Here is a 282,352-nt window from a genome sequence, read left to right on the forward strand (position 1 = left end):
CAGATTTGAGAAATTGGGTTGTTAGAACCAAAATTTTCCTTGTAACCTTTATAAAAAGCCTATCCATGGCATTTTAGAGAGGATTATGTTGTTCTAAATTTCATAATAATGGTTTGGGTATTGAGCATATGTATGGTGATGTAAAAGACTAATTAATTTTTAATGTAAAGGTCCAAATGTTGGGATTTTTCTCCTCACTTCTTGTGCATTTTATGAATTGCTTGGCTATGTAATTTAAGATTTTAAAAGAGGGTGAAACCTGATTTGGTAGGTCCCACCAGACCTACTTGACACCCCTCTAGTTGTGTAATTTTTTGTGTGGCTTCATATATGTTATTTGGTGTGCATTTTGTCATGATAATGGTGTGTTAGCAGAAGGGTTTACTTGTTATTTCAACAGATCTGCAATTTTCCTCCTTTATAATTTGTCTTCTCTATGCATGGAAACTTGAGTTGTGATCATATAGTGTTCATATATGGAATTTTTAAGTACATAAGTGTGAGATTTTATATTGGGTTTGTAAATCTTGTGATCAAGAGAATTTTCTCTATTGTAGTGGTGGTTGTGTGGATTGGAGTTGTCAGCTTTGATTTCCTGAGGTGAAAGTTCTATTTAACCACACAAATCCTCTGTTATCATTGCAATATATCAACTTAAGAACCTATGATGCTTTTTTATTTGAAATATAAGTAGAGTTTGTAAAGAATATAACAAGACTTTTATAATTTTGGGCTAAGTTGACAAATTGGTCCATATTCATTCCATTTGTAGCTTGTTATAGAGTTAATAACCCTACTCATTTAATAAACTGGAAAGTAACCTGGAATATTTGTTTAAGACAGTTGTAAGGCACGATTTTGGGCCATGGTTGATTATTATAATACAAGGTGTGTCTGGTTATCTGATTCACATTATTGTTATCTTTGATCACTGTAAATAATTTAATTTTTGACACTTGTATCTTTGGTTATTTAAGTAGAGATATATGACGTTGGTTTGTACTAAGTGCAGGGACAGTCATTGAAGGAATCAAAGTACCATCACTCAAAATAAAAACTTGTAGCTCTATTTGATAGTTGCTCACTAGTATGTATTAGGAAGAACATTAAATACTCTGTTTTCCAATGTTCCTTTAAATGAGTACGGCTATTGTAGATTCTAGTCTTTGAATAGATTATTTATTGAAGTGTGCTTTGAAGCTTGAGAAAAAAATAGCTTATAGTGATCCTTGATTTCTTTTGTGCATGTAGTGGTCTCATTTGTATTTGATACATCTAATTGCATTGATAGCATTGAGAATAGATCTCAGTCACACTTTTAGTTTCTTGTTTACACATACAGTGGAGTGGTTATGATATTTTGCTTGCACATAGAATTGAGTGGAAATGGAATTTAGAGAAAGAAATTGAATAAGGTTTTATTTTTGAGATTCATATTTAGAATTAGTAGAGCTTGGATTGCTTAAGTTTTAGATAGTCTTTGCACTTTCTTGGTCAATTCTCATGTTTTCCAGACTGATTAATAGTTAGGGTTTTCTCTTTGACTTTTTCTAGTTAGGATTCAATTTCCAATAATTAGATTTTATTATAAATGTTTTTGATTTGTAAGATTAGTGTTTATCATTTCATTTCTAAAGATTTCTTTTTAGTGTGGGATTAGGAAAGGGATTAACTAGTGCAGGAATCGGAAGGTGTGAGCAGTTTCTAGACAAGTTAGGGTTTTGTTTTGCAAGTTATTGGATCTTTTCTCTGGCATTTCCAGTACTGTGTCTTGAAGTCCATGGACCCCGGATTGACATTAAATGTTGCTCCATTAATATACCCTATACTACACCCAACATTTTGGTGTCATTTCCAAGGAGGCGCTTAGGGGATTGACCTTGGTGATCTGTTGCATTTGGTTTGTTTTTTCACCTAGTTTTTCCTGCAAGTTTTTTATTCTTTCCTGCACATTTTTCAAAGTTTTTCTTTAATTTCTCGGGTGTTGTAAGACCCCCCCCCCCCCCACCCCTTATCTATTCATCCATGTGATGACAGAATATACCAGTTGACTTATTGAGAATAGGAAAATGGTATTTTGAGGAATATTCCAATGAGGGGTTTTGACGCTACTGTAGAGATATACAAATCATCCAATGAAGAAATCCTAAGTGAAAAGCTTAATATTTTTCTTGAACATAAAAATAATATTATCAATGCTTTGATTTCAAAGTTGGATGATTTGTAGGAAAAACATAAGAAGGATGAAGAACCATTGCTATTTTTTTGCGCCAATTGTAGAAAGAAACACTTCCTTGGAAAGTGTCCACTTAGTAGCCTGTTATACAGGAAAATGACCTCCTCATCAGCTCACAGGAGAAAGACAGTTTGACTAAAGACATGACCTAGTTCATGGGCCTATTTTCCAAGGTAACAGGAACTAGCGGGAAGAGTTAGAATGCCCCCTATGCATGACCCAGGGATGTTATTCCGTAGGGTAACTCACTGTGTTTCCTAAGGGACGACATTAAGTTTTGTGAGATTCTAGAGGTCAAATGAGCGGGTTGACTTACTAGTATTCCACTTTTTACTCAAATTTCAACCCGAAAAGCAGCAAACATCTACCTTCAACCTGTCTAAGGATATTTCCATTCCTAATAAAGTCTAATGGAAGGGGAAAGAGCAATAAAGCAAGGAAACATCCAAGATTTTTCCAAAGAGAACTCTTGAGAGAATTGGCAATGATAAGCCTCTCATCATCTATATATTCGAGGCTTGGGCATTATGAAAAAGGTTGAAGGATTGTCAACTGATTGTTGAAACTTTGTATGAGATATAGTTTCTTTGCTACCAAGGTTTTAAGAAGAGAGAGAGAGAGAAATGAGTTGGAGGATTAAGGGAAGCTTGATTCACCATATGGTTGTAATCATTCTTTCCTATCTAATAAGATATACATGTTGTTGTGTTGTCTACTCGATGGTGCCAATGTCATGATTGTTTACATGTTGATTTAGTACCACTATTTATGAGTAGCTTAGATGCATGTCGTTTTCATATATTTATGTATTAATGTTGTGATTATCAGATTTTATATGTTGTAGTATTACGCTCTGTCATGTTTATATGCAAGTATTGATCTAGGAGCTAGCAAAGGGGTCTTCTGCCATGCTACATTGGGTTCTCCAACAAAACTGCATCAAGATCTAAGGTAATCTCTCCTTTCCTGCTTTGAACATCATGCATTGATATAGATATGTATATGCTTCTTTGTGATAGCTAGAGTTAATCTGAACAGTCTGCCTTCGATCCCGAGAAGATCCTTGAGGGTATTCCAGCCACAACCACTCATGCATTAATCCCTATAGCAGAATTGGCGACTCCGCTAGGGACTACACTTAGTTCTTTGTTTTTTCCTTCCAAGTTTCCAGATCTCTCTTATTTTCTAGGCCCTCCTGTTCTTCTTGGTTCCCTTTTTGACCACTCAGGACTCTTCAAAACCTTCTGTGTTTTTCTCAGCCTTTTATCTGATCCTGAAAAATTCTTTTTACAACTTTTTCCCCCCTAATGCACCCCAGTAGTGCAAACCAATGAGTTATAACGCTTTGCTGGCTTGCAAACAAAGTGTTAATCCTACCATTAACACTTTGTAGCCTCTCCTAAAGTGCATTAGCCAACCAATATCTTGATCAGCAACCTATTTTATGAATTCCTGGGTTGGGGAAGTTGCCTATAGTCTGTTTAAGGATCTGCAGTTGTGCACTGTGTTTGGTTGCATGTTTCCTAAGAATTTTTTCTTTTTAGGAAAATAGCTTAAGTGCTTATTTTTTTCAAGAAAAGAAAATAAAAAATTGTTTAAAGTTTTTTCTGTTTTAGTTAGTTAGATTTTTCATTTGTATATTGGGTTAGTTGTTAGAGAGCATTGCATGTCTGCAAGTTGTGCTTGTGTTTACTGCATTGGATGCATGGTGTTGATTGATGTATAAATGATTCTCTCCTTATAGAAATAATTCATTCATCAAATTGAAATTGAAAAGCATTTTCTACATGGTTTGTTTCAAAGTCTCACAAAAATCCATACATCGACACCCCCTCCGAAGAGATTAATAAAGTACCTCTAAAATATATCTCGTAATAAAAGCAATCAGCAACTCTTTTTTTAGTATACACACATATTAGTTTAGGCTAGGATCTTGGGCTAGGCAGTTGTGAGTTAACTTCCCAAGATCATAAAAGTGAGACTAGTGTCATTAAAGAGGGTAAAATATTGTTGCACTCATACTATCCGGGACCGCTCTAGTAAAAGCAGAGTTAAATGCGAGACAATTGGAATGTGAGAGAAGGTAGCTTACCTTCGATTACATCTCCATTGGGTATATTTTGTATCGAGGACTCATTTATCCTACCCACATAGTGCATTGTCTACGACCATGTTCCCCCCCCCTGATAGTGTCTATGATTTGAGGTAACCATAGTGGTCAGACAGCTTTAGGGATGAACATAAGGTGACTGGGGTGGGCTTCCCTGGAACCTAAACAGACAAACCTACTATGTCTTTAGTTTTTTCGAGGGTGCTCCTCTTCACGAGAGTAATTGGCCCCTTAATCTGAGGTTCGGGAAAAGTTCAAGAGTAACCATAACTGTACATTTGGCCAACTCTCTCTTTTAGCCATTGTGATACTCGGTTTCATCTCTAGCAAATGGTAGTTATCAGACAGATTCATATCCCCTAACTACTTGCTGATTGACTTTTAGAGTATTTTTTATTTTTTAGGTGTTGGTTTTTTATCACTGAGACTATAATCAATATCACTATAAAAAAATTATAAAATATATCGGTCATTGTGGCTACATATGGCCCTCGTTGTCAATCTTGGAGACAGTAAGCTCTTCCTCTGCTGACTACGGAGGATCCGTCGAGCCTCGATGATTCGGATTGTGTTAGGGTCCAACCCTAACCCCTTTATTTATGTAATAGGGTCGATTCATAGTTATAGTTAGTTAAAGAGTCAATAAAGCCCGTATTAATAATTGTAAGTGGTTGACCCGCATTTAAGAAAGGGACCAGAGTTAGTTGAAAACGGGCCATGGTATTAGATAGATGATATTGAGAGAACCATGGTACTGACCCATGGTATTATATGTATGAATCCTATATAAAGGATAACAACTCCCCATTAAGGAATGCCCTGTCTTATTTTGTAATCGAGCTCTGCTCTGCTGGAGGTTGCACCCTCGAAGAGGCAAGTGAACATTGCTTTCATCTCTAAATAATAAAAATTCTTGTTGTCTTTCTCATTTTGTTCTGTGTTCTAGTTGTATTTCTTTGCATATTTGGTATTCTGGAATCTTCTCGTATGTCAAGAGCATAACAAGTGGTATCAGACCGCTTTAGGGCTAGTGGTATCTCCATTTTTGGCATAATTTTTTTTTAGGCTAGAGACGTATTCCAGCGTCTTTAAACCACAGGATCTGTCATTGAGCGCATAAACCTGCAGATTTGGGGAGGCATGTATGCAAGAAATACAAGAGGGGGTCACACTTGTTGGACTCCCTTGTAACTCCTGTGGGTACCCCTTCGAGTAGTAGCGCATTAGACAGAATCGCGCATGGACTACCTTCCATGCACCCTCTGGGTATATTGAAATCCCCCTAGGCTCACCTGAAACCTCGCCTTAGATAAACTGTCGGTTGTCTTGCTACTACAATACACCGAGAACAACACTCGGGGAGATTACTCGCACATACGATAGGGTAGCCGAGTGGTACGGCTAAGGGTATAATTGATCCTCCTTAGTTAGTGCCCTGAAAGATTGGGTCGAGTACTATTGTTGGACCCTTATTTATATTGCGATCTGTAGCACCTGACACTCCATTGAGACCATAGTCCCTTTGACTCTCTGAAGATCACCCATTATCTTATTTGCTAGATCAGATCTAGTAGTTGGGGTTATGTTGCCGCAGCAACAATCAGATTCACCAGTTGAGGTTCTAGTGCCACAGTACCATTCAGATCTAGCAGTTGGGGTTATGTCGCCATCGTAGTCCAACTCACATTCAATAGTTGGGGGTTTCGTAGGTATATCTGACCATTTGTGCAGTGAGGATTGTGGCTCCTATAGCTTAGGGTAATTCTCGTAGGAAATTGGGTAGGATCAAGTTTTCTAGAAATCGGAAACTGCAGTATTGATAAGCGAGGAGTAAAACTCCATTCAGAGTATTAAAAAAAAACAGGACGCTTATAAGAGACTTAGCCCATAAGAATCAGGACAACGAGCTGATCACAGTGGTACCATTCACTTGTTAGCTTCAATTTTCAGGTGGTCCCAAGTTTTTTCAAAGTGTTGACAAGTGACCAAGATCTGTGTATGGTACAAAACCAGAGCTCAAGCCATGGCCAACGAGAAGATTGAGAGCCTTGAAAAACAGTTAGCTTCTTTCAAGAACATATCAGACTAGATACAAAAATTCATGGAAACTTTCAAAGAGAGCACATCGGGGTTGCATCTAGAGGCATATGGTCTTAATGAAGACCTTGAAGGAGAATCTAGCCATCATATTCACTTCCATGGAAATCACCAACATTCCCAACCTCGCCACCCAAGTTGGACATGTATAAATTTGATGGATCTAATCTGACAGTATGGGTAGCACAAATGGAACAATATTTCCTTATGAATGATATCCCAGATGATCCAACTAAACTACGTGTGGGAGCCCTATACTTGGACCAAGAGAGATGGAAATGGTGGCAGTGTTATTAGAAATTCTATCCCGGGAAACTAACCTAGAAGGTGTTCTCAAAATCTCTTTGTGACCGCTTTGATAGATTCTCTAATTTTTTGGGTCATCTTACTAAGCTCCGATAGACAGGCCCAGTAAAAGAATACATTGCAGCCTTTGAGACTATAGAACATTCAACCCAGAAAGATCTAATTCAAAGACCATTGGAGGAGCAACCTTTGATTGGAACTTGTTCTAAAACTGTTGTTGAAGCTGAAAACCCTAGAATTTCCCTTAACCATTCTTTTCAATTTGAAAAGAAAATATTTGAGCCCGAACTTGAGGGGTTTTTCTTTTGTCTTTCACCTAATCCCTTATGCCTCCAAGAGAGTGTTTATCAAGTTGTGGAAGATTTGTATGAGTTGGAGAATCATAAATATGTGGATCCCATTGAATCTTAGTTTCAAATAATCATTAGCACACCTTATTCCCTCATTATTTGACAACTCTTGATACCACATCAGATAAATCAACTGGTTTCTCATACTCTGGTATGTGTTGAAGTTTATTCTTTAAAACTGAGTGTGAGTATATTTAACATTTTGTTACGCACATGGATACATTGGAAGTACTCCTACACTTGAAGGAGATATTCCTCTCTAAATTCGGGTAGGGTAGTATAATAGCAATGCATAAAAATGTCATTTGAAATAAAATTGTTACAACAACACTCTTGAAATTGCAATTCCTACGGCACGGCTATTGAAATTTCTATCACTATGCACTCTTGTGGTAAGACTTGTCAGAATAAATTCACTCTTAATGCCTCATATTTTATAAATTGACTTTGATTATTGGCTGAGATTATTCATTGGGTCAATTAGGGGGATTTTTATTGTTATGTTTAATACTTTCCATTCATAATCTTAAAAACCCACTTTTGGCCTATTCATTCTAACAAACTGTCATCCAAGAAACCTTTTCAAGTTTCTCTTCGAAGGCATTGATGAAAATCCTCCTATGGTGGACCACTCTTATGAAACCCTAATGAGCTCCCATGAGAACCCTAGCATGATCAACTCTAGGAATATTTCAGCCATTTTGTGAGATGCATTCTTTAAAATGAGTCTTTAGGGTAGAAGGACCAACCAGTAAAGATTAGTAATTAAAAACTTTTCACATTGTCCCGTGCTCTTAAGGAGCATATTTTCCCACCCACCTATTAAGTAACCTATCTAAGGTTAATCATAATCAGAGTTTATTTTAAAAATGATTAATTGATAGATAAGAGGTCTCATTACGAGCTGACCTACCACGATCATGGGACCTAACGAGAATGAAATTACCGCAATTGGTCACCAAGCCAGGGTAATGGCTTTCAGTTGAAAAGCTCGAAGACAAGAGGTCTCATCACAAGTCGGCTTGTTCATTCGTGTTACCTCTCGTGAATGGCATTGTTGTTAGCTGGTTACCAAGCCAAGAAAATTACCTTCGATTAATTTCTAAATCAATGTAAATTCTTTTAAATGACTCGGAATCTATATCTAATATATGGGATGCAGGAAATTCATTGGATTAAAAGGCATCCTTGTTGAGGCTATAGATGCCTGCTCACAGCAGGGCCATGCCTGTGGTATTAAACTTAATTTTACACTTTACTTGGTCATTTTTTCTTTCCATAAACTCATTATCATATCTCTTTGAGAATGGATTTAAGATCCTTTTGGTATTATGCTTTGGAGTTCTATCTTTTGGAATAATTTGGTTTCTATGGATGTGGAACCATTAGTGCAGGTGATTCACTTTAGAGAACAATAGGAGCTTCAACTCTATGCTGGATAATGATAAGATGGTCACCCTAGGAAGGTATTACTTTGTTATATCTATTCTTCCATATTTCCATCTATGTTTAATGCCATGGATTTGAAATTATGTCACTTTTATTTGTCATGAGGATATTGAGGTGAAGAAATATTGATTAAGGTTTCCCTTGAGATGCTTGTGGAAATTTCAATGGTTGGATATTTTATAATGACACTGTCCCTGCAGTTACAACATTGTTAACATTCCTTTGGTAGCCCTTGCATTAGTTACTCTTTCGGAAATAATAAAGGTTAGTCTTGACATCACTAAATCTATGGTCGCGAGTCTTTCTTATCTTAATAATGAAAAGAGATTCGACATAATATGGAACTTATCTACATGCTCTTACTCAATTATCCCTATAGTTTAACTCAATGCAGCATTACTCTAATAGAGAAACCCTAGCCCTACAATCTTAATTAACTTTAGTCCCTATTGGAGGTCTTGCTTGCATGAGGACATGCAAGATTATCGACGTGGGGGGATGTCAGACTTCGGAATTGTCATGTTTAATTATGTTGACACCTAATCATCAGGATTAGGTGAATAACTGAAATTGATGTAAATAAATAACTGAAATTGATGTAAATAAATAATAGAAAATATGAATAGTCACCGGGAGATGAAATGAACAGTCTCTCCCTCATGTATATAATAAATACCAACCTGAATGAATATCAATGAATTGTTTTGAGGAGTTACCTCTTATTCTGCCTATGCAAACTGACATCTCTCTCACTATTATTCTATTGATTCTGCCTGGCAGCTCTGACGCTACCTCCCATCCAAGAATACAGTCGACTCATAATTTTGAAACGGTTTCATTCGCTGCTTGTCAATGAAATCGAGACTCCCGCCACAGCAGCTACCACCTCTGCCTTAGACGATCTCTGTAAACATTGTGAATTTGTCATTGAAAAAAAAAAACACCCATCTCCACAGCACGTATCCTCCACATCCCCACAGCACTGAGAAGGAAAAGCTCTGTCTTGTCCCATAGATTCCGTAAAGGGAGAGAGCCAAAAGCTGCTGGCCAGAACACCCCTCCTACGCATTTTAGAAATCAGAGTGCCGCAGCAGGAAGAAGGATTGTTCCTTAGTGAAGCACGTCCTTCCGAAGGTCTGAGCTAGCGATCATCACGCTTTCCACCTGAAGCTTTTTTGCTAAGGGGTCTTCATTTCATCACGTATCAACTGAGCAGTGATTGTATTAGCTCCCACCGTGGCTTTTCTATGTATGAGTTAAACCCATTAACTTGAATACCTCAGATCCAACTCCTAAATTTAGCTCTTTTCCCCTGTGTAACTCCGGGTATTTTCCTACTGTTGTCCTCATTTTGAGTTCTGTGTGTGTTGGCTCATACTCATCTTTGTGTGATGAAACTTCTCCTGTAAAATCTGGAAATTGTGTGTTATTTCTTTGAAAGTCGATTGTTGTTCTAAGTAATGCATTGAAGCAGTGTTGAATAGTCTTGAAGAATGCGTTGAACTCCTGGTGCATTAGTCATTTTTGTTGGGTTGGTTGAACGATGGACCGTGTATGCCTATTGTGAAGTTGTTGCAGCAATTTTGTTGCATCCACTAAAAATCCTTCAAATTTTCACTGCAATTGGTCGATTAAAGCTCGAGTTTGAGCCAGGCTAGAGCGATGGGAAAGTGATATTCGTTAAACTATGGATATGGTGTTGCATTATGCATTGACTATATTCAAATATTGTTGTTGTTTGGTATGTCCTTTTTTAATGGTTGAAATCCATTAACAACACATACGTTGAAGCATTCGATGGTCGATGGCATGTGTTCTAGGGGATACAATACCACATAATACCTTTGTCTCCATATATCATATATCAGAATCAATTTTTTAGCAGCAAAAGTTTTTTTTCTCCAAAAAAGCACATTTTTTTTTGCCAAGAGAAGTATTTTTACAGCACTCAGATTTTACAATGCATTCAATCATATCTATTGTGGGAGTAGTTCTAACTAGCAAGGAGAACTATCCTGAGTGGTCCCAGAAGATAAAACACACCCTCATTTTCAATGAGTTGTGGAAAGGAGTGTGTGTTGGAGATGGAGACAAAGAGCCAAAAAAGCCTACCCCAGACAAGGAGTTCGTCATTTGGGAAAATAAGAACAGCAGAGCCTATGCATTAATTGCAGCATCTGTAAGTGAAGAGGTGAGTCGCCATATTTTTCCATTCTCAACTGCTTTCGAAGCCTTACAAAAGCTGAAAGAACTCTATGACTCACACTCTGCACTTGAAGTTGTTCAACTCATGATTAAACTCTTCACTCTTGAATTACAAAACAATGATCCTCTTACTCTTGCATCAGAAGTAAAATCTATAATGAATGATATCAAAGTCACTAATGTTGAACTGGATATTCCTCTGATAGCTTTTCTCAAGGCACTCTATCCTACTTACTCCAATTATCTTGAGTCATTGCAAGCAAATGGAAATCTCAAAGATATTACCTTTGACTCTCTTGTGAAAAATTTTGCGGAAAGAGAGAAAGCTTTTGGAAAGAAGACAGCCCCTGAATCTTCTGAAGAGGCCATGTGCCTTGCTCATAAAGAAAAGAATCTTGCCCAAGATTCTTCCAGAGGAAGAGGTGGCCAAAGAGGAAGTGGAAGATATTTCAGAGGCAGGGGGGGCAGGCACTCTCAAGGGGAAAAGTCAGATTTTCACTGCATACGCTGCAAAAGAAATGGATCACATGATGCCTCTACATGCAAGTTACCTTGGGACAAAATTGAGCAGCAAAGAAACCAACCCAAAGGTAAAACTAATGACATAGACAAAGGTAAAGCACCTGAATCTGCTCATTATGTTGTGGCACAATGTAATATCGGAGTAAATGAAGACTTATTTAATGCTTCACTTGCTTCTTGGAAAAATGATTGGTTGCTTGATTCAGGAGAAACTTGCCACATGACTCATAGAAAATATTTTTTTGAAGAATTTACTAACAATGTTGATGGAGCAGTATCCTTTGTAGACCAATCAAAACTCAAGCCATCAAGGCTTGGCAGAATCAGGCTTAAATTGCCTGGTCTTCCAGACTTTCTACTACATCATGTTCTATATCTCCCACAGCTGAAGAGAAACTTCTTGTCCTTGGTCCACATCCACCAGCAAGGTCACTCCATTCATATGTTTGATGGCAAGCTTGAGGTGGGAAAAGCATCTGACCACTCACTTGTCATGAGGGGGATAGAAGAATAAAGGCTTCTCAAGCTGCAGGGTACCTCTGCTCGTGCACAACATTTCTCATACAACTCTCATTATGAAGAAGGGACACTTCCATCAAGTTTATTATGGCATGCTAGATTTGGACATTTGAACTATGACAGCCTCCGCTTGTTGAAGAAAATTGGTGTTACTGGTTTGCCTACAATTCCTAGGAAACTTAAGAAATGTGATGCTTGTATTACAGGAAAGCATAGCAAACAGTCTCTTCATGATTCACATTCAAGAGAACATAGAAAACTTGAACTCATTCATTCAGATTTATGTGGTCCAATTCCTGTTCCTTCTGCAAATGGAAATAAATATATGATGATATTTATTGATGACTACACCAGAACGTGTTGGGTTTATTTATTGAAGAACAAATCTGATGCTTTTCAAACATTCAAGAACTTTCATGCATGGATTGAAAATGATGCACAATCTCATATTGGCTCTTTTCACACTAATAATGGAAAAGAATACACTTCAAATGAATTTGAAAACTATCTTCGCCAACATGGGATCAAACATCAAACAATTGTGCCTTATAATCCCCAACATAACAGTGTAGCTGAAAGAATGAATAGGACAATCTTAAATATGGTGCGCTCCATGATGTTTTTCAAAAATGTAAAATTGATGTTTTGGGCTGATGCAGTTCTATGTGTTGTATATATAAAGAATAGATTTCCATCTAATGCTATCAGAAACAAGACTCCCTATGAAATGTGGTATGGGCACATTCCTTCGGTAAAGCATCTCAGGGTCTTTGGTTCCACCTGTTATGCCTTGATACCAAAGGTACATAGAAACAAACTTGGTGCAAGAAGTCGTAAGTGTGTCTTCCTGGGGTATTCAAACACCTCCAAAGCATACCATCTCTATGATGAAGTCAATAAAAAGTTTGTTGTATCTAGAGATGTAATCTTTCTTGAAACATCCAAAACTGACAACATTGTTGAGTGGCAACTTGATCCCTTTGATAGATTCACAAATGCAAATTCATTTCAAGAATTTGATAATCAGATTCCACATCTTGAAGGGGGGATTCCTATACTAGATCAACCTGTGGAATCTTCTTCTGAAGCACTCTCTCCCTCGCATGAAACTCCAACAACGGATGATACCTTAAGTGATGTGATTGATAGAATTGGGAGACTCAATCTTGATTCAGACCCAACTCAATCAACGGAGCAGCCTGGACCATCTGAGAAGGGTCACCCAAAGTGGCTGACAAAGACACTTGAAAGTGTTCATCCTGATGAGGTTGGAAAGACAGGAACTAGAAATTCAAACCGGCAAAATGGAGGTGATGTAGATGACTCTGATTCACCTGTTGATATGGATGTTTCTTATGATTGTGAATTGAATTTGTCTACATATTTCGAACCAACTTCCTTCAAAGAAGTTGCTTCTCATGATGAATGGAAAGAAGTGATGCAAAAGGAGTATGATGCCCTGATAAAGAATGGCACTTGGAAGCTGGTTGATCCTCCATTAGGAACCAAACCAATTGGATGCAAGTGGGTCTACAAGAACAAGTATAAAGTTGATGGCTCACTTGACAAGCACAAAGCCAGGCTTGTGGCAAAAGGCTTTGCATAGAAGGAAGGGGTCGATTATGAGGAGACTTTTGCCCCCACAGCAAAATGGGCTACCATCCGGACACTTTTCGCCCTAGCAGCTCAGAACGGTTGGAAAGTCCATCAAATGGATGTAAAAACTACTTTCTTGAATGGAGATCTAAAAGAAAAAAAATATATGTCCCAGCCTAAAGGATTTGCTGTGAAAGGACATGAACATAAAGTATGAAAACTTGTGAAATCCTTGTATGGCCTCAAACAAGCACCACAAGCCTGGTATGAAAAACTAACTGAACATCTTCTGAAACTCAATTTCAAACATTATGATCTTGATGATGCAACTTTATTTGTCAAGAAAGTTGGCAAAACAGTTGTATATCTTGTGGTATATGTAGATGATATTTTGATGACAGGGAACAATGAAAGCTACATTGCATCCATAAAGAAGGAATTGAAGAATGGTTTTGAAATGACTAATTTGGGCTATGCTCATTACTATCTTGGTATTGAAGTAACTCAACATCTGAAGTCCATATTCCTGTCTCAAAAGAAGTACATTGGATATTTGTTGAATATGTTTGCATGAAAAAATCCAATCCTCTTACTACTCCAGTGGAACAAAACGTAAAGCTCACATCCTTTGAAGGAAAAGAATTTGAGGATGCAACAAAATATAGACATCTTGTAGGAAGTCTCAACTACCTAACTACTACCAGACCAGACATTTCATTTGTTGTTGGAATCCTCTCCAGGTTTATGCAAAAGCCTTGTGAGGGACATTGGTCTGCTGCAAAAAGAGTTCTAAGGTACTTGAAGGGAACTCAAGACTTTGGAATCAAGTATACACAAGTGGATGACTTCAGCTTGATTGGATACTCTAATTCAGACTTCGATGGAGACAAAGAAACTGGGGTGTCTACTTCAGGTTATGTTATGAGTCTTGGATCAAGAGTTGTCTCCTAGAGATCACGCAAACAATCAGTTCCAGCAGATTCCACAACAGAGGCAAAATATGTGGCAGCAACTGAGGCAATAAAAGAAATTGTGTGGCTTAGGAAAATTCTTGAAGATTTGCAGGTAAAACAAGTACAATCGACTCCACTCATGATTGAAAATACCTCGGCAATAAAGTTGGCCAAGAACCCAAAGTTCCATAATCGAACAAAGCACATCAATACTAAATATCATCTGATTCGACATCATGTTGAGGCTAAAACAATCCATCTCCACCATTGTTCCACTAATGAGCAAATTACAGACATCTTCACCAAAGCGCTTGGAAGAGAAAAGCTTGAAAGATTCAAAACGATGCTTGGACTTACCAACATCCCTTCAGATTAAGGGGGGCAATGTTGACACCTAATCATCAGGATTGGGTGAATAACTGAAATTGATGTAAATAAATAATAGAAAATATGAATAGTCACTGGGAGATGAAATGAACAGTCTCTCCCTCATGTATATAATAAAAACCAACCTGAATGAATATCAATGAATTGTTTTGAGGAGTTACCTCCTAGTCTGACAGATTCACATTTTCACCCTATGCTTACTCAAGGTTTTCCTTGTTATTACTATTATTTTACACAATTGTTGGGCTAGTATCTTAAACTTGGAGCATGATCAAGTAATTTTTCATTATTTAACCTATTTCGTTTATTTCAATAAAGTCTGCATCAAAATGGTTATTAATGACAGTGCTTGTGTTGTTTTAGGTTTTTAAGAAGGTGTATGAAATCATGGTAAAATATACACATGCATCAACAATTAATTGCACCAAATTATGTTCCTACACTAGCATGATTGCATCAATTTCGGGCTTTAATAGATTGACACACTTTCGGGGAAAACCAAGGAAGGTTTTTGTTCAAAATGATGTTTTAACACCTTCAAATGAGGTATAATGCACCCAGGTCGCATGTGTGAGCTTCTAGAAACAAATTGACAAAACAACCCCAAAATTCACATAATTTTCAAACTACCAACGTTTTCCTTGATTTCCATGCATAGGAAAGTGAATATTGAAATTATAGAATATGGGTTTTGTTCCCAGTATAGTAAATTGACTAAGCCTTAAATTGTTTTCCAAAGTTTGTCATAGTTTGGGAGATTTAAAGGGGTATTGAGACAGATTTGTAAACAAATCATGTTAAACCCACAATTGCAAAAGTATCTAAATAGTCAAACTGGGGCACGGTTTCTGAGGAAATGGAGTTGAATTAGAAAATTACAATATATTTGTTTGTTGAAAACATGGAAAATTAGGCTCCCCTTGAATATTTTTCTAAAATTCACCACGGTTAGGAAGATATGAAAGGTTCTTTGAGGCCAATTTGTTAAAAATGCAGAATTTTCCAGAATTGAGAAATTGGGTTGTTAGAGCCAAAATTCGCCTTGTAACCTTCATAAAAATCCTATCCATGGTATTTTAGAGAGGAGGATGTTATTATAAATTTCATAATATTGGTTTTAACATTAAGCATATGGACGTTGATGTAAAAGACTATTAATTTTTAATGCAAATCTCCAAATGTCAGGTTTTTTTCTCCTCGCTTATTGTGCATTTTATGAATAGCTTAGCTCTATAATTTAATATTTTAAAAGAGGGTAAAAGTTGGTCTAGTAGGGCCCACCAGGCCTTCTTGACACCCCTCTAGTTTTGTATTTTTTTGTGTGGTTTCATATCTGCTATTTGGTGTGCATTTTGTCATGATAATGGTGTGTTAACAGAAGGGTTTACTTGTTATTTCAACAGATCTACAATTGTCCTCCTTTATAATTTTTCTTCTCTTTGCATGGAACTTTGACTTGTGATTGTCTGGTGTTCAGATATGGAATGTTTAAAGAAATAAGTGTGATATTTTATATCAGGTTTGTTTAATCGTGTGATCAAGATAATTTCTCTATTGTAGTGGTGGTTGTGTGGATTGGAGTAGTAACTTTTGATTTCTTGAGGTGAAAGTTCTATTTAACCATACAGATCCTCTGCAATATATCAACTTAAGAACCTTTTATGCTTTGTTATTTAAAATATAACTAGGGTTTGTAAAGAGTATAACAAGACTTTTATAATTTTGGAGTGAGTTGACAAATTGGTCCATAGTCATTCCATTTGTAGCTTGTTACAGTGTTAATAACCCTAGTAATTTAATAAAGTAGAAATCAACCTGGAATATTTGATTAAAGCAGTGGTAAGGCACGAGTTTAGTTCATGGATGATATTATAATACAAGGTGTGTCTAGTTATCTAATTCACATTATTTTTATCTTTGATCACTGTAAATAATTTAATTTTCACACTTGTATCTTTGGTTATTTAAGCAGTGATTTATGATCCTGGTTTGTACTAAGTGTAGGGAAAATCATTGGAGGAAGAAAATTACCATCACTCAAAAAATACACCTATATCTCTATTTGATAGCTTCTCACTAGTTTGTATTTGGAATAACATTAAATACTTTGTTTTCTAGTGTTCCATTGCATGTATGGCTATTGTAGATTCCAATCTTTGAATAGATTATTTATTGAAGTGTCTTTTGAAGCTTAAGAAAACAATAACTTAGAGTGATCCTTGATTTGGTTTGTGCATGTAGTGGTCTCCTTTGTAGTTGAGATTTGAGTCACACTTTTAGTTTCTTGTTTATACATAGAGTTTAGTGATTATGATATTTTTCTTGCACATAGAATTGAGTGGAAATAGGATTTAGAGCAAGAACTTGAATAGCGGTTTTATTTTTGGGAGTCTTATTTTCCATTAGTAGAGCTTGGGTTGCTTAAGTTTTAGACAGACAATACACTTTCTCTTATTTCACCCTTTATTTATTTTGTTTATAGAATTGTGCTTAGGAACTTATTTATTTCACTGGTGGAAGTGGGATCCTAAATTATTGAGAGCAGGAGAGATTGTTCCTTCAAAGAAAGTAATATCGACCTCTAATATTGGTTTTCTCACTAATTGATTTTCCCCTTACCTTTCTCTACTTGATTGGATCAACAAGAAAGAATTATTCACTTACGATACCAAGTTGAGGAATGAGCATCTGAGAATAGACACGGGTTTTATAGTTTGAACAAAGGCTTTATGTTCGAGTGGATCATATTTTCCATTCAAGCATCATTAACTTTAAAGATATGTAGACCCAGATAGAGAAGATGTAACAGGGTAGCAAGGCATTGTTCGCCATCACAATTTCCCTTTTCAAGTTTTTTCCACATTGCCTTTTGAGCCAAAAGGAACATCTTTCATGTAAAGTATTAAGAAAACATGAAATAAAATACATAACAAAACAAAAAAATGGAAACAAGAGACAAAGAAAATGGAGACTGAACCCAAAAGCATCATATGGAAACAAAACAGATGCAAAGACTAGATGGAGAGCAGGAAATAATGTGGATGCAATGCAAAGGAAAATAAATGCAACTAAGCCTACTCCTAACCTAACCATATAGAAGGTCAGGACTAAGTGTAATGATATTTTCAATGAAGCCACCATAATAAGTCTCGACCTGCAATCACAAAGATAAGAGCAATTAAAACCAATATATAATAATGTGCAATAGAAAAGATCGAAGCTTGAAAATATTGCACAAAAAATTGAAGGTCGTGCCTAGATGTAGGAAGATGTATAGTCTTTAACCAACCTGCCACATTACCTTCTTGATGAAAATCATAAGGAAACAAACCTTTATGGCTCCTTATGAATGTACCCGCACTTATATTGTCTTCCTTAGAAAACATGAAGAGAGATCGGAACTTGCTTTTGGCAAATAGACTTGCTAAGTAGGATGCTTATAATTGATGATAGATTTGATCATAAAATTTAAAACAATCCTCTTTCAGATCCTGAAACCATTGAGATAAAGAATTTTCAATTAATGTCATGGAACCAGGATGATAATCTTGTAAGGGAAAATAAATTTGATCAAATTCAGAAGGCTTGTCAAGATAGTGAGGACATGACATAACCATCAGGGAAGGTTGAAGTGCATCAACTGCTTGACAAGTTTCTAAATATTGGGATGATAAACCATAAATATCGGCTAATGTAAAACAACCATCATTAGGTATACTAGTAGGAAAATGATCAATTGAAAGATAATTGTCATGATCAGATAGAATAATTACGTTATAAGACTCCAGATTAGTAAACAACATAGATAAATCAGTTTGAACATATTTTCAAATGCATTTAATAATAGAATCATTTTCCTCACGAGTAGAATGTAACCAACCATTTTCTTGTGACTGGCTAACATCAAAATTATCAAAAACAAAAAACTAAAACCTAAAAAGTAATGCCAGCATGGAAAACACATGAAACTAGCCAATTTGTAGTTGATGAAAAAGAGGAACTTAATTCAACAAATAATTCAAGCATTCGCTTATACTCAAGAGTATATATGGTGCCAAAACAAAAATGATTAGCATCATAATATTCACAAGAAATATTAGGAGTTGATTACTTTCGAAAGTATCTGAGAGGCATGAATCCTTCGACCAACAATAAACTTCAAAATGATGAACTTCATAGCTCTGTATATTCATTAAAGCTACACATTCTAAACCTGAGTTTGATATAAGAGATTTGCATGAGGAGTGATCCATTGAAATAGAATGCTCAATTTGATCGGAAACAAAATCTTGAAAGCTTGAAAAGTTATATCTGAAGTACCATACAACTTTCAAGAAGGAATTTACATTCAGTGAAACCATGCAAAGGAAAGAATTTTTCTAGAAAATCCAAAATCTGACTTTGTTCAGGGATCTTACCAAAGTCGCGAGAACTTGACATAACCATCAATGGAAGTTGAAGTGCCTCGACTTCCTAGTGAGTTCTAGAACTTCCAATAATTATATAATTGCATTTTGAAAATTGAATCAGATCATATATGGTGTGTGGACAACCACCATCAATAATTTAAACTAGATCACTACTATCCAAATGGCCAATGATTTGATTAGAATTTACATCTTCAAAAAACAAATTACCTAGGTCATAAGGCTCTTATATTTTCACATCTAAGGATGAATAGATTGAATGACTTTCATGAGTAACTTGAACAAGAGATTTTTCTTCATGTAAAATTGGAAATGATAAGGAATGGAATGGATACATGATGATTTGATTAACTTCTTCTTCATCATTGATAACCTCACTACCGTGTGTCAATTCAAAATCAAACTCATTAGATGATGAACTTAAAGAGCATGAAGTATCTTCATCACAAATTAATGTATTACAAAAGGTGGAACACAAGGGATAGTGAGGTGAAGAGGAAGTTTCAATAAGAACATATTCTTTAATAGGATTAGATTCAAGACCTAAATATTTCGAAATATTTTTTTCTCAAGGGACCGAAAGATCAAAGGGTTAAATTGGGCAACCATCATTAAATACAAAAATGGAGTCAAAATCCATGGAATGAAGGTTGTCCAAGCCTTTAGATTGATTAGGAAAACCAATATTATTTGATTCATCACCAAGATTTCTAGATTAAAATAAACCAAGGATGGGAGAACATTATCTTGACATGGAGGATTTTTAAAAAGAGAAGAAAGATCAAAATAATCCTCACTTTCCTGCTTCTCTACGTGTGAAATGTTACTACCTTGCACCTGATCACTATTTGGATTTGGAAGATATTGATCAAGCAAGTCTAGGGGCAAGGGATCATGAGAAAAAAATGATAGAAGATGACAGGAATCCAAATTAGATTCAAGACTATAGTTATGAGTGTTAATATCATCTTGATAGATCATAGGATTAGACTTCATATTAGGTTGCATGCACCATTCCAAAGTTTCCTCCATTAGACTTGGATCATGAGAAATGGATGAAGGTTGAAGAGGCGGATCAATGATCTGATTTGTATATTTCCAAACATCAACATTATCATAGGGAGGCAACCAAATTAGTACTAGAAAATAAAGAGGAAAATAAAGAAAGGTAATAGTAGGTTCCTCCTATGAAATTGGAGGTGTATCACAATTTACAAAAGTTGGGGAAACAGGAAAATTTGTGAGTTTATATTCACACCGATTCAAATAAATACGAACCAAATGTTCATAATTTTGCTTAAATAATGCCAATCCATATATTCTTCAAGATAATCATAACATAATTGAAGGACTATGTCTTGATTCTTTTATAAACAACTCGGTAATCATACCTATCAAAAGCTTGATGAACCTCCTTAAGAAATTGATGAAAATAATGGATGGAAGCAAATGGTAAGTAATGAAACCATCAATTAACATGACCTTCAAGAGTGAGGGTGAATATCATTCACATAACATATTAGTTATTGATTTTATAATATTACAAAACACAAGAAAATTGTTTATGTGTTTGGATAAAAATGTACCACCCTCGACATCAAACCTGAATTGAGACAAGACATGAACAATTTATGTAGAGATGGAAAGTTTACCATGAGATAGGTTAGAAAAAAAATTGGGATTGTGATTTGGGAAAGAGCCATTTAAGATAATAGATTCAACACATACTCAATGGGCATAACTTGTCATCTTGCCCTCCTTCCAGCACCATAATGTTGATAGTAATGGATACCGCCAATGTAACACCATCCTCCCACATTTACCCAAGTTAACCGGTCCACTGGGGTAAACATGTGACGAGAGGCTACTATGATATGATTCAACTCCCCATGTAAAGTTAAGGAAGTTGAACCTATAAAACAAAATCATTATGACCTTCCACACATGCTACAAAACCTTCAGGATCCAACCAACCCTTCCAAGTGACCAATCCCTAAGACAACTTGACATTTTACTTATCTAGACCCTCAACTACTCCCATGACAAACCATGTATGTGAATGAGGCCTTCCATTCGCTCCCACATCAAGGCATGCCATCGACTCTGGACTTTTTCAGACAGTTTTGTGCCAGTGACACCAGATTATAAGCCACATTTTCAGAGCTAGGTCTCAGGCCACTGCCCAAAACTTCATGGAACTTTCAAAAATGAATAATAACAATGGAACAAAGCTACTAATGCAATCGTTGGTACAAGTATTTGATCTGACCCCCACTATCCATGACAGCCATTTTGTCAAAAATGTCACAAAAATGTAATCTATAGGTCATAACATCATCTCTAAGCATAGGGGTCTCATACTTATCTGAGATTCGTAAAGAAGCATTGTTTCCTTATCACAATAGTTGCATTATCATCTATTAGGTCATAAATTCATTGTACATTCATTTTCTAATTAAAAAATGATAAGAACCATACATCAAATATGTCATAAAACATAACCATAACCAGCAAAACCAACAAAAATAACAAGGATGCAACAGCCATAAAAATCACATATCAACCAGTACATTTACACATGAAATACCAATGAGAAAGAGATCTTATTAGTGAATGAAAAATCCAACCAAGTTAGGGACTTCCACAAACCCATAGATTGGGTTGAACCAAATCTTTCTTTTAGCCAATCACCCCCGTGCCATATTTTAAACATGAATGTGGGACTCACAACAAAACCAATCCAGGTTTCCTCAAGACTTATCGTAATCCCCACTGGATCACTAGGCCCTAAACAAGCCTGGATGCCTTCAGATGTCTCCACTTACACCGTAAAGAATTTTCCTACCTCCTAATCTATAGGCTTTATCATATATCATGCCATTCACCGTGTTATCGGGAAAACTAGTGTCTATGCAGAGCTGCTAGTCCCACTAAGGCTGGTAGCTACCTTAGAAACAAACTAAAACCACTTTCATTTTCCTTTATGAGAAATAGATGAGAGAAGAATAAAGGAGACCAACCTCAGTCTTGCGCTTGGTTCCTTGTTTGATTCCTCTCCCTTCTGATAGTCCTTTGCTACTTGCTTTCTTGTATACCCAGCTTCAAAGAGCACCTGTAGAATCAAAGCAGCATAACACTATACGAGAACATAGATCTATTATCATAAGCAATATAGGATCATATATATATTAACCACACAAATGCATATACCATCAATCACACAAGAATGTGGAGGAAAACTTGAATAGCTTTATTGATAATCAAGAAAGAGCAAAGAGGATTACAACCAATTGTTCTGACCCAACATCATCCTCTCAGCAAGTAAGCCCTTCTTCACCTCATGAAAAGCTTAGATCACCCAACACTATGATATTGCACCAAGAAACCAGCAGCACTTCCTTACAAGATACAAAATTCCAGCCTCTGGATCTCTGGGATGAGGGATCCATATATAGATGTTTTCAAGGGGGGTGAGTCAGCTTTTGAGATTTGATTAGTGTCTTCTCTCTGATAGTTCTTGATTCCACTTGGAGATTGATGATCTCTTACTCATCCCTGGTCGAATTCAGAGAGGCAAGTGTCACAGGAGAGGTTTCTGGAAGATTCCATGCTCCTCCACCTTGCGGATTGACCCTGCCATTTGTCCCTTCTCGCCCATCGCACCCCATAGAAGGGTTTTTTGACATGCATCGCACCTACTGTGTATATTCAGGTGGGATGCAACGCACTTTACCTATGGAGCAGGTGAAATGGTCCATTTTTGACCAGTTCTGAGTAGTTTTTCATGGAGAACTTCTGGGAGAAGATGTAATCAGTCGACCTTGTTCTTTTAGGGGTCAGAACAACACTTTTAGGGACTTAAGAGCCCTTGGTTTATTGACATTTATGATTGAGGTTGCAGTGCCCAAAAATATCTATAACAGTTGCCCCCTAAAGCATGAGGTCGTTAATTTGTCGATGTCAGGTGAAATGCTTTATCATGAGGATCTGAAGTTCTTTCAAGCTGGAAGGAGACCTGTAATAAGATACAATACAATACATTATCTTCATAATATTTTCATGATATAGCTGAGGTAGGCATTCCCATGCTCAGCTTTATAAATTCATTTTTCATGTACATGAGACAGACAATCGTCTGAGTGTAGACTGATGATTCTGGTAGAGCCATCATCCCTTTAGATTGGATGATTATCTGTGCAGCAATGATGTACATTTGATGTCTTTATTTTCCTGAATATATATCGCAGCCCGAATGGATGAAACTAGATCTGGGGTCTTCAATCTCGTTCGATCTTCACTCAAAGTACAAATCGATCCATGTGAGAGATGTTCTGGAGTCGAACATGGAAAGACATCGCCTGATTACCAGCCAATGATGTAAGCTGTTAACAGGCGCGAGAGGAATCACCAATAATGATGATGACCCTCAAGGTACTACAATAGTATTCACGTGGTGTGAATAAAGGACTTGGCTTCGAACACCACGCAAAATCTTTCGGTCGAAGGCCATTGATGTAAACTTGTCGCCGGAAGTGAGAAACTTTCCATTGAGGTATGCAAACTTCAAAGTACTGAAAGGGTTGTTCCTAGATCGACTTCTTGGATAATGAGCTGATGTCAACAAGAAGCGATCCATCATAGGAGGGCCTTAGTGAATCCCACATCAATGACACGGAATGGAGCAAATGATTTTAATGGAGGTGAAAACGATCTGGTGATATAAGGTTCAGGGTGGCGGTCATGAAAGAATGGAGCGTAAATATATTGCAGTGGGTGAGACACAGGTGAATTCTCTGAGCGACTTCTCTTGAACATATCGGCGACACTGACATGATGGATTGGTAGCATTACCCTAAATGTGGATGGTGTGATGGAACCATGGTGATGTGACCAGTGAATGGAACAACCCAACCCGACTCGGATGCGGAGTGAAAGTGTCATGTTCAAGAGCGACTTACTACCAACAAAGTTTCTTCAAGTTTTCTTCCCAATTTTCCCCAGTCATTGCTGACCAGTACCTCTTTATTTTTGTCAAGCTTGAGGAGGATAACATATTCTTGTTCTATAATTTTCCCTTCGGGCAAACCCATCACTATGTTTTAACGAGCCTAGCGATAGTGAAACTCGTTCTTGTCTGTTATGGACAAGTTTGTCCCTATTGGGTTTTAACGAGTTTAACGACAAAGATAACTCGGTCCTTTTCAATTTTAGAGAGTCTGAAAAGGGACATAAAGGAAACTCCAAAAATCCTTTTTCGTCATCTAATCCCTTAAGTCCGAAAAAGTATAAAACAATACAAAAGGGATGAGTTTTCGGTATTTTTAACGAGCCGAACTAAACAAGCACTCGATCTTTTTGTGTAATAATCCCTCAGGTCCAAAAAGATTAAAATCTAAAGGAGGGATAGCACTTCCGGTCACTTTTAACGAGCTGGAAAGGCCAATTGCTCGGCAATCTTTTCATATTTTACGAGTCATTTGAAAAGAGATTAAAGGAGACTCGTTTTCGAGGAACGAGTGATAAATTCGGGTAGCAGCTGATTCTAGGTAAGGTTTGGAATTTTCCAATCACGACAGTGTTACAAGGATGGCTAACAGGATCACTCTTTGCAGTTGTTCCTCAAAAGGGGTAAACAATCAAGTGGAGGTGATGATGAGAACACGACCAAGGCTTCAAAGGCTGAAGTACTACATTCACGACGGTTATTTACTGGAAATTGGTTCATTTTTTATTTTAAAATGAGCTTAAACTCTGGAGGAACATTTTCTCATTGCTTATGTTTATTTTTTAACGAGCTTGAAGTCCGCGTTAAAACTGCTCGATATAACGGTCATTTCTTGACTTTACCATTAATGAATTTGTTCCTTCAAAGATTGCGCTGCATGCTCAATTGCTTCATCAAACTAGTTAGAAATGAACAATATATGTTTGAAAAATGAGTTAAGACACTAATATTTTACTTGAATTACGTAAAAAGTAATTTAAAAGTGCTTTTACCCCTCATTTTACCATTTCATTTAAACTTTGGCTTATTGGAGCTTTGGAGGTGCTTTCCCCCTTGATTTTCACCAGCTGATTCCGGGAGATTCTGTGGACGATTTTTGGCACCGTCTAGACCAGGTAGGAGCTAAACCTGAGCTCTTTCATTTCATCCTTTCCATTTTGCATTCTGAGCCTGATTTCTGGTTTTTCTGAGCCTCTGGGGTTTGAAAAACTCGCTCTGGCTCCATCGCACCCTTTCTATATCGAAAGGTGCGTTGAATGTTGGCCTACCTACTGGACAGTTGGCATGCAACACACCCAGAACACTGTTGGGGGTGCGATGGGCGCAAGGAGGGAAATTTGTGCACAGTTTTCAATGGAAATTTTTTGCCTGATTCTCACCAAATCAGGATCTAACTCTTCTCTTGTTTGTTATCAGGAAAACTAGTGTTGAAAGCAATAAATTTAAAAAATAAATGGTCACCATTTTGTTATCGGGAAAACTAGTGTCTATGCAGAGCTGCTAGTCCCACTAAGGCTGGTAGCTACCTTAGAAACAAACAAACTAAAACACTTTCATTTTCCTTTATGAGAAATAGATAAGAGAAGAATAAAGGAGACCAACCTCAGTCTTGCGCTTGGTTCCTTGTTTGATTCCTCTCCCTTCTGATAGTCCTTTGCTACTTGCTTTCTTGTATACCCAGCTTCAAAGAGCACCTGTAGAATCAAAGCAGCATAACACTATACGAGAACATAGATCTATTATCATAAGAAATATAGGATCAGATATATATTAACCACACAAATGCATATACCATCAATCACACAAGAATGTGGAGGAAAACTTGAATAGCTTTATTGATAATCAAGAAAGAGCAAAGAGGATTACAACCAATTGTTCTAACCTAGCATCATCCTCTCAGCAAGTAAGCCCTTCTTCACCTCATGAAAAGCTTAGATCACCCAACACTATGATATTGCACCAAGAAACCAGCAGCACTTCCTTACAAGATACAAAATTCCAGCCTCTGGATCTCTGGGATGAGGGATCCATATATAGATGTTTGCAAGGGGGGTGAGTTAGCTTTTGAGATTTGATTAGTGTCTTCTCTCTGATAGTTCTTGATTCCACTTGGAGATTGATGATCTCTTTCTGGAAGATTCCATGCTCCTCCACCTTGCAGATTGACCCTGCCATTTGTCCCTTCTCGCCCATCACACCCCATAGAAGGGTTTTTTGACATGCATCGCACCTACTGTGTGTATTCAGGTGGGATGCAACACACTTTGCCTATGGAGCAAGTGAAATGGTCTAGTTTTGACCAGTTCTGAGTAGTTTTTCATGGAGAACTTCTGGGAGAAGATGTAATCAATTGACCTTGTTCTTTTAGGGGTCGGAACAACACTTTTAGGGACTTAAGAGCCCTTGGCTTATTGACATTTATGATTGGGGTTGCAATGCCCAAAAATGTCTATAACACACCAGTCAAGGATTCCTAGGCCTAATAGAGACTCCATCCTCCGGGATTTACCATACGTCCTGCCATTCACTAATCAAGGATTCCTATGCCTGATCAAGGGCATGAAAATCTAGGCTTTACCATATCTCCAGCCATTCGTCGATTGAGTATTCCTAGGCCTACCAAGGTACACAAAATCCAGCTTTACCACAATCTCACCTTCTCCAATCGATGGATTCCTAGGCCTTGTGTTATTCTTCATAGACCACTTCAATTAGTTTTGAAACCATCCGACAATCCAACTTAACCAAGTAAAAGAGAACCCATCACACCATGGCTATCTAGAAATGGCCATGCAAGGTTGAAAATCATTTTCACTCTTGGCAAAACCCATGTGAATGACAACAAGAGAACCAAATACACACATGCATGTACCATATATGCCAAATCTAGCAAGGAAATAACACATGGAAATTGATACCTGCAAGTAATCATGTTGTAGCCACTTGATCCTACTCTTCCTTTCTTGATCTTTGCTAACCTTTTCCATCTTGGTCCTTCCTTTTCTTTCCTTGATCCAATGCTAGAGTTATTGATGCAGGAGCATTCAGCTCAACAATATCATCGTATTTTAGTAGACATAGGGAGTCTTGTGTTTCCAAGGAAGTTGGTTTCCTATGTTTTGAATTAATGTAATTATTAAGGTTTTGAGTGATTTTAATGAGAGAAGCTAGAATAGGGATTAAATTAAGTATAGTGAGGCATATTTGTAAATATTCTCAAATGTAGGAGAACATGAGAGAATCGGGATAGTTGAGAGATTTGAGAATTAATTCTAAAACTTAGATTAGGAGTTAGTTCATGATTTTGTGGATTACAGAGAATCCTTAGAGATAAGGAAGAGATTTCAGCATTTTTTTTAGAAGGTTATGGATCTAAACTAGGAATTGGTTGTAGAAACATTTTTAACAAAGGCCACTGATTAGAAAATCAGGCCAGAGAGACAGAGAGTCTCATTATGTAATGATTTCTTTATATATATATATATATATATATATATATATATATATATATATATATATATATATATATATATATATATATATAATTAAGTATAGTGAGGCATATTTGTAAATATTCTCAAATGTAGGAGAACATGAGAGAATCAGGATAGTTGAGAGATTTGAGAATTAATTCTAAAACTTAGATTAGGAGTTAGTTCATGATTTTGTGGATTACAGAGAATTCTTAGAGATAAGGAAGAGATTTCAGCATTTTGTTGGGAAGGTTATGGATCTAAACCAGGAATTGGTTGTAGAATCATTTTTAACAAAGGCCACTGATTAGAAAATCAGGCCAGAGAGACAGAGAGTCTCATTATGTAATGATTTCTTTATATATATATATATATATATATATATATATATATATATATATATATATATATATATACAGAGATTCAATTCCTAAATTGTGTAAGTGTGTGGTTTGAGTAATTGAATGATAAATTGTGTGTGAATTAGAGGTTTTGCATAGTATATGTATGCAGGTGGAGTTCGGGCAGAACACAGAGAAGAAGTGAGGATGAAGGATCGTGTCGGATTGTTGAATCTAATTGAAGGATCAATGTGAAGTTCAGGAGTGACAGTGTCTAAGAGTACGCAGAGTTAAATCAAGAGGGAGTTGTGTTGCAGAATAATCAAATACCAGAAACCCTGGAGGAACTGAAACCACATAGAACTTTGAGAAACCATGTAAAGGCGAAGAAAGTAAAGGCACGAAGGAAAGAAGTAAACATGCACAGGAGCGTTGGATCGTTTAGATCAATGGATATTAATGGCAGAAGAAGAATGGAAAAGGAATAGATCTGGATTGTCAGATCAACAGATTTGTTAGATCGATGGTGATCAGCAACTACAGGGGTAGGAGAGTACAGATTTCCTTGATCATGGTTGAAGTTCCGCACTCCCCCCTAGCCGTCGATCTCATATTCAACCTCTTAGATCATAGTCAACTGCGGGGGTTAAGGGCGTTTTAATCCGTGTGCTAGTTGAAGTCCCACAAACCATAGATTTGATGGCCTCTTATATCCAACGGATATCAGATCATAAAGTGATCGAACTTTAATTTCAAAATCAGACCTGAACATTTATATATCAAGGATTTATATTCCTTATCAGCTCCGTAAGGGTGGTTAAATGTCGCGCAAGATTCCCGTCCGATATCGTTGTTAACCGTTGGATCAAAAGTACCTTGATCAACGATGGAGGATCACCGATTAGGTTGGTTGATCGGGTGAATCATCAACCGTTGGGTTGAAGGGTGAGATCAATGGCGGAGATTGAAGCCGATAAGGCTTGGGCCTAAGCGGACCCAAGAATTTTATCAACGCGAGTTAAGTGATTTGAGTTCTGACGGATGAATGTGTTTAAGTGGCGATACGATGTGACAGTCATTGATCTGATGGAGTGAAATCAACGGTGGAGGCTGAATGCGATAAAGGTGAGCGTCGAAAAAAGTACAAGGTCGTGGAATGGCGGAAAGGTAAGATTTAAAGCAGTTTATGTAATATTTCTATTATACTAGAGTTACAATAGAAATAGTGGAGTCAAAGGTATTATGGTTTAAGTCAGGTTTTACCAAAGTCTAACCATGGTATGGTTAAGACGAGCGAATATTAAGAATTAACCAAAGGTTAAGAAGGGTTGAATAAAGTTCTGCTCAAAAGGATTAATTAAGGTTAAGACTATGGACAGTCAATTAAAACATTTCCGCATGAGATTTAATTAAGGGGCCTTAAACCTTAATTTATGAAGGTTTGACTAGGCAGGGTAATTGAAATTCCTGGGACAAATGAGATTATGCATTTTATATGCATATTGTAGGTAAATTCAGTTTAGGCTCGCATCAGTTTCCAAGAATGTTGTAAGTGTCCATGAGTGAGAGTGAGAGAGAGTAAAGAGAGAGATCCAAAACTGAACTGAAAAAAGGTACCAACTGATCCTCTGAATCATTTTTATAAATGAGTCCTCTATTTTATTCATTTTCCATTATTTTTCCTTCATTTTCCTCCTCACATGCAACCTGTGACCTTTCACCTTACTTTTCTCCTAATTTCCATAATTTCCATAAATAAATGTCAATAAATGCCACTTTTCCTTTCCAAAGCCTTTGCCAATTTCCTTTAGCCATAGTAAACCAAATGAACACCCACACTAGGATGTTTTTTGCCAATGTTCAACTTGGAATAAGTGTCCCATGACCTTGGTTATTATTTTCCCTTTATTAACTTTCTTACATGGATTTTTGACTAGGGTTGTTATAGAACCCTCCCCCTTGGGGGAACATCATCCTTGATGTTCAATGACAACTACAACCAACAAGACTATTAAGAAGCAAAACATACTACCCATGGAGCTTTATAAGTTACGTCAATGCAGCATTTACAATGATCAACCTGCTGAGATGCAAACCAACATGACAACATAACAACATGACAACCATAACGACATGACACCCATACTGCTTATTGGAGACTTATAACACATCTCCTGGTGGTATTACATCCATATACATATATACATATACCAAAAAACCACACCAAAACATATGCCAAAAACATTCGCTCAACTAGGGAATAGAGAAGGATACATAGCCCGCATCTAATTCACCATCTCCCACGTAGCTTCATTAGGCCCAAAGTGCTTCCACTGAACTTTAACCTACTCAATTGCTCAATTTTGGAGCATGGGCATCTTTTTCTACAATATACACTGAAGTTTTGGCTAGAATTCTCCATATGGATCCACCTGCAATAAAGACTAGTCAATCACATGAACAACATATTTAACATACTTCTTAAGCAATGACACATGGAAAACATCATGGAATTTCATTGTCGTAGGTAGTGTAAGTTGATAACCTATTGGTCCAATCCTTTCAAGAATTGTGAAAGGTCCACAAAACTAAGGTGTCATCTTGGCACATGATCCAATCCTTAATGAAATATTCTTGGGCTTGATGCGCAAATACACATGTTCCCCAACCTAAAACTCCTTAAACATCCTGCTTTGATCTGTATAATTTTTCTATATGTCATGTGTTGCCTTCAAATTCTTCTTGATAACCTACATTTCCTATTCCATCTCTTCCAACATGTCTGGTCCTATCAATACCCTATTCACTGGATCACTCAAACTGATGGGATTATTACAACTCTACCCATATAGTGTGTTAAACAGACTCATCCTCAATGACTCCTAATACCCATTATTGTAAGAAAACTTAACGAACGGAAGGTACTCCTCCCATCTCCTCTATTGATGCATCAAATACATCCTCAATATGTCCTCCAATATCATGTGGACCATATATGTATGTCCATTTGTCTAGGGATGATGAGTTGCATTGAAGGCAACTATGTTTCCAAAACTGCAAACAACTCCTTCCAAAACTTGGAACTGAGCTTACATCCATGTTTGACACAATCTTCCTTGGAACACCATGCAGCCTCACTACATCTCTGATGAATACATGTGCTACTTCATTAGCTAAATAAGTACACTTCACTTGAATGAAGTGCACTACCTTTGTCAATCTATCCACCACAACCATGATGGAATCTTGTTGTCTAGATGTGATCGGCAAACCTATGATGAAGTCCATGGAAATGACCTCCCACTTCCACTTTGGAATCAAAATCAGCTGCAGTAGTCCACCTGAATTTACATTCTTCTTTCACATGCTAACGATCCAAACATCTAGCCACAAACTCTGCCATTTCCTTCTTTATATTCGTCCAGTGATAAAACTTCTTCATTGTTGTCAATGTCTTCTAGTATTGTGGGTGATCTGAATATTGTTTTGCATGAAACTCTAGCAAAATAGTCTTCTTGAGCTCACTGTCATTTGACACATATATCCTATCCCTAAATCTCACCAAACCATATGTTGTAAGACAATAGTCCACATCCTGATCACTTGTACCCTGTTGTAACTTGTGCATAAGCTCCATGTACTTTTCATCCTATTGTCTTGCTAGTAAGATCTGATCTTGTATGTCTATCCCATTAGAACTCATAGTTGCTATGTGATTCACCTGTACTCTCCTGCTAAGAGCATCTGTAACCATGTTCTCCTTTCCCTTAATGTACCGAATCTTGAAATCAATCTCGCTAATCATGGCCAACCATCTAACTTCCCTGGCATTTAGATTTGGTTGGTCAAATAGATACCTCAATCCAATGTGATCACTCATCAATACAAACCTCCTGCTAAGAAGATAGTGTCTCCACATATTTAATGCATGGATGATCATTGCCAACTCAAGATCATGTGTTGGATAATTTTTCTCATGTTCATTCAGTTTTTGTGACTCATAACACACTACATGTCCTTCCTGCATTAAGACTCCACCAAGTCCTCTATTGTAGGAATTTGTACACACCACAAAATCTTTGTCTAGAGCCGCAATATTTAAAATTGGACCATTTGTCAACAACTGCTTCAATTACTCAAAAATGGTTGCACATTCCTCTATCCATTCAAATTTATTACCTTGGCTCTGCAGTGAGGTAATAGGATATGCAATGTGAGAGAAGTTCTTGATGAACCTCCTATAATAACCTGTTAGCCCCATAAATGATAGTATCTCATCCACATTTCTAGGATCTTCCCACTCCATGATAGCCCTTATCTTCTCTGGATACATTGTTATCCCTTCCTTAGAAACAACATGTCCCAAGTAATGTACCTCTGTCTGAAAGAAATTGCATTTACTGAGCTTAGCATACAACTGATGCTCTCGTAGCAATCTAAATATTGTTGCTAAGTGTTCGGCATGCTCTTCCTCATTCTTAGAATATCTCAAGATGTCATCAATGAATACAATAAAAAACTTATCCAAATAAGGACACAACACACTATTCATGAATCACATGAAAGTAGTTGGAGCATTAATCAAACCAAATGGAACTACAACAAACTCATAATACCCATACCTGGTCCGAAAATTTGTCTTGTAAATGTCCTCTTCCGTGATGCATAACTGATGATATCCAAATCTTATATCAATCTTTGAGAATAATGTTGCTCCATTCAACTGATCAAACAAATCATCTATCCTCGGCAACGGATACATCTTCTTGATGGGTACCTTGTTCAACTGCTTGTAATCAATGCATAGCCTAAGAGTACCATACTTCTTCTTTACAAACAACATTGGTGCAACCCACTGCGATACACTTGGAATAATGTATCCCTTTCCAAGAATTTCCTTCAATTGTAACTTACACTCTACTGACTCTACAGTGCTCATCATGTACAGTGCCTTCGATGCTAGTGCTTCCCCTGGTACCAACTCAATGGAAAAGTCCACTTCTCTGTGAGAAGAAAACTCTGAAATATCTGTTGGAAACACATCCTGAAACAGTTATAAGATCGGGTATATTCTTAATACCTATGCATCCTCATCCTCCCTACCTTTACCACTAGAAATGTGCACTGCAAATAACACACACCCTTTCCTGCGACTACGTTTTTCCTACGTAGTTGTCAACATTCTAACTGATGTTGCCTTCTTCTTACCCTGCAAGATCATGTTTTCTCCATTATGATCCAAACACTCAATAGATTTTTCATAACAATCCACCTCAGTCTTGTGAAGATATAACTAATCCATGCCCAAAAGCATATTGTATTATCCCAACAGGAATACATTCAAATGTGTTCATGTAGGCATACCATTCAACTCAAATGCACAAGCTCTTATCCAATGATCAACTCCCTTCTTTGTAACTGTATCCAACTGCACTAACCAAGATTTTGCATGCACTTATTTATTCAAACCACACTTATCCACAAGGTCAGGACTTACATAACTATAATTAGATCCAACGTCAATCAAAATAGAAACAACTTGATCACAAAACTTACCATCAATCTCGATAATAGATGCCTTGTGATCCGCCTGCCTACTATCCAATGTTTCATAGACCCATGGAATGCTTTCCCAACATCCCCAACTATTTGCACTTCCTGTGTGTTGTACTCCTATAGTAATAGGTGTCATATTTCATGATTGACTGGTTGAGCTCTATAATATGTTCATCCTTTCCTTGCTGTAAAGGTTTCCATATTATCAAAAATCAAAAAAATTAAAAAATGTAAAGAGGGTATACCCTAAAAGAAAAATCAAAGGGTGAAAAAAATAAATGGTCAAAAGAAAAAATTAAAAGAAACGAACCCCAAATAAAAAGACCAGGAAAGTGTGTAAGTCAAAATGCCACTACTATTTCATTTTCTGTAAGTAAAGCATCATGTACAGCTTGTTGAACTTTTGCCACAATTGATGAATGGCCAAATGGCTTAATCTTGGCTAATTCATGTTTGAATTTCCTGTTTTAGAGATAGAGAATAAAATATGTCCAAAATGTTTAATATTGGAAGATAAGTAGATAGGTAGAGAAGAAAAGGAGCTCAACTGTTTAATCTGAGCCCTTGGAAGAAATAAGTGCAGACTTAGCTAGGCTTACCATGTAAAAAAGAGAAAAGTCGAAAAGGGTTTGCTAGTCTAAGTGCACCTGAGCAGAGAAGAAAAAATGTTAGGCAAAGTAGGCTGGGTAAGTAGATTGTTGTTGCAGAATGAGACTTGTGATCAATTTTGTCTCTCAAAATGTTAATCTTACCTCTATCACAGGTACCATGGCAAGTTTATAATTTGGAGCAGCTCAAGCGAGGCAGGTCTCTTAACTAACTCCCCTTCACACTTCTCCCCAATCACTTACTAATCTCTCCCCAAAGATATTAAGATCTGCTTAATATTCATGAATCACTCATCTTATTCCATAATGTTTGCCTGAGTAAGAATCTGTTTTACTTAGGGATTAGCCATATTTCTTGTATAAACTCTTTTTTCCCCTTAAGCCTAAGTTTTTAAACTTTATAACTTAGCGCTTGTTTTCATATCATTTTTCATATTAACAATTAACGTGTTTATTATATAAATCCCTTGTAAATGTTTCCCTACCCATATTATGTATATATAACATAAAAAACCCCGATTGTTAATATATTTCCCACCCCCAGTCGATTACGACCATAGCACTGATTAATCTGGGATTAATAGATTCGTTTGGAATTTATTAAGAACCTGTCCCCGCACGATTAATGGATTAATAAACCATTTGGGTTGACTAATAACATTCCCTCGACCAATGAAAATCACCCCAAAACCATTAAAAATTTTAAATAATTGATCAATCCCGCAGCATTAAACCTTCGCCATCTTCGTAGAGCGCCCACCATCCGATCGGCACCCTCTCATCCGAAGCTCTGCATCTATTTCACTAGCCCCCCATCTGTCGAACGTTAAGCTGTGGAGAAATGGTGGTATTGCGCCTGTACCGTGGACACATGTCACGCGCTCAGGTTGTTCGCTGCCCCTTTGCCCGAAACCGCCCAAGCCGAAAAGCGGTGTGAGAAAAACAGCTTAGCACCCTCCTGCTAACCCTCGCTGACGTCATCCTGCCACATCACTACCACGTCATTTGTCCCGTACCCCCCGTTGACATCATGCTTACGTCATCCGTCCTTTAAACCAAAATTTCCCACCAAAAATCATTTTTGTTCAATAAAGGGTGAAAAAGTCATTTTTTCTATGTTTTTGGGCATATAGTGCCCTGCGCTCTCCTGCAAAGTAAAATCAAATGAGGTCGCGTTTCCGGCCCCCAACTAGAAAAGTTACAATAGCGAGCCCCACGGCCAGCCACTCAATCCACACAGTGCAATCTTTCTCTTCAGACATAGTTGAAATCAAACCGGGGAATTCCTAAGCTCACAGAAGAGAAAATTAGGGATAAACGGGGATATTTGCTACTCTAGCTAGCGGAAACCTACAGAAACATGGATTGCCAGAGAAAGGCGGTGAAAGGACATGCAAGCAGGTTTGTTTTACCGGACAGATATGAACAAACAAAACAGGGTACGCAACAAGTCAAAGAGTATCAGATCAACATTAAAGAGTATCAATGCAGAAGTAAAGGAAAATCAAATCAGAATTAATGAATATTGGAGCCGACTAAAAGAAGCAAATCAGAAGTTAAAGAACAGTTCATACAAACAGTCGGCACAGAGCTATAAAGAACACCTGCATGCCGAACCCTAAAGAGCCAGCCTCCAACACAGCATAAGTTAGTTGTTTCTACTTTGCTTGTAAATTACTTTAGGTTAAAATACAGATATTATCCCACAGCTTTGATGAGATGCCTGTTGTACATATTTTGTTGTATAAATACCCCCTTCCTCAGATTTTTTCAGGGGTTGGGTATGTGTAGATTTCCTAGAATTTGATGTAACTCAGATACTTTGGAATAAAAAACTGTTGGAAACAAACTGTGCTCTGGCCTACTGGATGAAGAATTGATGCAGAAGACTTGTCATAGAATTCTTGAATCAACCTATGGATCAATAAGTACCCTTATATATTGTGTTTTACGGTTTTCATGTTTACTATATCATCTGTGTTTCATGATATGAATGGTAAATAAAATGATTAATTCAGAATTTGCTTAACTGCACTTTGTTTTCAGTCTTTATTATTCTCTGTGTTTTCTTCAGAATTAGTATAAACAGTGAATTCTTAATTGCTCCTGTTTCCTGATTCTCTCATATTGATTATTTGATAAAGAATTCTTAACTACTCCTTATCAGTAATCACCCACTTTCCCTCTTTTCAATATGTTGAAGGATTCTTAACTGCCCTTCACCCATTTGAGCCCATTCCATCTGATTTCAGCTCTTTAATTGTTCCATGTTTGAGTACCTTGCTCTGTGATGCCATCTTCTGTTAGAAACCAAATCCAGAAAGCCTGTTTCTTTTGACTCCATCATGCCCAATGGACTGAAACTATTCTGTCTTACCTCACTATTCTATTTAATCTCACCACCCAAACTCAAAACAAAATCCTTGAACTTCATAACTAGCCTAAAACCTTTAAAAACAAAGCTAAATCATAAAGAGAGAGCCCTCTCTGGATGCAGATTGGCTAGAATTTGTATCTAAAAGATTGGTCTGTGGTTACCTTGGTCGTATTCCCTTTCTTACAACTTTTGGGAACAACCTGAGTGATAACATCATTGGCGACTCCACTGGGGACCTGAATAATTGTTTGTTTCTACTGTTTTCTATATAAACTATAGATGGAGCCTGAAGTTAGCCAGGTAGCCTTTGAAACTGCTTTTACTTTTCAATTGCAGAAGTAAATAAATGCTGCTTTAGTCTATCTCCAATCTAGTTTATGCTTTGAACAGCTGGTTCCAAATACTTGATCGATTCCTCTTTTCAAATAAATCTTTAGGAAAGTTCAAAGCTCCGACATCTAAAACTTCCTAGAAGAGACTATCAAAGTTGTATTGTCAAAAATACTCCAAGAAAAAAAACAAAAACATACCTAGAAACCTGGCCTCAAAAAAGATTCATTACACCAAATCAAATCCTGATCCTAATCCTCCACCTGTGTTTGAAAATCCTAATCTGATTCCTAGGACCCTTAGAAGCCAAGAGAGCCAAGAAAATTCTACTAATTCACACCTTGACAAACATTTTCAGAACCCCATTCAATCTGAGCTTACCTCTGAAAAAACACCAAACCTTTCTGTGATTACTACAGCGTCTCCAAGTTCACCATTAGCAACTCAAGCTACCTTTTCCACTCCTCCATCTTCAACATACATTCCCATTGTTATCCCTATTCATCCAGTTGTCACATTTATCTCTACAACCATGGCAAATCGATATACTCGCCTAAACTTACCTGCAAATCCAGGGGCTATGCCTCAAGATTATCAAAGTAAAATCACCTATTTTGACGGTACTGGTACTTACACAGCTCAACAACATACCAAAAAATGACTGACTATTTTTAAAACTATGAAATTGATGATGATGATGTCAGAATGAAAGTATTTGTTCAAAGTTTAACTAGAGATGTTAAAACCTGGTTTAGAGCCCTCCCTACAAACAGTATCAATGACCCACAAGCTATTTATCAGACCTTCTTGAACAGATGGGAAAAGAAGAAAGATCCTCTGCACATTCTATCAGAGTATGAGAACCTAAGAAGAGGCACACAAGAAACTGTCCAATATTACTGTACCATATTCAATAATATCTACAATGCCATCCCTCAGAATCTCAGACCTCCTCCAGATTTGGCCTTGATCAAATTCCCTGATGCATTTGACTCTGATATTGCATACCAACTTAGGGAAAGATCTCCTAGAAAATTAGAAGAAATGCATAGGATAGCTGTAAGCGTTGAGGCCAACCTGATATCCAAATGATCCAGAGTCAGAGCGGAAAGGAGGACACCTTTCAAAGAAGAACCTTCTGCCTTTGAACAGAAACTAGATGCAATTATCAAAGGAATGGACAAACTTGGATATAGAGTGGAAACAATTGAGAGAAAATCCCCATGGGATGGTCAACCAAGCAATACTAGGAGAAATCCAAATTTCAGGAAGAACCAAAATCCTATCACTGGAAAGGCAGGGCCTGACCAAAATTTCAGGCCCCCATTTCAAGAAAATTATGCTGAAGCCTCAACTTCTGATGAACCAACTGAAGACACTCAAATTAATCCGATGGGACTCAACAATGAACAACAAGTTTTCTTGACTCAAGAGGATCAAGAAGCTAACATTCTTGAACAATTCCAAACTCAGTCAGGTGAATCATTTGACTTTAGGGAGGGATGTGATATAGCCATTTATGAAGTCCACAAACAATACAATCTGAGGAGCAGAAGGATAGATGTCCCTGAAATCAGCAAACAGAAAGATACCAAGCAGCCTAACAAAGGAAAGGTCAGTAACTCCCCTGTACATGTGTTACATGGACTACAGAGGAGTTACAAGCTGCGGACCTGTAGCATACCAAACATAGACAAGGGTCGCGTGAAATTGTGGTCGTGGCAGTATGGTTTGAGCCTAGTCAAAGTTTATGGAACTGTAGAGTGCAGACCTGCTATGTGTTACACTTGGAGCGGACTTTCATGAAGAATTTGATGTGTAATGAATTGAGGCAGATGAAAATGGCAAGGATCTGATGAAAGACAGAAATGGAGATATAGCATTGGAGAGTGAATGTTTTTCAAATGTTTTGATATAAATGCTTGCATATGTTTTATGTGTAAGGCTGATTTGTACATTGTGGTGTAAGGTTGATTGTGCATTGTAGGTGTTGTTGATAAAGGAGTTAATTGATGTATGATGTTGATGCTCGGTATGGTTTGATGCATTATGGCTCTGTGAGATGCATTATGTAGCAGAGATCAGTGTTGAAGAGATGCAAGGCAAGGCAAGGAGAATGCAAGACAAAGTTGTGATGCAAGGCAGTGTTAACATCAAAACAGGCCTAGATGTGCCGCAAGCTCTTATGACTGTAACGCACCTTCTGCTCTCAGAAAAGGTGTTATAACGCTGGTCATTCACTATTTAGATTGTGTTACCCTATCTTCAGATAGCCTGCGTTATAGTGTGTCTACTTATTTATCCGAGACCTAACTAGTGCAATCATTAATGTTGGCTTAGGTTATCTTGGTTTTGACTAGTATGAGGTTTATTTGTCTTGACTTATCCTTCAAATTTGAGAAATGAAGAGGCGGCTCTGGAATGTAAAGAGCCAAGTTGTTCACTTCAGATTCCTCCAAGGAAGACTAACAGTGAGAAAACTTTGTTTATAAAAGATGTGATTTTGGAAGGCTAAAGAGGTTAGAAAGGGTAGCAGAAGGAGAGTAGACTTGAAGAAGTGAAGCAGAGAGGATAAGCAGCATAAAAAAAGGATAGAAACTAGTTTCCGAACAGAGACAAAGATCAGGTAACCAACAAATTTGATTTGTAAATTGATCAGGGGATTGTAGTCTCCTTTCAGGTTGTAGCTTGATAAAGAACAGGTTGGAGCCTCCTGTGTATTGTAGCCTACAGAAAATTTGAGGGAGTTGAAGCTTCCTTGCACATTGAAGCTTGCAAAAGAATTGAGGTAGCAACCTCCTGTAGGTTGGAGCCTACAGAAAATATGATGTAATAAGGGAGTAGGAGTTTGCCTTCACATCACTTCAGCCAATAATTTGTGGTTTTCTCTCTTTATGGGTTTCCACTTATCTCTGGTGTCTTCATGTGTTGCATGTTGAATTTCTCATTTGTGTGAATGCTTCTGAATTCAGTTTATCTATGCAAATATCTCTCTGGTAACTGCAAAAGAAACAATTAAAGCCAAACACATACATAAGCCATTGGCGCCAAAAGAAAATACTTGAAAAAAGAAATTAATTTGAATTGATTAATTGAAAATATACAATTACTGATTCACACCCCCCAACCTCTCGTAATTGCCAAGTATTTATCATAACTAGGACTCAACCTTCCAGAGTTGTTACTATATGGATATATTTTATTAGGTGAGTATACCCTATTAAAAGTTGGAGTAGTTGCAATGCCAGATAGCAGTCTTGGTTGCTGGACCCCTATTACATGAGATGCACAAAGAATATTTTGCCTGAAGGGACCTAAAGCAGGAGCTTGCTAAGAAATATCAGCAAGAACAGAAGTACTTGTTGGCCTTTGCTGACCCTCTGAATCACACCAAGAACCACCAGGCCTAGTTCCATCATACCCTTGGATCCTGATATCCAGGACTAGTACTTATTACATGCGAGACACCCCTACCAACTGAACCATAGGCCAAGGAATAACCAGACCTTGGAGGCATATAGACATACCATTCCCATTAACAAAATTTGTGGTGGAACCATCACCATGGAAAGTAGATTGGTTGGCACCCATTGAAGTTGACAACTCCACCTGAAACATGGGAGTTGGTGAAAAGATGTATTGGACACCTAGACGAACAACCTGCTGGTAGAAAGTCCTAAATACTGGAACTATTGAGTGCCATGAAGCTGGGAATCTACCCTAATAGAAGGAAAAGGAGTCTGAGCTAGTGAATAAGGACCAGGTGGAATTTGAGGGGCATATGCATATCTAAAATGATATAAAACAGATCTTTTTTCACTATTTACACTAGGAGATTGGATTTCTATCCCATCAATATTTACATATCACAGATACTCCTCCCATTCAGGGGTAGGGCCATCATAACCTTCATAGTAATATGTTGGGGGAGGATAACTGTTTTTCCCATAAAACATGTTAGTCTCCATTGTTGTATCTTCTGCCCCAATGCCTCCTAAGTAAATCCATAATGTGGATATTTTGCAACCATAAAATTTCAAGACATCATATTTCAAATAGGGATTTTAGCAAACACGTTGTGTGCATCCATGAGAATAAATTTTGTTCTATGATTTTGTCAAACACCTGGCGAGCATCCTCCAAACTCCAAACAATTGTGTTCTCACTAGTAGCAAGTTCAAAACTGATATTGACAAGTACTTGAAGTCAATGTACCTTCACATTTATGATTAGGTTCTACAAGTCGTAGACAATTTAATATATAGTTCCAAAGATACACCATGGCCATGGTATTTCCTTCCTTGCATTTGCCGACTAGAGAGATCAATTACTCTTTTGATTCATAGCTCATAGTGCAATTTCGGCTTCATCATGCTTCAAACATGGGACGCTATTGTTCATGGAATAGGTGCGTCAGAGAATATGGAACAATGCACCATCCTCATCCTTCACCATCATAGTATGAATGCCTTATGGTGTATAACAAGGGTATGAAAGCCCCTATATTATCAATCCCACCCAGATTCCCCTTGAAACAACTCCTCCATTTTATAACTGTCTCGAACAAGTAGCGATCTTGTCATCTTCCCATTGCTTCAGACTTGTCGAAGGGATCTCTGCAGAAATGGCAACTATAATGTACATCTTCTTCAGATGCTTATTACTCGAATTAGATGAATTCACATACTCATTTCTCGGCTTGGATTCCTTTATAACATTTACTTGGACTTTAGCCACTTAAGAATCTCTTCAACTTCCAATTGCATTTAAATTTCCATTTCCAATTTCATTTATAATTAAAGTTTCTTTGAAGCCCTTCTTCTTTTTCTCATTTTCCGCTTCTATGCTTCGCTTCTTGCTAATTCTTTACTTGGAATCAAATTCATCCAAACCTATGATATCTTTGGCTTCTAGTATCCTTCCCTCGTCCCTAGTCTTGCGGTCATGGGTGTCTCTAGTCCTGCTACTAACTGCGGTCGGGTAAAAAGTGCCTCGAGTCCTCATTTTTCCAGAATCTCATAACTCTTTCCTTCCAAATGAAAATGTATTGCAAAGAACACACAAATATGCTTAAAGGACACACAAATTTCCCCCACTCATACTGTGCATGCATTCCCTTGAAGTTCATAGAGTCAAAATCCCAAGGCTAGAGCTAAATTTCTCCATAATTGTGTAATCAAGCTTACTAGAATATACTGATAAAAGAAAATCCAAGCATGTCCAAGTACAAAAAGCAAACCCAAACCTCAAGATAGCCAGCCAGTCACTCCCTCACTATAACTAGAGACAGACAGGAGCTTTCCCAGTATTTAACCATGTGACACTAGCATGGACATCGACATAGTAAACAAAAATGGCACATCTCTTTGGTTTCCCAACAAAAGAAACTTATAGAATGATGAGATCGGGACAACCAATGTCTTGGCTTTCAAATTCCAAAAGCAAGACGCATTTGAATTTCATTAGAAAATTTGAAGAATTTGCCAAAGTTAGGTTGGAAACTAATTCACAGCAAACTAACAAGGACTAGCTAGTCAATTGTTCTCAGAATTCTACTCATTTTCCTACTCCTCGACGCTCAACTCAAGCTCAGCTAGTAATCAACTACACGGTAGTATGCATGCATGGATCCTCTATTTGTCCATATTGAACATATATGTTAGGACTTCTTGACCCCACTATATGAAATTATGTTCAATGTGCCTACTCCATGTATCTCTGAAAGGGCCAAGCAACCAATGTCCATAGTTGGCGATTGGTTTGTGGATCAGAATGACACATGCCTGAGAATCTTTGGAGCAACTAACCCTCCTCATCTGTTGCCAAAGTTTGTAAGTGACTGAAAGATATTACAAGAAATAGCATATCAAGTCTACACAGGAGTAGGTGGAGCACCCTCACGAGATAAAAAGGTTCCCTCACCACACATGCCATTACATTGGCTCGTATCAGTTAAAAGACATGAAAGAATACAGCACAGAATCTGGCACTCTGACACTTCCATTTTGGTGATATGACATTCCATAGATACAATCCCAACCCTATGGTAAAAAATCATTGTAATGCATGCAAATACAAGTGGGATTTCCAATCAAAGACATGGGCTAAGGAGGAGAAATAGAAAATTGCCTTGAACTTCTCAAAAGTTGTCTTTGAGATAGACTATAATTCACCTCAAGCACAAAAGGAGACATCCCAAGCTAAAAGAGAAGCCCTTTCCAAGAACAAGCCACTCAGCAGGGAGCAACTAGAGTTGCACAAGGGAAAAAGATAAAACAAGAGCAAAAAGTAACCCATATAGCCTAGGAACTTCGGCTCAACAATAAGGAAGAGTAAGTAATGAGGAGGTAGAAAGAAAGAAAGAGAAATGCACAGGAAGAAGAATAGAGGAGATATTAGCAAGAAGTTGGGGCCAAAGCACAGTAAGAAGCTCTCACGGCCCAGCACGAAGCATAGCAACAGGATGTCCAATACAGCACAACTTCCAATGACATTGACTGAGTTGAACCAGCGGCTTCTACCATCATAGGTGGTCACTTGTTGGTTATAGAAATGGACATTACACTTGTTGAAAAATGTGTAACTAGGTTCAGTCTTCATAAATATGAAATGTACTTTTTGATTCTTGTAATTTGTAAAATGAAAGAAAATTATTATTATTATTTTTGGAGCATGGGTTTCATGCTCAAGGCCTTTTATTTTATAGGTCAAGCACCCATTGAGTGCTTCCAGGGTTTGTCCTAAGTCAAGAAGTCAAAAGAGTCATTGTCATAAGTTGAAGTCCCCTTCGGTCACATTGTAACTTGTAAAGAAAATTATTTTTGTCTTTAAAAGTGTCAAAATACCCTTCAAGACCAAGTCGGCCTGGCAGTTGGCAAGTTGGCCTAAAATGAGGAGCCACATCCACCTTGAGGAGCCTATATAAAGGAGGAAACTCGACCTCCTTGAAACACATACATCTCTCACTCATTCTAGTGAAAGAAGAGGAAGAAGAAGGCAGCAAAAAAGGAAGAGGATGAATAAGACTTGGTTTCGGGCTATTTCTCTCTCACATGTGTGAAGGAAGGCTAGGATTTTTGCAACAGAACTAAGGTTTTTCTCTACAAGTTCGATCTTGAAGAAGGGAAGACAAGAAGGTCAAGTGAAGGTCATAAGAAGCCATCCTCAAGCTCCAGAAGTCAGAGAAAACCAAGTGAAGGTCTAAGAAAGCCTTGGAAGGCTAAAACGAAGCTCACATGTGTGACCGCTGCAAATGCAGGAGGGCCGAAAATTTCAGGTCTGCAGTGGAGGACGAAATTCTATAGCTAGGGGTCGAAGTTGTGCTACAAGAAGAGATTTGACTAGGTTTGATTTGTTCAAGAAAAGCACATCATTCAAAAAGGTTGGATTTGGTCTTGGACGGTATTGGTCTTGATCTAAAGGTCTTGGAATTCGTCAATTGAAGAATCTATAAGGAAGAGAAGAGATTTGCGGGTTTTCCTCTATTGGGAAATCCAAGGAGTTCGCAGTTAATTGATTTCCCTTATTATGACATTAACTTGTGATGTTCTTGTCATTATTTCGATTTATCTTTTCTTATCATCAATACTAATGCCAAACAACAAATAGAAGAGGACACGATGTAGGCACGCTGCCAAGGAAAAACCCCACCCTTTGGGGAAAACCCAATCAAAATTCTTCCTTCAGTAGTGTTAGGGTCCTCTAAATTATAGGATCTCAAGGTGATGAGTATTTTGTATTTGTAATTTCATATTGTATATAATTTCAATATTCAAATGAAATCCAAAAATATATGAAAAAAAGAAAATGAAAAGAGGGTATGTTAAAAAATAAATAAAAGGAAATAAGAACCCCACAAAAGAAAAAATAGAAAATAATATGGAAAGTGTTGCAAGTCTAAATGCCACTACTGATAAGTTAGTTCTTTTAGTTTATTTTCAAATAAGGTTGTGTGCAAATTGTTTTTGAATGCCACAATGACTATAGTTATGTTCAAATCATACAACTTGATCATGATGGAACACATTTAAATTTCTATTGAATAGGTTAGTGAATAAAGATTTACCAAACAACTTAATCTTGGTAAATCAATAGCTAGGTAGAAATAAAATTGATTCAACAATTTAATTTGAATCAATGGTGAGATAAGTGATAGGATAAGGTATATTTTCATAAAAAAGTGATTTGGGTTTGCTAGTCTAAATGCACCCTGCAAAGCATGAAGAAAAAATGTTAGCTTAGAAAAAAATTGAAATGAAAGGGTAGGTAGAAGCACTATGGTGATTTCAGGAAAAGCTTGTAAATTTTATCCTAAGTCAAATGTTAAAGGTATTTTCATGCCCAGGGGAGAAGAAAAGAGATAAAGGTTTATTCTAAGGTTATGTATATTAAAGCACCTTTGGTGCATTATCCCATTATTCCTAGGTTTCATCACCGGACCATCACTCCCCCACTTATACATTTCATTCATTTGCCTAACACACCACGCGTCTTGTCATATTTCATTAAATTCTACCCTTACCCCACAACACTTCCATCACATTACGTTAATGCACCGTCACCTTACCCATCATCTGAAACCCCCATTTGACATCCAACGGCCAATATCATGTTTCGACCCCCTTCACCATCTAAACTTTGCCATTGGGGGGGGGCTCTGATGAGGTATTGAAACCCGCCCTCACCACGACGTGGCGCCATTCTGTGTTTTCGCACCCCCCCTGGCTGAAACCATTAACCACCTTCCCCCCTCCGAAAAATGATTTCTCCACCATGGGATACTAGTACCCTATCTGTTACACTCCCGCCAATCACATCCCTTCCCTCCAAATCAACCCATTAAGTAATTTAATTACTTAACCGTTAATGTAACGGACCCGTGCCACCATCAACGGGAAAGCTTGAAAACTATAAGGTCCCTAATTTTGCGCATTCACAGTTTACTGATACCACACTTTTGCTAATACTATCTTCAGTGACAAGTTTGCCATTTCAAATTGTAACAGTTTCACCTGCCCAAGCATCACACCAGTTAACCGTCGTGCCAACCATTACCTTTGTTCTCATGTCTTCTCAAAACCCAAGCCCCTCTCTACACCCTGTAAACCTACAAAATCAAGATTTCACCAGAATTTTCACCCTTATCCAATCATGCCTCCAAAAGATAAGGCACAGGAAGAACCCGTGAGTCTTTTGATCCACCCTCCGATGGATTTTCATCATATTCCTTTGGCAGACAGAGCATTAAAAATTCATGAAACCTTGTGCGAGTTCGATCTATTTGAAATGTACTACTAGCTTGAAGACAAGTTCATTAATAAGTATAATGATATTGGACTGTGGGAATCCAATTTTCCCCATTATATCTTTCCTTGTACCCACAGTACCCCTGAATTCATCAGGAAATGTCATGCTTGTTATCTACCTAGCCAAAGAGCAGTTATTACCCCTACAGGAGAAATTCTATTCACCATAACTCCCCAAGCTATAGACCAAATGATGCAAGCTCCTATAACAGAGAATGCCACTCCTTTCTCTCATGAAGCACTCATTGAATTATATCAAAAACTGGACTTTGCAAAAAGAGCCAAAACCCTTGAGCTTTTCTTGACTGAAGATGCCCCATTACCCAAGAAAAATCCTCCATTTTCCCTGAGAGAGCCAAGCAAATCATTACAGTCATCTCCCACCTCCTTGGTTATTACTCAGATCAGTGGGTAGATGAGGCCATTATAGGTTTCCTTTCAATTTTCTCCGCAGATTCCAAGCCTTCCATCTTATTCAACTTCAGCCAATTCCTTGCAGATTCCTTCCATGAACAGTTTGTCAAATTCCAAACTGAGGAAGTATTTAAATATGCTTCTGTGTTAGTATATATGTTTTTGCATTTTTAGGGAGACAACCTCAAGCTTGCCTTACAAAAATTGGATGAAGAGGGAAATTAGCAGCAGGTTATGCAAACCAATACATCTACCATAGGGGAGATAGAAAAGAGGATATTTGATATTTTCAAGGAGATTAAAGTGAGAAATGAAGCTTTGAAGATCAATACATATAATCAGTTCTGGAAGCAGACTTCCAGTTCTCAAAGTAGACTGCTATCAGCCTTTGACTCTAAGAAAGGCAAAATGCAGACGGCCTTCCTCCAAGCACAGATCCCACAACTCAAGACAGCATTAGATTACAAAAAGACTTCATTTGAATTTGATATAAAAGACATACATCCCATTGATCAAATGGAGATGCACAAACAAACAGGTCAAATGATTTCATCCACACTCACTAACATCGTTATGAGTTTGTCTAGATTGCAGGTTACTTTAGCTAATGTTCAGTCACAATTGAAGATGAAGAAAGTCTCTTCACTTGCCAAAGATACAAGGATCAAAACTTTGGAGGACTTGGTAATCAAGATAGGATATGATCTTTCAAATATCAATGTTGCAGAAGAGCTCGTAAGAAAGAAGAATACTCACATAGCAGCAATGAGAAAACAGCTGAAATTACCAGCCACAGAAGATCCTCTGGCCAAAGACATTGAAGAGACCGATTCACAGAAAGAAAACATGATGAAGCTCATCATGGAAAAGAATGTGCAATTGAAGCAAATGGAAACAAAGATGGAGAAAATAATCAAAGAAAAGGAGCAAGCTGCCAGAATGTCTATTGTCCCTTTGGAAGTTGTACCTCTTACATCAGTTCCTACATGTACATCTTCTACAAAAAACACAAGGAATGATGCAGATCAGTTGGCAAGTGCAGTGGAGAATATGTCTCTCCAAACAGAAGAAATTAAAAGATTGCAGGCTCAAGTTAATATTCTACAAGACCAGAAGGCAAAGACTGAAACTTTCCATGCAGCAAAGCTACAGAGAGCTCAAAACCAAATAGAAGCATGGCGGAAATCCGCAACTGAATCCTCCATTGGCCACACACTGGCTCAAGTTAAGGAAATTATATGGAATAAAATTATTGAAGCCATGGATGAAATCTGGTCATGTATTCAAATTATATTTGAACAAAAAGAGTTGATTGAGAAAGCCAATCAGGGCATTTCCACTATTAACCATGATTTGGGAAATATGCCTACCACAGCCAACAACATCATCAAGTTCCTCAATTCCAAAAATAGATATGAGTTGGATGATTTGGGAGTAGATGACAAGACAAAGACAATTTTAGAAGTGAAGAAAGTTCTTACAAAGAAAAAATTGGTTGTGCAACTTACAGAGAAATGTCACAACTTGGAAATAGCAGTCAACAGGTTTATCAACAAAATAGAGGCATTAACAAAGAGGGGCATGCCTTCTTTATTTGTAATTAATGACAAACTAATGACCAGGGAAGATTATACGAAGAAGCTTCAAGACATTGCAAAGAACACTGCTAAATCTTCCCACATTAAAGTGTTATGACAGGGAGAGCTTTTTTTGAAGCTATCAGCAACATTATGTTCATTCAGCACGAGATAAAGCATATTTTTGTGGTAAAGCCCACATTTTCTAAATATACCGAGGTAGATGAGATCTACTGCAAAGTAACAAAAATCACCATACGATATGAAGAGCAGTGGGATAAACTGTGTGAATTCCAAGATTAAAGAAAATATCAGCTAAATCCAATGCAACTTTTAAAATTGGCAATTAGGGCCAAACTCCATGTGGGTCATCTTATTAATGACAGTTGATATTTTTCTTAGATCCCTCTCATCGAGAGGTGTAGGATTGATCTAAAGATCATCTGATTCCGATGAGTATTCATGGAGATATGAATTTATTAGTGTTATGGGGCAATTTGTCAAGGTGGGCCAGCAACCAAATAAACCCCACTTGTGCTCAAAGTTTTAGTATAAATAGAGGTGGCCTTCAAGTCATTTAACACTCATCTCTTGTTATCTCACTCTCCACTTGTTTGGGTTTTCAGTGGAAGGGAAGGTCTAGAGGAGATGCCTTCTATGTAGCCCTAAAGGAGAAGTCTTGGACGTGCCCTAGCCACAATCAAGAAGGGTAGTGAAGTGTAAGCCCTCAACGCAGCCAAGGAAAGGCTCTCTAGCCTAAGGGAGCTTCAATGAAAATCTAAGGAATCCTAGAGGGAGCCCTAGCCGCAGTAAAAGAGGCCTTCACACAGCTAAAGGTAAAGCCCTCATATGTTGTCCCAAATGCCCTAGCCACACGTCATGAAGGGACCCTAATTTGTTGTCTCAAGAGACCCTCAAATGCAGCAAGAAGAGAACCTTGATCCGGTGCTTATGGAGCTCCTAATCTGCAATCCTTAAAGGTTCTAATATGCTATCATAATGGAGACTCTAGGAGAAGAGTCCTATATGCTGGAAGTGTAGCAAGGAGATCTGGCCGCAGGCAAAAGGGAGATGCATTATGTTGTCATAAGGAAGCCCTCAAACAGTTAGGAAGAAATCTAAATGCAGGGCTAAAGGGAGATGCCCTAACTGATGTTTCAAAGCACAGTCATAAGCCCTAAAAGCTATCAAGAAGAGGTGACCTTAATACACAGTGAAGGGTGATAAAGAAGCCCTTGTTCATTGTAATAAGGTGTCCTAAAATATGCTATCATTAAAGGCCTCAGTCCACAATTGAGGATGATTGTTCTAGGAAGCCCTAACTTGATGTTTCACAGCTAGAGGATGACCCACAGCTTTAGGAGGATGGTCATAGGCAATACTAATAGTTGGTTGCTATCCAGAAAGAAGCCTTACACAGTCACCTAGTTTTTGTTGCTATAGGTGACAGCAGGGCCATGTTTGGGTATGATATCCTGGGCAAAAGTATCCAATGAGGAGGAACTATGAGTCTGTTTCTTGAAGGCTAATTGGATCACCGTATAAAGGGAAAAGGTTACAGTCAACTGCTGGGCTAGGATGCAGGCCATAGCCAGCAGTTGGAGGCCTCCTTAAGTGTTGTGTTTAGACACTAAAAGGCAGGGTATCATTGGAGAAAATATGTGTAGGAAATATGTAGTCAATAGATGCACTGTGGGGTTGATTTAGAACGTTGTAGCTCACAGTGTTTGTGCTCTATTCATTGTCCAGGTCTGCTATGAAATGCTTCAGTCCTTTCAGCTTACACAAGTTGCCATATGAGCAGACTTGGCATGATCAGTGAAGCAACAAAGGAGGAAGAGAATTATAGAAGGAAAGCTTCAGTATTCTGGGCAATTGGTTGAGTTGCTCTAGGCCTATCATCTACTGCATTGTGTTATCTTCATGGTGAAGATCTCTGATGTCTGATCTCTCATTTTGGCAAGTCAAAGTGTTGACTTCAAATGTATTTTTACTATCTCTCTCTGTTGAACTATTGAAGAACATATAAGAAGAACTGATCAAGGGTTCCCCACATTAGGGTTTGTCCCTGGCTAGCACCACATCTTGTGTCCTCTTGTCTTGGCTTGTCTTCTGTGATTTATGTTTATGTTCTATCTGCAATTTACTTTAACACTGATGTGATTGCTAATCTAGAAAATATATTGAGCTAACTATGAAAATTGAAATAAATTTCTCTGAGCATAGAACATACCTAAACTTAACAGCAACACCCAAATAGTGGCAACTTAGTAACTGTTCTCCGTGAAAATAGTGCCAGACCTCTAGATCACTTCACCAAATTTGCCTCTTCTGGTCACATTACTCAATTCTGTTAGTTTTAAATTAATAATAGATTGCCATGTCGATGCGGCATTCATTGTAATCTTTTTAGAGAAAAAAAATTAAATACTTCATTCATTCGGTATTGAGGGTCGGTTCCTGATCATAGTAATACTTTTTATTAAGCATTGTACTTTTCCACGTTGCCTAAGCGTCATTAATACAAAGACTTTCACAATATTCTTGTGTTGCAATTTACTGGTGATGTTTTTCTTATTGTAATTGTTGTTCTCACTATTATTCTCTGCATTATAATCATCTGGAAATCTAATTGTAAAACAGGGAATGTGAAAAATAAGATTTTTTAATTGAACACCTTATTTGGACTGTTTTTACAATCTGTATGTCTTCTGAAGACTGATTGAAAAATTCTTAAATGCTTCTCAATCATTACTGAAATCACCTCTTCTCCATTTCATTAATCACTTTAAGGATCCAGTAAACACAACTAGTTTTCCCTGTGATTATTCTTTTAAATATTTGATGCAATATCTAGTATTATTTGACTCCATAGCCCAATAGAAAGTAAATAACTTGATCAGATCAACCAAAAAAACCAATCAACCAAATTCAAACAAACAACCAAGCATAATTATAACTAGCCTAAAATCAACTAAAAAACAAAGTTAAATCATAAAGAGAGATCCCTCTCTGAACCTGGCAAGGCTAGATCCCAGCTTCAAAAGTGGTTTGATGTTGTCCAATGTATTTACTCCCTCAACCTCAAAAATATAAAACGATAACATAGTGGCGACCATACTGGGGAAGAATACATTTTAATCCAAAACATTATTATTCCCTGGTTTAAAATCAGTGTTTTAGTAAGAAATTGTTGTATCATTATGAAATACATGATCTAAGGTTGTTTTTTGTAGATATTTGTTGTATCATTGATTCTGATTTTGATTTTTGTGTGGTGACTTTTCATAGCCCTGGCTCCCAAAAGAATCCACACTAGATCTCACCCTGATCCCAACCCTGCTGAAATTGTAGATGACCCTGAGAAACTGGTGAGAAAGAGAAGCTTTATCGAGAGTCAAGGTAGTAATAGTCCTCTGTCTAGATTCAATTCTCTCCCTGAGAATATTCCTTTGTCAAGGTCTAATTCTCTCCTAGAGAAATTTGAAACTTTACAAGATATAGAATTTGATTTACCTTTCCAGCAAAGTTTGTTTAGATCAAAATCTGAGGCTTTTGTAGATCAAACTGTCATAGACAAAGCCATACTGCAACCATATATACCCCAAACCCAAGTCCTTGAAACAGATCCTGATCTTGAATATTTACAGCGATTTGACAAATTACAAGGTCTAGTTTCAGTCTTGGACCAAGCTATTGAAGAAACTTTTTTTCAGCAGTCTGTTGAATTCTCTTCTTTAACTATTGCAGCAGCCTCTTTGTCTAATCATTCTTCTCAGTCTATACATCTACAGCCTCCCAGTCCTACTCATTCCATAGTTTCAACTTCCCTACCTGTGGCCTCTCAAACTATTATCCCTACTATCCCTCTAGTTATCAAAACTGCACCTCCATTAGGTTCATCTTCAAGTCAATCTATCAGGACAGTTATGGCAGGAAGGTATGCACCCTTGGTGTTACCAAGCCAGCTAAATGATATGCCTGCAGATTATCCATCCAAAATTGTTACCTTTGATAATATTGGTGCTTATACTACCCAACAGCATGTGGATAGGATGAATGATGTGTTTGACCTCCAAGAAGTGGATGAAGTTGATGTTAAAATGAGATTGTTGCCCAAAGCTTAGGAGATGATGTCAAGAAATGGTTTAGGGGTTTACCTGCAAGAAGCATAGCCAACCTTGATGCTTTCCATCAAACTTTTTTAGCTAGATGGGAGATCAAGAAGAATCCACTCCAACTCCTAAATGAATATAAAAGGTTAAAAAGAAAACCCAATGAAATTGTGGAAGAATATTGTGAGAGATTCAATATTGTTTACAATGCCATTCCACAAGACATTAAGCCCTCCCCTGGCCTAGCTCTGATTGATTTTCTAGATGGTTTCAAAGTAGATATGGAATATCAACTTAGAGAGAGAGAGCCGGCAATTTGGAAGAAATGCAAGCAAATGCAATTAAAGTTGAATCCAACATCCTGGCCAAAAAAGCCAAACTGAAGTCTGAACGCAGAGTAACCATAAAAGAAGAACCTTCTACTTATGTTGTTTACCATAAGATTGATAACTTAGTCAGGGTAGTAAATCAAATGATGCAAAGAGTGAACACTAATGACCAGACTCAAGCAATAGAAAACCAAAATGTCCCACAAACCAGAAACCAAAACTTTAGAATAAATGTTCCCCAAATTAAGCAAAGAGAACAAAAGGGACCAGACCAGCAGATCCGGCCTCCTTTTCAGGAAAATTACACAGATTATGAGGGGAATATTGTGGGAGATTTGGATGATAATCAAATAAATTTGTTAGGGATAAGTGATGATGAAACAGTTTTCCTCACTCAAGAGGAGCAAGAATTTTTTCTTATATCCTAGACTGAAATGGCTTCTAAAGAGTCAGATGAATACAAACAAGGATTTGAAAATGCCATAATGGAAGTCCATAGGCAGTATAATCTTAGGAGTAAGAAAAATCAAGATATTGCAAATAAAAAGAATCCTGAAAATCCTATTAAAAAGCTCTCTGACTCTGATTCCAAGAAAACAGAAGAAAATCTTCCTAAGAAAACCACTGAAAATCTTGGAAAGAAGCCAGCAGAAGCTATTATGAAAAATACCATTGATACTCTTTCCAGAACTACTCAAACTGATCTCCCTTCTACCAGTCAACAAACAGAATTGGCTACAAAAATAATCGCTGATAACTCTGATTTTTTGAATCTGCTTAAAAATCAAACACCATTCAGTATAGAAAATGAACTTGCCAAGCTGAAAATTTCTATCCCCTTAACTGAATTAATGAACAAAAATACATACAAAACTCAGGTCATTAAAGAATTAAACATTGGGGAAAATACTTATGATGCAAACCTGAATGATGATCAGCCTGAACTCTTATTTGGGCTAGGAGTTGAAGGCAAACCACAAGGAGGAGTCCCTCCATTTTATGTCGGTTTGAATATTCTTGATAAAATTCTCCATGACATTATGCTAGATTCAGGTGCATCCCATAATTTAATGCCCAAAGCTGTCATGGAAAAACTAGGACTTGACATCACTAGACAATACAAAGATTTGTATTCCTTTGACTCTAGCAAAGTCAGATGCCTAGGTCTTATCAAAGACCTATGTGTTACTTTAGCCCAAACCCCTATTAAAAGTCTAGTGATGGATATAGTGGTTGCAGACATTCCCCCCAAGTATGGCATGCTATTGTCACGCTCATGGGGAGAAAAATTACAAGGAACCCTACAAATGGACATGACTTACGCCATCATACCAATGTTTGGTCAACAGAGAAGACTGTATAGGGAAACTTTAATGAAGTATATGGTCAGTAGTCAAGAGAAACCACATAACTATCCTATTTACTCTGTTCATTCTGAACTAGACTCTTTCATTCTTTATAATGATGGAGACATTGATGCACGGGTTACCAAAGCAGAAAATGACAATGATGAAAAACATGAAAATCAGACACAAATTGCGCAACAAAACATTGAAACTGAACCTTTTTGGAACATGAGCTTTGATGGCTCTTGTAGCAAAGAAAGTTCAGGGGCAGGTGTTTGGGTGTCTAATTCAGAGAACAATCATGCAGAAGGTCATTCCTATAAACTCAACTTTCATTGCACCAATAATATAGCAGAATATGAGGCCCTTTTTTCAGGATTGCAGTTATTAAAAAGACTAGGTGCTAAAAGAATTGCAGTTCAAGGGGATTCTGAATTAATTCTAAAACAGATCAAAGGAGAATATGCTGCAAAACATCCTAGGTTGAGAGCCTACAGAAATGTTGTGCTTGACTTCCTAGGAACTTTTGTAGAATATGATCTTGTTGTCATTCCTAGAAATCAGAATGTCCTGGCTAATAGTTTAGCTTTTTCAACTGGCACATGTAAAATGCCTCATCCCAATAAACAATATACAGTGGTGGTTAAACACCATCCAGTTGTACCTGACAATATGAGATATTGGCAGGTATTTGGGAGTGATAAGCAGATTGAAAATTTTTTGCAATCCAAGGATGATTATGAAGACAGTAGCATAGATTTAGAGTGTGAAGTAGAAAATCAAACTGTTGAATATGTTAGTGTAGATAAACAGTTTGATGATTCTAATGTAAATATTTCAGTCAATAAAGATGTACATAAATTAGAATTGCATTAAATAGATCCAGAAAAAAAAAAGAAAAATTTGAAGTACTTCAACTTAAGGATAATGTTCTCCCTAGCAGTCTAGTTTCGTTAGAAGAACTTTTTGATTTTAATGATGTAGCAAAAAATCCAAAAATGGAACCCACAAGGGCAAACATAGAAGAATGAAATATAGGTAGTGAGCAGAATCCCAAAATGATAAAACTCTCAAAATCACTTCCTATTGTCACAAAACAACGATACATAGCTCTTTTCAAAGAGTTCATAGATGTCTTTGCCTAGAGTTATGAGGATCTAAAAGCATATGACACTAGTATCATACAACACAAAATCCCAATCAAGGAAGATCAAAAACCATTCAAACAAAAACTTTGTAGGATAAATCCTGTCCTAATGCCTTTGGTTGAGAAAGAAGTAAAAAGGATGTATGATGCTAAAATTATACTTCCCCTTAGATACTCTAAAGGGGTGTCTAACATTGTACCTACTAGAAATAAAATTGGAGAGATAAAATGGTGTATTGATTTCGAAAATATTAATAAGGTATCCCTTAAAGACAACTACCCCTTACCTAAAATGGATCATATATTGCAAAAGGTAGTAGGATCTAGTAGAATTTACTTATTAGATGGTTTCTCAAGTTATAACCAAGTCTTAGTGCATCCTAATGATCGGGATAAAACTGTCTTCACTACACCATGGAGAACTTTCATGTATGTGAAAATGCCCTTTGGGTTAATGAATGTTGGAGCCACTTTCCAAAGAGCAATGGATATTGCCTTTGCTGATGAAATTGGCCATTTTATTGTGATTTATCTAGATGACATTATTGTCTATTCTAAAACTGATGAGGAACATTTAGCACATCTGAGAAGAGTGTTTGAAAAATGTAGAAGGTTTGGCATCTCACTAAATCCTAAGAAGACATTGTTTGGCCTTGAGGAAGGAAAACTTTTGGGTCAAATTATTTCCAAGGATGGAATTAGGATTGATCCTAGTAGAATTGAAGCAATATTAAAAATCAGTCATCCAAGAAATATCAAAGAGCTTCAATCTTTTATTGGCAAAATAAATTTCCTAAGGAGATTCATTCCTAACCTGGCAGAACTTCTTAGAAACATAACAAACATGCTTAAAAAGGATTCAGAAATCAAGTGGAATATTGAGGCTAGACAATCCTTTGACTTAGTTAAACAAGCATTGACCAAAGCCCTAGTATTGATTAGCCCATATTTTACAAAAGATTTCATAATCTTCTCTTTTGCTTCTGAACACACTATTGCAGCGGTCTTACTACAGAAAAATGATGAAGGTTTTGAACAGCCTATTGCATTCTTTAGTAAAGCTTTAAGAGATGCATCTTTAAAATACAACATTATGGAAAAACAGGCATTTGCATTGGTTAAAGCAATAAAAGATTTTAGAGTATATATTTTGCATTCCCACATTATTGCTTATGTACCTAATTCAGTGGTTAAAGACATTTTGACACAGAATAGACCTGATGGGAAACAAGGAAAATGGATTGTTGTCATTCTCAAGTATGACTTAGAAATCAAGCCTACCAAGTTAATCAAAGGTCAGGGACTAGCCAAATTGATGGCTGAGTCAAATTTCCATGCATTAGACATTAACTTGATTGATTCATTAGATAATCAGGAGGAATAGGCGACTCCACAAATTGATGAGGCATTTCTGAACTCACCCTGGTACGCAGACTTGCTTTATGTTTTATTTAATTTAAATGTTCCCCCTGGTTTCACAAAAACAAATGCAATATTTCTGAAGTTAAAAACAATTAAATTTTGCATTATAGATAATGTTTTGTATTGGAAAGATGTTGGGGGTATTTTACTTAAATGCTTGTTAAAGGATGATGCAGAAAAAGTTATGCAGGAATTCCATGAAGGAGATTGCGGTGGACATCTTTATTGGAAAACCACTGCCAATAAAATCCTTAGAGTTGGTTTCTACTAGCCTACTCTTTTCCCTGACATTCACAAACAAGTCACCTCATGCCATAAATGCTAGATTTTTGAGGGAAAGAGAAAATTGTTGCCCCTGCCATTAAAGCCTATCTCTGTTGAAAGCCCCTTCCAGCAATGGGGATTGGACTTCATTGGTGAAATTCATCCCTCTTCCTCTGCCCAACATAAGTGGATTCTTACAGCCACTGACTACTTTACCAAATGGATAGAGGCCACCCCTTCCAGAGTTGCTACTGATGTTGTCATTATTAAATTCCTTGAGACTAATATCCTCTCCAAATTTGGTTGTCCTAGAAAACTCATCACTGATAATGTTGTAGCCTTTAAATCTAAAAAGATGGTTGAATTCTGCCATAAATACCACATTACTTTGGGACATTCAACAGCTTATTACCCTCAAGGTAATGGGTTGGTTGAATCCTCAAATAAAAGTTTGGTGAACATCATCAAAAAGTTGTTAGAAGACAACAAAAAATCTTGGCATAACAAGTTGGTCAATGCACTTTGGGCTGACAGACTTACTACTAAAAAATCAATTGGCATGTCACCATACCAATTGGTCTATGGAATGGATGTAGTTTTTCCATCCTCCTTAGGAGTTCCAGTCATGAAGATCATTCAAGAAGTGCAAGCTGAACCCAATGATGTACAAAGAAGGGTCAATCAAACTATCCAGTTATAACAATCAAGGGAGGAAGTATACAACAAGACCCAGGTTATTCAGGAAAACATTAAAAAGATCTTTGACAAAAGAACAAAAGTTGATGACTTTAACATTGGGGACCAAGTTTTGAGATGGGATTCTAGGAGAGAAGACAAAGGCAAACATAGCAAGTTTGATAATCTTTGGAAAGGGCCATATATTGTTCATGCTTTTAAGGGAAATAATGCATTCTTCCTTAAAGAGCTAGATGGAGCCGAGATACTTGGAGGTCCTGTCAATGGCAGGATGTTGAAGCACTACTTTTCTTAGCCTATAGATTTTCTTACATCATTGTAAATATCATAGTCTTCATGGATTTGATTGGGTAACTTATTAACAAAGTTTGAAGCCCGCAGTGAAGGCCCTAAGCCTGAATTGATGAGAAACCAAAAGTATCTTAAAACATCAAAGAAATCAGATGAAGACATTGCAGACATGGAGTACTCAAGGCTACTGATCATATGTTATTGATATTTCACTTGGAGAAGTGCCATCCCCAGCTGGAGCCACTGTTAGGGTCCTATAAATTATAGGATCTCAAGGTGATTGAGTATTTTGTATTTGTAATTTCATATTGTACATAATTTCAATATTCAAATGATTTCCAAAAATATATGAAAAAAAAAAACGAAAAGAAGGTATGTTAAAAAATAAATAAAATAAAAAAAGAAAATAAGAACCCCACAAAAGAAAAAATAGAAAATAATACGGAAAGTGCTGCAAGTCTAAATGCCACTACTGATAAGTTAGTTCTTTTAGTTTATTTTCAAATAAGGTTGTGCAAAAAGTTTTCGAATGCCACATTGACTAAAGTTCTATTCAAATCATACAGTTTAATCATGATTGAACACATTTAAATTTTTGTTGAATAGGTTAGTGAATAAAGGTTTACCAAACAGCGTAATCTTGGTAAATCAATAGCTAGGTAGAAATAAAATTGATTCCAAAGTTTAATCTGAATCAATGGTGAGATAAGTGATAGGATAAGGTAGATTTTCATAAAAAAGTGATTCGTGTCTTCTAATCTAAATGCACCCTGCAAAGCAGGAAGAAAAAATGTTAGCTTAGAAAAAGAATTGAAATGGAAGGGTAGGTAGAAGCACTATGGTCATTTCAGGAAAATCATGTAAATTTTATCCTAAGTCAAATGTTAAAGGTACTTTCATGTGTAGGGGAGACGCAAAGAGATAAAGGTTTATTCTAAGGTTATGTATATTAAATCACCTTTGGTGCATTATCCATTATTCCTAAGTTTCATCACCGGACCATCACTCCCCCGCTTATACATTTCATTCGTTTTCCTACCGCGCCACGCGTCCCATCATATTTCATTAAATTCTACCCCTACCCCACCGCACTTCCATCACATCACAATAATGCACCGTCACCTTACCCATCATCTGAAATCCCCATTTGACATCCAACGGCCAATATCATGTTTCGGCCCCCCCTCACCATCCGAACTTTACCATCAGGGGGGGGTCCAAAATGAGTGGTGTTGAAACCTGCCCTCACAGCGACGTGGTGCCATTCTGTGTTTTCGCACCCCCCCAGGCCGAAAGCATTAACCACCTTCCCCCCCTCCAAAAAATGGTTTCTCTGCCATGCGATACCACTGCACTATTCGTTACACTCCCGCCAATCCCCCTTCGCCACCTCATATATCTGTTGCTCCCACCAATCACATCCCTTCCCTCCAAATCAACCCGTTAAGTAATTTAATTACTTAATCGTTAATGTAATGGACCCGCGCCACTATCAATGGGAAAGCCTAAAAACTATAAGGTCCCTTCTTTCACCCATTCACAATTTACTAATACCACACTTTGCTAATACTATCTTCTGTGACAGGTTTGCCATTTCGAATTGTAACAGTTTCACCTACCCAAGCATCACACCAATTAACCGTCGTGCCAACCACTACCTTTGTTCTCATGTCTTCTCAAAACCCAAGCCCCTCTCTACACCCTGTAAACCTGCAAAATCATGATTTCACCAGAATTTTCACCCTTATCCAATCATGCCTCCAAAAGATAAGGCACAGGAAGAACTTGTGAGTCTTCTAATCCACCCTCTAATTGATTTTCATCATATTCCTTTGGCGGACAGAGACTACAAAATTCATGAAACCCTGTGTGAGTTCGATCTATTTGAAATGTACTACTGGATTGAAGACAAGTTCATTGATAAGGCTGATGATATTGGACTGTGGAAATCCAACTTGCCCCATTATATCTTTCCTTGTACGCACACTACCCCTAAATTCGTCAGGACATGTCATGCTTGTTATCTACCTATCCAAAGAGCAGTTATTGCCCCTTTAGGAGAAATTCTATTCACCATAACTCCCCAAGCCATACACCAAATGAAGCAAGCTCCTATAACAGAGAATGCCACTCCTTTCTCTCATGAAGCACTCATTGAATTATATCAAAAATGGGACTTTGAAAAAAGAGCCAAAACCCTTGAGCTTTTCTTGACTGAAGATGCCCCATTACCCAAGAAAAATCTTCCCTATCCATCCTCCATTTTCCCTAAGAGAGCCAAGCAAATCATTACAGTCATCTCCCACCTCCTTGGTTATTACTTAGATCAGTGGGTAGATGAGGCTATTATAGGTTTCCTTTCAATTTTCTCTGCAGATTCCAAGCCTTCCATCTAATTCAACTTCAGCGAATTCCTTGTAGATTCCAGCCATGAATAGTTTGTCAAATTCCAAACTGAGGAAGTATTCAAATATGTTTCTTTGTGAGTATATATGTTTTTGTATTTTCAGGGAAACAACCTCAAGCTTGCCTTACAAAAGTTGGATGAAGAGGGAAATCAGCAGCAAGTTATGCAAACCAGTACATCTACCACAGGGGAGATAGAAAAGAGTATATTTGATATTTTCAAGGAGATTAAAGTGAGAAATGAAGCTCTGAAGATCAATACATATAATCAGTTCTGGAAGCAGACTTCCAATTCTCAAAGTAGACTGCTATCAGCCTTTGACTCTGAGAAAGACAAAATGTAGATGGCCATCCTCCAAGCACAAATCCCACAACCCAAGACAACATCAGATTACAAAAAGACTTCATTTGAATTTGATATAAAAGACATACATCCCATTGATCAAATGGAGATGCACAAACAAACTGGTCAAATGATTTCATCCACACTCACTAACATTGTTATGAGTTTGTCTAAATTACAGGTTACTTTAGCTAATTTTCAGTCACAATTAAAGATGGAGAAAGTCTCTTCACTTGACAAAGATACAAGGATCAAAACTTTGGAGGACTTGGTAATCAAGATAGGATATGATCCTTCAAATATTAATGTTGTAGAAGAGCTCATAAGAAAGAAGAATACTCACATAGCAGCATTGAGAAAACAGCTGAAATTACTAGCCACAGAAGATCCTTTGGCCAAAGACATTGGAGAGACAGAGTCACAGAAAGTAGACATGATGAAGCTCATCATGGAACAGAATGTGCAGTTGAACCAATGGAAACAGAGATGGAGAAAATAATCAAGAAAAGGAGCAAGCTGCCAGAATGTCTATTGTCCCTTTATAAGTTGTACCTCTTGTAGCAATTCCTACATCTATCTACAACAAACACAGGGAATGATGCAAATCAGTTGTCAAGTGCAGTGGAGAATATGTCTCTCCAAATAGAAGAAATTAAAAGATTGCAGGCTCAAGTTAATGTTCGGCAAGGCCAGAAGGCAAAAAATGAAACTTTCCATGCAGTAGAGCTACAGTGTTATGAAACCAGCTCACAAAAAGATAGAAAAGAGAGATCTACGCCTTAGAATTCAGCCTCTTCGAGGGGGCAACCTCCTTTACATTACATAAATGAACAATTCTTGGATGATACAAATGAAAATACCTCCTTTCTATATATAGGAGTCTAAGTGGTCCCAATACAATCAAAGCCTACATAACAATAATATTGTAGGGCACAACAATAACAATAGTGGGCTTCTATGTGGCACAATAGTAACAATATGGGCACTACATGGGTACATCAATATAAATAAGGGGTATAACTACAATAGTAATGGGGTAATCACTAGTATTATAGGGACCCAACATGCCCCTCTGCTTCAAAAAAAGTGTTGTCCTCAACGCTTGAGTAGTTCAGGATACTTCTGCATAAAATTCTCGTCCTCCCATGTGGAATCTTCAGCGGATAAGTTCTTCCACTTGATAAGGTACTCTGAAATTGATCGATTTCGTAGCTGTCGAGTTCTTGTTTCTATAACTGCTTCCGGTTCCAATATAATTTTTCCTTCTTCGTCAAGTTCTGGAAATATTGTTTGAACTGGGAGCTTGTCGCCTATAACCTTCTTTAAGCATGAAACATGGAAAACTGGGTGCAATCGAGAAGCTGCAGGAAGCTCCAATTTGTATGCCATAGTACCAATCTTTTGCAACACTTTGTACGGACCATAATACTTTGGTGATAATTTATTATCCTTCTTAGCTTGCTTGAGGGACATTTGCTTATATGGTTGTAGCCGTAGGAATACCCAATCACCTACATCAAAACTTCTTTCACTGCGATGCTGATCTGCCTGTTGTTTCATTCTATTCTGTGCCAACACAAGGTTATCCTTTAAGAGTTGGAGGACTTGTTGTTGATGTTCGATGTGATGTTCCACTGCCTGAACCTTAGAATTTTCTCTTAAATATGATGTGATGGATGGTGGTTGATACCCATAAAGTGCCATAAATGGGGTCATTTTTGTTGCTGTATGAAAGGAAGTGTTATACCACCATTCAGCCAGAGGCAACCATTTGACCCATTGTGTCTGTTTATCAGATACAAAGCAACGAAGGTATCCTTCCAAACATTTGTTTACTATCTCAGTTTGCCCATCAGATTGAGGATGATAAGATGAGCTATGAGCTAACTGAGTACCAAGACAAGAAAATAATTCTGTCCAAAAATTTCCAATGAAAATGGGATCTCTGTCACTTACAATAATCTTTGGGTTTCCATGTAGCTTTTGAATTGTTTCCATAAATGCAGTAGAAACTGTACTGGCTTTAAATGGATGTGATAATGCACAAAAGTGTGCATACTTCGTAAGTCTGTCAACTACCACCATGATGACACTCTTTCCCTCAAACTTGGGTAAACCTGTGATAAAATCCATTGAAACCTCCTCCCAACGTTGGCTTGGAATGGATAAAGGTTGTAATAGACCCGGTGTCTTAATTGTTTCAACTTTATTTTGCTGGCAAACCAAACATTCCGCCACAAACTTTTGAATATCTGATTTAAGGCCATCCCAAAAAAATTCCTTCTTAACCCTGTGGTAAGTTTTTAAAAATCCTGAGTGCCCTCCTAAGGGAGAAGTGTGCAATTCCATAAGAATCTTTTGTTTTAGCTGGGAATTCTTACATAGGTATAAGCGATCTTTGTACCATAGCGAATCATTTTTCCAGCTAAATGTATCAGAAGTACTGGAATCTTGTTGTAGCTTTTGAATAAGTGCCCACACTTCTTCGTCGTTCTTCCATTCCTCCCTTGCTTCGTTTATCCAATCTGGTTGGATAATAGAAATGGCACACAACAATGCTTCCACATCCTCATCCTTTCTTGAGAGTGCATCTGCCACCACATTTTGCTTCCCTTTTTTGTAGATGATTTCAAAGTCATAACCCAACATCTTTGTGACCCACTTTTGTTGCTCTTCAGAGGATAATCTTTGTTCTAAAAAGTATTTAAGGCTATCATGATCCGTTTTTACCTTGAAGTGTCTTCCCATTAGGTAGGGTCGCCATTTCTTAAGTGCATGGAGTATTGCCAACATTTCCTTTCATAAATAGCTTTTCTTAAAAACTTTCCCTTGATTGGACGACTTTCAAAAGCAATGGGTCTTTCATCTTGCATTAGAACAGCACCAATTCCATTTCCTGAAGCATCACATTCCACAATAAAGGTTTTTGTGAAGTCCGGCGTAGCTAAGACCGGTGCTTGGCACATTGCCTCTTTAAGATGTTCAAAGGCCTTTGTTGCTTCCGAATTCCATGAAAATGAATCTTTCTTCAATAATGTTGTTAGAGGTGCAGCTATTCTCCCATAATTCTTAACAAACTTGCGATAATACCCTGTCAACCCAAGAAATCCTCGCAGATGCTTTATGGATGTGGGGATTTTCCATTCCTTAATGGCTTTAATTTTGCTAGGGTCTACCTTAACTCCTTCATGAGATACAATATGACCCAAATATTCCACCTCCTGGACTCCAAAGAAACATTTGGATCTTTTTGCATATAATTGTTTCTCCTCCATCAGTTGTAACACCCTGTCAACATGTTCAACATGATCCTTCCAAGACTTGTTGTAGATTAGTATATCATCAAAAAATACTAACACAAATTTTCTAAGGAATGGTTTGAAAATTGATATCATCAAACCTTGAAATGTTGAAGGTGCATTGGTAAGGCCAAAAGGCATGACCAGAAATTCATAATGACCCTCATGAGTTCTAAATGCTGTTTTCAGAATGTCTTCGACCTTCATTCTAATTTGATGATATCCCGAACGAAGATCCAACTTGGTGAAGTAAATTGATCCATGCAATTCATCCAGTAATTCATCAATAACAGGAATGGGGAACTTATCTTTAATAGTGAGCTTGTTGAGCTCCCTATAATCTGGACACATGCGCCATGATCCATCCTTCTTGTGCACCAATACTACTGGAGCTGAGAAAGAACTTTGACTCGGTTGAATTATACCAGCCTCTAACATTTCTGCAACCATACGTTCAATTTCACTTTTTTGGACATATGGATATCTGTACGGCCTGATGTTTGGAGGAACACTTCCTGGAATCAGATGAATAGCATGATCATGATCACGCATAGGTGGGAGACCTTTGGGAGTATCAAATACCTTGGAATGATTGTCCAGGACTTTTTGGAGATCTGGAGAAATAGATGATTCCAATGTGGAAACATCTAGTGAACATAATTGTGCAATTACACCTCTTTGCTCCTTTTTTAGAAGCTTTGTCATTCCATTAGAGCTGATTATCTTTCCTGGTTTCCCTGCAATACCCCTTAATTCAACTTCCTTTCCTTCCACAGAAAATTTCATGAAAAGTTCTTGAAAATTAAAAGCTATTGTACCCAAGGATTGTAGCCATTGGACTCCTAGTACAACATCAGCACCTCCCATTGGAATGGAAAGCATTGGGCTAGTCAATACATATTCTCCCATGGATAGCTTGATATTATGGCACTTTCCAGAACAATTTATTGTTCCTCCATTTGCAATCATCACTTGACACTCTGGAGCTGGATATAGGAAGCAATTCAATTCTTTTGCTACCCTACAATGAATAAAATTGTGGGTGCTTCCTGAATCAATCAACACTATTACCTTTTTCTTCTTGATTTGTCCTTCTATCTTGATGGTTTGAGGAGTGGTAATTCCCGCCAATGCATTACAAGATATGGTCGGATTTATTTGTTCTTCATCTAGGCTTTGTTCCTGGAATATATCCTCTTCTTTTGACCTTTCTTGCTCCTTTTCTTCTTCCTCTTCACAATCTATGTAGAATAATTTCTTCTCAGCACATTTATGACCTTTTGTGTATTTGCTATCACAATTGTAACAAAGCCCTTTTGCTCTTTTTTCTTCCAATTGTTGTGGTGTCAACCTTGTAGGTTGTGGAAGACTATGGGCAACAACACTTCCTTCTTTATAGTTGTGAATGGTATGCTTCCTAGTTGCCATAATTTTGCTTTCCATTTTTCTTGCTAACCTGAATGCCTTCTCTAATGAATCAGGTTCCCAAAGGTGCACATCATGTTGGATATTATCCTTTAAAGACCCTATGAACACATCAATCCTATGATCTTCTGGAATATCTTTTACCCCTATGTTCAATTTTTGGAACTCCTCAATGTGCTCCATTATTGAACCCTTTTGTTTGAGACTTATCAATTGGCTAAAAAAAGTGTTGCTTTTTGTATCCTCATAATGTGCTATTAATTCTTCCGCAAAAATGGCCCAAGTGATAAATGGTTTACGAGAACAAAGCCATTGATACCATACAAACTGATTTGGTTCCAAATATAAAGTTGCCATACGTACCTTTTGTGTGTTTTGCACATTATTGAGATCGAAGAATTGCTCCATCTGTAATATCCATGTGGCGGGATCCTTGCCATCAAACTTCCTCATATCGATTTTTGGAACATGGTGAGTCTTTGATCCAACATTAGAGTCTATGGAATCATGATTAACATTTCTTTTGTTCTCATCATGAGTTTCCTTTACTACCTTTTCACCATTAGTGACCCTTTCTTGTAGCAACTTCTTCAATTCTTCCATGTTTGTATTCAAATCTATCTTCAAATTTGCCATCGAATCCTCCATCTTAGCTTCCATGCCCTTTATCTTAGATTCCACGCCATTTACCTTAGATTCCACGCCACTTATCTTAGCTTCTGTTAGCTTTTGTGAGCGTGACATTTGTTGCACTTGTTCTTGTAATTTTGATATATCATGTAGCATTTCTTCCTCTTCTTCATGAGTCATGCTAGAGCTTTCAGGTTCCTTACTAGGTGTTTGCATTTTCTTTCCTCGGGCTATCAGTTACCGATAATAATGCTTTACTATGCCCTTTGAATTCCGTTAAACCAAGCTTACACAAAAATTAAAAATAAACTACACACCTTTTTTCACATTATAGAAGCCTGATATTGAATCTGATGTATCTCTGTAATTTCGGATCATCCAATTCTGAAATTGCTACCTGTAGTAGCCTTCTGCGTCCTCTTTCCAATGCCACAAGTCTGAACCAAATTGGATTCTCCAAGGAAGAGTTATGTGAAATCTCCCACGGTGACTTGCTTTTAGACTGGTTCAGTAGAGCGAAGTTGTACGACGTGCCACGAGTCACTGTTTCGACCTTTGGATCTGAAAAACACCCACAAGAAACTACAGTCCGTCCTCTTTCTGTACCTTCTTACGAAACTTCAATCCGATGCTCAGAAAGAAAGTTATGACGATTTTCCCCAGGTCACCTGTTTAGAGTGTAATTCAGGAGTCATCAAAAAGACCAACTTCCTGAGATCATATCTCCGAAAATATCGCGCGAAAAGCTCTGAAATTCAGACCCAAGGTTCAGCGCGATGTCTTCTCAAATGGGTTTTTTTTTGCGACTTCTGAAACGTCACAGAAAAAAAGTTATAGCGAAAATGCCACGATGACCTGTTTGGAGCAGCGAAACCCTAGAATCCAAAGCTCTGATACCAAATGTTATGAAACCAGCTCACAAAAAGATAGAAAAGAGAGAACTACGCCTTAGAATTCAGCCTCTTCGAGGGGGCAACCTCCTTTACATTACATAAATGAACAATTCTTGGATGATACAAATGAAAATACCTCCTTTCTATATATAGGAGTCTAAGTGGTCCCAATACAATCAAAGCCTACATAACAATAATATTGTAGGGCACAACAATAACAATAGTGGGCTTCTATGTGGCACAATAGTAACAATATGGGCACTACATGGGTACATCAATATAAATAAGGGGTATAACTACAATAGTAATGGGGTAATCACTAGTATTATAGGGACCCAACATACAGAGAGCTCAAAACCAGATAGAAGTATGGCGGAAATTTGCAACTGAATCCTCCATTGGCCAAACATTGGCTCAAGTTAAGGAAATTATATGGAATAATATTATTGAATCCATGGATGAAATCTAGCCATGTATTCACATTATATTTGAACATAAAGAGTTGATTGAGAAAGCCAATCAGGCCATTTCCACTATTAACCATGAGTTGGGAAATATGCCTACCACAACCAACAACATCATCAAGTTCCTCAATTCCAAAAATAGATGAGTTGGATGATTTGGGAGTAGATGACAAGACAGAGACAATTTTAGAAGTGAAGAAAGTTATTACAAAGAAAAACTTGATTGTGCAGCTTACAAAGAAATGTCACAGCTTGGAAATAGAAGTCAACAGGTTTTTCAGCAAAATAGAGGCATTAACAAAGAGGGGTCTACCTTCTTTATTTGTAATTAATGACAAACTAATGACCAGGGAAGATTATATGAAGAAGCTTCAAGACATTGTAAAGGATACTGCTAAATCTTCCCACATTAAAGGTGTTATGATAGGGAGGGTTTTTTACGAAGCTATCAGCAACATTATGTTCATTCAGCATGAGATAAAGTATATTTTTGTGGTAAAGCCCACATTTGCTAAATATACCTAGGTAGATGACATCTACTGCAAAGCAACAAAAATCACCATCCAAGATTAAGAGCAGTGGGATAAACTATGTGAATTCCAAGATTAAAGAAAAGATCAGCTACATCCAACACAAAACCCAAATAGTGGCAACTCAGCAACTGTTCTCCGTGAAAATAGTGCCAGACCTCTAGATCACTTCACCAAATTCGCCTCTTTTGGTCACATTACTCAATTCTGTTTGTTTTAAATTAATAATAGATTGCCATGTCGATGCGGCATTCATTGTAATCTTTTTAGAAATTTTGTTTAAATACTTCATTCATTTGAAGTATTGAGGGTCGGTTCTTGATCATAGTAATACTTCTTATTAAGTATTGTACTTTTCCACGCTGCTGCAGGGTCATTAATACAAAGACTTTCATAGGATTCTTTTGCTGTAATTTACTGGTGATGTTTTTCTTATTGTAATTGTTGTTCTCACCGTTATTCTCTGCATTATAATCATCTGAAAATCTAATTGTAAAACAGGAAATGTGAAAAATAAGATTTGATAATTGAACGCCTTATTTGGACTGTTTTTACAATCTATATGTTTTTCTTCTGAAGTCTGATTGAAAAATTCTTAAATGCTTTTCAATCATTACTGAAATCACCTCTTCTCCATTTCATAATTCACTTTAAGGATCCAGTAAATGCAACTAGCTCACCCTGTGATTATTCTTTTAAATATTTGATGCAATATCCAATATTATTTGACTCCATAGCCCAATGAAAAGTAAATAATTTGATCAAATCAACCAACCAAACCAATCAACCAAATTCAAACAAACAACCAAACATAATCATAACTAGCCTAAAATCAACTAAAAAACAAAGTTAAATCATAAAGAGAGATCCCTCTCTGAAGCTGGCAGGGCTAGATCCCAACTTCAAAAGTGGTTTGGTGTTGTCCAATGTATTTACTCCCTGAAACTCAAAAATATAGAATGATAACAAATAGATTCAAAATGAGACGACCATGACCCTTACAACTTAGACTCGAGACCACCTCCATCCATCAAGTCAACCTCATCATTGTGCTTGCATCGAATCCTTATCACTGTGTTTGCACTGAAACTACATCATTGTGTTCGTACTAACACAAAAATCATTCACTGAGATTTCACCGAGACTGTGGCACTGTGGTGAGACTTCATCACTGTTTTGCACCGAAATAAGATAGCACTGAAACTGTGATCTCTGTAATAGCCCGAAAACATGGTCTCCATAATAGTTTGAAACTAAGATAGCATTGAAACTATCCACTGTAAACATTGAACTTCATTTTTGGGATCACCGAAAACTTTTGTGAAGTCTGAGCTTCCATTCTGTAATGGTACCGAAACTTATCTTTGAAATTATGTGAAAACCTTTGTGTTCACCAAAAAAGTCTCTCTGAAATCCGAGCTCTGAATTGTCCTCTTGAGCATAGACCCTACACACATATATATAGTTGTTTGTCCATCTTTGATGAGCCTACATGAATATATGAAGAGTCGTGTCATTGAATTAAACCGACATGTGATCTTTTGAGGGAGGGCAACTTTATGAGGGTTCTTTCAATATCAAGGAGACTTTGATGGATGGAGGAGTCTTCATAATTTGACTTTGACAATAACCTAAAGCCTACAATGGAGGCTTGACCTATACATTTGACCAAGCATGAAACCCATGCTTTAACAAGTCAAATAAAATAATACTAAAATTCTTTTTGGTTTTCTTTAGACAAATATATTACATTTGACTCAAGTACAATAATGAAGACCAAACCTAGTTACATGTTCCAACACTCCCTCTTAACTAGGGAGGTATTCATATATTCAAAGAGGTACATGGAAGATCTCAAAACACATCATCTACGAAGAAGTTTAGGCACCGCAATGCCATGGACTAGATTCTTGACCAGGGCAATCTATCCATTGGTCTCTCAACAATTAGGCACTGCAATGCCACGGACTAGATTTCTAACCAGGGCAATATATCCGAGTGGGAATAAGATGGACTCAAGCTTTCAGCCTCTTTAGGTACCATCAGGCTTACTTACTAACCATCAACCCAGAGATCCAGTTGTGTTTCAGGGCTCAATGACTAACTCCACCTTTCTAACTTTGGGACCTAGACATCAACACAAAATGTCAACCAGATGTCCTCCCAGACAATGCTTCACTCACAAAGCCTCAACACTCCTTGATCCAGTAGATCAAGGATAACCAATCTCTCCCAATCAAACTGATTGGTAACCATCATGCTATCAAAACCTTCGAGAGATTTATCTGTACAAACACAAACCCAATCAATAATATACTTTCACATGTACATAATCAAACACAAACCTCCAGGGTCTTCCAGACAACTTGATGTTGCTTCTCAACTTTTCATAGTAGGATTATCAATCGAATCTTTGACAAAAGATTCTCAATCATACACTTTCCTTTCTTACTTCATATGCAGCAACATATTCTCCAATCGGATCCTGCTTTCCTTCTTTCAGCGGCACCTCAAAATGCATTCTCCAATTTCCTTCTCTCACTCATGGCCTTCACTAAAACTTACGGCTGCTAGTCCTAGTCTAGTGCATGATACATGAACTAGAGAATCATATTTGTCACTCCCTCTTAAACAGAGAGGATCTAATTATTCCTATACAAGGAATATTCTCAACCATCATCTTATCATAGGGAGATTCCTTTCATTCAAGCTCCCTCTTAACCTAGGAAGATTTCATCCAGACTCCCTCTTAACTTAGGGAGTTCTACTTCTTCTTTACAACATCAGAGAATCTTTCATGGCTTCCATCCTTCTTATCAGAGTCATTCATATATCATGCTTATCATATCAATTTTACTTACAATCATCTTCACCCACTTGAAGATGATGTACCTGCACAACTTAGATAGCAAGTACAATCAAAATTATAGAAGCATGAAGTTAGCCATATCAAAATCTTATAACAACAGAAGCATTTAGACTTTACAAACATAATCAGCAAGAAATTATATTTCAATACTTCAACCCCTTCCCCAGGTTTAGTTACAAATCTTAACTCACATTTATAGCTCATCAATCAAACTCATTATATCTAGGGCTTCAATATTCTTTCAATGACAAATTCCTTCATATAGTAGACCATACAAAACAAATCAAATCAATGAATCTAACAACTTTCAGAATTCATATGTTACACTCCTCACTAAGATTTCATACATATCCTAGATTTCATACATGAACTTCAACAATCAAAACCAATCACCACTTAATCAACATCATGACTAGCATCTACTAGGGTTTGATATTCACCCAAGATTTTCTCATTTACACAATCTCAACAATCACTATGTAGATTCATAGATTGTCTTATCACACATACTTAGAGAGTTTAACTACTACTAGGGTTTAGTTGCAAGACCCTAGATTTTCCAAACATCATCCTAGACCATCAAACTTTGACTAGGGCTTGTTTCCAAACCCTAGGACTCATGACCATTAACACTTAGGTCAACACATATATCTAGGAATTCATCATCACATCATATGTTAGACATATACCAACCTAGAACAGGCTAGGGTTTCAACCAAATGAACACATACCTAGGGTTTCATTCCTAGGACTCTAAATACTTAACAAGGGTTTTGCTTATAGACCCAACCAAACCCTAAAGATCTAGGGTTTCATAACATAGCAAAGCAAACCCTACTATTCCAAAAATTTCAAAGGTTCGAGATCTTAGACAAACATCATTCAACCCGAATAAGTTAGGTTTCCATGATCATATCGAAATCCCAAACATGATATCATCAACAAAAACTTCAAATAGTATTTCCCAATAACCCTAAGCAGTTTTAGGGTTTCAAACATTGACATTAGCATACCCTTAGGTTAAGGTTTTCCAGAGAACATGTCCAAGGTTCTATAAAATCAATTAATAATATGAGGGGGGCGGTAGATTTATCAAGTGATGAATAACCCAAAACAAGAATCTTCGTGATTCAGTATAGCTGGGCATAAATATTATCAAATGAATAAACATTTATTATAAGGAAATCAATGTTTTGTAGTTTAAGACATACCTTTGTTCCTTGACAAACCTTGTAGGGACTCCATGAAGTGCAATGATATTTTGTACCTGTAACAAATACTTCTAGACAAAATATGTGATACCTAGAATATGATGTTAGCTCTCAATCTATATTTTCTAACAATGGAGTATGGAATCCTTTATATAAAAATCAAATTTTCTTTCCTTCTAATTAATACTAAAGATCTTACTTGACATCTTAGATTACTTTATAAATCCTAGAAGATAAGGGTTAAGGTTCTTGTATGTTCTAGACTAGGATTATGTAGACTATCTAAGATAATAAAAGCTTATAAATATTTGTACCTCGAGTTTACATACCTTGAACTTCTTCAATTAAGAGATAAATGTTTCATAGGACTTGATGCTCTCCTTAGAAACTCAAATCATTGGTGGATTTCCATACGTAGCTATTCCGAGATCCTTTTCCTCAATGAGTTGTAGACCAAATATGCTACTTCACATATCACTGCTTCAATCGTATCACTGCTTCAGCACTTAGTGCTTCAACACATCAATGAGCCTGAATTCTTCTTCATGAATGTGACTGTGACTTCTTTCATTTTTGAAGTTGTTTTGAATTACAAACTCAATTCCTTAAGATAATCCAAATTATCCTATTGTCTGAATTTCTTCACTGTGATGAACCGAACTTCACACTTGTACTTACTTCTGAGATATTACTGAAGTAAAACCTTGTCACTTGATTTGTCTTCTTGAAACCTTTTTCTGTCATTTAAGTGAATTATCAATCCTTGACTGTGATTTTACCGATCCTCATACTATTGCAAAATGATTCGAACTTGTCACCTTGAGGAATACTGGAATCCTCCTTTTTCTTCAAGGTGTGAATGTACTAGCTCACTGTGATTTGCTATCCATCCTTTCAATATACCTTAGAATATTAGCTCAGTAGTGTCCTTGGGATCTTGATCTTGATCTTCAATGCAAACAGAACTTCTCACTGAGAATGCTTCAAAGATGTATAAGTGTTCTTCAAACTGCCTTTAACCTTGACCATAGCTCTGAAACCATGTTGGGAAATCCAAGGAGTTGGCAGTTAATTGATTTCCCTTATTATGACATTAACTTGTGATGTTCTTGTTATTATTATTAGATCTTTCAAATTATATTTTCTTATAATCAAGACTAATGCCAAATAACAAATAAAAGAGGACACAATATATAAACACGCTACCAGGGCAAAACCCCACTCTTTGGGGAAAACCCAATCAAAATTCTTCCTTCAGTAGATTCAAAATGAGACGACCATGACCCTTACAACTTAGACTCAAGACCACCTCCATCCATCAAGTCAACCTCATCATTGTGCTTGCATCGAATCCTTATCATTGTGTTTGCACTAAGACTACATCACTGTGTTGTTACTAGCACCGAAATCATTCACTGAGATTTCACCGAGACTGTGGCACTGTGGTGAGACTTCATCACTGTTTTGCACCAAAATAAGATAGCACTGAAACTGTGATAATACTGAGACTGTGATCTTTGTAATAGCCCGAAAACATGGTCACCATAATAGTCTGAAACTGAGATAGCATTGAAACTTTCCACTGTAAACACTGAAACTTCATTTCTGGGATCACCGAAAACTTTTGTGAAGTCTGAGCTTCCATTCTGTAATGGTACCAAAACTTATCTCTGAAATTATGCAAAAATCTTTGTGTTCACCGAAAAAGGCTCTCTGGAATCCAAGCTCTGAATTGTTCTCTTGAGCAAGGACCCTACACACATATATATAGTTGTTTGTCCATCTTTAATGAGCCGACATGAATATATGAAGAGTTGTGTCATTGAATTAAGCCGACATGTAATCTTTTGAGGGAGGTCGACTTCATGAAGGTTCTTTCAATAGCAAGGAGACTTTGACGGATGGAGGAGTCTTCATAATTTGACTTTGACAATAACCTAAAGCCTACAATGGAGGCTTGACCTATACATTTGACCCAAGCATGAAACCCATGCTTTAACAAGTCAAATAAAATAATAATAAAATTCTTTTTGCTTTTCTTTAGACAAATATATTACATTTGATTCAAGTACAATAATGAAGACCGAACCTAATTACATTTTCCAACATCCTGTCAATTGGAGAGGTTTTGGCTCTGGCTTATAGCCTATATTCTGTGTTCTTGTTCTTCTTGTTTTGGTAGTTGTTTGATGATATACAAACATAATAATAAGTAAAGAAGTTAATAAGTAAGAAAAAAATAAAATACACACAAGCAGTGATCAAGAAAAGAGAAATCACTCTAGAGTCTAATCATTGCCATACAAATTTCTCAACATGGTATCGGAGCTAAGGTTGACTAAGGGCATTATGAAGATCTCTACTACATTAAAGAAGTTCATCAAGAAGAGTTCAAAGGTAGCAAGCCATCTCAAGAAGGGTACAAGGAAGCACGGAATCATCTATTTACTCCAAAAAAGGAAGTAACCAAGACAAAGGATGAAGGACTCTTCTTGGCACTCACTGGCACATTTCAAGATGAGAACATTTGGGTGATCGATAGTGGTGCATCAAGACACATGACTGGTCATCACAAGCAACTAAAGACATTATCAAAAGGAAAATCTTCTTACTTCGTAGAACTTGGAGATAATAAGAGTTATCCTGTAAGAGGAATTGGATCAACCTCAATAGAGCTGGAGAATGGAGGCAATATTCATCTCAACAACATCCTATTTGTTCCAGGTTTGCATAAGAACTTACTCTCCATTTCAAGTCTAGAAGATAAAGGTGATAGAGTGGCTTTCACTGATGGAAAAGTTGTAGTATGGAGTAAGAACTTAAGCATAGAAAATGCTAGAGTAATTGGCATTCGTGAAGGAAGACTTTACAGGTTGATATCTCCTCTTGCTCAAGCTTTGGTTCACATTGAAATCAGCCCATGTGAACTTTGGCATAGAATATTTGGACATCTCCATTTCAAAATCCTTCTAACTCTAAGTTCAATAGTAGATGGAATCCTCGAACTAAATGAAGATCACGAAGGAGTATGCAAAGGATGTGCATTGGGTAAGAAAACCAAGGGACCATTTAGAAGCAGTGCTTCATGGTCAAAAGAAATCTTGGATCTTATTCATTCCAATGTTTGTGGTCCTATGAATCCTAAATCACTTGGAGGTCATCTATATTATGTCACAGTTATATATGATCATTCAAGAATTCAAAGCTGAAGTAGAGAACCTTACAGAAAGAAGAATCAAGATATTAAGATCCAATAATGGAGGAGAATATACATCCAAGGAAATCATAGATTTTTGTAAGGAATCTGGGATTAAGAGGGAGTTGATAGTCCCATATAATCCTGAAAACAATGGAGTCAAAGAATGTAAGAATCGATCCATTAAAGAAAGTGTAAAAGTAATGTTACATGATCAAGACTTACCAATTTTTTTGTGGGGTGAAGCTACTAAGGCGGTTGTATACATACAAAAGTGAAGTCCCCACAGGTTTCTAGATAACAAGACTCCCGAAGAGGTGTTCACTGGGAATAAACCAACCGTAGATCATCTCTGAATTTTTGGTTGTCCTATTTATATACATATAACTAAGGACAAAAGAAAGAAGTTGGATCCATTTGGCATGAAGGGAACCTTTTTGGGCTACAGTAACTCTTCTAAGGCTTACGGGATATACAGAAAGGAAGGACATCGAATAGAAGTTAGTCGAGATGTGATATTTGATGAAAGTATTGCATTCAAGAAATCAAAGGATCTCCCTATGGACTCTGATGATGAAGAACTTTTGGTATTTGAAGAAGTTACTAGGGAAGAAGAAGAATCAAACCATGAAGATGAAGGTCTCTATGAACCAATACAACCTATGGTATTACCCGAAACCAGAAAAAGACCTAACTGGTTGAAGTCTAAACTTCTAGATGCAGAAGGTCATGGAGCAGCTCAAGGTACATTCATGGAAAGCAAGAAGCCCAAACGATATTCTAGGTATGCAGCCTACATGAAAAAACTAATTGAAGCAGAGCCATCCACTTTTGAAGAAGTTGTCAATCACCAAGAATGGAAGGATGCCATGAATGAAGAATATCAATCTATAATGAAGAATGGAGTCTGGGAGATCGTACCTAGGCCTGCAAACAAATTTGTGGTAACTTCCAAATGGTTCTACAAGATCAAACATGCAGCAGATGGAAGTATTGACAAGTATAAGGCAAGATTTGTGGCTAGGGGCTTCTCTCAACAGGAAGGCATCGACTATGAAGAGACATTTACTCCAATGTCAAAGTACACAACTATACGTTCATTGGTCTCTTTGGTAGCATCAATGAGATGGAACATCCACCAAATGGATGTCAAGATTGTATTCCTGAATGGCACAATTGATGAGGAAGTCTATATAGAACAACCCTTGGGATTTAAAGTTAAAGATAGAAAGGCATATGTTTGCAAATTGAAGAAGGTATTATATGGCCTCAAACAAGCACCAAGGGCATTGTATGCTAGGATGGATGCATACTTACAGAGATTAGGCTTTACCAAGAGTTCTATTGATCCAAGCCTTTATATTAAGGTTGTGAAGGGAGAGCCAATAATCGTTCTTCTATATGTGGATGATGTTCTCTTGACAAGTGTGGAAGGTCGAATTGAAGAATGTAAGAAGCATCTAGCAGTATAATTTGACATGAAGGATCTAGGGTTGATGCACTACTATTTGGGATTCGAAGTATGGAAGGACCTGATGAAATCTATCTAGGTCAACGAAAGTATGTGATCAAGATGTTGACGAGGTTTGACATGATGGATTGCAAACCAATGACCACAAACTTAAAAAGACTAAGGAGTTTTGAATCAAGCCCTATGGATCCTTCCAAGTATAGGCAATTGATTGGCTCACTCATGTACTTGGTGAATACTCAACCAGACATATGTTTTGCAATAAATATTCTCAGCCAATTCCAAGTGGAGCCAAAGCATGATCATTGGATAACAGCGAAACACATACTGAGATATATGCAAGGAACAATCCACTACTGCCTAAAATATGATAAGAGGAATGATGTCCACTTGATTGGATATACAGATTCTGACTAGGGAGGCAATGAGCAGGATGGAAGAAGCACTACAGGAGGATGTTTGAGTTTGGGGTCCTCCATGATCTCACAGATGAGCAAAAAGCAAGATATGATTGCTTTGAGTAGTGTTGAGGCTGGGTACATTGCAGCCTATGAAGTCAGCAGAGAAGTTGTTTGGTTAAGGAAGTTGTTATCAGACCTATTTGAAGGACCAATGGACCCTACAATGATTGTGATAACCCCAATTGTATACGATTGTCTAAATACCCAGTATTTCATGGAAAGACAAAGCATATAAACAAGTATCACTACATTTGAAAGCTAGTACAAGATGGTGTGTTGCAGCTATAGTATATCTCCACCGATGAGCAGGTAGCTGACATATTGACAAAATCTCTTCCTAACAAGAAGCTTGTGTATTTGAGAGACAAGCTTGGTTTGGTTGATATATCCTCCCTGGTTGAGAGGGAGAGATAGGTACATCATTCTTGTTTTCACTTGGGAAGACAAAATGGAGGATTGGGTAAGCATCTGGCATCCGATACTATTTAAGGATGAGGTAGGGCATCCAAGATAATAGTAGTCAAGGATCGATATTCTCTGAGGGCTAGCTATCCAAGATAAGAATAGTCCGAGGAAGGACATACTCTATGAACACCCAGGTGGGGTATGTACCTTGAGAGACAATGATGATGGTGTCTATAAATCATTGGTCTCACCAGCATGGTCCTCTGATATTGTGGAGAGATAGAGTTGTTAGTCAAGGCCTTGCTATATGACAATGTTGATTGTTATGATGCTAAACAAATGGGTTACCAATTCAACTCTTCTTATGAGATCTCTTCGAATTGAGAATGTCCATGTACCATTTATGAATACCTCCCTAGTTAATATGGAGTGTTTAAAAATGTGTAACTAGGTTAGGTCTTCATAAATATGAAATGTACTTTTGATTCTTGTATATTGTAAAATGAAAGAAAATTTATTATTATTATTTTTAGAGCATGGGTTTCATGCCCAAGGTCTTTTACTTTAGAGGTCAAGCACCCATTGAGTGTTTCTACAGTTTGTCCTAGGTCAAGAAGTCAAAAAGGTCATTTTCATAAGTTGAAAACCCCATTGGGCACATTGTAACTTGTAAAGAAAATTACTTTTGTCATTAAAAGTGTCAAAATACCCTTCAATACCAAGTCAGCCTGGCAGCTAGGAGGTCAGTCTATTTTGAGGAGCCACGTCCACCTTAACAAGCCTATATAAAGAAGGAAACTCGACCTCCTTGGAACACATTCATCACTCATTCATTCAAGCGAAGAAGGAAGACGAAGAAGGCAGTGAAGAAGGAAGAGGACGAAGAATATTTGTTTATGGGCTAATTCTCTCTCACACATGCAAAAAAGGAAGCTAGGTTTTGTTGCTTTAAGGTCGAAATTCTCTATCTGCTGGAAGAGGATCAAATTTGTTGGAAGAAGGACTCAATAGGTCATCTTCTAGCCTTAGACAAGGAAGCAAGGCAAGTGAAGTTGTTGAGAGGCCTTGGAAAGCTAATTTAGCTCACACGTGTGGAAGCAGAAGCAGTTGTTGGGCGCCGAAAATTTCAGACCTACAGTAGAGGCTGAAATTCTAAAGCTAGGGGGTTGAACTTGTGCTACTGGAAGAGATTTGACTAGGTTTGACTTGGAAAAAAGGAAACACATCATCCAGAAGGGTTGGACTTGGCCTTTGGGGGTATTGGTCTTGGTCTAAAGGTCTTGGAATTCGTCAATTGATTTATAATCTATAAGAAGAGAGAGATTTGGGAGTTTTCCTTTCAAGTGAAGAGGTTTTGGCCCTAGCTTGCAGCCTACATTTTGTGTTCTTGTGTACTTTTGTTCTTCTTGTTTTGGTAGTTGTTTAATGATATACAAACATGATAATAAGTGAAGAAGCTAATAAGTGAAAAAAAGTAAGAAGACATCACAAGCAATTATCCAGAAAAAAGAAATCATCCAAACTATTGCCCTATAGATTTGTCAACATGGTTTCAGAGCTAAGGTTGGCTAAAGGCATAATGAATATCTCCTCTACATTAAAGAAGTTCCTAAAGAAGTGTACAAAGGTGGCAATTCATCTCAAGAAGCGCATCAAAGAAGTATGGGATCTCCTATTTTCATCTAAAGAGGAAGTGACCAAGACATCTACAAAGAATGAAGGATTATTTGAGCACTCACCGGCACTTTTCAAGATAAGAATATTTGGGTGATCAGCAGTGGAGCATTAAGAAATATAGCAGGTCAACACAAACAATTGAAGACATTATCAAAAGGGAAGTCCTCTTACTCCATAGAACTTGGTGACAATAAAAGCTACCCTGTAAGAGGAATTGGATCAACTTCACTTGAGCTGGAGAATGGAGGAAACATCCATCTCAACAATATCTTATTTGTTCTAGGTTTGCACAAAAATTTACTTTCCATTTCATGCTTAGAAGACAAGGGTGATCAAGTTGCTTTCATTGATGGAAAGGTTGTAGTATGGGGTAAAAACTCAAGCATAGAAGATGCAAGAATGATTGGAATTCATGAAGGAAGACTCTATAGATTGATAACTCCCCTCGCTCAAGCCTTGGTTCACATTGAAGTTAGCCCATGTGAACTTTGGCATAGAAGATTTGGTCATCTCCACTACAAAATCTTACCAACCCTAAATACCATAGTAAATGGCATCCCCGAACTAAAATAAGAACATGAAGGAGTTTGAAATGGATTTACATTGGGTAAGAACACCAAGAGACCATTCGGAAGCAGTGCTTCAAGGTCAAAAGAAATCCTATATCTTATTCATTCTGATGTTTGTGGTCCTATGACTCTGTTATCACAAAATCAAGCACTGAAGGGCTGCTGATCAGGAAAACTCTGTGTAATTGTTTCAGACCAATCTTTTGACTAAGGATTAGCCTCCCTAGCCTGAGAGGGCTCTCTCAAAAGGTTATTGATTTTGACTATTGATAAGATGGCTAACTCTTGCAAAGTGAATTTAACAAATATGTTGGCTGGACAGACATTACAAAGACTTCCATTGGGCTTATGGAGTTAATCATCCTTCAGTAAACTATAACACTACTCATACATAGAAGTCAGGGCATGTGATGTTTAAATACTCAAAACACATCTCATAGAAACCTCAGCTTACAAATACACACAGGAAATCAGAGCAGCAAAGTGAATTCTGAGTGATTGTGTATTTATACAACTGTAAAAAAAACATTAAGGATAAAGCAAAACCACATATCTTGAGCATTGAAACACTGTATGAATCCTGAGAAGAAAAGCAGCAAATTGTATTACTGAAACTGAGTTTTTACACAAGCCAAAATAATACTCTGTTTTCTCAAATATCCAACCCTCATTACATAGATGATTCAGCTATATATAGAAACATAACTCTAACTACTTGGAGCTTCCTCCTCCAGCATGAGGGGAGCTCGATGACTGCCACTAATGACACCTATCTGCTTTGCAACAAACTATTTAATACAATAACCACTAACTGAAGTTCTAAAGAGTTCTAATTTAATTATAACTCTAACTCTATCTCCTTCGTAGAATGATTCCTCCTTGCAGCTTTGACACCTGGTTTCCTTTTCGTTTGGCTGAGATGGCATGAGATGAGCAGTTAATGCCCCATGTTGGCTTTGGATACTGAAGGCTTTAATCTGCTCCGTGTTGGCTGAGAATATCCCTTACTTTTCGGTTCTGGTCCCCCATCACTTCGAATATGCAGCAGCATGTACTTTAAGTCTCTTTAATAACCCAAAAACAATAGAACACCACCATGTTTCCTGATGAGTTGGAGGCTTCGTTAATGGACAGGTGTGCAAGCCAAAATTCCATGTAGGCAATTCATTCAACACCCTATGACCGGCAATAAAGTGGCTTTATAACCGAAAAATTTACACTAAGGTTAACACATTTCACCTTTTTGAAGGCACACCTGTCTTGATCAGAATGGCTGGGATGTCTTCATCTGATCTTCTACATAACCTTTAGGTGCTCCCTTTTGAAAATTCCCACACATATTACCAAACTGTTTATTTGCTTTAAAAACGCCACCTACAGCAGTTTCGTAGCACGCTACGAAACTGCTGAATTTGTTAAAACAGCTTGTATTTGCCCTGAGATATTTACTGCTCAGACCTTTAATTGCTAAAACACCTTTACATATGGCAGGGATCTACATGTCTTCAAAACAAGAAAACTAAGCAAAATTTAACAAAACTTGGAACAACACCTTTCTTTGAACAGCAACTTCATTTATCAGCTAAGTGGTCTAGCTGTGCCTTTAAGTCTGCAACCTTCTTCCACTGACCTAGCTGTGCTTCCAAGTCTTCAATCCTCTTCTTCATAGCTTTGTTTTCGGCTCTTAAACGTATATTTATCTTTCTGATGAATTTGGCCTGTTTGAGAGCTGGAACTGTCCATGTGTAAACATCAGCTACTGAATCCACCTGGCTTACTAGGTTTTTACTTCCTTTCAATACAGCTTTTCGATAATTTGCATACCTGACTGCAAACTCCCTAGTGGAATTCTTCACCTTAGAAATTTCATTTTTTGCTGCTTCTAACTGGTTCCTTATGGCTATAATATTACCTCCTTGGGAAATGATGACTGTTCTATTTGTGCCTTTTTGCTTGATTTTCTCTGCCTCCTCTGTTCTGGGCAATTCCTCAGCTACCTCTGTTCTAGGCAGTTTCTCGGCTTCTCTTACTTGCTTTCTTGTAATAGGTCTTCTTGGTTTGAAGATAAATTCATCCCCTGGTTCATCAAACCTCAGTCTTTTTGAAACCCTAGATTTCTTGGTGCTTTCCGGTGATGACTGTGTCAAATCAATGTGCATTGGTTCAATGTGCACCGGTTCAATTTGCTCAAACTCAATGGCCTCCAACAAATCACTCAGGCTGGCCTTAGATATCGAACTTTCCTCAACAGCCAATGCTTTGCCTTTTTCTTTGCTTATTTGGCTCCTTGTCCTTACCCTTGACACTGTTTCAGATCCACTTGGTCCAGGCACAGTCTTCTTATGCTGAGCTTCTTTTTTTGCTGATGGCTGAGGTTGTTCTTTAATGATCAGTGGCTTGACTGATTTTCTTAACTGTGACTTGGCTTTCTTTTTATCTTTTGCCTCCTTTTGAAGCTCAGCTATCGTGGGTTCTTCAACTGATTGTTCTTTTTCTTTAACTGGCTGTGGAGTAAGACCTGTTTTACTTTGGAAACCCGCCATGAAAATGAACGAGTTCCAGTCTCTACCAATTTTCTGAAGACCATCCAAAACTAACAATTTAACCAGACCATGGTGAAATAAAGATGTTTCACAATCTTCCTTTCTTAATTGCACTTTTTCACACATTTTGCTCAGACTGCGAAACAAGTAAAAGGGAATGTCTATGGATGCTTTACCAGTAAAATGTAACAGCAACTTAAAGTGATAAGAGTAGACCTTATTGTATCTTCCCTCACAGGTCAAGTACTTCTGAATACAAGTGAGAAGAAGGGAATAGTGCTCCTTAACATAGTTTCTAGGCACTGCTTTTGTTAGGTCTTCATTCACATATGCCTCTTTTAAAAACTCTTTGCAGGGGTTCATATCAAACTTAAAATTCTTAAACCATTCTTGCCCCCCTCTTGGGATCTCAGTTACAGCAGCTATTGCCTCCGGAGACACTTGAACTTCTAACATAGCTATTTTAGAATTCAAACTGGTGAAGTTTAAAGCAAAATCCTTTGTTACCTGAGCATAGCCACCTTGCAGCTTCTTACAGAAATTCCAACAGCCGGCATCCTTGAAGGCTTTCTTCACGCCTTCATCTTTTAATACTAGGTCTAAACCTTCAGGCTCTGTTCTCTGACATTTTCCAGACCTATGTTCTTTCCTCTCCATTTTGCTTTTGAAATTTTCGCACAGACAATGACCAATAGCTTCAACTAAAATGGTGATTCAATTCCTTTTAACTCGGCCTCGCTTGTAATCAGGCTCACTTGAAAGCAGCCTCACTTGCAAACTCAAATATATCATCACACAGGCTGGTCTCTTATACATCATTTATGATCATCATAAAGATCCATGCACGGTAAAACCCCTTTGAAAAATATTTATGTGCATGTCTACAAATCTATTGGTGGAGTGATGGTTAATGAGCGTTTGGGAGGTACGCAAACTGACATGAGAGGACGGAAGTGGTGACTCATCAACAGACTTGACCCTTTGAGAAATATTCGCTGCAAAATGCACGAATCTGCGATTTCGCAGCGCGGTTAGTTTTGAATTGTCATAATGCGCTGCGAAACGGCTTGATGATGACGCGCTGCGGAATGGCTAAACAATGATTACACTGCAAAACTGACCAATAAGAGACTGCGCAGCGAAATTACGGAAAGGCTGCGAAACTACGAAAAGGATCGGTGACATGGATAAGACAAGACATGGCTTATGAAACCATGATGGTGGAGGATGACCAATAGGATTAGAGTACAATTTACATCAAACACCTTTAAAGCTCCAACCCTAAGTAAGAAACATAGAACAAAAACAATTTGACACCAACTTTTGACATTGAACTTGGACAAAGGATTATATACAAATGTTTATAGTTCTAAGTGATAACAGACTCCAAAGTCACTTGGAGGGAAATCCTATATCTTATTCATTATGATGTTTGTGGTCTTATGACTCCAAAGTCACTTGGAGGTCATCTATATTATGTCACATTTATAGATGACCACTTCAGGAAAACATGGGTTTACTCAATGAAATCCAAGGATGAAATATTTATCAAATTTCAAGAATTCAAAGTTGAAGTAGAAAACCTTACAGAAAGGAAAATCAAGATATTAAGATTTGATAATGGAGGAGAATATACTTCAAAAGAACTTATAGCCTTCTGTAAGGAGTTTGGGATTAAGAGGGAGTTGATAGTCCCATATAATTCCAAGCAAAATGGAGTTGCAGACCGAAAGAATCGGTCCATTGAAGAAAGTGTAAAAGCAATGCTACATGATCAAGTTTTGTCGAAATTATTGTGGGGTGAAGCAACAAAGGCAGTTGTATACATACAAAATCTAAGTCCCCATATGTCACTAGATAACTTGACTCCTAAAGAAGTATTCACTACAAAGAAACCAAGTGTAGATCATCTGAATTTTTGGTTGTCCTGTTTATCTTCGTATACTGAAGGACAAGAGAAAGAAGTTGGATCCATCAAGCATGAAGGGAACATTTGTTGGCTACAATAATTCCTCTAAGGCCTATAGGATCTACATAAAAGAAGGACATCGAATAGAAGTCAATCGAGATGTGATATTTGACGAAAGTATTGCATTCAAGAAATCAAAAGATCTCCCTATGGACTCTGATGATGAAGAACTTCCGATATTTGAAGAAGAAGTTACTAGGGAAGAAGCAGAATCAAATCATGAAGATGAAGGTCCCAGTGAACCTATACAACCTGTGGTAATCCCCGAGACTAGAAAGAGACCTAATTGGTTGAAATCCACCCTATTAGATGCAGAGGGTCATGAAGCAACTAAAGGAAAATTTAGAGAAAGCAAGAAGCACAAGAGAAATTCAGGGTATGATGCATATATGACAAATTTAATAGAAGCAGAGCCATCCGCTTTTGAGGAAGTTGTCAATCGTCAAGAATGGAAAGATGCTATGAACGAAGAATACCAATCAATAATGAAGAATGGGGTATGGGAGATCATACCTAGGCCTGAAGACAAGTCTGTGGTAACTTCCAAGTGGTTGTACAAGATTAAACATGCGGAAAATGGAAGTATTTACAAATATAAGGCAAGATTTGTAGCTAGGGGCTTCTATCAACAAGAAGGCGTCGATTATGAAGAGATATTTGCTCCAGCAACAAAGTATACAACTATTCGATCACTAGTCTCTTTGGCAGCATCAATTGGATGGAATATACATCAAATGGATGTTATGGCTACATTCCTGACTGGCACAATTGATGAGGAAGTCTATATAGAGCAACCCTTGGGATAGTCAAAGATAGAGAGGCATATGTTTGCAGGCTGAAGAAGGCATTATATGGCCTTAATCAGGCACCAAGGGCATGGTATGCAAGGATGGATGCATACCTTCAAAGATTGGGCTTCACAAAAAGATTTTGTTGATCTGAACCTTTATTTCAAGGTTGTAAAGGGTGAGCATGTAAGCATCCTTCTGTATGTGGATGATCTTCTCTTGACAAGTGTGGAAGGTCGAATCGAAGCATAAAAGAAGCAGCTAGCAACAGAATTCGATATGAAGGATCTTGGGCTAATGCACTATTATTTGGGACTAGAAGTCTAGCAGGGACCTGATGAGATCTATCTAGGTCAAGGGAAGTATGTGATCAAGATGTTGAAGAGGTTTGACATGATGGATTGCAAACCAATGACAACCCCAATGATCACAAACTTGAGAAGACTAAGGAGTTTTGAATCTAACCTAGTGGATCCAACTAGGTATAGACAATTGATTGGCTCACTGATGTACTTGGTGAATACTCGACTAGACATATGTTTTGCAGTGAATGTTCTCAGTCAGTTCCAAGTGGAGCCGAAGCATGATCATTAGATAGCAACCAAGCACATACTGAGATATTTGCAAGGAACAATCCACTACTTCCTAAAATATGATAGGAGGAATGATGTCCACTTGATTGGATATACAAATTCTGACTGGGGAGGCAGTGAGCAGGATGGAAGGAGCACTATAGGAGGATGTTTTAGTTTGGGATCCTCCATGATCTCATGGATGAGCAGAAAGCAAGATACGGTTGCTTTGAGTAGTGTTGAGGCTGAATATATTGCAGCCTGTGAAGTGAGCAGAGAAGTTGTCTAGTTGAGGAAGCTGTTGTCTGACTTATTTGAAGGACCAATGGACCCTACAGTGATACATTGTGATAACACCAGTTGTATAAGATTGTTTGAAGACCCAGTGTTTCATGGAAAGACAAAGCATATAAACAACAAGTATCACTACATTCAGAAGCTAGTACAAGATGGTGTGTTGCAGCTACAGTATATCTCCACTAATGAGCGGGTAGCTGACATATTGAAAAAATCTCTTCCTAATAAGAAGCTTGTGTATTTGAGCAAAAAAGTTGGTTTGGTTGATATATCCTCCCTAGTTGAGAGGGAGAGATAGGCATGTCATTCTTGTTTTCACTTGGGAAGACAGAATGGAGGATTGGGTAAGCATCTGGCATCCGATACTCTTTGAGGATGAGGTAGGGCATCCAAGGTAAAAGTAGTCAAGGGCCAATATTCATTGAGGACTAGCTATCAAAAATAAGATTAGTCCAAGGAAGGACATACTTTATGACACTCGGATGGGGTATGTACCTTGAGAGGCAATGATGATGGCGTTTATAAATCATTGGTCTCGCCAACATTGTGCTTTGGTCTTGTGGAGAGATAGAGTTTTTAGTCAAGGCCTTGTTATATGACAATGTTGGTTGTTATAATGCTAAAAAAATGGGTTACCATTTTGACTCTTCTTATGAGATCTCTTCAGATTGAGAATGTCCATGTACCATTTATGAATACCTCCCTAGTTAAGAGGGAGTGTTGAAAAATGTGTAACTCGATTCGATCTTCATAAATATGAAATTTACTTTCGATTCTTGTATATTGTAAAATGAAAGAAAAATTATTATTATTATTTTTGGAGCATGGGTTTCATGCTCAAGGTCTTTTATTTTAGAGGTTAAGCACCCATTGGGTGCTTCTAGGGTTTGTCCTGGGTCAAGAAGTCAAAAAAGTCATTGTCATAAGTTGAAGACCCCATCGGGCACATTGTAACTTGTAAAGAAAATTATTTTTGTCATTAAAAGTGTAAAAATACCCTTCAAGACCAAGTTGGCTTAGCAGCTGGCAAGCCGGCCTATTTTGAGGAGCCACGTCCACCTTAAGAAGCCTATATAAAGGAGGAAACTCGACCTCCTTGGAACACATTCATCACTCATTCATTCAAGTGAAGAAGGAAGACGAAGAAGGCAACGAAGATGAAGAAGATTTGTTTCTGGGCTAATTCTCTCTCACACATGTGAAAAAGGAAGCTAGGGTTTGTTGCTTCAACGTCGAAATCCTCTATCTACTAGAAGAGGATCAAAGTTATTGGAAGGACTCAATAGGTAATTTTCTAGCCCTAGACAAGGAAGCAAGGCAAGTGAAGTTGTTGGGAGGCCTAGGAAGGCTAATTTCGCTCACATGTGTGGAAGCAGCAGCAATTGCTAGGGACCAAAAATTTCAAACCTACAGTAGAGGCCAAAATTATGAAGTTAGGGGTCGAAGTTGTGATATTGGAAGAGATTTGACTAGGTTTGACTTGGAAAAAGGAAGCACGTCATCCGGAAGGGTTGGACTTGGTCTTGGAGGGTATTGGTCTTGGTCTAGAGGTCTTGGAATTCGTCAATTGAAGAATCTATAAGAAGAGAAGAGATTTTGTGGGCTTTCCTCTCAAGTGGAGAGGTTTTGGCCCTGGCTTGGAACCTACATTTTGTGTTCTTGTGTACTATTGTTCTTCTTGTTTTAATCGTTGTTTGATGATATACAAACATAATAATAAGTGAAGAAGTTAACAAGTAAGAAGAATTAAAAAGACATCACAAGCAATTATCAAGAAAAGAGAAATCATCCTAACTATCACCCTATAGATTTCTCAACAACCCATGCCTCAAGAATAACACTAACAAATTTATTTTTCTCATTACATCAAATACATAAAATCATGATTACATATGTCATTCTGAAGACCGAAACTAGTTACATATTTCAACATCAACATGGATTCATAATGAACTTAGTGGTCTAATCAGAATAGAGACTTGACAAATTTAGAAGTTGAATGTGTTATGTTATAGAAATCGGCACTCAATCTTCAAAAAGATTCTTGTTCTTCAACATCAACAACAAGATCTTGATTAGTTCTATTCGGGCTGATTTCAAGGAAAAAGAGATGTTTCACTAGCTAAAAGAACCAATGGATATCAATTAGTAACAATCTCCTCCATAGGATGTTGATCAAAAAGAAATGAATAGTCTTTGTCATTCATAAATTGTAATGTTCTTTAAAGTCATAAGTATCTTAGGTGTTTTTTTCAAAAAGGCCACTTGCAAGAAAACCTAGAATGCCTATTCTATAATATATTAATATGTTGCAAACTTTGTTATGTAATATCAAAGAGTTGTTTAATTTTGGGCTATGATAATCCAAATTTTGTCCTTTTGTACAATGTTGTTAGCACTAGCCATAACCTTTTAATATGATAAAATATAAGCATGGCTAGAACTAAATTAAGAGGAGCTTAATCATAGTTCAATATAATATAATTATATAAACATGGTTGAAAATTTAACTTTTGATTCTATCAAAACATGTCAATTTTGTCTTAATTTTTGAATTTATACAATTTGTAATACTATAAGTGTGCGCAAGGGGTAGATTCAAGAGTGGGGGATCATTCTTGATCCCAAAGGAAACACAAAAAATACCTTTAAGCGGGATTGGCATTAGCTTTGTTTCAAGGGCTCAAGATTATTGAGAAAAAAAAGTATATCAAAAAATTAATCATTTATAGGGACTCAACTCTAATCATCAAACTAATGTTAAACAAGAGAATCAAGAATGAATCAAGAGAATAATTGTTATGCTTAATCCAAATGATGACATCTTATTAAGATTAATCAAGAGAATCAAGAATGTATTAGTATGGTTTGAGAATGTTGAGTTCTACCACATCCCTAGTCACTAAACCATCAAGAAAATAGTCTAGGCAATGAGGCTTCCCTTTTGGAATATAACAATTTAAAGTTAAAAAGGGAAGAGGTTTTATTACCCCATCCCTTGAGTATTAATCTATTATAATGAAGTGTGTTTGCATGTTAGACATTAGGCATGCCATCACATATGGTATGGTTGATTACCATACATGATGGCCAAGGAGCATTTAATTTGTAATACCCACACACACTCAAAGGTTAATGCGAGATCAAGCTCATCAAAAGCTCCATAATTTTGTTCTTCCCACAAGTGAGATAACATCTCTTGACACTAGTTTGTTGCCTAAAGATATGTGGTTCTTCATTGGTCTATGGTTCATTGTTATGCTTTGACGTGGTTTGAATTAGGGATATGCATTATACTTTTAGCCATGAATTGTGGGGTTCTAAACCTTAGTGGCATGGCAACTCAAGTTCGCGTACTTTGGATTGAATTGGCTCATGTGGCTCTCCAATTTTTGGTTTGCATTGCTTGTCTAGGATGTTTGTTTCTCTCCTTTGGCGGCACTTGCCATTCCAAAGGCCCTTCATTCTATCAAATCAAATAAAGGTTAGCATTCCATCCACCATATTTTTACGAGGGAATGTTGGACTGCAAAAATAGGTTTACTAGTCTAAGTGCTATGAATGGAGATAAAAGGTTTATTCAAGTGTTTTTTGGAATATCAAAATGGATTACAGACATTCTTGGAGATGTCCATTGTGTGAAACTACTAAAACTCGTAGAGTTTTAAAAATGTAAGAGCAATACATCACTAATAATGGAAACTCAATATTTTCAATAAGTGGTAGAATGCACTATGAGGAGGAGGCTAGGAATTCTAAAGCTACCTTCAGCAAGGAAACCTTGCATAGTCAAAAGAGACAAATAGAGGATCTTTAAACTAGATGCACCTCCTTTTGACTCATGGTTGTGGGTTTGGTAAGAAACAATTCCCTAACGCATTCAACTACTAGGTTTTCTATTTAGTCTACAGTGGAGGAGGCCAAAAAAGAGGAAATAATACAATAATAGCAGGGGGTGTGGAAATTCTTAATGTGAATCAAAATTTTATGACCAATACAAAGAATCAAGAGGAAGCTCACTTCCAAAAAATTTAATTCAATGATATATCTAATGTTGTTTAAAGTTTTCTTAATAACAGAAGTATTTGTCCAAATATTTACTTGTACGAGTTTTTGGAAATCCTCTTCAAGGGATTGTTTTTGTTGGCACAAAAGAGTCATCAGGGGAGAAGACCCTGGGTTCATACACGGAGGGCCAACAATGGACTGTTGTAGTCTAGGACAACGTCGGCAAGCATGCCACGACCAGAACTAAGAATGGTTCGTTATGGGATCAAGGATGAGTCAACCATTAATATATATAACCAACATCACATACATATTTGAGACAACAGCATACCATTCAACGCTAAGAAACTACTACATGCATGAATCTTATAGGATATTTAAAATTTTAAGTGGTTCTATACATCAAAAGCAACCATTCGCATCATGCTAGTAGACCAATCCAGACCTTAATTCATATTAAATCAAAAAAGGAACATTACATAACATATCGGCATCAACCACAGTTGATTACAAGGAATACCCAATTACATATTCAAGGGTTCAATCTTTAACTCCAAAGCCCTGCTTGGCCGTATTCTTGCACTCTGGTTCTATCCAACCGCAACCACCCAACCCACCAGCAACAACCACCATTTCTCCTTATGGGTCTCTGCTTGTGTATTTCCCTTGCCCCCTGGACTGCCAGTTCCCACTCAATTGTTCCTTCCCTTGGCTGTTACCCCTCCGTCTTGTCCACTCGGCTGCCTCTACCTTCTACTGACACTTTGCCTCAACCACCCCGCAACTGCCTGTTCTTTCTTTCCTCTCCAGCTGTCCTCCATGCAACCTGACCATTGTTGCGCCACCCTTTTCCTCCTTGTTCTATTGCAAGCCAAAATAAATAAAATATTTTCAAAATCAAAACGAAGGCCCCAACAGGCCCTAGCCACAATTCTTTGACTCGTCCCCGAGTCAATTCATTTCGATCTCAGTCGGTCCTGTTGGTGTTCCCATGGGTGCTCCGGTTGGTGGCTGCGCTGTTGGTTGTGCTGACTGATGGGCTGATGCTTCTTTTGTTTCGGCCAACACTTGCGGGGTGGCATCTACTCCCCTTGCACTTTCCTCCTTCTACTGCCCCCTCGTTTCAAACGAAGGCTCCAACTCCAGAACAGCTGTCGTGGTTTGCTGCCTGAATTCTTTGTACTTCTGTAGGGTGGCTTCCCATCCGGCGAGGATTGTGTCAGCCTGTTGAGTGAAGTCTTCAGCCGTATTAGACGTTAACTCAGTTGGTCGTTGACTTTGCAGATTGTCCCATTGTTCTCCACTGGTGTTGCAAACCTCCTTTAGAGCCAGAACCTGTAGACGGACCGGTGGGCACAGGTCTCTTATCACCCTTTTAGTTCTTGCTGACTCTTCCTCGATCTGATCAACCTGCGCTTGGATTGTGGTGATATGTTCATTAATCTACTAAAGGTGGACAGAATCCATGCATTCTCTTGTACCGGTGAACAATACCTGTATTTTCTCTCTCATGGGATATACTAGACAATGTTTTAAAACCCAGAAATGGTGACCAGACCAGTCCACCTAATGAATCGGGTTACCGACTGGAACCGGTCGAACTAGGACTGGTTAGGTCTAAACGAACCGGTTTTAGAAAAATACATTAAATAATTAATTTTTAATTAAACAAAACTATTTTTAAGATTTAAAACCATGATTCCAAGCCAATAGAGACAAAATATGCAAAGTTTGCTCATTTATATACCATGTAAAGGTGAATATATCAAAATGGCACCGAGTGCATTACATATCATCGACAAAAAGTAAAATACATAAGCAATGAGGTCCTAAATGGCCTATAAAGTCCAAAAACAATGTTGCAAGCTATGAGGCCATTGGCCTACTACAAGTCTACAGTGTTGAGTGTACACATTATCAATCATCAAGTTCATCTCCACTACTAGACACAGGATCATCATCAGGAGCTACATAGACATCATCTGGTTCAGAATCTGAGGATGCCTCAGCCTGATCTGCAACCTCAGTAGCAATGCCACCAATAACAATAGAAGTGGATCTAATGGAAGCACGAGTTTGTCGACGTGCACGACTAGTGCCTTCCATTGGTTCTTTTCCTTTCCTTGATGCCGCTACTGATCATGGTTCTGATGCCGCCACAAAATCTGCTTCATCCCCGCCTAGTGCCATGTCGATATCAAAATCAGCCTTAAACACAGGATCTTCAATCTCCTCCACCCATTCTGATGTTGGATCAATATCATCCAACATAATGGGATCTAGATCAGGTGTTTTGTTCATCATTTGGTTCCTCCTTAGTCAAAGGTTGTATTGCACGAAAACAAGGTCATTTAACCGTTTTTGTTCCAAACGGTTTCTCTTCTTTGTGTGTATGTGCTCAAAAACAAACCAATTGCGCTCACAACCTGAAGCACTACAAGTTTGGCTAAGGACTCTAATTGCAAACCTTTGCAATTGAGGACATTGGCCACCAAATGACTCCCACCAATGTGCTGCAAAGAAAAAGACATTAATTAGTAACTTAGTTTATAATTTGAATTGTAAAGAACGTAAACAATTTTAACTTGAAAAGAAAAACAAATTGGAAATTGGAATTGCTTACCTGGTTGATCCACATCTCTTGCCATCTTTTCCAAGTTTTTGCCAAAGGTACCACCTGCCATATTGAATATAGTAAGTTGTCTATGTATTTCCAACTGGTCTGCGTGGGTAGAGACCATGAACTCCAAGCAATCAATCAATCCAGCTCTGACCTCCCCATCCTACAGAACTCCTAGCCGATATTTATAATGATACTTTGGGTTCAAAAAATACCCAGCTGCATGTATAGGACGATGGAGTTGATTGTTCCATCTGTTATCAATGATCTCCCATATACGGCCATATTTAGCTAACCTGCCTTGTAAGTTGCCTGTATCTGCTCCTTTGCCTGATCCATAGCCTCATAAATTTAGCCCATGGCCAATTATTCCCCATCCACTATCCTTAGCACCTTAACAAGGGGCTCGGTAATTTTCACAAGCTCTACAGACCTTTTCCAAAAATAATTGTCAAACACTTTCTTTTTGGTGTCTTTTCCATCTTGTCTACGAGCCCACCGAGATTCAGACCATTCATCAGAAGAAAACATTTTCTGCAAGTTTTTATGTTGACCATTGAGACATTGCAACGTGAGGAAGTGAGTTGCAAATCTTGTAATTGCAGGCCTAACAAGCTCTTTGCCCCCAGTGTTTTTCCTCATTAGGTTCAATACCCATGAGTGGTTGTAAATGTATTTTGTAATGCACTTGGCATGCTCTACAGTGCTTTTTACCCACTCCACTTTGCCTATGTCCTCAAGCATGAGGTCTATGCAAAGTGCAACACATGGAGTCCAAACTATGGTCCTATATTTGGACTCAAGCATCTTTCCAGCAAGAACATAGTTTGAGGCATTATCGGTGATGACCTGCACAACATTCTACTCCCCAACTTCCTGAATAATTTCATCCAAAAGCTCAAATAGAAGGGTTGCATCCTTCACCTTATCAGATGCATCAACTGATCTCAAAAACATGGTTCCTTGAGGGCAAAAAACAAGGAAATTAATGATAGTGCGGTTATTTCCATCGGTCCATCCATCTGACATGATGAACAACCTGTTTTAAGCCATGAATCTTTAAACTCAACCAAATACTCATCAATGGAAAATATCTCTTTTTGCAAAAGAGCTCCCCTAAAGTCATGCATACTGGGGCCTTTGAAGCCCTTTCTTGCAGCTATAACAAAGTCCCACATAGCTTGGTAATAAGGTGAGCGAGCAGCATTAAATGGGATATATGAATCATACCACCATCTAGCAATGTATTGATGAGAAGTTTCTTTGCATTGTTTTTTCGAATGTTGATCCAAAGTGGGTTGACGACTTGGTTGGGAGGAAGTGGGATTAGAAAAGGCAATGTTGGCAGAAGATGAGAAATAAATTTGGATGTTTGTTCTCTTTGTTCCTTTTGATGGTTGGCCAAAAGAAGGATGAACATAGTGAAAGGGGTCATTGGTGGAAGGGATAGAAGAGGAGTCTTGAATCTCATAATCATCATACCCACTCTCTTTCATGGCTTCTAATAATTCCCTCTTCCTTGCAATGTCATCTTGGATGGCCTTCTCCCTATCCTTATCTTCATAAAACTTTTCAAGCTTGGAAATGTATTCTACCCTAATAGGACCTAACACCGCATTTGGTGCATCACATGGCTTTACTTGGCCTCTTACCCCAGCCAAGTGTTGTTTTAATCTAAGAATACCCCCACCTCCAATAGATTTATGGCATAATTTTCATATCATTTTTCCATCAACTACATCACAATGAGCCCATGCAATGTCCTTTCCTTTTGGAGCCATGTTTGCTTGAAATAATTACAATTTGCAAAGAAATCTACCATTTAAAAAAAAAATTGCAACTAAGAAACATGGAAAACCAAAGCTAAATTTACGAAAACAAATGCACATGTAGGCTACAAAATTTGATAGCATAGAACTAGAGATTTGATAGCATAGATGATAGAAGTGAGCAGTTTATAAATTTATAACACATAAAAAAATTTAATACATGGACAGCAGTCAAATGAGGAATTTTCAAGTGAAAATCCTTACCTGGAAATGAAAACTAGCTTCCCTAGGCTCCTCTTGAAGATGCCAACTTCACTGATAGCTACAAACTATCTCCAAAATAACTCCAACTCCAACTCCAAGCCTCCAAGATGACTACTCCAGCAAAAACTCAACACTCTCCAAGCTCCCAAGCAAACTCACAAACACTCCAAATGAGATGTGTGAGACAAATGAGAGGGAGAAGGGCCTCTTAAAGGCTTGGAGAGGGTGTTTTTGGAGGGAAAGGACCCTTACTTTCCCTCCAAAAACCCTAAACCACCTTGGATAAGCCGTTGTGTGGGTCCTCCGCGACCGTGGCAGTTAACCGGCCGGTTCTGTCCTAAACCAGCCGGTTAGGGCTAAAAATCGGCGAAATGACCTTGCTGACCACGTTTTTCAGCCGGTTCAAACCGGTGGCCTTGTTGACCGGTCGGTTTGACTGTTTACCGGTTAGGACCGAGCGTTTTTAAAAACACTGATACTAGATGATTTTTCAACACTAGGCTTCCTGGCCAGTCGTGAACTTTGTCCATCAGGGCGTAGCCGTCCGCGAGTGCATCAGCGAGTGCTTGTTTCTTTGCTTCTACTTCACTGATCTTGCCCTCAATTGTCCTCGCATATATCTTGACTGGGTCTGGCAACGCTGATCTTCCCGTCTCCAGTTTCTTTCTCATATCAACATTGGTGGCTACTAGATTTGAGCATGCTGCTTGGATATGGTCACAACAGCTCACCAGTGTGCAGGCTGTAATATCTTTTGGGGCTTTCATGTTTGCATCAATGATCATTGGCCATAACGATCGGAATCTCTGCGTTACCTGGTCAACCTGTGCTTGCAAATCTATATTTGCACGTTGCAGGTGATCTCGCTCTTCCATCACCTCTTGTAGTTGTTGTCTTTGTTTCTCATGCTCTTTGGCCAGATCATCATGTATCTTTTCGGACCTTTGCGCTGCTTGTTGTATGAATGCAAATAGTTGCGCTGAAGACCAGTGCTGTAGTGTATCGACTTGCATTGTGCTGGGTTCTGGAAAATTTTGTTGTATTGGCAGGCTGCTGGCTATGGATTTCTCTAAGTGGGAGGCGGGCGAATGAATGGGTTGTGACTGTGGGGTGAACTAGGGAGTAGGGGGAACAATATTAGGGTTCGGGACCACCGAGAAATTTATAGGAAAAAGTGGCTGGTACGATTCACCCCTTTCCTCTTGCAGAATAATTGTGTTTGGGCGTTTCCCCTGTAATGGGTCCGACCCAAAGAGTAGAGATACTAGTGATGTTTGTTGGGTGTCACTGGCAGAGGTGGCGCCCTTAACCTGCTCTGTTGACTCAACTTCCATTTCTACAGTTGTTCGTCGTCTGCCAGAAGGGAGGGTTTCTGACAGGGTCATGGAAGTGGAGGCTGTGTGTGAGGAAGATTCTCGTGACTGATGTAGGACGGTGGAGGTGGTGGGGGGGAATTTCTTTGACTATCGGGGATGTAGAGACTGAGTGTCCAACCTCATCAGTAAGGTCAACAATTTGAATTGCCGGAGCAGTTCTCGGCTTTTTAATGACCAGGTTGTGAATAACTCTTTTCTTCTTGGGCTTGGGCACTATTGGCTGGGATGGAGTGCGAGCAACCCTAGTGGGAAGTTTCATAGCCAACAGAGTTGTAACGATGGGCGAAAACATAGTGGAACCTTGAAATTGCAAGGGCTAGTTATTCTCACCTGATTGCCCATCAAAACTTGCGATTGTCTGCCTCAGCGCGAACATTTTCTCCTCCATTTGCAGCACCATCGGGTGGAGGTCATCTTCGGCTAGTCTCTTTCTGCTGCTTTCCCCTGCTTCTCCCTCTTGCCCCTGTGGCTTTAAGGCCCTGAACAGATATTTGTACTTCCCCTCAGTAATCTCGCAGGCCACCCCCAGCCATGATCCCAGCTCACTATGTAGTGCCACTTCAATGAGAATGAATTTTTGTGGCCTCATCTTGAATGTTTCAGGATGGACGCACCGTGGTCGAAGGTAGGTGTGCCCATGCGAGGCTCCGAACCAGAGTTCTCTAGAAAACTCATCTAGCAGAGTTTTAGGTATCCTTTATGTTGACCTTACTGCAATTAGTATCATCTCATACCATTCTTTGAAAGTCGTTTCATTTACTTCCTTCGTGCTCGGATCCCCCGATGCTCTCCAAGGTTCATACCGAAGTGCTAACAGTTGTCCTTCAACGATAGGCATCATTTCTCTCCCTCTTAGCGGCCTCCATTTCCACATTGCCAAAGACATCAAAATGTACCCAAACAGAAAATTGGTACTCCACCTATAAACATCTTCGCATGCTTCAAAGAGCTCGTTTAGAACAAAAGCAGACCAGTTGAGTACCTCCCCGTTGCAGCAGTGCTCCGCAACCAAAATTGCGTCCAGAGTGCATTCGTTTCTGGAGAAGTGTCTCATGGTTTTTCCTGCTATGATGTAGCAAGCGAATTTGATGTTGACTTTGTTTATCATGTCAATCTTTGCTCCTCTTCTGACTCGTTAAGTTCCATATTTCACATAGTAGTTCTCTTCGCCTTGCTTCTTAGCTCTTTTGGCGCCTGCCTAGAATGTTGTGGTTACTGCGCTCCCGTCGGCTAACAGCCCTGTCAGACGATGAATATTTTCCACATGAATTGGGTACTCTTTGTCAAGCCACAAGGACCCCCCATGCATTATGTTGGCCAGGGGTTTGGTACATTGCATGGCAGCGAAATGAGTGCCAAAAACCGGCAAACTTCTCAAGTTGATTAATGTCGACCTCTGCAATCCCCTGAATTCTTCCCTGACTCTAGAGGTTTTGGTGTCGTCTTCCTTCTGGACTTCTTCTGTGTAGACCTCCCGCTTCAAAGTTGGGAACTGGAAGCAATCTGTAAGGTCATTGTCGATTAAGATCGACTTATCATATTTCCCATACAGATTCTCCACCAGCTCAATTCGTTCATCTAGCTTATCTTGTGGAACTGAGATAATTCCCTTCGCCATTTCTCTGTGTCTCTGGTAAACAATTTTCACCTGAGGCTTTACACTCTTGCGTCTCTGCAGTTGTTCTTCAGAGTGGGCCTGGATTTCTTCTGCTATCTGCAATTGAAATTCTATAGCTTCCTTCATTATCCTTGCAAATTAAGTAGTTGGGCTTGACACGACGTTTCCTAACTAGACTTTGGCAACTAATTACTCCGGAAACTTTCCCCATGTATCCTAGCCCTGTTTTGCCGCCGTCAGTTGAACTGGACTTGACATTTGTGACGTGGACTGGGGAAGGACAGCGTGGGCCACACGGCTTATTAATTTTGTCGTGATGGGAGTTATTTATTAACTAAAATTGTTCCTAACAGGAAAATATTTTACGATTCCCACTTGACAATTGCATTATTGGTTACTTATTATGGAAATGACTACTGGTACGACAGAAAGGACGGATACAGCATGTGACCATAAAGACTGAAAAAGCGTCTACCTACATGTAACTTAAGGGTTGTGAAAGCATATGCCTACAAGTGACTGCTACCTCTACTTCCCCACCCCCCCCTCGGACCTCAAATGGGTTGCGGTGTGATGACAATGTTGCCGCAACCTTATTGATACTTTTGCTTATTTTTGCGAAAAAGATGTTAAAAAAAACCATGACTTCAACTAACTAGTTAATATGACTGGTCAACTTTTATTACTTCCTACCTACTTGCAAGCTCGTTTCCAAGACCCTCCTCTATCTTGAGTTTGTGTTTGATGACCAGTGGAAGGGCTTTAGGTGTGCGTCGTTTACCCGTCCTAGCAGCATGTCTCCGTCTAGTTGCACCAATCTTACAGCTCCAGAATCTTTGATTTCCGCAACTATGAACGGGCCTAGCCAGTGCATCTGGTGTTTACCTGGGAATTTTTGAAACTTGTTGTCATATAGTAATACGTGATCTCCAACTTTGAATGTCCTCTTCTTGATATGCCTGTCATGCCAAGCTTTTTTCCTTCTTTGCTCCACTGACTAATGAAACTCGGCCAAGAATTTGGATTCGTCAAGTTCCATTAGTTGACTTAGTCTTTCTCTTAATGCTACATTTTCTGTCATTCTCGTTGGTTCAAAGATGAATTTTGTTGGCACCACTGCTTTCTTCCCGTATACTAGCTGAAACGGTGTTTGTTTGTGAAATCTCTTCACCGTTGTTCTATACGCCCATAGAGTTGTTGGTACTCTCTCATCCCAGTCATCCCTGTTCACTGATATAATCTTTGTGAGACCCTTTCCAATATCTTGTTGAATGCTTCAACAGTCCCGTTGGCTTATGGATGATATGGACTACTTTTATTATGCTGAATCATGAAATTCTTTAGAAGAGCCTCTATGGTTTCATTTATAAAATGTGTTCCTTGGTCACTTGTCAGGCTCTTCGGGCATCCAAATCTTGAGATTATGTTCTCGAAAATAAACCTTGCGACAATGTCAGTTGTACAGTCTCTGACGGGTGCTGCTCCTACCCATTACAGTCTCTGACGAGTGCTGCTCCTACCCATTTGGTGAGATATTCCGTAGCAGTTATTATGTATCTTACGCGTGAATGCTTTGTTGGTGGTGTTATGGGTCCAATGAAATCTATTGCCCACTTCTCGAAGATTTGCACTATATGAACGGGATTTAAAGGCAATTCATCCCGTTGGGGAGTTTTCCCAACCCTCTGACAGACGTCACAATTCTTAGCATATTCCTTAGAATTTGTGTGAAGGGTCGGACACCATAGTCCTGTGTGCAATATCTTCCTTGCGGTGGCTTTTCCTCCCACATGGCCTCCTGCGACCCCTGCGTGACATTCCCATAACACATCTTCTCTTTCATGTTGAAGTATGCAGTGTCTTAGGACTTGGTCCATGCCCATCTTATAGAGGTGTCATGCGATTAGTTGGTAGTCTGTTGCCCTTACTATTAAGTGTCGCCTCTGTGTTGCTGTATACCCTTCTAGGCATTGCCCAGTTGTCAATAGCGCAGCAATCTCTTCTAAGTGATCCAGGACCGCCTCTATTCTGAACAAGTTGGCATTGGGTAACTGATCATCCAATGCTCCTTCATTCTCTCCAGTCTCCAATTGTGACAAATGATCTGGCCCAACATTCAATTTGTCAGGTTTTATAACCACCTCAAAAGTGAATTCTTGGAATAGTAATAACCATCGGCATATCCTACCTTCTAATACTGGTTTGTTTACTAAGTACTTCAGTGCAGAATGGTTTGTGAAAAACTTGAACGGCACTCCCAACAAGTAATGCATGAACTTTTGCAGAGAATAGACCATGGCCAAGGCCTCCCTCTCTGTTGTTGTATAGTTCCTTTCTGCAGTTGACAACTTTCTGTTGGCATAATACACTGGGTGATCCATATTTCTTTCCCCTGGTTGCGCTAAGACTACTCCTAGCACGATCCCTAACGCATCAATATGTACATGAAACATTTTGTTCCAATCTGGATAGACAAGGATCAAGGCGCTTACCAGTTTCTCTTTCAATTTATTCAATGCTGCTTGACAGTCCTCAGTCCAAATGAACACTTCCGTCCTTTTCAGTAATTTCTCCATTGGGGTTGTGATTGATGCATAATTCCTGATGAAGCGTCGGTAATACCCTATATGGCCCAGAGTGGACCTCAGTTGCTTTACATTGTGTGGCAGCTCCATGTTGACAATTGTTGCAACCTTCGCTGGGTCTATGCATACTCCATCTTTGTAGATGATGTGGCCTAGCAGTGTTCCAAACGGGACTGCGAAAATGCACTTCTTAAGGTTTAAGGAAATTTGCAATTGTCGACACCTTTCAAACATGACCCTTAGTAAGCTTGTGTGTTTCTTCAGTAGGCTATATATTGTCCAATCATCCATGTACACTTCTAGAAACCTGTGAATGTAGTCTCGAAATGTAGCTATGACAATCCTCGAGAAGACCGCTGATGCATTCTTCAATCCAAACGGCATCATTTTGTATGGATATGACCCCCATTCGGTAGTGAATGTTGTCTTCCTTTTGTCTTCCTTAGCTATTCGAACCTGATGGTAGCTCGAGAATCCATCTATAAATGAATATGATTCATTGCCCGCTACATTTTCCAGGACTTCATCACTGAAAGGTGTCGGGAATGGATCATGCACACATGCATTGTTGAGACTTCTGTAATCAACGCAGACCCTGATTTTTGTCACATCCTTCTTGTTTTGTATGACTATCAGACTTATCCACTCTGCTTCATCTACCAAAAATATAATCCCTACCTCCAACATTTTGTCGATCTCCTTCTTAACCTTTTCCTTCACCCTGGGGTTTAGTCTATACAGTCTGTGCTTCACTGGACGAGCATTTGGCCTCAGAACAATCTTCATCTCCCCTATGTCCCCTTTTATTCCTTTTAGCTCTGCTACTGATGCTGGAAACAAGTCCTGATACTCCTGCAATAGGTCAAAAATTTCTTTTGTCGTTTGTTCATCCCAATAATCTCCCACAGATGCCATTTTGGGTTTATCCTCCGTCCCAACATTTTGTTTTCTTAGCTTCATCGGTAGAAGGTGAGCGCCTTCTCCTGAGGGACTTTCCCGTATGTCTCTTTCTCCTTCTGTTTCCTCAAAGGTCAGGTGTCTCAATCCTTCTAACCCATCCTCATCTTGTTCTGCGTCCATCTTGTTGCAGGTCGCATATTCTGGAAGAGTCAGTGTCATAAAGACACACTGTAGGAAATTTTCATCAATATAATCTTGGGGTTAACAGAACTCTTTTCATTGCGTGCAGTGTCTCAGTCATGCATGTATTATCACTCCTGAATGAGAAGCTGCTAATGAACTGTGCTTCCAAGGCATCCCAATCCGTTGTTTGCCTACGGAGTTCCTCTTGTAGGTACCAAGCTCAGGGAATGGTACCTAGAGTATGTATGAATACATGTACCCAAAGTTCTTTCGGAATTCCTTGTCTTTTCCAACTTTTTATGCAGGCCTCTACGTGCTTCTCGGGACTTGAATTACCTCTGTATTTCATATTATCTTGTGGTCGGTCTTCCTCCTGGCCGAACCTCTCCCTCATGGCTTGCTTTATGGCTTCCCATTCCCGCAGTGTGTTGCGGTGTGTTCTCCACCATCTTGCCGGTGTGGCAAGGAGCGCGATATCAAGAAATGGAATCTTTTGATCTTCCCTCATTTCTTTGTCTACTTTGTTCAAGAAGATGTCCACTGGTTCAATGTCGTGGAACTTGGGATAGTCGCTTACCTCTGCTCCTATCCAATTGATCCGGCCTATCGTTGCACAGTGTTTGGTATTGAGTTCATATCCGCCTTGCTGCCATGCATCCCACGCAGCTTCCGAACCAGTCTCTGAGCTCTGAATACTCCTCCAGCTAATGGATCCTCCTACAATAGGATTTATGTAATCTTCCCTTTTTCCTGTTGTTAGTGCATATATCTGGTCTAGCATTCCTGGCTCGTCCCTGTCATCTATAGGTTCTATGAATCTGGGTCCTTGATAAGGGTCCAAGGGTTGTATCACTCTCGTTCCTTCTGCTTCGAAAATCATCAATTCTTTCTTTAGGTCGATGACAAGGAGAGTTGGGTATGGGTCCTTATCTCCCATTATGTCGATCACTTCGAATTCAGTGTGCATCTTCACCCCTGCCACATCTACTTCTACATTTTCTAGCCTTCCAATGGGTAGGATACAGTACTGATTTGCCATTCTTAATTGAATCGGCGAGTATTTCAGTTGCGGCTTCCCCATTGCCTCCCATGTTTTCCTAGGCAGGATGTTTACATCTGATCCCAAGTCCAACATCGTGTCCCTGATTTGGAATCCCGCAACCTGAGCATTGATTCGGAATTCCTTTCCGCTTCTCTTCTTGTTTCACCGCACTCTTCTGGTATGCTTTTCTGGTAGATTGGCAGATGATCGTTCCACTTCCCCTTCCTCCACTGATAATGTTGCCTTTAAACTTTTTCACAACTCCTTTAGCATGTATTCATCTTCGACGATCTGCAGGAATAATTTAAACCATTCTTCAATCGGATGATTACTATTGAGCATGGCCATTCTGTCTCTGATCTTCCTTCACCTCAGTCATCCCCTCGAATAACTTAGCTGCCTCATGATAATATTGTTTTTGTCGCTCAAGTTGATATGATTTCTTTGGGGATGTTACCTTAACGATCAAGGGTGGGTCCACCGTACTATGATCCTCCCCCATCTTCTTTCCCCCTCTTGTAACTATATTGATATTGGTTGCGGGAAGACTATCGTCGGTACGAGGTTCGGCATTAACCAGGTTAGCCCCCCTTTGTCTGGTCCTTTCTTCCCACTTTGCAATGAGTTTCAAGCAATCCTCTGTGGCATGAGTATTAATTCTGCATTGTGAACACCATGGTCTCCTAGGGAGCGGGCATTCCCTGGCGACGTGTCCCTCTTGGTCACAGTTGTAACACCTTACGGGGCCTCTTCCTCCCATTCTTCCTCCTCTCCCATTTCCTCCTCGTCCTCCCCAATTGGACTCATTAATCCTGAATGTTGACCTATCCAGCCGTTCTGCTAGAGCATCCAGTGCTCGGCATTGGTCAGTGTGATGTGTTGTGGATGCACAAAACTCACAATAGTTGTTATTAGGGACATTAGAGTACTTTTGCAGTATCGGGCACATCCGTGGTAGATGTCCATACATCCTATAGATCTCACAATATTCTTGGTTATTTCGTCCAAGAAAAACTCCTTGTGCTCCTACTGCCGCAACTCCTGCAGTTGGTGGGGTCCCTGACATTCCTGCAATCCCCACAAATGATTAATTCCCCGCAACCTCGAGCATTCTGCCGCGACATGCCCTTCTACCATGTAGTGTGTGCACCATACATTGGGTCTGGCTGGCCGCACTAGTTGAAGATCCTTCAATTTCTCTGTTAAAGTTGTGATCTGATTCTAAAGGCCCACAATTGACAGATCCTGCAAACTTGTCCCTCCTCTATATTCATGAGGGTATCCAGCCATGGCCTCTATACGTGACGCTTGCTCCAAAGCATCTTGGAGAGTTCCGATCTTCTGTTGCGTCAGTGGCGTTCTTGTAAGGGGCAAGAGCGCCTTGATGAACCAGTCCCTCTGGTGATTAGGATCCAGAGTGTAACTCATCTTAGCAATGGTGTCCTTAAACCTTTGCATGAGTTCCCAAGCAGTTTCACCTTCCTTTTGCTTGATTTCCCACAGCTCCGATAGCCCTTGTTGATCAGTCTAAGGTACTTTGAATTCTTGTACGAACCCCCTCTTGATGTCATCTATCGTGGGATTCTGATTTTGTTCCGCCCATTTTATAAACCAACGCAGAGCTCTCTCTCTTAGCGTGGTCTAGAACTCAACTGTTTTGACGTTGTCTGGAGTCTGTTGTGCTCTCCAGATAGCTTTGCAAAGATACTAGTGTTGTTCCACATCTTCGTTTCCCCTCCCTGCAAACTCTGGATATCTGGTAAAAGATCCTGCCTTGCTTACTTGGGTATGCGCTAATAGCACAAACCCTTTGTTCCCAGGCTACTGGGATCCTTGCAGTCCCAAGTTACTGATACCACTAGTTCCCCTGTTGTTTCTTGTATCGAAACTGGCCTTATATTTCTCGTGCACGTTGTGTACCCGTATTGCTTTGGCTAATTTAATAACAAATTTCTCCAGATTATAGTAAGGCACCAGGGGAAGGTCGGGAGGAATACTACCTATACCTTGGGGATATTGTTTTTGAATTCTAGTGGATGCTTCTCCTTCGGAAAATAATATTCTCATGATGTTGCCCATGTCCTCTTCTCTTTCTTCTTCATAACTGCGCGGCACTTGGACCTCTGTTATCCTTCCCGTAACCTGTAAGGAAGGATCCTCTTTATCATCTCGTCTCCCATCTTTCCAGTTGCTACTCTCCCCTTGTCCTGCATCCTCTTTCCCTCCCCCTTCCTCTTGGGGTTTCCCTGACACCGCTCCTACTTGGTGGGGTCCCATCTTTCTCTTCTTCAGAGTCTGAACCACTCTCGCTTGCCACTTGTCAGCTAGCAGCGCTCTCCTCTGTGCCCTAACATCTCTAGCTTTCTACAACCCTTCTACATCCATTCCTTCAGTAGCATCTCTATTCCCCAACCGGTAGCATTCTCCCCTTAGGTCCTTCCCCTAGTACTGGGGTTTTACGCTACCATCTCCATGGTAGGCGAGGGTAGTAGTCCTTCTTCTACCATGAACATTTTAATCCACAATGGCACTTCCCTCATCAACCTTCCTCTTAATCCGAACCCGAACACCGCTTTCACCTTTGAGAAAGATTGATAACTTTCGGCAGCAAACTCAACTATATACCCTTCCACTGTAGTCTTTACCCAAAAATCGACTGCTCTGGTCAGATCATTGTCTAACTGTTGGAGCGATATGAGGTCTGAGGAAGTCCAGTTGTGGCGAGTTGACGTCGGTCCCCCTGACCAATTCTGCGCTTTCAGCCTTTTTAACCAATTATATAAGTCTTCTGGGAACTTGCACCAGAAGATCTCATACTGGTCATTAGCACCCTCGGCATACAAAATCTCTTCCCTAACTTTGCTAATCGGTTGATTCCTTTGGATAGCTTGCTCTGCTATAAATTGATCTATTATGTGATCCCACCAATCTCTAATCTCTTTCTTGAATATCCTCGACACCATGTTCCGAACCAGTTCTTGTAGCTTCAGGTCTCGGCAACGAAACCATTTGTTGGCACAAAAGAGTCATCAGGGGAGAAGACCCTGGGTTCAAGCGAGGAGGGCCAAAAATGGACCGTTGTAGTCTAGGACAACGCCGGCACTTTCACCTTACCCAGGGGGTAAGGAGTCTCACTTGAGGCGTGCCGCGACCAAAACTAAGAAGGGTTCGTCATGGGATCAAGGATGCATCAACCATTGATATATATAACCAGCATGACATACATATTTGAGACAATAGCATACCATTCAACGCTAAGAAACTACTACATGCATGAATCTTATAGGATATTTAAAATTTTAAGTGGGTTTATACATCAAAAGCAACCATGCACATCATGCTAGTAGACCAGTCCAGACCTTAATTCATATTAAATCAACAAAGGAACATTACATAACATATCAGCATCAGCCACAGTTGATTACAAGGAATACCCGATTACAGATTCAAGGGTTCAATCTTTAACTCCAAGGTCCTGCTTGGCTGTATTCCTGCACTCTGGTTCTATCCAACCGCAACCACCCAACCCACCAGCAACAACCACCATTTCTCCTTACGGGTCTCTGCTTTTGTATTTCCCCTGCCGCCTGGACTGTCAGTTCCCGCTCAATTGTTCCTTCCCTTGGTTGCTACCCCTCCATCTTGTTCGCTCAGCTGCCTCTGCCTTCTACTGACACTTTGCCAGAACCACCCCGCAACTGCCTGTTCTTGCTTTCCTCTCCAGTTGTCCTCCCCACAACCTGACCATTGTTGCCACCACCCTTTTCCTCCTCGTTCTACGGCAAGCCAAAATAATCAAAATCTTTTCAAAATCAAAACGAAGGCCCCAACAGTTTTGTTCTCATATATAGTAAGTATCAAATTTTGGACATTCCTTTGAATCTTTTGTTGGATAGTCTTTTCCTATATGTATTATTGTTGATTTTTCTACAATAATACACAGTAAAAATTGATCATCTAATCTAATAATTACTTTCTAATGATTTTCAATTAATTTATCTTGTGCCACATCTATCATAAAGCAATGATACATAGAAAATCTCAACGGTAATGTAATTAAACAGTAAGATCAAAAAGAGACAACCATGTAGAATAGAGGCAACAACTTTTCCCTAGGAAACCCAAACTTGGGAGAAAACCCAACAACTCTTCATCTAGGAGAAATTGTGCTTCAGCAAGGTTTATAATAAATTGTTTAGAAATTTGTGCTAAAAACCAAGTCCAAACATCAATCACGTCATCTTTTTCTACTCCCATGTGTGGCTAATATAAAGCAGATATGATGATAAGTGAGTGATCAAATGAAGTGTCACGTCATGTGTATATATACAAGTCGAATGGGTGCATTTACCCCAAGGGACACACCGTTGCAAGGTGGGGTTGACTTGCTCCTTTTGAGAATACATGAACCCAAAAATAAAATTTATTTTATTTAAATTCCATAATTTTTCTAGGATGACTTAGGAGGCCTCTTGGCATGTGGGAATACCTCTCGATGCTACACAAAATTCAACACTGCCTCTTAGCAAGGGAGGTATTCTCCTTGGCTGCAATAGATTTTCCTTTTGCTGAAATTTCTCCTTCGTTAAAAAAAGTTTATGAGCTTGTCATGTTGATGCATGTCTATAGATAAATCCATCCTAGAGTGGGCAATGTAACTCCTCATGTGCATGTGAGTATCGAGGGCTTTTGGCCAAAGTCCTTTATGGCTCTTTAGGCAAATGTACCAACCTCCTTTGGTGAAAGTTCTTTATGACCTAGCCAAGTCCTTATGGCTTCTCAAGAGAGACTTCGCCTTTGGACCATTCACCTTTCTGGTCAAAGTCCTTTATGACCTAGCCAAGTCCTTCTGGCTTCAAAGGTGAATTACATCTATCTCCTTTGGTCGACCTAGCCAAGTCTTTCTAGGTTCTAAGGAGAATATCTATACAATCCTATAATTTACCTGGGTCATTCACCTCGTGGTCAACCTAGCCAAGTCCTTCTGGCTTCAAAGGTGAATGTATCCATACAATTCCCCTTATAATTACCTTGGGCCATTCACCTTTCTAGTCAAGTCCTTTATGACATAGCCAATTCCTTCTGGCTTCAAAGGTGAATGTATCCATCTCCCTTGGTCAAAGTCTTTTATGACCTAGCAAAAGTCCTTTATGGATTCATGAGATGGCCTGCCCAATCCTACAAAGACCTCATCATTCCATTTCAATGAGGGAGACATTTAGCATCATATTAAGCTCATCTTTGAAGTATGTCCACAATCTACTCATCTGTGGATATGTATTGGAGCTCTAGTGCACCTCTTTGCACCATGTCTCAGATGGAGTGACTCGGCCATGTCCTTCTGGCTTTTGAAGCCACACCGCTTCATGACTTGTGATACACGCTGCAATATACTCTGCTTGAACCTATATTCCTGCAAAGACCTACTCCATCTCCGGAGACAATTGTACAACACAAGTACTACATGCTTTGTTTCCATCAACTGTACATGCCTCGATTCAACCATAAGTTGGTTCAAGGTGCTCAATGCAAAGTGAATATCTGGCTTGGTGTTAACCAGGTACATTACGAATCAACCAATTTCCTGTACATCATGTGATTCACCAAATCCGACTCTCCAATCCCAAGAAATAGTGTATCTGCAAAAATCCTTCATTTCAATTTCCAAAGCCAACTCCCTCTAACACTTAAGCAGGGATTTTTGTAATAGTCTCGGTTGCTCCATTTGTCACATAAGCAAGTCCTTTTGCTATTATTGCTACCTTTTGCAATGGTCTCTTCAGGGAAGGCACATTGCTCCTAGAGACCTTTTGTCTCTAAGTATCTTGACAATCTCAACCCATGTCATTTTCAAGGAAAGTTGCTCCTTCCACTCTACCCGATGATTTGCTTCCTCAAAATTGGAAGTTCTTCCTATCATTTGACACAATCCTGGATGTCCTAACAATCTACACAATCTTCCCTCTCAAACATCAAACATTTTGCTTATGTCTAAGCTCAAGTCCAAGAATTTGACCATCTGTGGTAGGAGCAAAAAAAAAAATCATTCTCGTACTCCACTCCCGCTTACTGGGAGAACCCTCTTGTCACAACCTTGCCTTGTACTTCCTGATGTTATCGCCTATGTAATGGCAGTCATCGCAATGGACATGTTTTTCTGTAAAACCTCATTCAGGAGGTCATGGAAAAACTCTTATTGCAAACCTATGCATAGAGAAGACCAAGACCGAATTATTTAAGCTCCTTTTTGAAAGATCTGTCATCAAATCATAGTCACTACATAAAAGTCAAGATACCCGAAGTAAAAAGAACACTCTCCTGGAATACTTGTATACATATAATACAAGCTTAATCAAAGGAATTAAAATTCGACTTTAAAGGTCTCTTCAGTGTTTGATAAACAAAAATATACAACAATTGTTGTTGAAGCCTATAGCAGCCTCTTCCTGTCACTCAGAAGCTAGAGTATGCACAACCCTCTTGCATCACTCTGATTCATTTTGAGCACATCAATAAAATAGAAAGGGTTATTCAAGAAATATATGTTCAGTAGCTCAATTTGGGGAATCAACCTCATATTCATATACCAATCATCAAATCTTGTTGAAATGAGTCGAGTTACAAACGAAAAGCTACAGTGAAAGAAGAACAGCTTGAAGTCATCAAGTATTGTTTTGTTATTTATGTCTCAAATCTAACAGTATGTCTTCAAATTGCAAGAAGAACAATAAAATAGAAGACAAAGGTATGTAATCTTGAGGTATGCATATCATGAAATGTTTAGTTGCTTAGAATGCCAAGTTCTCATGGTGTCAAAGGTTATTATTATCTAGGATTTTAAACCTTTGATAAGAAAATCTTTTTGTTTATTCTCTATCTCATAATACCTAGGAAGTTGTACAAGGTATATGACAATCCCTTGCAAGACAAGAATTGAATGATGTTTAGTTTTCTTGACATATTACTCTTTAGACCTAGTAAGGGTTCGTATCTTAGATCCCTTGGAATCCATTCTCCAAAAGGATAACGAAAAACCCCAAATATTCATCATATTGTTGTACTTGTATATTTTGGTTGTGCTTGTCAATATCACAGATAGACTTGTTGATCTTAAGAATGAAAAATTGGTAAATCGAGTTGAATCCTTGGTGGACTCATGTGGAAATGAACCATGAAGAAGCTAAGAGGGAGCGCTTTAATTAAAATCCTACAAGGTTTGTAAAGGAATAATTTTCAAGGTATGTATAAAGATTTGTAGTAGATCTTCTTCATATTAAAAGGTATGGTCATTTTTGAAATTTGGTTTATATTACTAACTCTTTCATGTCTCAGGTTTTGAATCATTAAGATTCTTGTTTAAGGTGATTAATCTTTAGATTGAATCAACCTTGTTGTATTCTCATCTTTTGTTTACTTTAGTAAAACCCTAACCTTTAGGGTTCGATACAAAACCCTACCCTTTTGGTGCTTAGGGTATGTTAATTATGAAACCCTAGTCTTCTTACGGTTTAGAACTCATAATGAAATCTTGTTATCTTAATGTTTAGGATTTCGATAATGCTATGAAGAAACCCTAGCCTTTTAGGGTTTGTCATTGATATTTTAGTTATATGATAAAACCCCAGATTTTTAGGGTTTGATGAACTAGGGTTTAAGAAAAAATCTTGATATAGTCAATGTAAAATCCTAGAAATGAATCCCTAGGTTTATGAGCTTCCGCATAATTGAATCCCTACACTGGTCAAGATTATTGGAGTTTGATGTTTTTACGAGAAAAACCCTAGTAAGAGATTGATATAAGAATATAATAATGAAACCCTAGATACGAATTGTTGGGATGCTAAATTTATTGTTGATATTTGTGACCTAATTTTTATTGATGAAGTCTAGGGTTTGTGACAAAACCCTAGTAGAGTTTAACATGAAATTCTAAGAGCATAATACTATGATTGGCTTGGTTTAGTTGTTGTTATCTAAGGGTTTGCAACAAACACCCTAGCAAGTTGTTGAAGCCTAGAATATAAAAGATGTAACCCTTGTTGGCTATGAACCTAACTAGGTTTAGGTATTTGATGTCTAAAGCTTGATTGTTTTGATGCTTCATTTGTAATGACATGATTTTGATATAGTTAACTTCATGTTTTTTGTATATTTGTACTTCTTGTTGAAAATTTGTAGGTACATAATCTTCAAGATGTTGAAGATGTTCATAATTGAAGATAACTTGATAATAATGATGAGCATGATGGGTAAAACAAGCCGTAAAAATGATAATGACATAAAAGATGAATAGATGACCTTGTTGCCATAAGAAAGAATGATGTTCCTAAAGAAATGAAACTTTGAAAGGTTGAAGCTTCTCTATTGATATGATAAAGAACCTATAAGAATGAATTTGTTGATCTCCCTAAGTTGAGAGGGAGCTTGGATGAAAGACAGTGTAAATTTCCCTAGTTGAGAGGGAGGGCATAATGTGACAACTATAACCAGCCTAGATCCATCTTAACCTTGGATCTATCAAGTGCCGAGAAAGATCAAATCTCTCAAGGTACAAAACTCTTTTCTGAGTGCAAAACTTGAAGAAAGGTTTGCACTTCAAGAAATTTGATCCCTCTCGGGCTTGATAGATAGAGAGTTAAGATGGATCTAGGCTCGTTTTATTATTAATTTTATTTTTTAGTTTATTTTTTATTTTTATATAATTTCACTAAGTCAAAATGTTTTAATTAATATTTTTATTTTTGTTTTTATGTAATTTGACTGGATTTAAATGTTTAGATAACATAATATAATTGGACATTACAACAACACTTCCATACTAGGATGGAGAGTGTCTCTTGGCCCAAAAACGTAATAAAATTAATTTAAACTTTTCATTTATAAAATATTTTGATTGTGATATGAGAGATGGATTTTGGGCATGTGGTATTGATGAGCATGAGCCATGGTATTGGCCCATGGTATGGTATGGTTAATAATATCCATGGTAAAGTGGGGTGAGTATCCATGGTTAAAAGTCTTGTTAATTGTAAGTATTATTTTGATTGTGAAATGAGGGATGGTTTTTGGGCATGTGGTATTGATGAGCCATCCTATTGGCCCATGGTATGGTATGGTTAATAATATCCATGGTAAAGTGGTGGTGAATATCCATGGTTAAAAATCTGGTTATATTGTAAGTATTAAGTATTTTTGTGCATATTAATGAAATTTAAATATGGTTACAAAATTATTATTTTAATTTAAATGATGAAATGGATCTTAATTTACAGCGACTGTTTATATCTTATATGTTTTCATGTGATAGAGGTGTAAATATATCTCAAAAGTAATTATAATATTTTTTCTTTTAAATTAATTTAAAAAGTTATAAAATTAAATTCGAATAAAATATTTATAGGATATTTTGTGTGAAATGAGAGATAATTTTTGGGCATGTTGTATTGATGAGCCATGGTATTGGCCCATGGTATTGTAACAAAGTCTATTTACAAGTTAATAATATCTATGGCAAAGTTAAACATATTGTTATATTGTAAGTTTATGTGCTTATAATTAATTAAATTTAAACATGGTTACATAATCATGATTCTATTTTATAAGGCAAACTGGATCTTAACTTATTGATGTTACTTATATATTTTAATATAATATGTATCTTATGATTTTTTTAATCCAAAAAAATATTCGTAATTTTATTAATAAAAACAAAATTACAATGTAACAAATTTGAATTTTATTATTTTGATTATTTTGACATGTAAAAATGTTTACAAACTTTCTTACATTACATCTACACATTACCCTTATATTGGGTTGTAGAGAGAAGCGCAAAAATCCCTTGAAGAAAGAAGAAAGATCATGGTTGAAGCATTACAGATAGATATTCATGAGTGGCTAAGTTGTAAACAAGTCTTGGATGTTTTGGAAGAAGCGCTAAGGCTGAGATTGGTGTTGCTATAGAAGTTAAAGAAGAAAGCTTATGATGAAGATGTGTTTGGATAATATGATGATGACCTAAGCAGCATTAGTATATTTAAGAACCCCAAAGGTTTAAGTTAACTTATATATACTGAAAGTTTATTACTAATTGGGGTTGTGATTTTGCAGGATCTCTTCAGAAGAAGGTTGAACGTTTTGAAGCATGCTTGGACTAGTGGATAATTTAGTTGATAAGGAGAGATGAACTTCTTGGGGCGACAAGATGCTTGGGAGGACATTTCGCCGACCTGCGATGATGTCTAGATCCCGAAGTAGGGAGGGTATTGTTGGTCATGTGGAGCTCCGACCTTGGATACGATACCTAGATCCCTAGGTTGGTGTTAGAGTTGAACCCTGATGGTACCTATAGTGGCAGAAGCTTGGAACACACCTTAGTCCCACCCGGTTAGATACCTTGGTCAAGTATCTAGTTTGTAGCACTACGTGTGCTATGACTCTTCATAGAGCATATCATTTTGAGATCTTCCATGTACCTATATATGTAATTATGAATACCCCCCTAGTTAAGAGAGAGTGTTGAAGAATGTATCTAGTGTCGGTCTTCATAATTGTATTTGTCAAAAGAAAGAAAAATGAATTTTTATTGTAAAAGAAATTGACTTATTAAAGCATGGGTTTCATGCTTGGGTCAATGGTGAGTAGGTCAAAAGCACCCTTTGAGTGCTCTAGGGATTATGTCTTGTGTCAAAGTCAAAGTCAATATATTCTAGACCCTTATTGGGCTATTTAAGTCAAAGAAAGAATTATTAGTTTGGTCATGTAAACCCTTTCTCCATCAAGTCGGTCTCCAACACATCAAAGACATCAAGTCGGCTTCAAGCATATCATGTCGGCCTAAAAAGAACAGACTCCAACCGCCATATAGCAAATAAAGTCGTCCTATTTGGTACTACTCGATCTGTAACTTGATTTGCAATTTCAGAGTAAGGAAGAAGGTACGAAATACTAAAGGAAGCATCTTTCCCATCACCAATAGGATTAGCAAAGCAGACAAGAGGCGAAAGAAGAGATAGTTTGAAATTATGTCACGTTCAGCCACTCATGCGTGGAGACCAAGATAGTTGCAAGACTGAGCTTCAGGATTGTAGAGAAGAACGAAATTTTGTTGAAGAAGCTATTGATGACTGAAGAAAGGTTTGACCAAAGGAAGATTTGACTAAAAGTTTGACCTGGGAGGCTAACTTGATGGATGAAGGAGAGTTTGTAAGGTCTTGGTTGTCTCAATCTGATTTGAATCTACTAGTGGAAGAGTTTGACTGGGTTTTCCCCTTCATAGGGGTTTTTCCCTAGCTGAGTGCCTACATTTTGTGTTCTCTTGTTGTCTTTGAAGTTTTGAAAATCGTCCTGATGATGAAAATGTAATAAAGAAGAACTAATATCTAATCACAAGGAATTGTCAAGTAAAAGAGAAATTGAATTAATAAGAAACCCTAATGTTGCCCTAATGGATTTCTCAACACCTAATTACAATTACACTTGTCTGCATACTCTTATCTCTCTCACTAGCACTGACACAGGGGAGGCACAACATTACGCTTAGACTATCACACATCTTCCAGACGCAAGCCAACATCACATTGCATTATCTTCACACTCAGGCAGCCAGACAAAATCGCTCTTTATTTTGCTATAGAAGCATACATTCTGGCTCCAATGCGTACTAGGGTATGTTTGGCCTCTAATCACTCTCTGTTTGATCTGATCACAATCGCAATGTGTCTAAAACCCATACTATTGCCTAGCATTTTGATCCATATATTCCTCCATCCCAAAAGTAGATGCACCTTACACCACAACCATAGTCAATAATACATCACTCCGTTGCACCTTTACAGAGTATTAACATACAAGAATGCACAGAAGCGCACAATATTTTTCTACAAATCTGATCATCGTTCCTCTTCATGCACAGGGGTCACACGCACAGCGATTCTAACTCTCCATCATTCCAATGCTCAGTGATACAATCTAATTTTGCTTGCAACTGCTTCATGAGTATACATCTTCTTTAACTAACATTACTTCCAATCAACCAATTACGCACTTTGATACAGTATACATGGCACAATCGTGCAAAGCTTCAAAATGCACTCTATCTAACTATATGCAATCATACACTCCAAAGCTTTCTCTAATTCACAGTTCAACCAACCTTTGGTGCTGAAATCATCTATCACTGATCCGGATTTAGACAGGAACGCAATAGATTACAGAGATAACCATAAACACAGAGATACAGCGGAAATAATGCTTCATTTCATTAATGGAAAGTACTGAAATATGCTTACAACCAGAAATGGAAATAAACCAGCTAGGGCGATGGTAGCTTATCTCTGAGAAGAGATGTGCGGCTACATGCCTCTGAACTGTTCCGAACTGTGTTACAATGAGGCTCGAAGGCCTATTTATTGTTGAGAAACAATGGAAAACCCTTAACATTCCAAAACCTAACCCTAGAAGATGAAACGCCAAATTGTGGGCCCCGTTTGGGTAAATTGGTACATCAATTTCTCGGGGTCGTAACTTTGGCATACGAACTCCGTTTGACGTGTACGATAGCTCGTTAGAAAGATCTATCCGAGTACTATCACTTTGGGAGACAACATGGGTCGTTGCCCCAGATTCCCAAAAAAACGTCGTTTAGGGCCTCAAAACGGCTCCGGAAGTTCAGTACCCGAAAAACTGCTAAAAATAGTAAACTGTGCTACAATTTAGGAAATTGAAAACACTGAAAGGGACAATTGTGGAGGTCCAAATGGGATAGGTGGGTGGCCACCAACATCCACCTGGATCAATCACTTTGATCAATGGCCTCTCGATGATCCCACACAGCATATTGTGTCACAAAGCATATCATATGCAGTCAATACACCTGGACATTCTCTGTCCTAAGTCAACATTTGGTCACAAACATGGCCTATCCAGCGGCCAAGCACAGCTTATCACACAGCAACAAATGCAAACAACAAACCCTGGAACTCGATTTAATGTGAATGAGCAACCAACATGTAAAACGAACTAGGTATATCACCAACAATCAACCTCAACAATGTATATCCTTTTGAGCCTAGATGAAACCCAGAAATAAAATTTATTTTATTTTAATTTCCATAATTTTTCTAGGCTGACTTAGGAGGCTTCTTGGCATGCGGGAATACCTCTCGATGCTACACAAAATTCAACAATTATCATGTTGAAGGGTGCATTTGTAGCGATTCTCAAGTACAAATGTACTTGATCTTATTTAATTTGGATTGGATAATTAAATTCTTTGCCATCCATCTCGATGCTTTTAGAGTTGAAAAATTGGAGGAATCAACTCACAAGGCCATTTTTATTGGTGAGTCCTAGTTTGGAGATTTGCAGTCTGAAACCTTTTGGAGGTAGTTAGAGGCATCAAACGAAGCTTTTTGGGGTCCAAAAACTCTCACTTTTGTCAGACCCTTTGGCATTGTGCTACACAGAGACCTTTCCAACGATGCAAGAAAGATGTCAATTGGATTTCGTATGCAAAACTTATGTCACTCGGAAGTTGACCTACCTATTTGACCACCATGGTTTGAGAGGATGTCATGTCATCACCCATTACTCATGCAAAAGGGGCTAGTCACATCAAGACTATGAAGAAAACTCTAAAAGGATTAAAGTTGAAACTCTAGTTGAGAGTTCAAGTCAAACTTGACCCATAGTTGGCTCTTAGGTTATGTTATGACCTAAGTTGCACGAAACACCGAAACGTCATATATGTATATATATACAAACAAACAAACAACATATATATATATATATATATATATATATATAAGTGAATAACACATTATCTTGCAAAAAAAGGGAATAAGACCCATAGATGACAATTTAGAAGGAAAAACAAGTCTAAACAAGTCTATATTAACTCTAACAGATGATTACATGATGGTCGAGTTTCCGAGTTTCGAGTACGGGTACGGCCTGAAATGTCAGGTTCCTTGAAGTTTCGTGTAACATAGGCTATGACTAAGCCAGTAGGATGTAAAGGGGCTTTATTCATTCTGATTGTATCGTGTTCCACAGTGGAGCAGAACAACTTGGAAGTGGGAGTGAGAGAGCATACAAATGGGGTTCAGTGCCTGTAGTAGTCTACAAGCCATAGGTCTTAGATTACTCAGTAGAGAGTATCTTCTCCTTTTGTACTTGCATTATTTCCATTATAAAGAAAGAGAAAGCAGAATAGCCTCACCTTCCAACTAGGTTTTCTCTCGTAAGGGTTTCTGAGAGGATATCTTGTGTTCATTGTGGTTAGTGTGTCATTGTATTTTATTGTTCTCTAATTTCCACATTTTATCAATTACATGCATAAGCAAAAAACAATAATTTAATAAATCCAAGATCTAAGGAAAATAACCCTCACAATAAAGATTTCAATCTATTTTTTATCAAATCTATTGTGACGAATTATTCAATGGAACATCAATAGCTAATTACAGAGAACTACTAAAAAAATAACTATACTATGAGAATTAAATAATACACAAATGGTCCTTTTACCGTCCTCCAACTATTATGCAAAGATTCTTAACAAGAAGAATAAGACAAGGAGGAGCTTTCCAAAGATGAGGATTAGGACGTATAATGATGATCATTGTTTTATTTTTTGATGATGAAGACAATTGATTAGTTTCTTTGTCGGCTATGTTTTGCTCCAATTCTCACTTAGATATTTTTTGATGATGAAGACAATTGATTAGTTTCTTTGTCGGCTATGTTTTGCTCCAATTCTCACTTAGATATTTCTTTATCATCCTTCTATATCTTCAAGTACCATTGTATGTAAGATTGACATTTTGGGGTAGTTGTAGACCACTTGTAATTGATGGACACAAACTATTACTTCTATGTGTGTATGCATTTGCAATAATATAAGAGTGAGAATAAAACAATTATTTAGATGTCATTTTTACCATGTTCAAACAATGATATACAAAATTTGAAGAAGAAGAAGATCACGCCGAGGAACCTTACAATGATGATGAGGATGAATTATAATCTTCATTTTTGTCTAACTTAACTTCTAAAGATGATGTTATTGGATTAGTTTCTTCATCTAGATTTTACTCCAATCCCCACTTCGATAATCGTTTATTATCCTTCTATATCTTCAAGTACCATTGTATGTAAGATTAATATTTTGGGGCCACTATAGACCATTTGTAATAGATGGAGAAAAATTATTATTATTTCTGTGTGTATTACACATTATATATGTATACACACAGATATAATAAAAGTGAGAACAATTATTTAGATGGCCCTTTTACTATGTTTTTACAACGATGCACAAAATTTAAGCCAGAAGAAGAAGATGAGGATGAGCCTTCCAATGATGATGATGAGGATGGATCATAATATTCATGGTTGTCTGACTTCTAATGATGATGATAATGGATTAGTTTCTTCATCATCTAGACTTTATTCAAAATGTTACTTAGAATTTCATTATTGTCCTTCTATATCTTCAATTAGTATTATATGTAAGAATGATATTTCCTCGGGGTAGTTGTAGAACACTTGTCACAAACAGTGAAAAATTATTACATGTATTTGTGTGTGTATTATTTTTTTCCAAGTAAAACCTTATGGAGAAATTGAAGGGATGCTTCCCACATTTGGACGGCATCCTTAGTGATCTTGTTGGCATACAGTAGTGTGCCTCACCTAGGAGGATTGAAACCAAGCTCTTGCCATCACAGAACTAGCCAAATGCCCAATAGCATTGGCAATGGACAAATGGGATACATGTGTGTGTGTAGAGAGAGAGCTTTTTGGAGGAACATTGTCCCACCAACCATACTTGAGCAAGTTGGTGTTGTTGGTACCTAGCCAGTGAAATTTGTGAGGTTCTCTCCTCTTCCCTAGATTTCTCAAATGGAGGACACTATTAATTGCTAACCGTATATGCAGTTGGAACCCTTAAGGACTTGGTGAGAATTAATCATACAACCACCTCCTAACACAAATGCCTTGGTATAGTGTGGATGACGAACCAAGATACTAAATGTATGTCCATATAAATAAATAAATATATAATGTATATTTCATATAAAAAAATCATATATATTTATAGAAGAAAATATATACAGATGCAGTCTGAATTGACTTTGCTCAAGCTTGCTCTCCTGAAAAAGACATCCTTTTGACCGAGTTATAAAGACTCCAACATGACCTTATAAACTTTCATATTCAACAAGAACAAGCCGCCAGCATAAGTAGACATCTCTAATTGATCATAAGAAAAACAAAAGGCTTTCGATTTAGGAGAGCTTGGTCCCCATAGAGTCCACTTTCTCCCCATCCTGACATGATAATTGACAGAGCCAGTGGGCAGTTCCAGAGCTTCTTTGGGCAGATTATCGGCTTCTGTATTCAGCTCACAGATGATGTGATAGAATACAATCTGTTCAAAAGGATAGCATCCTCACGTATGTCAGCTAATAACAATTCCATTCCCAAAATTCTTACCTCTGCCTTCTGGTTTGCCTAGTCTATGGCCAGTTTTGAGTCGCCCAACACTTGTAGTCTCGATACACCTTTCTCCTTTGCCAAGTTCAGCAGCCCCCACATGGCTACAAACTCTGCCCATATCTGCATTTGATCTAATGATTATGACTGAGGTACAGAACCACTCCCACCCCACACTTGGGCGGGTGGCCTTGGCTAGCCCCATCGAAAAACCCCCAAGGATACCCGAAATCTAAAAGAGGCATTACTGGATTCCTGGCACAAAGTTGTTTAGGTTCTAACTTGAACTCCTGTCCAATGCCAAAATTTTGGCTCTGCACAAATCCAAAGGGGACATATTTCCCTTGAAATATACTTTGGTTTCTCGCCCACCAAACGTGTGATATAAGCAGACATGGCATACTAGCGAAAACCGCTACAAATTTGTCCTGCCACCACTATTTACAGGCTTCAATTAGTGAAGGGCATGCCCAGCTACACTTTGGCTTTAAATCAGGCCATAAGCTTCTGCATACCTATTTGATATACTCACAATGAATAAGTACGTGACTTTGATCCTCCTCATGTTGTTTGCACAGTGCACATCGATTGGGACCATGCCAACCTCTTCGTAACAATGTATCCCGGGTCAGGGGTTTCCTATAAAAAGCCAGCCATAAGCATAATTTGGACTTCAATGGGGCTTTAATGCTCCATAACACCTTCCACCACCATAATCTGGTGCCAGTAAACTGTTCTTCCTGCCAAGAGTTATATCCCAATTTTGCTATGAATTCACCATCCCTCAAACGAATCTGTGCCTCCACTAAACTGCCCACAAATCTGTTCCATTGTTCCGCCAAAGCAGTGTTGAGCCCCAAGTCCCTGGTTGATTTCCATCCTTCCCTACCTCAGGCTTGGGAAAGCTAAGCTGCTACATCAGCCAAAACCATGATATTCTGTTGACTCAATTATTGGATGAGGGGGTATGATAACCTGTAATTATCCCCAGCACCAGCCCAGGGATCACAGCCGATTCTAATGGCCCTGCTATTGTATTTCCAGATGAAAAAAATAAAGAACTTTATATTCATGAGGTTGAATATACATTTTTCTGATTTTGAAAATAGTTGTGGATTAGTCTCTTGAAGAGAGAGGAAGAACTATGTTTTCAATCTTGATAGTGCTGATACCTATGTAAATAGAAAATAAAACAGTGAAAATTGAGAGATAGTAGAAGTTCTTTTAGGCAGAATTGTCCAGATAATACTGGTGATGATGCTGCAAAAGTAGAACAAAAAAATAGTTGACCAAAATATGTATTTTAACTTTGTTGTCATGGCAGCATGTGTGTGATAAACGCCCAAGCTGGAGAGTAGCAATGTCTACACATGGATGACCACTTGGCCATGCTTCACCCCAACCATGAAATCTGTGATGACAAAGGTCCTTATAGGCAGTTTGATTGCTTCTTTGGAGAGATTGTTCGTCGTAGTATTTAATTCCCTGAGAATGTGAGTGAAGGATAACCTGTCGAAGGTGGAGAGAGCAGCGCCAATGTCTTGTATGATAGGTTGTAGATAGATGTTTTCAATAGAGATGTCCTTGTTTGCCTAGTCAATCACAAGTTTTGGGTCCCCCATTATTTCTAGAGATTTGACATTTTTGTGAGGAGCTATTTCCAAGAGAGTGCGGAGGGCAAGAAATTCAGCTTGGTTGTTTATGCCATACCCAGGGGCATAGTGAACCTGAACACTAGCAAACTGTGTGAGGAATAGAACCACGCCAACTTTAAACTGGAGCAGGTATCCTTGTGATGTGCCATCAAAGAAACGCTTCTGGGCTTTTAGGTCGACTTTATATTCCAGGCATAACTTTTAAACCACTCCTAAAGTGACCTCAATGGGGATGTCTTGAGAACTAAATATGTTGTTGTTCCGAGCCCACCGAGGTTGCTTATGAGGATACATGGAAGTCCTTTGAATGAATATGTAGCTTTATTATGAAACCATGTTTTGAAGCATTCTTCCAAACCTGTGTGGGACAAGGACCTCTAAATGTCCAACTCGACTAGGACTGTTGAGATGACTTGCATTATGTAGGAACAAGAAATGAAGAGGTGTGAGGCACTTTCGCATGAAGATTTGCACAAGGGACATGAACTAGCGACCTACCAACCCCTCTTGTTGAGATTTTCCCAAGTGAGAAGCTTGTTGGATATTGCCAGCCAGGATGTGAGTTTGCATTTTGGGGGGGGAGGGGGAGGCATGGAGTTCCAGAGCGAGTCCCACCACCACCTTTTTGCTTCAGAGAAATGTAGTTCTGTGTAGGCTTCATATCCCAGTTTTGCAATAAAAGCCTCGTTGCTTGGGATTTTTTAACCGAAGTCATCCTTTATATCCTCTCTCATCCCATTCGATTGCTTCTTGTCTCGGGAGGCCTAGATCAGCAGTTGTTTTCCATCCTACCAGACCCCATTCCTGGGAGGACTGGGCCTTTGCATCTGCCAACATGTAGATACCAGATTGGTGAAGGTGATCTATGAGGTTATATGACAGAGTGTAATCTTCACCTAGGACGAGCCATGGGTCTAGACTCTAGGCCCAACTTTACTTGTTGGCCATTACTAATGGGCCAAACTGTCTAGTTGCCAATGAGTGGGAAGGTAAGAACTGAGGCTTTCCATGTGTTGGAGCCTTTTGTGGATTTTCTTGGCTGGCAGAACCAGTTTAAGAAAGAAATGGAGGGAATGTATTTGGCTTTAAATGTCCTTTCCCCATAGGGAGTTGTTGTGCACAAAATGCCATAGACTTCGAGCCATAAGGGCTTTGCTGAAGGTGTATATGTTTTTGAATCCTCAGCTTCCCAGGGATTTTGGAAGAGATATTTTTTCCATTTAACCAAAGGAATTCTGTCAATGCATTTTTTCCCTGACCAAAGGAATTGGAAACATGATTTTCTGATCTTTGTTAAGATGCATTTTGGAACATATGCTATGGAACACCAATACACTGAAATGCTTTCGAGGAACTCCTTGATAAGAATGACTCTATCCCCTCAGGATAGTAGTTTATTTGCCCAAAAAATTATTCAAGATTCGATTTTCTAGTGTAGCCATAGCTAGTCTGCAAAACAATACCCTAGGGGCTTGAGGAAGAAGCCAAGGTACTTGAAGCCCAACTTAAAGGAAGAATGAGGGAAAGGGAAGTATTGTTCAGCAAGGGATTTTTCCAGGCTTGGCAGTAGGTTGGGAATGTAGTTAAGATTTATTTGGGTTAATCAACATTCCTGTGGCTTGACAGAAAAGAGAGGGAGTTTTTGAGCACAAGGAGGGCCTCCGACGTAACCTTTTAAGAAAATAAGGATATCATGATTCATCTACAAAGAGGTGTGTGAGATGCTGATTGGGAGCCACCTCTATGCCTCTGAGGCTATTGTTGGATCTAGCCTCCTTGATAATGTTGCTAAGTTCCACAGCCACCAGAAGTAAAAGGAGGGGGGGAGTGGACAACCTTGTCGAAGACCTCGAGTGCCCTTAAAGAAGGGGGAGGAGCCATGTTGATCAGCACAGCAAAAGCAGCAAACTGTAGCCATCCCATTATCCAATTATGGTTTTTTGATCCATGCCCAAGAACCATCCAAATAAATGTCTGGTTGACCCTGTCAAAAGCTTTTGAGAAGTCCAATTTGAGGGCTAGAGCAGGAAGGTTCTTTGTTTTGATGGAATGTAATGCCTCATGTGTGAGAGAAAGTTGAAACTGCATCATGTATTTGTCTGCCATTTAGGAACCCAAATTGTTCATCTTAGATGATGTCACCTAAAATGGGCTTGATGGACAATGACCTTAGAGATGATCTTGTAGATAACGTTGCAGCAGGAAATAGGTCCAAAATCCTCCAAAGTAGCTCTGTTTTGTATCTTTGGGATGAGTACTAAGAAGGTTGAAATTAGGGCTCCCAGGACCTTGCCATAGCTGAGATTCCTAGACTATTTTTAATCGATCTTCCTTAAGAAAAAGTACAGGAAGAATTCTATGAGGAGACCATCTAAACCTGGGATAAGACCACCGATTTAATCTCATTTTCTGTTACTTTCTCTTCCAATGCTTGATTCATTTCATCGAAGATGGCAGAGTGGAATTTTAAGACAACGGCCAAAATTTCCTAGATGGGGCAACCAGTTTGATCCTTGAAATATTTTCAAAATGCTTCTAAGGTTTTTTCTGTAAAGAGCGAGCCATGGCGTTGTCTTGTTTTTTAATTTCCCAGATTGAATTTATGTTACCATGAAATAATTCAAACTAGTGAAAAACTTGTGTTATTATTCTCCTCTTTGATCCAGGTGGCTCTCCCTTTGAGTCTCCATTCAATCTCTTCTTCTTTCAGCAGTTACATCCTTTCTAATTCCAGCGATCTTTCGGAGGAGAGAGTTTCTTCTGAAAATGTCCCAATGGATAAATCGTATATGGATTTTATCTCATGTTCTAATGACTTGAGTCTCGCCTTTTGTTTTTCCCTGTAGCGAGTTGACTGGCTTTTTGGTGGCAAACTTTAGCTTTGCTATATTCTCCGAAAATTGGGCCATGTACGATTTCGACCGAGAGGAATGTAAATGTACAAGGGGGGGCGAGCCCGAGGTTGCAAGGAGAAGAACGGCAGGGGGCAGAGAGTGGGAGAGGAACGCATACACAAAGGAATTTTCGAAGCCATGGCTTGTAGAAGACAAATCAACTACAAATTGACATTCAGCAAAATTAGTTTGAGACATACCAGAGGAAAGGTCGGCGAGGGAAAGGCCCTTTTATGGAATAATCGGCGAGTGTGAATCCGGTGCAGGCCTGCATTCTTTGAGATCGTCTTTCACAACCATCCACAGCCAGCGCCTATCTGGCTTTGTAATTCAACTTGCCTCAAGTTGCAGAAGTCTGCCAATTATTTCCCCAATGACCTCAAGGATCTTTTTGGACCAAAACATGAGAGGAGACCCGAGAGTATTACCCAGACTTTCTGACATGAAAATGATTCCCTGTTGGGATCAAAATCGATGGTCCATTGCTTCAGGGAGAGTCACGATGGTCCCCAATTCCAGTCCCGGGACAGTATCTTTGAGTAGTCGGATTTGGCAGAGAAGAGTAACATGATCCATTGTCTGACCAGGAGAAGGCGAGTGCGGGTGTAACCCAGAATGGGTTTCCAGTAGTGGCTCCATCTATCCTACCAGAGTAGTTGCTGTGGGACATTTCCCACAAAACCGACCCACTGGTGTCTTGCCCTAGTACTGTCGGATGTCATCCAGATTTATGTCGCTGCCTAACGCCATGGAGACCCCACAGAAAGCTTTGATTGGTTTCTTGTGAGGTGGAGCGACAGACTGGCAAGGATTGTAAGGTGAAGGTACAACGGCAGGAGGAGAAAGAGCCCAGCGAAGGAGCGTGGCGCAAACTGAAGTGTGAGGGGAGTGAAGAATCGGATCCACCGACTGTCATGGAGAAGACGCTGGAGAGATCACATTTAATTGTGGCTGCGAAGACGAGGATCCAGAGGAGAGTAATCGTTGCTGGATCGTCGGGCTGCCTAGGAGTGATCCGAGGTAAGTTGTCGGAGATGGCAGGGGAACGGCTATCAATTTATGTTTGTGGACCTATAGTTCTATTATGCATGGGACGTATATGTTAATTTTTGGATTTAGTCCAATATAAAATTTAATGGGTGGTATATAATGTTTTTATGTATTAGTGGAGTTATAGTTTCATAAATATTGTTTGTTGGGTGGGACCACCACTTATATATATATGGAGTTAATGTGAGGCACAACCAATATATATGGAGGTAATGTGAGGCATAGACGTTTGAGAGATCACATTTAATTGTGGTCGTGAAGATAAGGATTCTGAGGAGAGTAATTGTTGTTGGATTCCGAGTTCATTAAGAGTGATCAGAGGTAAGTTGTCGGAGATGGAGGGTGGGACAGTGACCAATATTTATGGAGCTATATGTTCATTAATGTGTGGGGGCAGTATATGTTATTTGTCGAATTTAACCAAGTACATTATTAGGCAAGTGGCATATACTACTCACGTCCGTTAATGGACAAATAGCTTCATATATATTGTTCATCGGGTGGGGTAGGCTAATGCTTTGAGGTTGAGCCTTGTTGTATTCAGTTTGGATATGGAAGAACGACGAGCGAGTTGGGTTGTTAAAAAATCCCACCAGCTCATGATCCATGTCAGCGTCCATTTGTGTGAAGGCAAGGTGTCAAAGTTTTTTGGAAGGAACTACAATAAAAGAAAAAGCGAATAGAAAACCAAATCTGAGATGCCCAGTGATTAGATTATGCAAAGTTTTTATATGAATGGACAAATGAAAAAATTTAAGCCTCTCATAATTGTCAGCTCAACAGAACTAGATATTGAACAAGGTATAAAGACACTAGCAAGTGGTAAAGCTCAAGACATTGACAGTTTATAGGTGGAATTTTTAAAATGGGGAGTGAAGCTTTTAGCTCCACGCATCAAGGAGATCTTTAACAGAGTCAATCAAAGTAGCTTTCCGGTTGAGTCGACAACTAGTGTTGTTATACCTCTTCACAAAACGGAGACATCAATAATCCTTCTAACTACCGTACTATTATGATCAACCTTCTTCTTATAAAACTTTTTGGGAGCATGCTAGAGTGTAAAATCAGCGAGTGGGTGGAAATAAAGGGAAAAAGAGCAAAGGGGTTGGTTGGCTTCAAGCCTAAACATTCTACCATTGATCGTTGCATCACTCTAAGACATTTCATTGAAAAAGTTTGGGACAACCAAGGTGGTGAAGCTTTTTGTTGACTTCAAAATAACCTTTGATATTGTCCCTAGAGAAAAGCTTTGGCACAAAATGGAAGAGTCGCAAATTAATATAGGGTAGTTGTTCATAAGCGGTATGAGGGGGTTAGAACCAAATCAGAACTAAGGAAGGCATGTCTAAATGCTTTGGCAGTGACATTGGAGTCAAATAGGATGTCTTCTTTCCCCCACATTGTTTGGTTTATATATCGATAAGCTTGAAGAGTGGATAAAAAGTAACAAAGGAGAAGGCATCCAGTTGGCAAGTTATGTAGTGAAATTACTTTTATATGCAAATCACCTTATTCGTATTGCTTAATCTGCACTAGGTTTAAGAGAGCACTTGAGAGCTCTGGAACTTTTTGAGCAAGAGGTGGGAATGCAAGTAAATACCATCAAGACCAAAGTCATGATTTTTTCTTTGAAAATAAACAAACAGTAGGTTACCTTTCTCTTTGAGGGCAGGCCCTTGGATATTGTAGATGAGTGCAAGTATCTAGGAATTAATTTCCACTATAGGCTCAGTTGGGAGACATGGAGATCAAAGAGAAACCAAGGAGGATGGAAAGTTTCATACCTTCTCTAGAACAAGTGTAGACAAGCAGAACTATGGGATTAGGAGAGTAAAGAAACTCTCTTTGGTTTATTAGTGATGTTAGTTATCCTCTATGGTTGTGAGATATGGGGGAGCACCAAGTCAAGCCACAAATGGCGACAAATAGAAATAATTCAAAAGCATCTAATCAAAAGTAGCCTCAAAGTCAAATCAATGGTCCCATATGATATCATTTTAGTTAAGGTTGGTATATTTTTAATTGAGGCTTCAACGATCAGTCATTTGTAAGTTACATGAAAAAGGGTGGAAAATATGGAGAAGCACCGATGGCCCAAAATGGTTATTGAAGAAGAGCCAAATTGAAAAAAGACATGGATGAAGCAAAATAGGAAGTGGTTGGGCAAATGGGACATAAATTTGCATGTCTCACGCTAAGGAGGAAATAAAAAAATACATGTTAGAAAAATCAGGAATGCCATGTGGACAAAATAGGTAGGCAAAAAAAACATGTTATGTCAAATAAGTTAACCCCGCGTGGAAGCATGATGATAAAGAGTGTTTGAGTTCCTTAATCAAGGGAAAAACTAAAATTTTAATTGCAAAACTGAAGACTAGCTCCCATTGTCTAAGATGTGAAAGAAGAAGATGAATTGTCCCTAAAGAAGATTGGGAAGAACGAACTTGCATTTTTTACAACAGAAGCGTGGTAGAAACAGAGTGGCATTTTATCAAAAATGTATAGCATATGAAGACATTCGTCGTCAACTTGATAACAACCTAAAGGTGAACATTCTCAATGAACTTTTTGAGGAGGCAAGACTTCACAAAACATCGAATTCCTTACTCAAAATCCATAGTAGCATAATCAAATGGAAAAGAATCTGAATACGAATTAAGTTGCTATTGGATGACCCTTAGACCACAAGGTCTCATGGACGTCATTAAAAATCAATCGATCAATATCTACAATAGTTGACCATGTCGGCGATAGGTGACACTTGGGATTTAATTAGTTGAATATGAGTAAATAGATAATATAATGAATTGGAATGCGAAGGATGCCATTTGGACCAAATGGGTTGTTAAAAAGGAAAAAAAATGGGAAAGGACACTCAAGGTAAAGAGAACATTAGGAGTTAAAAAATTACCCACTTATAAAATAGGAGATAAAAAAAACAATTTAAATTATATATAATATTGGGATTTAATTAATTGAGTTTATTTTCAGTAGTTGGCCGGAATAGTTGCTATCCTTCCCTCCTAGGTTCAAATCTCATAAGTTGACATGCTTACGTTGTAGAATAGAGTAACTATGTTGTGCTCTTAAGTGAGTCTATATTGAGGGTTGGCCTAGTACCAAGAATCTCTCTCTCACCCTTCAGGCTAAGAGGGAGGATAACTTTCTTCCCCAAGTCATACGCAATACCGAAAATTGTGTAATATTGGATTTAAAAGTTACACAAAAATAAAGGAAACTCGAGGGAGATGTAAGGGGGGCACATAGAAGATACAGAGTAGACACAAGATATATCCAAGGAAGATTTAGTTAAGATGTAAATCAAATTCATAAAAGGATGTCGGTTAATTATGTGTGAGGGGATCGAGCAGGAGAACGAGGGCGAAGGGCACAATGGAGCAAGTGATTGAGGAGGGCTTGAAATCACTAGCTACAACAACACTCTCCTATAATCTCCCTAACTCGCCTCTGACACCATTCTCACAGGCTTGTCACATCGCAGGCCCTCAATGCTCCACGAAGCCCTTTATTCTTTCACTCATGCATTTGTCCTTTTCCTAAACTGTTAGGGTTACCTCATTGCAAACGACTTTGGGTGATATTTTACCTCTCTCATGCATTTGTCCTTTTCCTAAACTGTTAGGGTTACCTCATTGCAAACGAATTTGGGTGATATTTTACCTCTCTCATGCAATGAAGTTACCAATAATGTTTTCACTGCATGCAAGTGGTATTGATCCCTCTCTTGATGAATTTTGGAAAACAACATCCTTGATCTATCGTTATGGCCAAGTGACCATAGTTAGCATTTGTATGATGGCATTACGGGTATGATTTTCACCCCATTGAGGAAATTTTGGTGGAATTTTCTAAGGACCCCCTAGAGGGTTTACCCATTTTCACCTCGCTGCCTACCAACCCTCAGAATGGGAAGCTAAACCACCACAACTTGGAAGGTACAGACCCGAAGAAGGTGCACATTCCCAATAATAGTTGTGATATAGACTATCAGTAATGGAGGAAACCAGACTTGACAGGTGTGGTGGCTACATATGTTGGCTCGAGCTCTTTCGTTGGTAGCCCCATCCCTTCCCCCAAACCTGTTGCAAATCTACCTTCAAGACCCTCTCCTAGTAAGACTCTAGTACCCCCATCACCCTCCTTGGATGGTCTTGCCTCACTTTTTCAAATTTTCTCTCAATATGTTTCCATCTCTCTATCAGCCCTTACTCCAATGACGCCAGTTTCCTGAAATTTGGTTGTTCTTCCTCAGTTTGGTCTCACTCGGAAGAATGACACCCTTTGGTTTTCACTGAACCTCCTCTATAGGTCATCTCTCCCTTTTCATTGGCATCTCCATCCCCTCATTCTCACTGGTCGACTTTCACTCCTGTGCCCCCCACCCCCCCAATCTCAGCTTCCTAATCTTCTGCCTTCTTCTCACCAATACTAATCCAAGGTTTCATTGATCTCAAAGCCTTTCTTCTTGCCACCCTCCTCTGTTTTTATGACGAGCAGATCTAGTTACCCTCCTAGTTACACTAACCCTTTCAGTCTCCTGGAATCCCCTCAGTTGCCTCACTCATCACCTTTCTTTTTCCCCTTACCTTCCTAAGACCATGTCTTGTCCTCCGTCACTCCCCTCTTAGGAATCAATTGTGGAACTAACCCTGCACCCTCCCCCCCCCCCATGCCCCCTCTTCCAACCCTCCACTTGGTCATCTAGAAGGAGGTGCTAGGAGGAAACCCCATTCTGTTGTCAAAGAAATAAAGGGAAAAAAAGTTATGGTTTTAGGAGAAGATGTTGAAATCCACTAAATCATGCATATGTTAGAACACTCCCTGTTATGTCACGTTAGGGGTCGACATTTTAGCTAATTAACCATAGGAGAATGGGTCAAAATGATATGGGGAAACCACCTCCAAAATCTTCCTGAAGTTCATTTTTTGGTCAAAGGCTAGTTCTCTTTGATTTTCTCAGACAAGGAGGAGGCCTCTTGGGCACTCTAGAAAATCTGGCATATTGATTCAACCCCCCTCCTCCTTAAGAGATGGAATCCACTCTTTGACCCCAACAAGGTAAGAATGGATAAAATCCCTATCTGGATTTGCATGCCTGGGCTTTCTGTGAAATTTTGGACACAGGGTTCTCTCTCCAAAACTGGCTCAAATCTGGGTGAGACTCTATATGTTGATACGTCCTTCTTGCAAACTAAAGAATTAAAGGTGGCGAGGGTCCTGGTTCTTCTAGATATGTGAAGAGGATTATGGAGCAAAATAGAGATCATACACAAGGGGGTATTGCATACTCAAACATTAGACTACGAAGGTATCATATTCAAATGCAGATGTTTGCACAAGCATGGTCATAATGTTCTCTAGTGCAAGTTGCCTTTCAAATGCAAGCAAAGATCTAAAAATATTCACTCCTCCTCTCTAGGAGAACCAACCCCCATGACTGAAAATCCAGTAATGCACTCCTCTCCATACGCAAAATACATGGGGGATGTAATGGTGGTCTCCCCCTCGACCTCTTCTCCAAGACCAACTACACAAACTGTAGAAATTCTCACTATAGATTAACCTGATGATGCAATATAACTAAAGCAAAATACTTCAATCTACTTCTACAATCAAACTTGCAGAAGCTTAATCGATTTGAGCAAGATCAAGCTGAACACATATAACCAGAAGAAGAATCAATGCACATGAAACACATAAAATACTCAGGGGAAAGCCTCAGCTAAAAACCCCACTATCTTTATTATCATAAAAGGTGGAAATACATCAAGATTACACAAATCTTTAGCTCTCACAGCTAACCAGCTCTCAGTACAATCCTCTTGGATGCTCACAGGCAAACAAGGCCTCTCACAAGCCTTCTCCTCTGCCCTCCAAGCCTCCTATTTCCTTGCGTTGTTTCTCTTGGGTGATCCTACTGTTACCAAGTGTAACATTGATCACTCATACTGATCTCACACCCTGTAAAACTGCGCAATCCTCAAGGAACCTTGTGCCTTCTACATGGATGAGTTTCCTTTATGGGAAAATTCCTCCAACTGATAGTACAATGTCCCTGTCTTTAATCTCAATTGGGTCTTTGTTTGAACTGACATGCATGAGTTATTTATGAGAGAATATTCAGTTATCTGGAGTACACTAGTTGCATGCATGCATGCATTAAATGACTGAACTCACAATTAGTTCCTCAAACTGTTTGGAATTAATTTAACTGGACATAACTCAGTTAACTGAGCTAACTAATTACAACTCATCCTTATCTCCTTAATTAAGGGATAATCTCCTTAATTTAAGGGATAACTATTGCATGACTTCACAAAGACTTCTAGCTTGAATTTCTCCAACTAATTAACTCAAGATGAATTAATTAATTATTTTTCAAGCAGCTGGTGAGACTAAATTCGAATTTTAATTCACAATTCTAATTCAAGGAAAAATCAAAATTGGAATATTTTGAATACTATTTTTAGCATTTCTTGTTGCTATTTTCAACACAAACAATGCCTTAGCCACAACAATCTATGTTCGAGAACACATCTCCAGGGCAGGTCATAGTCTCCCCGATTTGGGACTGTCTCCTCTCTCTAGTACTCTACCTTCTCCCTCGCTCTCTTCTATATTAGCCAATTATTTTGTATACTTTGTTTTTATTTCATCAGATGGGGGATCATATGTGGTTATGACATCTATTAGAACTTTTTCTTATCGCCTCCCCCCTTAGCTATGTTGATTACTCCTTTCCTCTTTCTACCCCCCTCATCCCTCCCTCAGTCACTCCCTCACATGATGAATCATCCCCCCTCTCAGGGTCTTTTGGACCTCGTTATTTATTCTAGTTTCATCACTCCAATTGCTCCCTCATCCCTGGAGGCTAGGTCATAATCCCCCAAATATCGCTTCAGGAAAAGGCAGAGGTCATCGTTCTAAACTCGTTCTAGCACAGAATAAAACCCTAGGCAATATGGCGTCGAGGCATCAACTCTCCATTGATATGGCACCTAGATAAATGATAGCCCTAAGAGGGGTTAACCAATGATCATTCTCTCTTTCAATTCTAGGGGCCTAGCCAACCCTCCAAAACAACAGGTTCTTCGTCGTTTAGCTAATCTTGATGTATTCGTCATCCTCCTTCTGCAAGAAACTCTATGAGTGGGTGATTTAATTTCAAACTCATTGGAAATCATTCTACCAGGATGACACTTCACCTACACTAACCCAAGAGGTCAAGCATGTGGACAAGTGAAAAGATGGAACCCCCGATTAATTAAAGCCCTCAATGTTTTAGGGTTGGATTCTATTATTGGTCTAAACTTCAGATCAATAGAGCTCAAATTTGATCTCCTTATTCTCAATATATTTTTTTCACGAGAAAAAAAAACGACTGACTTTTATTCCCTTATTCTCAATATATACAGTCCATCCCAAGACGAAATCCCCTTATGGACACCCTTTCACTGAAATCTTTCCTCTCATAGGACAATATTATTATTGGGGGGGGCTTAATTTTTCTATGGGAAAAGCAAAGAATTGGGGCCCTCGTGCCCAATTTTACCCTAACTCAGCCTATTTCTCCATATTTTTGGGTGACCAAAACCTTATAGATATTGAATCGGTCAAGCTCGGACCCACTTGGTGTAACAAAAGAATGGGAGAAGATTGAATTGTAAAGTGCCTTGACCATTTTTTACTTGTTGAATAACTGGTGGACATATTGCCTCTAATAAGGCAATGGATCAAATAAGGTGGAGGTTTAGAGCATTCCCTAGTCATGCTAGAAATTAAAGCAATTGGACAAAATCCCCCAAGCCCCTTCAAATTCAACTCATCCTAGCTTAGTGATGAGAATTCTGTAGAGCTAGTGAAATCTAAGTAGAGGCAAGTTGCTCCCCTATTAGATGTTTTAGTAGGTGGACAATTTGCATATAACCTCAAATCAGTGGAGGAGGCCACCATCAAATGGTCGGTGGGTAAAACGATAAGGGATACACAAGAACTCTGAGAAGTGGAAACTAACCTAAAGGCAACATCAACGGAATCTATAGAGGGCTATGATTTAGAGGAATCAAGGGAAATGCTTTTATGACTAGAGGGGAGGAAGAAAATCCTAGTGAAAAACATTGAAGCTACCTAAAGACTAAACATCCAAGCTATATGGTTCGAGGTAGGCAACAAGAATACCAAGTTCTTTCTGAACTACACCAAAGGGTGAAAAATGAGCAACATGATATGGAAGTTGAGGGACCCAAAGAAGAACAGTGTCTCATCCTTCAAAGACCTTGTGGAATTGGTGATAAACCACTTCAACTTTCTATTTAAAGAAACCCATCGGGCTTCCTTAGCATAGGTGGTGTGTTTGGCTCTTTTCTACCCTATCTTCATTGATCTTGATGATAATAAAAACTTGATGGAAGTTGTTTCTATAGAAGAGCTCGAGAAGGTCTTGAGCAACTTCCAAAAGGACAAAATCCTAGGGCCAAATGGTTAGTTGATTAAGTTCTTTCTGGGGATTTTTGTAACGACCCTGGTGAAAATTCCATGTAATAAAAGTTAATAAAGGCAAAAATAATAACCACAGTTGATGGGACATTTATTCCAAGCTGAATGTTGGGCAAGACATCCCATGGGGTGTTTATTTGGTTTATTATGGCTAAGGAAATTGTCAAAGACAATGATTAAGGCTTTGGAAAGGAAAAATGACATTTTTGGCACATTTATTTATGAAAATAATGTAAATTAGGAGAAAAGGTGATCCAAGTGGATATTGGTGGCCACCCACCTATTCCACTTGGACCCTCACCATTGTTTCTTTCAGTTCTTTCAGTTTCCTTAATTGTATCACAGTTTACTATTTTTGGCAGTTTTTTCAAGCCCTGAACATCTGAAGCCGTTTTGAGGCCCTAAACGACGTTTTTTTTGGAAAAATAGAAATCCAACAATTTCTATGGAAATCGTGTCAACAATTGTAGTCCTCTGAGAGATATTTCCAACAAGGTATCATACACATCAAACAGAGATAATATGACCAAGTTACAACCCCCTAAAGTTGGCTGCCCAACTAACCCCAACGGGGCCCATAAATTCTTGGTGTCACATCTCCTCAAGTTAAGGTTTTGGTTGTTTAAGGTTTTCTATTATTGTTCAATAATAAAAAGGCCCTTGAGCCTCATTGTAACTCAGTTCAGAGGCATGTAGCTGCCACATCTCTTCTCAGAGATGAGCTACCATCGCCCAAGCTAGTCTTATTTCCCTTCTGTTTGTAAGCATATTTCAGTATTTGATATTAATGAAATGAAGTGTTAGTTTTGTTGCATCTCTATATTTACAGTTATATCTGTAATTTTTTGTGTTCATGTTCAAATCCAGATCAATGGTATTAGAGCAGTCTGCTCTTTCTCTGTTTTTCTTTGCATGTCCCCAACAAGGTCGTGATATAAGGAGTTAGGACTCAATTTGGTTGAACCTTTGCAAGATCAGTCTCGCAAACCCCGAAATTCGACCATGGGGGAAGAAAAGAAAGACAAGGGAGTAGGGGATCATATCAAAATATTGCTTGAGGAGACCCTTGAGAAACAAAGGAACACAATGATGGATAACTTTGCCCAGATCCTTCAACGGTTGCCCACTGGCGGCACATCCACATCCAGTAGCCACTCTGGAAGCTCCACCCCTTTTAAGGTACAAGTAAACTTTGACATTCCCATATTTGAGGGCCAAATAGATGCAGACGTCGTAGATAAATGGTTAAATATTCTAGAAGGATATTTTTATGTTCATGATTTTTCCAGTCGGGAAAAGATTACTTTTTCTCTTCCATGATTTTTCCAGTCGGGAAAAGATTACTTTTTCTCTTCTCAAAGTTGTCCCCCACGTCATGGACTGGTGGGAAACCTACTATGAGTAGAAGGATGAAAGTACGACCTCACTGTTTTTAGTCGCTCCCACTTTGAATTCGTTTCAGGACACCATCAAGGAGTAGTACTACCCTATTAGGAGCTGTGAGGATAGATACATAATGTGGACCACGCTGCGGCAGGGAAGGGACCAAGATGTGCCAAAGTTTACCAATGTTTTTCATACCCTTCGCACGAAGTTGGGTATCAAGGATTCTGAGAAACATTTGGTACTCACATATCACGGCTGCCTACATAGATACATCCAGGACGAGATGGAGTTCCTGGACATCTCCTTGCTCGGCACGACGTATCGATACACCGTCAAGATAAAGCAGAAGTTTAAACAAAAGAAGCGAGACTTTGGATCTGCGAATCTAAAGCAAGGGAAAGGTGACCCCAAATCACCGAACAAAAGACAAAGCCAAGGCAGGATGGCCTAGGACAACCTGCCAAAGCCATAAGCAAAGGACAACACCGCGAAGCCAAAGAAGGACACGGGGAAGTGGTGTGAGTTCCATAAGAGCTCCACTCACAACACAAGTGAGTGTCAGGCCAAGTAGTCACTGGTGGCTGAGTTGAAGGCTTAAGAATTAGATGCATGTTCTGACTTTGAGTCAGAACCTGACAAGGGGAATGACAAAGGGAAGTAGATTATCAATGCGGAGCTCAACGCCACTGTTGCCACCATGAATATCCAAAAGGAGGAACTCGAAGATCCAGAGAAGGAGGAGTGTCTTTTCCACTCCTAGATGTGGATAAAGGCTTCCCAACTACAATTCATTATCAACATCGGGAGCGAAAAGAACCTCATTTCAGCAGAGGTCATGAAGCAGTTGGGCTTACCGACCATAGCACACCCACAACTGTACACCATAGGGTGGCTTCACCATGGACGGGATATTCGCGTGAGCCAACAGTGTCACCTTCCATACAACATCAAGCCCTTCATGGATGAGGTATTATGTGACATTCCTCCCCTTGATGTTTGTGATGTATTATTAGGCCAACCATACTTGTGGAAGCGACATGTTGTGTATGAGCCAAGGCCTTGCGTTGCTATTGTTACCTTGGGATATAAGTTGTATAGGATACCAGAGGTAGCACCGCCTATCGCCATCTCGTTGGTTATTGCAAAACAATGCAGTAAGCTCATTTCCAAAATTGGGAAATTTGTTTTCTTGATGATACGCCCTCAGGGAATGTAGAAGACTGTGGCCACAACCTCCAAACTGGGCCCCTCCACACGACAACAACATATGGACAAGGTTGTGGAGGAGTACGAGGACATCTTCACCTCCCCTGCAGGGGTGCATATGCACTGTCAAGTCAAGCACTCCATCGATCTAACCCCAAGTGCATCGTCGCCCAATGGACCAATCTATGGGCTCTTCGTTCTGGAGAATGATGAAATCAAGAGACAGATTCAAGAGCTACTGCAGAAAGGTCACATTTGACCGAGTTCATCGCCTGGTGGGAGCCTGATCGTGTTGGTACAAAAAAAGGATGGGACTTGGAGACTCTGTATTGACTATCAAGCTGAACAATATCACTGTCTGAAATAGGTACCTGATCACATGGATTGATGACCTTTTGGACCAACTCAAGGGGGAAAAATATTTCAGCAAGATCGACTTGAAGTCTGGATATCACCAGGTACTAATTGAACCCTCCAATGTGTGGAAGACTGCCTTCAAAGCTAAGGAGGGCCTTTTTCAAATGGTTGGTTATGCCTTTCAGGTTGACGAATGCTCCTGCAACCTTCATGAGGTTGATGGATGACATCTTGTGGCCATTCACCAACTCGTTTGAAGTGGTATACTTGGATGACATCCTGATCTTCAGCTAGAGTTAGGAAGAGCACCTCCACCACATCCGATAGGTTCTCCAAACATTGTGACAACACAAGCTGTGTGCCAATTTGGAGAAATGCACTTTTGGAATGACCCGGGTTCAATATCTGGGATACATTATTGATGAACGAAGGGTGCATGTGGATCCAACCAAGATCCAAGTCATTTGGGATTGGCCAGCCTCAACCACTCTGATTTGAAAATGGGGCACTTAGGCTTCTTGTCTAACTTACAAGAACCTCTCCCACTTCCAAAGCTTATTTATTCCCAAGTCTTTATGATTAACCAATGCAGAATTAAATATGTGCTTGAAAATAAGGTGTATGCTTATGTCTGTTTTAGAACTGTTTATGTGCTTTAAATATTATGTTGTTATGCTGATACAACATATATATATATATAACAGTAAATAATGCAGCAAAAAAAACACACAGAACAACAATTTAATTAGGAATTCACCCAAAACTCTTGGACTATGTCTCCGTGAGCTCTAGTCGACTCAAATAGGCTCTTTGGGATTATGGCAAAGTTATTTTTACAAGATATTGGCTCAACTCCACTGTTTTACACAGAAATAATGGGTTTAGACACCATTTTATCCTTGGCTCTTGAAGCTCTCAGCTCTGGCTTTTGGCTTTGGCTCTTGGCTCTAACTATTGGCACTTCATTCTCTATGCTCTCTTTGCCTCTTCTTCCTACTTTGGCTTAGCTTTCTGCGCTCCTGTCTCAGCACTGCCTTTTCTGTCTCTGTCATTCTATGGCTTTTAAGCCAATAGGCGTTGTCTATTCTTTTTCCTCTTCTGGGCTCTCTGGCTCCCAGCCTCTATCCGCCCAAATCCCCCTCTAAGCGTTAGCAATCATTGCTAAACGCCTTCAGGGATGGTGGCCACCTGTTATGTAACGGAAGGACGCTCGGTGCTTTTGAAATCCTTAGAATAGTCATTCTCTGTTTACACAGAGAAATACACTAAAACACGAGAAGATCCACCCAAACGCAGTCTATCAGACTTCAAAAATCATTAATTCCGCCATAGATTCCTATCGGGTTCGCCTTTGGGTGCTATCGCAAGTCATCCTTGATCCAACGGTTATTATCGATTTCGAGTGGCTTATGCGCCCGAAGATTACCCACCTAAAAAGGGTGGTTTTCTCTCTCCGGCGTCTAGCCACGTGGCGACCAATGTATGGGCTCGGGTGGAGCCTGGCCAATACCACTTACCACCTACAGCGCGCCCGAAATCATGCTTGTTACGGAACTCAAAACACATCTCGCTGCATATAAAACCCTTTCAGGTCCGTTATATCGCCCCATTCGCATTTCCTTTGTATTTATAAAAATGCATTAAAACACTGAAAATACCATCGAATGGCTTTATGGCGAACTTCAAATAATATACATTTGCATTTATAAATCCTTTCGGGTCCAGATTCATTGCATCGAGCACATTCCCTTTGTATTTTTTTTATTTAACAAAAATGCGTAATACATAGAAAAATCTGTTTTCCTGAACTCAAATATATTAAGCTTCATGTATAATCCCGTCAGGTCCGGCTATCGTAGTCACATGTATCGGCCCCGCTCCTCTGTGTTGCTCTAATGCGATATTGCGATGCGACATGTCGCAATCGCATATCGCAAAGTCCTGGGGTCTTTCCATATGGCATGGCCTATGTCGATGCCGATATCGACGATCGCAATATCACTCAGCCCGGGGTCCCGCTTAAGTCCCATGCCCTCGCCGATGTCGATCCGTCGATGCCAATCGGCCGATTTCGGCGATTGCAGTATCGCATCGGCCCAGTCCTTATGTTATATCGTATGTTTGCCTCCGACCCGATATGTCGGGGATCGACGATCGGGAGTGTCTCGCCTTTCCGCTTAGGTTCGCTCATTTGCCCTGGTCTGATGCGATTTCCTTTTATAAGGGTTTTTTTCCCATTTTAGAGGATTTTTCCTCTTTTTCTACAGAACATAGGGCATCTTCTTTTGGTGATAACTTCTGCATCCTAAGTCCATTTTTGCCCATTTAAGTTGCAGTAGATTCAGAATGAAAATATCTTTGCAATGGGGCTATGTCTAGGAACTTCATTGGACTTTCATTTTCCTCTGTGAGGAACACTTAGACTTAGGAGTCTACCAAAATCCATTTTGGATCACACATTCCCACTAAAAGAACTTTTGGTCTCCAGAAGATGGATATATTGATCTGAACAGTAAATGAGAGTAACAACACCCTCTTCTTTCGCCTCCACACACTTACCTTGCATAGTGCCTCTGAACCAAAGTCTCTAACCACTTCCCTTCCTGGATGGGTTGGTCTTCCTGCTTGCCTTCCTACAGAACTTCTGCTGAAATGGTCATAGAAGGTGGTTTGAACTTCTTTGCCTTGATCATTGATCCAAGGTGGCTCAAACAAATGTGAAGTTCATCTGCTCCACAAAACTTTCATTTGTATCTGTTTGACAAGCTATCAACAACAACTGTTAACAAACAACAACTGGATGGCCTAAACTCCTGCTTCAATAAAAGAAACAAATTTCACAACTTGTGAACACCTCCATGTCTTACATCCACATACAAATGATGGACTAGATAACCAACCCACAAAACATGCCTTTAAACAAATGACTCTTCAAGTCAAGCATGTAGAAAAAGACCATTAGGACTCTTTTCAAAAAATGAAACACTTCATTATTATCTCCATCTTGGAGACCAATTTAACTTCTCCCAAGTCAACATTGCATCACATGCATGTCAAAGAAATCAACCCTACAAGTTAATTACACATACATGTTCAAAACAAGGAAAACATCAACATCCTTGTGTCCATGCACATCATGCTCATGCATGCATTTCATCCTTCAACTTTCACTTAAGTACATTGTAATTTCGAAGCTGAAATGAAATATAATGTTGCAGCAATAAAGTGAGTCTCCTACTCAACTTTTCCATTCACCTTCTTGGTAAGAACCTGCAACTTGCATCTCATTAACAAAGAAATGCAAATAGATGCATCAATAGACATGCAACCTTAATTGGATAAGAACTCTAGCCATTTCTCACCAATCCCTTTCAAAGGTACTACCTTTGTCTGCACATCAGCATCAACATGTGAATCATCTTGAGACACATCAGTCATGGAATATTCCTTTCCATTTCTGCCATCTTCTCTTTCCATTTTCTTCAACTTTTGTGGAAGCATTGTTGGATTCAAAGTCCAACATCTTTCAGCAAGATGCCCTTGCTTATGGCAGTAGGTGCAACACATGTGCATCCCCTTGACAATATGATTTGTCTTATCCAATGGTGTTACAGGGAAAAGTTTCTATGCAGAACTGCTAATCCCAATAAGGCTGGTTGCTACCTTAGAAACAAACAAAGTAAAACTACTTTCGTTTTCCTTTATGAAAGATAGATGAGAGAAGAATAAAGGAGACCAACCTCTGTCTTGTGATTGGTTCCTTGCTCGATTCCTCTCTCTTCTGATAGTCCTTCGCTACTTGCTTTCTTATATACCCAGCTTCACAGAGTACCTGCAGAATCAAAGCAGCATAACACTATACGAGAACATAGATCTATTATCATAAACAATCTAGGATCAGATGTAGATTGACCATACAAATGCATAAAACATAAATCACACAAGCGTATGGAGGAAAACTTGAATAGCTTTATTAATAATCAAGAAAGATCCAAGACAGTTACAACCAATTGTTCTGACCCAGCATCATCCTCTCAGCAAGTAAGCCCTTCTTCACCTCATGAAAAGCTTAGATCACCCAACACTATGATGTTGCCTCAAGAAACCAACAACAATTCCTTGCAAGATGCAAAATTCCAGCACCTGGATTCTCTGGGATGAGGGATCCATATATAGATGTCTGCAAAGGAGATGAGTCAGCTTGTGATTTGATTAGTGTCTTCCCTCTGATAGTTCTTGCTTCCACTTGGAGATTGATGATCTCTTGCTCATCCCTGGTCAAATTCAGAGAGGCAAGTGTCACAGGAGAAGTTTTTGGAAGATTCCATGCTTCTCCACCTCGCGGATTGACAATGCCATTTGTCCCTTCTTGCCCATCGCACCCCATAGAAGGGCTTTTTGAAATGCAACACACCTACTGTGTGTATTTAGGTGAGATGCAACGCACTTTGCCTATGGAGCAGGTGAAATGGTCCAGTTTTGACCAGTTCTGAGTAGTTTTTCATGGAGAACTTCTGGGAGAAACTGTAATCAGTTGACCTTGTTCTTTTAGGGGTTAGAACAACACTTTTAGGGACTTAGGAGCCCTTAGTTTATGGACATTTATGCTTGGGGTTGCAGTGCCCAACAATTTCTATAACAGTGGCCCCCTAAAGCATGAGGCCGTTAATCTTTTTTTATGTCGGGTGAAATGCTTTATCATGAGGATCCGAAGTTCTTTCAAGATGGAAGGAGACCTGTAATAAGATACAATACAAGACTTATCTTCATAATATTTTCATGATCTAGCTGAGGCGGCCATTCCCATGCTCAGCTTTATAAATTTAGTTTCATGTACATAGGACAAACAATCGTCTGAGTGTAGACTGATGATTCTGGTAGAGCCATAATCCCTTAGATTGGATGATTATCTGTGCAGCAATGATGTACATTTGATGTCTTTATTTTTCCTGAATATATATCGCAGCCCGGATGGATGAAACTAGATCCGGGGTCTCAATCTCGTTCGATCTTCACTCAAAGTACAAGTCGATCCATGTGAGAGATGTTCTGGAGTCGAACATGGAAAGACATCGCCTGATTACCAGCCAATGATGTAAGTTGTTAACAGGCGCGAGAGGAATCACCGATAATGATAATGATCCTCAAGGTACTACAGTGCAATTCACGCGGTGTGAATAAAGGACTTGGCGTCAAACACCACGCAAAATCTTTCGGTCGAAGGTCATTGATGTAAACCTGTCGCCGGAAGTGAGAAACTTGCCATTGAGGCATGCAAGCTTCAAAGTACTGAAAGGGGTGTTCCTAGATCGACTTCTTGGATAATGAGCTGATGTTGACAAGAAGTGATCCATCATAGGAGGGCCTTAATGAATCCCACATCAATGACACGGAACGGAGCAAATGATTTTAATGGAGGTGAAAACGATCTGGTGATATAAGGTTCAGGGTGGCGGTCATGAAAGAATGGAGCATAAATGTATTGCAGCGGGTGAGACACAGGTGAATTCTCTGAGTGACTTCTCTTGAACATATCGGCGACACTGACATGATGGATTGGTAGCATTAACCCCAAATGTGGATGGTGTGATGTGACCATGGTGATGTGACCGGTGAATGAAACAACCCAACCCGACTTGGATGCGGAGTGAAAGTGTCATGTTCAAGAGTGACTTGCTACCAACAAAGTTTCTTCAAGTTTTCTTCCCAATTTTTTCCCCAGTCATTGCTGACCAGTACCTCTTTATTTTTGTCAAGCTTGAGGAGGATAACATATGCTTGTTCTATAATTTTCCCTTCGGGCAAACCCATCGCTATGTTTTAACGAGCCTAGCGATAGTGAAACTCGTTCTTGTCTGCTATGGACAAGTTTGTCGCTATTAGGTTTTAACGAGTTTAACGACAAAGATAACTCGGTCCTTTTCAATTTTAGAGAGACTAAAAAGGGACGTAAAGGAAACTCCAAAAATCCTTTTTCGTCATCTAATCCCTTAGGTCCGAAAAAGTATAAAACAGTACAGAAGGGATGAATTTTCGATAATTTTAACGAGCTGAACAAAACAAGCGCTCGATCTTTTTGTGTAATAATCCCTTAGGTCCAAAAAGATTAAAATCTAGAGGAGGGATAGCACTTCCGGTCACTTTAACGAGCTGGAGAGGCCAATGGCTCGACAACCTTTTCATATATACGAGTCAGTTGAAAAGAGCTTAAAGGAGACTCGTCTTTGAGGAACGAGTGATAAATTTGGGTAGCAGTTGATTCCAGGTAAGGTTTGGAATTTCCCAATCACGGCAGTGTTACAAGGATGGCTAACAGGATCACTCTTCGCAGTTGTTCCTCAAAAGGGGTAAACAATCAAATGGAGGTGAATGATCGGCCAATACAGAGTGGAGGTGATGATGAGAACACGACCAAGGCTTTAAAGGCTGAAGTACTACATTCACGACAGTTATTTACCGGAAATTGGTTCATTTTTTATTGAGCTTAAACGCTGGGGGAAACATTTGCTCATTTCTTATGTATATTTTTTAACGAGCATGAAGTCCGCGTTAAAACTGCTCGATATAATGGTCATTTCTTGACTTTACCATAAATAGCCTTGTTCCTTCAAAGATTGTACTGCATGCTCAATAGCTTCATCAAACTAGTTAGAAATGAACAATATATGTTTAAAAAATGAGTTAGGACACTAATATTTTACTCGAATTACGTAAAAAGTAATTTAAAAGTGCTTTTACCTCTCATTTTACCATTTCATTTGAACTTTAGCTTGTTGGAGCTTTGGAGGTGCTTTCCCCCTTTGATTTTCACCAGCTGATTCCGGGAGATTCTGTGGACGATTTTCGGTGCCGTCTGGACCAAGTAGGAGCTAAATCTGAGCTCTTTCATTTCATCCTTTCCATTTTGCATTCTGAGCCTGATTTCTGGTTTTTCTGAGCCTCTGGGGTTTGAAAAACTCGCCCTGGCTCCATCGCACCCTTTCTGCATCGAAAGGTGCGTTGTATGTTAGCCTATTCACTGGGCAGTTGACATGCAACGCACCCAGGACTAAGCTGGAGGTGCGATGGGCGCAAGGAGGGAAATCTGTGCACAGTTTTTGATGGAAATTTTTGCCTGTTTCTCACCAAATCAGGATCTAACTCTTCTCTTGTTTGCTTTCAGAGATTTATTGGAGTAAGATGACTATTACATGGCGAGAACGTGAGCATGAAGAAGAGGACATGCTTGCTTTACATGATCCGGTTACAGTAAACGCACTGCGGAACTGTGGCCTGTTGAAGTTTTTCCGCATCTCTAGCATGAGACAACAAATCAACTTGCTACAGTATTTGCTCAATGCTTGGGATCCTACCAGCCAGGTGTTCCAGATTAGGGGCAAATCCATCCCCTTGACTTTAGTGGACATTTATTTTTTGATCGGCTTATCGAGGCGGGGTGCCCCTATCTCTTTATCAGGTTCGGCCCGTGGAGGTGAATCTGTGAGAGATTATGTTCGCAGGTATTGCACAGAGGGATCTCAGCCGATTAAAGACGGCAAGATCATCATCCGAGATGTCACTAATAGGTCTTTGAGGACCATTCTGTTCACCTTTGGTAGGATGGCTGGTGGTGCGGCTCTTCATGTGGCCAACCGGTCTTATATGCAGTACGCCTTGGAATGTCTCGAACCGAAGGTGTTCAATTGGTGTGATGCAGTACTCCTTGTGATGAAAGAACAATTGACCAAGGTGAAAAACGGAAGATTGAATAACTTTGGATATGGTTCTATTTTGACCGCCTTCGCCTTGGAAAAGATACCACTGATGTAGCCGCGGTATATTGCACTTGGTTTACCTCCACTGACTGAACCACGTATGCAGAGATGGGTCGACCATATGTCTAGGCATGCTGGTCAGTCTCGGATTTCCTTTTCTGATACCTTCTTTGGGTGGTTCGATCGTCAGGAGATGGTTTATTCCGAGTATCCATATGCTGGTATGGACTTCCGGGGTGACCCGGATTTGGTACTGCCAGCTGGCGAACAGTGGGGTGCCATTGGTAAATTCTTGACCATATTTCTATTTAGCGTTTTTCTTTTATAATGTCCTCGTGTTTTACTTTGTCAAGACTAATCAGAACTCATGTGCTCATGCAGATGTTGGTCCCGTTCGGCCAGTAGTACGCCTGAGAGTGCCAGCTGCCGCTCCAACAAGAGAGGCTGTGGGAAGGGCTATCCTTCGCGACCTTGATGTGGCCGAGACTCTTTCAGCATTACAGGATCAGGTCGAGGGCCTCACTCTCGGTATTCCAGATGTGAGGACTGACGAGCTGCCTTTGAGGTTGCAGCGACATACTACTGGCATGCCAAGTCGATGGACTAGGCTTTTACGCATGATTGCACAGGCGGTGACTTGTTATCACCAGCATCATTAGACTAGGGTGCCCCCTAGCGTTTTGAGTTTTGGGTCATTTGACCAATTTTGTCTTGGTTACAGAACATTATGTGTAAACCATAAACAGTTATATATATATTTTTGATTTTCGGAGTTTTATTTCGGTTAAGTTATATGATCCATATGCAAATATTGATATAATGCTTCTTTTTATAAATGTTGCAAATGTCTATCTAACACATAATTTTCCAATGAGTCAGTTAATGTGTTTAAGATTCTGGAAATATGCTGATATTGAATAAAATCAAATTGCCTTTCCAAAATCTTGACCCTTAGGAACATGCGATAGATAGCTGGATTTCGGACGGAGTAGATACCAGTGAGTTGTAGTATGACGAGCTGTGAGTCTAGCCTGACGACCAGTCGGCATATGCCATGTGTGATGGCATCAGAGAGAAGTTCTATCAACGCGCTATATTCAACGATGTTATTCGTTGATTGACCAATATATACCCCTCTGAAACTTACTAACTCGCCACTTGGATCAAAAATGGCCCAGACCGCAGAAGATAGGTTCCGCGAACTACGACTTGCTCCGTCGGCATATCCAACAAAAGATTCCAATAGGTTCGACATCTGCGACAAATGTAAAAAGCGGATTTACTTGACCAAAACAAATACTTTAGCGAAAACAAAAATGTAACAAAAGCATATAGGTTACCACACTAAATCATGCGTAGTAACGCTTAAGGTACAACCCATTCCGAGGTTGTGCCAGTGGAATCCCGTCATAATCCATTAACTCGTAGGCTCCTTTTGCTAACACTCGCTTAACAATATAGGGGCCCATCCATAAAGACTTGAATTTACCTGCTCCCAATATATCAGATTCTTGGTCATAAAGCAAGACCAAGTCACCTTCTGAGAAGACACGGGGTTTGACATTCTTGTCGAACTACGCCTTGACTCGTTTCTTATGGGCTTTGTTAGCCAAAGCGGCATCACGACGGGTTTCATCCAATTGGATTAGTTCCAAGAAATGAGCCTCCTCTTCCGAAGTTCCAGGGAGAAGGTCGATTGCGAGTTTGAGGGATGAGATTTCACACTAAACTGGTAAGATTGCTTCTAGGCCATACACTAGTTGGAAAGTTGTAAACCCGGTTGCATTCCTTACCGATGTTCGGTATGCCCACAAGGCTGAGTACAGGATCAGGTGCCAACTCCTTTTGTGGACTCCAATCATCCTTTGCAGCATGCGCTTCAGGACCTTATTGATTGCTTCAACTTGTCCGTTGGCCTGCGGGTAATACGGAGTAGAGCTGTCGTGAGACAACCCCAATTTGGCAGCTAATTCGGCCATCATGTGATTGCGAAAATGTGATCCATGATCTGTGACTATAGCCTGTGGGATGCCGAATCTGGAGACTACATGATTGAAAAATAAAAGGGTAGTTGTTTCACCAGTGTTATCTAATGTAGGCATCGCCTCGGCCCATTTGGTAAAATAGTCCACTGCGACTATGATATACCCATGCCCCCCGGTCAAGGTGGGGTTACATGTCATGAAATCGATGCCCCATTTGGCGAATGGCCCAACATCAACTATTGGTTGCAGAGGTGCGGGTGGTCTTCTGGTTTTGCGATCGAAAATTTGACAGGCATGGCAACTTCTGACTGCGGTTATGCAATCTTTGAACATTGTTGGCCAGAAGTATCCCGCTCGTAAAAAAAATTGCGCCGTAGCGTAACCAGATTGATGCCCCCCACACGCACCTGAATGGCAATCATTCAGGACTTTTTTGGCTTCCTCATGGGTGAGGCACCTCCTCAAAACTATATCGACACCACGATGGTAAAGTGTATCACCAACGATCATGTAGTCTTTTGATTGGTATCGAATCTGTTTTCGTTCGGAGCGGGAGGTGTTAGGCTTATATTTTTGGGTTTGGAGATAGATGATTATATCTCCATACCACAGATTGCTTGAAGATATCAGAAACAAAGATTCTTCCACGATAGTTTCTTCGGATGTTTCATCGTTGGATGATGATGGGAGATCGCATAATAATTATGTGAAAACCAGGGCTTTCTTTGACTTGGATTTTACAAATTCTAGATCAAACTCTTGTAGAATTGCTATCCATTTTGAATACTTGCCCCCCAGCAACTGTCGCGACAATATATAAGTCATGGGGTTGCAATCTGACAGAATGGTAGTTTTCCGAAAGAGGACATAGTGTCAAAATCTCTGTATCGCTTGAACAACTGCAAGCGCTAGCTTTTCAACATAAGAATATTTTCTTTCTGTATCATTTAAGTTCTTACTCAAATAATATATAGGATGTTCAATTCCATTGTCTTCTTGAACTAAAACCATTGCGATGGTCGTATCTGTTGCAGCCAGATACAGGTTAAAGTCTTTTTGATAATCAGGAGCGTACATTAATGATTCTTTCATTAGGGATTCTTTTAAAGCATCAAAGGAAGCTTGCGCAACCTGATCCCAGACGAAGGGCACTTCCTTTTTCAATAGACGTGTATAACCTTTAGCAAGTTCGGCGTAATTTGGAATGAACCTCCTCAGAAAGTTTGCTTTTCCTTGGAGTTTCTGAAACTGAAGCAAATTCAAAGGCGGAGGCAAATTAATGATTGCTTGAAACTTATTTGGGTCGAGACGAATCTCGTCTTTTGAGACTACAAAGCCAAGTAAACGGCCAGAACTGACACAGAACACACATTTTTGTGGATTGAGTCGTATCTTGTAGTGTCGGCAACGTAGAAATATCGCTCTCAAATGCTGCGGATGATCAGTCTGCTTTCGCAAATGAGCCGGAAGGTCGTCGAGATATGTTTGAACGATGTTTTTGATGTCATGGAAGGCATAATTCATTGCCCTCTGAAATTTTTCCCCTACGTTCTTTAAACCAAAGGGTAATTTTCGATATGCGAATGTGCCCCACGGACAAATAAATGCAGTCTTTGACTGGTCCTGTGGGCGGATATTTATTTGATTATACCCGGAGAATCCATCCATAAATGAAAAGATTTCACATCCGACGCATTCATCAATTATCTGGTCAATGAAGGGTGTAGGGTAGTTGTCTTTTGGACAAGCTTGATTTACATCCCTATAATCAACGCACACTCTAATCGTTCCTTGTTTTTTCATAACAGGAACAATGTTCGATACCCAATCGGTTAGAGGAACCGGGTAAATGAAACCAGCATGGAGGAGCTTTTCAACTTTCGCCTTGATGGCAACGGCTTTCTTGGGGTGCACCTACCGTAGCCGTTGTCGTACTGGTTTGACATCTGGATACATCTTAATTTCGTGTTCAACGATACTCGAGTCAATGCCTGGTATTTCATTATATGACCAAGCAAAGACATCTCTGAATTCGCGAAAAAGAGCGTTATATATTTCCAGTTCTGAAGGAGAACAACATTTGCCAACATAAATATTCTCTACAACATCTGTTTTGGTCGAGATATTTATGGCCATAATCTCTTCAATGTTGGACAAGTTTCGCTCGGAATCCACCGTGTTTATAGTATTTGATAGGAAATCAAAAACTGAAGGATGATAAAGGTCATCAGGAGTATCTTCTTCACAATCTAGAAGAAGGGAATGATGGTGGTAATCTTCCCATGGTGGCCCTTCAATTACCATTGATTGAACAATTCCTTCATCGGTGTAATGCACTCTCGACCAAGGATCTGAAGGGGTGCCATATTCCTTAGACCTATCTATCCAAACGCTTGATGAGAGTTGATTTGGGTTTGCCTCCCATGCTACGAACATTGATTGCTACAATATTTCCATTGGGCTTGGAGGCAATACCTGCGTATGATCCATGTTTATATCGTTTTCTGAGATCTTTTCAATCGAAGATATCATATTGCAGGTTCCTACCGATGCTACTTTCGCCAGATTTATTGGAGGCGTAAGGGCAAAAGTTCCCATTAATATAGGGTCTTTTAGTAGGCCTACTCCGATATTTTGAAGCGAATGCAGGCTTCCAATGACCATTGGAATGCTTCCCGTAACTTGAGAACCATTGGGGAGGAAAGTTTGTTGATCGACGATTGTAATCCATCCTTGAAAGGGAAATGCAATCTTCCTAAAATAGGTCGACACAACAGCAGCCATAGCATATATCCATGGTCTTCCCAGTAGGATGTTGTAATCGAGGTTTCTGTCGATTACTTCAACATCTATTTCTACTGTTTTCCCCCCCAGTTCAACTTGCAAGTTACTTAGAATACCATATGGGGTATATGTTCGTCCGTCGAATGCTTTTAATGTCGTCGAAGATCGCGACAAGGTGGGAGATCCTAAAGTTTTCCAGCAACTCATCGACATAATACATGTAGATGCCCCCTCATCAATAATTGTTCGATGAACAGTTTTGTTGAGGGCTTTCACTTGAATAAGGAAAGTTAGTTGCGCTGGTAACTGAGGATCATATCCTTTATGATTAAAGGACACAAGATTGGAATCCTTTGGGTCTATCCCACCGATAGCTGATAATAAAGCCTGCTTTTGGGATGGGAAATTTTGTAGTACCTCAAGTGTCGACATAGCGGATGGCGATTGGGCCAGATCTTCCACTATATTATAATGCTGTGCTGCTCTAACACAAGGATTAAATGTCGACTTGTGTACTACTCCCTTTGGCGGTTTTATTGTCAGATCAAGAATGATGGGCGGCGCAACTTCTGTCGAAGTTGTTGTCAGACTACTAGGTTGATCTTTATCCTTGTTGTTCGACAGCTGTGGATTCCCATAATCTTTATTCCTTGTCGATATCAAATCATTATTTTGTTGTTTGGAAACCGACAACATCAGCACTTGAGATGGGGAAGCATTTCCACTGTCAACTAGATTTGTTCCTGGATTCGGAAATGGATCAGTTAATACCGCCGAGGTCTTTGTATTCTTGAAGAATTTTTTAAGCTCAGATTTATACGGACAATCTGATGTCCAATGATCCTCATCGCATATAAAGCATGGATGAATTGGTTTCCTATTTCTAGAAGGGTTTGCAGAAGATTTTTCAGGTGATAATTCCTCCTGTTTCTTCTTCTTCCCTTTGTTTTTCTTCTTGCCTCCTGGTTGCTTGGTTTCTTTGCCCTTATCTGTCGAGACGACATTTACTTCCGAGGCAAGAAGTTCTTCTTTTGCATTTTGAATGGAAATCTTACGGGCCTTTTTAGATGTAGCCTTTGTCGATTTTGTGTCTGTTGCGCCAATCACGCCATCGCCGGCATGAGAGTCATTGTTTGATTTAGGAGGAGGAGGGACCGAGAATTCCGGTCTGGGAGCGTCAGGTATTTTATCGTAGAGTGTGCCAGACTGAGTGTAAATCAAGTCTAAATATTGCGTGCTCTTCGGTGACGACTCCCCCTTTTGCCACATCTTCTGTAATGGAAGGTAACAAAGACTTAATAAACCATTCAGCTAAAGGCTGATCAGGAACATACATTTTTACCATTCTACGACGACGTCGCCACTCATGAATATGATCAGATATGTGAGTGGCCGTTGTTTGTTTGAAATTGGTAAGAAGTTTTGTTCCCGTTTCGTACCTTATTGGTAACTGAAAATGGGTTAAAAAGGTTGTGGCTAGGGTACTAAAGTTGTCAAATGAAGCTCTGGGCAATTCGATATACCATTTGACTGCCGGACCAGTTAACGTCCTTTGAAAAAGGCGAAGCCTAATCGAATCATCGTTTAGGGTGTTTGATGAACACCACTGATGAAAGGTCATCACATGATTCGATGGATCTTCACCCGGATTTCCATTAAATTTAGGAATATCTGACGGAAGTTTATGCGGAATCGTTGGCCACCAAGGGGCGTAAGCGATTGGATCGTTTGTTAACCGATTTAGATCCGGTAACTCTAAAGTCACCACGAAGGGTAACTATTGATTCAGGTTAGGCGAAGCATACCCAGGATAAGATGGAATCGCCTGAGCAGTTGGTCTTTGCATACCAGCATAATGCATTTGATGTTGGTAACTTTGGTGGGCATAACCATTGTAGAATGGTTGATTTTGACCATTTTGAATATACGGCTGCCCACTATTTGCAAAGATTTGTTGCTCAGATCCTTGGTATACTTGTTGGAATTGCGGTTGTTGGTATTGCACCAGCCAGGGTTGCGAAGCCATGTGTTGTTGCCCGATACTAACTGTTTGACCAAGATGAGGGGTAATTGTACCCGTTTGGGCATGTGTCATTCCACCAGTCGGAGATTGTGGTTGAGTTGCAGGGTCAAGAGGCTGTTGCATTACAACCTGAGAAACCTGAGGTTGGCATACAATAGGTAGCGCTTGTACTTGCGACACCGTCATAATAGCTGGCGTAGTTGGTATATTTGACATAGGTAAACATTGTTGCATTGAATATACAACTCTTGGTTGTTGAGGTAGTATCGGCACCCAACCACTAGATGTAATTCCAGCATAACCTGAATTTTGTTGTGAACTCCTGTATGGTTGTCCTCCCGAAGGAGACAATGAAAGGGTATACTGCCCCCCATACGGCGGTAATCCGGTACTTAAAGGAATGGTTTGCCCTTGAGGACCGGACTGCCCAAATTGACACCTTGAAGGATCAATTTGCTGAGATTCAACATAAGAGTTTCCGGATACTATTCCAGATGTACAAACAGGAACGGACCATACTGTCGAAATAGCCCCTGAGTGGGCCCCTTCTAGCGATTGAGAGCTAGTTGGGACAGATGGCATACCGGTGAACATTGTTGGAGTGACAGCAGGAAGTTCTGCCGTCGCTGTGTCGGACGACACAGTCCTAGATGTCGACGGTTGTTCAGACATTTCTAGTCTATTCAAAAGATTACCTAGCGATTCTACAGGAGCTTCCGGTGGCGGTAGATTATTTTCTGATGAAGAAGGATACAGAGTGATCCCGACTCCAAATTGCGATGGAGTACTAGATGTAGGATCCTCCACAATCTCTTCTATAGCAATCAGACCAGGTGGAAGAGGTAGACCGTCAGGTCCGTAAAATATTTCTGGTGCCGAAGAAGGTATAGAATCTGCAGAGACAAATGTTTGGGGAATAACACTCTCCGAACCAGTTGTAGATGAAACTGATTCAGTAACACAAGTGTTTACCTTCAAACTAGGATCAGAGCTACTGTCCCTCGGTGGCTGCTGAACTTCTTCTGTAAAGGCAGGGATACCAGAAATGTTTGGAGTAACCGGAGCCTCTGATGGTGTTGGAACACTTGTTCTAACTTTACCAGGAGATTTGGAACTGGTTAAACGAGTTCGCTTTGTCCGTAATAGTTTCGATTCCGGAGACAAAGACGGTTGACTCATAAGCCTCCGCGAACGACGGGGTTTCAATTGAATTTCTTCCACGATTGCGGATTACTCGATCAACTAAAAATCAAGGGGAAGTATGTTTCCGAATTAGATGAATTTTAGACGCTTTGACACGACTTGTTTTTTCAATTTTTAAGAGTCGAGAAAAAACAAAAGATGAATCTAGTCGCCTTCGATTTTTAATGAGCCTGAAGTGACAAGTGCTCAGATGGACCTTTTCCGTTAAGGAGTCTGAAAAGGAACAAAAGGGACTGCTCTAGAAATCTAGGCAGAGGGATTACCAAACCAATCGCAAAACTGTAGAATACTTTTTACGGTACAGCGGTCAATCTTCTCGAATGTTTTGTTCAGTGCATTGCGATCGATAGGGCGGCAGACACGGCTTCCTATGGATAAAGGATAAAGCCTATTGTGGTCTCCCAAAATATACTCGACGATACATGGGAGCACAAGTCCGTACTGGCACTTATCGTCTCAAAGTGGAGGAATCACCCAACCAACAGTGAAAACAACAGTTACCAGGCTTTACGACGCCGAAATACGTCTCTCGCCTAGACTTCTAGATGTTGTGCATTAGGTTCCAAAGCGTTGTTAGATTCATTAAATTTATTTTATAGTTGATCTTGCTTAATAAATTTTCCTTTCAGGTTCACCGCGTGATGTAAATGTACAATTCCTAAAATGCAATCTAAGATGATAAACAGTCGTTTTATCTTCTTTGTGCAATGAAAATCCTAGCTACTAAGGAAAGAGAGACAATATTCTTTCAACAAAGAGCAAACAGCACACACTATATGCACTATCCTATATCAAACCAATCAAACAGTCTAAATGCAAATGCACATGCATGTATTTGTTTTCAGCCTTCTTAATATGTGAATGATAAAAAGAAAGCTAATGCGCAAATCTGAATTATTTTTTAAAGCCACAATTACTAACAAGTTTCTTTTCAAAATCAAAATGAAGACAATGACAACATTTTGCAATTTGGAAATAAAAACTTGCTTTCGACACTAGAAAAACTACTAATTCAGATCGAATACAATAGCAACAGCGTAATCGACTATCAAGAACAATCAGATTCTCTTCTATTACTAAAAACGACACTTGCGACACTTTGAAATCAAGAAATGATAGTACAATTACGTTACTTCTTTGTAAAGGAGAACTGAAAATGACTCGACAAATACATAAAAACATTTACAGTTCTTTGCACAATGGAGGCGGAATAACAGCAAGGAAAGGGGTTTCAAACAGAGGTGTACTGACTACAGGCAGCAAAACCCTTGAATAGATCTGAAAAGAGTGAACACAGAAACCAAAATTCAGGAACAAGGCCTTGTCTGATCAGCGCACATGTAACACAGTGAATTTGAAATGCAGCGCACTTTCTACACTCGGGAAGTGCGCTGAATTTGAGATTCACAGAACAGATAGTGCGCTGGACCAGGGACAAGACTTTGATTGGGTTCCGGGTCACAGTTTGCAGTTCAGTTCAGGGATTTTGGCCGAGCAAGTGGTAATCAGTAAATCAATCACAGGGGTAGATCTAAGGAGGTTACTAGAGCCACCACGAGGGCAATTAGAAATCAATTGTTTAATTCATAAACAAAACCCGGAGATTGACTGAAGCAGCGTTGATCTACTTTTCATTTGCATAGCAAATGTAGTTCGAAGGCTAGCTGGCTTGACTTCAGGCTCCGTCTGTAAGTTTATAAAGTAAACAAATGTAGATAAACAATCAATCTATTCGCTCCCCAGTGGAGTCGCCATTTTGTTACAGGGAAAAGTGTCTATGCAGAACTGCTAATCCCACTAAGGCTGGTAGCTACCTTAGAAGCAAACAAAGTAAAACTACTTTCGTTTTCCTTTATGAAAGATAGATGAGAGAAGAATAAAGGAGACCAACCTCTGTCTTGCGCTTGGTTCCTTGCTCGATTCCTCTCTCTTCTGATAGTCCTTCGCTACTTGCTTTCTTATATACCCAGCTTCACAAAGTACCTGCAGAATCAAAGCAGCATAACACTATACGAGAACATAGATCTATTATCATAAACAATCTAGGATCAGATGTAGATTGACCATACAAATGCATAAAACATAAATCACACAAGAGTATGGAGGAAAACTTGAATAACTTTATTGATAATCAAGAAAGAGCCAAGAGAGTTACAACCAATTGTTCTGACCCAGCATCATCCTCTCAGCAAGTAAGCCCTTCTTCACCTCATGAAAAGCTTAGATCGCCCAACACTATGATGTTTCCTCAAGAAACCAACAGCGATTCCTTACAAGATGCAAAATTCTAGCCCCTGGATCTTTGGGATGAGGGATCCATATATAGATGTCTGCAAAGGAGATGAGTCAGCTTGTGATTTGATTAGTGTCTTCCATCTGATAGTTCTTGCTTCCACTTGGAGATTGATGATCTCTTACTCATCCCTGGTCGAATTCAGAGAGGCAAGTGTCACAGGAGAAGTTTCTGGAAGATTTCATGCTTCTCCACCTCGCGGATTGACACTGCCATTTGTCCCTTCTTGCCCATCGCACCCCATAGAAGGGATTTTTGAAATGCAACGCACCTACTATGTGTATTTAGGTGAGATTCAACGCACTTTGCCTTTGGAGCAAGTGAAATGGTCCAGTTTTGACCATTTCTGAGCAGTTTTTCATGGAGAACTTCTGGGAGAAGCTGTAATCAGTTGACCTTGTTCTTTTAGGGGTTAGAACAACACTTTTAGGGACTCAGGAGCCCTTAGTTTATGGACATTTATGCTTGGGGTTGCAGTGCCCAAAAATGTCTATAACAAATGGACCTTTGGCTTTTTGCTTCTTTTCCTTCAAAAGTTCCCTGTATGTGGCCATTCTCTTCCAACATCTAGAAACATGATGGTTATCCAAACCAAAAAAGGAACATGCAATTCTTTTCCCATGCTTATGTGGAAATTTATCATGCTTTGCAAAATCAAAAGGAAGATGATTAGAACCAAATTTATACCTTTCTCTTTCACCTTTATTGCCTTCATGAGGAGGTGAAGCAAATGAAGAAGTGGCTCCCTTTGGAACCCCATCGATCTCTTCAAGGTTGTTAGAGTCTCCCCAACTCTTTGGTTCAAGTGTGTGCTTCTAAACACCTGCATCCTGCAAATGATGTTTCAAGCTATTGCATTCCTCCTTAATACAACCTTCACACTCTTGAAGACCTACAATGCAACTCCTTCTTGGAGCTGTTTTAATGGTCTTCATGGCAGCTTTGGAACTTTCTCCATAAGATTGTCCATAGCCAAGACCCAAATACTTAGGCCTTTCCTCAATTATTATTAGCTCAACAATACCTTTTGCATGTCTACCCAAGCCTTTTCCTTCATAGCCCATCTTGGACATTAGCTTGGAACCTATGCCTTTGGTATGTTTTTCAAAAGAACCAATATAAGCATTCTTAGAGGAATTTGAAGACAAACTGGAATGGTTTACCTCTTCTTCAAGCTGATACTTGACCAAGGCTTCTTTGGCAACAAAGAGTTGTGACTCCAACTCATGCATCCTTTTTAGGTTCATATTTGCAATATGAAGTTGCCTCTCCATTTCCTACAGTCTGTTAGAAAGAAACCGCTTCTCCTCCTTCATGGAATTCAACTACTCTCTAAGTATGCTGCTCTTCCTTCCATCCTCATACATTTCTCTCACCTTGTCCATCATGATGAACAAGTCTTGCTTCAAGTCTCCATCATAGAGTCTTGTGATGAAGGAGGAATTTGAGGATTCACTTGTAGAAGTTGTCATTATACCAATGAACAAAAGAACTTCAAACAAGATTAATAAAGTGCTTTATTAAGCAACCTTTTGCAACAAACATCTTGTGCTTCAAGGATTGCTTAAGGTCCTTTGGAATAGAAGAATGCCTTCAACCCATGTTCCTTCTTGTCCTTCCTGGACTGAGCTATCAACAACTTTCCCTTCACCTCTACAAACTTAAACAATAGTCAGTCTACAAAACAAGCATACAATCAACCTTTGATTGTTTAAACACCTTTCAGACAAGCAATCTTTGCTCTATCAATCAAGCATTCTGATATAACATTATTTGAAGGTGGGGTTAATCAATCTTAGGCTCTGATACCCCCTGATCTGAAAATGGGGCACTTAGGCTTCTTGTCTAACTTACAAGAACCTCTCCCACTTCCAAAGCTTATTTATTCCCAAGTCTTTATGATTAACTAATGCGAAATTAAATATGTGCTTGAAAATAAGGTGTATGCTTATGTCTATTTTAGAACTGTTTATGTGCTTTTAATATTCTGTTGTTATGTTGATACAACACACACACACACAAACACACATATATATAGATAACAATAAACAATGCAACAAAAAAACAAAACACACAGAACAACAATTTAATTAGGAGTTCACCCAAAACTCTTGGACTATGTCTCCGTGAGCTCTAGTCGACTCAACTAGGCTCTCTGGGATTATAGCAAAGTCCTTTTTACAAGCTCTTGGCTCAACTCCACTATTTTACACTGAAACAATGGGTTTAGACACCATTTTATCCCTGGCTCTTGAAGCTCTTGGCTTTTTGGCTCTCGGCTCTGGCTCTTGGCTCTTCGTTCTCTTTGCTCTCTTTGCCTTTGCTTCTTGCTTTGGCTTAGCTTTCCACACTCCTGTCTCAGCACTGCCTTTTTTGTCTCTGTCATTCTATGGCTTTTAAGCCAATTGGCGTTGTCTTTTCGTTTTCCTCTTCTGGGCTCTCTGGCTCCCGACCTCTGTCCGCTCAAATCCCCCTCTAAGCGTTAGCAATCATTGGTAAACGCCTTCAGGGATGGTGGACACATGTTCTGTAACGGAAGGACCATCGGTGCCTTTGAAATCCTCAGAATAATCATTCACTATTTACACAGAGAAATACACTAAAACACAGGAAAATCCGCCCAAACGCAGTCTATCGGACTTCAAAACTCATTACTTCTGCCCTAGATTCCTATCGGGTCCGCTTTTTGGTGCTATTGCAAGTCATCCTTGATCCAATGGTTATTATTGATCTCGGGTGGCTTATGCGCCCGGAGATTACTTGCTCGAAAAGGGTGGTTTTCTCTCTCCGGCACCTAGCCACGTGGCGGCCAGTGTATGGGCTCAGGCAGAGCCCGACCAATACCACTTACCACCTACAGCCCGCCTGAAATCCCGCTTGTTACAGAACTCAAAACACATCTCGCTGCGTATAAACCCCTTTCAGGTCCGCTATATCACCCCATTCACATTTCCTTTGTATTTGTAAAAATACATTAAAACACTAAAAATACCATCGAATGGCTTTATGGCATACTTCAAATAATATGCATTTTCATTTATAAACCCTTTTGGGTTCGGATTCATTGCATCGGGCACATTCCCTTTGTATTTCGTTTATTTAACGAAAATGCGTAATACATAGAAAAACCCATTTTCTAGAACTCAAATATATTAAGCATCATCTATAATCCCGTCGGGTCCGGCTATCGCAGTCGCATGTATCATCCACGCACCTTTGTGTTTCTTCGATGTGATATTGCGATGCGACATGTCGTAATCGCATATTGCAAAATCTCGGGGTCTTTCCATATGGCATGGCCTATGCCAACGCCGATATCGGCACTTGCAATATCGCTCGGCCCGGGGTCTCGCCTTAAGTCCCATGCCCTCGTCGATGTCGATTTGTCGATTTCGGCAATCGCAGTATCACATTGGCCCAGTCCTTGTGTTATATCGCATGTCTACCTCCAACCCGATATGTCAGAGATCGACGATCGAGGGTTTCTCCCCTTTCCGCTTAAGTCTGCTCTTTGCCCTGGTCTCATGCAATTTCCCTTTATAAGGGTTTTTTGCCCATTTTAGAGGATTTTTCCTCTTTTTCTAAAGAACATAGGGCATTTTCTTTTGGTGATAAATTCTGCATCCTGAGTCCATTTTTGCCCATTCAAGTTGCAGTAGATTCAAAATGAAAATATTACCAGGAACAATGGGGCTATTACCAGGAACTTCTTTGGACTTTCATTTTCCTCTGTGAGGAACACTTAGACTTAGGAGTCTATCCAAAATCCATTTTGGATCACACTCTGACAGAGCTCTGTAGATTCCTGGGTCTTGCCAATTTCTACCGCATGTTCGTATTGGGGTTCTCTCATATCACTTGGCCCTTAAGTCAAGTCACCAAGGGAGGGGAGAAAGAAAAATTATTTTGGTCTGAATCTCAACAGAAGGCATTCGCAGAGTTGAAACATTGCCTCTGCTCTGCACCAGTGCTCGCATTACCAGACTTGCAACAACCATTTGAGATCGATAAAAATGCCTCTGACTATGTTATTGGGGCAATCCTTACTCAATAGGGGAATCCAGTGGCATATCACAGTGAGACACTTCCAGACACAGTCAGGAAGTATCCCACTTATGACAAAGAGATGTATTTCATTGTGCAGGTCTTCCGACAATGGAAGCATTACATTTTGGGGAAGGAAGTGGTCATCCACACAGACTACCGACCCATGCAGTTCATACAGACACAAGGGAAGTTGCAAAATGATTGCCATCAGAAGTGGTCCACATACCTGCAACAGTTCCATTTGAATACCAAGTACAAGAAGGGCAATACCAATAATGTTGCAAGTTGCCTCAGCCGACCACTGATCATGGTGTTAACCACTGTGATCAACTCTTGTGGACACGAGACTTCTGATTGGTCAATTCTCTATAAAAGTGACCCAGAATTCGGCCACTCATACCATATGCTCTTGGAGGGTTAAAAATTTCCAGATTTCACCTATGGGATGCTCTGTTATGCCACTGGGACACCTTTCCGTTCCTTCAAGCGAGCATTCCAAGATGATTTGAGAAGCGCACTATAGTCGGGCCGCTAGGCATTTCGAGTTTGAGAAAATGGTGGCAGTATTGCAAAAGTATTCTATTGGACGAATCTTCAACGTGATGTCGAGAAGTAAATCAATTCCCGCACTGCCCGCACCATTGCCAAATCGACCATCAAGAAGCAAGGCTTCTATACTCCGCTGCCTACCCCTAGTCGACCTTGTGAATCCATCTCCATGGATTACATGTCGGGCCTTCCTTCTACTATGCATGGCAACGACTGTGTTTTTGTGGTCGTCGACAGATTCTCGAAGATGGCCATGATGTTGGCCTGCAAGAAGAATATCACATCAGAAGCCACTACTAAACTCTTCTTTGAACGACTATGGGTACACTTTGGGATCCCACAGTCTATCATCTGAGATCGGGACAACAGGTTCCTCAGTACCTAGTGGTCCAATCTCTAGTCGATGCTGGACACCAAGCTCACTAAGTCCACAACTTTCCATCCCCAAACTGATGGTCAGACAGAGGTCGTCAACAGGATGATCGTACACATTCTGCGCATGTACAACTCAAAGCATCCACGCACATGGGATGAGAGCATCCCCTATGTCTAGCACAGCTATAATCGGGCTCTCCATAACTCTACTAGCAACAACCCTTTTCAGGTGGGCTTGGGATTCCATCCACTCTGTCCCATTGATGTGGCCATACCATTTGTAGCGACTCAGGCAGATTCGGCTCATGTTGAGTCCAAAGTTGACAAGGCAAATAGCTTCATTGAGCACATTCACCACATCCGCCAACATTTCCATGACATATTGAACAAAGCCAATGCTAAGTACAAGTAGTGGCATGATCAACATCGGGTGCCACACAAGTTCCAGGTGGGCGACAAAGTTTGGCTACATTTGCAGAAGGAGCGCCTCACTGGGCCCCACCGCAAGATTCACCCACTTTGATATGGGCCATACACCATCACCAAGGTTGTGGGAGATAATGCTTTTGAGCTCAACATTCCCCCATTCCTTGGCCTACACCCAGTGTTCAATGTGGATCACCTTCGACCATACTTTCCACCATTACTGGACACATCCGACATTGCAGAACAACTCACACCAACAGAGTTAAATCCAGACTGCATGGAACAAGCTGCAACTGATTGGATCATGGACACGCAGATCAAGAACACTTGCTAGTAGAAGGTCCAGCTATATCGAGTTGTCAAAGTTGGCCAACTCCTGCACCAAGGCAAATGGCTCACCAGGGACCAAGTATAACAGAAGTTTCCTCATCTCATGGAGGAACTCAATGCAATGGGGACCATTACATCCTAAGGGGGAGGATTGATCCAGTTGGATATTGGTGGCCACCCGCCTATTCCACTTGGACCCTCACCATTTCTTCTTTCATTTTTTTCAGTTTCCTTAATTGTAGCACAATTTACTATTTTTGGCAGTTTTTCAGGCCCTGAACTTCTAGAGCCATTTTGAGGTCCTAAACGACGTTTTTTTTGGTAAAATTCCTCTACTGATATTGAAATAAATCACATTAGCAGTTGTAGTCCTCAGAGAGATATTTCCAACAAGGTATCATATGCATCAAACAAAGATAATATGACCAAGTTACGACCCCGGGAAGTTGGTTGCCCAACTAACCCCAACGGGGCCCATAAAATCTTGGTGTTACATCTCCTCGGGTTATGGTTTTGGTTGTTTAAGGTTTTCTCTTATTATTCAATAATAAAAAGGCCCTTGAACCTCATTGTAACTCAATTTAGAGGCATGTAGCCACCACATCTCTTCTCAGAGATAAGCTACCATCGTCCAGGCTAGTCTTATTTCCATTCTCTTTGTAAGCATATTTCAGTAATTGATATTAATGAAATGAAGTGTTATTTCTGCTGCATATTTTCATTTACGATTATATCTGTAATTTGTTGCATTCCTGTTTAAATCAATTCAAAATGGAGGTGAAAGGTCACAAGTTGCATGTGACGAGGAAATGAGGGAAAATAATGGAAAATGAAGAAAATAGAGGCCTCATTCATAAAAAGACTTTTGAGGATTAGTTGGTAACCTTTTGTCGTTTGAGGTTTGGAATTATCTCATTATTCTCTCTCTCTCACTCTTGGAAACTTTGAGTTTTTTTGGAGCAATTTTGGCATTGGAGCAAGAAAGGCAAAGAAGGCAAGAGGAAGCAAAGATCAAGCAGGGAAAGGCAGGATTAAGCGGCCACAACAGGATTCATTGCAGGTATCGATTTACATGTGTATTTCCCTTTCTAGATTTGGCATGCATGGTTTTGCATGTGGTTCTTTTATATCATGGCATGGGTTTTTCCAGGTGTAATAGTGTTTTCAGCCTAGCCTTGCCATTTCCAGATAGCCATGGTGTGATCGGGTTCTCATGTTTTGGTTGAGCTAGATTGTAGGATGGATTCGAAGCTGAGTGGGGTGGATCTATGAATGATAGAGCACATGGCCCAGTGGTCCCTGAACCAGACTGTGGATCACGGTAAAGCCACTGGCCTAGTGACCCCTAAGACAGACTATGGGTTGCGGTAAAGCCAATATTGTGTTGCCTCGATGGGCCTAGGAATCCATGCCGGTGAATGGCGGGATATACGGTAAAGCCAATAGGTGGTTTGGTCTATGTTGGTCTTAGTAATCCCGGGTTGGGATATGTTATAAAGCTTGGAGAGTGGGTCTCGGTTTAGGGCCTAGTGATCCGAGTTTGGATTGCGGTAAAGCCTGAGAGACTAGGAGACGGGAAAATTCCTCGCGGTGTAGGTGGAGAAATCTGGTGGCATCCGTGCTTGTTTGGCCTAGTGATCAGGTGGAGATCATGATAAATCATGTTATGATGTGTTCATTGTGTTGGTCTAGTGATCTAGGATGGATTATGGTAAATCCTAGTTTCTATTGATGAGGGTGAGGTGGTGTAGCCTCGGTATGCCTTGGTTGGTTCTTTGGTTTTAGTCCCACATTCATGCTTGGAATATGGCACGGGGGTGAATGGATGAAGAGAGATTTGGCTCAGCCATTCTATGGTCGGGTGGAACGTTGTAGTTCCAGCTCTGGTTGGTTTATTGCATTCATTAATGAAAAAATTCATTCCCTTGATTTTCATGTGTAAATGTACTGATGTATATGTGGATTTTATGGCTAATATGCTTATGATATTTCTATTCCTATTATGTTGGTTATATGTATGTTTTATGATAGCATCTATGTATGGCTCTCAACATGTTTTTAATTGTAAATGAATGGATAATGTATCTATGACCTAATAGATGATAATGCAGCAAATGGCATGAGGGAACAATGGTTCATAGCGATTCTCAGATAAGTATGAGTTCCCTACACTTCATTATGTTGTTTACACTTGTAGGTTACATGTTGATGATATGTTTGACGAAATTCCTGGCATGGCTAGTAGGGTTCTGATTAAGATCTTGTTTAACTTATTGCTTTTGCATCATTATTTCCATGTTCTTTGACTGATATTAAGCTATCATTCCATTATATGCAGTGACATGGGCTCTAGGCTTGAAAAAGTGACTCAAATCCCGGGGTCACTGGCATAACACTGTAAAATTAGGTCTCTGGACGCTGGCAAGCAAGCCTATGAGAGAGACTTTGGGTTTTTGGACACTCTCGTGCTTATAGCATGAGAGCGTCTGAGGCTTAAGATGTCCAAAACATCAGTGGAACCCAGGGATAGGATGTATGAGTGGATGACATGTCTCCTGAGATTTTTGTTGTTGATGTGGATAGGTCGGTTGATGTGTTCTGCCGATTCCGCTTCCTTAAGGTCACATAGGAGGTCGAATCCAATCATAGTAGCACCTCGTCGCATGTTTACCTCGATTGGTTGGTTTCTTGGGTAGATGTGTGAGGAGGGTGTTACAGAGTGGTATCAGAGCATGGTTCACCCTGGACTGGATGGGTGGTTTGTGTTGGTCATGCACGCATGTCAATTGCATGTGTGCCTCTTACACTTGCATTCCATGTGCTTGTTACATTTGTTTGATGATTGATTATGGTTGAAGGTTGTCATGGAGAATTTGATTATGATATTGTGGAATGCATAGTCATGAGTATATGACTGGACACATATGGTTATATGTTGCTTGACTACATCTTTGTATATCAGGTGCATTCTTGAATGTTTTGATTACATGTATCAGACTTGTAGGTTGATTACAAGAATTGATCACTTATGCTTGACTACATGCATTTATGTGTATGTGTAGTTGATTAGGCATTGCTTATGCATGTTAATGATTGCATGTGGAAATGTGTACAATAGAGTAATGGTTGTTGTCATGCATAAGGTCATAACATGCATTGTTGATATGGCCTTTTATTTATGACTTGAACCTAACTAAAAAGATGTTTATGTGTTGATGCATTTAATTACATATGTCTATATGCTATTAGGTCTATGTTATACATGTATCACGTTGATTTTGATCTTGCAAACAAGACATCCTCCCTGAATTATGCTAAGGTACGTTGAATTATTGTGATTTGGTTTATCTAACATATTATGCATTGCGGGAAAGAGATCAAATGGCTAGCAAGGTGGTAGAATACATAGAATCTCCCTCTGAATCAGATGGTCAGTGTGGTGTGGGGCACTCTTCTGATTTGGCAAACACGTTGAGAAGCTTGAAAGAATAAATAAGGAGTTGTAAGGCAGATAATGACTGGATCATATATGCACAAGAGAAACAAGTAGAGGTTAATTTTATACTCCTTCAGAGTTTGTTAGACTTGCAGCGACAAGGGCCTCTTTAGATCCACCATGGACATGAGGATAGAACTAATGGGGCATATGGTAGTAGGTCTCCTAGTAGACATAGGTTAGATAGATATGATACAGTGAGAGATGGCAGGTTGTTGGACACTCCGGATAGAAGGGGTGATGAGCACAGGTACTATTCTAGTTCTGGTTCTGATAGACACCATGATCGTCATCGTTATCATCCTTACAACATGAATGATAGGGGATACTTACCAAATGAGTTTAAGAAAGTGAAGCCACCTACTTTTTATGGAGATGTGAAGAAGTCAGAAGATGCAGAGACTTGGATACATGGGATGAACAAATTATTTGAGTTGCATGAGTACATAGTGTTGTGGTAAAAACACAACCCCCCCCATTATTGATGTGTTCACTTCAAATAATGGGGACCCTTTCTATTAAAATTTGGCTAAACACCTTTTTGGATTTTTATTTTAGTTGATTGCCCTACGCTTTTGTTAATTTTTAGTTTTCTTTGGATTCTTGTTTTGATTGCTTTGTTAGAATCGATTTTTTACAAGCTTCCCATTGACGCTTGTTTCACCTCATTTGGTCAACTGGTTTGAAAATGGCACTCCTTTGAAAATCTGATTATTTATCTAACCTGGGTTAAAATTGCATAAAATGTACAATATTGCATTTTGTAAATAAATTAGTTCAATAAGGCATTCATTTTAAATATTAACCCGTAGCGAGTTTTTACTAACATTCTTCATTTTTAGTTATGCAGCCAAATTATTAATTATCGGGATTTTAAGAAATTTACTTCAATTTCCAAATCAATTATTAATCTCGAAAACCCAAAATTTTCGGAGTGGCTGTAGTTTATTTTTATATTTTTACTTTTATTAAGAGTGGCTGTAGATTAGAAAATAATCTTCATAAAATGAAATCAAAAATAAAAATTGAATTTTAATATTAAATCTTAAATTAATTAAATTAATTATTATATAATTAATTTAATTAAATTAAAATTTAATATATATAAAATAAATTTTAATCGCACCATCTCCCGTTGCGATATTGGGTCGCAAGTTTCATTCGCAACATACGTTATAAACCCCCGATACCATATCCTCATATCCTCCGATCGTCGATAACCAAACAAGCAATGAAGCATTAAAACATTTCAATCGCATCGGGAGTTTTTATTTGATATGAGTTATATGCGCCAAATAACCATGATTCCCCCGATGCGATATCGCATCGGGGAATTTGACTTAACATATTTTAAAAACCCATTGCCATGAACTCCGATGCGAATTGCCGATAAAACATGTCATGAGCTTGTTATAAGTTTTGTTTTAATAAAAAAGAGCTTTTATTCAAAACTTCCCAGGGTAGGTTACGTATGAAGGGAGTGTAGGTTATTATATAGGTTAGTATATTAGTTTGAATATTAATATGTATTATATTAATTTAATTAATTAATAATATGTAATATATTATATTATTTAAATTAATATGTAATATTTAATTAATTTAATTAAAATTTAAATATCATTTAGATTAAGATTGATTAGTTTTTAATTAGATTAAATTCGTTTATAAATAGTTAATTAAATATTAGTTAGTTAAATTAATAAATAGTTTACTAATAATTAGTTTAGGTTATAATTAGAAATTAAATTAGAATTAATTAGAGATTAATTTAGGATTAGTTTTTAATTACAATTTTTTAGCTCAGCAACAGAATTTCCAGATTCATGCCAGATTTGACCCATCAACTTTGGAAGCTCATAAATTGAGTTATACTTGGCCAAATGAGGCCCAGGACGGCTCATTGGAAAGAGAAAATCAAGGAGAACATTTTGGAGGAGGTTTCACCAACAGATTTACTCATTTATTGGGTCAAAAATCAGGCAGAAGATCAGGCTCCGAATTTTGAAAAACAAAACCAATTTTCTGAGTTATTTTCTTCAATTTCATTTGTCCAAAGCCTCTTCTAATTGCATATCCGTTGGTCAATGATATCCTTTTCCAATCAAATCATTCCAAGCATCAATACAGAGCTTATATTTTATTTTCAATTATTTATTTAAATAGAATTTGATTGGGTTTGATTTAATTGCCAGAAATGATATTTTGATTGCATTTTAATTTATTTTGATTTCTTTTGCAGGAAAACAGTGGAAAAGATATGGAGAAAAGGATTTCAAGCAATGAGAATGCTCCAGCAATTGAAGATCAGAATTAGGAGCAAGTAAAATTATATTTGGCAGATTTCTCTTCAACAAACTCTCCTCTCCAAAATTCCTTCACAAATATTATAAATAACAGATTGCAGAATGTAAAAGGGGCTGCTCTCCTCTGCAATTTCAGACTTCTGAAAGCACTACTGTAATAGGAATTCAGAGTTGTAGGAGAGAGGAGAGAAAATCTCAGATCTGGGGATTATTGAGGATTTTCCCTTTGTATTTTGAATTATACATTAAGGGCAAAGTTTGCACTATTGTGGCTTTAGCTTTGAAAGTGGAAGTTCAAGCAATGTAAAGGGTTGTTGGAGACCAAGGACAGAGAAATGGATGCAATAAATTGGTATTTCTAATACTATTGTTTCAAATATCAATTTCATTTTTGTGGTAATATGAATGTGTCATTTTATTCATGTTTGTGCACTATTGTCAAAATGGGCAATTTGTCTCAATCTTGTTATCGTGTATCTCTGTTTTTATGGATTAATTTTTCATTTCTGAGTAACTATTTACTCAGAAATATGCCTTATTAAAACTGATTTATTAAGTGGTAATATGTTGTGAACTATTTCCACATATTATTGTTTAGTTATTGGATTTGCTGATTTGATAATCAATATCATTTATGTGAACTACTTTCTGAGTGTTGTTGGTTTATTATTTCAGTTAAGAGGTCTCAATAGGAGGTGTTTTGATATCTATAATATCAGTTAATTGAACTATTTCATTAACTTGGTATTCATTATAAACAAGACATATCTAAATCCCAATACTTTAATTATCTTGCTCTTAGTTGAGTTAGATCTATATCTGCCTAATTAAGATAGGATTTAGATTAGTTTCTTTTGCTTGCATCATAGAATAAGCTTGCATTTAGAGTAAATTCTACATTTTTTAAGTCCTCTCCTCAAAGAGGCAAAACTTTAGCTGTGGCTTGGCTGAACCCAAATCAGCTTAAGGGTCATTCTCTTGCCTGATCAGCAAGAAGAAGTGATCTGATGTCCTTGTCTATTGGTAGTTAAAGATACATTATAAACCAATAGCAATAGGGAGAAGGTAATTGGACCTAGATGAACAGTCGGAGCCACCACACCAAACGGAAAAGGAGCTGCTTTTAAGGTCCGGACCGGGGGGTTATCCCCCAATGTTGTTGCAGCGATTTTCGAGGCATCAACATTTTTGGCGCTAGAAGGAGGGCCTGAGAAATTTGTCTATTGGAGTCTCTTCAATTTTAACATTTTGTTTATGGCTCCTCTTAAACTTCCAATATGGAGTTGTATCCATGGACGTGCATCCTCCAATACTCCACCCGAAGTGGTAAGACTCTTGTCTCAGGCAAAGTTTAATGGTAAGAGAAATTCTTCTGCTTTTAACCATGTCTTTCAATTTATTCAAAATGTTTCAAATTATGATTTTCAAGGAATTGATGAAGGCATTTTATGCAGAATTTTTACTCTTACATTTGCGGCAAAAGCCAGAAACTGGTGCAAAACTCTTCCAGTTGCCTCAATCCATAGCTGGGATCAATTTGTTACAATTTTCATTTGTAAATTTAACGGCTACGATTATGAACAGGTATGTCAAGAAATTGAATATCTACGAAGGTTTAAAAATGAGTCTGTTAATGATTTTAATATGCGATTTCATTTGAATTGCTTAAGATTTAAAGACAAAGATAAACCTACGGAAGAAGAATCATTAGATTGGTTTAAATATATTTGTTCTCTTCCAACCATTCCCAATCCATATGAAATTGATTCAAGCTTTGTTCCATCCCCTTCCAATATAAATGAGAATCCCAATATGGATGTGCAAATAAATGGCGATGAAGTGGTTTCACAAAGCTTAGAAGATATTTCTAATCAAATGCAAGAAGACAACAATAACAATTTTGGGGAAAAGGCTGCCTTGAGATCTGAAAGCTATTTTGAAGTAAATTCGGAAAATCAAAACGCAAATCAGCAAGTACAAGCAACAATAAAAGCAAATAAAATGCAAACTGCTGTACAAATTTCTGAATTTCTCCATGATGAGCAAAAGCCAAAATCAGAACAGCAAAGCAGCGTTCTTCAAGAAAGCATACGCACGCAAAGGAATGATCTGCAATCTGAAATTTACAATGAGCATAATGCACAAGAGCTCACAAACAGAGACAGTTTTAAATGCATTGTTTCAGGTTCACATTTTTCCCTTTATCCTGATATTTTTAATGATAGTAATTTTTCTCCTCTTAGTATCAATGATATTTCAGAAATTACAGAGGCTGATTTAAATGAATTACCATTAAGTTTTTATCAAGATAGAGAAGCAATTAATGATCATTCTTTTGCCATTAAGGAACACGAGATTTTTGTTCCTCCTTATTTTGATATATTGGATGAAATCGAAGGGAATTCCAGACAATCTTGTGAGGTCATTTATGATGATTACTCTGACATTGAGGATGTTGATTTCTATTATTTTCAAGAGAATCCTCATGATAAAAAATCAAATAACATCTGAGGATGATGAACGCTTCAATTTAGGAATTATCTCAACTAATCCTCATTTTAGAGCAGCAAATTATCTTCATGATTTCACGATTCAAGAAATCATTCCAATCTATGATTCATATGAGGATCAAACTCCCATTCCTATTCATAATCATAATTCGTTTTCTATTTCACAAGTTGGAATTCAAAATTATTCAAATTCCATAATTCTGGCCATTCCTTGTGAAAATGAAATCATTACAAAACGATCCCAAATGTGCTGTAACATTAATTGTACAAATAGTGATTTCATTTTAGTTTTTCTTTCACAGCTATTTTGTTTAAACTTAGATTTATTTTCTGATTTTATTTTGCAAAATTTTCACACTTTTCGCTGGCATATTGAACACTTTATTATCAAACACTCAATTGATGAATTGCCTTATTGGGAAATTGAAATTTCATATTATAACCATGAACATCAGGAGCTGTTAACATATAAATGTCAATTGATGTTCATTACTTATCAAAAGCTTCTATCTTCTCAAAGGAAATATCAACAAGAGAATGTATTTTTAGAAATCTGCCAGCAATGCAATTTAATTAATAATTTTTCATGTCATTTGACAGACTTCCATTCATTTTTCATTGACTCATTTGAAAATTATTTGGAAGTTTTTCCTTTAAGGAAAATTGGCAATGATTTAACATTTGTACATAATACTAACAATTCTTTCCAGGCCTTTGAATTTAAAAGCTCATCTTCACAATCTGGCCTGTTATCTCTTCCTTTGAACATTTCCCAATTTTTAATAGAGATCCATCCAGATTTCTATGATCCAATTGGTATTCAATTGGAAACGAAATTTCAAGAGAATGAGATTTTAATCAACTTGCTAACAATAATTGTACATTCTGATTTTATATTTATTTTCCTTAGTTTAGTCAAATTTGTATTTTTATTACTAACATTTGAACTGTACATAAACGCGGGAATAAAAATGAGAGAATGTTACACTGGAAATATGACTATACCTAGTCATTTTCATGTATATGGTTAGAATAGGAGTAGAATTAAATTAGTTAGTTTGTTTTGTATAGTTAATTTGTTTTTAACAGTTTTGTAGATTAAAAAATAAAACAAAGCAATCAGCCTTCTCATACATGTCCAGTGGAAACATTTTTCCTTATCAGAAAATTTTAATTCTTGCTTTCCTTTTTGAAATTTCTTATAGCAATATCTCTACTCTACCTATTTTGAATAATGTTTTGATTAAATTCAATTAAAGTTGCACATGGCATCGATCACTTCAAAGCCACTTTTCTTTATTTCGGGATTTCCTTCTAAGATTTTCTTTTGAAATTTATATGGTAAGGATTTGAGGATAAAAAGGCTTCATGACCCCATTATCCCATGAAATGTATCACTGTCTATGATAAGCTTAATTCTAATTCCATCATTATTAGTCAGTCCAAACTTTCACGGTAATCATATGAAGTTCATATTATCTTCCTCGGAATTTGCCAAAAGCTGATTTTAAGGATGTCCATTTTGCCAAGTGCACACATTCAAATCTGTTTTGATATTTTTCTACAATTAGTGGCTTAATCCAATTCTGATCTTTAGTTTATTATTTGATGCTACAATATGCATCATATTTATTTACTAAAGGCATTATTAAACAGTCACTATAGCAATACAGATTTTTTTCAAGCTAATTCGGAATGAGCAGAGGTAATTAATTGTTGTTTCAATTTGAAAGGGAAGCATAGCTTAATATTTATTTCTGATAAATTTTATATTCCCTGGACATGAATAAACAGATTTTATTTAGGCTGATTGCACACTTAGATTTAGAATAAATGATGAGATGATTTTGAACAAAGTCAAAATTTTGATAAATCGAAGGAAGAATTTGAAGATTCATAAGGTAAAATTTACAGACAAATTCTTTTCAGGTACGCATTTACAAGTTTATTCTCATCCATTATTAGTTCATATTTTCCTTAGTTTATTTTTGATTTGTGTTTTGTTTTATTCGCAGGTTTTCATTTGTTTTCAAAACTTGAAGTAAGCAGCAAACCCAATTCAAATTTGCAATAGACTCAGGGAAATTTTATTTGTGATGCATTAGAATTTAAGCATTTTTAATTTTGCTTTTATTTAATTAGAAAATCCAATTGAAATTCCAAGGAATATCATAAGACCATTCGCATCATAAGATTTCATCGGAAGTAGTTATGAGTATTTCTTTTGATAACAAATTATTCATCAAAGACCTCCGATGTATTATCTTACTCATATGCCATATTGCATTTCGCATATCGGAGCTTTCCAAGTGAAGTATACTTCCATGAACATGAATCGCCGATCTCCGATAATCGACCTTACCGATATTGCGATGACCACATAATTCCGGACCCGACATGAAATTCAAATCAAATTCATAAGAAATATCGCGTCCGTTCAATCGCAATAATGGTAAGAGCATAACTTTAAAAGGACCGACGTTTCGGATCCGATATGTTATCAAATTTTCATCATAAAATTATCGGGTCCACTCTTTATCACATATCGGCATATTGAAAATTGTTATATCATGCGCTTAAGATTGCCGATCCCGATCGCCGATTAGCCATGTCATTGATCGCATATCGGTATCGCAACAATCATATTGTGTCACATCGGGTGCTTAAGATTGCCGATCGCCGATTTAAGTCATCCATCGCATCGCCGATATCGCAATCGCTTCCTTACATTTTTATTTTATGGTCATATCACTATTCCAAATTTGTAATGCGCGATGTGTAATGTGCAAAATACAAATCGCGAGATACGGTGTGCGATGTGCAATTTGTGACATAACTGTCTCCGATCTCCGATATAATATTTCTTTAATGGTGCGATCACTTCATTTCATTGCACATGTTCTTATCGGCAATGTGCCATTGCAATCTCCGATGCGATAGCTTCCAATGCCTGCCTTTGAGCCATTAACATTCAATCAATTTATGGCATAGCAATAAAAGTGAAGTTTTGCAAATTCAAGCATGGTGAAGAAACATGTTGTGTGGATCATCCGATGAGGCGATGTGTTAAAACGAGCTTGGGTAACCACTATGGGAAAAAGACAATTGATGGAAAATTTGCAGCATACAAAAATCATTTCAATTTCTCATACATTTTAGTTTTAAATATATAATTCTATAATTTAAAATAAAATTCAAGACCCCTATCTTCATATTTAAATTTTATTATCTTGGATTTGGTCTTGATTCTGAACAATTTATCAAATCATGGAGTTAATATGAAACATATAATATTTTGAGAAATAGTCATTACTGCAAATTCTCATTCTCATCTCCAATGCATTTCTTTTATTTCAATTCCCCTGAGCACTAAGCATTCTATTTTTACATTTTACTGCTTGCTTTAGTTTAAATAAAATAAATAATGATTTTGGGTTATAGGATTTTGGTTAGTGGGATTTCTTCATGTTTTTAATATTAATTAAAATAAGAAGTCAGCTAGTTTGGAGAAACTGATACCTTTCAGGTAAGATCAAAAGCAATTATCCAATGGTAAGATTCATTTACCCACTTTCATTAATTTCCATTTCGGCAATTTACTCTCGGTTTTGTTTTTCTGATATATAAATCTGTTTTGCAGTTCTCCATTTGAAGTTTCCAATCCTCTGCCAGATCATATTTTCGAAGTCAGTACTCTTCTCCTGGCTTTATTTCAAGAAGCAGCGATAATTCTTATTGAAACGGCCAGAACAGGAAGTTTCTGAACTTTTAGTTTATTTCTCTAAGCATTCCCTTTTAGAAAATGATTAAGTTGATGCTTGGAAACAAGAAGATTCATATCAGACAGAAAGTATTCATTGTGGCTGAATTTTACAATCACTGTTATCTAAAAGTCTAAAGCATTCACAACTCTGCAAGGTATGTTTTTCTAAATCTCAACATAAGAAGAAATAATTACACGATTATTTTCTTTTCTTCATATTGTTAAGACATTGGTATAAACGTTCTTGTTTGAGTTTATATTTCGAAACTTGGATTTTCTTTTCCACTTTTAAAATTTCTTCATTTTTTATTTTTGTTTGCTGATTTCTTTCTCATTTTAGCATAAGAATTCTTTTCTTTCGGATTTCCGCTTTGATTTTGGTAACTTTGCCATTATTTATATGGAGGGCCTATTTGTTACCTAGCAATGATCAGGATACGTGGAGAAAAATTGTTAATAGTCACCTATTAGTTTTTTCTTAAATCTCTTAGTGAAGTTTGATTTTCTGATTAAGGTAGACATATTTAAAGAAGAGATTACCAATCAAGAGAAGTTGGCAAAGTATTATAAAATCTGCAAAAATTCATTTTTCATCAAAATTGTAATCATTTTGAGATTTCAAAATTTTATTAGGATCTTTCAAATTTCTATTATCAGTCAAGAAAAGTTATTTTAAACCAAGTAAAGGCACTTTACAGCAAAGCACCTTTAACTCTGAAATTGTCATTCTTAACTCTTAAGGAGTCAATGATTCTCCCTGTCCCAAAAAGTATTATTTGTCTAGAGTATAATCCAGAAATATATTTAAACTTAAAATATAAGAGGTCTCATCATGAGCCTGCTTACCATGATCATAGGGGAAAAATAGGCTGACATTACCAACACTGCTAAACAAACCAGGGTAATGGCTTATGATTGCAAACAATTATAAGACAAGGGGTCTCATCACGAGCCAGCTTGTTCAATCCAATTTTAACCAGTGAATGGCATTGTCAGCTATCTGGCCACCAAACCAGGACAATGGCTTTTAAGAAAAATAAAAAATAAAATTCAAAGAATATAAACATAAATAAATGGATTTATCCCTAGATCAATAATTTTTAAACAGATGGGATTCTGAATCATTTATGATTAAAAGGTAACCCTGATGAGACTATAGATGTTTGCTGGCAGCAGTGGCTCTACCTATGACAAAGGAGTATATTTTAAAAGCTAAGCTGTAAAGTGACCCCTGCTTTATCTCTACAACTAATTAATGACTGATATAGAGTGTTGAAATATTTTAATTTATGAGAAATTTTAAGAAAAATTACAGTTAGATGATTCTGGTTTTTATTCAGACTAACGAACCTAGTCAAGCATTCCACGCATAATTTTCTCTTCTTTAATTATTTTTGCTTTAATTTTAGGAAAATCTCATTCGTAACAGAGATAACTGGTTCTTCTCCCGCGTGTCGCCATTGTTGTGGTAAAAACACAACCCCCCCATTATTGATGTGTTCACTTCAAATAATGGGGACCCTTTCTATTAAAATTTGGCTAAACACCTTTTTGGATTTTTATTTTAGTTGATTGCCCTACGCTTTTGTTAATTTTTAGTTTTCTTTGGATTCTTGTTTTGATTGCTTTGTTAGAATCGATTTTTTACAAGCTTCCCATTGACGCTTGTTTCACCTCATTTCGTCAACTGGTTTGAAAATGGCACTCCTTTGAAAATTTGATTATTTATCTAACCTGGGTTAAAATTGCATAAAATGTACAATATTGCATTTTGTAAATAAATTAGTTCAATAAGGGATTCATTTTAAATATTAACCCGTAGCGAGTTTTTACTAACATTCTTCATTTTTAGTTATGCAGCCAAATTATTAATTATCGGGATTTTAAGAAATTTACTTCAATTTCCAAATCAATTATTAATCTCGAAAACCCAAAATTTTCGGAGTGGCTGTAGTTTATTTTTATATTTTTATTTTTATTAAAGAGTGGCTGTAGATTAGAAAATAATCTTCATAAAATGAAATCAAAAAAATAAAAATTGAATTTTAATATTAAATCTTAAATTAATTAAATTAATTATTATATAATTAATTTAATTAAATTAAAATTTAATATATATAAAATAAATTTTAATCGCACCATCCCCCGATGCGATATTGGGTCGCAAGTTTCATTCGCAACATACGTTATAAACCCCCGATACCATATCCTTATATCCTCCGATCGCCGATAACCAAACAAGCAATGAAGCATTAAAACATTTCAATTGCATCGGGAGTTTTTATTTGATATGAATTATATGCACCCGATAACCATGATTCCCCCGATGCGATATCGCATCGGGGAATTTGACTTAACATATTTTAAAAACCCATTGCCATGAACTCCGATGCGAATTGCCGATAAAACATGTCATGAGCGTTATAAGTTTTGTTTTAATAAAAAAGAGCTTTTATTCAAAACTTCCCATGGTAGGTTACGTATGAAGGGAGTGTAGGTTATTATATAGGTTAGTATATTAGTTTGAATATTAATATGTATTATATTAATTTAATTAATTAATAATATGTAATATATTATATTATTTAAATTAATATGTAATATTTAATTAATTTAATTAAAATTTAAATATCATTTAGATTAAGATTGATTAGTTTTTAATTAGATTAAATTCGTTTATAAATAGTTAATTAAATATTAGTTAGTTAAATTAATAAATAGTTTACTAATAATTAGTTTAGGTTATAATTAGCAATTTAATTAGAGATTAATTTAGGATTAGTTTTTAATTACAATTTTTTAGCTCAGCAACATAATTTCCAGATTCATGCCAGATTTGACCCATCAACTTTGGAAACTCATAAATTGAGTTATACTTGGCCAAATGAGGCCCAGGACGGCTCATTGGAAAGAGAAAATCAAGGAGAACATTTTGGAGGAGGTTTCACCAACAGATTTACTCATTTATTGGGCCAAAAATCAGGCAGAAGATCAGGCTCCGAATTTTGAAAAACAAAACCAATTTTCTGAGTTATTTTCTTCAATTTCATTTGTCCAAAGCCTCTTCTAATTGCATATCCGTTGGTCAATGATATCCTTTGCCAATCAAATCATTCCAAGCATCAATACAGAGCTTATATTTTATTTTCAATTATTTATTTAAATAGAATTTGATTGGGTTTGATTTAATTGCCAGAAATGATATTTTGATTGCATTTTAATTTATTTTGATTTCTTTTGCAGGAAAACAATGGAAAAGATATGGAGAAAAGGATTTCAAGCAATGAAAATGCTCCAGCAATTGAAGATCAGAATTAGGAGCAAGTAAAATTATATTTGGCAGATTTCTCTTCAACAAACTCTCCTCTCCAAAATTCCTTCACAAATATTATAAATAACAGATTGCAGAATGTAAAAGGGGCTGCTCTCCTCTGCAATTTCAGACTTCTGAAAGCACTACTGTAATAGGAATTCAGAGTTGTAGGAGAGAGGAGAGAAAATCTCAGATCTGGGGATTATTGAGGATTTTCCCTTTGTATTTTGAATTATACATGAAGGGCAAAGTTTGCACTATTGTGGCTTTAGCTTTGAAAGTGGAAGTTCAAGCAATGTAAAGGGCTGTTGGAGACCAAGGACAGAGAAATGGATGCAATAAATTGGTATTTCTAATACTATTGTTTCAAATATCAATTTCATTTTTGTGGTAATATGAATGTGTCATTTTATTCATGTTTGTGCACTATTGTCAAAATGGGCAATTTGTCTCAATCTTGTTATCGTGTATCTCTGTTTTTATGGATTAATTTTTCATTTCTGAGTAACTATTTACTCAGAAATATGCCTTATTAAAACTGATTTATTAAGTGGTAATATGTTGTGAACTATTTCCACATATTATTGTTTAGTTATTGGATTCGCTGATTTGATAATCAATATCATTTATGTGAACTACTTCCTGAGTGTTGTTGGTTTATTATTTCAGTTAAGAGGTCTCAATAGGATGTGTTTTGATATCTATAATATCAGTTAATTGAACTATTTCATTAACTTGGTATTCATTATAAACAAGACATATCTAAATCCCAATACTTTAATTATCTTGCTCTTAGTTGGGTTAGATCTATATCTGCCTAATTAAGATAGGATTTAGATTAGTTTCTTTTGCTTGCATCATAGAATAAGCTTGCATTTAGAGTAAATTCTACATTTTTTAAGTCCTCTCCTCAAAGAGGCAAAACTTTAGCTGTGGCTTGGCTGAACCCAAATCAGCTTAAGGGTCATTCTCTTGCCTGATCAGAAAGAAGAAGTGATCTGATGTCCCTGTCTATTGGTAGTTAAAGATACATTATAAACCAATAGCAATAGGGAGAAGGTAACTGGACCTAGATGAATAGTCGGAGCCACCACACCAAACGGAAAAGGAGCTGCTTTTAAGGTCCGGACCGAGTGGTTATCCCCCAATGTTGTTGCAGCGATTTTCGAGGCATCAACACATAGATAACATGAAGGCTAGAGTAGCGATCTTCAGGTTGAAAGGTAAAGTAGGAATTTGGTGGGAAGATGTTAAGCGGGTCAGAGACATTAGGACAAATGATTTGAGTTGGTGGGAGTTCAAGAGGCTTTTCAAGAAGTACTTGTCAAAGAGGTACTATGATAGTAAGGCCAAGGAATTCTATGAGCTAAATATGAGATCAATGATAGATGAAGAGTACATGACCAAGTTTCTGGAGCTATTGAGGTATGTACCATATCTTACTGATGAGAAGGCTAAAGTTCAAAAATTTGTTAGTGGTTTTCCATTAGAATTTAGATATTGATTGAGTATGATGAGCCTTGGTCACTTGAGGAAGTTATTGGGAAACTTAAGCATTGCTATGAACAATCAAAGTGTAAGAATGAATCTCATCAATGATGGAATGGAAAAGACAAAGGTAGCAAATGAGAAAGAGAATGTGGCACCACAAAAGAGATTTAAAGCAGTTAGACAGGGACATGAATCACAGCAGCAACATAGAGTTGTTGGTACTGGTTGGTTGGAGTGTTATACATGTGGCAAGGAACACCTTAAGAGAGATTGTACACATAATCAGGGTGGGGAGCCTCAGATATACAGTGCACAAGAGGCACAAGCTGTTGGGGATGTTGGTTAGAGCATTCCTCATATCTATGCAGTAGTGGACAACATACATGCAGAACACTAGGCATCTATCATTGAGATGGACGGTAAGATTTTTGATCAAGTTGTTTCTATTTTGATTGGCCCTGGATCTAATTATAGCTATGTTACTCCTAACTTGGTGGATAAATGTGGTTTGAGTAAGGAGTTGCATGTAGAGTCTTGGTTAGTCGAGTTGGCTACTACTACAAAGAAGCAAGTTCATCATTGGGTAAGAGCTTGCACATTTGATTTAAATGGTATGTCTATTGCAGCACATTTGAATGTATTACCGTTGGGATCATACAATATGTTGTTGGGAATGGATTGGTTGTGTCTTCATAGAACTAAGGTAGACTATTATGACAAATCCATTGAGTGTGATGATGACAATGGATAACCAAGAGTCTTGTAGGGTAAGAAGAAAGCCACATCAGTTAGGATGGTGACAGCTAAACAAGCAAAGCGTAACTGCAGGAAAGGGTGTATGTTATTTGTAGTGCACATTTCTAGTGATAAGGGCAAGGAGGTTGAGGACACAAATGTGTTGAGCAGGTACCTAGTTTTGCAGCAGTTTCAGGATGTATTTCCTAAGGACATTACAAAGTTTCCACCTCATAGGGAGGTAGACTTTTCTATTGAGTTAGTGTCAAGGGCAACTCCAACATAAAAAAACACCTTACATAATGAGCACACCTGATTTGGTTGAGTTGAAGTTGTATTTGAAGGAAATGTTGGACAAGGGATCTGATCTGAATGTTGGGCAAACTTGTTAATGCTATGCAAGCTCCCTCATCAATATTAAAAATGTGTTTAGGATCGTCTCAAATTAACCAAAATGTGAGGAATTATGTGTCAAGTGTTGAGTGCCTTTTATGAGCAATTTATGAGGTTAATTAGCTGTTTAAAACACATATACAACAAGTAAAATGCAGAGAAATAAAACACATCAAACTCATAACACAAAGCTGATAAAGGAGTTCACCCCTCCTGGGCTACATCTCCTTGGACCTACTTCAATGGCTAGGCCCTCTTTGGATTAATGGTCAATTCTCTGATTACATGCACCTATAGTGCTCCAATGGCTTTGCAACCTGCTCCATTGGATTCAAAAGACCCAAAAACCCCAAAAATGACTTTCCAAGCTCTGCAATTTGAATTCAACTGATCTAGGCTTTAACTCCTCTCTTGGTGGCCCTGGGCTTCCTTAAACTTCAACGTAGAAAAATCACATACAGAAAGTGCCTTTCTACTTCTACGACCTATTCCATTGTGTTCAGAGCATCCAAAAGATCTAGGAATGACTCTTTCTGAGCCAAAATTGATCGAATAATGAAGAAGTTATGGTCTCTTCAGTTTTCCCTAGGAAAACTCCACCAAATCTGGAGAAACTCCAGTTAACCCCGCCAAAAATGGAGCAAATGCCGAATTTATCGAACCTGCCAAACTTAATCCACAATTAAGTTAGGATAAGTATGGGTTAATTAATGCTAATCCCTCTCAATCCTTGCGGTTAGTAATTAGCACCAACCTCCAGTTATGGTGTTGGTCACATGTGGAGAGGGTTGGCCCGCGAGACTGGCCCTCTCTTTTCCCAACCGCCAAATTTTATGTCTTTAAATAAAAAAGCACAACCCATATATGTTAAGTAACATGGTGTGGCATAGCTGTAAATCATTGCAATTTTGTGGGCGAGGTCACTAGTTCGATTCCCCTTCCTGCCAAATATAATTTTACCCGACCTTTGAGAGGGCATGTGGCGACCTTCGAGCTTGCCACGTGTCAGCCTCTCATTGATCCACCTAAATGCCTTTGACCAATCTGATGCCGACACTTGTCACATCTCAATTGAGCCACCAGTCAGAATATTACAAGAGTATTCCAAGGAATATTCCTTGGAATATTTTTTTTGCTGACTCGGATGTACGAATGCCTAGTCAGCATCCCAGTCAACCTGTACCCAAAATTTCCCTGTTTGAAAAAACGGACAGAAGGCTCTAACTTTCTCATACGAACTCTGTTTTGAGTGAAATGAGTTTCATTGGGATCGTATCGCAGAGACAGACACGGACGTTCAGGTTTTGAGCGATTCCGAGCACTTTTATTTTTGAGCAAATTTTTGCCCCTAATCCAGATTTCAATCACTCCTTCCCACTGATAGCCTTTTGGACCCACAAAAGATGGTTATTTGATGAGAGCTTAATACTCTTCTCCTTCCCAATTTCTATCAATTGATTCTACTTGGAAAAATCTCCATGACAACCACTTGGGTTCACTGACATGCCTTGCGTTGCAAATGGCTTGGCACTTCAACCAATGTTATCCTTTTGTTGCTAACCCAATCCAACACTTGCTAGTTGCTTGTTGATTAAAAACCCTATTGTACCAAAGCGCTCCCTTGGTGCTCTGAAAGCTCACTGATCGCCTTCCCACCGAGAATCATGTTCCTCCTTTGCAACACATGCTTTCAATGCAAGCTTCTCCTTGGAAACCACTTTTCCAAGTTAAGCCCTTCTGAGTGAACTACAAAAATGAATTCCAATATCACTGATAAAAAGAAAAGAAATGACCATTCTTTTACCTCCACGGTTCCAAATTCCACATCTGGAAGAATGCATTCGCCCATCTCTTTCGCTTCTTGGTGTCAACACATCAAATGGTCTACAATGGCTGCATTTTTGTCCACTTTCACTTCTTGATTCCATCATCCTCCAGTATTAACATGTTGCTCATGTCATGATTTGAAATTAAGGCTAATCATGAGCCTCTTGCTCAAGCATGGAACTTCCAAAATCCTGCGACATCTTGTCACAAGAAACACCATTAACCTTGAAAAACACTCATGCAAGAATATAACTTGTCGACCTCTTCCTTTTTCTTCTTAAAAGCAACAAATGTCATATCATGTGAACATTGCCATGTACTCTTACATCTTGGTGCATAAACCATCGACTAAACATAAGTAGACAAAACATGCTTCTTCAAACAACTGACTTTCAAGTCAAGCAAAATCATGTACAACAACTTGACGATTTACAACAAGAATTCCACATTCTCATGAAACAATTCGTCACATGTCCCTTTCCTCTTTGGAGACAAAATCAACTCTTCCAAGTCGATATAACATACATGTAACAATCAATCGACCACACAAGCCGACACTCATGCATGTGCAAATGATCAACATTCTCAAGTTGACAATATACATGTTAACAAAGAAATCGACCAACACAAGTCAATCACTCATGCATGTTCAAGCACAATGAAACTATTAAAAATTCCATTGTTCACACACACAAAATCTCATGCATGTTTAACAATTCTCAACTCTCTCATAACTACAATCACAAGTACAAGAATCCCATTGGTATGTACGAGTACTTAAAGAGCTGAAATGACCAAATTTGTTGCAATAAAGTGAGTCAACATACTCTACTTTCGAACACCTTCCTGGCGTAAACATGCAAGTTCAAGAATGCAACATGCATGCAAATTTGTAGTTGCAAATTGCCATCTTGTTGCATCTAAGTGAGTCAACATAACTCTATTTTTCCAACATCTTGCTTCATGCAATATGCAACATACTTTCAGGAGAAAATAAATGCATCCAAATAATAAGGAAATGCATCAATAAGGCAAGATTTGCATCAATTATCAAAAGAAATGCAAGGCCTTAATTGGTTAAGAAATCTAACCATCTCTTTCCAAACCATTTCAATGGCGCTTCTTTCATTTGCACTTCATCATGTGTATCATCCTGACCCACATCAATTACAGAATCCTCTTTTCCATTCTTGCCAAAATCTCTCTTCACCTTCTTCAAATATCGTGGATGACTTGTTGGATGCAAAGTCCAACACTTGCCTACAAGATGACCTTGCTCATGGTAATGAGTGCAAAATAATTGCATCTTCTTTTCAACATGGTTTCCATTATTTGATGGACCTTTGGCTTTCTGTCTCTTTTGTTTTGAAAGTTTCATGTCTATGGCTATCCTCTTCCAACACCTCAAAACAATATGGTTATTCAAACCACCAAAGGAACATGTAAATTTTCTCGAAATTTTATGTGAATATTTACCATGTTTATCATAACCAAAAGAAACTTGATTAAAGACAAATTTATACATTGCAAATTCACCTTTGTCGCCTTCTTGAGGAGGTGAGTTTGATGAGGTAGTGGCTCTCTTCAGAATACCAACAATGGTTTCAATGACCTTAGAGATTTCAACATCCTCTTGTTTGCCATTTCCATTAGTTGCATGCTTATGAGCATCTTCTTGCAAAGTGGGTATAAAATTTTTGCATTCCTCATGAACACAAACTTCACAAGCTTGAGGTAATGAACATGTAATAAAAGTCCTTCTTGGAACACCTTCATTTTCCTCCTTGGATTTTGAGCATTCTCCATCATGTTTTCCATAATCAAGACCCAAATACCTAGGCCTTTCCTCAACAACAATTGGCTCAACTATGCCTTGTGCGAGTTTGCCTAACCCTTTACCTTCATAGTCCATCCTCATCAATAATTTGGACCCTATTCCTCTAGTGTGTCCTTCAAAAGCACCAAAACATTCATTTTGAGAGGAAATTGAAGATAAACTTGAATTGCATACCTCATTTCCATGCACATACTTGGCTAGGGTTTCCTTGGCATCATGGAGTTGAATCTCCATCTCATGCATCTTTTCAAGAAGCTCTTGCTTCTCCTCCTTCATGGCCATCGACTCCTCTTGAATTATAGAGTTGTTCTTCCTATCTTCATTCATCTCTTGCACCATATCTCTCATGATGATAAGCTCTTGCAACATCTCTAAATCAAAGAGTCTTGCTAAGGAAGATGGATTAGAAACATCACTTGTTGAAGCTGTCATCACACTTGTAATGCATCAAAAAGCTTCACAAAGCTTCAAAAAGTTTCTTAATAAAGAATCATCTCAGACCATCTCCTTTCTTCAGCTTACACACATAAACTTGCACACAGTTAAATTCTCCTTGCACAAATACAAAACCAATAGCTAATTTTCTAGCTAACCTTGGCAACCATCTCAGGGTTAAAATGAGCTAACATTTCTCTAATACCAACTTGATCTGAATGTTGCGAAAACTTGTTAATGCTATGCTAGCACCCTCATTAGTATTAAAAATGTATTTAGGATTGTCCCAAATTAACCAAAATGTGAGGAATTATGTGTCAAGTGTTGAGTGTATTTTATGAGAAATTTATGAGGTTAATTAGCTATTTAAAACACATATATAACAAGTAAAATGCAGAGAAATAAAACACAACAAACTCATAACACAAATCTGATAAAGGAGTTCACCCCTCATGGGCTACATCTCCTTGGACCTGCTTCAATGGCTAGGCCCTCTTTAGATTAATGGTCAATTATCTGACTACATGCACCTACAGTGCTCCAATGGCTTTGAAACCTACTCCATTGGATTCAGAAGACCCATAAACCCCAAAAATGACTTTCCAAGCTCTGCAATTGGAATTCAGCTGATCTAGGTTTGACCTCCTCTCCTGGTGGTCCTAAGCTTCCTTAAACTTCAACGTAGCAAAAGCACATATAGAAGTGACTTTCTACCTCTACAAACTATTCCATTGTGTTCAGAGCATCCAAATCATCTACGAATGACTCTTTTTGAGCCAAAATTGATCGAATAATGAAGAAGTTATGGTCTCTTTAGTTTTCCCTAGGAAAACTCCACCAAATCTGGAGAAACTCCAGTTAACCCCACCAAAAATGGAGCAAACGCCAAATTTATCGGACCTACCAAACTTCTGCCAACTTAATATGTAGTTAATTAAGGATAAGTACAGGTTAATTAACGATAATCCCACTTAATCTGCGTGGTTAGTAATTAGTACTAGCCTTCAATTATGGTGTTGGTCACATGTGGAGAGGGCTGGTCTGCGGGGCTAGCCCTCTCTTTCCCCAACCGCCAAATTTTATGTCTTTAAATAAAAAGCGAAACCCATATATGTTAAGTAACACGTTGTGGCATAGCGATAAATCATTGCACTTGTGTGGGCGAGGTCGCGAGTTTGATTCCTCGGCTTGCCAACTATAATTTTACCTGAACTTTGAGAGGGCACGTGGCAGCCTCTCATTGGTCCACCTAAATGCATTTGGCCAATCCGATGCCAACACTTTTCACATCCCAATTGAGCCACCAGTCAAAATATTCAAAATTTGGGTACATGCTGACTGAGATGCTGACTATGCATCCGTATAGCCTAGTGATAAAAAAGAATATGCCAAGGAATCCTTGGAATATTCTTTTTGATGACTGGGCTATACGGATGCATAGTCAGCATCTCAGTCAGCATGTGCCCAAAATTTGAATGTTTGACAAAACAGAAAGAAGGGTCTACTTTCTCATACGAACTCCATTTTGAGTGAAACAAGTTGTGTTGGGATCGTATCGCCCAGATGGATGTTGTCATTCAGGGTTTGAGCGAGTCCGAGAACATTTTTTTTGAGCAAATTTTTTCCCCTAATCCAGATTCCAATCAGGTACATTAGGCCAAGTGTATCACCTTGGGGAACACCAGTCTTGTTTGTGAAGAAGAAAGATGGAACTTTTAGATTATGCAGTGGCTACAGGCAGTTGAACAAGGTGACCCTCAAGAATAGGTTCCCTTTACCGAGGATTAATGACTTGTTCGATCAACTGAAGGGAGCAACAGTGTTCTCGAAGATTGACTTGAGATCTAGATACCATCAGGTACGCATCAAAGAGGAGGACATTTACAAGACTAATTTCTGGACCAGGTATGGGAATTATGAGTTTGTTGTAGTTCCATTTGGCTTAACTAATGCTCCAAGTACATTTATGTGCTTGATGAATAGTGTGTTGCGTCCATATTTGGATAATTTTGTTATTGTGTTCATTGATGATACTCTAGTATATTCTAAAAATAAGGAAGAGCATGTCGATCATTTAGAAGCAGTGTTGAGGTTGTTGAGAGAGCATCAATTGTATGATAAGCTTAGCAAGTGTCATTTCTTTCATATTGAGGTACATTACTTGGGACATGTGGTCTCCAAGGAGGGAATTTCAGTAGATCTAGATAATGTAAGAAGAGCCATCATGCAGTGTGTAAATCTTAAGAGTGTGGATGAGGTGAGATATTTCATGGGTCTGGCAGGCTATTATCAGAGGTTCCTCAGGAACTTCTCGCAAATTTCTTATCCTATTACATCATTGCAGAGGAAAGGTAAGAAGTTCAAATGGTCAGAGGAGTGTGAGGCTAACTTTGAGAAACTTAAGCAGTTGTTGACACATGCACTAGTGCTACAAATTGTAGATCTGGACAAAGAGTTTGTAGTATGCATAAATGCTTGCAAGAGAGGACTTGGTGGAGTCCTTATGCAAGATGGACAGGTGGTATGCTATGAGTTGTGGAAACTAAATGAGCACGAGCATAACTACCCGACACATGATCTTGAGTTAGCAGCGATCATACATGCATTGAAGATGTGGAGACACTATCTTCTTGGCAGGAGGTTTGTACTTATGAGTGATCATATTAGGTTGAGATATTTGTTTGACCAACCAAATATGAATGCCAGGCAAGCTAGATGGTTGGCCACGATTAGTGAGTTTGATTTCGAGATTAGGTACATCAAAGGTAAAGAGAACATGGTGGTAGATGCTCTCAGCAGGTGGGTACAGGTAAATCACTTGGCAACTATGAGCTCCTATGGGACAAATCTACAAGATAGGATCTTGCAGGCAGGTCAGCAGGATGTCAGGTATATGAAGATTGTGCACAGGTTGCAAGAGGGTATTGGTACATGTACAAGTGGTAGTACATGTACAGGTGCAGGTACATGTACATGTAGTGGTACAGGTACAAGTGGTAGTATAGGTACATGCACAGGTATAGGTGAAGGTGCAAAGGGTATGGATTATTGTCTTACAGTAGATAGATTGGTCAGATTCAGAGATAGGAGATATGTGTCGGATAGTAGTGAGCTCAAGAAGGTGATCTTGAGAGAGTTTCATGAGAAACCTTATTCAGGTCACTCAGGTTATAAGAAGACATTAACTGCAGTGAATAAATTCTATTAATTAGCCGAAATTTGAAGAAGGATGTAGCAGAGTTTGTGGCTAAGTGTTTCGACTGTCAGCGATTGAACATAGAGTGCAAACATCCAAGTGGACTTCTACAGCCGATCGCAATTCTAGAGTGGAAATGGGAGGCCATTTCCATGGACTTCATTACAGGGTTGCCGAAGATAGTGATACGACATGATTCCATCATGGTTGTTGTGGACATGTTAACAAAGGTTGCACACTTCATTCTAGTGAAGTCTACATTCCTAGCTAGTGATGTAGCACAAGTATTCATCTTAGATGTGGTCAGATTGCATGGTGTTCCAAAGAAGATTGTGTCAAACGGGGATGTGAATTTCACTTCCATGTGTTAGAAGGAGTTATTTGCAGGTTTGGGCACAGAATTGGCCTTCAACATAGTTTATCATCCACAGACAGATGGACAGACAAAAAGGGTCAACAGGATATTGGAGGACATGTTGAGGATGTATGTGATGCATCAACAACGAAAGTGGGAAGAGTATCTCCCCTTGGTAGAGTTCTCATACAATAACGGTTACCAGGAGTCATTGAGGATGAGTCCTTTTGAGGCATTGTATGGGCGAAGTTGCAATACTCCCATCAGTTGGAGTGATCTAGTTAACAAAGTGTTGATTGGACCAAAGATGTTGGCAGACATGGAATAGGAAATGCAGGTAATCAAGAAGAATCTAATGGCAACACATGATAGGCAAAAGGGCTATGCAAATTGAAACAGGTTGTTCAAGGAGTTCCAAGTTGGGGAATAGGTGTACTTGCATATCAAACTGAAGAAGAGCTCCTTACGGATTGGATCATGTGCCAATCTGGCACCACTGTTTTGTGGACCCTTCAGTATCATTGAGACGATTGGGCCAGTAGCCTATCGACTTTCACTGCCTCCGACAGTGAAATTCCATGATGTTTTCCATATATCATTGCTTAAGAAGTATGTTAAAGATCTGATCATGTGATTGATTGGTTTGTATTGTAGGTGGAACCAGAGGGAGAATTATAGCTAGAGTCTCAATGTATATTGCAGAAAAAGGTGCTCATGCTACGGAACCGAGCAATTAAGCAAGTTAAAGTACAGTGGAAGCACTTTGGGCCCGATGAAGCTACATGGGAGATGGTGGATCAGATGCGGGCTATGTATCCTTCTTTGTTTGCCGGTTGAGGCAAAACAATTTTGACTTGGTGTTTTGGTGTGATTTTGGTATATGCTTTGGTATATGTTATGGTATATGTTTTGATGATGTTTGGTATATGTACATATGTATATGGATGTAAATATCGCCATGAACTATGTTATAAAGCTCCAATAAGCGGTATGGGTGTTATGTCATTATGATGTCATGTTATTATGTTGTTATGTTGGTTTTTTTCTTTTTCTTTTTCTTTTTCAGCAGGGGGATCATTGTAAATACTGCATCGAGCTATGTTATAAAGCTCCATGGGTTGTATGTTTGTTTTTCAGTGGTTTTGATGAGGTCTTGGTGTTGTCTAACATCGAGGAGGGTGTTCCCCAAGGGGGAGGGTTCTGTAACAATCCTGGTGAAAATTCTGTGTAATAAAAGTTAATAAAGACAAGAATAATAACCACAGTTGATGGTACACTTATTCCAAGCTGAACGTTGGGCAATACATCCTGGGGGGTGTTCATTTGGCTTATTATGGCTAGGGAAATTAACAAAGGCAATGGCTAAGGCTTTGGAAAGGAAAAATGGATTTTTTGGCACATTTATTTATGAAAATAATTGAAATTAGGAGAAAAGGGAGGTGAAAGGTCACAGGTTGCATGTGAGGAGGAAATGAAGGAAATAATGGAAAATGAAGGAAATAGAGGCCTCATTCATAAAAAGGCTTCCGAGGATCAGTTGGTAACCTTTTGTCAATTGGGTTTTGGAACTCTCACATTATTCTCTCTCTCTCTCTCTTGGACGCTTTGAGTTTTCTTGGAGCAATTTTGGCATTGGAGCAAGAAAGGCAAAGAAGGTAAGAGGAAACAAAGATCAAGTAGGGAAAGGCAGGATCAAGCAGCTACAACAAGATTCATTGCAGGTATTGATTTGCATGCGTATTTCCCTCGCTAGATTTGGTATGCATGGTATTGCATGTGGTTCTTTTATATCATGGCATGGGTTTTGCCAGGTGTAACAATGTTTTTAGCCTAGCCATGCCATTTCTAGATAGCCATGGTGTGATGGGGTTCTCATGTTTTGGTTGAGCTAGATTATGAGATGGATTTGAATCTAAGTGGGTTGGATCTCCGAATGCTAGAGCACATGGCCTAGTGGTCCCTAAACAGGACTGTGGATCATAGTAAAGCCACTGGTGTAGTGACCCCTAAGCCAGACTATGAGTTGTGATGATTGTGTTGCCTCGATGGGCCTAGGAATCCTTACCAGCGAATGAAAAGATATATGGTAAAGCCAAGAGGTGGTTTGCTCTTTGTTGGGCCTAGTAATCCCAAGTTGGGATATGCGGTAAAGCCTAAAGTGTGGGTCTCATTTTGGGCCTAGTGATCCAAGTTTGGATTGCAGTAAAGCTTGAGAGACCAGGAGACAAGAAAATTCGTCGTAGTGTAGGTGGAGAAATTCGGTGGCATCCATGCTTGTTTGGCCTAGTGATTGAGCGGAGATCACAGTAAAGCCTGTTATGATGTGTTCATTGTGTTGGCATAATGATCCGGGATGGATTACAGTAAACTCTGGTTTCTATTGATGAGGGTGAGGTGGTGTAGCCTCGGTATGCCCTGGTTGGTTATTTGGTTTGAGTCCCACATTCATGCTTGGAATATGGCACGGGGGTGAATGGCTGAAGAGAAATTTGGCTCAACCATTCTATGGTCGGGTGGAACATGTTAGTCCCATCTCTGGTTGGTTTATTGCATTCATTAATGAGAAATTCATTCCCTTGATTTTCATGTGTAAACGTATTGATGTATATGTGGATTTTATGGCTGGTATGCTTATGATATTTCTATTCCTATTATGCTGGTTATATATATGTTTTATGACAACAACTATGTATGCCTCTCAACATGTTTTTACTTGTCAATGAATGGATAATGTATCTATGGCCTAATAGATGATAATGAAAAAAATGGCATGAGGGAACAATGGTTCATAACAATTCCCAAATAAGTATGAGATCCCTACACTTAATTATGTTGTTTACACCTGTAGGTCACATGTTGATGATATGTTTGATGAAATGCCTGGCATGGCTAGTAGGGGTCTGATTAAGGTCTTGTTTAACTTATTGTTTTTTCATCATTATTTCCTTGTTCTTTGATTGATCTTAAGCCATTATTCCATTCCAGGGAGTGACCTGGGCTCTGGGCCTGAAAAAGTGGCTCAAATCCTAGGGTCGTTGGCATAACATTGGCAAATTGGGTCTCTTGATGTTGGCAAGCAATCTTGTGAGAACAAATTTGAGTTTCTAGATGCTCTCATGCCTATAGTATGAGAGCAACTGAGGCTTAAGATGTCCAAAACATCAGTGGGGCCCAGGGATAGGATGTCTGAGTGGCTAACATGTATACTGAGGTTTATGTCCCTGATGTGGATAGGTTGGTTGATGTGTTTCGTCGATTCCACTTCCTTAAGGTCATATAGGAGGTTGAATCCAATCATAGTAGCCTCTCATCACATGTTTACCCCAGTTGGCTGGTTACTTGGGTAGATGTGTGAGGAGGGCGTTACATTTTTGAAATCATTGGTGCAAACTTCCTCAAAGTCATAGAAGAATCTAGATCATTTGGCCACATACACACCTCATTCAACTCTACTTTTCTCGCTTTAATCCCCAAGTTCAACAACCCCTCCCCCTTCGATGATTTCCACCCAAATTTGTTTTGCAACTGTATTTACAAAGTCATAACCAAAATCATTGCCCTAAGGCTTAAATCCATCCTATCAACCTTGATATCAAAGGAACAAATTTCCTTTTTGGAGGGAAGACAAATCCATGAAGCCATTTGTGTTGCTCAAGAGGGCCTCCACATTCTATAGCAACACTACCTTTAGGTTGATATCCTTAAAATCAACCTATCCAAGGCTTTTGATCAATTCAGTTGGCTATACATTTGACTTCTCCTCACCCATTTGGGCTTCAAAATTGAATTTGTAAAACGGATCATAAGCTATATTTCTTCATCCTCCTTTGTGTTGAATGGTGTTGTCATTGATGTCAACGTCCATCAATGAACGCTCTTAATATTTGTCTTGATTACATCAAGTTAAAAGCTCCATTAAAAGATGGCTGGAAACTTAGTCTGAAATTCCTATACCTCGAGATCTGGTCTATTGACTTAAGAATCTGTTGTAAATACAAGCATAATCACAATACACTTACTTCCATAGTCTAGAAGACATTAGGAAATATTTAGATCTAGTAAAGTATAGAAGTTGTGATAAGAATGACACTTCGAGACTCTAGGAGAAAAGGTTAATCTTCCAAAGAAGTTTCACCTGTACAATGACTAAATTGTTGAAGAATTTCTAAAGAAATTCTTACATTCGATTAGCTGGGTATTAGTATACATCTTGGCATCATTCTAAGTGTACTTGATTTCAGAAGACAAGTGTGAAGGGAGTTTGGTCGTGTAACCTGTAGTGAAAGACAAAGGTACATAACAATGATAGTCTTAATTGATTAGAGAAGTGAAGTTGAGTATTTGAATAATTCAAAGTTATCTACAGTAGTGGTAAAGACAAGAGCATTTATGAGACTATTCTAGTAAACAAAGATATTATATGTAAGAATGCTCTTTTATGATAACATGTAATCCTTAATGGCAGAGTTTTCCAGATTGACAATGATAGTGGTGTTTAGTAGTAATCCTTCATGTGATGTGGGGATGATGTGACTTGACTTGATGCTAGTGATACTTGTTGTGATTTACTTGAAAACATTGATGACACTAACAATGATTATGATGTGATGATGTTAGTTGACATGAAAACATTTCTATGATAGTGACAATAACCTTATGTATGATTAGACAGCGAGACAATAACTACTCTTATAGTATGATACTCGACTACAATGACCTTACATACTACAGTAACCCTATATGACAACTTTCTTGTGATGATAAGATAACTTGACGTATGAGAAATGTGACAATGACAATAATGATATTATAGTGATGATTGTGACTTGATAGTTGTACTATCACCTTGACAATGATGATGAGAGTGATATGACAATGTTATATGGTTTTCCTCTATGACAACTAGGCTTTTGTAGTACTAGTTGAATAGAAGCAAAGACATTTGTTGAAAGTTGTGCGGTGGTCAGGTTGGTTACCGATATTGAGTAGAGTTAAGCAGTGAGGTTTTCAGAGCTTGACATTGATATACATACTAAGCAAAAGCAACAATGGTTATATTTTACTTTGTTTTATATTGATTCAGAGCATAGGTGGATCGAGTATGAAAATTATGAAACGTGGTCCGACGACTGATCAAGGTGGCAAGGTGGTGCAAGGCAAGAGAGTGTAGTCTTCTTCAGGTTCGAATCTAAGAACACTTCAGGGTGGCAGGGTGGTACTAGGGCAGGTTGGATCCTGCATAGGGCGTTGGAGCATTCGTCTAGTTGTAGCTATTACGCAAGGTGTTAGATCCTGTAAACCAAGGGCGTTGGAGCATCCTCTCAGTTGTAGTTGGTAAAAAAGGTGTTGGAGCATCCTACATGTTGGAGCCTGTAAATCAGGGGGCTGGAGCCTCCTTCAGTTGGAGCTAAAAACTTGATGTAATTATTGTCGAAGACAAATATTAAGAAGTGTTTGGTGGTTTTTGACCCGGAGGGGGTTTTCCACCTAAAAATCTATGTGTCTATTGTCTTGATTATTGTGCATTATTTAATGGTGTTCTTTACTGTTCATGTGATATTAATGAATGTTTATATTTATCTATTACTAATGGTAATGAATGATTTGTGAAAGAAAAATAACTAATTGTAGGTGAAATACTGATTCACCAGCCTCTTAGTATTTCCAACACTTCGTTGTTCTCATCAACAGATCTGCCTCCCCTTTCTTCAAAGTTGAATAAGGATTAAGGCAAGGATGTCCCCTTCCTCCCTCCTCTTTCTCTTGGTCATTGAAGGTATCCACAGCTCTCTGGAAGAAGCTTGACAAAGGAATGGTCTTTAGTGCCTCAAGGTAGCCCCCACTCTTTATATTGCTCACCTTCTTTTTGTTGATGATGCCCTTATCTTGCGAAAATGGCACATGAAGGGATGCACAAGAAATTAAAGAAGTTATTGTACTCTTTGAATCTGCCATGAGTATGGTCACAAATATTCTTAAATCATCTCTCACTCCTTTTGGCTTCAACGAGGGTGAGATGATGCTCCATCTACATTATTTTTACTTTCAATTTGGCCAATTTGGAAAATGGTTTTAAATATCTAGGTTTCATCCTCAACCCAAATTACTACACGAATGCTGACTAGAAATGGCTTCTAGGCAAAATTGAAAAAAGGCTTAAATCTTAGAGTATGTGATGGTTATCTAGAGTTGGTCGTTTAGTACTAATCAATTTTGTCCTAGAAGCCATTACATCCTAGTGGATGTCATTATCTTAGATACCAAAAGGAACCCTCAACAAAATTTGGAGATTCTATTATAATTTTTTATGGGTTGGCACCTCAGAGAAGTTTTCTTTCCCACGGGTAAAATGGGCCAGAATGGGGATTGAAACAACTACCCTATTTCTCCTAAGCATTGGCAGAAAAAGTGGGTTGGAGGCTTCTCTCTACTCAAATTCTGTGGACTTTAGTGGTTTACTGGAAATATATCTTCCTTCTGTCCCTCGAGGATTGGATTCAAATAACCAATAAAAATAGGCAAAATGCCTTCATTATCTAGAGGGCCATCATTAATTCCTTCCACCTCATTGAAAATGGAGTTACTTGGAAAGTGGGGGAGGGCACCCATTTGTTCTTGGGAATATATCGATGGGTTGAAAGTAACAATGCCCACTTCCTTCCTGAGGATCTAATCACCGTTCTATATGAAAAGGGGCTCTTCACTCTCAATCAGGTCGTGATTCCACATAAGAATCAACTTAGAGATCAACAATGGATATCTTAAAGCCATATGAATTTACCACGACGATTCAGAAGGCACTAGTCCACCTAAACCCATGCTGTAGGAGGGGCCCATATCTGCATCACACATGACCTCAACGAACTGGTTTACACTCTCTCCACCTAGGGGTCCTACACCTCCAAATAATGTTAGCTCACCCTTATTTCAAATTGAATATCAGATCCTTTGGAGGACTAGTGGTGTCATCTATGGAAACTTAAATGCCCAACCAAATCAAGATTGTTTATGTGGTGTACACTGGAAAATAAAATCCCCACTTGTGATTTCCTGTACAGAAGATGGACAAAAGAAGGGTTGTGCTAGTGCATTATCTGCAAATCAACAGACATAATTGTCTCCCACTTGCTGATTGAATGATCCTATTCCAAATCCCTCTTGCATCTCCTCTATGTCAAGCTAGGTCGAGCTTGTAAGTGGTCTTGACCAAATATAATGGAAGCCTGGCATGCATGGTGCAACAACGAATGAAATAAAATTTCGTTGTTCTCCCCCTCCTATCATGTTAGGGAATTTGACTAGCAAGGAATAATGCAATCTTCAACAACCATCTAACCCCTCCAGAATCCATTGTTGCTCAATCCTTGGCCATCCTATATCTCTTACCAAAGTCATCACCTGCAACGCATACCCGAATCGCTCCCCTTTCCCAAATCAACAAGACCAAAACTTGGGGTTTTTTGACGGGGCAGCATAGGATGACCTGAAAAACTGTGGAGGTGGTGTCAAACTCCACATTGATGGAAATCATTATTTCACATTAATATAGGAGGGGTGAAGGTTCTAATAACTATGTTTAACTTATGGCCCTCAAGCTCTTATTGATGTTTGGTCATGAACATAATTTTTTATCTCTTCATATTTTTGGGGACTCTCAATTGATTATAAATTGGACAGAAGTCATAAACAAATATCATAATCTAAGACTTCAATCACTGGTGAATGATATAAACTGGCTAAAATATGTCTTCCCATTCTTCTATGTTTCTCATATCTACAGGGAACACAACACTATAGCAGACACCCTCTCTAAAGAGGGTATTTCGATGGCTTGGGGGACATGGTTGATTACAAAGTATCATCAGGGTGAGGCACATGAGTTATATCATCACCCCTTTATCGGGTAGGGCATTTCATACTGAAGGCACAACACAACAATTTTTGGTTTTTTGCTCTTAGTTTTTAATATCCATCGACATAACAATGAAAATGGGTTGTCCACACAACCCCGATTCTATACTTTGTATTTATATCATATGCTTACTCTTTGAGGACTTAAGTACAACACCCTATATAGTTGAATTTCACAGTTTTTTGTATGTAAACGGACTTGTAAACATTTGCAGTAACAACAACGCTTACTATCATATGAATACATGCTTGACATGTATCAACATAATGTAATTTTATTTTCTATCGATAATAAAATTACGTGTTTTTTTTTTCTCTGAGGAAAGAATTCATAAAAGGATGTTATATGAATATAAATTTGATGTAAGAATATAAAAAGATATATGTACATTGAATGTAAGGTAGACACACAATATGGAAAAAAGGACATGAATAGATTAGACAAACGATATTAACTAGATGAAAAAAATTGACACCCTTTATTACATATATTTTTATTCTTTAGAATTGAAACAAAAAATCATAGGTTAAGAATGCAACTTTTGATTATCTATGCTTGTATTGTACATATGGGGAGGGCCTTGAGATATCTAGGAATTATAGGTGTGAATAATTCACTTGGTTGGTTGGAAGCTAGCTAGCAAGGCCTCGATGTAGATAGGGACTAGCAAGGCAGATATACATGATGCACTTGATTAGTTGAGAAATAACTAAGAGGACCTTACTCTAGTCAAAATTGTCAAGATGAAAGGACATCATTTCTTTTATGCTATTGATAAGATGTAAGAAAATGCCTTGAACTTGTGGACTAGTGAGGTAAATTTGTGCATTCACTAATAACTATTGATTCAAATGGAAGCTAATGAGTTCCTCTTCAAAACTAATTTATTTTATGTATGGATTTGGTAGCATCCACATAGTTATAATTTATGCATAGTATGTTATAGAAACAAGGGCAAGATTTTTTAAATGCAGATTCCCTTATTCTACAATTAACATGTCATTATTGCCCACAAGGCATATAAAATGGGTGCATTGTTAAGGCACTCCTTGTGTAACAATCACTAGTTCGAAACCCTATGGGTGTCCCATTGTCCCAGCCATCAACTAGAGGTTATAGTGGTGGTGTTGAGAATCAACCTTGTGTCACATGAGTAAAAGATCTGCCTTGTTGTTGATTCCTCTAGTCACAACAAAAAATTAACATGTCATTATCAATTGTTATTTCTTTAAATGTTTCATTAAATGATAAAAAAATGCACCTACAAACTTGTGAAGGGAAACCTCAGCTAAGAAGTTGTGATTGGGAGGAATATATTTCTCCACAATCTCCCAAGGATCACACATGACGCCATCCAAATGGAACAACTCATTGTGGAGAGAAATTTTCCCATGGTGACCATGCATGTCATAAGTGGAAATTAACTTTGGTGGATAGGATAGCATTGCCTCACTTTACCCATATCTACTAGACCTCATTGATTATAACTAACATTTTTATGCATAAATGTTGTTGATGCCCACACAAATATGGTAAATGAATAAAGTTCTCATGTGTAGGATGGTTGGAAATACCATAGATAAATCTTATTAATAATGATTATTGAAAAATAATTCCTTAATATTGGAATAATGAGAAGCCACAACCTATCAAAAGGTGATATCATGCTTGCACAAATACTCAATCTAAGATAATCACTAACTTCCTTCAAGGTAGTGCATCATCCAATTACTATAAAAATCAATTTCATGATCATAATCCCTTAATAATAATGTAAAACACATCATTTGAACACATCTTTGAATTTATAGATATTGTGGATTAATATTATTGCATCCCTACAATAATGTTAAAATTCATGACATCCTCACATATATAAATAACATTCTCACAATAATATTAAAATTAATGGTGGCAATTAATGGCATCTTCACATATGCGCTTTTTAAAAAATCCATAGGTAAAAATGTAAGGATCGAAAACAAATGTGATTTTGATATTTCTATAAATTAACATATTAACATATACACAAATATAATCAAATCCATAATGTTCTTACATATTAATATTATTAACATATACACAAATATAATCAAATCCATAATGTTCTTACATGTGTGATAGTTCAAAGTTTCAAAACATTTTTTTTTAAATAATGTTGGAATATGTTATATCTTTTTCTTGGTGTATGGATATCCAGTAGAATATCACAAATATGATAAATTCACCATAAATAATATTAATTTAATTATTTTTTTATAATAATTAAAAATGTATTCTATATGTTAGCTCATTGAGGTAGTTCAATTGGAAATTTCCATCATATGAAGTATTGGGTAAACCATGTAATTCAAAGTTCACATCCCCTATAAGTCAAGCCAACAATTAATTTATTATATATATATATATATATATATATATATATATATATAATGTTAATTATAAACATGACCATGAATGAATTCTAATATGAATAACTTAATTGATTAAGGATTTTGTTAAAGAGGTTAATATAGTAAATAAATATAATATGTAATAGAATACAAAAATATCTATTATGAAAATCAAATTAATCAAATGAAAACAAGGGTCATAGTTGCATACATAGTCCCTGGCTCTTTGTGTAGGTTCTGCGTTTTGTCGTCATCTGGTAACACTCTATTCTTGCAATCATTTCTGCAAGTCACACCTCCATAGAGATGGGGCTAACACGCAAAAACGCTGAGAGATGGGAAGGCATAACCAATGAACTACACAGTGCTGGTGTATGCAGGAATGGAGAGGGGGACCAAGTTGGTTGGGATGGGAAGATACATAAAGGCGCCATTTATGTTGCAAATACATTTTTTTACATTTGTTGCACCACACTCAATATTTAGAACACATCCTTGTTTGCAACAGTTTGGAGAGCACAAATACCATATAAAATTACCCTATTCACCTGGTTGACTTGGAGGAACAAAAATCTAACTTGGGAAAATTTGAAAAAGAGAGGCATCCACGAATCGGGTAAATGTGTTTTTTGCAATATACAGGAAGAGGAAAATGCACACATGTTTCTACTCTACCCTTGGGCGACACAGGTATGGAAAAGGACCCTGAATATCATTTCTTTCAAATATGATGTACATGCCACGATAGAAGCATGCTTAGTATGGTGGAGCAGGAGATCACGAGATTTAAGGGTTGTTCCAATTGCTATCTTTTGGGAATTGTGGAGAGCCAAGAACTCCATCATTTTCAAAGGCCATGGTTTAAATATGAGAAAGATCATCAACAACATCATTTCTTGGGTGGGACCACTATTGACCACAGTTTCTGCTCAGGTGACTATTTTACAATACAAAGTCGCACCAAATATATCTTTCCCTGTAGGTTTCTTCGATAGTGCAGCACATGAAGGGAGATGTGGATGTGGAGCTTGGATTCGCATGGACTACAACCAAAGCTATAGTCTCCACTGTGTTAGCCTCCTATCGCAATAGGTGTTCATATTTCATGATTGACAGTTAAAAGTGCCAAATATGTCATCTTCTCATGATGCAAGGTTCCATATTTCCAGAAAGAGGCCAAAGAAGAGGCCATGAAAGTGTGCCAGTCTAAATGCCATTGTTGTATTCCAAATTTTGATGAGTTAATCCATTTTGATGAGTTTTTTTTTTTTTTTTTTTTTTTTTTTTTTCAGTTGAGGGAAGTCCAAACATCTTAACCTTGGCTTCCCTAGGTTTCAATTTCTTGTTGTAGAATATAGAGAATGAATATCTGTCCAAACAGTTTAATCTTGGCAGATTTGTAGATAGGTAGAGAAACAAGGGAGCTCAACAGCTTAATCTAAGCCCCTGGATGATATAAGGGTACGTTTAGATAGGAGGGCAGTCAAAAGAAAAAAGGATAATCAGGGTCTGTAAGTCCAAGTGCACCCATGCAAAAGAAGAAAAAATGCTAGGTAAGTAGGATGGGTAAGTAGTTTTGTGGTTGCAGAATCAAGCTAGGTGATCCATTTCATGTCTTTTAATGCTATAACTATTCAGATCACAGGTATAAGGCAATTTCCCTTTGGAGGATCTCAAGCGAGGCATGTCTAATTCCCCTTTCCTCTAAATCCAAAAATCACTCACTAACATCCCCTGGAGGACCTTGGGATCTGCCCAACCAGTCCTGTTATCACTTCATTTTTGTAAAAAACCAAGTCAAGCTTTGACTTTCTTCAGTGAAAAGAAGCCACATTTCTTGTGTAAAAATCATGTCTCCATAGTCCATTCACTTCCTATGTCTAAGTTTCAGCTCACAAACTTAGCCTCTCCCCTACGCTTCACCTCACAAATTCATATTAACTCCTAACTCTACTATCTAGCTCCCTAGATCATCACCTTATCCCCTATTACACAAAAAACTATATAAAACCCCAAAAATATTACATATCCCACCCTATAGCACTATAGCTATGTACATACAGTTCTGGGATATAATAGTCCACCTGGGACTATCATGAACCCATCTGTGTCATAACTCTGGGATTGGTCTAAACCTCTGGTTAGGCCAATAACCTATATCCACCCCTTTACCCTTAAAACCTCATATTTCTACCCCTCCGCAGTCATTTTCCCAAAATTAATGTTTAAATGTTTTATTAAACATTAAATTATCATTCCCCCCCCCCCCCCCCCGCTTGAACCTAACCCGCAAAACCCACATTTTCTAAAGTTTTGAACCCCCGCGGCATAATATTATTTTAATATTCGCGCGGGCCCCGCTCCAAAGTTGCGCACTACCCCAATCAACCTGCCAGCCATCTGATGCCCAACGTTTCAGATCCAATGGTGGGTGGGTGTTTTCATATGCCGATCCGCCGAAGGTTAACGTCCGGGAGATGGGCGGTTTCCCTACCGTACCCCCGCCACGTGTCAGCCTCCCGGTGTGTTTGGAGGCCCCTCCCCCAATACCACCTACGCGGAAAAGCGGTGCGGGAGAAAACCAGATACCGCCTCCGCCGAATGATGTCAGCGCCACGTCATCATGACATCATCAACCTGCATCGGCCTCCTGCCACCATGCCCTGTGCCACGTCATTGCCACATCGCTGCCACAGTGTCACCGCCACATCACCCTGTCATACTGCTGACGTCACCCTGCCACGTCACCGCCGTACTAGGACCCACCGCTAATGTCATGCTGATGTCATCCCCGAAAAGGGCGCGAAGCGCGAAATCTACAGCAACGGATGCCCGGAATAATCGCGCATCGCTAAGGAAAATAGGCCAAAATGGAAGCCCTCTCATGGCTCGGCTACCAGCGGGCCCGAAATTCGCAAATTAACAGGAATTTCTTCACATAGGTTCGGAAAAGGGGCAAAGACAGTTCTAAAGGCAATAGAGGGCCGAACAACAGCCATAAAATGTCGATGGGACAGTTTAAAGCATTCAGAAGACATTAAAGAGCCCAGGTTCAGTGAAAGTGTATCAAAGGAAGCGACGAAGACTATCAGTTAGTATTTTTTGGTGGAAATCCGTATTTCCCAAGCAGGCAAACATTAAGAGGCCCCCATCAAAGTCAATAAAGCAGTATTGGGCCATCAAAGCTCACCTGATCAAAGTTAATGCATAAGGCCACCTAAGGGCAGCGCTGCAGAAATCAAAGCACAGTTATGGCCAAATGCCAGCACAGGGCTCTAAGGACATCATAGTTACTCATTTTTGAGGCGGTTGCCCCCAGCGCAGCATTAGATAGATATTTTGGAATTTATTTCAAGCATATGTTAGGTTAAAGACACTTATTACATCAGATCTGTCTCATATCTGATTCTTGTAGATATTTTGCTTATAAAACCACCCTAATTTACTGTTTAGAGGGTTGGTTGGTTGATTTTCTCCACTAGAGACTCGCTCTATATACTTGATGTTTTCCTTAATCAAAGACTGTTGAAAAGCTTGGAAGATGGACTGTCTGCTGTGTTATTAATGTTTTGAAGAATGAATATGGAATTCTTGTGCTGCAACATGACTCAATAAGTGTTTTCTACCTCTGTTTTCCATTGATATATGCTCATATCATACATATGTCACCATCTAAAATAGCAGGAAAAATGAATAGCTTAGACTTTGTTTAACTGCACTCTATGCTCAATTTCTGCTGTTTCTTTATGTTTTCCTCTGAATTGGTAATGAATATGAATTCCCTTTGGCTCATATTTCCCCTGATTCACTCATGTTTGACAGTTATCTAGGGATTCTTTACTCCTCCTAGATAGAGCTCATTCACCTTCCCTCTTTTAAGCTGAACGAGAGATTCTTAATTGCCTCTCATTCCTTAACCTTCAATCCATCTCCATTTAGCTTGAATGTTGTTTCATGTGTAGCTATCTTGCTCCATTTTCCTCTTGTGACCAAGAAAACGCACCAACAGTCCTACTCCTTGACTCCATGCCCAATGGTTTGATACTCTCGTACTATACTTACCTCTCTACTTAGAAGCATCATCCTTCCCACCAAAACTTAAACAAAAACCCTTGAAATCAATAACTAGCCTAAAATCATCATCAACAAAGCTAAATCATAAAGAGAGAGCCCTCTCTGATTGCAGGTAGGCTAGGACCTGTAGTCCAAAGATTGGTTAGTGGTTACCTCGGCCGTATTCCCTTGGGAGTCAAAGGGAACAACCTGAGCGATAACATAATGGCGACTCCACTGGGGACCAATGAATTTTCTAATTTCTGTATATTCCTTAAAACTACAGATGAAGCCTGAATGTCAGCCAGGGAGCCTTTGAAACTGTTCTTGCTTTGCATTTACAGGAGTAAATAAAAGCTGCTTCAGTCAATCTTCATGCTAGTTTTAAGTTGTAGATAGCTATTCCAAAATTTGATCAGTTCCTTGCTAATTCTAAAAACATTCACAGAAAATACCAAAACAAGTTCAGAATCTGGCTCCCAAAAGGAACTCACGTTATACAAGGTCAAATCCAGACCCAAATCCCCCATCTATTTTTGAAAATCCCAATTTGATCCCAAGGAACCTCAGGAAGCTAGAGCGAAGAGAAGATTTTGCTGACTCTAGTCCTGAAACAGTCCAGCCAAGCTGTGTTCCAACCCCTGTCAAAGTTTTATTTCGTTCAACCCCAACTGCCCCTAGTTCATCATCCACCTCTCAAAGCACTCCTTCCACACCTCCATTCACTGCACATACTCCCATTACCACTATTATTACCGTTGTTCCAGTCGTTCCATTTATCCCTGCTGTTCCACTTATCCCTGTGAATATGGCGAATAAATATGCTCCGTTACAGTTTCCTGCTAATCCAGGGGCTATGCCTCAGGATTACCAAACCAAAATCACATACTTCGATGGTACTGGTTCTTGCACAGCGATTCAGCATACCAAGAAAATGCAAGACTATTTTGAGAACTACGAGATAGATGATGACAGTGTAAGAATGAAGATTTTTGTCCAAAGCTTAACAGGAGATGTAAGGCCCTGGTTTAGAAGCCTTGCTGCAAATTCCATAGCTAACCCAGAGGCCCTTTACCAAACATTTCTTAACAGATGGGAGAAAAAGAAAGATCCCTTGCACATATTATCTGAATATGACACCATCAAAAGAGGCCCTCAAGGGTCTGTCTTAGACTATTGTGCGAGATTTAATAATGTTTATAATGCAATACCACAGAACTTAAGACCTCCACCTAATCTTGCTTTATATAAATTCCCTGATGGTTTTGATACTGACATGGCTTATCAGCTTAGGGAAAGAGCCCCTCAAAGCCTAGCAGACATGCAAGATGTTGCTGTTAGCGTAGAGGCAAATCTGATTGCCAAATGAAACAAAGCTAGAACTGGGAGAAGAACCACCTTTAAGGAAGAACCCTCAGCCTTAGACCAAAAGCTAGATGCTATTATCAGTGGCATGCACAGGCTGGGAGATAGAGTGGAAAGAGTTGAAAGGAAATCTACATGGGAAGGACAACAGCCCAATACCATAAGGAACCAAAATTTCAGGAAAACTCAGAACACAAATGCTGGTAGGTCTAGCCCAGACCATGATATAAGGCCTCCTTTCCAAGAGAACTACACAGAAGCATCCACATCTAGTGAGCAGATAGAAGACACTCACATGAATTTGATGGATCTAAAGGGTGAGCAACAAATTTTCCTAACCCAAGAAGACCAAGATGACCATGAGATAAATCAATTCGGACTAAGTCAGGTGAGTCTTTTGATTTTAAGCAAGGTTATGATTCAGCTGTTTATGAGGTCCACAAACAGTATAAGCTGAGGACAAGAACCATAGATGTGCCCGAAAAGGTTAAACCGAGTGATACCAAGCAGCCTAAGAAGATCAAAGAAAAGGCTGCCCTCATAGAAACTGCTGATAAAATAGTCCCAAATCCTAAGGATGTCACCATAGAGGGTGTCACAGACATGCAGCCCTCTAATGATCAGCCTCTGCCACCTTCTTCCTCAAAAGAAGATTTGAACATCTCTCCTAATAATCGTTCCAAATCAGAAATCGTTCAAGAAATAAATGAAGAACAGGAGAAAACCGTTGAGAATGCAATTGAAAAGGGAAAATCTGCCAGTCACACTACTAAATCACAGTCAGAAAAACCTTTTGATTTAGAGGCAGAAACAGGTAAACTGAAGATATCCATCCCTTTATCTGAACTTGCCAAACATGATATCTATAGGCAGCAAATCAAAAGATCGCTGCAAATGCCAGAAAATAGGGATGATGTGAATCTATTAGATGATCAACCTGAGCTTCTTTTCGGTCCTGAAGTCAATGGTAAATCAGGACATGGAGCTGTGTTACCATTCTATGTCAGTTTGCACATTCATGATAAAGTATTGCATAATGCTATGTTTGACTGAGGTGCCTCACACAACCTTATGCCCAAAGCTGTAGCGGAGAAGCTAAACCTTGATGTTACAAGACCCTACAAAGAATTATTCTCCTTTGACTCAAGTCAGGTCAAGTGTTTAGGCTTAATCAAAGACTTATGTGTCTCCTTAGTCCAATACCCAAACAAGACAATCCTCATGGATGTGGTGGTTGCTGACATTCCACCAAAGTATGGCATGCTATTGTCAAGATCTTGGGGAGAAAAACTCCAAGGATCTCTCCAACTAGACCTCTCCTATACCACTATATCTATCTTTGGGCAACGGAAGAGACTGTATAGGGAAACACTGATGAAGTATGTGGTAAGTAGTGAGGAAAAGCCCCTAAACTTCCCTATCTATTCAATCCATTATGATATGGATTCTTTTATTTTATTTAATGATGAAACAAGTCCTCCCACTGATGATAAGCCGTTGGCTTTAGAACTGGACACACACATCAATGAAGAATCGGTTGCCCATACTGATGAAACTGTCAAAACAATCAAGGCAACCAGCATACAAGAAGAACCTCCCCAAATAGAAAATTCAAATCTGCCCACTCCAAGAATGACTGAACCTCTTAATACTAACCACAAGCAAGAAATCACATGGTATTTAGAGTTTGATGGCTCTGTTAACAAGTTAGGAGCAGGGGCAAGTGTATGGATCCACAATACACACAACAATCATGCAGAAGGCCATGCCTATAGACTAAACTTCAAATGCACCAACAACATGGCAGAGTATGAGGCTCTCCTTTTAGGCCTTAAACTGCTCAAAGCTCTAGGAGCTCCAAAAGTATCCATTCTAGGTGACTCTGATTTAGTCATACAACAAATGAAAGGCAACTTTGTCACTAATGGCAATAGAATGAGAGCCTATAGGACTGCTGCCACTAATATACTCAATGCATTCACTGAATCCAAGCTTGCCAAGATTGCAAGAGATCATAACATTCATGCACACAGCCTAGCCACTTTTGCTAGTACATGCAAGCTGCCCTTTGAGCCAAATCACCATTTCACTGCTAAGATAAAACATAGGCCAGCTATCCCAAATAATGTTAGACTGGCAAGTGTTCGAAAATGATGCCCAGATCAACAATTTCCTCACTCTTGAGCATGACTTTTCAAATATTAACATTGACATGGATGTTATGACGGATGAACAACAACAAACAAATGAAAATCAGCAGGCTGTAACAGACGTAATAGCCAAACACATGCTAAACCCAACTGTTTTTGACAATGCAAACATAGAAGAGCTGAAACAAATGCATTTGGAGGAAATAGCCGAAACAGAGGCCGAGATCATTGATCTAAAAGATAAATTTCTCCCTGCTGGCCTCACCCCGTTAGAAGATATGTTTGATGCAAATGATGTTCCCAAAAAACCAAAAATGCAGCCCTTAAACGCTGCTATAGAAGAACACAACATTGGGACAACAAAGAAGCCCAAAATGATCAAACTATCTCAATCTTTGCCACACGATCAAAAGCCCAAATATTTTGATTTGTTCAAATAATTCCAAGATGTATTTGCTTGGAGTTATGAGGACTTGAAGTCCTATGACACCTCAGTGATCGAACACACCATTCCCTTAAAACCAAATCAAAAGCCCTTCAAACAGAAACTAAGGAGAATCAATCCTGTGCTTCTCCCTTTGATTGAAAAGGAAGTGCAAAGAATGTTTGAAGCAGGTATCATAGCACCCATCAGATTTTCTGAATGGGTATCCAATATTGTTCCCACAAGAAAGAAGACAGGTGAGATTAGGCTATGTGTAGATCTAAGAAATTTAAACCAAGTCTCCCTAAAAGACCACTACCCATTGCCAAAAATGGACCACATCCTACAAAGAGTAGTGGGGTCATCTAGAATCTCTTTGCTAGATGGCTTTTCAGGTTTTAATCAAATACTGGTTCACCTGAATGACCAAGACAAGACAGCCTTTACCACACCGTGGGGAACATTTAAATATGTGAAGATGCCTTTCGGACTTAAAAACGCTGGTGCTACTTTTCAAAGGGCCATGGACATTGCATTTGCGAAGGAAATCCATGATTTCTTGGTTGTCTATCTTGATGACCTTGCCCCTTTCTCCAAATCTGATCAAGAGCACCTCAAACACCTAAGGCAAATATTCATGACATGTAGGAAATATGGCATTTCCCTAAACCCCAAGAAGTCTCTCTTCGGCCTAGAAGAAGGCAAATTACTGGGCCATATCATCTCAAAAGATGAGATTAGAATTGATCCTGAAAGAATTCAAGCCATCCTTCAAATCCCATTTCCAAGAAACATAAAAGAGTTGCAAGTATTCCTTGGAAAGATCAATTTCCTAAGGAGATTTATCCCAAATCTAGCCGAGCTGATAAGACTGTTAAGCAACATGTTAAAAAAGGATGCCAAGGTAAAATGGTCTCTTGAAACCAAGAAAGCCTTTGAGAGTATCAAAACTGCCTTAACCCAAGCCCCAATCCTCACAAGTACTCAATTTGATAAGGATTTCATCATTTTTTCATTTGCATCTGAACACACCATAGCTGCTGTCCTTTTGCAAAAGGATGATCAAGGAGCTGAAAAGCCAATTGCAGTTTTCAACCGAGCCTTAAGAGATGCCCCTTTGAAGTACCAAATCATGGAGAAGCAGGCATATGCCCTTGTTAAAGCAATCAAAGATTTCCAAGTTTACATTTTATATTCACATGTGATTGCCTATGTCCCAAATGTTGTTGTAAAAGACATATTAAACCAAGAGGGGTTAGAAGGCAAAAGATGCAAGTGGATTGCTAACATCCTTGAGTATGACATAGAAATAAAACCAACCAAGCTCATAAAGGGACAAGGTTTAGCCAAAATGATGTCCGAAACAAACTTTCAAGCCTTAGACATTAACCAACTGGACAATGAACAGGAGTTGGCGACTCCACAGATCAGTGAAACCTTTTTGCAATCCCCATGGTATGCTGATATATGCTTTGTTTTGTTAAACCTGTTTGCTCCCCCAGGATTGTCCAGAACCAAGAAAAGGTTTTTAAAGATGAAAGCTTCAAAGTTTTGTGTCATAGATGGTGCTTTATTTTGGAAAAATCATGAAGGCATACTGCTAAATTGTTTAACCATGAATGAAACTAACAATGTCATGAAAGAATTCCATGCAGGGGACTGTGGAGGACATCTATATTGGAAGTCCACTACTGATAAAATTTTAAGGGCTGGTTTCTATTGGCCCTCTTTGTTTGCAGATGTAAAGAAGTTTGCTATCTCATGTCATAAATGCCAAATCTTTGAGGACAAAAGAAAGTTGTTACCTTTGCCTCTTAAGCCCATCTCAACCGAGAAGCCCTTTCAATAATGGGGTCTTGACTTCATTGGAGAGATCCACCCCTCTTCCTCAGGCCAACATAAGTGGATTCTAACAGCCACTGACTATTTCACTAAATGGATTGAAGCCATCCCATGTAGACAGGCCAATGACTCCATCATTATCCAATTCCTTGAGACCAACATCCTTTCTATATTTGGCTGCCCTGAGAAGATCATTACTGACAACGTCGTTGCCTTCAAATCCAAAAAGATGATTAATTTTTGCCATAAATTTCACATTACCTTGGGCCACTCCACAGCCTATTACCCTCAAGGTAATGGCCTGGCCGAATCATCCAACAAAAGCCTCATCAACATCATAAAGAAAGTGCTAGAAGAAAACAAGAAGAACTGGCATAGAAAGCTCACAAATGCCCTATGGGCAGACATACTTTCAACAAAGAAATCCATTGGGATGAGCCCTTATGAACTGGTGTATGGCATGGAGGCCAAATTTCCATCTTCCTTGGGCATTCCTATCATCAAGTTGTTACAAGAGATCCAAGCTGAACCAAATGATGTTCAACGAAGAATCAACCAGACCATTCATCTTCAGCAAACTAGAGAGCAGGTCTATGACAGAGCTCAAATTTTGCAAGAGAAGCTCAAAAGGATGTTTGATAAGAGAGCTAAGGCTGAGGATTTCTGTGTTGGCAACAAAGTTCTAAGGTGGGACTCACGAAGAGAAGACAAGGGAAAACATGCAAAATTTGATTTTTTATGGAAAGGTCCATTTGTTATCAGCACTGTGCAGGGCAATAACACATATTTCCTCAAATCTGAAGAGGACGGCATAACTGAAGAAGGCCTTGTCAATGGCCAAATGCTAAAGCATTATTATGATCCCTGTTGTTGAACACAACGCAGCTGTATTATATTTGTACATAAATACTTGTATTTTCAGCACTTTGTTTTTATAGCAGGCCGAATAATGGAACAACGCAACAAATTTCTTTAAAGGCAGAAACAAAGCAAGTCCTCCATTCAGATCTCTGTCATTGCATTAATCTCAGCAAAAGAGCAGGCAGTTTTTTAGTCAATAGTATTAAAAGAAAGGAGGATTTTCAGTCTACATCAGCACCCTTTTTTCAAAACAGAATCAAGGGAAGTGCTCCAGTTTTGTTCCCCTATGTTGTGTTTATTTCAAAGGCAGGTTCTCAAGCACAGGTGCATGTAATGATAGAGCACGCAGAAGAAAGCAGGCAGTGCTGCTATTGTATAAAAATCCAGTTTATGAAAATGTTGTGTTCAGGTTCCAAATTTTCAATCATTTGACAGCCAGCACAAGGGAAGTTTCAGTCTACAGCAACAATAGAAGATCAAGGCAGTCTGACTTGTTGTTCTTGGCTTTTCACAAGGAAAAACCATCCCCAAGTGGAGCCACTGTTCGCCTCCTATCGCAATAGGTGTTCATATTTCATGATTGACAGTTAAAAGTGCCAAATATGTCATCTTCTCATGCTGCAAGGTTCCATATTTCCAGAAAGAGGCCAAAGAAGAGGCCATGAAAGTGTGCCAGTCTAAATGCCATTGCTGTATTCCAAATTTTGATGAGTTAATCCATTTTGATGAGTTTTTTTTTTTTTTTTTTTTTTTTTTTTTTTTTTTTCAGTTGAGGGAAGTCCAAATAGCTCAATCTTGGCTTCCCTAGGTTTCAATTTCTTGTTGTAGAATATAGAGAATGAATATCTGTCCAAACAATTTAATCTTGGCAGATTTGTAGATAGGTAGAGAAACAAGGGAGCTCAACAGCTTAATCTAAGCCCCTGGATGATATAAGGGTACGTTTAGATAGGAGGGCAGTCAAAAGAAAAAAGGATAATCAGGGTCTGCAAGTCCAAGTGCACCCATGCAAAAGCAGAAAAAATGCTAGGTAAGTAGGCTGGGTAAGTAGTTTTCTGGTTGCAGAATCAAGCTAGGTGATCCATTTCATGTCTTTTAATGCTATAACTATTCAGATCACAGGTATAAGGCAATTTCCCTTTGGAGGAGCTCAAGCGAGGCATGTCTAATTCCCCTTTCCTCTAAATCCCCAAATCACTCACTAACATCCCCTGGAGGACCTTGAGATCTGCCCAACCAGTCCTGTTATCACTTCATTTTTGTAAAAAACCAAGTCAAGCTTTTACTTTCTTCATTGAAAAGAAGCCACATTTCTTGTGTAAAAATCATGTCTCCACAGTCCATTCACTTCCTATGTCTAAGTTTCAGCTCACAAACTTAGCCTCTCCCCTACACTTCACCTCACAAATTCATATTAACTCCTAACTCTATTATCTAGCTCCCTAGATCATCTCCTTATCCCCTATTACACAAAAAACTATATAAAACCCCAAAAATATTACATATCCCACCCTATAGCACTATAGCTATGTACATACAGTTCTGGAATATAATAGTCCACCTGGGACTATCATGAACCCATCCGTGTCGTAACTCTGGGATTGGTCTAAACCTCTGGTTAGGCCAATAACCTATATCCACCCCTTTACCCTTAAAACCTCATATTTCTACCCCTCCGCAGTCATTTTCCCAAAGTTAATGTTTAAATGTTTTATTAAACATTAAATTATCATTCCCCCCCCCCCCCGGCTTGAACCCAACCCGCAAAACCCACATTTTCTAAAGTTTTGAACCCCCGCGGCATAATATTATTTTAATATTCGCACGGGCCCCACTCCAAAGTTGCGCACTACCCCAATCAACCCGACAGCCGTCTGATGCCCAGTGTTTCATATCCAACGGTGGGCGGGTGTTTTCATATGCCGATCCACCAGAGGTTAACGTCCGGGGGATGGGCGATTTCCTTACCGTACCCCTGCCACGTGTCAGCCTCTCGGTGTGTTCGGAGGCCCCTCCCCCAATACCACCTACGCGGAAAAGCGGTGCGGGAGAAAACCGGATACCGCCTCCGCCGAATGACGTCAGTGCCATGTCATCATGACGTCATCAACCTGCGTCGGCCTCCTGCCACCGTGTCCTGTGCCACGTCACTACCACGTCGCTGCCACCGTGTCACCGCCACGTCACCCTGCCACGTCACCACCGTACTAGGACCCACCGCTGACGTCATCGCCGAAAAGGGCACAAAGCGCGAAATCTGCAGCAACGGATGCCCGGAATGAAAAACCGAGGTAGTTTTTGATGCGCGATTAGCGCTAAGCATCACTAAGGAAAATAGGCCAAAATGGAAGCCCTCTCATGGCTCGGCTACCAGCGGGCCCGAAATTCGCAAATTAACAGGAATTTCTTCACATAGGTTCGGAAAAGGGGCAAAGACAGTTCTAAAGGCAACAGAGGGCCGAACAGCAGCCATAAAATGTTGATGGGATAGTTTAAAGCAGTCATAAGACATTAAAGAGCCCAGGTTCAGTGAAAGTGTATCAGAGGAAGCGGCGAAGACTATCAGTTAGTATTTTTTGGTGGAAATCCGTATTTCCAAAGCAGGAAAACATTAAGAAGCCCCCATCAAAGTCAATAAAGCAGTATTGGGCCATCAAAGCTCACCTGATCAAAGTTAATGCATAAGGCCACCTAAGGGCAGCGCTGCAGAAATCAAAGCATAGTTATGGCCAAATGCCAGCACAGGGCTCTAAGGACATCATAGTTTTTCATTTTTTAGGCGGTTGCCCCCGGCGCAGCATTAGATAGATATTTTGGCATTTATTTCAAGCATATGTTAGGTTAAAGACACTTATTACATCAGATCTGTCCCAGATCTGATTCTTGTAGATATTTTGCTTATAAAACCACCCTAATTTACTGTTTAGAGGGTTGGTTGGTTGATTTGCTCCACTAGAGACTCGCTCTGTGCTTTTACAGTCATAGCCTGAAGCTCATTGCTAAAGAAGCTCTAGTTAGTACTAGTCGATCATAGCCAGGAGTAGCCTTAAGGGTCCTTAATCAAAGACTGTTGAAAAGCTTGGAAGATGGACTGTCTGCTGTGTTATTAATGTTTTGAAGAATGAATATGGAATTTTTATGCTGCAACATGACTCAATAAGTGTTTTCTACCTCTGTTTTCCATTGATATATGCTCATATCATACATATGTCACCATCTAAAATAGCAGGAAAAATGAATAGCTTAGACTTTGTTTAACTACACTCTATGCTCAATTTATGTTGTTTCTTTATGTTTTCCTCTGAATTGGTAATGAATATGAATTCCCTTTGGCTCATATTTCCCCTAATTCACTCATGTTTGACAGTTATCTAGGGATTCTTTACTGCTCCTAGATAGAGCTCATTCACCTTCCCTCTTTTAAGTTGAACGAGAGATTCTTAATTGCCTCTCATTCCTTAACCTTCAATCCATCTCCATTTAGCTGAATGTTGTTTCATGTGTAGCTATCTTGCTCCATTTTCCTCTTGTGACCAAGAAAACACACCAGCAGTCCTACTCCTTGACTCCATGCCCAATGGTTTGAAACTCTCATACTATACTTACCTCTCTACTTAGAAGCATCATCCTTCCCACCAAAACTTAAACAAAAACCCTTGAAATCAATAACTAGCCTAAAATCATCATCAACAAAGCTAAATCATAAAGAGAGAGCCCTCTCTGATTGCAGGTAGGCTAGGACCTGCAGTCCAAAGATTGGTTAGTGGTTACCTCGGCCGTATTCCCTTGGGAGTCAAAGGGAACAACATGAGCGATAACACACTGGTCAGGAGGACTTGGCACAAATTCGAAAGCAGAAGCCACAAGATTATGGGGTCTAATTTGGTTTTTTTTTTCCTTAACATCCCCAAATTGTAGATATGTGGGGATTCACTGATCATCATCAAACATGTACAGGGCTTGGCATCCATAAAACGCCCACACCTACAGAATCAGTTATGTAATATTAACTTTCTCAAAGGATCCTTTCAGTAGGTCCAGTTCCAGCACATTCATCGGGAGTACAATACCACTGCAGATAAGATGTCCAAGTTGGGCATCATAGACCCTCCTGGCAGAATGTTCATCACACTCTGGATGGGTAGCTTACACATGGATGTTGGCTCCATGCTAATACCTACTTAAACTATATTTGTTTCTTTTTCCATTTTTCTCACGCATAAGGACTATCGCTTCTGGTTGCAACTTCTATTTTGACTCTTTATGATTACTTCTTCATATTAGACTTGGTATAAGTATAAGTTTTAATTTTAGATTCCTCTCTGCTATATTTGAAAGTACCCAGATGGGACCACACAACATGCACTTATTATCACTAGGTCAAACGATCACATCTGGATGTTGTTCCCTCTCACTATCTCTGTTATATGCAAGTTGCAATGATAGATACACATACAATATGTACTAGTTCTTTTGAATTCTATTAATAGTAGCCAAAGTTTTTTTCTTACTGAAGAAAAAAAAAAAAAGTCACACCTCCACAAGTGTTTATTAATTTTGTTACACAATAATCAATGTTTCAATGTGTGGAATTTTCCTTGTGTAGAGCTTTCATTATGCAAATCTTACAATGAAATATTTTATTGTGTAGAGGAAGCTTCCTTCGCACTCCGCATAAGTTTAACTTAGATTCATCTTAAAACTTCCACATATCAATCTCTTATGATTTGGTGACCGCATTATTCTTATTGCGTTGTTGTGCTAGTGTTTTATGATACCAAAAATGTTTATAAATTTCAACATATATTAAAATGTTCAATTTACCACACTTAATGCAAACAATACTTGTGTGTAAAGTCGTCTAAGAGTTTCTTGGTTGTTAGAAATGTGTCCATTTTAGTAACAACTGTAGAAAAATTGTATTTGAATTGTGTACTGGTGCAAGGAAAATGTATATAAATTGTATACCAGTGCCCAAGGAAATAATCCAGATTCTAAATAGAGATTGAGAGTTTTGCGCGGTGTTACGTATTTGTCGATTCCATTCTTAACCACGACAAAAAAATAAATAATGGAAACAGATATCTATCGCATTAAAAAAATACAAAAAACTACCCTTCACAGAAAAGATATTCTATGCCATAGCCATTGTCAATTGCTTATAGAAATATGTTTGAAGGGCCTTGGCAGAGGGACAAAACGCCATTTATAGAAATCTATTCAAAGTGCTTCAACCCATAAACAAGAGTTCCATCCTAAGAAATTCGATCTTGTTCGAATGGCTAGGCCACCATCGATGGAAATATGATCCTGTTTTAAATGGATGGATCGCCATTGATGGAAGTCCAATATGTTCCATAACACTCTGTTCTTCAAACAAATTTCCATAAATGAAAAAACAACCAGGCATCAAGAATGAATTTATTGGCCATCCATTTTCAGAGTAGGAAGTAAAATAAAATATCAAAGGGAGATGCAACCACAAAGATCAAATGTAAAAGTGTTCATTTTGTTAGAAGAATTTTAGCTGAATAAAACAAATTTAAGATCAAACCAATCTATTACGATACCTTTCAAAGAAGCCAGAACATGCACACATGGTCATGACCTTTTGCTGCAATGGTAGGCCTTGCCTAGTGGAAAAAGAATTAAATGGTTTTCTTTTTTATAGTAAATTCCTTCTATGTTGAATATTGATGTTATAAATATTGGACGAATAATAATGGCAAAGGGGATATCAAGAAACAAAATTATATTTTGTGCACCGAAGAAGAATAGATATTAATGCTTCCTGAGTTAAATCAATGTGGAGTGCAGAGGTGTGAAGGAAGCTTCTTTCACACAATTAAAGCTCAACACAAGGAAAGTTCTACACAATGAATTTCTTCAATTAAAACAAATATTAGCCAAGTATGAATTTCTTCAATTAAAACAAATATTAGCCAAGTATGAATTTCTTGGAAATGGGATGTATTATTTGTTGAAATGGTGTAGGTGATTTGTGAAATTTATATAATTTAAGTGTTGTAATTTTTTATAATGTGTTGAAAGTATTTATATATTTAAAAATATAATTTAAATAATACAAAAAGGATAAACATGTTTCAAACCATTAGACTACATATCATTAGTAAAATCAAATGTCAACACCATTATTAATCGACAAATGGGCAATTTTTGTTACACAATGAAACTTATCCTAGGCAACATGGGAATAGAATTGAATTTACAATATTATCATAGGAACAACCAAATTGAAATGTTACTTAGAGTTCGAAATCAATACACAAAGATATAATGTGTAGTTTCATGTCATTTTCTCTACTTTGCAGAAAAACATATAAAAAATATATGACATTTGGTTAGGTCGGTAGCTAATCAATAAATAAGAAATTAGGTATGTGTTACCCAATTGTTCTGGTATCTATTTTACATGGACTATTGAATGACCAATGAAACTTAGAAATCTAATATGCCTATATATATATATATATATATATATAGATAATATAGTTGAGCACATATTAAGTATCTTCAACAATCATGGCATCTGTTGAAAATCCTGTAACATTAATTATTGTTCTAGGTTTCCTCTTAAGCTATTTGGATTTGGTTGGTGCGACTAATTATGCAGGCCTAGGGAAGGGGTCATCTGTCGTGGTTGTGTGCAACGTTTTTTGTGATACATGCTTGAAGCACAAGCTTTTTGAAAATGGTGAGACAAAAAGTCAAAACACACGAAAAAGTATCTGCACTCTCTGCACATAAATTTGATTGGATAAAATTATAAATGTTTCAGCCAAGGGATTGGAATTACCATTTGAGTCCATATTTGCAGTCCACAACTTCAAATTCTAGGCATGGAGCCAAGTTTGTTGCGACAAGTTCCATTGCTGATGACATTGATTCCTTCATCGCTCCCATCTCTCTCACTATTCAGACCATTGAGTTTAAGGCCGAGATTCTTTTATCTATTATGGTGTTATCTTATGCGGAAGCTTTCATTGTGTGAAGTGTGAAGGTGCGGAGAAAACTTTGCACAATGAAAGCTCTTTGCACTCCACATACAACAATGAAGACAAAACCTTGTTCCAGTTTATCACTACTAAACTAAAACATCTAGTATGCATTTTACATGATAATTTCAACTTAGGTATCTAACAGAAACAAAAAGGAGTGGGGAGTTTTGCATGCACAATTGTCAAATTGGACATCAATGTTTGTTGTCAAAAGTGTTTTATAAACAAATTGAGAGCAACCTCTCCTCCATATTTTATTCATGTCGCCTTCATCTAATCAGATCGATCCACTTAAGACCAAAGCAAACAAAATCTTATTTTGACAAGAAATTTTTTCACTCAATATGACATATCTGCAATGGACATTAATCAAGAACATAAAATTTCTATCAACACCATAAAATTATCAGTGCAAAGCTTACAATAAAAGCGTTCATTGTGCATAGGAAGCTTCCTCCACACCTTCACACTCTCCATTGAGTTAAAACCTCCACGTACCAATCCCTTATGATTTGCTTCTAAATTCCAACTATTGTAAGACAAACGTTAATGTCCAAAAGTGTTTCAATCTTTTTGTGATTTTGAAAAACCACCTTTGTAGCCGATGACACATGATGAGATGTAAGGGATGCACTTGATTGGAAGATACCACTGTGTTTAGTATCTGAAAATGTCACCCATGAACACATATCAGAACGTCGACATGATGAGATGTAAGGGATGCAATTGATTGGAAGATGCCACTGCGTTTCGTATCTGAAAATGTCACCCATGAACACGTATCAGAATGTCAACAATGATTTGTTGTATTTATAATGCTCACACAAATGCCAATTTCAAAGTTGTGGCATTTAAATACCAATAATGTGATTGAGCAATAATTAAATCTCTCACTTCATTGCATTTAAGCAATGCAGAGTGTGGAGGAATCTTCCTCCACACAATGAAAGATTTCATTGTAAGCTCCGCAGAATTAAACAAGAGTTGCACGAGTAACTGCATTGGGATTTGCATTTGTATCTATCTTTTGAACAAACATAAAACAATTAGAACATGTGGATATTCAATGGACGATACAAATTAAGAATCGAATGAAAAAAATGAAATATGTTTGACATTTAAAGGTTGGAACGCATACTAGAGGCACCTGGGAATCTCTTAAATATGTAAGCAATATGTCACCACAACTCGATTCTTTGGATGGTTTGAGTTGAGCTTCTAAAATGATTAATGTGTGCAGAAATTAATTTCAAGAAATTTGTTAGGTGTGCATATAATTTTAGTACATCTACATTCCTCCAATTAATGAATCTTTTAATAAGAACTTTGAAATCAATGAATATAGAATACGCTTTGTCATCATCGTCCACACTCTAATTATTTGTTTCTTTTAATAACATTTTTTTTTTAAGATGAAATTAGGTAGGAAAGAAGGAATGAAGTGTTTTCATGGTAGAGATAGTTGTTCGATTTTTTGGATAGATACTTCTAGTTGCCAACTAGTTACAACAATAGGTAACTTTGACACTTTCGCAATAACCGATTCAGCATGGAGTTTGTATATAGAGATCATCTTCGACAAAAAAAAATGGTGTCTGCAAACTCATCTTCCCATGTAGCCTCTCAAATGATAGAGTTGTCACTTATTGCATGGAAAGCGATAACAAAATGCAATGGAAGTGTTAAAAATTCACTATTAGGGACTGTGCTTAACTCGTGAACAAGCGTTAATTGTGTTGGCTCTACACTGAAAATATTTCATTGTAAGCTCTGCACACAATCGTTCTCTTGTTTATTTCAAGTTAATTGCCTTAGGTTGTGTTATGTATGAAATAAATTTTGTAAGAAATCAGACAGATCCCATTGAATGTAATAACGACTGTCATAAGGGATTAGTACGTGGAAGTTTTAAGATGAATTTGAGTTAAACTAATGTAGAGTTAAGAGGTGTGAAGGAAGCTTCTTTCACACTATGAAAGCTTTTATTGTAAGCTCTGCACAATCTCATAGATGGTTTGATTGAAAGGATCATAATCTATTTGTCATATTCTTAGTCTTTTTGAAATAATATTGAGTTAGACTTTGCCACTAGAGTTTACCATCATAAAAACCTCCACACTCAACACAACTAAAAATGTAAAGTTCAAAATGAGATGAATGTTGTTAATGCTCACACAAATATGGTAAATGAATAAAATTATTAAGCATGTAATGACTAGAAACCTCATGGATAAAACCTCCTTCTCCTTCTCCTTACTATTATTATTATTAAATGTCTTTTTGTAGTGGTGAGCATCCACTACCTATTAAGATTTCGATTACGCTTATGGTTCGACTTAATGGCTTCTAAGAGGATTATTAGCTTCCTTGCAAGTAGTAAATTGTTTACTTTTTACGAGGCTCAATCTAAAATGGGGCCAACTCACATATCATGAGGATCAATCTCAAGTGGGGGCTATAACCTCCTAATAATAGTTGAAGTTGTCTTTGATTTTTTAAATTTTATTAAATTTTATGCATATGTTGTAACATCCTAATGATAGTGATAAAATTCATGATATCTTTGCACATATGATTGTTCAATTTCCATGTATTAATTTATGAGGTTTGAAACTAAATAATATTGCATAATTCTTGCATTTCTATTAAATAATTTTGTTAGCATAAACACAAATATGATGAACAAATTACATTCCCACACATATGATAGATAAAAGTTTCAAACAAATATCTTTTGAAATTATGTTGAAATATATATTGTATACCTTTAAATGATACACTAATGCCTTTTCCACAATCACAATGCACAAGGACATCGTAACTATGAGTGGTGATAACTTTTATCATTTAATTATGTGTATGTTATTATGTCATTGCCAAGTGACATATACATTTTAGGTTTTTTTGTTTGTTTGTTGTTGTTGTTGTTGGTTTTTGTTTTTGTTTTTTTTTTTTGGGGGGCTTGTCTACAAATATTTTTTTGATTTCAAATGTTAACATTAGCTTTTTGCAGGTGTTGATGTCTGTGTGCCACTACGACGAGGGATAAAGAGCCCAAGGTAGGATGTCGACACTGGCTATCCTTCTAATGCCGCTCTAATTGTTGGTTTTCAGTACTTGCGTAACGACCTTAATGCAGTGGTGAATATTGTCAATATTGAGGCCTGACGCTACAGGTAGCTCAGATGTTTGTAGTACAGAACACGCCATGAAAGGCATGTGAAGCAGGTAGGAATAAGAATGAGCTTTATTGCATTAATTATTGGTACAACTGCATTGGTAATTCCTGAAAAATAGTAAATGCCATAATAAATGAGATAATAAAAATACAAACATTTAGTACATTATGCACATATAAAAATTTCAAGTGAGTTGTGAAATTAATTAATCTTGTGTGTATCCATTTTTGCCTATATAGTGCATTCAGACACCATTCAATATTAAATAAATGAGTGCATAAATAAAAAAATTACGTCATGAAACCAATGCAAGGTTCATCGAGTACCACTGAACTTTGGTTGGCTTGGGAAAATGAAAAGCACATAGATGATGTAGGTAAATTAGATGCAAGTGTAGGTTTTGGAAATCTTTAAAATTGTGATGGATAACACATTAATGAAATAATGTCATAAGAAAAAAAATAAAAATAGTGCAAGCTATTGTACATCTAATTATTTTGTGAATTGAATAAAGTTGTATATAATTGCGCATTGAATTTAGTGGTATTGTTGCATTCCTTCCTCAGGCAAAATTTGTGATAGTGAAATTGTTGCATTCTTTCCTCATACCAAATTTGTGTGGATTACACTATTAGCATTGGATTAGGTGTGCATTTCAATTCACCTGCAAAAAGACATTGAAATTTTACAGTATGCAGGTTGAACACAAAAAGGAGAAATATTAACCTCAAAGAAGAGAAGGACATGTTCATCTTTAACTCCATTCTGAAACATACATACCATTATCAACACCAATCACATTTCCTTGTTGCGGAGCAACAATATTACTTGGAGAGCATTTGATTCTCCTTGGTCCCTTGAACCTAAGACCCGTAGAGGTAGATAGGATTTTGTTTGAGGAGCTTCTTGTTTTACTAAAACTGGACAATTTGCCATATTCGACATAGATAGGGCCCAATTTTTGCACAACAACAAAAAATCAGTTATAAAGTACAGTTTCTGGAAAAGTGGTTTACCTTAACAAAATGTAGAATTCCAAACCGTACTTGCATTGCCTTTTGTGATCCCCAATGTGCGTGGTGCACTCAAAGATGAGAGCACTTCAACCTTCCTGGATAGAGTCGAGGCCCTGTAGATGGATTTACAGTGGTAGACATGTGAAGGTCATTTTTCACATTGAATTTTGTAGTATTGTTGCATTCCCTCCACAAGCAAAAGTCGTGATAGTGTTGTTGCTGCATCCTTTCCTCTGGAAAAATTCACGTAGTTGACATTGTTAGTGTCGAATTTCTACGTCGGATTAGGTATGTATTTCAATTCACCTGCAAAAAGACATTGAAATTTTACAACATGTAGGTTGAATTCAAAAAGGTTAAATATTAACCTCAATAAAGAGAAGGACATGTTCATCTTCAACTTAGTTTTGAAACATATATACCATTCTCAGCGTCAATCATATTTCCTTGTTGTGAAGCAACTACTTTACTTGGAGAGCATTCAATTCTCTTTGGTCCCTTGAACCTAAGACGTGTAGAAGCAGATTGTTTAAGGATCTTCTTGTGAAGGGATGCACAAGCAATTAAATAAGTTATTGCACTCTTTGAATCTGCCATGGGTATGGTTACAAATCTGTTTAAATAATCTCTAACTTCTTTTGGCCTCAACGAGCGTGAGCCGAGGCTCCATCTAAATTATTTTCCTTTCAATTTGGCCAATCTGGAAAATGGTTTTAAATATATAGGCTTCCTCCTCAACCCAAATTCCTACACCAATGCTCACTGAAAATGGCTTCTAGCCAAAATTGAAAAAAGGCTTAAATCTTAGAGTATGTGATGTTGATCTAGAGCTGGTCGTTTAGTACTAATCAAATTCGTCCTAGAAGCCATTACATCCTATTGGATGTCACTATCCTAGATACCAAAAGGCACCCTCAATAAAATTTGGAGATTATATTATAATTTTTTATGGGTTGGCACCTCAGAGAAGTTTGCTTTCCCATAGGGGGCCAAAATTGCACACCCAAGGAATGGAGGGGTTGGATATTGAAACAACTACCCTATTTATCGTAAGAATTGGTAGAAAAAGTGGGTTGGAGGCTTCTCTATACTCAAAGTCTATGGACTTCAGTGGTTTACTGGAAATATATCTTCCTTCTGTCCCTCGAGGATTGGATTCAAAGTAACAATAAAAATACCCAAAAAGGCTTCATTATCTAGAGGGTCATCATTAAAACCTTCTACCTCATTGAAAATGGAGTTGCTTGGGAAGTGGGGGAGGGTACCCATCTGTGCTATATATTAGACCGATGGGTTGAAGCAGTAATGCACAGTGCCTTCATGAGGATCTAATCACCTTTCTACATGAAAAGGGGCTCTTCACTCTCAATGAGGGCGTGATTCCTCATAAGAATCAACTCAAAGATCAACAATGGATATCTTAAGGCCATCTGAATTTACCATGACAATTCAAAAGACACTAGTTCACCTAAATCCATGCTTTAGGAGTGGCCCATATCTACATCACACATGACCCTGGCGAACTGGTTTAAACTCTCTCCACCTCGAGGTCCTACACCTCCAAACAAGGCTATCTCACCCTTATTCAAATCGAATATCGAATCCTTTGGAGGACTAGTGGTGCCATTTAAGGAAACTTAAATGCCCAACCAAATCAAGATTGTTTATGTGGTGTACGCTGGAAAATAAAATCCCCACTTGTGATTTCCTATACAGGAGACGAAAAAAAGAAGGGTTGGGCTGCTGCAGTATCTGCAAATCAAAAAATGAAATTTTCTCCCACTTGTTGATTGAATGCTCCTTTTCCAAATCCCTCTGGCATCTCCTCTATGTCAAGCTAGGTTGAGATTGTAATTGGTCTTGACCAAATATAATGGAAGTTTGGCATGCGTGGTGCAATAATGAAGGAACTAAAGGTTTCATCGTTCCCCCCCTCTTATCATGTTAGGGAATTTGGCTAGCTAGGAATAATGCAATATTCAAAAATCATATGACCCCTCTAGAATCCATTGTTGCTCAATCTTGGACATCCTACATCTCTTACCAAATTCATCACCCATAACACGTACCCGAATTGCTTCCCTTCCCCAAATCAATAAGACCAAACCTTGGGGTTTTTTTGACAAGGCAACATAGGGTGACCCGAAAAACTGTGGAGGTGGCGTTGTACTCCACATTGATGGAAATCACTATTTCCACATTAATATAGGACTGGGTGAAGGTTCTAATAATTATGTTGAACTTATGGCCTTGAAGCTCTTATTGATGTTTGCTCATGAACAAAAAATTTTATCTCTTCATATTTTTGGGGAATCTCAATTGATTATAAATTGGACACGAATCACAAACAAATTTCATAATCTAAGCCTTCAACCACTGGTGAATGATATAAACTGCCTAAAATTTTTCTTCCCATTCTTCTATGTTTCTCATATCTATAGGGAACACAACGCTCTAGTAGACACCCTCTCTAAAGAGGGTATTTTTCTGGCTTGGGGGACATGGTTGATTACAGAGTATCACGAGGGCGAGGCACATGAGTTCTATCGTCACCCCTTTATCGAGGACGACATTTCAAATTGAAGGCAGAACACACCACTTTTTGGTTTTTTGCTCTTAGCTTTTAATCTCCATTAATAGAACAATGAAAATGGGTTGTCCACACAACCTTGATTCTATACTTTGTATTTATATCATATGCATACACTTTGAGGACTTAAGTACAACACCCTATATAGTTGAATTTCATAGTTTTTTGTATGTAAATAGACTAGTAAACATTCACAGTAACAACAACTCTTACTATCATATGAATACATGCTTGACATGTATCAACATAATGTAATTTTATTTTCTATCGATAACAAAAATACGCCTTTTTTAGGAAAAAATAAAAGGATGTTATACGGATATAAATTTGATGTAAGAATATAAAAAATATATATGTACATTGGATGTAAGGTAGACGCACAATATGGAAAAAGGACATGAATAGATTAGACAAAAGATATTAACTAGATGAAAAAAATTAACACCCTTTATTACATCTATTTTTCTTCTTTAGAATTGAAAAAAAACATAGGTTAGGGATGCAACTATTGATGTTCTATGCTTGTATTGTACATATGGGGAGGGCTTTGAGATATCTAGGAATTATAAGTGTGAATAATGCACTTGGTTGGTTGGGAGCTATCTAGCAAGGCCTCGATGTAGTTAGGGACTAACAAGGCAGATAGACATGATGCACTTAATTAGTTGAGAAATAGCTAAGAGGGCCTTACTCTAGTCAAGGTTGTCAAGATGAAAGGACATCATTTCTTTTATGAATTTGACAAGATGTAAGAAAATACCTTAAACTTGTGGACTAGTGAGGTAAATTAATGCATTCACTAATATCTATTGATTCAAATGGAAGCTAAGGAGTCCCTCTTCAAAACTAATTTATTTTATGTAGGGATTTGGTAACATCCACATAGTTATAATTTATGCATAGTATGTTATAGAAATAAGGGCTAGATTTTTTAAATGCAGATTCCCTTATTCTCCAATTAACATGTCATTATTGCTCAGAAGGCATAGAAAATTCAGTGAATGAGTGCATTGTTAAGGCACTCATTGTGTAACAATCATTAGCTTGAAACCCCATGGGTATCCCACTAGCCCAACCCTCAACTAGAGGTTATAGTGGTGGTGTTGGAATCAACCTTGTGTCACACGTGTAAAAGACCCGCCTTGTTGTCAATTCCTCTAGTCACAACAAAAAAATAACATGTCATTATCAATTGTTATTTTTTTAAATGTTTCGTTAAATGATAAAATTTTCACCTACAAACTTGTGAAGTGAAACCCCAGCTAAGAAGTTGTGATTGGGAGGAATATATTTCTCCACAATCTCCCAAGGATCACACATGGCCCCATCCAAATGAATAAAATCATTGTGGAAACAAATTTTCACATGATGACCATGCATGTCATAAGTGGAAATGAACTTTGGTGGATAGGATAATATTGCCTCACTTTACTTGGATCTACTAGACCTCATTGATTATAACTAACAATTTTATGCATGAATGTTGTTGATGCCCACACAAATATGGTAAATGAATAAAGTTCTGAGGTTTTTGATGGTTGGAAATATCATAGACAAATATGATTAATAATGATTTTTGAAAAATAATTCCTTAATATTGGAATAATGAGAAGCCACAACCTATCAAAATGTGATGTCACGCTTTCATGTGTATGATGGTTAGAAATATCATAGATAAATCTTATTAATAATATTTTTTGAAAAATATATCTTTAATATTGGAATAATGAGAAACCAAAACCTATTAAAACCTATTAAAAGGTGATATCATGCTTACATTGCACAAATACTCAATCTATCTTAATGAATTTTATGATGATCACTAACTTCCTTGAAGTTAGTGCATCATCCAATTCTTATGAAAATCAATTTCATAGTCATAATCCCTTAATAATAATTGATATCACATCATTTAAATACATGATTGAGTTTATAGATATTGTGTATTGATGTTATAGCATCCCTACAATAACGTTAAAATCCATGACATCCTCACTTATTGTAATCCATGACATCCTCACATATATGAATAACATTTTAACAATAATATTAAAATTAATGGAAGCCATTAATGGCATCTTCACATACGTGCTTTCTAAAAATTCCATAAATGAAAATGTAAAGATGGAAAACAAATGTGATTTTGATATTTCTATAAATTAATATTATTAACATATACACAAATATAATCAAATCCATAATGTTTTTACATATGGGATAGTTCAAAGTTTCAATTTTTGAAATAATGTTGGAATATATTAGAGACTTTTCTTGATGTATGGATGTCTATTAGAATATCACAAGTATGATAAATGCACCATAAATAGTATCAACTTTATTATTATTTCTTTATATGTTAGCCCATTGAGGTAGTTTAATTAACAATCACCGTGATATGAAGTATTGTGTAAACCATGTGATTCAAGGTTCACATCGCCTATAGGTCAAGACAACAATTAAAAAGTTAATTATAAAAATGACCATGAATGAATTCTGATATGAATAACTCAATTGATTAAGGATTTTGTTAAAAAGGTCAATATAGTAAATAAATTTAATTTGTGATAGAATACAAAAATATCTATTATGAAAATCAAATTAATCAAATCATAACAAGTAAAACAAGGGTCATAGTTGCATAAATAGTCCCTGGCTTGGCTCTTTGTGCAGGTTCTGTGTTTTGTCGTCATTTGAAAACACTCAATTCTCACAATCGTTTCCACAAGTCGCACCTTCGCAAGTGTTCATTAAATTTTCCACACAATAATCAATGTTTCATTGTGCGAAGCTTACAATAAAGGATTTTATTCTGTGGAGGAAACTTCCTCTGCACTCCACATTAATTTAACTTAGATTCATCTTAAAACTTCCATGTACCAATCCCTTATGATTTGGTGGCCGCATCCTTCTTATTGCGTTGTTGTGCTAGTGTTTTATGATACCAAAAATGCTCATAAATTTCAACATATCTTACAGTATTCAATTTACCACACTCATTGCAAACAATACTTGTGTGTAAAGTCATCTCAAAGTTTCTTGGTTGTTAGAAATGTGTCCATTCTAGTTACAACAGTAGAAATATTGTATTTGAATCGTGTACTTGTGCTGGAAAAATGTATATAAATTGCATACTAGTGCCCAAGGAAATAATCCAGATTCTAGAGAGAGATTGAGAGTTTTGCGTGGTGTTATGTATCTGTCGATTCCATTATTAACCGCGACAAACAAATAAATAATGGAAATTGAACTCTATCGCATTAAAAAAATACAAAAAAAACGACCCTTCATAGAAAAGATCAGAATATGTCATAGCCGTTGTTAATTTCCTATAGAAATACATTCAAATTGTCTAGGCAGAGGGACAAAACACCATTTATAGAAATCTTTTCAAAGTACTTCAACCCATAAAAAATAGTTCCATCCCAAGAAATTTGATCCTATTCAAATGGCTAGGCCACCATTGATGGAAATTTGATCCCATTCGAATGGATGGATCACCATTGATGGAAATACAATCTATTCCATGCCACTGTGTTCCTCAAATGGATTTCCATAAATGAAAAAAATAACTAGGCGTCAAGAATGAATTTATTGGCAATTCATTTTCAGAGTAGGGAGTAAAACAAAATATCAAAGGGAGATGCAACCACAAAGATCAAATGTAAAATTGTTCATTTTGTCAGAAGAATTTCAACTGAATAAAACAAATTTAAGATCAAACCAATCTATTACGTTACCTTCCGAAGAAGCCACAAAATTCCTATGTGGTCATGATCTTTTGTTGCAATGGTAGGGCTTGCCTAGTGGAAAAAGAATTAAATGTTTTTTGTTTTCTGTTTTTTTTTTTTTTTTTTTTGGTTTTTGTTTTTTGTTTTTTTTTTGTGTTTTTTTTAGTAAATTCCTTCTATGTTGAATATTGATGTTATAAATATTGGATGAATAATAATGGCGAAGGGGATATCAAGAACGAGAATTATATGTTGTGTACCGAAGAAGAATAGATATTAAGGCTTCCTAAGTTAAATCAATGCGGAGTGCAGAGGTGCGAAGGAAGCTTCTTTCACACAATTAAAGCTCAACACAAGGAAAGTCCTACACAATGAATTTATTCAATTAAAACAAATATTAGCCAAGTATGAATTGCTTGGAAATGGGACATATTATTTGTTGAAATGTATAGGTGATTTGTGAAATTTATATAATTTAAGTGTTGTAAATTTTTTATAATGTGTTTAAAGTATTTATATATTTAAAAATACAATTTAAATAATTCAAAAATAATAAACATGTTTCAAACCATTAGACTGCATATCATTAGTAAAATCAAATGTCAGTGCCATTGTTAATCAACGAATGGGCAAATTTTGTTACGCAATGAAACTTAGCCTAGGCAACATGGGAATAGAATATATATATATATATATATATATATATATATATATATAACATAGTTGAGCACATATTGAGTATCTTCAACTATCATGGCATCCGTTGAAATTCCTGTAACATTAATTACTGTTCTAGGTTTCCTCTTAAGCTACTTGGCTTTGGTTGGTGTGACTAATTATGCAGGCTCAGGGAAGGGATCATCTGTCGTGGTTATGTGCAAGGTTTTTTGTGATACATGCTTGGAGGACAAGCTTTCTAAAAATGGCGAGACAAAAAGTCTAAACATACGAAAAAGTCTCTACACTCTTTGCACATAAATTTGATTGGATAAAATTATCAGTGTTGCAGCCAAGGGATTGGAATTACCATTTGAGTCCATATTTGCAATCCACAACTTCAAATTTTAGGCATGGAGCCAAGTTTGTTGCGACAAGCTCCACTGCTGATGACATTGATTCCTTCATCGCTCCCATCTCTCTCATTATTCAGATCAATGAGTTTAAGGCCAAGATTCTTTTATCTATTATGGTGCTATCTTGTGAGGAAGCTTTCATTGCGCGGAGTGTGGAGGAGAGAGAAAACTTTGCACAATGAAATCTCTTTGCACTCCATATGCAACAATGAAGAAAAAACCTTATTCCAGTTTACCACTACTAACCTAAAATATCTGGTATGCATTTTACGTGAGAATTTCAACTTAGGTATTTAACAAAAACAAAAAGGAGTGGGGAGTTTTGCATGCCCAATTGTCAAATTGGACATCAATTTTTGTTGTCAAAAGTGTTTTACAAACAAATTGAGAGAAACCTCTCCTCTGTATTTTATTCATGTCGCCTTCATCTGATCACATCGATCCACCTAAGACAAAAGCAAACAAAATATTATTTTGACAAGCAAAATTTTCACTTAATATGACATATCTGCAATGGCCATTAATAAAGAACATAAAATTTCTATCAACCCCATGAAATTATCAGTGCAGAGTTGGCAATAAAAGCATTCATTGTGTATAGGAAGCTTTCTCTGCACCTTTGCACTCTGCATTGAGTTAAAACCTCCATGTACCAATCCCTTATGATTTGCTTCTAAATTCCAACTATTGTAAGACAAACGTTAATGTCCAAAACCACCTTTGTAGTCGATGACACATGATGAGATGCAAGGGATGGACTTGGTTGGAAGTTGCCACCATTTTTAGTATCTGAAAATGTCACCCATGAACACATATCAGAACGTTGACATGATGAGATGTAAGGGATGCACTTGATTGGAAGATGCCATTGTGTTTAGTATCTGAAAATGTCACCCAATAACACATATCAGAACGTCAACATTATTTGTTGTATTTATAATGCTCACACACGATGCCAATTTCAGAGTTGTGGCATTTAAAACCAATAATGTGATCGAGCAATAATTAAATCTTTCACTTCATTGCATTTAAGTAATGAAGAGTGTGGAGGAAGCTTCCTCCGCACAATGAATTGTAAGCTTCGCAGAATTAAACCAGAGTTGCACGAGTAACTGCATTGGGATTTGCATTTGTATCTATCTTTCGAACAAACATAAAACAATTAGAACATGTGGATATCCAATGGACGATACAAATTTACAATCGAATGAAAACATGAAATATGTTTGACATTTAAAGATTGGAACACATACTAGAGGCACCTGGGAATCTATTAAATATGTAAGCAATTAATTTAATTTCCACATTATGTAATAAAGCAAGCTAGTACAAATGTCGCTTTTTTATTTTGAATAAGCGCCAAATTTGTTTTTTTATTATTATTTTCAACATAATTCAATTGTTTCCAAAGAGTTAAGCGTTGGGCACTTTCCAACGGTTCAGATTACACCCGCTTGGATCAACACCGTGAGAACGCACGCTCCTTCACCGCCCGGAAACAGAAATGGAAATTAAAAGTCACGCTCCTTCACCGGAAATGGAAAATACTTCACGGAAAATACACCGTGAGAACGCACGCTCCTTCACCGGAAATGGAAAATACTTGACGGAAAAAAGATAAAAAAAAACACCGTGAGAACGCTCCTTCACTTCACGGAAAATACACCGTGAGAACGCACGCTCCTTCACCGGAAATGGAAAATACTTGACGGAAAAAAGATAAAAAAAAACACCGTGAGAACGCTCCTTCACTCGAAAAGGGAAAAGGGCAAAGGGCAAAAAATTGGGTGAATCCGTCAGAACGCTCTCAGGCCTTCACCGTGTGGAACTGGAAATGTCACAGACGGGACGGTCATCGGGAGAAGGATGGGAGTGGAAACCCCCAGCCATCACAGCATTCGCGCTCTGGCCCGAGAGCCATCGTTCATCTTCCGGATTTTTGTGCTTGTCTGAATAGGAATCTACGCAGACTTTGACGTACAACCTATAGAACAGATCCTGTTCAAGTAAGGTCGTGCTTGTGAATGCCCACTCCACCTATTATATACGCCGCCTTCATTCCTTCGTGAAACGCATGTGGGAAAATAACGTTTCTGTTTTGCTTTCCGAACGTTGCAAAACTTCTATCCTTCACTTCCATTCTAATTCTATTTTCACTTGCATTCTTGTGTCTTCCGTCAATCGATTCGCTTCGTCCTCCCACATTTATTCTTCCACTACTCCCATTAATAAGCTACACGGCTTAGAGTACCTAAAAAGGTTAACAGCACATAAGAATAACACATGATTTAAATATAATTAGAAGTGAGTTCTAAATAGATATGGTTAGAAGCATTATAAGAAACAAAAATATCCACCACATTTTAGACATGGTATACAACATATATCATCATGGACTGTATTCGCATACGAAGAATGTAGGCATGGAAAAGTTTATTGATATACACTTGTTTTAAATTAAATTTTTATTTTTATTATTAGTATTAGAAATGGAAATATAAAAGAATTTGCCAATTCTCGTGAAAATTATCACTATTTATTTAGTTATCTATAACTTTCTACTCAAACTACAAGGTTATACCCATGATATTCAATCACAACCCAGTCTCATATGCAAACTTGACTTTTCAATAACACAAAAGTTTACAGTTAATACCTTTTGTTTTCTATGCATCTTTATTAGTATTTTTAAATACCTGATAGCATGAGTACCTTAAATTCACTTTAATGAATCTTTAATGTGCTCTTATGATGTGTGTGAAGAAAATGCTATTAAATGGCTAAGGGAAGAAGTACTTCGATGTTTTTATCGTTATTGAGGCTCTTTATAGTATTAAGGAGGCGTTTGGTCAGCTCATGTTATTATCGAGTCTTAATTTTTTTATTGTTTTTTTTTATGACTTTATTTTTCTATCTTACCTCGCTTTGGAGAATTTTGAGAGACTGATTCCCCTTTAGTTCTTGATTATTTGAAAATTTAGGGTTTCAGATCTATTGAAGCGGGTTCTTTTATTTTTTGTCAACAAAGGGGATGTGGCTTTTTGATTTTTTGTCATACAACATTAATCCCATCAAAGATGAGTATTGTGTGATGCTGTCCCGCTCGAAGTTTGTGATGTTATTTTAGGAAAACCTTTTTATGTGGAAACATCATGTTGTTTATGATTCTTTTCTCCTATAGTGTCATTGTTACTATGGGAGGTCATCTCTATAGGGTAACATAGGTACTTCAAACTACTACAATTTCATTAACTTTGGAAAAATAGTGCCCAAAAGTAATCTTGTAGACTGCAAAATTTATCCTCTTCATAGTTGAGTCAGAAGATGAATAGATAGTCAATGTGACCACCATAGCCTTATCATATGACCTCTCTACAAAACAAAATTAGGTGGATAGGATTGTAAATTCATATAGAGATACCTTTGCTTCACCTGTGATAATTCCTCTACTCTACTAGATAAAAAAAATCAATTGACTCAATACCTAGTGCTTCTTTATCTAATGGCCCAATATATAGACACTCTCTTTTGGAGAATCAAGAAACAAAATGTTGGATTCATGAGCTCATCCAAAAGGGCCACATTTAACTCAGCTTCTTGTCTTATAGGAACCCAATTACGTTAGTGTAGAAGAAGGATGGGACATGGATACTTTGTGTTACTAAGCTCATCCCCCTGTGGGAGCCCAATTATGTTGGTGCAGAAGAAGGATAGGACATGGATACTTTTTATTGATTATAGAGACCTAAACAAAATCATATCAAGAGAAGATACTCGATCTCTCAAATTGAAAATCTTCTTCTTCTTTTTTAACTAAAATGGTTGTGAATTTTATTTATATGTTAAGAACAGAGAGGGTCTTTGCCAAGGCAGCCCTACATACATGGTTGTAATCCTACTTTTGCTGCCTTTGGGATATGGCAGTTTCACAAATTATTGAAAGGACTTTCCCCATTTACATTTAAGATCCCTTTCATGAGAGTGCTACCTAAGTTCGCCATGCGATCTGCTTCCTTGTTGGAATTTCTAAGAATATGATAAAATTTATATGAATCAAAGCTCTGAAGAACCATCTTCAATCTGTCCATGATTTTGTTGAGTCCAGCATTGTTGAAATATTCCTCCTTGATTAGTTTTTTAATTAAAATTTCTTTGTCTCCAAAGAGTTGAATATCTTTGGCTCTTTTCTCTCTCGCAATGTGGCAGGCCTTAAGCAGCCCCAGAATCTCCACTTGATTGTTTGTTTTCTCACCAAGACCCTAGGCAAAAGAAACAATGGAGAGCCCTTCCATGAAGTAGATGATCCCACCAACGCCTGCGGCTCCGGGATTCCCTTTGGACTCTCCATCAAAGAAAATAGTAGTTAGATTTTGGGCCCTCCACCAGCTTTGAAAGATGTCATCAGTCTCTCTTTTTCTCCATTCCGGGTTTGCTTTTAGGGGTGAGATTCTGTACTTTTGGGGATGTGGCTCCAGGGCAAGCCACCTCTTTTCTACCGGCCTGAGCAAGGGGTCTTCCTTGAAATATTGCTATTGAGCTGCTTCCTATAGAAGGGCCTTAGCTTTTGCAGCAACTTGGGTCGGGAAGTGCTACATATCTTTGAATATCTGTTGATTTCTAGTTAACCACAATTTCCAGCATACAAATTTGGGCAGCGCTATCCAAACTTTGCGCCAAAAGGACTTGGGAGGGGTACTTATGGGGTAGCTGGCACTCCATGTCGCAAATAGATCCGAGACAGAGGTTTGCTGAGGGAAAGAGATCTGGAAATCTTGGAGACGAAGCCCCCATACCTCCTTGCCAAAATCGCAGTCCAGAAACAAGTGCTGGGCAGTTTCTAGATGACATCTGCAGAGAGCACATCTGTGAGGCCCTTCAATCTTCCTTTTTGCCAGATTGTCCCCTGTCAATAACTTGTTGTGTACCAAGGTCCAGAAGAAAAAATTTATTTTTGGGAGAGCTAACGGCTCCCAAACCTGCTTCCAAAAGGCGGGAGTATGGTGGTTGTTCCTAGATCCCTGAAGAGTCCTATATCCCTCTGCTGAGGTGTATACTCCAGACTTTCCCCATCCCCATCTATCCTTCTTGAATCTACTGACAGGAGTGGCATCTTCGAGCAGGTCCTCAAGCTGAATCGATTGGTCTCTTAGGCGCTCTAGGACTCCATGGAAATCCCATATTGTCCATTCTCCACGGCTGTCCCAGCTTGCTAGATCATAAACTCTATTTACTCCTACTCGTTCAAGCCAATTTCTGAGCTCAGCGATATCTTATCTTTCCGCCAGCAGTTCTTTTCCCATAATTCAGTCTTTCCATAAGTGAGTGGACTTGCAATTTCCGGGAATTCTGTACATGTGTTTTTTAAAGAACTCGTTGCTCTTACAACAGAGCCTCCATACCTGCGAACAGGACGTTGTAGACTACAGTTGCATTTTGCTGAGCGCTTCTTTATTTGTATATATTTGAGTGTAAAATTATGATGATTGGATGGGAGGGATCGTTGATTATTTTCCATAATAGTTTGTCGCCCAGCGATTTGTTAACAAGGGAGGGGTCCCGAATTTGAAGTCCACCCTCATCAATTGGCCTCTTAACCATGTCCCAATTAACTAAGTGCATCTTTTTATCGTTGCCTTTCTCACCTTGCCATAGGAAATTCCTGAGAAGGGTAGCAATCTGATCTATGACATGTCTGGGGGCAAGGAGAAACGTTGCCTAATAAATGGGCAGAGCTGACAACTAAGATTTAATTAGAATGGTTTTGCCACCTTTTGTTAACTAGTATCCTCCCTAGGCAGCAATTTTGGATTTGATTTTGCTGATAATGTGAGTCCATAGAGACCTCTTGTTCACCCCTGAGGAAATGGGAAGACCAAGATATCTGAAGCTGTCCCATTTGGCCTGACCTTTGAACCCAAGGATCTTCTATATATTGGTGATCTCTTGCTGTTCAGTGTTCCAATTGTAGATTTTGCTTTTGCTCTCATTGATAAGAGCACCAGTCACCCTGGATAGGATTGTAAATTCATATAGAGATACCTTTGCTTCACCTGTGATAATTCCTCTACTCTACTAGATAAAAAAAATCAATTGACTTAATACCTAGTGCTTCTTTATCTAATGGCCCAATATATAGACACTCTCTTTTGGAGAATCAAGAAACAAAATGTTGGATTCATGAGCTCATCCAAAAGGGCCACATTTAACTCAGCTTCTTGTCTTATAGGAACCCAATTACGTTAGTGTAGAAGAAGGATGGGACATGGATACTTTGTGTTACTAAGCTCATCCCCCTGTGGGAGCCCAATTATGTTGGTGCAGAAGAAGGATAGGACATGGATACTTTTTATTGATTATAGAGACCTAAACAAAATCATATCAAGAGAAGATACTTGATCTCTCAAATTGAAAATCTTCTTCTTCTTTTTTAACTAAAACGGTTGTGAATTTTATTTATATGTTAAGAACAGAGAGGGTCTTTGCCGAGGCAGCCCTACATACATGGTTGTAATCCTACTTTTGCTGCCTTTGGGATATGGCAGTTTCACAAATTATTGAAAGGACTTTCCCCATTTACATTTAAGATCCCTTTCATGAGAGTGCTACCTAAGTTCGCCATGCGATCTACTTCCTTGTTGGAATTTCTAAGAATATGATAAAATTTATATGAATCAAAGCTATGAAGAACCATCTTCAATCTGTCCATGATTTTGTTGAGTCCAGCATTGTTGAAATATTCCTCCTTGATTAGTTTTTTAATTAAAATTTCTTTGTCTCCAAAGACTTGAATATCTTTGGCTCTTTTCTCTCCGGCAATGTGGCAGGCCTTAAGCAGCCCCAGAATCTCCACTTGATTGTTTGTTTTCACACCAAGACCCTAGGAAAAAGAAACAGTGGAGAGCCCTTCCCTGAAGTAGATGATCCCACCAACGCCTGTGGCTCCGGGATTCCCTTTGGACTCTCCATCAAAGAAAATAGTAGTTAGATTTTGGGCCCTCCACCAGCTTTGAAAGATGTCATCAGTCTCTCTTTTTCTCCATTCCGGGTTTGCTTTCAGGGGTGAGCTTCTGTACTTTTGGGGATGTGGCTCCAGGGCAAGCCACCTCTTTTCTTCCAGCCTGAGCAAGGGGTCTTCCTTGAAATATTGTTGCTGAGCCGCTTCCAATAGAAGGGCCTTAGCTTTTGCAGCAACTTGGGTCGGGAAGTGCTACATATCTTTGAATATCTGCTAATTTCTAGTTAACCACAATTTCCAGCATACAAATTTGGGCAACGCTATCCAAACTTTGCGCCAAAAGGACTTAGGAGGGGTACTTATGGGGTAGCTGGCACTCCATGTCGCAAATAGATCCGAGACAGATGTTTGCTGAGGGAAAGAGATCTGGAAATCTTGGAGACAAAGCCCCCATACCTCGTTGGCAAAATCGCAGTCCAGAAACAAGTGCTGGGCAGTTTCTAGATGACATCTGCAGAGAGCACATCTGTGAGGCCCTTTAATCTTCCTTTTTTCCAGATTGTCCCCTGTCAATAACTTGTTGTGTACCAAGGTCAAGAAGAAAAAATTTATTTTTGGGAGAGCTAACGGCTCCCAAACCTGCTTCCAAAAGGCGGGAGTATGGTGGTTGTTCCTAGATCCCTGAAGAGTCCTATATCCCTCTGCTAAGGTGTATACTCCAGACTTTCCCCATCCCCATCTATCCTTCTTGAATCTGCTGACAGGAGTGGCATCTTCGAGCAGGTCCTCAAGATGAATCGATTGGTCTCTTAGGCGCTCTAGGACTCCATGGAAAACCCATATTCTCCATTCCCCACGGCTGTCCCAGCTTGCTAGATCATAAACTCTATTTACTCCTGCTCGTTCAAGCCAATTTCTGAGCTCAGCGATATCTTATCTTTCCGCCAGCAGTTCTTTTCCCATAATTCGGTCTTTCCATAAGTGAGTGGACTTGCAATTTCCGGGAATTCTGTACATGTGTTTTTTAAAGAACTCGCTGCTCTTACAACAGAGCCTCCATACCTGCGAACAGGACGTTGTAGACTGCAGTTGCATTTTGTTGAGCGCTTCTTTATTTGTATATTTTGAGTGTAAAATTATGTTGATTGGATGGGAGGGATCGTTGATTATTTTCCATAATAGTTTGTCGCCCAGCGATTTGTTAACAAGGGAGGGGTCCCGAATTTGAAGTCCACCCTCATCAATTGGCCTCTTAACCGTGTCCCAATTAACTAAGTGCATATTTTTATCGTTGCCTTTCTCACCTTGCCATAGGAAATTCCTGAGAAGGGTAGCAATCTGATCTATGACATGTCTGGGGGCAAGGAGAAACGTTGCCTAATAAATGGGCAGAGCTGACAACTAAGATTTAATTAGAATGGTTTTGCTGCCTTTTGTTAACTAGTATCCTCCCCAGGCAGCAATTTTGGATTTGATTTTGCTGATAATGTGAGTCCATAGAGACCTCTTGTTCACCCCTGAGGAAATGGGAAGACCAAGATATCTGAAGCTGTCCCATTTGGCCTGACCTTTGAACCCAAGGATCTTCTATATATTGGTGATCTCTTGCTGTTCAGTGTTCCAATTGTAGATTTTGCTTTTGCTCTCATTGATAAGAGCACCAGTCACCCTGCAATAACTTTTCAGCACATTGTCGAAAGCTTTTGCTATTCTGGTGGAAACGCCTCCAAGGAGCAGAGAATCGTCCGCGAAGAGGGCATGGTTTAGAGGAGTTGCTGCATTAGAAGGTTTGAGCCCCGGGAGGGAGCCAACGGTTTTTTCAGCTGCTATCTTTCTACTGAGAGAGTCGGCCATGAGGATATACAGGAAGGGAGAGAGAGGGCATCCCTACCTGATACCTCTCTGAGCTTGGAAGAAGTTGGTTGGATGACCGTTGATGAGGGGGGCAATCCACGGGGATTCATAGCATGCTTTAATGAGCTGGATAAAATGTTGAGAGAAACCAAAAGAAAGCAAAACTTTGCATGGGAACAAGTGATTTACTCTATCGAATGCATTCGCCATATCGAGTTTGATCAACATACCTTTCTCACCCCGCTGTTTTCTTGAATGGATGGTCTCCTGAACTTGGATGACGTTGTCCATAATATATCTGCCTTCCACGAATCCACCTTGAGTGCTGGAAATCAACTTTTTTAGCAGAGGCTTGAGTCGATTTGCTAGGAGTTTGGCTATGATTTTGTAAGAAGCATGACACAACGAGATAGGCCTGAATCTTGCAAAGGTGTCTGGATTGGTTTCCTTAGGGATTAAAGCTAGATAGGTGGAGTTGATTCCTCCTCCTATCTTTGCTTTTCTCATAAAACCTCTAATCATTTTAAGGAGATCAGTTTTGATAACTTCCCAACAGGATTGATAAAAATGGATTATGAATCCGTCAGGCCCAGGGGCCTTATTGGCTTCCATTGACCAAATTACTTTGATAACCTCCTCATTTGTAATGGGTCTACATAGGGCTGTGTTTTCATCTGCGTTAATAAGGAGGGGAATATTGGATAGAAAGTCAGAGACTTCCTCTTCATCGCCTTGGATTCCATTGTTGTATAGATTCTTGAAGTGGGCTTCAACAGCGACTTTCACCTGGTCGAAGCCTTTGCAGACTTGTCCCTCCAAGGTTTTAATTTCTGCTATATGGTTCCGGGACAGTCTAGCTCTGTATTTTCTGTGGAAGTAAGAAGTGTTCCGGTCCCCTGCCTTTAACCATAAACTTCTAGACTTCAATCTCCAGTATTCTTCTTTAGTTCGGAAGGATTGGTAGGTGGATCGTTGTGCTTTAACTTCCTTGTCCAAAAGTTCTGCTGTAATACCTTTATTCTCCATTTCCATTTGCATTAAGTGCAGCCTCTGAACTGCCTCTTTTCTTCGGTTGGTTGGATTGGGGTCTGGCTTTTTTATCCACTCCTTCAACGCATATTTCGTAGCCTTCAACTTCCGTTCCCAGATGTAGCTAGGGGAGCCTGTGATGGGTTTGACCCATGCAGCTTTCACTGTCTCAATAAAGCCCACTTTCTTGATCCATAGAGGGCTGAATCGAAAGGGAATGGGGTCCAGATCTTCTTCATATTCCAATAGAAGTTGTATTGGCTTATGATCAGAAGTCAATTTGGGCAAGATTTTTGTGATGGCGATCTTTTTGTTCAACAAAAGGGTGCTTTGGACCAGAAATATGTCCAGCCGGGCGGAGATATGTTCCGGCCCAGCACGATTATTTGACCATGTATACAGCCCATGGACTGGAGGGAAGTCTAAGAGGTCCCAATTCTGAACGAGCTCCTCCACCGTGGCCAGCATGGAGTCTCTGGTGCTGGAACCTCCCCTCTTCTCTTTTGGCTTCAGGACTATATTTAAATCTCCTGCTATGATAATATTATTTGGGGAATGTTGTTCTAGATAAGATGATAAAGAGTACCAGCATTCTCTTTTTTCTGCATAATTTATCGGAACATACAAATTGAAGAGAGAGACAGTCAACTTACTAACTTTGTGCATCAATTTAGTGTATATCCAATGCTGATTTTCTTGAAAATTATTGAGTTGGAATGTGCTATCTGACCAAAGAGTAGCCAATCCTCCGGAGGTGCCCCTTGCATTGACTGCCTTGCTTGTATTTTTATTCCACTCTAGCCTGCTAATATCTAGAAGGGAATGCCCTTCAATCTTGGTCTCTTGGAGCATGAGGATGTCTGAGGGTTCAGCTTTAAGAAGATCCTTGACTGCTTCTAGTTTTGCAGGGCTCCCCAGTCTTCTACAATTCCAAGAGACGAACTTCATTATTTACTTAGTGGAGGGGTGGGACCTCCCTTGGAAGGTCTCGGCCTGATGTTTCGCCCAATGGACATTTCTATTGTGGCTTGGCTCCCTTGGGTTTTAAGTCTTTCAGCCTCTTCTTCTCTCATTTCTTTACGGGATTTTCTTCCAGCTCTTTTAGTAGGGCGCTCATAGACTTCATCCTCCGAAGATCCTGAGCTTTCTATTGTTTTTTTCCTTGTAACTTCTGCATATGAGGGGTTGGACGGGCTGCCCTGTGAGGCTTCGGTCTGCTTTTCTTTCTCACCTTCTTTGCATGGAGGGGTGCTTTCTACATGCACCAGGTTTTCTTGCTCCGGATCTATTGGGTTGATCTGTGTGCTTGTTGTCCCTTGTACGTTTGCTTCATCTTCTTGGTTGGGCTTGGAACTGCTTGGAATTCCTGTCATCTTTCCTTTGCTAGGACCGTTTTTTGGGTGTGTTGTTTTCTGGACTAGAGTCCATTGTTCCTCTTTTTGTTTGTCTGGTTGCTCTTCTGCCTTCTTCTTGCAATACTTCGCGAAGTGTCCATGCTCGTGGCAATGTCTGCATTTGAACGGAAGCTGCTCGTAGTCCAGTTCTTGGACATGCACCCAGCCTGCAACTGTTAGTTTGATTGCTTCCGGTAACCCCTCCTCCAGATCGACTTCAACACATATTCGAGCGCATGTATACTGATCTTTTCTTGCAGCTTTGTCGATGTATTTACCTAGCGCATTGTCGATATTTTCAAGGTATTTTTGATTCCAGCCGTGGAGAGGCAGATGGGGAAGTCTAACCCATACTGGAACTGCGGAGGGGACGTCCTGGGAAGGATCGAAGTCTGGGGACCATTTATTCAGATACAGACCCTGTGGTCCCATAAAATATGGGCCATTTCTGAAGATTAAGCTTCTGCCTTCCGAGTTTTCAAACACAAAGACAAAGTATCCTTTCCCAACAAAGTAGCTTTTCACACCCTCTTTGATCAGGGGCTCCAGTTTCTTTGAGTCCAATCTTCTACTAACTTTGGAGAAGGCCAGAGGCCTGTGAACTGGCCGATGAGGCCTCTCTTTGCCAGATTCAATGCTGCTTTACACATCTCTTCTTTAGAGAGGGCCACTGAGGGGATCTTGTCCATCCTCTTGATAAACTTTTGTTGGGCCACCGATGGGGCTCTCTTCGGGCATGCTTCAACCAGTGCTTGGAACGCCAAAACCTCCGAAGGAGGAGAGGGCAAACCCCCGTTGGAATCCATGATCTCTGAGGGGCGCCTCAGGACTGAGCGCAGGCGCCTCAGGACTGAGCGCAGGGGCGCAGCAGCCACAAGAGCGCGGGATGAGCTCTCTGCGGTCAGTAGGTAAGGAGTCAGACCCTCCGCGGTAGTCAGTGGGCCGAGGCAGCCAGCGGCCTCAGGTGCAGGAGGAGAGCGTCGGCTAGGTTAGAGCCACAACGTGAAAATAAAATAAAATCTAATTGACCTATAAATTTAAAATCTTTTTGATCAACTTACGGGATCCAAGTTATTTAGTAATATTGATCTAAATTCATGCTACCATCAAGTTTGAATTAAACAAATTGATGTATTGAAGAACACCTTCAAATCTAAAGAAATTTATTTTTGAGTGGTTGGTCATGCATTTTGGATTTACTAATGCTACATCAACATTCATGAGGACGATAGATCCTACAACTATTCATGAACTCTTTTGTGGTTCTATATTTAGATGATATCCTCATCTTCAATATAACATGAGTAGAACATTTGTAACACATTCAATAGGTCTTGAGCACCCTACGACAACATAAGTTGTATGCCAATATTGAGAAATACTCATTTGGCATGTAGAGAATTTAACATTTGGGATACATCATGGATGAACATGGGGTGAATGTGGACCTAACCAAGATCCAAGTCATTTGTGATTGGCCAATATTGATGAATACTTTAATATATCTCTATATATTTGTAGTGGTCAATCTAGGGTGCTAGATTAGACTGGATTTATTATCAACCAGGGTCAGTAAACTTCGAGGCATGTGTCTACAGTCTATAGACATAAAGGATTCCTAACTAAGTGTTTATTGTGATAGGTTGCAGCACTCCTTTACAGGAGGTTAAAATATGTTTCCTCTCACCTTAACACTCAGATCACCTAACTTATCTAACTGTCCTAAGGATACATCGTATTGCTAGACTGAGATTTTAATCCTCTTACAAGGATGCTATGCACAAAAGCTCTGTCTAGTTAAGAGGATGCTATGCACAAAAGCTCTGTCTAGTTAACACTTCAGCTTTCATGAAAAATCAAAAGCACACTAAAGTTTAATTGCATGAAAAACAGAGTCTATCGAGATGCTTCAAAATATAACAATGGATCAAATCTCTTACAAGATATGGTTCAATGATCTAATGATAAAGTCTTCAAGCTATCACCATAAATACCATTTGTGAGAATTTCTAATCAAATCGATAAAGTCATAAGCATGGAAATAACACTAAACACTATGCATTCTATTCAAATTCAAAAACTGCTAAGGAAATGAAATTAAAAGTATACCAATCCACGCAGGCCCCGTCCATGTTTCAATGGTACACTGAAGTAAGCTCAAGCAACGAGAGTATTAATGCATAAACACTGCTGGAGTAAAACCGTGACTATATTTAAGTGTTGTAGATTGCAATCACATACAAGAGTTCTGTTCTCAAACGATGCACAGAGATAATAATCGTAACTGTAATTGTTCTTGAAAACAAAATAATACACAGTCTTTATTTTCCTGTCCCTATCTGAATCGAATGTACATTCATTAAGCAGATGTTTCTGCTTTTACAGAGGAATGATTTTTGGTCATTTCTAATCTAAACCGATTTCCAAAAAAACAAAACGAAACCGGTTTGGGAAACCATGGTTTTTACTGCCTTTGTAACCAAAAGGCTGGGGTTTGACCAGCGTGGACTGCATAACCAGGAGCTTTTGATTTGCTGTAGAATCGATTTTTCACCATGCATGTACATTCCATGTCTCGTTCCTGTCCATTGCTTTGGCTTGCCTGTCATGCCATGTGTCAGATGATAAACCATTTACAGGATGTTATGACTTCCTGTAATCTTTTTATTGAAAATTCCTAATTTATAACATAAAAAATCATAAATTAACTTTAATGCAAACTAACAACTATAATGCTATTAATTAATCAATTTCAAGGGATATAAGGGGTCTATGGAGGAAAAAGGTAGACAAATGATGGTGTTTCTAGAAGAAAAAGATGGTAATGGAATGGTACCAACATCTCCCCCAAGATCAATGAATTAGCATGTCCTCATGCTAATCCTGATGTGCTGCCTCTAAACTTTGTCCCTGCCTGTACCTCTGCTGCTTTTAACAATGCATCTATGTTCTTCTTAGCTTGGGCATCTTTCTGAATGTGGATCTCATGTTTCAAACTCTTGTATTTCTCCTTGAGGGCTTTCTTTTGGGTATACCATTTGGTTGCCCACTTACAAATGTCAGTTTGTTCAGCCTCGAGTTCTTTGATTTGCTCCTTCAACTTCTCATTTTTCTATTGAGTCTCCTTACTCTGTGCTCTCAACATTTCATTCTCTTTCTTGATGACTTTCTCCAGCATGTTGGCCTCCATCAGTTCTTCTTTTAACTTTTCAATTTGCTTTCCCAGCCTCCTTTGTTTCTTAATTGCAGGTGGTGACTCTTTTCCTTGCCTATTGTTGCTCTCAACCTCCATTTCGTCTTCTGGTCCAGGCTGTGAGTGAGCACTGCTCTCGATGTCCATCGGTGCATGTGCATTTAATTCTGGTTGATCTTCTTGTGGCTGGGTCTTTTGTGCTCTCTTGGATCTTCTTGTATATGTAGTGAAAATTTTATCTTGCTCCATTTTCTGGGCAGCCTCTTGTCTCATCTTTCTCGTCCTCACACTACTACTGGGTGGAGGGACATTGCTTGATTTGCGCACAGGAATATCTTCATCAATGTCAAGCATAAATCCTGAGTGCTCTTACCGTTCTTGCTCATCCTTTTCATCTTTGATTTGATTAGCAGCCAGAAATTCCTTCCACGTTTTTCCCCTTCTCTATAATTCAAATTCAATTAGAATTTTAATTAACCCAAAATGACAAACTTTTATCTTCATTACCCTTTTTCTTTTGGATAGTTTTTGACATCTTGGTCAAGCTCTGCAAGATGAAATGTGGTAAACTAATGGTGCACTGCCCTTTTAAATGTAACAGGTGTTTGATGTGGTATAAAAAGACTATGTTGTAACAACCCTCACACGTAACAAATTTTTGAATGATATACACCACTTCGTCCCATGGATGCATCAACCAACTCCTAGGGACACCCTTCTTCCAGTTAACAGATGAAACCCTCAACCTGGACATGAATTGGGTCCATGATTTTTGTTTGAATTGTTTTGTTTTGGAGTATTTTTCTCCTTCCAGGCTGATCCCCAAGGATTGTGCTATGGTGTCTTCTGAGATCCTAAATGAGAAATTGCCTATCAATGCTTTCTCCCCATTAAATGTAAAGGCGAACTGTTTAGTTACTTCCTCATTGCTCCCATTAAACTTCTCCAAGAAGGGTAGCCATTGTTTTTCTCTTAAAATTGCAATGCAGTCATCGTGGTACTGAGAACTATCAAATGTGTTTGGCTCTACTCTATTAGTCATTTTGACAGAGAAACTACTGCTCTAACCCTCTTCGTTTATGCTTACTAATTTAACAAGGGTATTTTGGTTTGTTACCTTTGCTTTTCGCTCCACACAACTGACCTGATGGCGCCCTCTGTTCTTCGAGATCAGCTCCTTCAATGGCTTAAGCAGTGACTGGATGACTGTCCTTCAATTATGGTGAAGGTGGAAACTTGTGAGCCCAATTACTGTGCTTTTCTTTCGTAGCACTCACTGTTCTCGACCTTTGTTTTTGAAATCACAGCACTTGAATTGCTAGTATGGAACGCCCTTTTTACAATTGAGAATGAAATGGAATTTTAACAACCGACTTGACCCAATTCACTATAATAATAACAGAGCGCATTCATATTTGAATGACAGAGGAGTAGCTGTACTGGTTTGTATGAATATCATCATGAGAACACCGTATGTATGTACGGAGTACTGGAGTATAATAACGGATAGTTGTTTGCATGAGTCGCCTTGGTCGAACAATCATGTTATAACTTAGTCGATTCAAAAACAATGAATGAAACCGTGTAACATTTGGCTTTGCAATAGTTCACCACCTGTCCCTTGCTCACTGGTACTTGGCCGAATAGGGAGATTTTGAACCGATAGTAAAGTTTGATGGCTGATAAGGAGTTAATAACAAGGTTGGGATGGTGGTATAATAGAGGATTTAAAAATCATAGGAGGAGTATGGGGATAGGCTAGAGTGTTGGGAAATGATAGGAATTAGGAATATGATGTTTTTGAAATTGATCATATGCAGTCATAGTCATCACATTTAACACTAAAGTAATCTAAAAATTTAAATGTTAAAAATAAAAATTACAATAATACATTACACTTTTATTGGTTGATCAAGAGTTGAGTTGGCATGCATAGGTAGGACTGGTCTTTCTTGTTCAGATATGACTAATCTTTGTTGTCCATAACAGGTCCCTCTGAGATGAATTTGGATACAATAGGTCCCTCTGAGATCTGGAGAATGTTTGTGCAGCTTCTTTGAAATCTGGAAAAGAACTATATGTGTGCAGCTTCCTTGATCTTTGGTGTTTGATGGAGCCTCGGTGACGAGCAACCTTTGAATCTCTATTGAAACTTTGTTGAAGCTTTGCTGAAGTAACTTGAGATAGCAGTTTCTAACAGGTCCCTTTTACGTTTGTTGAACAGGTCCCTCTAATGTTAGTGCTGGTAACATGGTCTTCCGAACAGGTCCCACTGCATAGTGCTTAAACAGGTCCCTCTGATTAGAACAAAGACAAAAACAACTTCTTTATTGAAATACTAAAGCGCTGAAACAAACTCTTTGAGAATTTACAATGAGGAGATGAGATAAAAACAAAAATGCTGATGCTTCTCCCCCACTAAAGCTTTGACTTGTCCTCAAGTCATTATTCAATCGATGAATCAAACAGGAAACAAAAAGAAAAGGAATTCTTACCAGCCAAAGAATTGGTTTTCAAGTAAGAATTATGGGTTAGAGTTTGCCAGAGTCTGGTTTTCACATCTAAACCATTATTATTTTTTTTAATTTTTTTTTTAACCTTGTTTTTTTAACTTTTTTTTTTAATTAATTTTTTTTAAATTTCTAAATTGAAATGAAATGAACTAAGGTAGAGATACTACAACTGAAGGCTGCAATATCTCAACCTCCCTTTGCTGAGATACAGTTTGAAGAAAACTTTGCTTGTTGATGGGCCTATGGTAAAGTTTCAAGCGATGGCCATTGACAATAAAGGGGTGGCCTTCTCCATCAATGGTAATAAGCTTGACTGATCCATTGTCATAAACTTGAACTATTTCGTATGGGCCCATCCAATGTGTGGTAAATTTGCCTTTATGATCTCTGAATTTAGAGTCAAAGAGTAAAGCCCAGTCTCCTTCTTTGAACTGTTTCTTCTTGATATGTGCATCATGCCACTGCTTCCTTTGTTTTTGCATGAGGAGTGTTGTCTCCTCTGCTTGCTGCCTCATTTCATCCAGTTGGTTCAACTGCTAAATTCTTTCTTGTTGTGCTTGATTAAGATCAATTCCCAAATCTGCAGCCATCTTAAAAGTATGTATTTGAAACTCAATAGGAAGCATTACCTCTTTGCCATACACCAACTGATATGGTGTAAATCCTGTAGTATTCTTCCATGTGATTCTATAAGCCCAGAGTGCATCTTTGAGCTTCTCCTCCCAATTCTTTCTGTTCATTGCTACGATCTTAGTGATAATTCCTTCTAAAGTTTTATTTGTGGATTCCACCTAGCCATTGGCCTGTGGATGGTAAGGTGTACTTTTTTTTGTGCTTGATTTGATATTTTTCTATGATGTATTTAACTAGCTTTGAAGTAAACTGAGTACCTTGATCAGTCACTATCTCCCTTGGTACTCCATACCTTACAAAAATCTCTTCAAAAAGGAAGTTTACCATTGTTTGTTCAGTTGCCCGGACTAGTGCTTTAGCTTCAACCCATTTTGTTACGTAATCAGTACATACTAGGATGTACTTCTTACCATTGGAAGTTGGATTAATGGGTCCTATGAAATCTAGAGCCCATTTTTCAAATGGCTCTAGGTGTACTTGAAGCTGAAGTGGCATCTCATCTGTAGCTGTTGACCTACCCATTCTTTGACAGCTATCACAACTCTTCACGTACTTCTTGGAATCCTTAAAAATAGATGGCCAGTAGTATCCAAGACTAAGAATATTGAATGTTGTTCGTTTAGCTGCAAAATGCCCACCACACAGTTCATCATGGCAAGATTTTAAAATATCAATTATTTCATCATTTCTTACACATCGTCTAATAATCATATCATAACCAGTGTAAAATAAATCGCCATTAATCCATGAGTATCGAGCACTTTGTTTGACTAGCCTTTTCTTTTCCTTTGGAGTAAAGTATGGAGGTGTTCTTCCTGTGGACAAATAATTGGCCAAGTCAGCATACCAAGGATTCACTATTGAAATTGCAAATAAATTTTCATCTGGAAAAGAATCTTCAACCGGAACAACCTCACCTTGATTTTGCAGTCTAGAAAGAAAATCTGCCACCTGATTCTCCTTACCTGGTCTACCTAACACTATGATATTAAATTCCTGTAATAATAACAACCATCTGGTAACTCTGCCACTAGTTACTGGTTTATTCATTAAATGCTTAATGGCAGAATGGTCAGTATGTACAAAAACCTCATAACCAGTTATATAATGTCCGAATTTATTCACAACATGTATGATGGCAAGCATTTCTTTTTCTGTGACTGTGTAGTTTAATTCTGCAGGTGTCAGATTTTTGCTAATGAAATAGATGGCATAATGACAAGACTCCTCTTTTTGGCCTAATGAGGCACCTACTGCAGTATCAGATGCATCTGTAAAGATGTGAAATGATAGGTTCCAGTTAGGTCCTTTTAAGACTGGTGTGGTTGATAACTTTTCTTTGAGTGTTTCAAATGCTTGCTGACAATTATCATTCCATTTTAAAGGTGTATCTTTTGCTAGAAGTTTAAACAGAGGTGAAGCTATTTTACTAAAATGTTCAATAAACCTTCTTTAATAGCTTGCATACCCAAGGAAACTTCTTACCTCTTTTTGATTCTTTGGAATTGGCAAATTGACAATGATCTAGATTTTTGGTGGATCAACTTTAATGCCTTGAAAAGAAATATAGTGGCCTAATACTATCCCCTCATTTAACATCATAAAACACTTTTCATTGCTCAGGGACATATTAGCTTCAATACATCTCTTCAAAACTTTTTCAAGATTCGTTAATGCATGCTCAAATGAATCACCATACACTGAAAAATCATCCATGTAAACTTCAACACAATCATGAACTAAATCAGCAAAAATAGCTCATACAGCTCTCTGAAATGTAGCTGGAGCATTGCAAAGTCCAAATGGCAAAAAATTATAAGCATAAGTGCCCTAGGGACAAGTAAAAGTGGTTTTGTCCTGATCCTCTAAGGCTATCCTGATCTGGTTGTAGCCACTGAAACCATCAAGAAAAGAGAATGATGATTTCCCAGCCAATGTGTCTAGAACTTGGTCAATAAATGGTAGTGGGAAATAATCTTTGAGCGTTGCTTTATTCAATTGTCGGTAATCAACACAAATCCGCCACTTACCATTTTTCTTGGGCACTACTACCAATGGGGATACCCATTGACTGTCAGAGATAGGATAGATAAAATTGAGTTTCAACAGTTTTTGTAATTCCTCCCTAACAATATCCTAAAGTATGGGGTTCATTCGTCTCTGCGGTTGCCTCACTGGTTTGATATTACTATCGGTATAAATATGGTGAGTGCATGTTTCAGGGTGAATCCCGTGCATATCGGTGTAGTCCCAAGAAAATGCTTTCTGGTATTTTCTCAATAATTGAATCAATTTTTCCTCTTGAGATGAGTCTAGGTGAGTGCCAATATTCAAAGTTTTTCCTGGACTAATCTCTATGGTGTTGCTCTGTGTGTTTGTGATAGATTGAATGGGAAAAATGTTCTGAAATGTTGTTTCTAAAGATTGAATGGTGCATGTTTCCTGAAAATTTTGTGCCAAAAGTTCATCTGCAACATGATATTGGTCATTTCTCAAATCTTCAGAAACATCATGTTGAGAAAGGAACAACTCTACCAAATCATCATTATTATGTTCTTGAAAATCATAGATTTGGTTAATGCTGAAAACAGATTGAACTTATTCTTTGTCATTGTATTTATCGTCAAGCCATAAATTGTGTGCTACTGTTGGTGATTGCGCTGATGGGTAAAGAGTGAGTTGTTTTCTTTCAGTTCCTCATGAAATAATCATATTACCTGATCAACATCCTATGAATGCATCAACAGTTGCTAACCATGGTCTACCAAGGATGATAGGGTGTCCTCCTAAATTGGATTTTGGTTGAAGAACTAAAAAGTCCACTGGATACTCCCAAGAGTCTAGTGAAACAATTATTTCCTCCAAAATCCCTTCAGGAATCACTTTAGACCTATCAGCGAGTTCTAGAACAATTGTTGTGCGCTGAAAATTTGTGAGCTGGAGTGTTTTCATGGTTTCAAGAGTCATCACATTTATTGTGGCCCCAAGATCAATTAAGGTGTTTGGAATATGTATGTTGTTAATGATTGTAATGACTCTAGGAATACCAGGATCAACACACTTTTCCATTGAGATGGTGTTTGTCATAAGGCCAGCTAAATGTCCAATAACATGAATGGTTTGTGGATCAACTCTTTTCCTAGTAGGCTTTTTAAGGCACAGTTCTTTGATGGCTTTAGTATATATGGGAATGTCTTTTATGGCTTGTAGTAGTGGAATTTTTATATAGACATTCTTTAGCTCATCTAAAACATCAAACTGTGTTACATAAAAAAGACAAAAAAAAAAAAGCAAACATAAAAAAGATATTAACAAAAAAATATCAATCATAAAAATGTTAAAAAAAAACAAGTTAACCTATAAAATATAAGAATTTTAAAACTAAAAAAAATTATAACATTAGATAATAAGAAAAATATATTTTCAAAAAAAATTACTTTTTTTTTAAATCTCATAAACCATAAAAAAAAGGGAAAAAAAACTATAAAATTAAGAAAGTAAAAAAAAGAAAAAATTTAAAAGGCATATACAAAAACTAAGATTTTTTTCAAACAAATTAGATGATTAAAAAAAAAAAAAAAAACATTAAAAACATTAAAAAAAAAACTAAAAAGATATTGAAAAAAAAAACCTTTAGAAATTTGGTCCCCACAAGTCTTGTGTTCCAATCTTGGACAAGAATGAGTTGTTCTCGGTGCGATTTTTTCAAATGAAATGAAAAAATGAAAAAAGAAAGTATATTAAGGGCAGAGAAGTATGTTAAGCACACACCTTAGACCACCGCTATGAATTCTTAAAATGAAAAGTTCGACGTGGGGCATGGCCATGTAAATTAACAAGTCTAATTTTACACTCCATAATGAAACTCCGTGACATTGCTAGAATATAGCAGTGCTAAGAGAAAAGTGAGAAAGAGCACACGAGAAAAAATAACAACAAAAGAAATCTAATTAGGGTAAACTTTGTTAAGGAAATCACGTCAAATGCCTCTCCTCTCTTGACAAAGGTCACTTCAAATGCCTCATACATTTCCAGCAATTGTATTTTAACTTCTAAATGTTGATTTTCTGTACTGCTTTTGCATTATCATGTGACAGACAACTTTGCTAGGATACAATTGAATGCTTGAACTGGTCATTTCTGAAACAATACTTCCCATAACAATTTCAGCCCCCTACTTCCTTCCCCAGATGTAAAAACAACCTCCTTTGTTCAATAATCTTGATTAGCTGGATTTCACAAATAAAATTACATAACGGATGTAAAACATTACAAAAATATACTTGAATAGAAGGAATGAGGACATGGATCAGGTGCCAACAACAAATCTACTACTACTTTCATTTAAGGCCTCAAGTCAGGAAGATGGTCGGTGCAAAGCACTGCTATTTTGAACACCTTAATCATGCTCTGCTTATAAATTTCAGTTATCCTGCTAGCCAGCACCTTAAATGTGCATTTTCTAGTAGCAATATTACGATAAATCCAACCAACAATGTCCTCGTTCTCCCAAAATTTTGGCTCTATAGGTTGTCTACCAGTCATAAGCTCCAACAGCACTACCCCAAAGCTGTATACATCGCTCTTTTCGCTCACCTTGTAGGTGTAGGCATACTTTGCAACCCACAAACATTATCAATTCGCTCGAGTCTTAAAAAATGTTAGCAAGGCATTTGTTTTGAGCTACTCAAAAACAAATATCTGCTTAATCCTTTCTAAAATTTATGAATGATTGATTACCTAGAGCAATGTAGCCATGGGTGCCAGCAATAATAGCAGGAACACAGTCATTGTGAAAATAAGCCAATCCATGAGCTATTCCACGGGCTATTTTATAGTGTGTTTTTCCAATCCAATGTTGGACCTATTGTCTGATGCAATTTGTCCCACAAACTCCCATTCTTCATGTATTCATATACAAGGAGATGTGAATTTGTGCTAGAAATGCAGCAGTAGAGTTTCACTATGTTTTTGTGTGATAGAGCCTAAGATTTCAACCTCCATCTTGAATTCCCGATATCTTAATGCCTCTTTACTGTGGTTCAGGTTGGTGGAATTGTTGTTGGTCGACAACTCCTTTACTGCAATAACTTGTCCATTGCCTAGCTCTCCTCTATATACCTTTCTAGAACCCCCACTGCCAATCATGTTCTCTTCAAACAACGGAGAATGTCATCACCAGTGAACTTCAGGTTGTGAAAGGATTTGATATCCCAAGATAGGGCTTCCATAGTATCTTTATTAAGGCTTCTATACAAAAGGAAGCCTATAACAAGAATTAGGAGTGTAGTTTCAGCAATGGTACACGCAATGACAATTATTGTATGGAATCTTCTTCTGCAAGAAGTTGCGCCGCCCAGGGCCACTCCCCCACGGGCAGCCGGGCGGCAGTTAGGCGATTCCCGGGATCGCCCAGCCACTGCCTGACTGCCTGTGGGGGCACGGCCTTGCTTGGCGCAACTGCTGCCAATCATGTTCACTTCCTTCAAAAAATGGAGAATGTCATCACCAGTGAACTTCAGGTTGTGAAAGGATTTGATATCCCAAGATAAGGCTTCCATAGTATCTCTATTAAGGCTTTGTACAAAAGGAAGCCTATAATAAAAATTAGGTGTAGCTGCAGCGATGGTACACGCAATGAAAATTATTGTATGGAATCTTCTTCTGCAAGAATTCGCGCTGCCCAGGGTTGCTCCCCCTTGGGCAGTAGGGCGGCGGTTGGGCGATTCCCGGAATTGCCCAGCCACCGCCCGGCCGCCTGTGGGGACGCGACCCTGGGCAGCGCAGCTGCTGCCAATCATGTTCACTTCCTTCAAACAATAGAGAATGTCCTCACCAGTGAACTTCAGGTTGTGAAAGTATTTGATATCCCAAGATAGGGCTCCCATAGTATCTCTATTAAGGCTTCTGTACAAAAGGAAGCCTATAACAAGAATTAGCAGTGTAGCTGAAACAATGGTACACACAATGACAATTCTTGTATGGAATCTTCTTCTGTAAGAAGCTACGCCACCCAAGGCCGCTCCCCCACGGGTGTCCAGGCGGTAGCTGGGTGATTCCAGGAATATCCCAGCTGCCACCCAGTCGCCCGTGGGGGTGCGACCTTGGGCGGCGCAACCGAATTCAAAGATCCATCTCATCCCAACCTCATAGCTTAAAAGCATCCATCTTAAAGTCTGATATTTTCCCGGCCGGCTGGTTTTATAAGTCCATTTTCATTTCTAAATAAATCAGGGCAATTTGGCGTTAAATGGATCTGTGACGGTGCAGGCGAAGAAGCAATAACAATTATTCATTTGCTTAAAATAATAACACTAGAGAACAACGCTTAACTAGAAAGTTAAAGCTCATGTAAGATCTTAACTTCTATATATTAATGTTATACTACGAATTGATATATGGATGAGCGTCACATTCAAGTCACTTACATAATTATAAATATAAGGACAAAACAAAAAAATGTGAGTTGTAAATTTTTCTTTTTACATGATCTTTAAACCCATCATGTAAGGACCTACAGTTCTTGGCACGACCACCATGAAGTGCGACGAGTTGGAGACATAATTGAGCAAGAAACTTGACCGAAGTATGTGAAGTTAAAATGTAAAAATGTGCACAAGAGGTTGAGCGAATGCTTGTTTATAGCATGGGGAGCGTTGGCTCAACCCACGGGTCGACCTTACATATTGTGGCAGCTTGTGCGTAGAGTGTTGGCTGACCAACACAAAACAAGGCAAATGAATGATGTGTAAGGGCATTGGCAAGTCGGTTTGGGCAGTGCGACTTGCCCAACCAACGATATAAATACAATGAAGGCGTGGAGCATTCGATCATCACAATTCAAGCAAGTCTTTCGAAGAAGTGTGAGGTGCAAAGAAGAGTGCGAAGCCACAACAAGAGGAAAGGCGCAGTTCTAATGTGCCCAAACTTGGGTAGCTCCACACGGTAGCACGCAAACTTGGAAGGAAAGGCGAGGGCACGGGTGAAGGTGCTCGGTGTTCAGGTGAAGGCGTGGGTGGAGACTTGGGTGAGTCGCCCGCCCGCCGTGCGAAGGAGTAAACGAAGGTGTCTTTGGGTGGCTTGGGTGAGTTGCCCTCCCACCGTGCGAAATTTTTGAAGGGTGACTTGGGTAGGTCGCCCGCTTGTCGAAACGAAGTTCGGTTGAGGAGTCGGTTGGCAGCTCGTGTTAGGGTGTGCCCACCCAGCTCAGGCAAGGAAATTTGGTTGGCACATGAAGGTGTGACAAGTTGTAAATTTGGCTAAGTATGAAACTTGGTGTTTCCCAAGTATACTTGTAAAGCTTGTAATATTGGAAAGCTGATTAATATAATATATTCGGGTAGACTCATTGTTCATGGAGTTTCCCCTCCCTTTATACTATGCAATTGTATTCTTCATGTCTAATTGCTGCTGATAATGAATGTGTATGTGTGTTCATTGGTATAAATGAAACATAATAATTACTTGGTTGACAAACACAAACTAAGTAGGACAAGTGGTTAGGTGTAGTCCATGAACATAAGTATTGGGAAAAGAAAGTGTTCAGTGGTGCCACACCTCGCCAAGTACGGTTGAAAGACTACAGTAGGCCTGGGGGCATGACAGTTGTTATCAAAGCTAGTGCCAGGGAGCTGGTGCTGGTGTTGAAGCGTTGAAGCTGATACACACCTACACTTCGTGACAGTTGGTATCAGAGCTGATATCTAGGTTGATGAAGAATTGCTGATCCCACTACAGTATCGTGAGTTGGTATCAGAGCTAGTCTGAATTCTTGGAGAAGTCTTGCAGGAAGCTGGGTGAAGCAAGTGCATATACACTTGGAAGTTGGTGACAGTGAAGCAGGTACTTGCAGGTGAAGGAAGTTGTTTCACATACAAGTGGAACAAGGGCTGGTTCAGGTTGCAAGCAACTTGGTGAAGCTGTTGGATGGTTGATACTCGATCACAAAGAAAGAAGAAGGAAGCAGAAATGGCAGGTGAATCTTGTGCGGTATCGGGTGAATCTAGCCACAATGCGACCAAGGCTTGGATAAACAAGATACTAGAGAGAGTGGAGGCATTGGAATCTTACTGGATTACAAAGATGGATCTAGTCATGAAGAAGAACTAGAGGATCATGTGCAGATGAGGGAAGAATTTGATGAACTCTGGATTTGACATGAGTACACTGATCTTAAGTGTACACAACTTGAAATTGAAGTTAAGGAGATTGGAGAAGCAAGGGACAAAGGTCTGGCAGAGATCTTGAAATTGCAGAAATCTCTTGATGTTGCAAATGATGAGATCGTGATGTTGAAGAAGGTCGTGAGACATAACTCAAGTGGAGGAGTGTCTCATGTGAAAGTCAAGGAACCGGAATCTTATGATGGTACAAGAAGTGCGAAGGCTCTTGGTAACTTTCTATGGGATATGGAGCAATACTTGGAACGCTTGGGTCTATCCGATGATGAGACAAAGGTGAAAGTGGCTGCTCAATTCCTGACAAAAAATGCTAAGATGTGGTGGAGAAGATGGATGGATCAAATTGCCATTGGCAGTGCTAATGACATTACTTCTTGGGATGATATGAAGAAAGATTTACAGGCTCATTTCAGTCCTCAGGATGAAATGTGGGAAGCAAGGATGAAGATTAAATTCATTAAGCAGACAGGGAACCTACAGACATATTAGCGGGAGTTTGCAAGTGCGGTTCTGGAACTTCCTGACATGGCGGAGAGAGACAAGGTGTTCAACTTCATTATTGGATTGAAACCTTGGGCACACAATGAAGTGAAGAGGCAGAAGATTAAAACACTTGAAGAAGCTTTTGCTGCTGTGGACAGGTTGGTGGAGCATTATGATGAGACTTCTGATGAGAGAAAGAATAAGTCTGATAAGCCGAAAGAGAAGAAGAAACATGAAGCTCCGAAGTCAAATGAGAAGACGAAGAAGCCATTGAAGTGTTGGATTTGTGTTGAACCACATACGGTGAAGAATTGCCCTTCTAGACCCAAAGTGGTTGCTATTGCACAATCTAATGTAAAGAAAGAAGAATCTTCTATGGGGATGATGCAAATTCTTGGTGGCGCTGCTACAGAAGTGGTCTCTCGAAGAGATCTTGAAAGGAATAGCTTGGAGTATGTTAAAATAAAGATTGGAGGCATGGAGGTACTCACTATGGTAGATAGTGGAGCTACTCACAACTTCATGAGTGAAGATACTGCGAGAAAAATTGGGCTGAAATTTGTACCTGTGAAGGCACAAATGAAGACAGTGAATTATCCTCCTGATTCGGTACTTGGTATAGCTGAAAGAGTGGAAACAACACTAGGTGAGTGGACCGAGAAAGTCAACTTCACTATAGTGCGAATTGATGACTATGAGGCTGTGTTGGGGATGGAATTCTTAAAACAATATGATGCTATGATTGTTCCACATTTGAAGAAGCTGTACATTTACAATGGAAGGGAAGATGTACCCACTGGTGTTCCAACCATTGGTGTGACAAAGCCTGATTGTAAACTAGAAGTGATGCAAATGGAGGATGAGAAGCGCATGGAAGACATGAGTAAGCGGTTGTCTATTGTTGAGACAAATCTTACTGAGAAGTCATTGGTTATCAGGTCACTATCTGATAGTATCTTGCACTTGTCAAGAAGGCTAGAAGAAGTGGAGGATGATGACGATGAGGAGGCTTATGTGAGGCCGAATGTCCGAGAGGAGGATCGGGTTACATATCTATAGAGGATGGAGATAGAGAATCCTGACAGATGGATTGAGCTTATTAGCGAGGGTGAGCCTTCAGGCTCTACTCCCTCTACATATTCTTAGATGACATAGAAGATGGGGCTCATTGTTAGCTGCTCATGGCAGTGAGTCCTTAAAACAGGTTGAGCAGGTATGACAAATGGTGTAGGAACGGTTCGACATTAAGCATCATGACACGTTGTAGATGGGATGGAGTTTCCATGGACCTGAGCATGGGAGAGATTCTTGGTGAGTCTAGGATGTGGAAAAATCCGAGATAGACTGGTGAAGGCATAAGGATGGACATTCTTATGATTTGAGCATGACAGTTGGACTGATTACCCGACTAGTTCAAGTCATGGGAGCTAGCAGTGTACCAGAGAGATGTTGACATCGGGCAGGCATGAAGGAGGACAGTTCATAGGATGGGACGACACATGATGGAGATGGTGGTTCTACATATGTTGCAGGGATGTTTGCAGTATGTGGAGGAGTCGATATCATGGAACGAGGATGAGACAGTTATTGATGATGATCTTGGTGGATGGCTACCAGGATGGGATGTTGTCGAGGACGACAACGATTTCAAGTGGAGGAGGATGTAAGGACCTGCGGTTCTTGGCACGACCACCGTGAAGTGCAACGAGTTGGATACATAACCGAGCAAGCATCTTGAACGAAGTGTGTGAAGTTACAATGTAAAAATGCACACAAGAGGTCAAGCGAAGGCTTGTTTATAGCATGGGGAGCATTGGCTCAACCCACGGGCCGACCTTACATATTGTGGCAGCTTGTGCGTAGAGTGTTGGCTGACCAACACAAAACAAGGTGAACGAACGATGTGTAAGGGTGTTGGCAAGTCAGCTTGGGCAACGTGACTTGCCCAACCAACGATATAAATACAACAAAGGCGTGGAGCATTCGATCATCACAATTCGAGCAAGTCTTTCAAAGAAGTGCGAGGTGCGAAGAAGAGTGCGAAGCCGCAACAAGAGGAAAGGCACAATTCTAATGTGCCCAACCTTGGACAGCTCCACACAGTAGCACACAAACTTGGAAGGAAAGGTGAGGGTGCCGGTGAAGGCACTCGGTGTTCGGGTGAAGGCGTGGGTGTGTTTTAAATTTATTTATTTTTATTTGAGTATATTTTTGTTTTTTTTAAATGTTTCTAATCTTAATTTTAGTATTTTTCTTTTGGGTTAATTTTCTATTTTTTTTTTTTTTAAATCTAGTCTGTTTTTCATATTTTTTTTTTTTTAGTTTTTGTTATTGTTTTTTAAATTTTTTCTATTTTTACTTAATTAATTTTATATTTTTTTAAATTTTATTTTATTTTTTTCTAAATTCTTTTTTTTGTTTATGGAACTTTAAAAAGAAATATCCACACTTAATACATTAACAAATTTAAAGTGTCAAAAATTGTTAAATTTATTATTTACATTTCATACATTAGAAAATTTAAAGTAAAAAGATAGGTTTTTTAAGAAAAGGGCATGATGCAGAATCGCCACTTTTTTAAATCAGCATGCAAATCACTATCATTCTAAAAGGTAATGTACATAAAAAAAATTAAAGTGCCAAAAACTATGCTCTAGAAAAAATATGTGTGTTCTGCATCACCCTTTTTCAAAATCGGGTCACTTTTTTGCTATCTCTACAAAACGGGTAACAGTATCAGTTCCCGTTTCAAAGTTTACATTGTTTATAATAATAAGGTGGAGTCATAACACTCTTATTTCATACTCTCGAATACTAACTAAAAATGATTGATGTATATTGCTTTAGGAAAAATATGCTCCTACATGAGTTGAGCCAATCATAAGACATTTACATCAACTAGCAATGTCACTTTTCATACAACATTAATCCCATCAAAGATGAGTATTGTGTGATGTTGGCCCGCTCGAAGTTTGTGATGTTCTTTTAGGAAAACCTTTTATGTGGAAACATCATGTTGTTTATGATTCTTTTCCCTATATTGTCATTGTTACTCTGGAAGGTCATCTCTACAGGGTAACGTAGGTAGTTCAAACTACTACAATTTCATTAACCTTGGAAAAATAGTGCCCAAAAGTAATCTTGTAGACTGCAAAATTTATCCTCTTCATAGTTGAGTCAGAAGATGAATGGAAGGTCGATGTGACCACCATAGCCTTGTCATATGGCCTCTCTACAAAACAAAATTAGGTGGATAGGATTGTAAATGCATATAGAGATACCTTTGCTTCACCTGTGATAGTTCCTCTACACTACTAGATAAAAAAATCAATTGACTCAATACCTAGTGCTTCGTTATCTAATGGCCTAATATATAGACACTCTCTTTTGAAGAATCAAGAAATAAAATGTTGGATTCATGAGCCCATTCAAAAGGGCCACATTTAACTGAGCTTCTTGCCTTATAGCAACCCAATTATGTTAGTGTAGAAGAAGGATGGGACATGGAGACTTTGTATTACTAAGCTCATCCCCCTGTGAGAGCCCAATTATGTTGGTGCAGAAGAAGGATAGGACATGGATACTTTGTATTGATTATAGAAGAGAAGATACTCGATCTCTCAAATTGAAAATCTTCTTGATCAACTTAAGGGAGCCAAGTTATTTAATAATATTGATCTAAATTCATGCTACCATCAGGTTTGAATTAAACAAATTGATGTATTGAAGAACAACATTGTAGTTCCGAACACATTGTTTGATCTTGGGGCTACAATCAATAACGTGACCGGGGAAGCCATGCTTAAGCTTGATCCCTAGGAAGCCCTAAGGAGGACCACAACAGTGTTACAACTTGCAGACAGACAGATCCACAATAGACCCTGTTGTAACTTAATTTTACTCATGCATTTTATCCTTCTAAATGCGTAAGTTTAAAAAAAAAAATTAATTTTTTTTATTTTGAATAAGTGCCAAATTTGTTTTATTATTATTATTTTCAAAATAATTCAATTGTTTCCAAAGAGTTAAGCGTTGGGCACTTTCCAACGGTTCAGATTACAGCCGCTTGGATCAACAGCCGACGCTTGAATCAACACCGTGAGAACGCACGCTCCTTCACCGCCCGGAAACGGAAATGGAAATTAAAAACCATGAGAACGCACGCTCCTTTCACCGGAAATGGAAATTAAAAACCATGAGAGCGTGAAGGAAATGGAAAATACTTGACGGAAAATAGATAAAAAGAAACCGAAGGTAAAAACTGGGTGAATCCGTCAGAACGCTCTCAGGCCTTCACCGTGTGGAACTGAAATGTCACAGACGGGACGGTCATCGGGAGAAGGATGGGAGTGGAAACCCCCCAGCCATCACAGCATTCGCGCTCTGGCCCGAGAGCCATCGTTCATCTTCCGAATTTTTGTGCTTGTCTGAATAGGAATCTACGCAGACTTTGACGTACAACCTATAGAACAGATCCTGTTCAAGTAAGGTCGTGCTTATGAATGTCCACTCCGCCTATTATATACGCCTTTCACATTCCTTTGCGAAACGCATGTGGGAAAATAACGTTTCTGTTTTGCTTTCCGAACGTCGCAAAACTATATTTTGCAACCATTTCTTTACTTCCATTTCCATTCTAATTCTATTTTCACTTGCATTCTTGTGTCTTCCGTCAATCGATTCGCTTCGTCCTCCCACATTTATTCTTCCACTACTCCCATTAATAAGCTACACGGCTTAGAGTACCTAAAAAGGTTAACAGCACATAAGAATAACACATGATTTAAATATAATTAGAAGTGAGTTCTAAATAGATATGGTTAGAAGCATTATAAGAAACAAAAATATCCACCACATTTTAGACATGGTATACAACATATATCATCATCATCATGGACTCTATTCGCATATGCATGGAAAAGTTTAGTGATATACACTTGTTTTAAATTTTTATTATTATTATTAGAAATGGCAAAATAAAAGAATTTGTCAACTCTCGTGAAAATTATCACTATTTATTTAGTTATCCATAACTTTCCACTCAAACTACAAGGTTATACCCATGATATTCGATCACAATCAAGTCTCATATGCAAACTTGACTTTTCAATAACACAAAAATTTACGGTTAATACCTTTTGTTTTCTATGCATCTTTATTAGTATTTTTAAATCCCTGATAGCATGAGTACCTTAAATTCACTTTAATGAATCTTTAATGTGCTCCTATGATGTGTGTGAAGAAAATGCTATTAAATGGCTGACGAAAGAAGTACTTCGATGTTTTTATCGTTAGTGAGGCTCTTTATAGTATTAAGGAGGCGTTTGGTCAGCTAATGTTATTATCAAGTCTTAATTTTATTTTTTATTTTTAATGACTTTATTTTTCTATCTTACCTCGCTTTGGAGAATTTTGAGAGACCGATTCCCCTTTAGTTCTTGATTATTTGAAAATTTAGGGTTTCAAATCTATTGAAGCAGGTTCTTTTATTTTTTGTCAACAAAAGGGATGTGGCTTTTTTATTTTTTGTCATACAACATTAATCCCATCAAAGATGAGTATTGTGTGATGTTGTCCCGCTCGAAGTTTGTGATATTATTTTAGGAAAACCTTTTTATGTGGAAACATCATGTTGTTTATGATTCTTTTCCCTATAGTGTCATTGTTACTATGGGAGGTCATATCTATAGGGTGACATAGGTAGTTCAAACTACTACAATTTCATTGACTTTGGAAAAATAGTGCCCAAAAGTAATCTTGTAGACTGCAAAATTTATCCTCTTCATAGTTGAGTCAGAAGATGAATAGATAGTCAATGTGACCACCATAGCCTTATCATATGACCTCTCTACAAAACAAAATTAGGTGGATAGGATTGTAAATTCATATAGAGATACCTTTGCTTCACCTGTGATAATTCCTCTACTCTACTAGATAAAAAATCAATTGACTCAATACCTAGTGCTTCTTTATCTAATGGCCCAATATATAGACACTCTCTTTTGGAGAATCAAGGAATAAAATGTTGGATTCATGAGCTCATCCAAAAGGGCCATATTTAACTGAGCTTCTTGCCTTATAGGAGCCCAATTACGTTAGTGTAGAAGAAGGATGGGACATGGAGACTTTGTATTACTAAGCTCATCCCCCTGTGGGAGCCCAATTATGTTGGTGCAGAAGAAGGATAGGACATGGATACTTTTTATTGATTATAGAGACCTAAACAAAATCATATCAAGAGAAGATACTCGATCTCTCAAATTGAAAATCTTCTTGATCAACTTAAGGGATCCAAGTTATTTAGTAATATTGATCTAAATTCATGCTACCATCAAGTTTGAATTAAACAAATTGATGTATTGAAGAACACCTTCAAATCTAAAGAAATTTATTTTTGAGCGGATGGTCATGCATTTCGGATTTACTAATGCTACATCAACATTCATGAGGACGATAGATGATATCCTACAACTATTCGTGAACTCTTTTGTGGTTCTATATTTAGATGATATCCTCATCTTCAATATAACATGAGTAGAACATTTGTAACACATTCAATAGGTCTTGAGCACCCTACGACGACATAAGTTGTATGCCAATATTGAGAAAAACTCATTTGGCATGTAGAGAATTTAATATTTGGGATACATCATGGATGAGCATGGGGTGAATGTGGACCTAACCAAGATCCAAGTCATTTGTGATTGGCCAATCTTGATGAATACTTTAATATATCTCTATATCTTCGTGCATCTTGCTAACATCTATTGAAGTTTTGTGTTGAGGTTCTCTCATATGTCTTGTCCCTTAGGTATAGGGACCAAAGGTGGACATAAACAAAATCTTTCCTAGTTTGAGTCACAACAAAAATCATTTGAGTATATAAAATATTGAATGGGATTTGCACAAACCCTCTCTTTGCTAGACTTGCATTAGCCATTTGAGATTGATATAGATTCCTTCGACTATGTTATCAATCCATTCCTCAATAAGGACATACATTGGCTTATCATAGTGAAATAATATCTGATATTGTTGGTAGATACCCACTTATGAAAATGAGATGTACTTCATCATGTAAACATGTCAATGGTAGAAACATTATATTTTAGGGAAAGAGACAACCATCCAAACTAATCAGATGCCTTCACAATGATGCAAACATAAGAGGATTTATATAATGACCTCCATAAAAAATGGTACACATACTTGCAACAATTCCTCTTGAACATCAAGTGCAAGAATGGTAGCACCAACCACATTATAGACTACCTCAGTCAACCCTTGGTTATGGAACTAACCATAATTCTTAACTCATGTGGGATGAGACCAACTTCACTATTACATGCGAGACACTAATTGTAGGAAAAAATGTTTGAGATTTCCACATCTACAATGTGCTCTTGTACTAGCTAGTTGATCTTTATGTTTCATCAAGTGAGTATGCCTACTTGATTTAGGAGGCACATTATAGTTGGGCGGTAGTGAACTTTGGTGTGGATAAGAGAGTAACATTACTTCATAAGTGTTTTTGTTGGCCAAAGCTATGACAAGATTCTAGCTAGCATACGAGATTATACACTAGTTGTGCCATCGCTAAACCAATCATCAAGAAGCAATGTTTTCACACTCCTCTCCCTATATTAGACAAGCCTTTTGGAGTCATTATCCACGGATTACATGTCAGGTTTTGTGTGTCTGTGTTCATTGATTGGTTCTTGAATATGGCCAATTTGGCACCATGCGAGAAGAGTATCACAACTAAATCCATTGCTAAACTCTTCATTGATTATGTTTGGGTTCATTTTTACCTACCTTGGACCATTATTTTAGATAGGGATGACATGTTCGTAAGTACCTTCTAGTGCAATCTATGGTCTCTTATGTATACTAAGTTGACCACATCGACTATTTTTCACCCCAAATAGATGGATAAATATAAGCAATCAATATGGTGATTGTGCGTATATTACACATGTACAACTCTATGCATCTACATACATTTTATGAAATACTTCCATATGTTCAACAGAACTATAATAAATCCCTTCATGGATCTATTGGCCATATTCCTTTATAGCTATGCTCGAGGTTCTAGCCATTAGCCCCTATCAATGTAGCTTTTCCGATTACATCTTCACCTACAGTTTCTTCCCATGCTTAGGATGACGCAAATAGAGTAGCCAGATATTTTAAATAGATCCATTACCTTGAATAATAGGTTCATGATATATTGTATAAATAAAATGCCAAGTACGGGCAACGACATAACCAACATCGAGTTCCACACATTTCATGCCGGTGATAAGGCGTGTTTACATTTATAGAAAGAGTTCCTCTCAAGCCCCATAGGAATCTAATGCAACTTCAATAGGGGACTTACAAAATCAAAAAGGTAATCGATGAAAATAATTTTGAATTAAGTATTCCCTCTTTCCTTGGCTTGCACCTAATTCTTAATGTGGAGTTGCTTCAACCATATTTTCCACCTCTATTGTACATATTGGAGGTGAATGAAAAGTTGGCCCCCACATAAATCAATCCCAAATACATTGGGTAAGATATATTGGATTGGATCATGAATACCAAGATGAAGCATACTTGCTATTAGAACACACGACTCTACAAGGTTGTCAAAGTAGGGTAGCCTCTTCACCAAGGCAAGTGGCTTACCAAGAACCAAATTTAGTAAGATTTTACCCATATGAAAAGGGAACTTGATGTAATAGATGCCTGAACCTAAACAACAATTAGGATCAGTAGGTATACAGTGGGGAACATCCTATCTTTCCTATGTTATAGAAATCTAGGAAATCAACTTTAGGCCTCGAAAGGTAATTCCATATACTCACCCACCTTCTCCATCAGAATATCTTGAAGAAGAGAAGGAATAAAGTAGATCTCAAGCCAATATACCTCCCTACCTTGAAAGGTTGGTCCAACCTAATAAAAACACCATAAAATAGGTTGAACATATGGGATAACTGAAGAACTTGTGTTTTAAAATACCCTTCCTCCAGGCCATCAAAGATGTTCCCATCTATAAAAATCTCATCAAGGAAGAGTTCTTCAAGAGGCCCGAAAGGAAGAAAAGAGATGCCCTCACTATCAATGTGTTGGAAATAATACTGAGAGGGGGGGTGAATCAGTATTATCAGATCAATAATTTAATTTTCAAAACTGATTTGTATACGCTACTTCAGCTTAGTGAACTAGCGTGTATACACAACTATACTTAATGCAACCAACATATATGCAGAGATCTTTTGATTTACCCAAATTATCATGCATTGAACATTAACCATTATATCAGGAATTCATTAGACAGTGCAGTAAAAGAAGAATAAAGCATCACACATAAGAACCACACATCAACACCAAGATACAAGGTGGAAACCTAATGTGGGTGAAAACCACTTGATGCAATCGTCTCTGTCTTGTTTTAATAATAAGAAAATTATGTTTACAATTTTTGTATTGGTGTAGTCTTATACCAGTACGCAAGCTTCTACCTATAGAAAGCTACAACCTTCTCTCGTTCTCCAGCTTCTACTGGAAGGGAACTACAACCCCCTAGCTCTTGTACTAGCTGATATGTTTACTAGTATGTAGGTGTCAGCCTACAGAAGGCTACAACCTTCTCTATTCTTCCAGGTACCACGTTTCATAAATTTTCAGACTGGATCCATCAACAACATCATTCAATCATCAAATATATCTGCATCAACCAATCTCCTTTTGAACCAATCACAACCGAATCAATTAATCACTCTGACAACCCACTAATCTGATGTTTCAGAATGCCGTCACCATAATACAGTAACCAGAACCCAAGCCAGACCCAAAAACACTGCAACAACAAACAAAAGCGACTAAAACATATTTTATAAGGTATACGCTACTTCCATGTGTCGAACCTGCATGCATATGCAATTTCCTTAAAGTGAACCTATGTATACACTACTTTGATATGCAGAACCAGCGTGTATATGCCCCTTTTCTAAAGTGAACCTACGTACAGATCTATAAATGATTATTTAAACATTACAACTATTCCAGACTTCAGTCATACCCAGATCATATCATTTACATAATAATATATGTGGCAGTATTCAGATCTAGAATATTCATGAGCAAAAACACATAATGATAGTTCATTTTACACCTTAAGATCTCGATCCAACAATGCACCATAACCCAATAACCTGCATACTAGATCTCACACTTCATCAAATATTCGATACTTGCACACCTTGGCCTAATGATCTTCTCCTCCTTTTATAGTTTTTGGCCTTACTCAATACCATGGACCAAAACCACTTAGGACCAATACCTTGGTCCAAATACCTAGGGTCAATACCTCGGACCAGATACATTAGACCAATACCATGGATTAAAATACCATGGACCAAATACTTCGAACCAAAACTTAGTTTTCCAAGGTATACGCGCTTTTCCTTTTGTGAATGTGCGTGTGTACATATATGCGACTTGTACATGGTGAACCTGCCTGTATATGCGGCTTGGCCAATGGTGAACCTGCGTATACCTCTCTTTCTTCACTCCGTGAAGTCTGATCTGTAACTTTGTGTTGTTAACCGGCTGAACTGTGATCTGTCATCTGAGTGAGTTGCCATCAAGGACAACACCTGTGTCATAATGCCAACAATCTCCCCCTTTGAACTTGATGGCAACACCAAGTCACTCTCCCCCTTTTTCATCAAGGGCAAAGGGTCATGCTTCCCTTGAGTACATGCTGAATTCTCTGATATGCTGAAGTGTGCTAATATGATCGAGTCCATGCTCCCCCTGAGCACAAGCAAGGTCTGCAAAAAAAGATAACATGAATCTAGACATACATCACCAATGACCTTCCTATCACCAAAGACTCATACATACATCCATCTCCCAATCAAATGGGGATATACCAAATTTGATTTATTCACCCAACTAAGTGGGGATATACCCATTGTTTATACAAGAAATATTACATCATCCGTCCTACGCATAATGGGGTTACAAATTAGGTCTTTTCATGACCTTTACATTAAATGATATACATGACATATATAACAGAGACAAGACCATGATAGTCATCAACAACTATCATCAGCAGCATCCAGACCAGCAACCATGTTCTCCCCCTGAACCTGTTCCACTTGAAAAAACAACTATGTGGATCTGTACCAAGATCTTCTAAGATAATGCCAACAATGCATTATTAGAAGCATATGCTCCCCCTGAACCTGTGCCAGATGTTCACTGTCAGATCTGATCATTTCATATATCAGAAGAGTTATCAAGGCATCATCATCAATCAGATATACATCAAGTTATCAACAACTTATGAGAGCCAACATATTTCCACATGTCATCAATAGATTGTAACCATCATCAAGCAGAGAAGATAATTCACTGAACCATATCAGACCCCTTTCTCCTGAGTTTGGCCCACTGCTTTTCTTCAAACCAACATATACATGACTGTACCCACAGAAACCAGTGTATGTACGCGACTACACTTCATGAAACTCGTGTATAACCACCTTTCTCTAAAGAAGATAGGATTTAACCTTCTTCCACGACTCCCATTAATAATCTACACTGCGTAGAGTACCTAAAAAGGTTAACCGCACATAAGAATAACACATGATTTAAATATTATTAGAAATGAGTTCTAAATACATAGGGTTAGAAGCATTATAAGAAACAAAAATATCCACCGCATTTTAGACATGGTATACAACATATATCATCATGGACTGTATTCGCATACGAAGAATGTATGCATGGAAAAGTGTATTGATATACACTTGTTTTAAATTTTTATTATTATTATTAGAAATGGAAAAATAAAAGAATTTGCCAACTCTCGTGAAAATTATCACTATTTATTTGGTTATCCATAACTTTCCACTCAAATTACAAGGTCATACCCATGATATTCGATCACAATCAAGTCTCATATGCAAACTTGACTTTTCAATAACACAAAAATTTATAGTTAATACCTTTTGTTTTCTATGCATAGTATTTTTAAATACTTGATAGCATGAGTACCTTAAATTCACTTTAATGAATCTTTAATGTGCTCTTATGATGTGTGTGAAGAAAATGCTATTAAATGGCTGACGGAAGAATTACTTCGATGTTTTTATCATCATGAGGGTCCTTATAGTATTAAGGAGGTTTTTGGTTAGTTTATGTTTTTATCAAGTCTTAACGAAAAAATTATGAGCTTATTTTTTTATCCTACTTTGTTTTGGAGAAATTCGAAAGACTCCTTATAGTATTATGGAAGTTTTTGGTTAGTTTATGTTTTTATCCAGTCTTAACAAAAAAATATATGAACTTATTTTTTTATCTTACTTTGTTTTGGAGAAATTCGAAAGACTTATTTTTTTTAGTTTCTGGTTAATTGAACATTTAGGGTTTGGGATATGTTGATGCAAACATAAGAGGATTTATATAATGACCTCCATAAAAAATGGTACACATACTTGCAACAATTCCTCTTGAACATCAAGTGCAAGAACGGTAACACCAACCACATTATAGACTACCTCAGTCAACCCTTGGTTATGGAACTAACCATAATTCTTAACTCATGTGGGATGAGACCAACTTCACTATTACATGCGAGACACTAATTGTAGGAAAAAATGTTTGAGATTTCCACCTCTACAATGTGCTCTTGTACTAGCTAGGTGATCTTTATGTTTCATCAAGTGAGCATGCCTAGTTGATTTAGGAGGCACATTATAGTTGGGTGGTAGTGAACTTTGGTGTGGATAAGAGAGTAACATTACTTCATAAGTGTTTTTGTTGGCCAAAGCTATGACAAGATTCTAGCTAGCATATGAGATTATGCACTAGTTGTGCCATCGCTAAACCAATCATCAAGAAGCAATGTTTTTACACTCCTCTCCCTATATTAGACAAGCCTTTTGGAGTCATTATCCACGGATTACATGTCAGGTTTTGTGTATCTGTGTTCATTGATTGGTTCTTGAATATGGCCAATTTGGCACCATGCGAGAAGAGTATCACAACTAAATCCATTGCTAAATCCTTCATTGATAATGTTTGGGTTAATTTTTACCTACCTTGGACCATTATTTTAGATAGGGATGACATGTTCGTAAGTACCTTCTAGTACAATCTATGGTCTCTTATGTATACTAAGTTGACCACATCGACTATTTTTCACCCCGAATAGATGGATAAATATAAGCAGTCAATATGATGATTGTGCATATATTACACATGTACAACTCTATGCATCTACATACATTTTATGAAATACTTCCATATGTTCAACAGAACTATAATAAATCCCTTCATGGATCTATTGGCCATATTCCTTTATAGCTATGCTCGGGGTTCTAGCCATTAGCCCCTATTAATGTAGCTTTTCCGATTACATCTTCACCTACAATTTCTTCCCATGCTTAGGATGATGCATATAGAGTAGCCAGATATTTTAAATAGATCCATTACCTTGAATAATAGGTTCATGATATATTGTAAAAATAAAATGCCAAGTATGGGCAACGACATAACCAACATCGAGTTCCACACATTTCATGCCGGTGATAAGGCGTGGTTACATTTATAGAAAGAGTTCCTCTCAAGCCCCATAGGAATCTAATACAACTTCAATATGGGACTTACACAATCAAAAAGGTAATTGATGAAAATAATTTTGAATTAAGTATTCCCTCTTTCCTTGGCTTGCACCTAATTCTTAATGTGGAGTTGCTTCAACCATATTTTCCACCTCTATTGTACATATTGGAGGTGAATGAAAAGTTGGCCCCCACATAAATCAATCCCAAATACATTGGGTAAGATATATTGGATTGGATCATTAATACCAAGATGAAGCATACTTGCTATTAGAACACACGACTCTACAAGGTTGTCAAAGTAGGGTAGCCTCTTCACCAAGGCAAGTGGCTTACCAAGAGCCCAAGGTAGGACATCAGCACTGGCTGTCCTTCTAATGCCGCTCTGATCACTGGTTTTTAGTACTTGCCTAATGACCTTAATGCAGTGGTGAATGTTGTCACTGTTGAGGCCTGATGCTACAGGTAGTTCAGATGTTTATAGTAGAGAACACGCCATGCAAGGCATGTTAAGCAGGTAGGAACAAGAATGAGCTTTATGGCATTAATTATTGGTGCAACTACATTGGTAATTCCTAAAAAACAGTAAATTCCATAATAAATGAGACAATAAAAATAAAAACATTTAGTATGTTATGCACATATGAAAATTTCAATTGAGTTGCGAAATTAATTAATCTTGTGTGTATATGTTTTTGCCTATATATTGCATTCGCACACCATTCAATATTAAATAAATGAGTGCATAAATAAATAAAAATTCGTCATGAAACCAATGCAAGGTTCATCGAATACCATTGAACTTTGGTTGGCTTGGGAAAATGAAAAATGCATAGATGATGTAGGTAAATTGGATCAAAGTGTAGGTTTTGGACATCTTTAAAATTGTGATGGATAATACATTAATGAAATAATGTCATAAGAATAAAAATAAAAACAGTGCATGCTATTGTACATCTAATTATTTTGTGATTTTAATAAAGGTATATAATTGCACATTGAATTTTGTGGTATTGTTGCATTCCTTTTTCAGGCAAAATTCGCGATAGTGCTATTGTTGCATTCTTTCCTCAAGCCAAATTTGTGTGGATGACACTATTAGCATTGGATTAGGTATGTATTTCAATTCACCTGCAAAAAGACAGTGAAATTTTATAACACGCAGGTTGAATGCAAAAAGGAGAACTATTAACCTCAACGAAGGGAAGGACATGTTCATCTTTAACTCGGTTGTGAAACATACATACCATTATCAACGCTAATCACATTTCCTTCTTGCGAAGCAATAATATTACTTGGAGAGAATCTGATTCTCCTTGGTCCCCTTAACCTAAGACCCGTAGAGGTAGATAGGATTTTGTCTGAGGAGCTTCTTGTTTTACTAAAACTAGAAAATTTGCCATAATCAACATATATAGGGCCCAATTTTTGCACAGACCATGGAACAATCACAACAACAAAAAATCAGTTTTAAAGTACAGTGTCCAGAAAGGTGGTTTACCTTAGCAACATGTAGAATTCCAAAACGTACTTGCATTACCTTTCGTGATCCCCAGTGTGCGTGGTGCACACAGAGATGAGAGCACTTCAACCTTCCTGGATAGGGTCGAGGCCCTATTAGATGGATTTATAGTGGTAGACATGTGAAGGTCATTTTTCACATTGAATTTTGTAGTATTGTTGCATTCCTTCCTCAAGCAAAAGTTGTGATAGTGTTGTTGCTGCATCCTTTCCTTGAGAAAAATTCATGCAGTTGACACTGTTAGTGTCGACTTTCTACGTCGAATTAGGTATCTATTTAAATTCACCTGCAAAGAGACATTGAAATTTTACAACATGTAGGTTGAATGCAAACAGGTTAAATATTAACCTCAATAAAGAGAAGGACATGTTCATCTTCAACTCAGTTTTGAAACATACATACCATTCTCAGCATTAATCAAATTTCCTTGTTGTGAAGCAGTGATATTACTTGGAGAGCATTCAATTCTCCTTGGTCCCTTGAATCTAAGACGCGTAGAAGTAGATTGTTTAAGGAGCTTCTTGTGAAGGGATGCACAAGCAATTAAAGAAGTTATTGCACTCTTTGAATCTGCCATGGGTATGGTTACAAATCTTCTTAAATCATCTCTAACTTCTTTTGGCCTCAGCGAGGGTTAGCTGAGGCTCCATATACATTATTTTCCTTTTAATTTGGCCAATCTGGAAATGGTTTTAAATATATAGGTTTCCTCCTCAACCCAAATTCCTACACCAATGTTGACTGAAAATGGCTTCTAGCCAAAATTGAAAAAAAGGCTTAAATCTTAGAGTATGTGATGCTTATCTAGAGCAGGTCATTTAGTACTAATCAAATTCGTCCTAGAAGCCATAATTTACATCCTATTGGATGTCACTATCTTAGATACCAAAAGGCACCCTCAATAAAATTTGTAGATTATATTATAATTTTTTATGGGTTGGCACCTCAGAGCAGTTTGCTTTCCCATGGGTAAAATGGGCTAGAATTGCTACACCCAAGGCATGGAGGGGTTGCCTATTGAACCAAATACCATATTTATCCTAAGCATTGGTAGAAAAAGTGGGTTGGAGGATTCTCTCTACTCAAAGGATGTGGACTTCAGTGATTTACTCAAAATATATCTTCCTTCTGTCCCTCGAGGATTGGATTCAAAGTACCAATAAAAATAGGAAAAATGGCTTCATTATCTAGGACATCATTAAAACCTTCTACCTCATTGAAAATGGAGTTGCTTGGAAAGCGGGGGAGGTTACCCATCCGTGCTTGGGATTAGACCGATGGGTTGAAAGCAATAGTGTAGATCGCCTTCATGAGGATCTAATCACCTTTCTACATGAAAGGGCCTCTTCACTCTCAATGAGGTCGTGATTCCTCACAAGAATCAACTCAAAGATCAACAATGGCTATCTTAAGGCCGTCTGAATTTACCATGATGATTAAAAAGACACTAGTCCACCTAAACCCATGCTTTAGCAGGGGCCCATATCTACATCACACATGACCCTGGCGAACTTGTTTAAACTCTCTCCACCTCCACGTCCTCCATTTCCAAAGAAGGCTAGCTCACCCTTATTTCAAATCGAATATCAGATCCTTTGGAGGACTAGTGGTGCCATTTAAGGAAACTTAAATGCCCAACCAAATCAAGATTTTTTATGTGGTGTACGTTGGAAAATAAAATCCCCACTTGTGATTTCCTATACAGGAGAAGAAAAAGAGAAGGGTTGCGCTGCTGCAGTATCTGCAAATCAACAAATGAAATTGTGTCCCACTTGCTGATCGAATGCTCCTTTTTCAAATCCCTCTGGCATCTCCTCTATGTCAAGCTAGGCCAAGCTTGTAATTGGTCTTGACCAAATATAATGGAAGTTTGGCATGTGTGGTGCAAGAACGAAGGAACTAAAGGTTTCATCGTTCCCCCCCTCCTATCATGTTAGGGAATTTGGCTAGATAGGAATAACACAATCTTCAACAATCATATGACCCCTCTAGAATCCACTGTTTCTCAATCCTTGTCCATCCTACATCTCTTACCAAAATCATCACCCGTAACGCGTACCCAAATCACTTCCCTTCCCCAAATCAACAAGACCAAACCTTGGGTTTTTTTTGACAGGACAACATAGGGTGACTCAAAAAACTGGGGGGGTGGTGTTGTACTCCACATTGATGGAAATCACTATTTCCACATTAATATAGGACTGGGTGAAGGTTCTAATAACTATGTTGAACTTATGGCCCTCAAGCTCTTAATGATGTTTGCTCATGAACAAAACATTTTATCTCTTCATATTTTTGGGGAATCTCAATTGATTATAAATTGGACACGAGTCACAAACAAATGTCATAATCTAAGACTTCAACCACTAGTGAATGATATAAAGTTATAAACTGCCTAAAATTTGTCTTCCCATTCTTTTATGTTTCTCATATCTATAGGGAACACAATTCTCTAGTAGACACCGTCTCTAAAGAGGGTATTTCGCTGGCTTGGGGGACATGGTTGATTACAGAGTATCACGAGGGCGAGGCACATGACTTCTGTCATCACCCCTTTATCGGGGAGGACATTTCAAATTGAAGGCACAACACAACACTTTTTGGTTTTTTGCTCTTAGCTTTTAATCTCCATTGACAAAACAATGAAAATGGGTTGTCCACACAAACCTGATTCTATACTTTGTATTTATATCATATGCATACACTTTGAGGACTTAAGTACAACACCCTATATAGTTGAATTTCATAGTTTTTTATATGTAAATAGACTCATAAACATTCACAGTAACAACAACTCTTACTATCATATGAATACATGCTTGGCATGTATCAACATAATGTATTTTATTTTCTATCAATAATAAAAGTACACTTTTTTTAGGAAAAAAAATCATAAAAGGATGTTATACGGATATAAATTTGATGTAAGAATATAAAAAATATATATGTACATTAGATGTAAGGTAGACGCACAATATGGAAAAAGGACATGAATAGATTAAACAAACGATATTAACTAGATGAAAAAAATTGACACCCTTTATTACATCTATTTTTCTTATTTAGAATTGAAAAAAAATATAGGTTAGAGATGCAACTTTTGATGTTCTATGCTTGTATTGTACATATGGGGAGGGCCTTGAGATATCTAGGAATTATAAGTGTGAATAATGCACTTGGTTGTTTGGGAGCTAGCTAGCAAGGCCTCGATGTAGTTACGGACTAAGAAGGTAGATAGACATGATGCACCTGGTTAGTTGAGAAATAGCTAAGAGGGCCTTACTCTAATCAAGGTTGTCAAGATGAACGGACATCACTTCTTTTATGTAGTTGACAAGATGTAAGAAAATGACTTAAACCTGTGGACTAGTAAGGTAAATTAATGCATTCACTAATAACTATTGATTCAAATGGAAGCTAACAAGTCCCTCTTCAAAACTAATTCATTTTATGTGGGGATTTGGTAACATCCACATAGTTATAATTTATGCATAGTATGTTACAGAAATAAGGGCTAGATTTTTTAAATGCAGATTCCCTTATTCTCCAATTAACATGTCATTATTGCTCACAAGGCATAGAAAATTCAGTGAATGGGTGCATTGTTAAGGCACTAATTGTGTAACAATCATTAATTTGAAACCCCATGGGTCTCCCACTGGCCCAACCCTCAACTAGAGGTTATAGAGGTGGTGTTGGGAATCAACCTTGTGTCACACGAGTAAAAGACCCTCCTTGTTGTCGATTCCTCTAGTCACAGCTAAAAAATAGCATGTCATTATCAATTGTTATTTTTTAAAATATTTCATTAAATGATAAAAATTGCACCTACAAACTTGTGAAGGGAAATCCAAGTTAAGAAGTTGTGATTGGGAGGAATATATTTCGCCACAATCTCCCAGGGATCACACATGGCCCCATCCAAATGAAACAACTCATTGTGGAGACAAATTTTCCCATGATGACCATGCATGTCATAAGTGGAAACGAACTTTGGTGGATAGGATAATGTTGCCTCACTTTACTCAGATCTACTAGACCTCACTGATTATAACTAACATTTTTATGTATAAATGTTGTTGATGCCCACACAAATATGGTAAATGAATAAAGTTCTTAGGTTTGTGATGGTTGGAAATATCATAAATAAATATGATTAATAATGATTTTTGAAAAATAATTCCTTAATATTGGAATAATGAGAAGTCACAACCTATCAAAATGTGATGTCATGCTTTCATGTGTATGATGGTTTGAAATATCATAGATAAATCTTATTAATAATGTTTTTTGAATAATAATTCTTTAGTATTGGAATAATAAGAAACCACAACCTATTAAAAAGTGATGTCATGCTTACATTGCACAAATACTCAATCTATCTTAATGACTTTTAGGATGATCACTAACTTCCTTGAAGATAGTGCATCATCCAATTCTTATGAAAATCAATTTCATAGTCATAATCCCTTAATAATAATTGATATCACATCATTTAAATACATCTTTGAATTTATAGATATTGTGTATTGATGTTATAGCATCCCTACAATAATGTTAAAATCCATGACATCCTCACTTATTGTAATCCATGACATCATCACATATATGAATAACATCCTAACAATAATATTAAAATTAATGGAAGCCATTAATGGCATCTTCACATACGTGCTTTCTAAAAATTCCATAAATAATATTAAAATTAATGGAAGCCATTAATGGCATCTTCACATATGCGCTTTCTAAAAATTCCATAAATAAAAATATAAGGATGGAAAACAAATGTGATTTTGATATTTCTATAAATTAATATTATTAACATATACACAAATATAATCAAATCCATAATGTTTTTACATATGGGATAGTTCAAAGTTTCACTATTTGAAATAATGTTGGAATATATTAGATACTTTTCTTGATGTATGGATCTCTATTAGAATATCACAAGTATGATAAATGCATCATAAATAGTATTAACTTGATTTATATAATTATTTTTGTATATTAATTAAAATTTCTTTCTATATGTTGACGCATTAAGGTAGTTTAATTAGCAATCACCGTGATATGAAGTATTGTGCAAATCATGTGATTCAAGGTTCACATCCCCTATAGGTCAAGACAACAATTAAAACAAATAAAATAAAATAAAATTATACGTTAATTATAAATATGGCCATGAATGAATTCTAATATGAATAACTTAGTTGATCAAGGATTTTGTTAAAGAGGTCAATATAGTAAATAAATATAATTTTTGATAGAATAAGAAAATATCTATTATGAAAATCAAAGTAATCAAATCAAAACAAGTAAAACAAGGGTCATAGTTGCATACATAGTCCATGGCTTGGCTCTTTGAGTAGGTTCCACGTTTTGTCGTCATTTGAAAACACTCAATTCTCACAATTGTTTCCGTAAGTTGCACCTCTGCAAGTGTTTATTAATTTTGCTACACAGTAATCAATGTTTCATTGTGTGGAGTTTTCCTTGAGCAGAGATTTCATTGTGCGAAGCTTACAATAAAACATTTTATTGTGTGGAGGAAACTTCCTCCGCACTCCACATTAATTTAACTTATATTCATCTTAAAACTTCCATGTACCAATCCCTTATGATATGGTGGCCGCATCCTTCTTATTGCGTTGTTGTGCTAGTGTTTTATGATACCAAAAATGTTCATAAATTTCAACATATCTTACAATATTCAATTTACCACACTCATTGCAAACAATACTTGTGTGTAAAGTCATCTTAGAGTTTCTTTGTTGTTAGAAATGTGTCCATTCTAGTTACAATTGTAGAAAAATTGTATTTGAATTGTGTACTTGTGCAGGAAAAATGTATATAAATTGCATACCATTTCCTAACGAAATAATCCAGATTCTAAAGAGAGATTGAGAGTTTTGCATGGTGTTACATATTTGTCGATTCCATTCTTAACTGCAACAAACAAATAAATAATGGAAATTGATCTCTATCGAATTAAAAAAATTACAAAAAATGACCCTTTAGAGAAAAGATCAGAATATGTCATAGCCATTGTCAATTGCTTATAGAAATATGTTCGAAGGCCTAGGCAGAGGGACAGAATGCCATTTATAGAAATCTATTCAAAGTGCTTCAACCCATAAACAAGAGTGCCATCCCAAGAAATTCGATCCTGTTCAAATGGCTAGGCCACCATTGATGGAAATCTAATCCCATTCGAATGGATGGGTCGCCATTGTTGGAAATAAAATATGTTCCATGCCACTATGTTCCGCAAACGAATTTCCATAAATGAAAAAAAACCATGCATCAAGAATGAGTTTATTGACCATCCATTTTAGAGTATGGAGTAAAATAAAATATCAAAGGGAGATGCAACCACAAAGATCAAATGTAAAAATGTTCATTTCGTCAGAAGAATTTTAGCTGAATAAAACAAATTTAAGATCAAACCAATCTATTAGTTACCTTCCGAAGAAGCCACAACATGCCCACGTGGTCATGATCTTTTGCTGCAATGGTAGGGATTACTTAGTGGAAAAAGAATTAAATGTTTTTTTTTTTATTATTAAATTCCTTCTTTGTTGAATATTGATGTTATAAATATTGGACGAATAATAATGATGAAGGGGATATCAAGAAAAAAAATTGTATGTTGTGTACCGAAGAAGAATAGATATTAAGGCTTCCTAAGTTAAATCAATGCGGAGTGCAGAGGTGAGAAAGAAGCTTCTTTCACACAATTAAAGCTCAACACAAGGAAATTTCTACATAATGAATTTCTTCAATTAAAACAAATATTAGCCAAGTATGAATTGCTTGGAAATGGGATGTATTATTTGTTGAAATGGTATAGGTGATTTGTGAAATTTATATAATTTAAGTGTTGTAAATTTTTTATAATGTGTTGAAAGTATTTATATATTTGAAAATACAATTTAAATAATATAAAAATGATAAACATGTTTCAAAACATTACACTGCATATCATTAGTAAAATCAAATGTCAGCCCCATTGTTAATCGACAAATGGGACAATTTTGTTAGGCAATGAAACTTAGCCTAGGCAACATGGGAATAGAATTGAATTTGCAATATTATCATAGGAACAGCCAAATTGAAATGTTACTTAGAGTTCGAAATCAATACACAAAGATATAATGTGTAGTTTCATGTCATTTCATGTTCTTTGCATAAAAACATATAACATATATATGCCATTTGGTTGGGTTGGTAGCTAATCAATAAATAGGAAATTAGGTATGTGTTACCCAATAGTTCTGGTATCTATTTTAAATGGATTGTTGAATGACCAATGAAAATTAAAAATATAATATGCACACACACACACACACATATACAGATATATATATATATATATATATATATATATATATATATATATATATATATATATATATATATACATAGTTGAGCACATATTGAGTATCTTCAATGATCATGGCATCTGTTGAAAATCATGTAACATTAATTACTCTTCGAGGTTTCCTCTTAAGCTACTTGGATTTGGTTGGTGCGACTAATTATGCAAGCCCAGGGAAGGGCTCATCTATTGTGGTTGTGTGCAAGGTTTTTTGTGATACATGCTTGGAGGACAAGCTTTCTGAAAATGGCGAGACAAAAAGTCAAAACATACGAAAAAGTCTCTGCACACTCTGTGCATAAATTTGATTGGATAAAATTATCAATGTTGTAGCCAAGGGATTGGAATTACCATTTGAGTCCATATTTGCAGTCCACAACTTCAAATTCTAGGCATGGAGCCAAGTTTGTTGCGACAAGCTCCATTGCTCATGACATTGATTCCTTCATCGCTCCCATCTCTCTCACTATTTAGACCAATGAGTTTAAGGCCAATATTCTTTTATCTATTATGGCGTTAACTTGTGCAAAAGCTTTCATTGTGCGGAGTGTGGAGGCGTAGAGAAAACTATGCACAGTGAAAGCTCTTTGCACTCCACATACAACAATGAAGACAAAACCTTGTTCCAGTTTACCACTACTAACCTAAAACATGTGGTATGCATTTTATGTGAGAATTTCAACTTATGTATTTAACAGAAACAAAAAGGAGTGGGGAGCTTTGCATACACAATTGTCAAATTGGACATCAATGTTTGTTGTCAAAAGTGTTTTATAAACAAATTGAGAGCAACCTCTCCTCCGTATTTTATTCATGTTGCCTTCATTTGATCACATCGATCCACCTAAGACCAAAGTAAACAAAATCTTATTTTGACAAGCAAATTTTTCGCTCAATATGACATATCTGCAATGGCCATCAATAAAGATCATAAAATTTCTGTCAGCACCATGAAATTATCAGTGCAGAGCTTACAATAAAAGCGTTCATTGTGCATAGGAAGCTTCATTCACACCTTCACACTTTGCATTGAGTGAAAACCTCCACGTACCAATCCCTTATGATTTGCTCCTAAATTCCAACTATTGTAAGACAAACGTTAATGTCCAAAATCGCCTTTGTAGTCGATGACACATGATGAGATGCAAGGGATGCACTTGATTGGAAGATGCCACTGTGTTTAGTATCTGAAAATGTCAACCATGAGCACATATCAGAACGTTGACATGATGAGATGTAAGGGATGCACTTGGTTGGAAAATGCCACTGTGTTTAGTATCTGAAAATGTCACCGATGAACATAGATCAGAAAGTCGACAATGATTTATTGTATTTATAATGCTCACACACAATGCCAATTTCAAAGTTGTGGCATTTAAATACCAATAATGTGATTGAGAAATAATTAAATCTCTTACTTCATTGCATTTAAGCAATGTAGAGTGTGGAGGAAGCTTCCTTTACATAATGAGAGATTTCATTGTAAGCTCCGCAGAATTAAACAAGAGTTGCACGAGTAACTGCATTTGGATTTGCATTTGTATATACCTTTCGAACAAACGTAAAACAATTAGAACATGTGGATATCCAATGTACGATACAAATTAACAATTGAATGAAAAATGAAATATATTTGACATTTAAAGGTTGGAACACATACTAGAGGCACCTGGGAATCTCTTAAATATGTAAGCAATCTGTCACCACAATTCGATTCTTTGGATAGTTTGAGTTGAGCTTCTAAAACAATTCATGTGCGAGCAAATTAATTTCGAGAAATTTGTTAGATGTGCATATAAATTTAGTACGTCCACATTCCTCCAATTAATGAATATTTTAATAGGCACTTTGAAATCAACGAATATAGAATACGCTTTGTCATCATCACCCACACTCAAATTATTCATTTTTTTTAATAAATTTATTAAGGTTTTTTTTTTTTTTTTGTAAGACAAAATTAGGTAGTATTTATTAGAATACGGTTTGTAACTCCGCTACTTGGTAGGAAAGAAGGAATGTCGTGTTTTCATGGTAGATATAGTTGTTCGATTATTTGGATAGATCGTGCTAGTTGCCAACTAGTTACAATAATAGGTAACTTTGACTCTTTTGTAGCAACCGATTCAACACAAAGTTTGTATATAGAGATCGCCTTCGATAAAAAAAAATGGTGTCTGCAAACTCATCTTCCCATGTAGCCTCTCAAATGATAGAGTTGTCACTTATTACATGGAAAGCGATAACAAAATGCAATGGAAGTTGTAAAAATTTCACTATTAGGGACTGTGCTTAACTCGTGAACAAGCATTAATTGTGTTGGCTCTACACTGAAAATATTTCATTGTAAGCTTCGGACACAATCGTTCTCTTCTTTAATTCGAGTTAATTGCCTTAGGTTGTGTTATGTGTGAAATAAATTTTGTAAGAAATCAGACAGATCCCATTGAATGTAATAACGACTGTCATAAGGGATTGGTATGTGGAAGTTTTAAGATGAATTTGAGTTAAACTAATGCAGAGTTCAGAGGTGTGAAGGAATCTTCTTCCACACAATGAAAGCTTTCATTGTAAGCTCCGCACAATCTCATAGATGGTTTGATTGGAAGGATCATAATCTATTTGTCATATTCTTAGTCTTTTTGAAATAATATTTAGTTAGACTTTGCCACTAGAGTTTACCATCATAAAAACCTCTGCATTCCACACGACTAAAAATGCAAAGTTCAAAATGAAATAAATGTTGTTAATGCCCACACAAATATGGTAAATGAATAAAATTATTGAGCATGAAATGGCTAGAAACTTCGTGGATAAAACCTCCTTCTCCTTCTCCTTATTATTATTATTATTAAATGGTTTTTTGTAGTGGTGAGCATCCACTACCTACTACGAGTTTGATTATGATTATGGTTCGACTTAATGGCTCCTGAGAGGATTATTAGCTTCCTTGCAAGTAGTGCAATTTTCACTTTTTATGAGGCTCAATCTCAAATGGGGCCAACTCACATCTCATGAGGATCAATCTCAAGTGGGGGCTATAACCTCCTAATAATGGTTGAAGTTGTCTTTGATATTTTAAATTTTATGCATATTTTGTAATATCCTAATGATAATGATAAAATTCATGATATCTTCGCACATATGATTGTTCAATTTCCATGTATTAGTTTATGAGCTTTGAAACTAAATAATATTGCATAATTTTGGCATTTCTATTAAATAATTTTGTTAGCATAAACATAAACATGATGAACAAATTACATTCCCACGCATATGATAGATAAAAGTTTCAAACAAATATCTTTTGAAATGATACACTAATGCCTTTTCCACAATCACAATGCACAAGGACATCATAACTATGAGTGGTGATAACTTTCATCATTTAATTATGTGTATGTTATTATGTCATTGCCAAGTGACATATACTTTTTAGGTTTATTATTATTATTATTATTTTGGGGCTGGTATAAAAAAAAAAAATTGTGATTTCAAATGTTAACATTAGTGTTTGAACTTTCTGCAGGTGTTGACGTCTGTGCGCCACTACGACGAGGGATACAGATCCCAAGGCAGGACGTCAGCACTGGCTGTCATTCTAATGCCCTGGTTTTTAGTACTTGCTTAACAATCTTAATGCAGTGGTGAATGTTGTCACTGTTGAGGTCTTACGCTGCAGGTAGCTAAGATGTTTTTAGTAGATAACACGTCATGCAAGGCATGTGAAGCAGGTAGGAACAAGAATGAGCTTTATGGAAATAATTCTTTTTGCAACTGCATTAGTAATTACTGAAAAATAGTGAATGCCATAATAAATGAGATAATCAAAATAAAAACATTTAGTACGTTATGCACATATGAAAATTTCAAGTGAGTTGTGAAATTAATTAATCTTGTGTGTATCTATTTTTGCCTATATAGTGCATTCACACACCATTCAATATTAAATAAATGAGTGCATAAATAAAAAAATTCTGTCATGAAACCAATGCAAGGTTCATTGAATACCATTGAACTTTGGTTGGCTTGGGAAAATAAAAAACGCATAGATGATGTAGGTAAATTAGATCAAAGTGTAGGTTTTGGACATCTTTAAAATTGTGATGGATAATACATTAAGGAAATAATGTCATAAGAATAAAATAAAAATAGTGCATGCTATTGTACATCTAATTATTTTGTGAATTTAATAAAGTTGTATATAATTGTGCATTGAATTTTGTGGTATTGTTGCATTCCTTCCTCAGGCAAAATTCGCGATAGTGTTATTGTTGCATTCTTTCCTCATGCCAAATTTGTGTGGATTACACTATTAGCATTGGATTAGGTATGTATTTCAATTCACCTGAAAAAAGACATTGAAATTTTACGGCACGCAGGTTGAATGCAAAAAGGAGAAATATTAACCTTAAGGAAGAGAAGGACATGTTCATCTTTAATTCGGTTCTGAAACATACATACCAGTATCAACGCCAATCACATTTCCTTGTTGTGAAGCAACAATATTACTTGGAGAGCATCTAATTCTCCTTGGTCCCTTGAACCTAAGACCCGTAGAGGTAGATAGAATTTTGTCTGAGGAGCTTATTTTTTTACTAAAACTGGACAATTTGCCATAATTGACATAGATACGGCCCAATTTTTGCACAGATTAGGGAATAGTCACAACAACAAAAAATCAGCTATAAAGTACAATTTCCGGAAAGGTGGTTGACCTTAACAAAATGTAGAATTCCAAACCATACTTGCATTACCTTTTGTGATCGCCAGTGTGCACGGTGCACTAAGAGCCGAGAGCACTTCAACCTTCCTAGATAGAGTCGAGGCCTTGTTAGATGGATTTACAGTGGTAGACATGTGAAGGCCGTTTTTCACATTGAATTTTGTAGTATTGTTGCATTCCTTCCTCAAGCAAAAGTCATGATAGTGTTGTTGCTGCATCCTTTCCTCAGGAAAAATTCATGCAGTTGACACTGTCAGTGTTGACTTTCTATTTCGGATTAGGTATGTATTTCAATTCACCTGAAAAAAGACATTGAAATTTTACAACATGTAGGTTGAATGAAAAAAGGTTAAATATTAACCTCAATAAAGAGAAGGGCATGTTCATCTTCAACTCAGTTTTGAAACATACATACCATTGTCAGCGTTAATCACATTTCCTTGTTGTGAAGCAACTATATTACTTGGAGAACATTCGATTCTCCTTGGTCCCTTGAACCTAAGACGTGTAGAATCTAGTTGTTTAAGGAGCTTCTTGTGAATGGATGCACAAGCAATTAAAGAATTTATTGCACTCTTTGAATCTGCCATGGGTATGGTTACAAATCTTCTTAAATCATCTCTAACTTCTTTTGGCCTCAGCGAGGGTGAGCTGAGGCTCCATCTACATTATTCTCCTTTCAATTTGGCCAATATGGAAAATGGTTTTAAATATAGAGGTTTCCTCCTCAACCCAAATTCCTACACCAATGCTCACTGAAAATGGCTTCTAGCCAAAATTGAAAAAAGGCTTAAATCTTAGAGTATCTGATGCTTATCTAGAGCTGGTTGTTTAGTACTAATCAAACTCCTCTTAGAAGCCATTACATCCTATTAGATGTCACTATATTAGATACCAAAAGGCACCCTCAATAAAATTTGGAGATTATATTATAATTTTTTATGGGTTGGCACCTCAGAGTAGTTTTCTTTCCCATGGGTAAAATGGGATAGAATTGCTACACCCAAGGCATGGAGGGGTTGGGTATTGAAACAACTACCCTATTTATCTTAAGCATTGGTAAAAAAAGTGGGTTGGAGGCTTCTCTCTACTCAAAGACTGTGGACTTCAGTGGTTTACTGGAAATATATCTTCCTTCTGTCCCTCAAGTATTGGATTCAAAGTACCGGCTTCATTATCTAGAGGGTCGTCATTAAAACCTTCTACCTCATTGGAAATGTAGTTTCTTAGAAAGCGGGGGAGGGTACCCATCTGTGCTTGGGATTAGATAGATGGGTTGAAAGCAACAATGAAGATCGCCTTCATGAGGATTTAATCACCTTTCTACATGAAAAGGGGCTCTTCACTCTCAATGAGGTCGTGATTCCTTGCAAGAATCAACTCAAAGATCAACAATGGCTATCTTAAGACCATCTGAATTTACCATGATGATTCAAAAGACACTAGTCCACCTAAACCCGTGCTTTAGGAGGGGCCCATATCTACATCACACACGACCTTGGCGAACTTGTTTAAACTCTCTCCACCTTGGGGTCCTACACCTCTAAAGAAGGCTAGCTCACCCTTATTTCAAATCGAATATCGGATCCTTTGGAGGACTAGTGGTGCCATTTAAGGAGACTTAAATGCCCAACCAAATCAAGATTGTTTATGTGGTGTACACTAGAAAATAAAATCCCACTTGTGATTTCCTGTACAGGAGACGAAAAAAATAAGGGTTAGGATGTTGCAGTATCTGCAAATCAATAGATGAAATTGTCTCCCACTTGCTAATTGAATGCTCCTTTTCCAAATCCCTCTGGCATCTCCTTTATTTCAAGCTAGGTCGAGCTTGTAACTGGTCTTGACCAAATATAATGGAAGTTTGGCACGCGTGGTGCAAGAACAAAGGAACTAAAGGTTTCATCGTTCCCCCCCTCCTATCATCTTAGGGAATTTGGCTAGCTAGGAATAACGCAATCTTCAACAATCATATGACCCCTCTAGCCATTGTTGCTCAATCCTTGTCCATCTTGCATCTCTTACCAAATTCATCACTCGTAACACGTACCCGAATCACTTGCCTTCCCCAAATAAACAAGACCAAACCTTGGGGTTTTCTCAACAGGGCAACATAGGGTGACCCGAAAAACTGTGGAGGTGGTGTTGTACTCCACATTGATGGAAATCACTATTTTGACATTAATATAGGACTGGGTGAAGGTTCTAATAACTATGTTGAACTTATGGCTCTCAAGCTCTTATTGATGTTTGCTCATGAACAAAACATTTTATCTCTTCATATTTTTGGGGAATCTCAATTGATTATAAATTGGACACGAGTCACAAACAAATGTCATAATCTAAGACTTCAACCACTGGTGAATGATATAAACTGCCTAAATTTTGTCTTCCCATTCTTCTATGTTTCTCATATCTATAGGGAACACAACGCTCTAGTAGACACCCTCTCTAAAGAGGGTATTTTTCTCGCTTGGGGGACATGGTTGATTACAGAGTATCACGAGGGCGAGGCACATGAGTTCTATCATCACCCTTCTATCGAGGAGGACATTTCAAATTGAAGGCACAACACAATGCTTTTTGTTTTTTTGCTCTTAGCTTTTAATCTCCATCGACAGAACAATGAAAATGGGTTGTCCACACAACCCCGATTCTATACTTTGTATTTATATCATATGCATACACTTTGAGGACTTAAGTACAACACCCTATATAGTTGAATTTCATAGTTTTTTATATGTAAGTAGACTCGTAAACATTCACGGTAACAACAACTCTTACTATCATATGAATACATGCTTGGCATGTATCAACGTAATGTAAATTTATTTTCTATCGATAATAAAAGTACACTTTTTTTAAGGAAAAAAATTCATAAAAGGATGTTAAATGGATAAAAATTTGATGTAAGAAAATAAAAAATATATATGTACATTGGATGTAAGGTAGATGCACAATATGGAAAAAGGACATGAATAGATTAGACAAACGATATTAACTAGATGAAAAAAAATTGACACCCTTTATTACATATATTTTTCTTCTTTAGAATTGAAAAAAACATAAGTTAGGGATGCAACTTTTGATGTTCTATGCTTGTATTGTACATATATGGAGGGCCTTGAGATATCTAGGAATTATAAGTGTGAATAATGCACTTGGTTGGTTGGGCGCTATCTAGCAAGGCCTCGATGTAGTTAGGGACTAACAAGGTAGATAGACATGATGCACTTGATTAGTTGAGAAATAGCTAAGAGGGCCTTACTCTAGTCAAGGTTGTCAAGATGAAAGGACATCATTTCTTTTATGTAGTTGACAAGATGTAAGAAAATGCCTTAAAGCTGTGGACTAGTGAGGTAAATTAATGTGTTCACTAACTATTGATTCAAATGGAAGCTAACGAGTCCCTCTTCAAAACTAATTTATTTTATGTATGGATTTGGTAACATCCACATAGTTATAATTTATGCATAGTATGTTACAGAAATAAGGGCTAGATTTTTTAAATGCAGATTCCCTTATTCTCTAATTAACATGTCATTATTGCTCACAAGGCATAGAAAATTCAGTGAATGAGTGCATTGTTAAGGCACTCATTGTGTAAAAATCACTAGTTTGAAACCCCATGGGTGTCCCACTAGCCCAACCCTTAACTAGAGGTTATAGTGGTGGTGTTGGGAATCAACCTTGTGTCACATGAGTAAAAGACCTGCCTTGTTGTCGATTCCTCTAGTCACAACTAAAAAATAACATGTCATTATCAATTTTTATTTTTTTAAATGTTTCGTTAAATGATAAAAATTGCAGCTGCAAACTTGTGAAGTGAAACCCCGGCTAAGAAGTTGTGATTGGGAGGAATGTATTTCTCCACAATCTCCCAAGGATCACACATGGCCCCATCCAAATGAAACAACTCATTGTGGAGACAAATTTTCCCATGATGACCATGCATGTCATAAGTGGAAATGAACTTTGGTGGATAAGATAATGTTGCCTCACTTTACTTAGATCTACTAGACCTCATTGATTATAACTAACATTTTTATGCATAAATGTTGTTGATGCCCACACAAATATGGCAAATGAATAAATTTCTCAGGTTTGTGATGGTTGGAAATATCATAGACAA

At 38.1% G+C, this 282,352-nt stretch overlaps 1 protein-coding gene and 2 non-coding genes across 3 annotated transcripts; all 3 read right to left on the reverse strand.

Annotated features, from left to right (window-relative positions):
- Positions 1 to 105,786: 105,786 nt before the first annotated feature.
- On the reverse strand, positions 105,787 to 235,518 carry LOC149176132 (uncharacterized). The gene is made up of 2 exons (XM_089421354.1): positions 234,166 to 235,518; positions 105,787 to 105,912 (listed from the first exon to the last, which is right to left on the reverse strand). Exons 1-2 carry the CDS (start codon positions 235,516 to 235,518, stop codon positions 105,787 to 105,789), a joined length of 1,479 nt encoding a protein of 492 aa, XP_089277480.1.
- Positions 226,523 to 226,748, reverse strand: LOC149176133 (small nucleolar RNA U3). The gene has a single exon (XR_016258950.1). It is a non-coding gene; the product is annotated as a small nucleolar RNA U3 (small nucleolar RNA).
- Positions 235,519 to 255,234: 19,716 nt separating the features above from the next.
- LOC149176134 (small nucleolar RNA U3) lies at positions 255,235 to 255,460 on the reverse strand. The gene has a single exon (XR_016258951.1). It is a non-coding gene; the product is annotated as a small nucleolar RNA U3 (small nucleolar RNA).
- Positions 255,461 to 282,352: the final 26,892 nt, after the last annotated feature.

This window comes from Pinus tabuliformis, chromosome 4_1, assembly GCF_031772625.1.
Source record: "Pinus tabuliformis cultivar Carrire ecotype Pingquan chromosome 4_1, CPIR1, whole genome shotgun sequence".
Lineage (NCBI taxonomy): Eukaryota > Viridiplantae > Streptophyta > Pinopsida > Pinales > Pinaceae > Pinus > Pinus tabuliformis.

Excerpts from the sequence above, each read along its gene's own strand:
- LOC149176132 (XM_089421354.1), bottom strand. The coding sequence starts at position 235,518 with ATGAAGTTCGTCTCTTGGAATTGTAGAAGACTGGGGAGCCCTGCAAAA. Across the intron at positions 105,913-234,165 it reads CAAATGAGGAGGTTATCAAA|AACGAGGAGGAAAAGGGTGG; the intron begins GTAATTTGGTCA and ends GGCTTGCCGTAG.